The following is a 240,614-nucleotide window of genomic DNA, read 5'->3' on the forward strand; positions in this document are numbered from 1 at the left end:
TGGAACTGAGGGTTCAACCCTCCAGCACAAAGACTAAAGTCCAACCTCCTGAGAAAATCGGTCGAGTCGAGACTCGAATTAAAAAAAAACTCGAAAATGGCAAAAAATAGATGATAAATGCGCAAAAAATACAAGATTTAGTATCTGAGCGAATGGCTCAGGGGATAAGAAGACAGACTGCCAAGTGGAAGGTCGCAGGTTCAAGACCCACCACCGGCAGTTTTGTTTGTTCGTCTGTCAGGATTTTGATAAAAATTTAAGAAGGGTCTGGTCTTGAACCAGCGACCTGCAGCTCCACAGGTAAATCCTTAACTCACTGAGCTACAGATCAGACAAAAAGAAATAATTTCGTCGTCCCTTTGGCATCGTAGTTTCTGAAGTCACCACATGGGTGGAGCCAAGGCGGAGTCTGGGTGGAGTCAGGGCGGAGAGTAGGCGGGGAGGTGGGTGGTGGCCTCCCCCCCTCTACTCCCCCACCTCCCCTCACCACCCACCACACCTTCCCCCGCCCGACAAGTTCTTCGAGTCTCCACGAGTTTTTCGAGTCTCGACAGGTTTTCCCGAGTTTCTGGAGTTTCCACGAGGTCAGAGGCAGAACAAGTTGTCATGAAGAGGTGTTGAAGTCGGCCAGGATGGACTGACTTTTTACAGCGACTAGAAGGAAGACCACTAGAAGAGCAGGTCTTTAACCACCATCCATAAAATCCATGGAGTCGGCTCCAGAGAAATGAAGGAGGGTCAACTTTTATCAACCTCCATCCAGATGTTCAACTTGATATCTTTGACATTTTTAGCACCACAAAGCTTTAGTATCACACTTTATTATCATTTCTTAGGACTTTAATGGAATCCAGCAGCAGATTTAGTTTTTGTTGAGAAACTTTATTCTTGTCGTCGTGGGACTGCAGTATTTAAAACTCTTCCTTCTATTTTACCCCCATGTTTATTAGTTTTAGTGGAGAAAGTTATTTTAATTGTCCATTAGTCTCTTAAAAAACAAATAATAAATTGGATTAGTCAAGAGGTTTAAATTTCTTACTTTGTCATATTTTAAATATGACAAAAAAAAATAAAGCATCTTGAGACAATTTGACCCGTAATTGGCGTTATGTAAATAAAATTGAATTAAAATTGTATGTATCTTATAATGTTGGAGTAATTCAGCCATATATGTTGGAAAACACTTTCTTTGTCCATTAATCTGTTGATTATTTTCTCCACTAATTCATTTCTTGTCTTGGTTTATAAAATGTCAAACCCAAATATATTCAGTTTACTGTCATAAAAACCAAAAAGATTGACATTCATGATGCAGGAATCAGGCAGTTTTTCACTTTTTATCTTAGTTTAGTCAGAAAGATAGTTGATAATGTGTGAATTGTTGCAGCTTGTCAGCCGTAGAAGGTTTTAATCTTTGGGGCCGAGTGTCAGAAAACATTTAGAAACCAACATCAACAAAACACTCAACAAAGATTTGAACATCATTAAAGGGAAATTCAACTCTGGCATGACAATATCTCATTAAGGGACATTTATTTCCAACGTAAATGTGTGATATTCATCCTCTGGAGCTTTCTCTTCACATCGTCTTCCACCTGGACTGCTTTGGTCGGGAGCATGTACAACAAACATTTTGAAAAACTGCACTTTAACATCAATGAATGACACTGAAGTTTAATCTCTACATAAATGAGACTGAGTCTGGATGTGCTGCTCTGTAATTAACTCCTAAGTTTAGGGAAAGTTCAAACAAAAGAGGACAGTTCAGAGAAGACTTGAGAATGAGCTTATTTTGAACAAACATCTCAGACTTTGAGCTTCAGCACCTCTAGCAAGATATTTTAACAACAAGCAACTCAAGAGATCCAGAAGCTGGAGAGAGTTAGCTTTAGCTGAGCCAAAAAACATGTGGGACGCTAACCTAGCAAACATTTCAGACCTTCCCCTGTGAATTCCGCGAATTAATTTCCTATTTAATGACAGAGCTACACATCTTAACTCAGTCTCATTAAAACAGACTCTAATTCAGAGTCATCCATCCATATTAAAGTGCAGTTACCCAAAATGTTTGTTGCATGAGCTCCAACAAAGCCTGTCCAGGTAGAAGGCCACTTTGACAAACAGGAAGTGGAAGATTCCAAGCAGATTTATAGAAGGGGGAACCGGACTATACTAAGTGTGGTCGAGTATAGAGGGGTGTTCTGTGTGTTTTTAAGGCTGATAATGATTATTTGTGAGAGACTTGGAGTAGATATTCATTTGCAGTAAATGACAGCATTTAAAATCTTGGAGTTAAACTTAGAAGAACACAAACTCTAACAGAAAACTTTGTTGATACATTTTTCTTTTGTTTACAGATGTTAAAGAAAACCTTACCATAGTGTTTTTCACGGCCTCCTTCACATTATTTCATCATATGGCATGTTTTTACAACATGTTGAAAAATCCCATTTTTTTTTCGACATAGTATACTATGGCGTTTTTCTGTGCCAAAATTCATGATGATTTTTTTTCAAAGAAAACCTTTCTGGACTGTTTTTCACGACCTCCTTTACATTATTTCATCATATGGCATGTTTTTACAACATGTTGAAAAATCACATTTTTTGACATAGTATACTATGGCTTTTTTTTGCGCCAAAATTGTGATTTTCCAACATGTTGTAAAAACGTGCCATATGATGAAATAATGTAAAGGAGGCTGTGAAAAACACTCCGGAAAGGTTTTCTTTGAAAAAAAAAAATCATCATGAATTTTGGCATAAAAAAACGCCTTACTATACTATGTCGAGAAAAAAAATGAGATTTTTCAATTTTTCACTAGAGAGGAAGACCATCAAACATCCACGTCAGCTGATGGAGGTCCAAGAGTCTCACCCAACAAACAACCTACAGAGTGAAGACCTCGAATCTGATTGGACGGCCTCCTTTTCAGCCACATGTGAACAAATGCCTCTAAGTTGGTTTGTTTTCTAAAATAACATGACATGTTCAGGCGTTCTTTGTGTGAAAACTCAGAGATTTCAGGTATCAGAAGGTGGTTTTCAACTTTCTTTCTTAACTTTCTGCTTCAACTTTAAACTAAATTTACTTCACTAAGCCAGCCCTCTGGACTTCCAGTAAGCTGTGTTCCTATTGGCTGTCCAGGTGGCTGCTTGGTGTTATCAGGAACACCTGAGCAGCTCAGTGTCTTCCTGCTTTATTTGGCTACAAACATTTCCTCTGCTTCTCTTCACCACCGAACTGGGTTTGGCTCCGTTGCATTAGTTTGTTCTTTAGGTGTCGGCTTGCAGCTTCCAGCAGTAAAATCGTCTTTAATGTGTTTCTTGGTGTGTTTCAGGGCTTTGTACCAGATAGTTGTCTTGGTAAATGTGGTTCTTTAGCCACAGTTAGCACATGGTGCTAATGTGTGCAGTGATTAGTGGATTTGATGCAGCTGAGTTGTGTCTTTATCTTGGCTGTAGTGAGTCTTTAGAGGTTTTTGGTCAGATAATTCTGTATTCTTGTTTGTGAACCAGTGTTGGTTGTCCAGAAGGTAAGAGTTCCTGTCCTGATTCTCTGTTCTCAGAGGTTCTCTGGTAGGCTGCAGGAGACTTTAGCGTTTGGGTTGTGCTAGTTTGGTTTTTGTACGGTTTCATTTGGACGACTATCTTGAGGCCCCTCCATGTTGTTTAGTGAGGTTTCTGGAACAGTTCTACAAAGCAACCTGCAGCAGAAGAGACTGTGAGAGTTTTTAGGAAGTTCTAGAGACCAGACTTTAGAGCAGCAGAAACATTTGTCAGCAGTTTGAGCAGGAGAAGGTGAGCTTCAGAGTAGAAATGAGACGGAAACCTTCTTGACCCATGTGGTGAGGTCCTGTACCAAGAGTTTGAGCAGGTTGTTTAGAGTCTGTAGTTCTTTGATCTGAAAGCACAAGAAGAGCTGACCCATTAAAGGAGAATACAGGAGATATTGTTGGTTCTTCTGTCACTCTGCAGTTTCCTTTGACTGAATATCAAGTTTATATGTTAAATGATTTCCCATGTGATCCCAAAAACACTTCAATAAACTCCCTCCATCTGCTGGAGACAACATATTTTATTACCATGTTAAATGTTTTTTTTTTTTTTTTTTAAATGTTTTTGAGTTTTAATCCTAGTTTTAGCACAGTTTTTTCTCTTTGCTTGTTTAGTTTTGTCATCTGTGTGAAAGGTGCTAAACAAATAAAGTTGAATTGATAAACTGAATAATTGACCAACTCATGATTGTGACAACAGAAGTATTTTCGTTGTGATTTAAGGGTTTATTTCATTTTGAAGGTTGGGGTTAAAATCTTGACAGAAAAAGACAATTAAAGAAATAAACTACATAACAAAAAGCAATTAAATCAAAGGAAAAAAATAATACAATAAAACTTTTAAAAAAATGTTTTTGTTTAAAAAGCATTTTTAAAATGTTTATGTAAAATATTTTCTCTGTAATTTTTAATAATTGTATTTTTAAAATTTTGTTTAATGTCATACTTACATGTTTTGTATTGCGTTTGATTATCTCATTCAATATTTTGTCAGTTTAATGTCATTGAATTGTATTTAATGTTTAACTTCATTAAATAATTATTGGGAAAGAAAAAAATTTCAAACAAGCCGATAAAACATTTGAAAAAACAATTAAACATTAAAAAGACAAAACATTTCGAAATCAAATTGAACATTAGAAAAGAATAAAAGGTGAGAAAAGAGCAAAACTAAACATTTAAGAAGAATCAAACTAAAGACTAAACATTTGAAAAGACACCAGTTAGACTTTAGAAGATCACATTAAACAGAAGAGACAATAAAACGATCAAAAAGAGCAAAAACAGATAAAGGTCTGAAAGCGTTTTCTAGTCTGAAATGAAAACATCAAGTTGTTTCTTCAAACATTTCTTCTTTCTATGTTCTTGGTTTGATTGTGGACAGATTTACTAAGTGCTCATTTCAGAAAACTGCTTTCCAGATAAAGTCTACTAGTAGTTGAAGGCATTGATTAAACTAATGTTACCTTCTGATCTCCACAAACTTTACTGTTCAGTGAAGACAATCAAAGTTTGTTGAGGATTTCTAAAAAACCCACAGGTGAAGGTCTGAGAAGAACTCAGATGGATGGTCTAAATTTGAAATCAAGACTCATGGTCACAAGTTTTAAGGCTTCTGTTAACCAGAAAGTTCAAACTAAAAGAGAAGTACTGAGAAACTTTTAAGATTTCTGTCCTCAGACTGTCTGAAGGTTCAAACTAACAGAGAAGTACTGAGAAACTTTTAAAAACTTCAGCCCTCAGACTGTCTAAAGGTTCAAACTAACAGAGAACTGCTCAAGAACTTTTACGATTTCAGTCCTCGGACTGTCAAAAGGTTCAAACTAACAGAGAACTACTCAGGAACTTAGAAGATATCAGTCCTTGGACTGTCTGAAAGTTAAATCTAACAGAGAACTACTGTGGGACTTAGAAAACTTCAGCCCTCAGACTGTCTGAAGGTTCAAACTAACAGAGAACTACTCAGGAACTTAGAAGATATCAGTCCTTGGACTGTCTGAAAGTTAAATCTGACAGAGAACTACTGTGGGACTTTGAAAATTTCAGCCCTCAGACTGTGTGAAAGCACAGGTCCTGAGGACTCGGGAGGTCTGGAGGCTTGGAAAGTCTTGGAACTGAGGGTTCAACCCTCCAGCACAAAGACTAAAGTCCAACCTCCTGAGAAAATCGGTCGAGTCGAGACTCGAATTAAAAAAAAACTCGAAAATGGCAAAAAATAGATGATAAATGCGCAAAAAATACAAGATTTAGTATCTGAGCGAATGGCTCAGGGGATAAGAAGACAGACTGCCAAGTGGAAGGTCGCAGGTTCAAGACCCACCACCGGCAGTTTTGTTTGTTCGTCTCTGTCAGGATTTTGATAAAAATTTAAGAAGGGTCTGGTCTTGAACCAGCGACCTGCAGCTCCACAGGCAAATCCTTAACTCACTGAGCTACAGATCAGACAAAAAGAAATAATTTCGTCGTCCCTTTGGCATCGTAGTTTCTGAAGTCACCACATGGGTGGAGCCAAGGCGGAGTCTGGGTGGAGTCAGGGCGGAGAGTAGGCGGGGAGGTGGGTGGTGGCCTCCCCCCCTCTACTCCCCCACCTCCCCTCACCACCCACCACACCTTCCCCCGCCCGACAAGTTCTTCGAGTCTCCACGAGTTTTTCGAGTCTCGACAGGTTTTCCCGAGTTTCTGGAGTTTCCACGAGGTCAGAGGCAGAACAAGTTGTCATGAAGAGGTGTTGAAGTCGGCCAGGATGGACTGACTTTTTACAGCGACTAGAAGGAAGACCACTAGAAGAGCAGGTCTTTAACCACCATCCATAAAATCCATGGAGTCGGCTCCAGAGAAATGAAGGAGGGTCAACTTTTATCAACCTCCATCCAGATGTTCAACTTGATATCTTTGACATTTTTAGCACCACAAAGCTTTAGTATCACACTTTATTATCATTTCTTAGGACTTTAATGGAATCCAGCAGCAGATTTAGTTTTTGTTGAGAAACTTTATTCTTGTCGTCGTGGGACTGCAGTATTTAAAACTCTTCCTTCTATTTTACCCCCATGTTTATTAGTTTTAGTGGAGAAAGTTATTTTAATTGTCCATTAGTCTCTTAAAAAACAAATAATAAATTGGATTAGTCAAGAGGTTTAAATTTCTTACTTTGTCATATTTTAAATATGACAAAAAAAAATAAAGCATCTTGAGACAATTTGACCCGTAATTGGCGTTATGTAAATAAAATTGAATTAAAATTGTATGTATCTTATAATGTTGGAGTAATTCAGCCATATATGTTGGAAAACACTTTCTTTGTCCATTAATCTGTTGATTATTTTCTCCACTAATTCATTTCTTGTCTTGGTTTATAAAATGTCAAACCCAAATATATTCAGTTTACTGTCATAAAAACCAAAAAGATTGACATTCATGATGCAGGAATCAGGCAGTTTTTCACTTTTTATCTTAGTTTAGTCAGAAAGATAGTTGATAATGTGTGAATTGTTGCAGCTTGTCAGCCGTAGAAGGTTTTAATCTTTGGGGCCGAGTGTCAGAAAACATTTAGAAACCAACATCAACAAAACACTCAACAAAGATTTGAACATCATTAAAGGGAAATTCAACTCTGGCATGACAATATCTCATTAAGGGACATTTATTTCCAACGTAAATGTGTGATATTCATCCTCTGGAGCTTTCTCTTCACATCGTCTTCCACCTGGACTGCTTTGGTCGGGAGCATGTACAACAAACATTTTGAAAAACTGCACTTTAACATCAATGAATGACACTGAAGTTTAATCTCTACATAAATGAGACTGAGTCTGGATGTGCTGCTCTGTAATTAACTCCTAAGTTTAGGGAAAGTTCAAACAAAAGAGGACAGTTCAGAGAAGACTTGAGAATGAGCTTATTTTGAACAAACATCTCAGACTTTGAGCTTCAGCACCTCTAGCAAGATATTTTAACAACAAGCAACTCAAGAGATCCAGAAGCTGGAGAGAGTTAGCTTTAGCTGAGCCAAAAAACATGTGGGACGCTAACCTAGCAAACATTTCAGACCTTCCCCTGTGAATTCCGCGAATTAATTTCCTATTTAATGACAGAGCTACACATCTTAACTCAGTCTCATTAAAACAGACTCTAATTCAGAGTCATCCATCCATATTAAAGTGCAGTTACCCAAAATGTTTGTTGCATGAGCTCCAACAAAGCCTGTCCAGGTAGAAGGCCACTTTGACAAACAGGAAGTGGAAGATTCCAAGCAGATTTATAGAAGGGGGAACCGGACTATACTAAGTGTGGTCGAGTATAGAGGGGTGTTCTGTGTGTTTTTAAGGCTGATAATGATTATTTGTGAGAGACTTGGAGTAGATATTCATTTGCAGTAAATGACAGCATTTAAAATCTTGGAGTTAAACTTAGAAGAACACAAACTCTAACAGAAAACTTTGTTGATACATTTTTCTTTTGTTTACAGATGTTAAAGAAAACCTTACCATAGTGTTTTTCACGGCCTCCTTCACATTATTTCATCATATGGCATGTTTTTACAACATGTTGAAAAATCCCATTTTTTTTTCGACATCGTATACTATAGCGTTTTTTTGCGCCAAAATTCATGATTTTTTTTTTTCAAAGAAAACCTTTCTGGAGTGTTTTTCACGACCTCCTTTACATTATTCCATCATATGGCACGTTTTCACAAGATGTTGAAAAATTACATTTTTCGACATAGTATATACTATGGCGTTTTTTTGCGTGAAAATTCATGATGATTTTTTTTTTCAAAGAAAACCCTTCTGGAGTGTTTTTCACGACCTCCTTTACATTATTCCATCATATGGCACGTTTTCACAACATGTTGAAAAATCGCATTTTTTTTCGACATAGCATACTAAGGCGTTTTTTTGCGCCAAAATTCATGATGATTTTTTTTTTCAAAGAAAACCTTACCATCGTGTTTTTCACAGTCTCCTTTACATTATTCCATCATATGGCATGTTTTTACAACATGTTGAAAAATCGCATTTTTTTTCGACATAGTATACTAAGGCGTTGTTTTGCGCCAATATTCATGATGATTTTTTTTCAAAGAAAACCTTACCATAGTGTTTTTCACAGCCTCCTTTACATTATTTCATCATATGGCACGTTTTTACAACATGTTGAAAAATCGCATTTTTTTTCGACATAGTCCTCCAACAAAACCTGTCCAAGTAGAAGGCCACTTTGACAAACAGGAAGTGGAAGATTCCAAGCAGATTTATAGAAGGGGGAACCGGACTGTACTAAGTGTGGTTGAGTATAGAGGGGTGTTTTGTGGGTTTTTAAGGCTGATAATGATTATTAGTGAGACATTTGGAGTAGATAATCATTTGCAGTAAATGGAAGTATTTAAAATCTTGGAGTTAAACTTAGAAGAACACAAACTCTAACAGAAAACTTTGTTGATATGTTTTTGTTTTGTTTACAGATTTTAAGTTAAAGGAGTTTTATTTGTGACCAATCAAATCACTCCAGAAGACAGAGCGACCACTGCACTCCTCCTCTGTTGTTTTCTGGGTTGTACTCAGCTGCATGCTTTCGTCCACCCGGCCTCCGTTGACTCGTCCCGCCTGCCCTCTCTGGAGCTGAAGCTGGATTGGAACAGACCAAAGTACAGTCCAATCACGATGCCAGCTGCCTCTCAAAAGGCTCCTTCATCTGGCAGGTGGTGGCACTTCTTCTGAGGGGAAGCTGAGCTGGCCCGGCAGAACTTTGGAGATGTGTTCCAGTGGTTGGTGGATGTGTGGGGAGATAGAGAGGGACCTTTGAATTGTTCAGAAAGGAAAACAGAGAACCCATTGGTAGTTTTAGTTTAGGGTGCTACTGCGGTGTGTTTTGGGGTTTAAAGAGGTGAACAGGAAGAGTTTTCTTTCGTATTGATTATCTTTTACTTTGTTCCTGGTTGGAATGCCCATCAATGTCAACATCAAGTTCACTTTTAGTTCTGTTTATTTATTGTTATTTTACTAACACCCATTTGCTTTTAACCCCCTCACATGTTGCATTGTTGTAAACTTCCTCTTTCAAATAAATACTCGTCTAACCCTCTGGAAACCAGCGTTTGGACTGTTTTTGTGTTGCTCCTCACCTACTTCAGACAGCCGGGACATAACAACGTTTTGTGGACTAAAGGCTATACTACGATGTTTTTAGAGCAACATGCTATACTATGACTTTTTCTGAACCAAAGGCTATACTATGACATTTGTTGGGTTACACGCTATACTACAGGCTTTTTTTTTTTAAGTATCTTTATTGCTTTTTCTATTAATACAAGAAAAGTATAGCACAAAAAAATGAGAGTACCTCATATTACACCATACATGGTGAACAAACATTCCCACACGGTGAAGACAGCAGAACAAAAAGAAAAGAAAAAAAAGAAAAACCCCAATAAGCAAAAATGAATTCATAGAAGAAAAGTATGAAGTGCAGAGATATATAACAATAAAAAAAAAAAAAAAAAAAAAAACATACAACAGCATTGAAATCTCAAATTGACAATTGAGGGGGTATGTAAGCCGATATCCAGGCATTCGGTATTACTATATGGTGTTTGGCTGATACCAAAACTCAAGTCTGGTTCTTTCTAGGAATGTCTGACCAGATAAGTCCATGAAGACCCTTCTGTAGGGTCTGCGCACTCTCCATACCAATATAGTTAAAAAATGGGTTCCAAGTTTTATAGAATAACAGAGGTTTGTCCTTAAGAAAGTAGGTCATTGCTTCCAGGGGAATAAGTTCCACTATACCCCGTAACCACTGTGAGAGCTTAGGTGGTTTGTCAGAGATCCACTGAAGTAGGATACACCATCTGGCACTAAACAGAAGAACATCGAGCAATCTCAGCATACAAGGTTTTAGGTTCAGTGCCAGATGTAGTCCAAGGATGCAGGACAGCGGAGTGAGCTCCATGTCTTTACCAAATATGCTGGAAATTTCTTTGCCAACCTTTCTCCAGAAATTTTGAATAGAGGGACAATCATAGATGCAATGGTAGTATGATCCGTCTGAAATCTTGCATTTATTACAGTACTTAGGAAGTGTAGGATTAAATTTATTCCGTAGCACTGGTGTAATCTGGAGCCTATGGGTAATTCTGAATTGAGATTCCTTAACTTTGTTGGTGGACAAACAGCCAGATGAGCTCAGCCACACATTACCCCACTCATCATCTGAGATTGTTACCCCCAGGTCGGCCTCCCAGAGCAGTTGAAGATGACCAGTGCCCCCCTTGGTTATCAGTTTTCGGGGTTCAGGGTCTTGCAGTACCTCTTCTATAGAAGCACGAGAGAACCCACCAGGATACAACCTTGCTTTTGAAGAAACAAAGCTACGGATCTGCAGATACCTAAATAAATGTCTGGAGGGGAGGTTGTGTTGTTCAGTTAGCTGGTTAAAAGATTTAACAGTGCCATCAGAGATTAAGTCTCTTATAGTACAAATACCCTTCTCAGACCATAAGAAAAATGCGCTTCAAGTCCAGGGGGAAAATCTGGGTTTAAATGAATAGGAGTGAATAGAGAGAGAGAATCCTCCTGAGACCCTATTTTATTAAAAATTCTCCAACCCTTTAATGTTTGAAGGAAGAAATTGGCCCTTACTCTGTTTGCCACCCATTTTTTAGAAATATACTAAATATTACGAAGAGGAATTGGATCCACAGGGGTGGCCTCAATGCTAAGCCAAGTGGATTGGGGATCATTTCTAAACCATTCCCAGAGATAGCGGCCGAGGCAAGCCAATTGGTCATATTTAATATTTGGCAGTGACAACCCTCCCTCTCCTAGGCGAAGTTGTAATTTTTGTAATTTCAATCTGGCCCGTTTGTTCCTCCACAGAAAGGAAGATAATGAACTATTTAGGATAGAGAGTGACCTTCTAGTCAGAAGAACTGGGACCATTTGGAACACGTAGAGCACACGAGGAAGTATGTTCATCTTAAAAAGATTTACCCTACCTATAAGAGATAGTGGAAGGCTGGTCCAGCGTGCCAGAGCCTCTTTAATTTTACGGATTAAAGGTATAAAATTGGGTTTATAAAGACCAGAGAGGGATGGAGTCATATGTATACCCAGATAGATGAACCTAGAAGGAGACCATCGAAATGGGGCAGCACTAGAAGAGAATACTATGGTGTGGAAGTCAGGAGGACATACTGGTGGAGCATAGACATTTAAATAAGAGACATTATCCCCATATAGTGTCCCTGAAATCATTACATAGCGTCCAAGTTTATCACTTTTGACCTTCACTTCAGTAAGGGGCAAGGCTTTATTGATCAGAATTGCAACCCCTCTGCTTCTTGATGTAAAGAAGGAATAAAATATCTGGCCAACCCAATCTCTCTTTAATTTTTGGTGCTCTTCATTACTCAGGTGAGACTCCTGGATGAAAGCTATTTGAACCTTTTCCCTCTTTAACAAATTAAGAACTTTCTTGCGTTTAACAGGGCTCTGAATCCCATGTACATTCCATGAGCAGAGTTTAATTGTTGAGTTATCAACCATAATCAAGCGGATTTCGAATAGACAACTGCATGCCTGAGATAGTCACAGAAGTATGTTTAACCCCAAATATCAATCTGGAGAAGGTGCTCAACATCAGACAGTCAAGAAACAAATCAAATCCAATTAAACTAACTTTAAATTAAAATTTAATTGACATATTACTATGACGTTTTTTGTTTTAGTTTTTTTTGTTGTTTTTTAGCAACATATAAGAATTTGAACAGTTGTAAAAATTACTATACTTTAACTTGTGCAATGAAATATTATTCTATGGCATTTTTTAGACGACATATTATACTCTGATGTTTTCTTGAATAACATACTATTTTGACAATATACTGCACGATGACATTTTTTGAACTGCATATCATACATGACAATTTTGGGCAGCATCCTGTCATTTTGCACTTTTTTAAACCACAATATTCTATGGGGGTTTTTTTGTCGACATTCTATACTATGAACTACAGGCCATACTATGTTACTCTTGAAAAGTATACTATACTTTGACATTTTCTGAACTACATCCTATACCATGGCGTTATACACAGAGTGCTTTGGTTACATGTTGATTTATAATCTAGATTTTTTTTCTGTTTTGTTTTTTGACGGGATTACCACAGACCTGACCGTGAACACCGTTGACACTCACCTGAGGGAGACGCTGCCTAAGATCTCAAGGCTGCTTGGTCGTGGTCTTTCTGGTCCTGCTCCAGAACGCCTTCATCAACTACGTCTTCTTTTGAAGAGGCCCTCAGATGCTGCAATCTCTGACATTAAGGAGGAACTGCTACTTTCACTCTGTAACGAGACGGCAGTTATTTTAAAGACCCAGCTCCTGGCGGCTTTCAGTGAAAGTTTAACATCCATCAAAACGGAACTACAGACAGTTAAATCTGAGGTGTCGGTCAGTATTTCTAACATCAAGTCCGACCCGGTTGCCCTAAAGCACACTGTGGGTGAAACGGAAACTTCACTCTCCACATCACCGATGACATCGTCACACGCCAAAGCAGAGCACCTGTCTGCTGAACTTTAAAAGTGGACTATGAAAAGTGGAAACCTACATGGAGTAAGAAAAGTAGACAGACAAGGAAATAAGTCTGTACACAACATATTTAAAAAGAAATCATGCTAATAAATTAAGTACAAAGAACAGAAGTAGCTAATATACTGGAGACCAAAGTTATTTAATTTGATAAGTATAACCTTGTTTAGTAAAATTTCAATTATCTGAGAGCAGTCCTAAAGAATTGCCTGTAATCCCAATCATAAAATGGGTTTGGAGGAAGAACATAGATGGTAATCTGGATATATATGGGTTAGGCTTTATAACTACTATTGGTAGTATTGGTGGTAGTAATAGTAATGCGACTACTACTAGTAGTAGTGGGTACTACCACTACTACTAACTACTGTGCTGATACTGGCACTGCTACTACAACCTGCAATACTATTACAAATGCTGATACTACTTCTAAGACTCTAACAGCTATTTATACTATTACTGCTGCTTGTACTTTTTAGGATTACTACTACTGCTTGTACAACTATTACTATTAATCGTCTGGTATTTGGTTGTCAAGCTGCTAGCTCCCGTTAGTGTTTTGCTAGTGGCTAACTAGTTAGCTCTCATAGACTGGAAGCTCTCAACAAGATTTAATAATGAAAAAAGAGCTAAAAACTATTCTTACCTATGAAAAGTCATTCCAAGTTTCCTTGTCTCGATCGTACGACGTAGTGTGCAATTGTATGCAGCAGAGTGAGACGGCATATTTGTTGTTTCCGTTTTCACGCCGTCTACATCAACGGAATGCACTGAAACTTTGCTCCCACTAGCTTAGCCTCACTGTAGCACGCAGCCCAAAGGGGCGTGTCCTATCTGTTCATTCATATCTATGCCACTAGTCTGGTCCGATGCAGTCTCGATGATGAAGTTTCACGAGTACGTCAGAACGCAAGTCCGGACAGTTACGTACTGAGAAACGGCCATAGTCTTCTTACCGCAAAGGTCCAAAGCTGCTCGTCTTCTCCTCCGGGAGGAAACGTCTTCAAAGCTTCTTCAAATCCAAACGAAATACAATCAAACTAACGTCATCGGTGCATTCAGTTCTGGAGTGACAGAATGCTGCCCCTTCACGCACCTCTTATCCGTTTGGGTTGTTTTTGTTCCGGAGTGGGATACAGAACGGTCAACTCTGTTAAGATTCGCATTCACAGGAACATCTGAATTACACTAAACACACCAACTGTGTTCTGTGAAGTCAGTGGAGATTGCATAATGAGCAGCCATTTTGGTGAACTCTGAGATGCGCCTATTGTTCCTCTCTTATTATGAAATACTAAGCATTATCTCCAACCGATGCAGCTGTGGGTCAGGCAGCAACATGGCCTTTTTGAGTTCCATTAAAATCTTTCATTATGTTTCCTTGAACTCACTGATGGGTGTTTATGTGTGTTTTAGTGTATCTCTACCTTAGTTATTGTAATTAAAGTTGCGGTTATCACATTGTAAAAACACAGTGGAATCTTTTGATTTGAGAAACTTAAATACATTTTCACTATATGTAAGTTTAGAGTAAAATGCTACATCATTTTACATTCTGCTTTTTAGGGCTTTTCCCCCCCCGAACAACCTTGTCATCTCATGTGGTGCACTGTTGGCAGAAAAGCGACATAAAATGTAATTGACTTCTAAATGTGTTTGCACTAATGCTATGTCAAACCAGACCCTGGCCTCCTTTGTCCAGCCTGTGGGCCATTTGGCTGCAAAAAAGCACTTGGCAAGCCAGATAACAGGTGAACGGCCATGGTCTAATAGGCCATCTGTGGAAAACACATTGCAGTCAATTAAGAGTCCACTTCCTCCAGTTGTGATGGCCATTAGACAGCCCCACCATGACAAGTGACTCTTCAGTGGCTTTTACTCTTCAGCTACCCACTCCTTTTCATTCATGGTGTCCTCGAGCTGCCCAGTCCCTCAAAGACTGACTTTTTGTCTAGTTTTGTTGTCCACTAGGCTTTTCTAGGTTCTTTTGAAATACCGTTTTCCACTCAACGATTTTATGTGACCCTGATGGTCAAATAGAACCTCCTTCACAACCTCTTTTTCTCTCTTCCCCCTACTACATCACACAAAAGGGGACATAGCTCTTATCTCCATTCAAGAGGACATCCTTTAAAACCATTACATACATGCAATAAACTAATTTAAAAGTCCTTAGTGTTTGTTGGACAAATGCATTTACTATTTTTCATATGGAGTCCTTCACAATGCCACCAAACTGAGACAGACCTGTAAGCATGCCTACGGGTTTCCAAAATCTTTCAGCTTCCTGCAGTCTTTATGGAGAGTATAGTTCTGGTTTAATGTGGCACTTGTTTCACGGCCGTTACATTTCCTTTGTCAGTTAATAGGCATATTTAACACTGGACATATGCCAGCTGAGACAGGTAAGGTAGGATAAAGCACTTATTTAATATGACAAAAAAAATATTTACTTTATTGCTCTTTTCTTTGTACTTTCTGAAGGATTTTAATCAGCTTTTTATGTTTGAAGGCGGGAGCTCAACACACATTAAAAAACTAGACTATCTTGTCGAACAGGGAGCACAAAATCCGAGTGAGAGTCACTCACCTGTGTCATTATTTTCATCTGCTCAGTGTGCCAGTCAGTAAACATTGTTCTTCTTCAAAGGTCAGGTATAATTTTTCCCCACATTCAGTTTTATTCACAATGCAGGCTGTAGTGCTTATTATTAGATGTAATCTCCGTGTTGAAAAATGAATGATTTACGGCTTTTGAGTGCTGCGTGATAAAAGGCTTAACCTCCTTGTCATCCAGCTGTCATACAGAACTGTGACATTAGGATTGTTGTTACTTTCTTCCCACTATTTCACCTTTGAGATGTTGCTCATACTGGAGGAACAACATTCAGCATTTATGTCTCTAAAACAAAGATATAAATTATCATGTACCTCATTGACAGTAGCAAGGGAAATTGTTACTCCACTAAATATTTGTCATCTGGCTCAAACTTTAATCTGAATCCTGTATTTAGCAAAACACAGATAGCTTTTCTAAACCTAATGCTGAAAGCTTTTAGATTTTTTATTAGCACAACACACTTGTTCTCTTAAGTAAAAATAAAAAAGATATATTATTCTTGTAAAAAGCACATTGTAATGCAAATTAAGAATGCATCCTATGTTTTGGATGAAAAATCTAATCTGAAAGTTTAGCATAAGCTTTATTCCAGTGGTCTAGCAAACATTGGACCGCAGGAATAAAGTGACTAAATTGGATGAAAAATATAGAACAGTCTGTGGTTCACAGTTTGTTGTATTAAAAGCAGGACAATGAATACAAAATCATTTTCAAGAGTTTTAATAATTTACTAAAAAAAAGTGTAAAAGTAACAGATCTCTCCCACTAAAGCGGATCTGTTTGATATTCAAAGTGATGACAGATGTAACAAATTTTTGCAAACTTGCCCTTGTCTGTACATTTGTGTATACTTACTTGGCAATTTAAACCTCTTGGCTGTAATTAAATGAGTTCTGCACTGTATACTGTATATCAAAAAGCTCAAAACAACAACGACGACAAAAAAAATACTTTGATATGAATTACTTGAAAATAAACCAACCAGCATGAAATGTACAGCTTTAAGAAACTCCAAAAAACACAGCTGAAAAGTGTATATACAAACATGCTCGGAATCTAACGAAGAGCAGACTGAGGGAAGACAGGCCTTTCTGATGGTTTGCTTGACATCATTTAGGAGAGCCAATGAAATAAAGCATCATTCTTAAATATTTAATAACCTCGCAATACTATGGTCTTTTATTGCCCATTTCAAGTTTTTTTTTTTTTTTTTTAGGAGAATAGGAACACTTTATAAATATACAGTATACTGTATCTCCTGCATCGATTTAATTTAACTCATTAAATAAAAAGGTAAAATGTTCAGTATCTGTAGAAAATAAAAAGGAGCTAAAATGCATCTTCTTTGATAAATGTTCATAATGTGTCCACTTCTAAAGAGATGGCAGCGGTGGCCATCCCCCTTATCATTAAGTGCCTGCTTGGAGAGGTAATATATATTTATGTATATACATATATATATTTATTCATATATCAAATTCTATGACATGATATAATTTGTATAAATATGGCATCTTTACAATTGCATTAAAATGACAAATTTTATTTCGGATCCCAAGACAATTAATAGTCAATTGGGGGGGAAAAAAGGCCTTGTTTAAGTTTCTCATTTTTCTCGTTTTAAATATTAAAAATAAGTCTCAGTTCTTTGTAAATGTATGCCTTACATTATAAACAACACTTCTGTCGTAACTGGTAAAATGCTTTCCATTGTGTTCGTATCTACAACACTTTGGAAGGTGAGGAAAAAAAGTGCCATTATCAAACGCTCCCCCTTTTGGAGTGGGAGGGAGGGAGGACGGTTGCCCCTCTTGGAGTAAAGGTAAAAGTTTTAGCAACCGACCGCAAAGTCCCAAGAAGCTCAACAGTGCAGTTCTATACAAAAAAAAATGTAAAAACACCATCCATGTAACAAAGCCGTGTCATGCCTTTTTGCTGGTTGTACAATATGGAGTTATGTGGCCCGGCACAGATGTCCCTTTAGAGAGTGTCAGAAGAACCACACAGAGCTTCCCTGTAAATGCCATCCACAGACGCTTCAAATGCCACTAAGAGATGCTGCCCACGTGGGACCTAATGCTATTCTGACGGGCGTGGTTGGATAGATACGTCCATTTCCTTCCATGGAAGCACCAGAACGGGCACAGAACCAGTTCTGAAGGGGTCATAACTGCGCTGGGTTTTCACGGTTGACCGACATTATTGTTCAGAGCATTTCACTCTTCTTATTCGTTACATTCCAGACATGGGATAGCCTGACTTGCCCTGTCCTTTATTTGGCCATTAAATCCGTGTCTACCTGAAACAACAGAAGAGCTCTGGTGCTCTCTGGTGGTCAGAAAGAGACATAGGCACAGAAGAAAAGAAGGAAACCATCAGTCCGTCAGTAGAGCTGTCCTTGAAGTCTCACACGGCTAAAGCATGTTCAGGATGGCATTGTACATCTGGATCAGCACAGCCAGGTGGACCGGCAGGCAGGACTGGCGGTCTTGGGTGGCAGGGGTGCACGTCAGCCAAGAGAGGGCATTGTACTGCTCCAACACAAACCTATGTGTGGAAAAAACACAATTGTATCGCAAATTTCTTGATTTTAGAAACATTTAAATGCATTAAATTCCACCGGTTTATCCTTTTAAAGCAAACTTGATTTCTTTAATCAAATTAGCGTGTACTCATTTTTCTTTCTCAATATAGATTCAGCAGCATTATTTATTTTAGCATTTTACCTGAGCACATCAGAGGTGGTCTTTGAGTCTAAGGGGTGAGGGGTCCTCTTAGTCTTTTCTGACACCATCTCATCTGACTGTGCTATGGAGATGTGGTGGTGGAGAGAGGCCTGCAGTGAAGAAGCACAGGGTACAGTTTAAAAGACTGAAGCTCTGCCACTGAAAAGGCTTTTATGCCTCTTAGAAGTTTAAACCAAAGTTTCGCTCTCTATCTTCGATCACACAAGCTTGAGATTCATTCTGACCCACGCATGCAGTGTTTTGCGTACCTTGAGGAAGAGTGGACACTGGCTCTCAGCCTGAGGGCAGGACGCCCAGAACCAGTGAGGAAGTCCGTTGGCTTGTGCAGTGGAGACGTAGTAGCCCAGAGCCAGCGGCTGCTGCTTCAGCTCCTCTGGGGGATTGTCCCTGGACAACAAGCGCTCTCCCTGGCTCTACAGACACAGGACAAGGGCAGCAAATAATTACACACTGCATTGTTATACTGGGTCATGGCTTGTATCATTTATTCATCCATCTACAGCCTGGGTTTCCAAGTATTTGCACCACTTGTCTTTTATAAGCGTTATTCTATTAACCTTTTACGTTTTTGGTCATGCATGAAAAGCTTGAAAATAGCACAGATTAAAGTAGTTATTGAAATTAATAACATTGCATACTTGTATCATTTTAGAGGGCCGTTTCTCTCCACTGTTGCAAACATAGTATGGAACAATAAAATTTTAAAAAATCTTGCTTATAAAGCATCTGGGGAAACCTTGGATTCGTTGAGTTTTCATGTATATATTTGTTAGGTCATGATTTATGCTAAATTAAGCTAAATTAGTAAGGTAAACAGGACTGCACAGTGACGTGGTGGTTAGCACTTTCGCCTTGCAGCTAGAAGATCCCTGGTTCATGTCCCGGCCTTCCATAGAGTTTGCATGTTCTCCCTGTGCATGCGTGGGTTTTCTCCGGCTACTCCAGCTTCCTCCCACACTCCAAAAACATGCTGAGGTTAATTAATTACTCTAAATTGCCCATAGGTGTGAATGTGAGTGTGATTGTTTGTCTATATATGTAGCCCTGCGTCAGACTGGTGACCTGTCCAGAGTGTCCCCTGCCTTCACCCCAAGTCAGCTGGGATAGGCTCCAGTCCCCCCAGCAACCCTAATGAGGACTAAGCAGTGTATAGATAATGGATGGATGGATGGATAGTCAGGTTAATCTCTAGAATTAACTTAACAGTGTAGGGCCCTAGCCAGGTAAAGTTGTACTTTATATACTTTTTTGGTAAGATTTTGATTCGTATTATCAAGTTACTCAGGCATATTCAATCTACCAGCCCCTTTTTTCTACTGAAGAGCACTTTTGCTGTTGCTATAAATGTGCTATATGAATGACTTTACTTGAGTAGATATATTAAAAGAAATCTCCTGCACATACACTGTAGTTTAGCAATTGCCACTGCAGATCTGTTTATCATTTGTCATTTCCAGTTCAGAGTTCTTGAACACAGAATTACTTCATGTCAAATCAGACATTTCTAGGTTAGAGTATGTAATATTTGACCATAATCTTTTACTATAATTCAATTCAATTCAATTTTATTTATATAGCGCCAATTACAGTCAAATTGTCTCGAGACGCTTTACAGAACCCATATGCCTGACCCCCAGAGCAAGCCAAAAGGCGACAGTGGCAAGGAAAACACCCTTTTAACAGGGAAAAAAACCTCGAGCAGAACCCGGCTCTAATGTGGGGGGACCCATCTGCCTGCTGGCCGGGCGGGTTGAGAGGGACAGAAGAGGTAGAGAGGTAGAGATAGAAAAGTAAAGTAAAGTGCACTGTAGTTTTAAAGTCATGCATATGTTTTCAACAATCCCATTTGAAGGGGAAAAATACTGGCATTAACCAACAAATTTTCCAGTGTTTTCTTCAGTGTCAAGCTCCAAATGAACAACTAATGCACCGTCATGTTTCCATACAGAGATATATACAGTACAAGCAGGTAACACAAGTTCTCCTGTGCAGTCATACTTTGCCTTAATTGTTCCCATAGTTTGTCAGTAAGTTGTCAGTACTGTCTGAAATGTGGTGTAACATTGCTTGTCAACACGTCTGTTCTCTTGCCTTCGAGACAAATTCCTTTACATCATTTATACCTGGCAAAAGTATAATTCTGTAAGTAAAGGCTATAGAGAAGGAGTTCCCATGTTTCAAAGTACAAAATCAAACCTGAACTGAAGAGGTACCATTTTCATTCCATCAAAATACCACTACCACTACTGTAATAAATAGCTACCTATAGCAGAAAAATGGTTGTGGTCTATAGGTGTTCATGACTTCTCAGTGCCGGTAATGAGCTTATTGATGGGTGGAAATGCAACAAATTCTGCGAGGGCATGTCATTGTTCTCCTTTTCGTTTCAGGATGTGTTTTGTTTCGAGCCACTGTATGATTACTTCTTTTCACTGATGCCTGACTCACCCTGGTGTGCTGGAAATGCGATCCCATTCCCATCCCGGACGGAGAGCCAGGCGAGGGCACAGGAGAAGTGTTCGGGGAAGGGTGAAGGTTCCCTGTGATCAGCATCATGTCATGGCCAATGTCATTCTCCAGTTCATCAGGAAAGGGAAGATCGAACATGTCGTCTAAGGGAAGTAAGAAATGCAATTTAATGTGATTTTGAAAGCAATTTTTTTAGCACAAAGACGCCATCTGTTGGTACAAAATTATATTACATTTGTACAAGTTTATCTATAGTACATCTCAAGGCATGTTACCATTATTGTCCTCCGTTGGGTAGGAGCTGGGTGCCAGCTGGGTAGTGGCAGAAGTTGGGAAGACTAGAATGTGTGTACAGGAAGCATCCTGAGGTGTGTTGAGCTGTGAAGTCTGCAGGTTTAAAGCAGTACTGCGGCCAAACACTGAGCCCATCGTCACTGCATCTGCAAACACAGGAACAGAAACACAGAAAAGTTGAGGTTGTGCATTTACACGTTACGAATGCAATAATGTTCATTCAAATTAACTGTAAAATAGAAATTGGTCAATGTCAATGTCAGATTTATTTATATAGCACTTTTAAAGGCCTATGGCCAACCAAAGTGCTTGGTCAGCACATATCGAATTATGTAATGTCTACTGGAATTCACCATCACTCTTTTAAAACTTTGTAACACATTTGACACCATTTATCAGAGCAAGTAACTGTAAAAACAGGAAGACGTGTCAGATTTTGCACATGGGACTTTCGGTTTTGTCTAGAAAACTACCTAAATCTAAGCTTAAAATGGTTAGTTGAAATGTTTGATCTGTCAGAATCAAACTATTCTTGCTCCTTGGCACTAACATCACTCTATGACTGACTCAGCTGTGACAAATTCTGGGACTTTTTGGCTAAACTGGGTTGAACTGCAGGATGTGCTTACACAGAGCTGATAGGACACGTATGGAATACTAAATATAAATCTGAGCATTAAAATACCTGCAGTGTCTAGTTTTTTCTAGTAATGGTAACACCTGTGGCAAATGTTGTACATGCTGATTCTAGGTTACATACAACTTCTATAAAATATTCAAAGAAATTCAGTTGTTTTTTACATTTTAGGATTTTATTGATGGTTTACAGTTTTCTTTACTTCTGGCAATGGTTGTTTTCATAGCTGTGCAGGACTTTGAAATGCAGTTAAAAATGCGTCCACAGTGGGTAAAAATGTGACAGAAGCAGAAACACCTAGAAATGTGATGCCTTTGGATTCAGAGCTATTATATCAGTGCTATCCTCCAAGAGCCAAACTGGAAGTGGAATTTACCAGGCATGATCACAAAGGAGCCCTGTGGCTCCATGGCTACCAGGCAGGCACTGAGGATGCTGGGAGAGTCAGCAGCTGAGATCCCACACAAACGACAAGCCTCCCTCAACTGGCGTCCTATTGAATGGAGGGAGTGCTCCCCGAGGAGGGAACTCCAGTCTAGATGAGACAAGACAGAGGGTGGGAGAAGAGGGTGTGAGAAGTTGAAAAGAGATAATTACAGGAAGAGAGTTGGATTATGAATCACTTCACAGTTCATTTTATCTCTTAACATAATTATGTATATGCACCTGTCTGTGCCCAGGATAGTAAGTAATGCAAAAGCATATTAGAGAACTACAAATAAATGATGAGCTAAGTGCAAAGAAGAGTTAATTACGTCTGTGCTGAAGTCCGTCTTTTCATTAAGCAAATGAGTGAATAAAAAAGTGTTGTGCCACTTTTCAAAAGAAGTGCAGGAGTGACAGCATTCTTAGATGATTACATGGACAGATGTTTAAGGACTGAAGGGCACAGAGCTAACACAGTACTATGTACTCAGTGCACACTCACTACTTTTGAGTTTTCCCGCAAATGCACTTGGGAGAACAAAGTGATTACAAAGATCCACAGGAAGAGTGCATTACATTAGATAGTACATTTTACTCAGTGAAACAGGCAAAGTTTCTCGAATTTCTCTCACTTACCTTTCAACTCCCCATGGCCCAGTCTGCCTAATCGACCAATAACAATCCTCCACGGCAGTGAGGTCATCTGAATGATGCCAATACACCACTCCCACAGCTTCTGTAGTCCCATCTTCCTGGCTGATACCTTGGGACGCCGTGCTCTGAAGTGCCATAAAACAACGAGAAAATAAAGAGATCAGACCGTTATCTCAAACAAAACAGAGGTTTCCACAGAAAGTAACACTTTGAAGTACAGCTCTGTACATGAACTACAAATTCTCACCTGTTGGGCACATCAATGTTGATAATGCAGGTCTCCAGGAGCTCTCCCTGCTGGTCAGTGCAGGACACCAAGATCCAGCGCTGGTCATGCGACAGGCAATATCCTACAAAGAGCACATTGTATTTGGGAGGGAGCTCGGCCCATATCTCTCCTGGTTCTGGCTGCTTGGGACGAGTCGGACCAAGGATAAACGGTGGGGAGTACAGCTGCAGTGGGCTCGGATGCTGAAGGACAAATGATACAGGAATGAGTGAGTATATTGCAGTTGCTTCATATTTAAGAACATGTGGAAATTTGCTTATAATCTAACAAATCTGTGAATTTGCATGCCTACCTCTGGACTCTTAAGTACTGAATTGACAGTGGACACAGGGCCAAAGCCAGTCAGGGATTTGATATGTGTTTGCTGGGGTAGTAGACGTCTGCACTGGGAGTAACAAGAGAAAGCCAGGGAGCGAAGGTGTTGCAGATACAAATGGCTCTCTCCACTAGCTGGCTGGAGGAGATACTGGCACGGCACCACCTAAAATAAAGACAAAGGGCAGAAAGAAATGATGCTGAAGATGACAAATGAATTCTGTTTAATCATACCTGTATAAATCAAAGTACTTTTCCTACCTGCAGCACCAGTGCAGGTCTCATCGTCTCAGGCAAAGTCTGGAGCATCTCTGTGTAGCAGCGAAGAAGTCCCAGTAGCCAAACAGTACCTGACTCTACCTCGTCGCCCTCTTCCTCCTCTCCGCCTTCATTTCTCGCTCCACTCGAGCTCAGAAAAGCATCCACAATGTAAATAACAATAGCTGGTGGGTTGGCGTGGCTGTCCATCGAGTCGGCTACAGTGGGGATGCCAATTCTGGACTGCTCGGCCAGGCTGAAAAAGAGCAAAACAAGAAAGAAGTTGCGCTAACTGTACTGGTTCAAATGTGTGGCGCAATTTGTAACGAGGTCATTTCTCAGTCGGTCTTACAGTTCAGGGTTTTCTGCTGGTGTGTTGGCTGGTGGCGTAGCACTAGGAGGCCCTTTTGAATCGCTGGTTCCTCCCTGGGCGGCCTCCCCTGTCTGGCCTGAGGATGCACCAGTCGGGGTCGAAGCATTTGCTGCACTGACGGCACCTGAAGGTTGTTCTCCATCAGCAGCCCAAGCTTGAGGCTGCCCAGAGGAGGCAGTCTGAGCTGAGGATGTGTTGTTTACAGGAGGCTGGACCTTCGGGGGCAACAGGAGACTGCTGTCCAAAGGCAGGGCTGAGAGCTGGGGGCCTGGGGGAAGGAAAATTTAGTATTATTAATATTTTGTTAACCTTTTATTAATGTCCACACTGTTAATTAAAAACACAGATATTAGATTAGTCGGTTCATTTATTCTCACCTAGCTGCTGCCTGCAGGCATAAGCATAGAGTTTAAGTTTGCTGAGGTTATCAGTGTGCTGCTGTCCAGCCCAGGGTCCAGTCAACCACTGGTCAACATCCAGCTCCTCCAGCTTTTCTGGCTCCACTTCCGCCCCCACACGCACCAGTCCATCTCTGGACACCTTGGCCAGAGGGCGATGCTTACCAAGGCGGCACGTCTGGAAATTGGAAAAAAATTTGCACTCAAATTCAAAATCTGTGCAGAGTTTCAGTGTTGCTTCATCCAAATGTAATGTGTCGACTGTGACTCCTACCTCGTAAACAGCGCTGAGCTCCTGGAAGAAGGCCCGGGCTGCAGCCAGTAAAGAGGGGCTATTAGGGCAGACCACCACATAGGCGACATCCCGCTGCCCCCCATAAGGTTCCAGCAGCAGCTTTTCCCAGAAAGGCAACGCCAAGGGGGACAGTGCCAAGAAGTCCCGCTCCCGGTCATAACCTAGTAATACTGTAGGGATGGGCAAGGGTTCTGGTGACTCCTCCGAACCTGAAAAAAAATACATATTGTAACATTTTTAGCCTGTGCATCATTTTAAAGACATGTACAGTACTTCAAGTACATTCTAAGACAGGCCTATTTGTCTGTGTACAAAGAACGTATTGACTCACCGTAGGAGCCTCTTCCAGCCATCTTGTGAAACTGCTGCCAGGTGAGCGGACCCTGAACGTGCTGTATGTTTTCCCAGGTCCGCCCTGTTCTCTTCTTTTGGATGGCATCCTGCAGGAAAGGCTGCAAAGACAGCAGCATACGAACCATATCCTGTGATGACAACATGCTCATATCCACCACTTTGGAGACACAAGCCCACAGACACACAGACACAAAAAGAAGAAACACATGTTAGCAAGATTCCATGTCCCCAAAAACACATAGAAAACACATAATTTTGACGAAAAATCAAATCACATTTTTGTGCCACTACAGCAGTAACTTACTTAAATCCCCTCTTTAGCAGCAAAATCACACTTCTTACCATTAGTGTGAGGCCAGGAATGAAGCGCAGTACTTCTGACAACAGCTAGATCAACTTTCCCTCCTGTGGGGTTGTCCACATACTGCAGCCCCTGCTCCAAAGCGTTGTAACACTCCACGCAGGCATCACTCCCATCTGCCCATTGCTTTTCAGACATCCAGCTTTGGAGGAGTGCCCCCTTGCGGCCATGACAGGAACAGCTGAGGGGGACATGAAGTGATGCCAGGGACGAAATAGGCTGAGAGCACTGCTCCTGCAGAACGACCATGACGGGCGGAGAGGCAGGGGCAGCATCCTGCGGACGCTTGGCCCTGGAATCCCCCATAGTTGGGTCCCGTCGGCAAAGAGCCAACCGCCTCTCAGCCGCTCTGCCTACTTCAGAAGTCCGACCATATATATCCAGCTCGTCCTCCAGGAAGAGACCTGTGCCGTGGGCCAGCCGCCTGTTCACAATGGCACTGAAGCCACACATACAGCGGTACTGATCTTCACAAGTGGAATCTGGGATGTAAACCCCCACATCTGCCCCTTTGACATTCATATTGCAGGCACAGATGCAGCAGCTGTCAAAGTTGCGATCCTTGAAGACACTAAGGACGGAGTCTGAGAGCAGAAGGATAGCGTACAGGCTGTGGGCCTCAGGCAGGGACGGTCCTGGCCGAGCCATGGGCTCTACAGAGCTAAGAGGCAAGCTGGTGGAGGGCGTAGACACCGGTGAGCTAAGCTCAGTGCCATCCTGCTTCACTGAACCTTGCCCAGAGCTTGCAGCATTCATGCCCCGTGGCGTACGTGGGGTCCGTGGCGTGGGCACAGAGAAGCGTGGTGTGGCAGGAGATGGGAGGATGCCAATAGTGGTGCTGACAGATGCAGTGGTGGCGCTCATCTGGCCATACTCCTGGTCTGTGAGGGTGTTGACACTGGGAACGTTTCTGGAAAATACACACATCGAAGGAAGAGAAAACAAATTGTCAGACCGACAAACAAGATTAGCCTAAGGGAGCATCTCTTAAAGGTCATGCAGCTCCTCACACCCAAACAGAGGAAAATCCCCTGACCAACTGACAGTTCCATCCTCAAAGCACCGCGCTCCTTCTGGAGAGGCTAAAAGTTCATTAATCTTTCAGAAACCACATGCTCCAACAAACCATCCTCAGAACGATAAAGTTTTACAACCCTTTGGTTGCAAAAGCACATAACAGCTGACTACTTACGTGTATCCATCCTTGGTGAAAGCGGAATTCTGGGGATGCATGACTGTAGGGAAATGCTCCATTTTGGGCATGAGGGCCCAGGAAGGGCGGTAGTAACACTGTTCAGGAATCTTAAGGGGTGGTAGACTCTGACTGGGCAGGCAGGACAGTGGAGCAAACATGGAGGAGCCCATCTGTGGCTGGACACAGAGGAAAATTGATATAGATGATAAGGAGGAGTCTATCAAATTTATCTATGATATCACAAAACAACTCTCTAATAAGCATTCAATTAATGAGACAAGAAAATCAGAAAGCAGGTTTAGAAAGAGGTCAATCTGGAATCAGAATCACAAGGTTTTATTGCCAAGTAGGTTTTTACAAACAAGGAATTTGACTTAGTGTTTTAGTGCAGTGAAGTCAGAGGGATTATTATTGTTTTTTGACCAACACACAGTAAACAAACTAGAAGAATCCCATCTGCTTCTGAAAGTGTAACTAATCTGCTGCACATCCTCAGACTATACAGACCATTTGAATAAAATACAGTAAACTAAAGTCAGTAACATAAATCATAATACTGCCAATCCCATCAACCCTGTGAAACCTCTTCTTCTTATTGTTGGCTCATTTTGCACAGCAACTAAAAGTTCAATGGAAACAGCAAAACCATGGTTAGGAGTAAAGACAACAGAAAATGTCTTATTAAAGCATTAAAGTTAGAATGTCATAAATAAATAAATAATAACATTAGCTAAGTTTCTTTTTTTTTAAATGGAAACAGCATTTATAACATTTTCCTAAGTGCCAAATACTCTACATTCTTCCAAAGTATTTTTCAATACTCTGGAAAAATGGTAACTCTACATACCATTGATATTTTTCTATTTACATTTTTAATTTGTTTCTATACTTCTCTCCTATTTGTTCTGTGAAAACAAAACTTGCAGGTCAGCCAAAAAGTCAGATTTCTTGTTATGTGAGTGTTGGTTGAAGGTAAGTCACTTAGGACCTGTCAGTTGCGTTGAGGAGTGCAGAAGTTTTTGTGGTTTTATAATCTGGTTAGTGCAATCTATATTTAGCAAGACATATAAAATAAAGTCATTTTGAAATAGCACGAATTTCAGCTTCCACTCGGTGAGGTTTATTGGCAGAATGAGGGTTAGGGATGAGTATTAGAAAGACCGTTAGAAAGTTGAAAATCTGACAGTTCTCTCTGTTCCTACAGTATCTGATTCTGATAATGGTGTAATTTCAGCATTTTTATGGTGTTGAAAAACTTCCAGTATATTAGTACTCCTAGTATTTTCTAACTTCACATACGAACAAACCCAGTCATCAGTGTGCATTTAATTGTTTTAGACAAGGATAAATAATTTCCTAAAAGAGTCCAGCACTTTACTTTCTAGTAAACATCTTTCACATTTGGAGCTCTTGTGAGTATTTCCAGTAGGAAGATTGTTTAGTGAGATTAACTCAAAATAAACTGTGGTGTTCAAGTACATTTTAATGTGATAACAAGACGGTCACTGATATGTGTTTAACTGGAGCTCGACCGCACAGCAGAATAAACTTTATTTTGACATGTTATGTTGACATGCTGTTTGGCAGTTTTGACAACTCATCTGCCATGAAGTTGCTTAGAAGCAGTCGACTGATATCAGACGGAACATTTTAGTCCTGTTTGTATGTGTTCAGATATTGAGTTGTTTAAAGCGACTTGTTTGTGTTAACAAGCAGATGCACCTCAAAATGACTGAGTGCATTCTACTATAATTACCATTTCCCAGCTCACAGAGCCTGCAGTCAGTGCAGATGTTTGACTCACAGCACAGAGCGCTAATTAGCAAACTAAAGGTATTAGTGAAACAATTCCAACATGTGGGAGCCTGACCAGCTGCTCAGTATCTAGCTGCCAGTCAGCTAACAAGTCCATGCATCAACTTCCTCTAAATGTCAAAAAGTTTAGTAGATATAAGCAATTTATGAAAGTAATTAAGCAGCGCAAGCTATTTTATTCCCTTGCTTTCGTTCTATTTTTTGTTTTCTCCTTCAATGCATGTTACCCAAAGTTAAACATCCTGATATATAGATTGCACTGTTCCTCACCTTGATGTCATCCTGCCTGGGGCTGAGCATCCCCTCCTCCATCTCCATCCTGTATTCATTGAGCTGGTTGGAGGCGAATGATGGCAGGTGGTCAGCCGTTCCGCTGGGTGCAGGGGGCTCCTGACTCGGGGTGTCGCGATACGTCATGATGGGAGAAAAGGCTGGGTGCTGCTCTAGAGAAGGCGGGGTGGGAAACATCCGCTGGAGATCTGCTACTGCTGAAAGGAGACAGGAACAGAGATAGAGACAAAGAGAGGAGGAGCAGAGTAGATACACATGTTTAATGGAATTCAATTATAAAGGCACATGCACGTTAATTACATCAACTGTATATAAAACTGCATTTATATACCACTTGTGTATATTTCAGTGAGATTTGAGGATTAAATGCTCATCACTCACTCGATGGATATGGTACTGCAACTCTCCCTTCTTTCCCAAGAGGGCGATCTTCTGTTGACACTGGTACCTTGGTTGAGTGCTGGTTTGGATAAACAGTCTACAAATTATTCCACAAAGGATCAGGAGGTCAGTTTTATTTATTCATTATGCAATATTTTGTGCTCCATAGCAGTGGAACATAACACATTATGCATAATGACAATTATACCTAATATTGGTGTCACTAAAATGGTGCGTTTAAATTTTTAACCCTCTGAACCATGCCATCAGATTTGAAAGGCATATAATGTTATTTGTTTGTTTTTATCGCCCAAATTACACCATTTACGGGAACCAGAAACAGTAAAAATTTTAAAATGATCAAATTTTCCACTTAGCAAAAGTACTTGAAATTATCCAAATCCAAGCTAAAAATTGGATTATTTCATCAATCTCACTTTGATCAACATGTCTCATTTAAAAAAAAAAAAAAAAATCCCCAAAATAAAGTGTTCAATCTGACCAGATTTTCTGAAAACAAATCTTCTGCACTCCTTGGTGCAATTTAGTCATTTGACAAAAAATATGTGACTTTTTGGCTGAACTGCAGGCTGTGTTTACACAAAGCAGAGAGGAGGTAAGTATGGAAACAAATTCTAAATGTAAATAATAAAATATTTATAGTCTCTAGAGTCATAATTATATTTTTCCAGTATTGGTAACACCTGTGGTCACTTCGAAAAATGTTGTACATATTGATTCCTTTTTTTAATGAAACAATGAATCAATGAAGAAATTCAGTTTATTTTTTTCTTTTCTATGATTCATGGCATCTTAACTGTGTCATACTGCACAAAAGACATTTTTGAATTCTGTCTACTTTTATCTATGGTTCCACTGTTTCAGTAGAGGTGCAGGACTTTCTACTGTTGTGAAAAATGAGTCCACAGTGAGTAAAAATGTGACGGGGCAAACAGTGCCGTAAAACTACTTGCGGTTCAGAGAGTTAATTGAAATATAGTTACTTTTTTAATGTGCTAATTGGAGTATGTTTGCTAGAAATACAACTAGCAGGATTGGCCATGTATCTTACAGTCTTTGCTACAAACAACAAATATGCAACAATATAATATGTCTATACTGATGTCTTACCCCCAACTCTTCTTCATCTTCATCAAATATGTTGTCCAGATCCGAGATGTTCACCACTAGATCTTTCTCTCTGGTCAGAGACGGGTTGGCTTTTGCAGCTCCATCATCTTGACCTGATTCATCTAAAAACAACAAATCAATGACGTCAGACCACTGGCTCAAAAATGCTCATGACTCTGAACTGTGAATTGCAGACAGTCCACTGTATGTATCTGACGTTAATGATGGCGGTGGTTATGTCCTCACCTGATTTTGGAGCCGAGTTAAAAATGGACATAGCATCTTTTCCATCAGGTAGTGCACCGTTACTGGTGATTTCTTCTCCCTGGTGGATAAATTGGAACAAAAAAGAGAAAACTGTCTGTTGAAGTTTCATTCAATATCAACAAAATGAAAACACAAGAGCCCCACTTTAATGAATATGATCTGTTACATGTAGTGTTTGTCCCTTACACACATGCAAAATACGTAACTGTCATTGTCACTAAAATTTGCACAAAAATTTTGTGTATTTTAGGCACTTTTGTCCAAATATGTGCATACTAATTTGTATTTATTTGTGGTATCATATTTTTTGGCCACAAGGGGGAAACAGAAACAAATATGAATATGGAAACATGAATGTGACTTGCTGATATGTTACCTTGAATTTGAAATGTAAATTTGAAAAACTTGCTGATTTACACATCCAGCAGAGTCAGAGCATCATTATTATTCATCTGATGGTCACATGGTGAATTGAAGTACACCATTCACTCTCTATTAGTTCTTCACAAGCTCCTCAGGGAAATTTCTGGCTGTTTAGCTGATAAATTCTGCAATATGTTTACCAGCCAGTCACTCACTTTGTCTGTTTGCTATTTGGTGCAGGACAGGTTGAATACAAAGACTTTATCAGAGCTTTTTTTTACTTGAAAACAACTGCCTGCTGCTACAACACTGATGACAGCTGTGAGAATAAATCAAACAGCAAAGCTCCCGGCAGAAAAACAATAACACTGAACTAAAAGACAGGAGGGTAGAGGTGAGAAGAACAACATATGATTCTTAGTTAATATAAAAATGTTTTTTATAGCATTTTCCACTAATCTTAGCTCATTACTGCTTTGTGTTTTTAAACTGCGTGTTGTCCTACCTTGGCCTTCTTGCTGGGTTCTCTCCCTTGACCCTTTAATCTCTTGGAAGTGGAGAAAGTGTACTCGATGTCTCCCTCCTTAAAGTCGTAGGGATCATCCCCACTCTCACGCAGTGCCTCCACACCCGGCTGCTGGAACAGACCTAAAGTGTGGATGTGGTCTCTCATCCTCTCTTCTGAGATCTTAAATCTCTTGAGAGTCTGTGTGTAGAGTCTGGAGAAGGCAAAGACACAAATGCATCGGTGGTTTATTCTTTTTGTCTTGCTTGCCATTTTTTGTGTCCTCATATTTCCAACAAAAGAGGCTTTTATAGGATGTGTCACATACAGTAACTCAAGTACTGCTTGAAAATAAATCCCTCGTTTTTATTGTTTATTTTTTATATCCAGTCTGGCTCAGGAACCTTTGTTCGATATAAAAAATCTCTTTATCTGTATTCTACCCTTTGTCCTTGCCTTTGTAAATGCAGCTAACATTTTGCAAACCACAGTTATTGTGCATCTCTCCTACCTCTTTAGAGGAGCTCCCTCAGTGGTTATCTCTGTCTTTACTTCCTCTAGTTTATCAGCAGGGAGGTCAGGAGGTCTGAAGTCAGTCTTATCAGTCCTGGGAGTCCTGAAGCCTCTCCACCAGCCAGCCCCGTTCTCCCTCTGCCTCAGCAGAGCTGTATACACAGCAGTCTCACTGGTAATCATCCCCAGCCCTGGAGCTCCATCTGGACAAACAGGCATGTCCACAGGTCCATCCAGAACCTCCGGGTCCTGTACCCGAGGATGTGGGCTGAGAGTGGGTGGAAGTGGAGACATAGGTGAATGGAGAAGGGACTCGGGGGCTTTTCTGCCATTGGAGAGGGTTTTGGAGTACTTGCAGGGTGGCAGAGCAGCCAAAGGCTCCATGGGTGGCTCCAGTGCCACAAGGCCGCCGAGCTGTGGCCCTCCTGGTGAATCCTGTTCCAGAGGCGTCTCCCGTGTGAGTGACAGACGATGGTGGAAGGGAATCACAGCTGGCCTCTTGGATTGTTTGTCAGCCTTTTCTGTCTTCTCACTGGTCTTGTGTTTGGGCAGGGAGGGAGGGTACAACGATAGGCCAGAAGACTGAGTGGGGTTGGCACTAGTCTGGGGGTTGACGGTGGACGTGGTGGTCAGGTTCAGCTTCTGCTGCTTTAGCCTGCAACAAGCAGAAAATAACAATCTACTTAAAACTCTCTGAAGAACCTGTTTAAAAGTAACATATCCTCTGCATTGTTATTAACCATTTGATGCACAACATGGGTCAAAAGTCATCCATATTCATTGGAATATAGGTGACTTTTGACCCATGTTGCACATCAAAGGGTTAAATATGGTGTTCAAACATGTTGTTATGACATGACAAGACATTACGACAGCATTAGTTATATTACAGTTGTAAAGCGGGACTCTTTACAAATGTAAAGAGTCTCAACATTCAGATATTATTGAAGACCATATTGTATTCCTGTGCCCACTGGTCACAGCGGCTGCAGGCTAAGCAGGCCTTTCCAGGAGTCTCTCTTTCTCCCCAGCAATGCTTTCCAGTTCCTCATGGGGGACCCCGAGGCGTTCCCAGTCTAGATTAGATATGTAATCCCTCCAGAAAGTTCTGGGTCTACCCTGGGGTTTCCTCCCATGTGAACAAGCCTGGAAAACCCCCAAAAGAAGGCGCCCAGGAGACGTCCTAATCAGATGCCCAAACCACCTGAGCTGTGTCCTTTTAGTGACTTTACCCTGAGCTCCCTCGAGATGTTCAAACTCCTCACTCTCTAAGGCAGAGCCCTGCCAACCATCTCAGCCACTTCCATCCACAACCTCATCCTTTTGGTCACTGCTCAGAGCTCATGACCATATGTGACGGTCTTGGTCATGTCCCTGATCCTGTTTTTAGGCATATGTGAACAGGAAGGGAAGGTGTCTGGTTTGGAATCCTTAGAGTCATATTTCTGCCTTTTGGGGACAGTTCTGTTGGTTTCATCAAGCCGTGACTTTTAGAACACAATACAGCCGGTAGTGACAGTCAGCACCTCCAAGTCTTCGACCATGATAAGCTGGGATTAGAGACGCTGTTCCCTTTCATCAAAAGGAGCCAGCTGAAGAGGTTTTCTGTGTATGACCAACTGGGAGGAGACCAAGAACTCCCTGGAGGAACTACATATCTCATCCGGCCTGGGAACACCATGGGGTCCCCCAGGATCAGCTGAAAAGTGATGCTACAAAGTAAAATCTGTAATGACCTGCTTAGCCTTCTGCTACTCTGGCCCGACCTCGGGCAAGGAGAAGAAAATGGAAGGATGTATAGTGTTTTGATTTTAATTTTTAAAAATGTTTTTAAACATTCATGAGCCAAGTCTTTGTCAGAGCATCCATCAACATGAAGCTCAGGTACTTTACACATAAATACACCACTTATACTGAACAGCTTGGGCGCGGCTCGGTTGTACCTGGAGCAGCTGCAGGGCGCTCTCGCTCCCAGATCATTGAAGTCCCACGTGGCAACTCCATTTGGCACTTCCTTCCTGGGCGTCACATCAGTCGGCTGATTCGGTCTGCAGGGAACAAACAGATCCATGAGGGCACCAGCTCAGTCGCATCACTGCACTTCAATATTAATCACAGCAAACAGAGGAAGCAGACTCCGGTTTGACTTACACATGCTGAGGCTGGTTTAGATAACACTCTCTCCAGGCTTGATGAACCACCTGACAAGTCAGCTTCTTCCCAGAATGCTTTGGGCTGATGCTGGTGATTCCCATGCTGCTGTCTGGTGTGGGGACGCTGGAGACCGAGGTCACAAAGCCGCTGTCCGCTGAAAAGAAGAAGGGTGGAAAAAATGTCATAAGACCAGTTAGATTTGTAGGGCTTTTTTCAACTTTTTACTTCTTCCATCTCCAAGCACCACATTTATGTCTATTTAGGAATATTTATGGGTTCATAGGAGAAATTTTATGAAGAAAAAGACTTAAGCTTTACATAAAACGATGAGTGTAATTTAACAAAATTCCACTCAGCACAGACAGTTCTAATGGATTTTGCTATATCTTTGTTATTTTCTTTGTGTTTATGTATCAGACGTCATCAGATTGGTTGCAGGTATGTTTAGAGAATGAAATGGAGTTCTTTTTATGTCAGCATTTAGTATACATGCTACATGTTTTCTTTGAATATTTCAGCATGTTTGAATAATTTAATGTCCTGCACGAAGATGCATATATGTGCATTTGTTACCCGAGCAGGGCTGCTCTGGTGACGTCGGCGGTGTCAGCGGCACACTGCAGTGGTTCGGCTCTTTGTTGAGGCCCTGAGCTGCAGGAACAGGTGGAGGCTGCTCCACTGGTAGGTCCCCTTGGGCGATCAGCACAAAAGCAGCTGGGTAGGTCATCCTTACTCCCCCTAACAATACAAAAAAAAGGAGGATTCAGTGTTATGAAACAACATAGTGGCTGCTGCTCACATTTAGCTGTGGCATTTATTGAAACTGCCAAAAACTAGTAACTTCATCATCCTATCCAGTCTTTTATTCATAAATAATTTGCTGAAGAAAGTGATATATGTCCTAAACATTTCTAGTAATTGGCCACAAATACTGCAGCGATAAATTATTTGATGCACTTGCTCCTTATCCATTAATGTAATCACGCACTTTCTCACTCACTGCTCATATAAAACATAATCAAATCAAAACTCCCTTTACACTCCCTCCTTCAGTATTATTTCAGGTTTTCCTCTTAAGATGTGTAAGCCACTGGTATCCAAAGGAGTTTTAATTGCAATCAGGTCAACCCAACGCTGTGGGATCAGACTGATTAGACGAAGCTGTTCGAGTAACTCCCTGGGGTTTTTACCTCAACTTCCCCATCGTTCCTTTCTGCCTGTCCTACTCTCGCCTCTCCTGCCTTCCAGTCATTTCCCCTTTTCCACTCTCAGACGTACTGACAGACTGTGAGGATCATTGCAGTCAAAGCACCCCATCTACTAATACCTCAGCTCAGACTGCCTGGGAGTCTACATGGAGACCAGGGGTAATCAATGCGATGCTGATCCCTCACTGTTTGCTTTAGTAGAGCAACATAGCTGCCGTTTAATGTGTTTAGTCACTGCTGTTCTCAGGCTGAAAGGATGAGTCCACAGCATAAAGCAGTAAATTCTGCTACTGGAGCTGCCTTTTATTAACCTTGTACGGCACTTTATAGTCAACAAATATGTTCTTCGCTCTTTTTTTAATTCCTTTTTCCATACCTACGATGACCTCCACTGCCACGTGGCAGTTGCGATCATAGGCTTGGCCTGCTTCTTCATTTTCCTTCTCTCCACTTCCCTCTTTCTGCTGAAGTACCATCGGGTAAAAGTAGCTCCACTCCTCCATCAGCTTCCGTGCTGCCGGGTCACTCATCTTGTAGGCCTGACCTGTTAGTGTGCCGCTCAGGCCGTACGGACTCAGGACCACTGCATAAATGGATGACAGAAGAGAGAGTGGATTAAAACATATGGATGACATGAAAGCAAAAGCCAACACGTCAGGAAAGCTTTAATCATTTAATTAATTCTTCAATATTTTATTTTTGCACAGCAAACATGCAGTAGCTGGACAGCACATAGTTCATGAAAAGTTAATACTGTAACAGCTTCTCATAAATTTGGCCATCATTAATATAATATTGGCAATATTTAGCCAATCATTAATATGAGATAAGCTTTTAAAATGCTAATAAAATCAGGCACTATTGACCTTTTTCCACACAATAAAGTTAGTTTATTTACACAAAAAAATATTTGTGGAAGCTACAGAGAGCAGTAAGTTCACAAATACTGATTTTACATACAAAACATGTTTATTTGCTTAACTGTATGGATCCTTATAAACTTCTGCCACAGCTACACATACATATGTTAATCATATAAAAAATCAGGTATTATAGATGAAACAAAAAGTATGTAAAATACCTTAATAATTAACTCAACATTGGCCAACAACTAAAGCAGACCTTTATTTATGTATTGGCACATCAGTAATAATAAACAAAAATATATGATGCATAATAGTATCATAGTCACAAGACAAAAAGTACAACAATAAATCGATGCTGTTACTATTTTGTGTTCAGTCTGATATAGCTTATTGGCCTGTGCAACAGAGCTTCACTGTTGTCCAAAAAATAGTACAAATACATTATCAAGCCACATATTTCTTCATTTTTGTAAAATATGGCAACTATAGTTTATCTAAAGACAGACTAGTAACTTTAATTTCTCTGTAAAGTAGCTTCTAGGAAGTGAAAGTGTAAGAGTTTACTACAGGGCAAAATACTTCCTCCACCTCTGCTGATTTGATAATTCAATGCCAAAATCATGTCCATATTCTAGTAAGAGCTTCAACATAGTCATTCAAGGGATTTGCTTCTACTGTGTAATAATCAGCAGTGCTTCATTCAAGTTGCACTTCACTGACATCATAGGAAGCATACAGTACGTGATTTTTGTTTTGTTCTGTGCACAAAAGCACTAGAAAAAAAACAATGGGTTTGCGGTATTACCTTGCACCGGTGTGATGGAGGTCTGTGCGAGGCGGATGTGGTGTTCTGTGATGTGGTACGCAGGCTGGTGCTGGGCGATCTCCACGCTCGTGCACACATTGCTCTCCCCGTGGAGGAAGAAGGAGAAGGAACATGATAGGTGTTCACTGGGGACAGAAGACAGCAAACATTTAGATCATGAAGCCCCAGCCAGATATCAACAGTGCAGAAATGTCTCGGTGTATGCATTTGGTCTGTGTACTGTGAGCTGATCGCTGTCTGACTGGCAATACGAGTTTGCATAGTAAAACAGATGCTGCTCTCTCTGTCTATTTCAATTACGTATAAATTCACCTACACAACTTAATTCATTTAGATTTAAACTGAGTTATAATTGCATTTAATGATGCTAAACTTCAGATTAAATAAACCCGTGAATCAGATCTATTAAAAAACAAATGCAAAACATGAATATGTCTGACTTGCAGGCCGCAGCATGACAGATGATGAGAGCTTTTCACCAAACAGCAATTTGGAGAATGCAATCAGAATGTATCTTTGTAAAAGCCTTGCTGAGCTCTACCTTCATTGATCATCTTCATCAGTTCCCACATATGCTCCTTATTGCAGGTATAAATCCTCATTTGCTTATGATTGATTGTAATGACTTCATGTTTACATATGCAGCAGCCTCTTTATTACACAGCCTGGGTATAGTCCATCACGGATTGTTCTGTTTTTTAATCACAGAGGAGTAATTGTTGGGGCCTTATTGCAATCTATATAGCAGTGGGTGGGCTGGACATCATTAGCCACCTAGACAGCTTCACTGATGTATATTTTTAATCTATAAACCTCCTTAATACTTTGGTTTATATATATCAGACTGACAATAAAGTCAGCAGGTACTGTAATCTCCTTGTGATTACCCTGCTGCCTATGCAATATCTCCTTTGCCCTGAGGGAGCTGGACCTCCATTTGAGGCGTAATGGATCATCAAATTCAATAAAATGGCCAGCTCCATAGCCACTCATGGACAAAAGTGAACACAGTCTTCAGGGAGCCAGATAATGTGGCTTTAACACAACGGCCCCCAGATGGCGCTAAACGCATCCAAAGAGAGGAGGAGGCCAATTTTTTCTGCTTCATAAACATTCCTGATGCTCCCAGAGAAAAACATACCCTCATAACAGCAGGTGGTTCGAACACAGGTCTGCACAATCACAGGAGGAACAGCAGAGCTAAAGTGCATACATATGCATGCACAAGGCTTCGACAAACTGGCACACGAGCAAGTGTCGCCTTCACACCTACAGGCACTGTTCCTCTCTCTCTCTCACACACACACACAAAACACAAACACACACAGCACTAGTCCATCATCCCTGCAACTCACATCTCTACAACACATGAGTCAAAATGCTTTCAATGTCACTGCCCTCTAACCTTGTCCTCAGTGCATCATTCCACCATATGATGAGCTATATATAGCTGCATGGGGGAGCTCAGGATAACAGCTGCAAGTCAAGAGTACCAGTGGAGCTAACTGCCATGCACATGTACACAAACAGCCACAATTAGCATTTAAGGATCTTTAGCATCCCTGCTGCATGCTTTAATAATCTGCTGAATGTGGTTCATTCTAAATAAAGTCATGTGCATACACGGGACTTCAGTAAGCAAGTACATTTTTATTGTCTTTTTTTTCAGTGGCTGATAGACAAATTTGTTGACTGATTGATTTTCTACATTTTATAATGTTTATAGCACTGCATGATGCAAAACCAATTCCAGTTTATTTCTCTTTCATGTTAGTCATTCTGTTGATATTTCCGTTACTGTATGTATATATGAGATATGCTGATCAGGACTGATGTGTGTACAAAAACTCCCTGAACAGCCTGGGTCAAATAGCAAAGAATCACTGTTGTAAATCATTTCCACTCTCTTTGTCTCTTTTCTTACGCTCAGACTGTGATCCAGCAGATTTAAGGGCTGGATACTTTTGATGTTTCAGCTGAAATTATAGTGAGTTGATAATAAATTGTTCCTGTTGGTACTGTCAATCACGTCCACCTGATATGTAAATACAATTACAAAGCAAAGGCTGCTGATGAAAAGGAGGTCATTTATAATCTTGGGGAGGGGCAGTGTTTAGTTGAGTAAAGAATTTATTAACTTACAAAGCAATTAGTCAAACCAACGCCTAATGTGCAGCAATTGTAACAAAAGAGGTAGTGTAAGTGTGATCTGGTACGCAAATTTAAAGCAATTCCCTGAACTGATAGTTGGTAGCATTATTAATCAATAATTGATAATAACTGAACAGTATTCCATATGCAGATGTGACCCCTTTTGAAAACAGCATTTGCTGTTAATATTGACAGCAAATGCCACTAGGCTGCAGGAACACTGTAAACTGTGAGACAAATATGTGAGCTCTCACAGGTAGCCATTAACTGCCACGGAAGTCTTTGTCTTGGTGGCTTAAACACCTCAATGCTCTCTGCTTGGCAACATGAAACGGCCTGTACTCCAAGTAACCCCCTCCTCAGGTCACTACATAAATTATCTGACATTATTGTGCTCCATCTTCTGCTTTATCTATAACTATATTTTTATTCTGTGAAAATATTAACAATTAATTGATAAACTGTTATTCATTACCTTCCCTTACTGTGATCAAGTGCAGTCACATGTAAGTCAGGGGAAAGCAGACCTACAGAAAGAGCATCAAACTGCAGGCTGACGCAGCTGGGAGATTGATGCTCCCTGTCCTTTTACAAAGGGCATTTTCCTGCACAGTAAGCGGGTGTGAGTGTGTGGACACACTGGGCTCTTTGCATCCTCTGGGGCATTTGTGCAGTTGGCAGGCATGTGTGTATGTGTGTGAAAACAGTGGACGGAGATGTGAGGTAGCTGTGTGTGCTGGGCTGTATGAGTACAGGTATTAATAAATGAAGAGGAGTGATGGCTGAGACTTGCCTAAGGGCTGACAGTACAAGAGAGAGATAGAGAGAGGAGACAGAGAGAAAGAGAGAGAGAGAGAGAGAGAGAGAGAGAGGGTTGGAGGGAGGCTGAGGAAAAGAAGTGAGTGCAGAGGAGGAAGAAGGAAAGACGGCAAGACAAGAAGATGGAGACAGAGAGAATTAAGCACATGCACAAGTAAGATTGAAACAAAAAGGGGAAATAGGAGGACAGAGAGGAAATTAGGAGGACACGGAAAGAAAGATACAATAAAAAATGAGGAGTGAGAGCAAAACGAGTGTGAGAGAAAGAGGAGGAAGTGAATAATTCAGTGCCACGCACTGCAATTGCTGCACACATATCGATGAGATCAGAGTTTTAATGGGTGGCTACTGAGCATAATTTTATGGTGAAATCAATCAGGTAATGTAGAGCTGGAGAACACACAGACACACCACATACTGTCTGTGTGTGCGTCACTTTCATTTGGCTTCATATGTTCAGTATGTGCCTACGCTTATGTGACAGAGTTAACGGCATGAATTTACGTGAGTTGAGTGTATCATATGTGTGCAAATGTGAGCTGTGCATGCATAGGGTGACACAACGTGTGAATAAAGACCCACAGTTATAACGTCATGTGAGCGAGCGAGCGCACACGCTGTATGTGGCCTGCATGCATGCTTGAAAGCGACTGACAAAGAGGGAAAAGGAACTGTGTTGGGTTCATGTGACAACATGTGTCTTTTCACCCCATCACAATGCTAGTAACAGCCAGCAGCCAGCCAGCAGGGGAGCTGCTTAATGTCCGACATGCATCATGGACTTGACACACACGCATCTGTGTGTACAATCACATGCACACAAAATAACAACAGTTATCTCAGTTGTTGGGCTGCTCTCATGTCAAACCAAGTGAGAAAAAGATAAAGCAAGATTAGATTAAAGGAGATAGAGTGCAATAAACAGTGAAACAACCTTGTGCAAGACACAAAGGGCTTCTGTTTCCTCTCTCAGAGGCATCTAAAGCCCACGATGTGATAAATGTGTTTAGATATCATTAACTATAGTCATATGCACTAAGCTGGCACGATAGCATTTTCCTAAAACTCTCCCAAATCTAGGGGATTAATCTTCTTAATCGGCACCTTAAATGTTCTGTGTGCCACCACAGCAGCATTATTATGAGTTATCTTTTCTCTTCTAGCTGCTTAACCCTTCCCACACAATCACATGTCCTGGAAAGACAAGAGTGCAGACACTCCTCTGGTGCATGTGGACCAATGTAGAGGATGTTTACACTCTTGTAAGCTCTCGTGAGCAGCATGTATACACACGCTCCACAAGTCTTTCCACTGCACGGGCACATTGTTGAATTGTGGAATTAAGTCCCTGCAAACAAAGCCAGCCGAATCACCTCACATACACAATATGCCCGAGCTTATGCAGGCGTGTGCAAACACCGCTGCTGCTTGTACACTCGCCGCTATTAAAAGGAACATTAGATGGGTGCAGTAAGTTTGATGTATTATTCACTGCCCCCCAGTGGGTGGCTTTAGCCAGTGTTGCTATCACAGTGTTGATGTTCAAACACCGCTTATATGGACTCGCAATGAAAAGGTGCCGTGCTCAAGGACACAAGCCGTGCGTACTTACACCTGAGCACAGACAAAAATACCAGTCTCCTGAAAGTGAAATCAGATTTATTGTATTCCTGAAAAATAGCAGAGAATGACTGTGAATAGGGGATAGTGAATCACGTTCTCAGCTTTTTTGTCTCTAGGGAGGCCCAACACACACGGAGAACATGCTTCAAAGGACAAAATGCAAATGGCTCTGTAATCCAAATATTTAACAAGCCTTTGCATGATTGAAAGGATGCAACTTTTATCTTAAAGGTGCAAAAAATCTGACTGTAATCACGGATGCAATTGTAAAAAAAAGGCCTGATGAAATACAGTGGGTGAACCCTTTTAACTACGGATAGAGAGAAGCACAATTATTGCTAAAGGTGTGTTATAATTATTTTTTTCTACATATTTACATTATATTACGCCACCTCATTACCATTCATTCACCCGGCAACTCCTTATCCATCTATTCTTGCTGTCAGTCCACAAGTGTCCATCTAACAATTGGCTACTCAACAGAGTATTTTTCTTGTCAGTCGCCTTAATAATCTGTCAAAAAATCTGCTGGCCCCTAATTATACCATATCTGAGATCTTACACCTTTTATCCACTGGCAATTTTACATTTTTAACTTTTATTTCCAAGATAAACTTGCTCTTTACTATTTAAGTCTGTATTTATGTAAGCCTCACAGGTCTTCAATGTCTTTTAAATCTGCTAGAATTACACATTCACATTATTGCAACTGGGATTTGTTGTGTTTTTAAGGACTAGGGGGGAAAGGAGAACACCAGTATGAGCAAAATTAGGTCAATTGGCAGTTTTTCTATTTGCTCGTTATTTCTGTTTTTTCTTTTTTGTCTCATGTATATAATTGAATATGGCTGAATTTCAGACATTTTTTTATTCCTTCCTCTCCTGCACATATCCATTTATCATGACATTTAGGTTGTGTGTACAAATAAAAACTATTTTGACATCTGTAAATGTATCGTACAGGTAGAATCAGAGATGCAGCCACAGTTCGCAACGGGAGGTGAGAAAAAGAAGAATGTTCTTCACTTTTTGTGTGTGTGTGTGTGTGTGTGTGTGTGTGTGTGTGTGTGTGTGTGTGTGTGTGTGTGTGTGTGTGTGTGTGTGTGTGTGTGTGTGTTTTATTTCTGGAGAATCTGTGACCTTGTGATGTGGCCTAACACCAAATGCCTGTTGCCTAGGAGATGGCTAATATCTCAATGTCATTCGTCCCTGAGGAGAGGAGAGGAGAGGAGAGGAGAGGAGAGGAGAGGAGAGGAGAGGAGAGGAGAGGAGAGGAGAGAAGAGGTCAGGTGAGGATTTCTGAGATTTTTTTGTTTTTTAGAAAAGCAGTGTTTTTTTAAACAGACAATGCGTCTTGTTTCCATTTGGTGCGCGAGGACAGCTCTGTTACACTTTAAAATATGAACTATTATTTATGCATGAGTATATGGCCATTAGTGGAATGAAAGCAGGTGTATTAACAAACACACTGTGTGCTGCACTTGGCATGCATAGGATTGACTGAACTAATGAGAGCGACAGACTCTAATACATCCATTCAGCCGTCTATAGTAATGATTAATTTACGACCCCCCACCTCCTCTGATCCCCACCACCGGAGCCTCCTCTCCTCCACCCTGCCTCTTCCTCCTCTCCCATGCCTCTCCTCTCTCTCTCTCTCTCTCCCTCTCGCACGCTCCCCTCAGCGTCTGATGCAATGCGTTACCAACCCAGAGTGCTTTCCTCCCCATTCAGACACAAAGAGAGCAGGAGTGTTGGGTTGAGAAAGAAGGGTTGGGGGGGGGGGATGAGCAGAGGAGGGGTGGTGGTGGTGGGGGGTCAGAGGGGTGGTGATGGGGGGAGATGGTTGGTTTGGGAATCTTCTCCTTGATGTACCAATCCCCGCCGTGCCCCGGGGACACGTACGAGATAAACACCAGATAAGCCCCGACAAAGGCGGCAGTGCCAAGGCGCAGGAGTTGGCACGAGTGAGGCGGCATGGCACGGATTGTTAGCGGGCAAAAGCGCCCCCTGTTGGGGATAAAAAGGCACGAGGGGCGGAAGAGCGGGAGAGACAAAGGAGGCGGTTACAGCTGAGGCAGGAGGTCATTGTATGCCTAACTGAGCAATGTTCCCTCGGGGCATGAAAACACTGATGGCTGGGGATCTGCAGGGGGCTCTTAAGGCTCACACTGTCCACTGCGGGGCAACACTGCAGTTGTTGGGAACAAGCAGAGAGTGACGTGTGTGTATGTTGTGAGTGTGTGCATGTGAGGGTGGGATGGAGGTGGAGGGGGGGGGGCAATTTAGGAATTCATGTGTGCTGGAATCAGGCAGTGGAGATGTGTAGAAAAGAAAGCCAGCAACGCTACACTTCCAATCATGATGCATGCAAAAGCGGTAGAGTGCAGGCACAGAATGTACAGACATCCATATAAGATTTGTGTTTGTTTGTGTGTGTGAGGCTTCTTTCTCTCTCTCTCTCCCTCCCATTCTGTCTCTGTCTTTCCCTTCAGGATGTTCAATAATTCACAGAAAGAACAACTCCAGATTGGCTCAGCAGGGGGCGTACCAGCTGACAACATGTTCAAACGGAGCTGTCGAAAAGAGGAATTGCATGATGTACAAAAAGTCGCACACACACAGACACGCACGTAAAGCACTGCACAACTGCCGGGCATAATTTCCAAAAGAGAAAATCTCAACATGTGTTTATATGCATCCGCATTCAAGGCGTAGCATCTTCACACCTCCCTGCTTCCCACACAAAAGTTATTTAATCTCTGCTGCTTTTCTAGACTCATTCTTCTTTAGTTCTATTCACTCTGCGCCTCTCCTGTTTTTCCTCCTGATTTTTAATGAGCCTCTAATCATCTCTGCTTCACTCCCATCTGCTAATGTTGGAAATATTTAGTGACATTTGATTGTTTTTTCCTCTAGTCTCCTCAAATTAAAGTGATAGCCTTTTCAATGTCAAACAGGATAATGTACACAACACAAGCAGACAAGGAAACGCAGGTATCACAACCTCTTAAAAAAGGAGAAGAAAAATCATCCATGGTAATTAAAAGTGGGGTCACCTTGTGTGTCTAGTACAATGTGACAAGTTTGGCGTGCATGTGCAGAATATAAAGTGTTTGTAAGACACACGCTCCATAGCCATGTCTACACTTACATTTGCATAAGCTAATGGACAACCCATTAGAGGTTATTGTTTGTGCAGGCAGTTGACAAATTAAATATAGAAACGACAGAAAGTGTCTTAATGTGCCAATGTGAGGTGCCAGAACAGCTCCTGTGCTCATTATGTTACGTTTTCTTCAAGATTCTGTTGGACAGATGAGCTGCTTTCTGCTAAAAGATATTACTTCATTTGCTACTTTGATGATGTTGGTGGAGAATGCAGGCAGATGAACACTGATATCAATTATTAGTGTTGAAAGAGACCGATAACTGATATTTAGAGCTGATGTACATTTGGAATGAAAACAACACAAACTCCAACACAAGACTTCTCTAAAATGTCTTTGTTTATTTATGTAATACATATTTTATTTAAAGGAGATTGCAACATTCATCTGTCAGTGTTCATATGTTACTTATGATGTACACTAGCAGTCATTCAAGGCTCTTTATTTATTTGTATTATTTTCCACATTGTAGATTCATACTGAAGATGAACAATTTTTTGTTTACAATATAATTCCACGTGTATTACTTTATAGTTTTGATGTCTTCAGTATTAATCTACAATGTAGAAACTAATTAAATAAAACCATTGAATGAGAAGGTGCGTCCAAACTTTTGACTGGTAATGTATATCAGTCACATTTATTGTAAAAACAAACAAACAAACAAACAAAAGAAACAGCAATTCTGCACATTACTCCAAAAGTGTGCTGAGGTTAATTGAGTGTGATTGTTTGTCCTGTTTTAAGTTACTGCATTGTTTTAAGTTATTCTCTTGTTTTTCACTGTGAAGCACTTTGAATACCCTCTGGGCTGTTGTAAAAGGCTATAGAAATAAACTTTGATTGATTGATTGATTGATTACTGCGAATACAGTTCATTTTTGCACCTTTTTGGAGATACCAGCATTTTTGGCACCTTATATCTATTGTCCTTTTATTGTGACCTATTGTTCTATGTTTCACTGTTATGTTTTTTTCAGGTTTTTATCTGCCTAGAGACTGCGCATGTAAATTAGTATTGCTATAATCCAGCATATTTACATTTATTGCTGTCTAAATAGGTATTCATTAATGTGCACTATCCTGATCAAATAAATTAATTTCCTTCACCAGCACGACATGCACAATCTATCTATCTAGCTCTATTGCTTAAGATCACAGAGTGACTACAGAAAGAAACAGGCAGTTGTATCATAGCCAAAATAGTGCATTTTAACGTATTTATTTTACTGGGAACCTAAAAAACCCTACGATACTAATAATCAAAAAGATACTGAATATCGGATCAAATAATCAGCTGACGCCTGCCCCAGTTCAGTGACCGCCCTTGTAAAATCACTGCATCTGTATTTATTATTCTATTCATCGCCCGTGTATGCAGTATATTTTACCATGAGATTAGATTTAACGTACAAAGATGTCACAATCACATCAGGTTGCCTCACCCAGATAGCGTTTCCCAGATATATGCAGAACAAGCGACACACACACACTCTCTCTCTCGAGATGTGTCACGGCGTTTGCCTCACTGAGGGACTTCCACCTGCTCTGAACAGCCAAACCTAAGTTTGCTACAGCACATCGCAGCAGACTGCGCTTCTGTCAGCAACTTTCTAGAGCGAGAGCTTCCTGTGCGTCTCCTAATTTGCAGCGCGTTTGAATGACAATGCAATTTGCAGGTTTCCAGTTAAAACAACCACAGAGTAAATACAAATAAATGGGTGATTTTTGTGTTTGTGTTTCTTAGCGATACATAAGAGATTTTTAAAATGAGCCTTTTGACAGCTTAGTGGTTCGGTAAAAGCCACTTTTAAGCTTTCAAGCACCGCTATGTGAGACTTGTAAGGAATGCTGCATCCTCACCAGCAGGGAAAAAGCTGAAGTGGGCAGACTGTGAGAACTATAATGGCTGAAGCAACAAGTTGAACTGTCATCACACCCACCCCTCTTTTTACTCAGTTTCAGTCTCTCTGTCTGACTCCCACACTGCCTACACAGTTACACAGCGTGACACACACACACACACACACACACACACATAACAACAACCCTCCCCCTCGCCCAGAGAGAGAGAGAGAGAGGGGGGGAGCTGTGAGAGCTCAGTCATGCTCTCACCTCTCACCACCATTCACTGCTCTGGTTTTTAATAGTCTCACACCCTGGACCAGCTGCTGGAACATCAAGGAGAGAAGACTCAACAAATGCTGAATCACATGAAAGCCATTCACGCTGCTGAGCCGTGTCACACTCGAGCATGCACACACATGGACACACAATTCTCATACATGAATGGGACATAAAACATGCTAAAGAAGTCCTTTTACAGCCTGCGAATGCAGCATGTGTGCGGGTTTGTGTATCTGCTCACCTGTTGCCCAGAGACTTTCCTTCCAGTTCGTGGGGCTTGAAGAACCATTTCCCGATCCGCACAAAGCCTTTATCCATCAAACATCTGCAGCATTGAATAGAAGAAGAAAGAAAAGTCAGCAGGAGAGGAGGAAAGTCGTTCATTACACAATCGACAGCTTCGAATGATCAATTAAACGCAACACCTGAGCAATGTTCTGCATTCCTGAAAAGAATCAAACAGCAATTAGTATTCTTGTGAGGATCAAAGAGGTTTTCATTCATCTCACTGATGATTTTACAAGCTGGAGCTCGTGCTGCAAACTGTTCATGACAGCTTCCATATTACCAATTTATTGCCTTGTTATGAATTTAATAGCTTATATGAGAAGAAACAATTCAATGCATCTTCTATTTAGATGGCAAAATTTATACTGTTTTTAAAAAACAGCAATTTCAATCTTGAGCAAAATTGACACGAGACCTTGAAAATAAAATATTCTGCTTTAACTTTGGCTCATTGCCTGCTAGACAGCTTCACGGTTTTATTTATTGCTATTAACCCTCCAACTGAAAGGCATATTAGCTTTAACAAATTGCTAAAATTATTCAGAGCCTGAAATTGCAAAAACAGAAAATATCAAATTTTCAACCTTCCACAGCCCTTGACTCTGAATCGGTGACATATGATTCCATCTGGAAAAATTACCAAATCTGAGCTTAATATTGTGATATTTCATCAAAATGACTATATTCAACTTGTCTCAATTACATATCTCTCCAAAAATAAACGGTTGGCTCTAACCAGATTCTGTAAGAAAGTAAAAAACAAAGAAATTGTGCACTCCTCAGTGCAACTGTGAAACCACTAGTGACTCATCTGCAACCAATGGTCACATGATGAAAATTCAGGGAATATTCACTGAAGTGTGTTCGTCTGCAGGCTGTGTTTACACTGAGCAGATATGAGACAAGTGGAAATAAAACAGAAAAAAAAAACATGTAAATAGTCACATTTTTCCCATATTGGTAACACCTGTGGGCACTTGGAAAAATGTTGCACATGTTGATTCCAGATTTTCTCAATTTTGTAAAATACACAATCTAAAAAAATGGGTTTTTTTGTTTTGTTTTTTTTTTTTTTGTTTTTTTTTTTTTAAACAATTTATGGCATTATAACTTTGTCATTCAGCTCAGAAGACATTTTTGAGGTCTTTCTACTGCTAGCCCTGGCTGTGTTGTTTCCATAGAGGTACAGGCTTTTATATTGCAGTGAAAAATGAACTCACAGTGAGGAAAAATGTGACAGAAGCCAAGAAACCGCTTAAGGCTCAGAGGGTTAAAATGCAGCAGCAGAGTGTCGCTCGGCTGAATGTGAGGTATAACGCGAATGTAAGGCGAAGATATACAGAGTTTACGACAAGTGCACAGGAAAAGTAAAGCTAATCTCCTGCTAATCTGCTTTCCCTAAAGTGGCTTGCACTTCTACACATAGCTTTCCAAAAACCTTTCCTTTCATCAGATCAAAAGGTGATCATTTCAAAGTTCATTTCAGTGATCATGCTCCTTGTTTGGCTATCCCGCCATCTGTGCACCTCCCCACCTCATTTCAGGCTCCTTTCACATACAAATCACAGCTCGCTCAGAAGTTTGACTGGCCTCTGTGTGCAGGTGCCAGTGAATTCCCCACTGAGTCCTCTGACCGGGGTCGAGGAATTACAGAATGATTTCGTGGAGTCCTCCTCGCTCAGCCTGGCTCAGCTTTCCAAAGCTTCCAGTCCACAGCTCTACCATCTTTGGTGCATTCTTATCAACGCATTTTCTTATCTGGACACTGGCTGCTCATTGCATACAAGCCGTCTCTTCATTTTATAATAATATTAGCATAAAAAAACTTTATTGGGTTGGTCACATCGTGGACGATAGCCAGTACGTCCAATAAGCTCAGTATTATTAGGCGGCCAATTTGGCATATCTGATCAGTGCATCTCTAGCAGGGCCACTTCACTGGAGACCTTACAAGAATGTCTATGAGGGAGTGAGCAGTGCACCATACCTGTGGAGCAATCACTGTGGGTAAATGCTGAAGCTAATGCTGAAACGCCTCCAAATCCAGATCCTTTGACAGCTGCTAACCACTGGCTCAGAAAATACTCTTGTTGATATTAAAGTCAAACAGGATATAACTAACTTCAGCCTTGATTGTAAAGCCAATACTTCGCAAGTGAGGCTTTAAAAATCCAATTTTTCTACAAGTGCAGTTGGAAAATTTAAAAATGTGTATACACATCTATACACAGAATACATGCAGGAGTAAGCATGCAGTAAGAATGCATTTTGTGGTATCACGACATGCTGCAAACACAGCGCTGGCATGTTATCATCATGTAATGTGCTATCAGCATACAGTTGTCTATTAACACATCCAGCAGACAAAAAGCAACATTTGGAGTTCTCTAGTCCTTTTAGCTCTGTCTTGGTTTCCTCCGGCTCCTAAGGGAAATATCCATCTGTTTAGCTGCCTCGCTGTTCATCAGCAGGTCATCAACTTTGTTCCTAGTCTATAGTGGTTTTAAGCTCTTTTTAATGAAAACAGCTGCACACATCTGGAAATGACGCTGATGGGAGCACACTTTGCGCCGCACAACCCAAAACAAGAATTAAAAGACACAGAGAGTAACAACATTCTCTGTGAGTTTGCTACTATCCGCTCACATTTTACACCATCTGACTAATTGCTGATATCGATTAACAGATGAAAGCAGCTTTGAAGAGAAGTACATTTGTGAGCGTGTCTTCTCGAATGACAGGCGCATCAAAATATCACTGAGGTGTATCTTTCTCATCCCACCTTGTCTCAGCAGAAAAAAAAAAGTCACATTATTCTCACAGATATTGCAATATGAGTCACGACTTCTCTCACATTCATTTCTTTTCTTCTTTTCTGCTGAAAGAAAAAATACAAAAATGATACTGTAATTTAGGCAGCGGCCTGAACCAAACAAGCCTGTTCCCTTATGTCTGGAGAATATGATTTGTTGACTGGGGCATCGCTGCAGCAGCACAAAGCCTCATTTGTAATGATATTTGGTGACACGGGCTGCACAGTGGCGTAGTGGTTAGCACTTTCGCCTTGCAGCAAGAAGATCCCTGGTTCGCGTCCCGGCTTTCCCGGGATCTTTCTGCATGGAGTTTGCATGTTCTCCCTGTGCATGCGTGGGTTTTCTCCGGGTACTCCGGCTTCCTCCCACAGTCCAAAAATATGCTGAGGTTAATTGATCATTCTAAATTGCCCATAGGTGTGAATGTGTGAGTGCTTGTTTGTCTTTGTATGTGGCCCTGCGACAGACTGGCGACCTGTCTAGGGTGTCCCCTGCCTTCGCCCGAGTCAGCTGGGATAGACTCCAGCACCCCCCCCCGCGACCCTAGTGAGGATTAAGCGGTGTATAGATAATGGATGGATGGATTTGGTGACACACTGACTTTATCAGAAAAACTACAGCTCCTGTGATTTGGATATTGGCCTTGCTACATTTTTAAATGAGTATTTTGACTAATTATTCAACCTAACCACAATAAACCCTTAATGTATCATTTCACACACACGTTGCCATTACTTGGTATTACTTTGCCATTTTGCCTCTTGTTCCTCTAAGATGAAGATTTGGGGAAAATATTTAATTACAATTTTTTGACAGATATTGTGATTTTATTTGCAATGTATTTTTTAAAGTCCTGCTTCAGTTTAAATGTGATAGAGCATGGCCACATGAAATACTAGAACAGCATGAACTTGTAAAACTACACTACACAACAGTGTAGTCTTTGGGTCAGATGCACTGCATAACACATATCCTGAAGTCAAACCTTGATAGTTTGCTCATGACATCGTCTTATATTCCAATTTTGATTTGAAATGGAATAAATATTTAGCACTGCTTAGAGGATATTGATAATTTTTCTAGCACTGTGTATATAATTTCGTATTTCTTCCTGCTCCAAGTCAACATAAGAACCAATAATCACTTTATTCTTTTATGTTTGTCTCTGAGCACACTGCGACTACGAGGATAATTTATATTGATGAAGAAATGAGAATAAAATCAAGTCCATCCATCTAAAAAACATTCTGTAGGATGTTATAAATCAATAGTATATCTATAAATTTAGCAACAGATGTGTCCCTTTATTAACAAAACAAAACATCTGTATTATCTGACAAGCTGATTTCTTTGAGCCTCTTCTTGATGTTTTGACATTAAGTATTGCTCATTATCGTTTCAGTTTATGATGTTATTATGTATATTAAGGACAAATTGAACTCCTCATAAATGCTTTATTTGTCAGCGATTCCTGTGTTAATTGTGAATAATAACAACAATAATTAAAAAAAAGTTATTTGAATATTAACCGCCTGTGACAGAGGTCAGCTTTATCAGCGCGACATGAAAGAGAAAGTGGAAGTGATCCCTCTAGTGTTGAAATAGTGATCTATAAAAGGAGTTAGCTTCAAGGTAATAGGAAGGTTAATTCAACCTGCCCCCTATGATGATCACTGATGCTTAACTTAATAGAGAGCAAATATGTGCTGCTTCATTTAACAGATGGCTCTGACTCAGAAAGGAGAGCTTTGGGTACTTGAGCAAGTGATTCAGCGCTCAGATTATAATTTCATTAAGGTGAGGCTCGTGAAAGAAAAACCAAAGCTGTCTGTCAGTGGAACTTCCACGTTTGCCGATTGGTAGAATAAAAGTCTTGTTCATTTAGAAATCACATTCATTGGTAGTGTTGTTTCATGTATGCAATAATTATAATGAAACTGCTGACTCTGACTCCCTTATTTAGTATTTATGAGCACCATGTTGCTATAAAAACATGTAGTAAATAGTTTATAAGACAAGAGAATAGGTGTTTAAGTGTTAATAATGGGCAGTAATCCTCAAAAATTATAGCTCCTCCTTTGAATGGATTATATTTATTTTAAATTTGTGTTATTTTTATATTGTAACTGCGCAAGAGGTGTTCTAGTTGGTGACATGCACACTTATTGTTATATACTGCTTAATAATGCAAATTAAGAAGCTTTATTTCTTATATTTTGTGCAACTATGCCTGATATGTAAGATGTTTTTCTATTTTATGTCTGTGATTGCTGCTCTCACTGTGCAGTTTTTCTATAATGACAGTAGTTTTACCTTTCCAGCAGGTTGTGTATGGCCTTGAAAAGCAGGGTCCTGCACTCATAGGACAGCCCACACTCCCAAAGTCCCTCCTCAGCCACTGAAAGAAGAAGAAAAAGACACACCTGTCAAGTTTATGTAATTAGACTACATTACATTACCGTTATCTCAATAAGTAATCATGTTTTCTATGACAGTAAAACATCTGCACACACCGCCTCGCTTATAATAAACAACACGTGGTTCAGCGTGAAGTACATGTGTTTACAGAAGGGTCTGTCAAAACACGTTGCATGTGCTGATGAGAGAATTTACACATCGTATTAGGAATCGAGATGATGCCCGTGCATGTGTGTGTGTGTGTGTGTGTGTGCACAGAGGTTGCGTGGCCGTACAGCTGTCACATTGGCTGCAGCGACAGTCCAGTCAAACCCCATGCAGTTGTCAGTCCCTGTTAGCCGGAGAGCGAGAGCGTGCCTGTATCCACGCAGGCCGACACACATGCTTGCGTGCTCAGGTTTTTACATGCACACAGAGTTTTTCGCTCATCGCCCCTTTGAAATGCAAGCGTCTAAAGACAAATGTGTTGAAATCAACTCTGCCCGTGCCTCTGATACGTCAGCAGCCGCTTTGCAAATGTGTCAAATATGTTGTGAACAATTCTGCCGCCTCCTGATTTCTTTAACCCCCCCCGCCGCCACCACCACACCTCCTCCTCTTCCCAAAAAAAAAAAAAAAAAAAACTACTCTGGCACCAACCCCCATTACCTTCCTCCCAAAAAGAAGACACACACTGACAAACGCACACACAGCGGCCAGTTAACAGTGTTTCTCTTTGTTCTTTGCCATATACCTGCAGGGCTGCTGGAAGAACTGGAGGATTGTGGGTGGGTGTTGTGTTTGCTTTATAGGGTGGTGGCAAACAAACCAAGCATCACAGAAATACACAAGAAAAAAAAAAAAAGGAATGAGAGACAGAGGCAGATCGCCTGGGGGATGGGTGGCAGAAACCCCAGTAGAGGTTTCCTCTTTCCTCCTCTTTCTCCTCTGTCTCATTTTTTTTTTTTTAAAATCTCCTCCCTGATTTTTTTTTTTTTTGTTGGTTGTGTATGCCGTTCTCCTCCTCTGTTGCTTTGTTGATATTTCCCTCCTGTTTTTTTCCCTCTCCCTCTTCTTCTTCTTCTTCATACCAGAGTGAATGAAATTTCCTTACTCGCCAGAATTACCCTGTAACCATGGAAACGCTGGCGGTGAGAACATGGCGCCCTGGCATTCAATTTCAACACTGGTCCCTCCCACCCCTCACCCTCCTCCTTCTCCTCCTTCCTCCGTTCACTTGCTTCCAACAGCCCCCCACCTCCACCTCCACCTCCACCACCGCCTCCCCCCCTCTCTCTCCCCCACCCGTCTCCCCCCTCCCACCCACCCCTCATTTACTCCTGCTTCAGGGCTCAGACAGGAAGCTCGCTCTAGCCAGCTCTTCTACAGAGGAGAGAGATAGAGCGAGCACCATGAGCAGAATGCCAAGTCTCCAGAAAATCCAGCTCATTAGCTCTCACTGTCTCTGTTTCTCCTTCTCTCTCTCCTGCTCTTAAAAATCCTCCCCCCCCGAACCCAACTTTTTTTTTCCTTCCCCAACTCTGCCAATCCTCTACAACCCATCTTCATTTGCTCTCCTCATGACCGGCTCCACAGCAATGCTCCTGACCCCTATTACTCCAAAACTATGTAACTCAGCCTTGCATCCTTTCCAGCACCTCCACCCCGAAAAAGCCGACAAAACTGAACCACACACACACACACCCTGAGGTGACTTAAAGGAAACGTTTCCTCATTCGCTCCCCTAATTCCTGCATGAGATTTCGTGGCGGCCAAATGAGAATGTGCAGCGTGTATAACAAATCCCAACGGCGGCGCAGCGGCTTATACCTAGGTGCCCGAAAACATGCAATCCACATTAGACGCTCATGTTTATAGTGTAGTTGTCAAAGAGCCAGCTCACTGCACCATATCAACACAAGGTGTGACAAATCACTGCAGCAAGAAAACAAGGTCAGGCATCCGCGCAGCATGTGCAAACAACTCCACACAATCATTATAAAGAGAGAAAATGCAGTGTGAAATAAAACAATGATCTGATACACTGAAGCCGTGATATCCAAAAGGGACGTGAGAAGCATGTACGAGGAGAAAACACCATGAAACTGTCATTTCACCAACCAGCCAGCCACCATGTTTGGAGTTTTTACTGCCTGTTAATCAAAGGAGGAACACAGATGGCCCAAGGGAGAAGCGCTGTAGACACTAAATGCACAGCTAAGTGCAATAGGGCTTTACAGCATCATGATCCATCATTCATCACAGCCTGAGCTACAGGGAACTGCATCATGCCTGAAAGACTTTAAAGGGACTGGATGTAATCAACCTCGGCCTCAATTAGATTAAACCGAAGGCTCATCATTTTTGGTTTTACTGAGTTACACTGATAAATAGTCTTTTTTTCTTTTTTCTTTTTTAAAGAAGCAGATCCATTTAAAAGCTATTTCCAGACAGATTTTGAGCCTCACACTGACCCAAAGGTCACGTTGAATTAGACAGAAAGTGAGGAAAAATTGGAAAATTGATTTTGTGGAAAAAGAATCCCACTAAGTGAGTAAAAAGGTTTTCTTTTTTAGGATTGCAACCAATGATTGTTTTAATTATTTTCAATGAATCAATTAACCTTTCAATCTCTAAAATGTTGAATAGTGGAAGTAGTGGGGGAGAAAAAATATTTCTCTAAGCCCACACTGATGTTATTATGGGCTCTAATTAAAATGTAAAATTTCTCGAAAACACACAGCGAAAGTGGACAATCCAAAAATAAAATACCTAAATGAGCCTGCTGTAATTAATTTCAAGGCTTTACGATTCAAAGCTAATAACAGTGTGAGAGTAACAACGAGAAATCAACCCGTCAGAATCACTCAAGGCTGCAGCTAATTAATACTTTCTTTACCAATAACTGCTAATGATAAGTTGAAGGAGATCACCTACAATGTGGCACTTTGGCCAACCATAAAACTCATTTATCTAATACAAGAAAAGGCATTAAATTCTCACATTTTAGAAGCTTGAACCTTAAATTGTAATTCCCTGCATGATTAACATATTTGCACCTCTGGAGTCAGTATGAACGTGTCTACCTGCGCATGTCCCTAAAGTGGCTGCACACTGGGACACACTTGGCATGACGTGTGCGAGCATTTGTGCGTACAGCAAGGTGACGTCCTCACAAATGTGTGTTTATTTCCCACAACCTTCCTTCCTCCGATCCTCGTGTCACGATGCTCTTAGCCGTGCGTCGCCCCAAACACAAACAAGCAGTGATGGAACTGGGTCGCCACTACCGCTCTGTCTTTATTTCCACCTCTCTTTCTCTCTTTTCCATCCTCTCTATCCAACCCTGGATTTCTGTCCCTCTTTCTTTGCCCTGTACGCATCTCCCTCTCCCTCGTTTTCTCTTCCGTCTTTAAACTCCCTCTCTTTTCCCTCCGACTGTGTTGGCCTCACACCACTAGAGGGACTGACCACTCGCCGCTACAATGCTGTGCTAACAAACACAAAGACGGTATTGATCTGAGGGGGGAGAGAAGGCGGGAGTTGAGCTGTGACAACACTCTGTCTCGCACATGATGACCCCTCTCCACACATTTCCTTCCTCTCCTCTCCCTCTCTCTCTCATTTGTTCATTTGTCTTGGATCAATAGCACCAGCAGTTCTGGCGTCCTGTGGTGTCTCTGCAGTGTGCACGCTATGAGCTCTCACTGGGCAGTGTGTGTGTGTGTGTGTGTGTGTGTGTGTGTGTGTGTGTATGTGTGTGTGTGTGTGTGTGTGGTTTCACACAAACCCCACTTTACTAATTAGCTGCCCTGCTGCATGTCTGAGCAGAGGTTGGTCTCTGTCTGAGTGTGTGTGTGTGTGTGTGTGTGTGTGTGTGTGCGTGCGTGTGTGTGTGTGTGCGTGCGTGTGCGTGTACAGGCGTTCATGTGTATGACTATGTAGTGTTTGCATATGCGCGGTAACATAGCTCAGTGTGCCTATTTGCTTTTATTAATAGAAGAAGAAACCTTACAAGGCTGCACAGATGGGTAGAAAGTGAAACAAAAGAATGGCACAAAGGGAATGAGAGATTAAGATGATAATGATGTGGCTTCAAAGTAGATGTTTTAAGCAGTATTTATCATGTTACGAAGGAAAGACGGAATGTATCTATTAGTGTAGTAGCATGTTTGTGTGTCTGAAAGTGGGAAGTTATAATGATAATTTGAATACAAGATGCAATCAAAGAGCTCCAAGACTCTGCCTATGAAAATAAAAAAACATATCGATGTAAATTTTGTCACTATTTCTGTCTAAATAAGTAGTCTTCTTGTGCAGCAAGACAGCACTCCTAGCACTTCTGAAAGTGTGTAAACTTCCTTTAAAGTTCTGCTATGCAAACAGGCCATTCATCATATCATATACTCATCTGCACCTACTTATGCCATTTGAACATCTAAGCACACTCTCATTTGCACGCTTCTGTATCACTCTTGTATATTCTTGCATATATTTTTTCTTTCTATATTATATTTTCTATATTCTTATTTTATCTTATCATATTTTAGTTTATGTTACCTTCACTTTATACCTACCCTAATATTTTGTGTTGTCTTGTTGTTTACCCTTTTGTTAAATACCCAGCTGCTGTAACAACAGAATTTCCCTCTACGGATTAATAAAGTCCGTCTAAGTGTAAGTTCAAGCGCTATCTGTGATCAGCGCTGAATATTCTGAGCTGTGTCAAAATGGAAACCTTCCATCGAAAATTCCTAGTGGGGAAGAGGAAAAAGTCACAGGAAGCCAAACTTAGAGAGTCGGGTGGGTGTGGAGTGACAATAGTGTTGTTGTGGCCAAAAAACCAGCACACCAACACAGTTCAGGTCCCTTGCGCTGAATGTTCTCCATCAAACTGCTCAGGATGTAACAGCAGAACTCTGCTTTCATAGTCCAACCCTGGAGGGACTAACTCCTGGTGCACAATCACATGGATGTTGAAGAAAACAACCAGCATGCTCCTGGTGCTCTCCGGACCTATTATGACTATTTTGGAAATTTCTGCTGTAATAACAGCGGTTTCTTCTCTTGATGGTAGCTGAAGAGCCACCTCTCATCTCACAGGGAAGATCTGAGCTGCTGACGGACACAGAATGTGAACAAGTGATCACAATAATGTGTGCAAAACAGCATCCGCAGTTAAAAGCACAGCATTACATGGTCTCCTGACTCGTGACAGTTATTGCACACACATATTGAATGTGTGTGATCGTGATGCACTCTCCCAAAACTTTCTGATCTCACCTTGAATCATCCATGTTTCAAAACATTACATGATTTGCTGAGATATTTTGGTAAAAGTTCATATTTTCTATTAAGCAAACTATCAACCATATCTCCTCATAACAGTTCCTGAAATACAATCACAGGTTAAGACTATAAAAATAAGGGGTTGAGAGAACTTTAATATGCATATGTTAGAACCTGCAACACAGAAAACACACACAGTCAGATGTGTAATTTAATGTAAGCCCTGTAGGAGAAACTCTAGACACACACCTGTAAATGTGTTTGCCATGTAAAGCTCACATTATATTTTTATGACACCACCTGATAGTCAAAGTGACATGAGGATAAGCAGTCTATGAACATCCTGAGGCATCAGACGTGGTCTGAAGATGCCACCAAGAAAACTAAAAGGCCATAAAAGTTGACTGCTTCAAATACGTACAACATGCCTGAGCTGAACGAAATGTTGGGATCAGCACAAACTGACTCACTTGATCAGCACTGCTAAAAAAAAAAACCTTTAGATTTCCTTTTTTAGTACAAACTTCACTACTCTAAGCTTAAAAATGGCTCTTTTTTGTTTTGATTTTATTCATGTATGGATCGTGACATTTGAAACCAGGGGCTCATTTACCTTTCTCAAATTATAATTTTTAAAATTTCTTGAACAATTTACATTCTCCATGTGCACTAAGGGGATGCTTCAATCAGTAACAGGTGTGTTTGTGAAATGAGGCGGTTTCTAAATAGCAAACGTCCAGCAGCGCCAGGTTTTATATTTAACACGCAGTTGGACATTGGAATAATAAAAGCAGCAGGGAGAAGGGAGAGCAGGGAGAAGCAAGAAGCCCAGAGGGGGGAACTATTAGCCTCTAACCATGTAGTAATAGCAGCTCACTGCCTTTGTGTTGGATGTTAATAAGCCCTCAGTACAAAATCGAAAACAGGTACTGAACTGTACTGTATACAATGACCAGTTTTCCACCGCAGGAAGTTTTGCTGTAAGTCTGGATGTTAAGAGAAACTTTCTAAGGAACTTAGGGCAGCATTTTATAATCAAGCCCTTGATTGGTAATTCCATTATATTAATCAGGAATTAATAATATACTGGCTGATTACAACTGAAACTGGGCAGAGTTAATAAAAATATGGTAAGTTTAAGTTCTCCTTTCTTTAAAAAAGCCCAATTGTTACTCCATTATTCCACATACTTTTGCCTTTTTCTGCAATCAGTTGAAACTGGTCAATATGTATTCCTTAACTGAGTGATGCAGCTAAACTACCCATTAAATTTCAGATTTTAATCTTAACTGTTACTGAATGTATACATCAGGAACTTTACATCTTTTCACATAAACAAATTTGCGTTTCATTTTGTTTTTTCCCCCGCTGTAGCTCTAGTTTGACGTATGGCAAGCAAACATCAGCATGTTAAATCTCTGTCCTTCATATAGATCACAAACCCTGAGGACAGAACAGAAGATTCTGATCTTTAAAGTCAGACTGGGTCCTATTTTTCACATAGATGAGCAAAGGTTTCATAAAGAAGATGTCATATGAGGTCTTTCAAAAGAAAAACGGTCTTCTTTCTTGAGGTATTGGAGGTTTCCTGTCCTCATTATCTTACATTTAATGAACATTCATCACATCAGTGGAGTCTCACTCCCAAAGTATCTGTTGCTATCTCAATACTCACAATTGATCTTTAATGATAAAAATGAGATCTTAAACAAAAGTGAAATTAGAATAGCATAAAGTGCCTCTGACACTGAAGCACATATCTGCAGTATTACAGTGACACAAATTCAAAATTCAGGGTTGAAGTTGCCACTCTCTAAGGCACTAATATGATTTTTTAAAAAAACAAAAAAAAAAAGACTTCACCTTCCGAAACCCTGCTACATGTTACAATTATATCCAGTCCTGGTTTGTGGGCAAAAGCATGAATCATGCCATATGTAGGGATTAATAACAGGCTAGGTATTTCTTTCCATCTTGGACTTGCTCTCAAGTTCCATTGTTGATTACATCCAAACCATAACAATACAGAGTTTTATCCTCTGAGGTCAATCAAGGTCCCATGACTCAATAATTGCTGCCATAACCTAATGTGAATGCTTCATCTGTGTTGAAAAATCGGCTTGTTTGTCACCAGAGGTACTGCACACATCCACAGAGCCATCAGCCTCGCTCATTCTCGAAGAATTTAAACATCAAAGTGGCTTTTCACGTATAGCCATCTGATTTGTTCAACATGGTCCATTTTTGCTCTGCATCAATTTGACACAGTATGGCTGTCTTATGTAACAGTACTGACTTTTGTGCTCGGCAACAGGAGCCAGTTCTTTGCTTGAGCCCACTCTTTCTGGTTGAAGCTGTGCAAATCGGTGGAGAAAAAAAAAGAAAAAAGGCAAAACTGGTGTGGAGTTAAGGTAGAGAGAAAGCCTTTGTGTCTGTCTGAGAACTGCAGGTTTCACTCCCGTTTCTGTCTGTTTTCAATCACGAGCCGGAGATTCGAACAAGATTAAGTTACAGGATCAGGCGAGGTCAGTTAAACAAGCAGCATCTGACATCAGTAGCATGAAGACTTGGCGTCAGACTGAGCCTTTTATCCAGCGGTATGAAAATGCGCTGTATTTGTACAATCTCATATTGGCCATACTGTTTAAATTGTACACTGAGCAGATAAGTGCCGTCTGGATTCAGCCTTTACTGCCTCACTGCGAGCTTTACACATATAGTGGTAAAAATGTTTTTGATGAAGAAGTTATTATGTAATATGCTTGTTGGAACAGAAGCCTGAAATGTTGCAGTGGTTGCTGAGATGTGTGGCTGCAAGTGGAACAACGAATTTTGAAATTAAATGAAATCTAGTCGGAGCTGATCCACCAAAGACTCGTCATCTCTGTGGCTGTTTGCTCCTGCCTGTTTTCTAAGATACTGTGTGCCAGCCAGGGTGCTTTAAATATCCACCACTGAGGTAAATGTATACCATTAACTGAGAAAAACAAAGAAAAGGTTGCGTTTTTCTTTTTTCACACTCTCTCCCTGCACCCACCACCTCTGTCCATGTGACAGTTACCCACGTATTTGCAGAACAGACTGTCTGCCACGTCTCTTACACACCACTGGCATTGCAAAATTCACAGGGTGGTAAACAGGAAATGTTGTGGCTCTTTGAATTTAACAGATTACAGATTTTGACAACCTTTAAACTGCACGCAAAATGACTTCTATTCATCCTGCTCATCAAGCCCAGACAATCAAATTTTCATGAAATATGGACTTTTGGTGCTACATTTTTGGAGATAAAAGTAACCGGTCCTGTGTTAACCCAGTAAACCCCTCCTGTGTCAATTTTTACTCACTGTGGGCTCATTTTTCATTGTGATATAAAGGCTTGGTGCTGCTGAGTGCGGCACATGTCGTACCTGCTCTAGTACCTTTACAATAAAGGTCTTGAATCTCTCTGGAAACAGCACAATCATGGTTAGAAGTAGAAAGAACTCAAACACATCTTATGCGTAGTATATGACACAGTTATGGTATGATAAATCTATAAAAAGATCTACCAAAAAATGTACATAGTATAGATATTTTACCATTTACATTCTTCATTTGTTTCCATACTTGTCTCCCATGTGCTGCATGTAAACACTGCCTGCAGTCCAGCCTAGTACAGTCAAAAAAACCCAGATTTTCACAGTCACATGATTTTTAGCCATCTGCCGAAGTGTTTAGAATTATTATGTTTTGTTACTTACAGAAGCTGGTTAGAGGAAAATGTTTATTTTTAGCCTTTTTTTAAAAAAACAAAACATGTAGATTAAAGGGATTTTGAGGAAATATGATGATTTTAAGATTGGAAGTGGTTAAAATGGCATAATTATGGTGATTTTTTAAAGATCACATGTCTCTCAAACATGATGTTGGGGTTGAGGGTGTTAAAACATTATTACATGGGAGAAAAGGTGAAATATTGAAATTCATCAACATTATGAAACACGCATAACATCTATGAATAAAAACACATAACAGCTAACAAGATAAATGCACACATGGCAGGCACTGAGACCCAGAAGGCCCAGAACGATGGAGAGAACGAAGGGCAGCAGTGACAGTGAGGAGGAGGAGGAGGAGGAGGAGGCTGGAGAGAGTGAAGGGATGAGGGGGAAATCTGGAATCAATTAGGTGACTGAGCTGGAGTTGCTTGCATAGTTGTGGGGGTGAGTCAGGCAAAGAGGCAAGAGAAGGGACCAGGGTGTGAGTGTTGTGCCATGAGAGTATGTATTTATCTAAACACAGACTCACAAAAGTAAGTACATGCCAGCTCGCTAAGCCTTTGGTGACTTCTCTAATTGTTTGTGTGAGTCTTCTTTCTATCTACATGTATTGGGTCATCTCTTCCCCCCCGTCAGCACCGCCTGGAACAGCGGCGTCAAGTTGCAGCCAGAAAAACCCCACCTCTCCTGAGCTAAGGTCAAAGTGGAGCAGAAGAACGGGCGGCTGGCAGCGACCCAGGCCATGTCAACACAGCAGCTCTCGATATTCCCTTACACAACTTCCCCCTTCATTACTTCTTCACGCACTAAATTCACTGCAGTTTTCTATCACTGGCTCTGACGATGGGGGAATTTCACTTGAGGGGGGAATAGAAGAAAAACAGAATAAAGAACAAACAAGAACTTTGTGAGGATTGTGCGTGCAGCTGAGGTTTTGCCGAATAAATGCGAATTGGCAGACGTGCGCAGAATATATCCACTTTAAGTAATGCAGATGGTGGTTTATTCGCATGGGTTCTATTATTACTGCTACAAAGCATGTCAGCAATGACCTGGTGTGAACACTAGAAGCCTCGAGCATCTCTGTTGGCATGCAAAAGGCGTACTGATGAGAAGAGGGAGAGGAGTAAATGAGAAGCAAAAACATATAAATTGTGTGTTACTGTATGTACGATATGTCAAGACAAGGTTGGCCGGCGATAGAGAAGGAACGACTGCTTCTCTGAGGAGTCTCTCCAATGTGCAAACACATTTTATAGACTCAAGAGGGGGGCAATCATCACGAGCATGCAGGGAAGGAAATGAATTATTGAAAACAACAAAGAAGAATCACTAAATGCACAAGGCTGCAGCACTATGCAAAGACGAGGAGAGCCCAAGATTTCCTCATCAAGTCAAGACAGACATGACAGATCACTCACAGGCCTTTGTTCACAGTTAACTGGTAATTGGTTTCCTCCACAAACAGCATTTCTACATTCGTCAGCTTTTTTTTTCTTTTTTTTTTTTTTTACAATTTTTTTCATTTATTTTTAATTCGGTAAACAAAATTGACACATAAGCGAACTCTTTGATTTATTTATCATCTCACCAGTCAGTCCAGCGCTAATTTGGAGTGATGCTGATTCCAGAGCTCATCATTAGGAAGGAGCATGTTGACAGCAGTAATTTATATTTTTCAGGATATCTACTGTATTAATGTAGAGTCAGTGGCGTAATCAGAGAGAATGGAGAGGATCTAGCCGGGGCCATTATGTCAACATCAAGAGCAAAATGAGATTCTCGAATATAAACCTGCTAGAAAAATGCTGTGTGTGAATGTGCGCTGAGAAGTTTGTGTTGGAGTGGAAGGGAGCCGTTAGCGTGAAAGGGAGAGAAAGGCAAACATAGATGAGGAGAGAGACAAAAAAGAAAGGTAAAGGAATGAAAATGAGCTCTGTATGATGCTGAAAGTAAAAAGGGAGCGTTTGTGTGTGTTGGTGTTTCTGCGTGGATTGGCTTCTCGCCAACCATGACAATCAAAAAAGAGCCAACTGTGCAGAGAAACAGAATTATCCCACACCCTTACGTAATTTGACAGTCACTTAGTTCATTCAACACAGCGCGCACACACACACACACACACACACGAAGCAACACCACACACAAATCTTTTGATGTCTGGGATGCTGCGGATGGATGGATGCTAAGTGCTAAGTGCCAAGTGTTTTCCCATAAGTCACTGGGAAATAAATGAATGAACGGGACGTGGTGTCTGAAACTGTTTTGCGCACATCGTCACGAAAACACATTTTGTCTCCGCGGACTCACATAATCGCAATTAGCCTCTCGCGTTTCAGCACAGAATTAAAAGTAAAAAATTTAACTGAAAGCGAATCAAAATAAAAATCTGTGAGCATCAGCTGCTCTGCTGAACCACGTTAAATGGATATTAATCAAGACGGGAATAAAAGAGCCTGTTTTCCCTCAAATCCTGGATTATTCCTTTACTTCTGTAATGACTTTAACTTTGTAATCGTGTCCAATGAGTAGTGACTTTCTCAAACTGTGCATTCAAATGTGATCCTATGAGACCAACTGTATTAATTTACTATATTAGTAATGTGTATTTCCTCATCATTTTGAGGTTCATGGACAAACTGCACCGTGAATAAACTGTCAAACATCTCATCCAGAATTTGCTTCAATACTGTCCTCTCACATTGTTTGTCTGAATGCACAGACCGCAACGGAAACTGTTTATTTCAGCTTACATAACTGAACACAGTCAGGATGCCTTGTATTTACAGGTTGCCATTTATTTAAGCAAATGTTTACAAGCAGCTCCACTGGTGGTCCGTATGATGGAATCACACGTGTGTCTTGGGTCCATTTACACCCGGATTTATGCTTTTGGGCTTTATCCAAATACGAGCACATAACCTCGGATGGATGGCGATGCCGGATATAAATAATCCATAAAGAGATTAAATAAAACACTGACTGCAGGGGTGGACAGAAGAGATTACTTGCATTCGAAAGGGATCGCTCGGAGTGATGAGAATTATAACCTGACTTTGCAGTTCTCCTCAGTTTTATGGAGCTATATGTGATCTTTCTGTGAAGTGGGTGTGAATGTTGGATTGTGGGTTACAAAAACAGTTGGAGATGCCGCCTCAAGTACCCAGCGCATTTCTGACAGTGTACTTTTAGCTTTAGGTGTCCAAATGACAAGTTTTGATCAGTTACAAAAAAATAAATAAACAGCAAGAAACCAGCAGCACTTATTAAAAATTAAACTTGAAAAAATGAACCCCCTGAACTCAAAGCAGTTTCTACTCTTTTTCTGTTCCCATCTTGTTTCTCCTCACTGTGGGTTCATTTTTCACTGCAATATAATGTCCTGCACCTCTATTAAAACAGCACAACCGTGGCTAGAAGTAAAGAGAACTCAAAAATCTCTACTGTACAGTATGACTCACTTAGAATGCCATAAATCATACCAAAAAAACAAACGTTGACTTTGATTATATCATTTTTAAAAAATGGAAAAAATTGAATCATGATTGACAACATTTTCTAGTGTTACGATAACTTTAAAAATGTTGGCTCTATATACTACAGATGTTTTACTACTTACATATTTAATTTATTCCTAGACTTGTCATCTATCTCTTTCTTTTTTCTTTTTTTTTTTTTTACAGAGGCTGTAGTTCAGCTAAAAAGTCCCAGTATTTTTGCCACATGACTCTTGGTCGCAGCTGAGTCAGGCATAGATTTCCGATTGCACCAAGGAAAGCCAATTTTTTGTCATAGAACCTGATAAATGCAAACAGTTTTTGGCAATTTTTTAAATGAGACAAGTAGAATAAAGAGATTTTGATTAAGCATCCTCAGTTCAAGCTGAAATTTGATACATTTTCCTGATGATACTGCAAGGGATCACTGGAAAGTTTAAAATTTGACAATTCTTTCCATTTTAACAGTTTCTGGCTCTGATAAATAGTGTAATGTTGGTGATTTTTTTTTTTAAAGACAACATGCCTTTCAGAAGGTTAAATATCATCCAAAGGCAACAGATCTAAAACTCACTCCTCCTCTTCTTTTCTACCCACTTTTCAAAGTTTTTTCTTCTCCTTCTAACTAACCAACCAGTCTTCGACATCAACTTGAGACTGAACGCTCCCTGGGCCTGTTCATACTAGTTTAATCCATGCAATTAAAGGAAGCTGGACTCACCTGGAGCTCACATTATTTTCACAGGCTGCACGCCACCACATCAGGGGAAGATACTGACAAACCATCATACACAACTTGCCATTCCAGAGGTTTGTGAGATTTGAGAGCGTCTGCAGCTAAAGGGCTTTTGTTAGTTGTCTGTAATGCCATCTGGAGTGCATGAGGTCTGTTGGACACCTTGATATTTTGAGTGTTGTTCAGGCTGAGGTAAGCAATGCTTCCGTTCATGTCCATTCATCCAGCGTACACCTGCAGATGTCAAAATACCGTGTCAAGTGTCAAGCAGCCAGTTGTGCTGGGATACGCACGAGTCAAGAATCCAGCAAATCACAGCAATACAGTAGAATAAAGTAGTTAACCTTATTGTTTTGTTGGTGTGGATGGAAGCAAAATGTCATGTAAGCAAGCTACACAGAAAGGCAGTAAATATTTATAATGTCTGCGGCGAAGAAAATAAACTTTGACAAGCATTTTAACGGATGCATATTAAAATGAAACACCAGCAGATTAGAATATAACAGCATAACATGATTAATCACTTTAGCATTTGCCAGAATGGCTGAGCTGGCCGTGTAAAAGGGACCATTTCTGTGTGTTGACCCTCATGTTAAGCCACAGACACTTGAGCACCTCATTAGAAGTGAATGGGCCTCGAGGTGGGAGGCAGGGCAGCTATTGAGAGGCTTAGCAGGACTCCACAGGGCTTCCTAACTGCCACTAGAGGGGAGACGAGGGAGAGGGGGGAGAGAGACTGACAACAGCCAAGCTCTCTCTCTCTCTCAAGGATGAGGCAGAGATGGATAGTTCTCCTCTCTCAGGCGCACCGAGTGGCAGTTCATTCACGGCGGTGCCTCGGGTGTCTGTCTCGGTCCTTGTCTGGTCCTCAGAGCACTCAGAGCACGGGGACACATTTTTCAGGGAAGTCTCGCAAAGTGCCGTAGCGATCAATAGTTAGTCAAAACAGCCAATCAGCAAATATGCCTGGCCCCTGACATCACCGTGTGGCTATTCATCATGCTGAATTTAATATCTCACAGCAGCCACACATGGTTCAGACGCTGTAAGAACAACAATGTTCAAATGGCAGCCATCAGTCTCCCGTAATGAGCGTATCAGATAAAGTGGAATTGAATTTTGACTCAATTTTTATCCATTTTTTCTTTTTTACTTAACAGACAGTTGCAGATGTTTGATGTAGGGCGCTGCTTTGTTGGCTCCTTTTATCCAGAAAAAAAAGGGCCACATAAACATTTTACGCCAAAATTGGCTAGCAATAAGCATAACTACAGCCTGGTGGAAACAGCAGTTTTGTTGCTAATGCACTGCTACGCTGCTACAGTTACAGGGTCAAAATGTAATTGAGGGATTTTTGAAATCCATGGGATATATCTTGTATACATTTTTATTAAACGTTAAAAAAAATCATGTTCATTATGATCATGTCTTTACCAATTCCATAATTATTTATTATAGAAACAATCAGTTATTAATAAAAAAAGACTGATTATCACTAAAATGTCAACTAAATAACCGTCCGAATTTAACAACAAACATCTTATAATTAGCTAAACAATAATAAAATTTGCTTATTCAAAAATTCCACTTTCAACTAAGTTACCATTACAAAAACACCTCTCAAGGAAATGTGTTGATTTCAGATCACATGACCTGCTCCACATGATGTCATTTCAGTCTCAAGTGGCCGTCCGAGGAACTGCAGTTTTGGCACATCTGCATTAGTTTATCTTTCAAACCAAGAGGTTGCAGTTTGGTTTCGACGGTGTTGTGAGAGACTCCTTCTAAAAAAAAATCTCAAATCTCTGCAATTTATGCCAGAATTGTGATCATAGAAGATTAAATCTGAGCAGATACAGCTGATGAAAGAACTGGCCATTGTAACAGCAGTGTGGGAATTCATTTCAGAGGCTTCACCAAACAGTGTTGTTAATCCCAATTATTCGAAAGAAATGCACAATAAAAAAAAACAGTGACAAAAAATAAAAAGCTCCACTGAATAAACCAAACAGCTACAAAATTCTTTAATCTATCATTCTGTTTACGTTTCAGTAGGGTATCCCTGCTTTAAGTGAAGCATGACTAAACACATTCCTGACAGATAACGGAGGCTCCAAGACAACATGTGGAGGTTTTCAGTAAACATGTAGTTTTCATGATGGCTAATTGTTTCAGCAAACAGCTGTAGTCCCTATAGGAGAACAGCAGGCTATTGTGGAGACATTGATTGGCTGGTTACTGCAACAAAATCAGCATTTCTATGCTTGTGATAAAAACGCCAAGGGAAAAAATCAATTTGGCCCGTTGCAGTCACTTGATGCAGGCTGGGAGGCCTCACAAACTGCAGATATCAAAGGCAGCTGGCAGATCTTCACAAAGGAAGACGGAGGGAAACAACAATAGTATTCATTCCACTTAATCCTCCAGCATGGATTTTAAAACATAAGCATATATAGCTTCACTTTTTAAGTCATCTTTGCTGTTAAATAAATTTGGCTTAGCCTGTGCAGCAGAATACTGACGTCCTTAAGCAAAATAAAACTAATCTATAAGTCAGACTGAAAGCAGATTTGGTGGAGAGCTATTCGTATTTATTTATTTTTTTTGTTTGTTTTTTTTGCTTTGAGTATTCCTTTGTTGTTTGAACGATTACATATAATCAGGTCAATTCTATGCATGTAGGAAAGAAAAGGGCTTTGCAATATGAACATTATACAGTCCTATTTCTAGACTCTGAATTGTCACGACACACAAACATTTAACCCTCTTAACCCACCAGTGGGTTTGTTATCTTAAAAAAATAACCCAAATTACACCATTTACCAGAGAAATTGTAAAATAGGAAGAATCGCTGGATTTTTTCTTTCTAATTTTTCCTTGAAGTATCCATTTGTGACCCGAAATTCTGCCACCAAAATAAACCAAATTTAAGCTTTACAATCATATTTCATCAAAATCCCTTTACTGTACATGTCTCATATAAAAATTCACCTAACATATCAGTTTGCTCTAACCAGATTCTGTGAAAACACTAAAAATTCTGCACTTCTCTGTATAACCGAAAAGCCACAAGTGACTCAGCTGCAACCACAAGTCCTATAACAAAAAATTCAGGGACTTTTTGTCTGCATTGCAAGCTGCAGAGCAGATAGGAGATAAGTATGGAAACTGATTAAAAATGTAAATATCTTTAGTATACAGAGCCGCCTTTTTCTTTACAGCATTCCTAACACCTGTGGGAACAAAAATCTTGTTGCATGCTGATTGCAGATTTTTCCATTTTTATTGATATAAATATTTTTTTAAAACATCAACTTTCATTTTTAGCTTTTTTTACATTACAATCTGCTTGTACTGCACAAAAACACGAGTTCTCTGTACTTCTAGTCGTGGTTGTGCTGTTTCCACTGAGGTGCAGGACTTTCTATTGCAGTGAAAAAATGAACTCACAGCGAGTGAAAATGTGACAGGAGGAAAAACCGATAGGGGTGCAGAGCATTAAAACAAGTATTTGCCCGTGTAGTGCAAGTTGTAGCATTTTCTTTCATTACCTTACTGTTATTACAGAAGACTGTCAGGGTGCTGTGGCGTGACCCGCTCTGAGCTCCTCGCTATCAGATGCTTTTAAGCTTTTATTGTGGGCAAGACTGTCAGATAAATAAAATAAAATGCTCTTGGAGTAGAAATGTGAAATGGAAGTATATTGTAGGTGCCAAGCTGTCAGCCTACGGCAGCATTAACATCAGCCCACGATCTATACGCCTGTGTCGAACATTAATCTTGCACGCATATAGACACATCAAAAGTGGAGTCCAACAGCTCTTGTAAGTGCCACAGTCTGTTTATTGTGCTTCCAAATCATCACATAAAGGCCTGTTAAAGTTCAACAGCCTTCCTCAAGATTGAGGAACGTCTTTGCTTTTTTTCTAACTTAATCAAGAGAAGCAGCTTCTTGACACGGCTGCCTTTGGAAGAAGCAGCGCAGGCAACGCACCGATGAAAAATGCATAAACAGCCCTGTTGTTTTTAGGGATTTCTATTAAGCCTATATGCCACTAAACTGTTGATCTTCCTGCATGCAAACAGACAAGTCACACCGCCTCTCATTTCCCCTCCTTCTTCCCCTCATACTTCCCTCTAACCCTCCATCTCACAGTTTGCTCCACCCCTCAACTCTGGTTCACACTTTTTCACCATTTCAACGTTTTACACCGATTCCCTCATGACCTCCCTGCTTTCTCCTTCCACGTCTTACAAAACTCCTTTTTCCTGTCTGTTCTTCATTTTGTCTCTATCTCTTTTCCCTCTCAAAGGCGTGCACACACACATATATACACACACACACACACACACACACACACACACACACACACACACCTACACACACCTACACACACACACACACACACACATGCACACACATGCACAAAGCTCTCATTCTTTCAGTTTGTGGCTTTTCTTTCAAATCTGAAAGCTCGTGAAGGAAAAGCTCCCACCCCTTCCACCCGTGCAGCTGGGAAACTTCACCCGTACCGTCGAGTCACTCTCTCGCTCTCACAAACACACACACATTGGCGGTTGCAGGGTCAGGAGGTCATGGACCACGCCCTGACAGCCGTCAAGGGGAGGAGAGAAGAAGAAGAGGAGGAGGGAAATCAGAGATTCTCCGTCCTTCCCCACAAATTTGCAGACAAGTAAACATGACTGAGGCAATTTTTCCCCTCAGTGTGCTTCGTTTCCTCGCTTCATTTTCCCTCCTCTCTTCACATGTATCTGCCCCCTCCTTCTGTCAAGAGAAACTCAGAGGATAAAGTTTCTCCCCCCCACATAAGCATGTTTTTTTCTTTTTCTTCTTCGCACTGTGATTTTCTAAGTAAATTTGTCCATCCTGGTCGACGTAGTCACAGCTGAAGAACAGACTGATCTCTTCTCGCAGATTTGAGATGAGAAATGATGTGAACAGGAGGTGTGAATTGCCCAATTTTCTTTTAAAAAAAAAAAAAAGTGTATGTTGTTTTTGCTGGCAACACGGCCAAAAGAAACTCAAAAAAAGAGAGAGAGAAAAAAAGCAGAAACATGTGCAGAACACCACACCAACTGCATATCTAACTGCCTAAAGAGAAATCGCAGATGTTCTCCTCTCCCTCCAAACAAGCCACTTCTTTTCTTCTTTTTGAAGCACGAATTCCCGTCACACACACACACACACACACACAGACACACACACACACTAACACACACTCCCTCCCTCACTACATGTATCTGTGCCTTGTCCTTTCCCTCCCTCTTCGTCTTCCCGCCCCTCCTCCTCCTCCTCCCTTCTTTTTCTTGCTTGTTTTTTTTTTTTTTTTTTGCTATCATGGAATTGCTGCTTTCCACATGTGACTCATTTTTTCACCAGCCAATGCCAGACAGGAAAAAAAAATAAAGTCAAATGCATGCGTCTTCTCTGTGCCTCTGTAAGAAGTCGCCTCTTCTCAGGAGGTGAAGCGGCAGCGTTCCTTCAGGGGGCTCTTCTAAACTCCATAGGTCTCCCTCTTTCAGCGAGCTTGTTCTCCTATTGAGACGTGTGTCAGCCGGCGACCTAGTTCCCGATTCAGGCAAAAAAATTCGGGGAGGCTAATTATTCATTCCCTCTGTTTGAGTTTGTGCTTCTGAGAGTTGCTCCTAAGACAAACCCCGAAGACATAAAGAGAAGGAGTAGGCCTTGATTGGCAACCGTACACCCACACCTTTTATTTGCCAAGGAACTGAGCGTGCTTGCAGACATTCGCCACCCTGACATCACAGAGAGCAAACCCCGAAAAAAACAAGGGAGGAGGAAAAAAACATAAAGCACAACAAAGCCTGAAAAGAGGAGGAGTGGTGGGAGGAGAGGGGGGAGGGAGGGAGAGGATGGAGAGAGGAAAGAATGAATGCCAAGTAAAACTTGACATGGAAAAGGGGCTAAGAAGTCATTTTAAATCAAGGCTGGATTTAGGCTGATTTTTGTAGAAGACTTTTCTCTATTATGAATCAATAAAGGTTGAAACTTGTTCTTCACAGAAAAGGGAAACATTTCAGTGCAAAAACACAGTATGCTCATGTTACTGAATTTATAGAAATGGCCAGTGGTGGTGAATATATGCTTCCCAATCTATAAAAAATCAAAGTAGCCGGTTGCTGCTCTTACCATGAATATTTCTCTTTAAAACCAGCCCATAAAAACGACCTTTTCACATTCACAGAAGTGCCTCACACTTGCACTTTCACTGACTTTCTCTTATTCACTTCCTGCCTGTTTTATTTCACCCTAATTGACCCGTGTGGCCCTCATCTTGTTAATCTTTAACACCTTTCATCCAATTCCTATTTACCGATTTATGACTACAAGCCATAACCTTAAAGGCTCTCCAACAAAACCTGTGCGGAAAGCAATTTACCACTTTCACCCACATTACGGGTCAGAAACACACTCTTTCCTCTGCGACAGCATTCAACGTGCATCCTGTGAGGATCAGTTCAACGTGTTTGCACATGACTCATGCATTTTGCTGCGCATGGAGGGATCACACAAGCACAGCGCTGAGCAGAGAGAGCAACGCTGTGAACTAATGTACCGTCACCGGTGGCAACTTCTCCTCTTGGTTAACTGAATAATGGTATTATTATGATGGATAATGACAATTAAACGACGTGTCCGTTGCCCGATACTGGCCTGTCACAGACGCATCAGTATCAGCATATGTGTCACTCAATATGAACACCTTAGTTTTCAATAAGAAATAATGGTCAAGTTAATTTAGAAATAGCGTCATCACAAGGTCAACCCAGTCGCTACAAAATTACATCCTATTCAGCTGAACTGCATTCTTAATTATGCTGTAAACAGATTTTCTGCTTGATTACATTTGTCTGCAGTGTATCTCAAACACGTTTCGAATCAACATATCTTTGTCGCTTATTTTACAGCTTCACTGTCGCTCCCTTTCAGCCAACAAATCATATATTTGATGGGGCGGGACTTGTCACCCTGTTGACCCAGGAAATGGAGGACACACTTTAAACGTGTAGGAAAAGGGTTGCATGTTAACCTTAACTATGACATTTTTCCACACCATAACCAAGCAACTGCATTAACTTAACTAAGATTCTACCATGTAGAAGTGTCTGACAACTGCATGATATTTTCCTAAACCTAACCACGCCTGAATATAACCAGACAGGAAGTGAAAACCAAAAGTAAACAGTGGAGAAAAAAAATGAAACTTAACTCTGACACTAATAGCTTCTTGTCTATCATGGGATGCAAACTTTAGTCTTAGGGGTGAAAGTCTAGTTTTTGGTTTACTCCACCATCCACCCCTCCTGACTCTGAACTCAGATCATGTGTCTCTCAAACTGGGCGTCTTTTCCACCACATCACAGGTTGCAAACTATGCTTCTTTCCAAACAAAATTAAGTTCCTTTCAAACCTATGTGAGAATGCAGTTTAGTTGTGCAGAACTGTAATTTTGTGGAGACAGTTTGTCCAGCAGAGCAGCTCCAACTCCATTCACTGCAGCACTATCAGTGCTATCTGCAGCACATGCAGCAGAGCACGTATCACAGCTGAGCAGAGAGTGGTGCAGAGTCAAGTGGTTGCTGCTACGTAGTTTGAGAAATACATTGCTGGAAAGTTAATAAATAATGAACCCATCATTTTCCCTTCTCAATATTACTTTAGCATATACTGTATAAGAATATATATAAATATATTGGCTTATATATCAATAGGAGAATTACTCAAAAAATCTGTTTCAGGCTTAAAAAAACAGTATTATACGGGCACTAGAGGACAGCTGAGGAGATACATGGCAGATCTGAAAATTTAATCTCCTCTGACGGATCTAAGAATGTGTCAGCCCTGTTAGACGTTTAATTTTAAAGTGCACAATACACTGAGCTGCTCACTGCCATCATTAAAATGATCACCTGGCTCCAACTCACCCTACAAACCAAGAGCGCACCCTATAACCAGTTTGAATCCTACTTGCGATAATCAGGTAGATAAAATGGACGCCATCGAGGTGCACTTCAACAAAACTCTTGACTCGAGGACAGCCATAAGTAGAGGACTGGTGATACTGTACAGGATATAATAGTGTTATTAGGTGGACAGGTGTTAAATATCTGTCACTGTATTTGGAAGTTTCTATAAATTGCACATCTACTTGACAATTCTGCCAAAAAAATGACAAAAACAATAAAACAACAGCAAACTAGAGAATAATTTGATATATTGGTGCAGCTTGATATAAACACTGTGGAGAAACACAACACAATCCACCTACCAGCTACCAGCTTGTTCATTCCATACAAAAACTGCAAAACTTGAAATTTGTTGATGTATGTTGTGGGACTATTTCATCGCACATACCTCCCACAAAACCACTAATTGTTGTTTTTACACTTCAGTGAGTGCATTTCCTAAAATATCAAACTCTTTCTTTAATTAGACAGACTTTAAATTTTAATTGAAGAGGATGCGAGTGTGTAAATATCTGTCCTGGATGAATTAATTTATCTTATCTGATGTAGTTCCAGCAGACGGTAAACTGGTTTGCACTCAGAGTAAAAAATAGTCCTTTGAAGCTCACATTTGCTTTCCTCTTTTCTTCTTTTGTAATGCAGGAGAATAACGAGCACAAATGTTTTGACTGATGCAGACTCGGTGACTGTCAAAGTCCATCTCTTTTAAACATGTAAGCAGTGTCAGGTGCGTATAATTAGAACAAATAAAAGCACCAGCACTTATCTGGTGTAGGCATAACACTTTCTCAATAAGATAGTACTTGAAAAGCTCCTCGTGTCAGGAATTCATTCTGCTCCCGCACACACTGGAAAGTGCCCTCAATAAAACTATGAGCCTGCTCTATGTGTAAAATGCAAATCCAGAGGAGTCAGGCGGAGCCGCGGAATAAACAGGAAATTATGTACGCCGCTCTAATAACTGAGCATTCTCGCCAGCAGATCCATAACAGTAATAACCTCAATCTAACCTGTATTTCTGAAGCAGGTGGCAAGTGGTGAAAAGGGTTTGTCTCCACAGGCCAGATTATGAGTTCACAGCCAGACGTGGACAGATGGAGGCAGAGGTTAGCCCTCCCTCCTGCGCTCTGCTACACACACATACATTTGGCAAGCATTTTTTCACAGGACAATTACCTTGTGACCTCTGCCTGCCCACACACACACACACACACACACACACACACTCGGCCAATTACGGACACACTAAAGGAATGGTAACAGTCGCAGTCGAGCCACACACAGCCTGTCACGGTGTGTACATACACACTCCACAGCCCCTCTGGCTCCACAAAATATGGCAACCAGCTCGGTTTCTGAAGGGCACAGCACCCAGCTGCAGCTTTGGAGCACAGCAGACAGGCAGACCATCACACTCTACCTACACATTTGGCAGAGACTTGTTCGTTTCACCTTGTTTAAACCCAGTGCCTGAAGTAATGTCCAATTCACACTCTCCCTTTCTGTTCTGTTAATTCCATTATCTCTTGATTATTTTCTCATAAGCAATGCCGCTGTAATCCACTTGTTGCTCGCATATCTTTGTTGCACCAGCCAACCACTGAGCCGATAATGGATATGCACAACCGAGGTTTTTAAATTCACTGCTACTGTATCTCGCCGGTAACTGCAGAAATATGTTGAACGATGCTGAAAGACGTGGAAGTAAGATAACGAGGAAATATGCTTTACAGGTGACTGATTTATTAGTAAATTCTGCAAATAAACATTTGATATATGGTGTATAATTATCTCCCTGGCACCTTATATCCCTGTGCTGTTTAGTTTGCAGTCTTAAAGACAATTTTTGAATTAAATATGCACATAATTTCCTTGAGACAGTGTGGGTAAGACTCTCGTCTCTGGAACAACATTCACCCCCAGCTAGGATTGATTCCAGTCAGAATCTTTTTCTGCTGGATTTCCCCTACTTTGTATTCCTCTCAGCTTTACTACAGTTTCAAGAAAGAAAAAGGGAAAACTCAGGGTGGTGGAAGTCTTACCCTTGGTAAAAAGAAAAATACATATAGATATTTGGTGGATTCATTTCCAGTGGGAGCCTTAAAACAAGGGAAATACAAACATTTTAAATGGAGCTGATTGGGATGCACATGATGAATATTTCAGCACGCTCAGATGGAATAATTCTGTCCATGCAGCACAGATTAAATCGCTAACACCTGCCACGCACGGTTAAGTGAATAGCCCTCTAACTCTTCCTCGTGCTCCTGCATTCACCTTGACCACATGCTGCTTTGGTGGCACACAGGAGCACCGCCTATGGTGTTATCAAAGTCATCAGCGTTTAGTTTTCCGCTGTAGAGAAACTCCTAACTAGATAACGCTACACCCACGCCCTCTTCAGCAATCAATCCTATTATAGCATTCTTGTCCAATTGTTAATTGAGCACGTTTGTGGGCTGACAAACCAAACTGACATTTCCATTTTAGAGATCAAGCTGATGCTTTTTGTATGCGGCAACGCGCGAGTGCAACAGCAGAATAATTTGAAATTCATAAATCACCAACCCACTGTTAGGGCTGCAAGGTTCAGCGGCTGCACAGCACATGGAACACTTATTGCTGAGTTCTTATTTAGAAGAGGGGGCTTCTGCAGACTAAATGACAGCTATGTTGGGGATTTTCAACACATTTTTTGTGCTGTCGGAATGGAAAACAATTTAAAAAGGATGTTTTAAATTTTTAAATAGATGACAAAATATAGCCACAAACAGAAATATTTTGTAACACGTTAGCATCTAAGCATTACGAGCGCATATTTCACCTGCTCTGACACTGAACAGGCCTTCGGTTTTGACAATATACAGTATGAATCTTGGACAAGGCAATGGGTATTTTAAGAGGTATAATAAAACACAAGGAGAGAGAGAGAAAGAGATGTGACTCAGATGTAAGTTTTGAAGTTGGGACGGAGGAGGGGTAATGACTCATCCAACTCAGGTGGGAAAGTCGTTCCACCACAGGAAAGAAAGGAGACCGCAAGGCCACTGCCGGCAAAAGGGATAAATAATTAGACAATTGTACCAGAACAGAGAGAGAGGTGTCTAGGGCATGACCTGACAGCATAAGTTTTGTTTTTAAAGTCAGTATGTGCAGCCATAGCCATAAATTTAGGGACAGCGAGGACAGCTCTGACCGCAGCTCTACAGAGGAGACGAAGAAGAAGGTTGGCGGAACACGGTGGTGGAAGATTTGGGAGACGTGCCAGGTTGAGATCACTGCTGTGATGTGGGTCTCGCAGGCTGGAACAGATGAACAGCGTTCAGCTGAGATGAAACTTTACTAGATTCCATGTGTCATATATCCTGCTGTCAGAGGAGGGAGGGTAAAGGTAGAGAGGTGCTGGTCTCTGAACAGCAGGAAAAGCCATACGACGTGAAGAGACGGACCAAAAGTGACGGCCTGATAAAAGATGAATTATGTTGTATCTCGGTGTAATTCTGATGCCTCAAAACCTCACAATGAAAGCGTGACAAGGAACACACTTTGATTACGTCACTTTTTGTGGTGCAAAAAAATGAATCATGATGGAGAGTTTTGCTAAAAGCACATCCAGTACTACACCCAGAAATGACCAATATTTAGTTGCATTCAGAATCTAGTTGTTGGTTCTCACTAGAGTCACCAACATCACATCAGATGTAACACAAACTGGCAAATTTGATTGACTTTTCATTTTTAATCGCCATCAATTGTTACTAACATTTGACGCTAAAAGAAGTCTAGATTTTGACGTTCTAACATTAAACACATCCAACGTAGACAGTCTCATTAGCTGCAGTAGATTTTATTTTATCCACAATTATATGTGATGAATGACACATGAGGTGGGAATGAGCCTTTAGTCTAAAAAGAGAAGAGCAGGAGGCCCAGAAGTGAACCCTGGGGAACCCCTCTGTCTAAAATCAAACCATGAAGTTAAATGAAATAGTATGCCAATCACACGGTACAAGATTACACTGTCAAACAGAGATAAAAGACACATATTCACTGGAAAACCACGAAGCAAGTCGTGAGAAAATCCAGGCAGTCCAATGAAACATCAGAATTCCCTGAAATGTTCTTGCATCATTTTGTACTTTGTGATGTGACATTGACTTGACTCCTTAGAAATAAAACAAAACAAGTAACAGTAAAACTGAGTTTTTTCACAGCAAAAAGCAGTTTCACTTCGATACATTACTAGAATATTTATCTTCATTCATACAATTTCAATCCATTTTGCGTGTTGGACTACAAATTATCCACAAAACCCTACTACCCTACACATTCAAGCAGCATATACAAGCTCATCCTATTGAAGTGTTTTTTGGGGCTTTCTGGAAAATATTTGCTGTATCTATATGATTTATTTTCATTTTCATCGACTCCATTCGTCATTTCTGCATTGTGCTATGTGTTCTGGCAGTAAAACTGTTACCATGTCGTCACATTTCCACTCAGAGGAGCAGATTAACTACAGATTATGTACGAGCTGAAATGTTGCCCATATGTCCCTTTGTGTGCATCCGACTATTTTGTTTCAAAAGCAGTAAATAGCATCCTTACTTTACAGGCTAAGTGGTTTATTATTTGAAATCACTGTGCCTGTCTTTGGTGGGTGAGTTGTGGCTGCTGACTGTGCCGCTGCATGCAGCCAGCCGTGACTAAAGCCATGTTTACACCGGACGCAACTCAGACACATTTTTTAGCCATTCGTCTCTCAGAACAGATACACCTTCATTTAAAGCAGCGCCGCAGCTCTTTACGGGTTCATGCCCCGTCGTCTTCACAAACACACACACACACACACACACACACACACACACACACACACACACACACACACACACACACACACACACACACACACACCACGTTGACCCGAAGCATCTGTTTAACACTTGATTACACGCTTTAATGTGTCATTTAAAACCTGCCTACCGACGAGACCTTTTAGCCATTTTAATTGGTCTTTTCTCACAGTGGATATTTAGACATGTCATAGCAGGAGAAGCACAGGTCTAACTAATCACATTAATGACGGCTGCATTCCATTTAGATGCATCGATGCCAGAGCTCTGCTATAAGACACGTGGGCTCACTGGCTTACTGAGGCTTACATGTCAAAGGAACAAAGCCATCAATAATGCTTCTGTTTGAACAAACAGAATTATATATTAAGAAGCCAATAAACCTGATAGATAATTCTTTGATTTAAATGTGGTTTCAGTATAGTTGGTACTATCAATAATTAATCGAAGCATTATTTTAAAAGGCAGTTATTTATTAAGTTAGTAGATCCAGGGATATTAAGCCTTGTGTCGTCCTGCAGGTCAAATTGGCCCCTTTTAAAGTTTGAAAATGTGGGGGAAAAAAAACAATATTTTCATAGTGAAACTTCTGATGTTCACATTTTCAACATTTTTGGGAAATTTTTGAACATTTTTTGGTGGAAAAAAATTTAAATGTTAAAAATATTTCTTAAGAACATTCACCAAAATAAATCAACCAAAATCCAGCGAAATTCGCTGGATTTTGGTTGATTTTTTTGTCAATGTTCTTAAAGAAAATATTAGAAGTTTAACTGATATATATGTAATCACTTTAGATATTTTTAGGAGGGTTTTTTTGGAAGATTTTTACAAATTTTTTGAGAATACTTACAGGAATTTTCTTGCCAAATTTTGGGGATTTTGGTAAATAAAACTTTAAGGGAAATGTTTAAGAAATTATTGGAATTTTCTTCCTGAAGGTTTTGCAAACTTTCTGAAATTTGGGGGATTTTTTTGCTGAATTTTTGGATTATTTTTCAGACAAAGAAACAATATTTTTGGTGCCTGTAAATGAAGACAACAGGAGGGTTAATTACTCCTGTTTAAATGGCTCAAGATCAGTTTTTTGATAAACACTACCAGTCAAAAGTTTGGACACACCTTCTGATTTAATGGTTTTTCTTTATTTTCATGACTATTTACATTATAGATTCTCACCGAAGGCAGAAAAACTATGAATGAACACATATGGAATTAAGTCAAAACATGTTCACAGCCTGCAGTTCAACCCAAAATTCTCAAAATTTGTTCTTTCATGTGACTGTTTTCCACAGCTGAATCACTAATGGTTTCACAGTTGTGTAATTTTTTGGTTTTGTTTCCAGAATTTTGTTTGTGTAAACATTCAGTGTTGAACATCACCTCTGATATGTTCAAGGACGTATGAAAATTGAAAATTGAAGGATTCTTTGTTTTTACAGTTTCTGTCTCTGATAAATAGTGTCATTTTGGCAGTTTTGATAATTAGAAACTTGAACACATTTGCAAATTTATTGTGTTGGTGATATTTTATTCCTAAAAACTGAAAAGTCTACAATTAATATGATCTTATTTAGGTTCACTGAGAAATGATGTAAGTGGGAGAAACCGCCACTTAAAAAATCCTGAGTGGAAAACTATGGAAGAATTATGTAACATCAAGGATGAAGGCTGTATGACACTTCTCACACCCCTTCCCAAAAAAGCCAATTGTCTCCTTTTTAACTTAAAATGGGAAACATTGCAAGGGGTGTTACCAAGATGGCTGCCAAACGGAGAGACTCTGACTTACTGTACTTTAGAAACACTCATAAAATTGCCGTCAATCAAGTTAGGCAACATTTCTACTTCTACAAAAGAGAAGTGTGTGTGTTTGTGTGTAGATGTTGTGATGACACTTCCCCACACAGCCTTCTTTGTGTCTCCGCATGTGCATGTAAATCTGCTGGATGGTAGGTGATGCTTCTGTTGGATAATCACAACGTCCAGATTGTGTGTTCACTCACCACATTGAACCCTTGCGTGTGTTTTGTGTGCGCGTGTGTCGCTACATGACAGCCTGCGTATGCGCTCTTGTGCGCGAGCGTGTTTGTGTGTGTGTGTACATTCATATTTATGACTCCGTGTCCAAAACATGCTACTCTCTCTCCGGCTGTGCTGGCGACATGCTGATGACGCAGCCCATTCAGCACATTAATCCTGTTTTCTCGCAAACTGTACTCGGCCCACACTGCGCTTTAATACGCTGCATACATTACAGGAGCGATGCCATCTGATTTTAAGAAAGCGAGTCACCATGAGTTGAGCATGATGCCTTAATGCCTGTCATTGAACCAAAGACAATATCAGAGAGTGCTGCAGCACAGTGAGGAGGAGGAGGAGGGAGGATCATAGCTGCACATGCTGCTGGCACTTTCTCAAAGCCATGATTAATTTAGACGTAACCACCGGTGAAAAATTCATCAGCTTTAAACAATATCAGCGCATTCACATTCAACAGCTAGCCACAATAATCAGTAGATTTTTGTATTAGGTAGACATTAAAACAAATGCATGTAACCCTGTTGTTGTCCTCATTTACAGGCACCAAAAACATTGTTTCCTTGTCTGAAAAAAATCCAAAAATTCAGCAAAAAAATTCCCCAAATTTCTGAAAACTAGCGAAACCTTCAGGAAAAAAATTCTAATTCCTTAAAAGCTTCCCTTAAAAGTTTTATTTTTTAAAAAATCCCCCAAATATGGTAAGAAAATTTTTGTAAATACTTTTAAAAAATGAGTAAAAATCTTCCAAAAAAATCCTGAAACTATCTAAAGGGATTACATATATATCAGTTAAACTTCTAATATTTTCTTTAACAACATTCACAAAAAAAAAATCAACCAAACTCCAGAGAAATTCACTGGATTTTGGTTGATTTTTTTGTGAATGTTCTTAAGAAACATTTTTAACATTTCTTTTTTCCCACCAAAAAATGTTCAAAAATTTCCCCAAAAAAGTTGAAAATATGAACATCAGAAGTTTGTGATGTGAAAATATTTTTTTTCCACATTTTCAAACTCAATTTGACCCGCAGGACAACACGAGGGTTAAGGAAATCATTCAAATCTGCAAAATCTGACCATCAAAAGGTGCCATTGGACAGTGTGAAAGCTGCAGTTCAGCTACAACAGAAGATGTCTTTTCCCTTTTTCTCAGATATGAGCCTCTATTGGTCAGCAGCAGCCAAGCCAGAAACAATATCAGTGGCTGAAACGCTTATCTTCCTTTCCTGTCTGTGTAAATCTGCCTGTGTTTGCCTGAATAATAGCCAACCGAATATATCATCATCTGTGATGTTTTCATTTTTCAGTAGCGCTGATAGCCTTTAATGTGTTACCTAATTGCACCTGATTTAAACAATATCTGCAAATTTGAATGACACATCACTCTGATTGTTACACTTTAAGTGGCTCGCTAAGTGTCCCTTTAAAGGCTGCAGTGTATATCCATTCTCAACTGCTTTTGTGTGTTAGACAATGTACTTCATCATCGTCATCCGGAAAAAAAATACCACACTGACGAGTAAAGAACCCTAATGACAAAAAAATTAAAGACTCTGGACAGCTTTTATAGGGCAACATTTTGTGCTATCTTTTAAAATAGCCATGCAGAATGGGAATAAATTAAATCCTTTTGGACTGGACCTTTTTGTTGATAATAATCCTGGATTAATCACATTTAATCACAGGATATGCCTTTACCATGGAAAATGATGGTAAAGTTACTTATGATAGAATTTCTGATGTATCATTTCCAGATATTGACAAAAAAACTTGAATCTCTACATTTCTAGTTCCCAGATTCACCTCTGGTTGCTCCGTAACCTCCTCATGCTGCTGAAGTGAGTCCCAATCGAGGATTCCTCTCAGTTTAAAAGGTCTCACCATGAACAAGTCACACATTTATATTGTTTGTCCTTAAAACTGCCAACAGGATACACTGAAAAACAGTGTAAATACGATTAGGCTCTATTTTTCCTGCATTATTTCACTTAAAAATGTAAACACGGGTTTAACGAGACGAGCTTCCTGAGATGATGTAATTGTTGAACCAAACTCCCCGTCCTGTTTCCAGTCAACCCTCACTGCATATTTTGCTCTATTAAGGGGGTGAACACAGCAGTTAAAGCAGCTCTCTTTCTTTTATGAATGTAAAATTGTACAGTCAGTCTTTTTTAACTTGTTGTGCAAGGAGTGTTAAGCAACATCCTCTTCGTAACCGGCGAACGCATCTTCTGAAAATTCACACAGGCAGATAACACTCCTGAGTTGACCGGCCAGCTAATTTAAAACATGTCAATCCATGCTGCTTTAATATTTGTTGTATGAGTCAAAACATAAATAATCTGCTGAATATTCATAATACGACAGCTGTAGCTGGTCCATCCAATGTGTATCAAACACAAAAGCATTTCTGAATGGATGCGTGTTTTCAGCGTAAAATAAAAAGACTCCATTTGTTACACGGATCTGCTCTGTATTAGCAGAAACAGGCCATCAATTGTCACAACTGGCTTCTTAGTATATCAACCCCAACAACCTTCTGACTTCAGCAACAAACAACAATAAAAAGCAGCTTCTCACAAACTGTACTGTACACTCTAAAATAGGACTAAGAGCAGGGAAGCTCTGATTGTGCATGCCTATTAGCTGTTCTTTTTCTGGGTTCATCACTTAGGTCAGATTAAAATAACTATCAGATGAGACAGCTTGATTATTGTGCTTCTGGAAAAAAAATATGAAAAGAATTCTGGTCGTCCTCTAACTCTTCCTTTAGCATCAACATGGAGCTGGCAGTTTTGGGTTTTACACCTTGTCCACATTAATACAGACAATTTTCAAAAGCAACATTTTCCTCTTTTTGGGTCTTTCAAATGCCATTTAAGGTTATTTAAAGTGAAGACTGTCAAAATCTCTTCTTTGTGTGTATCTGTGCAACCCTGTCTTCACAAAATGATACAACAAAACTTCATTCACAGCTACATTTTGGGGGAAACATACTTTCTGCTGGTTGTTTCCAACATGTCACAGCTACATTTCATATCAACATCTCTTTGCCATTTATCTTATTGTTGTGCTGTCACTCCATGTCAGCCAACCAATCATATGTTAGATGGAACTTGTCACCCTGGAAAATGGAGTAAAAGCTTTAAACATGGAGTCAAAGTGTTGTATTTTAACCCAAACCATGTTATTTTCCTAAACCTAATCATGTGCTTTTGGTGCCTAAAGTTACCAAGCTTCTAATGTGCACTTATCGTTGTGAAAGTGTCAACCGAAGAGCGATATTCCCCTAAATCTCCCCGTGTAGTTTTGGTGTCAAAACCAAACCAAAGAGCCAGTTCAAACTGACAGTAAACAACAAGGGCATGAGTTGAAGTCCTGTGCTCTCCCCTTCTTCCTCTTTGCTCAGACTGTCTTTTTTTTTCCAAACTGGAAGCCTTTCTGACTTTCTTACAACATCATACAGTGAGAAAATAGATTTGTCTCTAAATAAAATTCTGTTTGTTTCAAAACCCAAATAAGAATGAAGTTTAGTTGTATAGGAACTTCATTTTGTGGGTTGATCTCTTGTCTTTGTGTAATGAACATCTGTGTGCAACAACAACTACAGATACACACCAGTTTCTTTACATTTGATTAGCACTAGCAGCTATAGGTTTACAACTTGGCATCGCTGCACTGCTTCAACAGAAACGCCTCTTTGTTTGCTGTGGCCAATATTATCTGGTTCACAGCATCTGTGGTTTCAAGTTTGTACGTGTGATTAAATAACAGTCTTCTCTTCTATTTGTTTTATTGTCTATGTGGACCAGCCCGACATGCTTGCTAGTCATGCTTATGTTCTTGTAGGTACAGAGATAATTTGGAAAATGACGGTCATTTATTTAGAGAGATTTCTTCTTTTTAAACGTAGGGATAAAATATCTGTCTAGAAAAATGTCCACATTAGTAAGTACAAGGATTGGGTCTCAACAGTTATTGGTTGGATTCTAATAAAAAGTGATTCAGACGTTCATGGTACCTACTGGGTCAATATATAATTGTGGGACTTTAAAACATTAGTTGTTTTTTTTTTACTTTCAATGAAAATATATGCAAGATCTATCCCATGGACTTCAAAAGTCCCTCAATTACATATTGACCCCATTACCCTTTATCTGGTGATGTTTTCTTTGGCTTATGGCTAAACATCTACAAAAATAACTTTGCCATCATCCTCAGTTAGTCTTTACATTTAGTGCCACTTTCTTAATTAAAATGCTAAATATGCCATGACTAATATTGTCATTGTGAGCATGTCGAAAGGCTGATGTTGGCATTTAACTTGAAGCAACATGTATGCAGACTCCTAAAGTCTTATTTGAAAGAAAATGCAGTCAAACTCCAACACTATTTACAATGTGGTAAGTTTATCGTTGTAGGTATTTAGGGGACTTTTCACTGTAAATGCTGGAAATTTTCAACCATCTTGCAGTGAAAGCGCAAGATATTTGTCTGTCTACTGTAGTTATGTAGAATCTCTGTTCCAATAGCAGATGAAGCCATCTGTTTTCCCTTTTTTATTCTACTGTAGCCTATATCTGCTTTTCTATACGGCATCTAAAGTTAGGGTTGCTCTTGATGTGTTCAGAACAACAATTCAGCACATCACGCATCACATCAATAGATATTTTATGTCATGGCCCGGTCAGCGGAGGAACAAAGAGAGCGAAGAACAGAAGGAGATCCGAGGAAGAAATCACATGAAGAACAGACAGGTGAAGGAGAAGAGAGAAAGTCGAGGCGGGACGAGGGAGACAGAAGGAGAGAAACCCTACAGGAGAGAGAAGCCTGACATCAAAGATCTCCACAATGAATAAAAATGAAGGTGTGTAGCTTTTTAAGACTTAGTAAAACACTAATATTCCCCGTGTTACAACTGATTCTAATTTGGAAGAAATCCAGCTTCACTAATTAACAATTATCAACTCCTTTTCACACCCCAAGTGCTATTTTCAGTGCTTAATAGGAATTGTACAGGGAGACCGGTGAGATTTTTCAAGAGAAGTAACGGAGTCTTATAATCATAATTGTATGCAGAAAGTGTGTATGTATGTGTGTGTGTGTGTGTGTGTGTGTGTGTGTGTGTGTGTGTGTGTGTGTGTGTGTGTGTGTGTGTGTGTGTGTGCATGTGTCCGTACATCTGTTGTGTTGTAGAATAATCCTCCTCAAAAGTCCCTCCGCACTAACAAGCTCTCCATAACTGGCCAGTATGAGAAAAATTAGTGGAAATACTGACGTCAAAAGACCAGCAGCCTTTGGCTTCACAAACGGAGGTGTTGTACTTTAAACCCAAGCATTTTCACTTCAATTAAAATCTCACAGAAACTGTCCAGTTCAGGGGAAAATGACAAGCAAATGGCACTAAATACAATTAAAACAGTGTCCATTGTCAAATGAAGGCACTGCAAGGTCATGCTAACTAATGAGAGGGTTATGCTGCACTGCAAAGGAGACTGTAGTTAGCTAAATATTATTTGTTAAAAAAACTATCCTTTATGTGATTTAACAGCAAGTATTTGATGGATCCAGTTTCTCAAATATGAAAATCTCCTGCCTTTCCTTATTTTGATGTGTTAGACATCTGTTAACATCACTCAGGACTCATGGAGTTTGTTGTGATGGCCATTGTTCACAATTTTTGCTTTTTTACAGGCCAATGATTAACTGCAGATTACCTTACCATGAAATCAGTGATTAGTAAGAAGCCATAAGGGGGACAGATAAGAAATCCAAACAGCAGAAGATGCAATAAAATAGCCTGAACCAACATGTTCAGCCACTATTTTTTTTCTTTTTATACCTTTCTACTTAAAAAACAATGCTGTTTTTTGTGTTAAATGTATTAAACTGAAACATGAAGACACATAGCTGATAAGTATTCATTTGCAGAGTATATCTACTAGAGGAATTGCAAGAAAAATCTTGGATTGGTAATTGCAATAGAAATCAATAGCCATAAAACGTAATTAAAGAGACTAAGATTATTGTCAAGTTTATTGGGCCTCAGTGTGCTACTCCAAGAGAGATATAATCAATGTTTTTAGGCTGCCATTAGCTGCTAGTAAATTAGTGAGGTAATGCTAAAATTCCACACAGCTACATGCTTATTTTACGGCTTGGCAGAATGACGTTTTTGCTCCGAAAGCTTAATTGCCGCGACTGCTCTCACCAGATTGCGTCGGTGTGTTTTTGTGATCGTTACTGGCCTCCATAGATCTTTGAAAAATCAATGAGTGCTAAAAAAAATTACATTTTCACAAAGACCTTATGATATCAGACTACAGTTTGTATGTTGGCGGTTTAGGAGAAGGAACACATGTTAGTGATGTTAGCAGAACTCAATTAAAATGTACAACATATCGTTCTCTATTACATGTTTGTGCAGAGTAAAGGGTTCTTCTTCCCAGCAGCAGCAAGAACATCTGTCAAATACCTACTGCAGTGCCTGAAAGCCCTTTTCACATCAAGTCAGCTTTAATAGGCAACTGAAGACTGAAATTCTCACTAGTGCTTCAACCTCTCCATCCAATATTCCTGTTTTTTTCCCCCTTCCTGACTGTTGTTCTGCTAAACCAAACCCAATATAATCCCTCTCCTGTTTCCTCTTCTCCCCGTCTTGCCGAGGCTTAGTCGATAGGTTAGACTTCCACGCACGTGCGCAGCGAGATAATGCAAATGCTTCTATAAATAGGGACAATAGTGCTGACAGTAGCACTCTCTCAAGTGAGATATCTCGGTGTAATTTTCAACCACACACATTTACATGCAGTAAATAGCGGCGAGAAAAACCTACTCCGTCGCCGTGTGCTTCATCATAGTGATAGTCCTGAAGCAGCACATAAACACTTGAGTTGCAAAGCAAACACATTTCAGATACGCGCTACATGAGGGTCAAAAATAGGACCGCTCCACACAACAGATCAATGTGCCCTACACATCTTAAACAAACAGCGCTCCGCTCAAATGTGCAGCCGACTAAAGAGCTTGAATCTACATAATGCTGCTCACCACCACGGCTCATGTATAAGGCATTATGCTGCACTGTAAAACTCACATTTATCTGCCACTTGTGCACCTCAGATTCATGCCGTACATCTACGAGCACATCTCCAACGCAAATCTCTCCAATTCTCAGTCAGTTTTTCATAAAATCCACTAAAACCACAAGATGAGTGCAATAATTCCTCAGTCTATATAATCCAAAGCAACATAATAAAACGCAACCGTAAAACCACACAGTCTGTGCAAGCCTCTAACCTAAACTTTCAGAGCACAGCGGAAGACCGATGGGATGAAAAAATAATTGAGACGGATAGAGCGGAGGAGCGAGCCTCATCCTTCATCTCTTTCATCGTCTTTCTCACCTTCCAGCTCATGATGAATGACATCACAGAGGTTGGGCTCTTCACCCCACCAGAAGATCCACAGCTCCTTGGCGTCGGGTTTGATTTTGCGTCGCCATACGCACAGCAGGTTGGCCTGCACACAGCGCATGAAGCTGCGCAGAACCGGGTCGTCCTGAGCCGGGGCTGAGATCACAGGCCCGTACTCACCGCCGCCACGGAAGCTGTAGCAACGCCATTTAATGCCCGTCAACTCGGCCTGGAAGAGGAGAGAAAAATACTGATTAAAGCATTGCAGCAGCAGACAGCCCATTAAACACGCTTAAAATTAGTACTTGTTAAGCATTGTTATTATGTGTAGTGAGTAATGAAGTCATCCCACTATGTGTTTAGTTCAAACATGGCTATAAATGCAGAGGAAATGCTGAAAGAATGAGTTGATTCACAGCAGAAATTTAACCTACAATCGCTTAATGGCTTGAGTCATTTTTCAAGCACCAAATACTCTCTAGTTGTAGCTTCACCACAGCAGGGATGGGCTGTTTTTTTCTACTTTAGATCATTGTACACTGAAAACAAGACACAATCCAGACTTCTATTTAAGACCAAACAATCAACTGAATGACATTAACTGATTGGAAATAGTGCAGATCACTTCACTTTATTGTAGACACTGAGAAACATATGTTAAACACCCTCAGCAGATCCTGATCAGACCACCGTTGCAGCATTGATTTTTGAAAAAAAAAAAAAAAAAAAATCTACCTGACATGGAGAAAATGAAATAAAACAACCACTGTGCATAAAGTCCATTATGTGATTGTGGTGCTAAGCATGGTTTTCACAGCGCAAATAGATATTGGGTTTCACATGAAAGAGCACATCAGACAATGCTGATTTAATCAATAACTGCACAGAGGCAGTCCAATTATGTTATATTTTCACCCGCTTCCTGTTTACACAGCTATGATCTTTGTGTAAATGTTTAAGTTCATTTAATGTCTCCCTGTTGTGCTGTTACAGTCGTATTTAAACCACACCTTCACTGGCTGCTGCAGCTGTTGTAAAGACGGAATAAAGTGTGTAACTGTTGCAGACGGGAGCTGGAAAGTGACAGCAAGACATAAAGGATGGCCTTGAGTGAAATACATGAATGAACTACTACAGGAGAGACAGTATTGAAATACAGAGCGAGCCAAACGTGAGAGAGACATGAGAGGAGGAAATAGCATCGGGGTCAATGTCTGGAGTCCCGCCCGGCAACCGGCTTCTTCTCCATTTAATCTAATGAGGTGATACATGTTTATATTGCCTGTTTCAGATTTGGGTGTGAACAGTTGAATATTTAGCGATGAGCCGTTGAAAGAGGGAAACTTCTCGTCCAACCAGAGCCAGAAAAACCCAAATTTTTGAAACTGGGAAAAAAAAAAATATGAGTGACCCGATGGTGCTCATGTGTGCTTTGGAAACTTTTTGATGTTTGTTTGTGTCTTTGTGTTTGCATTTGTGCTTGAATGAGCCGAGAGCACAACGGCATTGTTGAACAGGACGGAGATTTGGCAGGCAGGGGGGAAATCTCTCAGTGTGTTGCGCTGCCCTCCTTCTCCTCCCCTGTGTTCACCCAGCTGTGAGGATCATGTTTGGCACACTGGCCCAGGCACCAAGCCATCCAAGACCGACTGAGGGGAGGAAAACACTGACCCATTTTAACACAGGGACAGGTAGAAAGAGCAGCTCAAAGCAAATTAAAGCCTGCAGTGTTTTTGAGTGGATGAAGAAAAGGAGGCTCCACTGCTTTGATGGCTGCAGAGAGAAGCACAGAGGAGACTCAATTCTGTGTGGATACGTATTATGGAGGAAACAGATCGGATATTCGGCATTTTCCAGATTTGAGATGAATAATTTTTAAATGTGCTCCTTTGGCTCTAATGCAGCTCCCTCTCTCTACCTGCAGCCAATTCACTGTGGTCTCAAGCTATTTGATTGGTTACATGTCGCGAGTAAAAGCCTATCAACTGTGAAGAATGAATGCTGAAAAGTTCTCTTTCAAGCGTCTGAGCCCCAGGCATGTTATCGTCACAAAATGACCAAAAAAGTAGACCTTTTGTTAGCACCAGAAACTGTAAAAATGGAGAGAATGGTTGGATTTTGAATTTTCCAATTGTCTTTGAACCTTGAAACTTAACTAAACATAAACTTGAAATTGAGATATTTGTTCAAAAAAAATTTTATTCTACATATCTCATTTAAAAATGTTCAAAAACAAAAAGTTTGTTCTGTACTCCTTTACACAACTTTGAAGCTAATAGTGACTAAGCTGTGATCAAAAGTCATGTGACTCAAATTCAGGGACTTTTCAGCTAAACAATACTGAACTGCAGGCTGCGCATATCTATAGCATGTAGAGCCACTATTTTTTAAGGTACTGGTAACACCCGTGTGCACACAGTAATCAAAAGAATTCATATTTTTTTCTTCTTATAATAACTAATGCCAACTGTATCCTATTACACAGGAGACATTTTTGAGTTCTATCTACTTCTAGTCATAGTTGAGCTGTTTCCATAGAGGTGACAGGAGTAAAAACTGTGCAGAAAATGCTTGGGATTCAGAGTATTAGTCTAAATTTTGGCCCTAAGATTTTCATTTTTACTGTAAAGGTAGATCGGTACCAATACTGGGGATCTGTCTCCTTGGTTACTAATAATCACTATCATGATTCTGATGGAAAAAATATTCCAGTCAACATCTTGTATCATGCGTGTGTCCAAATCCGAACGCAGAATCCAGCCAGAATCATGACTATTTGTCTACGTACTCAAAGGATATGTTCTACTCAACATATCAAATTACCGTTTGCCACAGATTTGTCCACAGTGCACACGGCAGCATCTTAAAAGTAAGCATACACTGAGGTACGCACATGACATCCACGAGCATCCTAACTGCAGAATGCACCCATAATTACAAGCGTGTCCCTCCTGTAATGACAGTGTGTGTAATGGAAGATATAAACGTTGGCGCTGTGATAAGCCAGGCCCTAAAATTAGCCATGACAAGGTCAAGGATGCTGTTTGTCCCAAAGCAAAGAGGAAGACATCTGCTTGCACTGCCTCGTCACTCCCAGTCAATGTCAAAAGTTCCTCCACTGTTTGGCACAGCTGTCTGCCGCGACTGAATCAGGAGCGAAGATGACGAGAAGCAAAATGTCACAAAATATATTCAGTTGTTTTATAAAGCGAAACATTGTTGAATGGTTCCCTGAGTATTTTCAGGCAGATAATACTCAGGTTCCAACCTGAGTCTGATATGATTTTTTTCCACAGTAAAAGCTCAATTATCCGTTGATCTGTCGAGCTGGTGCTTATGCACAGTGGTGTTTTCATCTAAATGCTAGCATCAGCATGCTATCAAGGAAGTGTGTACAAAATTTCACAGCAATCCAGCTGATAGTTGCTGAGATACTTCAGTCAGTAAAATTAGAATCTCCCTCATTAAAGAAATCTATGAATGTGCAGATGTTTTTAGTTTAATCTAATCAACTATAATGTCTCCTTATAGTGTTTGTGCACTGTAAGCTTCAAATTTCCACATCACATACACTGCTGTTCAAAAGTTTGGGGTCACTCAGGCAATTTCATGTTTTCCACGAAAACTCACAGTTATTCACGTGCTAACATAACTGCACAAGGGTTTTCTAATCATCAATTAGTCTTTCAACACGAAAAAAAACACTTTTCTTTCAAAAAGTGGCCAAATAAGGACATTTCTATGTGACCCCAAACTTTTGAACGGTAGTGTAAGTAGCAAACTGGACCACGACTGGTTTTAAAACTAGCTGTGACTTCACAGAATGAATCTCTTACATGTTAATCTCAGATTTAAGATGAGCACAGAGAAACTGTCAATAGACGAATGTGAAACCAGCCTTCTAGTATATATTTTCTTCTGCACAGTTCAGGAAAACATGAAATAACAAAAAGCAAAACCCATTTTGAGACGAGGGGGGGCTTCAAGGCAAAATCTCTCCACTTTATAAGCGCAAAAATGTGGCTTACGGTGTAATTTCTCAGATAATGTGTATTTTCTGGTGAAATAAGTGGCCAGAGGCTGCACAAACACAGGTGCTGCGTATTTGCTGGCCATGTGGAAAGCACTAACCCAACACCCTGCTGAACTCCTGTGGAGGATTAGCTGTGGCACAGTTGCAGGAAGGGGAACAGAGCTGCAGTTACATGCTCGCAGGCACATCCAAACACATGCCTGCACACAAACACTGGCACGCACACACATCGCACACAGCAGCTGTGATGATGTGCAGACCAGCAGTGCTCAAAAACATTGACATGCATCAGGAGGCAGACATATTTTCCGGCTGATGTCCAGTTATTTTTCAGCGGTGACAGCTACGATCTGCCCGTCCCTTTGTGTTTATTTTAGCGGGTTTCTGTTCTGTATGTGCACATGCATCTATGCGACTGTGTGCTTTTGTTGCACTGCATGTGGGCATGTGTATCAGCGAGGGCTACACTTTCACTTTCTGTATGATTTCTTACAATACTCCACCTTCGCTATCAGACCTTAGAAGTCAGCGATAGCAGCGCTAACAATCAGCCAATTCTCATCGTTGTGTGAATAAATTACCACTTGTAACACATAAGAGAAAACCTGTCAAGCATGTGCATTTAGCTGATATCACAACTGAGTCTGCAGGCAAAGTGAAAGCAGAGCTATTATCTCCGGAACTTCAGTGACAAATCAGCGCTGTGAATAAAATCCTCTTATGCAAATAAAAGCAACCTTTACTGATTTACGCTATAATTCTATCGCTGGTAGCTTTTAAAGGAAAGAGTGTAGCGTTGCTGGAATGCAGATTCAATCTTAGATTAGACTGATCAATCTCATGATGAATCAGAGCAGTGCTATGGCAGTAAAAGCAGTATTTTAGGTGCTAAATGAGGTGATCTTGCAAAAAATATGTTTTAATGACGAGGATCTGCCAATTTACTGTCGAAAAAATAACTTGACAGAAGCCTCCTGATGTGGTAATTATGGTTTGTTTGGTTGTACTGTCAGTCTGTCTGTATGTTCGTCAAGATGTGCAAATGCGCAGATATGCAAAGCAGCAAAGTCCTCGTCATCCTTCAGAGTGCAAAACAGCAAATCAAAGATTATTCTAGGCAGCAGTCTCTGTCTCTTTTAAACACTAATACAGAGGTAAAAAGGGAAAGGGGTCAAGGGAAAGAAAGATTTTGCTCCACTGTCAATAAAACCGCCGCTGCTCCAAGCCCCTTGTTCTGTAGGTTGGCTGGTTCAATTTCTGATTGAGTGCAGGACCAAAAACAAGAGCTTTCCCTTCAATTGCTAAGACGGACCAAAGCTTTGACCTTACTCTCACCTCTATTATCTTTCCCGTCCTCACTCTCCCTCTCATCTCTCAGCACTCTCTCTCACTGTCACGGATGCCTATTGAATACACCCAGGAGTCTCTCACGCTCTCTTTATGTCTTTTTTGTGCAGTAAACAGAGAAAAGACAACAACTAACCATATGTTTCCAGAATATTTTTTGCGATACTCTGTTGGTAGTGTTTCACTGAAATCCCACTCTTTAGTTTGTCAGCATGGAAATCTTTCTATCTTTTTTATTGATTCTCTGTTCTTCTACATGCTTTGGTGTGTGAGAAAAGTGGTTTCTAATAGGAATCTGGACTTTAAAGTAGAGAGTGTAAAAAGTATTTCCTGAAAATAAAGTGAACTGAGCCCAGGCTTGGAAAACATAATCCATATCTCAACTAGAGGTCAACCTCAGTGCAGCAGGCATGTGCTTGTAATCAAAAGAGAAATATGGAAGTCAGTACTTTAATCTTTAGCATACATTGCTCAAACAGAGAGCTGTGGAAACCGTGGGACTTAAAGAAGAGGCTACTATTTGCAGAGATTCAAAATGTTTGTCAAACTGGAGGTCTTTTTCAAAGCTGGAACATGCATACAGTTTGTACAGCATATTGTTTCGAGCCCAGCAGCTTTACAATGACGAGGAAACATGGATAGCGAAGCTGAGAGGAAAACACTCCTGACATGCACTATTCAGGAAAGCCTCTGCAGTCTGAAAATATTGTTGCTCCTCTTGTTTTTCTGTCAAAAACTGGTGCGACCTTTTGAATGGACCTCTTGAACTTCCCAACATGCAGCTAAATGTATGTTTGGTTAGTACTTCCAATGCAGGGAAACACACACACAAGACAGAGAGAGGCTTGACCTGGACTCTGCAGAGCACTTCCTTTCACTCTCATGACAAGTGGCTGTTAATATAACAATAGAGTGCATGAAGGTAACTACAAGCACATCATTAAAAATGTATGCATTTGCAGAAAAAGTTAAGACTACACTATATTTACTCTGCTTTTATGCAGCTCTGCTGAGCTTTACGAGGAACACTTTTCTGAGAAGAATGCAGCTAATGTGACCATTTCCATCTAAGAGGACAGGTGAATAACGCTCCATCACAGCTGACAGAAAGCATACAGAAATATGCTGCCTAAGAGAGATGCCACTTCTTCAAGACTCTCTCAACAGCGTAAGAGCCTCACAATCTGATTGTCTGACAAAGAAGACACTTAAAGCAATTGAGAGATGTCTTGTATCAGCAGTTTTACTTATTCTGGCACATGCAAAACACTCACTCTGTCAGAGTGGCATAGCTTTCTCATCAACGTCAAATCTGTTTAGACGCTTGACAAGATGCCAATATTTGGGGTGTGTTCAGATCTCTTGTGATGCCTCTGAGTCTTTAGATAAATTTATCTGACACACACAACTGCATCCGTCTCTCTTTGATTCAATGTCAAAGGACAGGGGAAATGGAATTATTTCTAACAGACGTTTCATTCTTTTGAGAAATCAAAGAATATTTTTAAACTGCTTATGGTTTAAGTTTTTTCCACCAGTACACAGTGAGTATATTTACACGCTCTGTAATTCCTAATCTAATCGTTTTCATTGTTAGAGCGTCCACCATTGCCGCAATTGAAACTATTTACTTGGAAGCTTATCAGCCTCACTGTTTACTGTCCATTATGTCTCATATCAGAGAACGTTTGCAGGAAATTTTATAATGACGTAAGATTTTGTCACTGATTTCAGCACTGATTGCAATCCTGTCTCAAAAAAGCATTTACATAACAGGAAAATAGTTATTTTAAGCTTTTTTGACAGCTGGTCGGTTAGTAGTGGAGGTAAAAACCCAGTGAACTCCTTTTACAGCGCACTGCTGTTGTGTGAAAAACTACCTGCAGGATTTGCAAAGGAAAATCAAATCGCAGCTGCCTGTGGCATGATGAAAAAGGCGAAATATTGACTGTTTATTAAAACTTGATTTAGTTTAGCTGTATTTCAAACAGACACAGCAGTCGCTCTTCTATTGTGTTTCTGACAAAGTAGCTGCTCAGTGATTGTTTGCAGCCGTATTAAACCACACAGGCTGTTACCACAGTAACTACGATGTCTCATACACACAAAAAGAGACTAAAATCCTACAACTTTAATGACACAGTTTTACTTAAATGCATAAGAGCAGACACGCTAAAGCACTAAAATGAAAACTAAAGAATGGAAAATAAATATGAACAAAGACTGTGTAAGCTGGATGGCTGTGACACTAAGTCAACACTGAGAAGTCACCAGTTAGAGGAGTCAGTGGCAGAAATCAGAACAGCCAACGACTCCCCCTTCATCAATTAACCCGCTGAAATCAAATTAACCCACAAGGAGTCGTACTCCCCTCTGGCATTTTACAACACAAATGAAGAGCGATGCACATTGCTGCACTTGTGAGGGAGCGAGAGCAACACAAAAGCACCAAACAGGTGTAGAAAGAGGGCCTCTGGGGCTGCAGACACTAAACAGATGCCTTTCCTCTGCCTTCTGCCACCACCTTTACAAGTCCCTACAAAACAAGGGACCGTCATTTGATCTGTGTTCTGCTCCAGCATCCAGCCCTGGGAGGTGAGCAAGCCAAGCGACCTAATTAGAGCAGCGAGCGTCCCCAGGGCTGAGTGACGGATAGACCTGCCAATCACGCCACGGAAAGCCTCCATCAAGCCATGACTTCTCACCTGACACAAAAGGGAGTAGGAGGTAGGAGGAACAAAAGTGGAAGACCAATAAGGACAGCGAAACATTGTGTACAGAGGCGCTGCCACATCTGAAAGACAAGATCCCCAGCCATTTGGCAAATAAAACAACACAAAGCTGCAGCATCAGGCTGCTTTTAAAGCACTAAGGGACAGGCTAAAGCACTGGTCCTGCTTCATCTAAATTATTAACATGCAAATAAATAAACCAGTGTCTGCTTTACTAGCGTCTCTGGTGTAACTTAATTAACTGTGACAAGCCACGGGGAGAGAGAAATGAGCGAAAGACACACACAAAGACAGAAATATTGAGAATCACAAAGAAGGAAAACAGAAGACAGAGAGAGAGAAGTAAAAACAGTTGCTAGGCAACATACAACATCTGTAAGAATTCAGCAAGGTATTCAAGTTTTGAGATTTCTGTCTCCAGGGTTACAGTGGATATATAACATTTCATGCACTTTGGTGGTTCCTTATTGTACTCTAAAAAAAATTAAAAATCTCTGTATGTTTTCTCTCCTGAGCAGAACTACGCCTCCATTTGTTCCCTTTGCAGCTGGAATTCATAAGCTCAAATTTGGCTGAAGATTACTGCTGTAGGATTACTCACTGAGTTTCTGTAGCGAGAGAATGATTTAAGTTGTATTAAAAAATTATCCAGCGCGGTAATTGTACAATTAGCACTGCATGGAGGCTTCTGAAAAGGCTACAAGTAGTTAACAGTCTGATTGTTCCTGAAATTGGGCAAATGGAGCATAAGCAGTATGAAAAATATCTCATTTGGCTTGTAATTTCCTGCATTGATTTTTTTTCCACAGGGATGCTATCTCAGATAAAATGACACAACTGCGTAAGTCAGCATGACTTTTCCTTGTTTCATTACACACCAGATAAACAAAATATAAAGAGGAATGACTGTGAAAGGAAGAAAGTGTGCGTGTGTGTGTGCAGGAAGTAGCCAGGGCCGGGCCATTAACTTCACACCTGAACAGGCTTCAACCCAGAACTCACCTGACTGCTAATATGCTGTTTACATATGATGTGGGAGTGGCAGCCAATCAGAGGTTTAAGAGTACAAGTCCACATGCACGCACTCACAGTCTTATGTAATCCTGCTCAAGTCCTCCTCTCGTGTCCATTCACTCTTTTTCAGCAGATTCAATACTACCGTGGCATATTCACATCTTCACAGAGCCCACCCTGCACAAACACTAAGCCCCAGGGCTCCTAGCTGCACTCAGTCACGTCTGGTAAATACTCTATCAAACCTTTTGTGGCTCGCTATTGTGCTGCAATGTCCATTTATTCTATGAAGCGAGCCAGAACTGAAATTGAGCTGTACAAATTTTCATTAGCATCTGAAAAATCATGAGTGTCTGCCTAATTCAAGATGAGAGAGAGCGCCGTTTGGCAGAGCAGGGAGAATCAATGCACCGCAAATGGCGGTGAATCAACAGTCTGCACATAATGTGTTTGTTCTCATCAAGTACCCGTCTGATTGGTCACAGATAATCTCTCAATGGAACATGAACACATGATAATTAGAATTTGCAACAGCGCAGCAGACAACATTAATGTTTTCTCTCTCCCTCCCCTTGTTTTGCAGCTCAAAGAGACACCCTTTAACCTAAGTGTGCTCTAACTGCAATTGAATCCCAGCCAACCATGATATTGGCAAAGCTGTCTGGCTTGCAGAAAATATTTGCCCAGTTACAAGCAGGGCAATATCTCCCTTTAAAGAAATTCTCTTTGTCAATGTGCCTGCAGTCAGGTGAAGAGATTGCAAACAGACAAAGCCCACAACTCCCGTGTGATGCCACAGAGACCCCACAGCATCATAAAGCACAAGTTTCTCTGGAATTTAGCTTCCAATCAGGCAACAGGCTGCAGAATCTGGGTTCAATCCAGAGGCAGTGTAGCAACACACATTCAGAGTCTAATAGGTTGGACTAAAGCAGCAGTAATCTGTAGGGAAAAGCACCAGTGTGAGGCAGGTGGAGTGTCTCTGCTCAGGATAACCACAATACTGCCAGATTCAACAGTGGTGGAAAGAAACTAAGTACATTTACTGAAGCACAATTTGATATTAGGTTCAAGAAAATGCAATTTAAGCTGTGATAAGCAGATCCTTTTTGCTTTTTGATTTTGAAAAAAAAAGATTTTTATGACTTAGTAAATAATAAATACATCCTGTAAGACTTTTGATTTTTGCAGTACACAACATAAATGATCACTAATCATTATTATTTTTTAAAAATGTTCCACCATAACATTACACTGTAAACATTAAAATATAGCTTTCAGATACATGCATAAGTAATGGTGATCAAAAAAATTATATAGAGTGTATAATGAGCGTTTTTACTCCATGTAAACAACACAGTAGCATCAACACTGCAGTAATGATGAGGGTAAACCTTCAAAACCTGCTGGTGGGCTTGAAAGTCATGGTATCTTTCATAAACAACGCAAAGATGAAACTAAAAATGGATTTTAAAAAACACTGGATTTTATACTTTCAAACAATAATTTAACGACTCATCTTTGACCTATAGTTCAATTTGAAAAAAATATCAGAATCTGAATTATATATTATTATTTTATATATATTATATATTTTAGTAAAATCACTTTATCCTGCATTTCATGTTTAAAATTTTGCCAAGAATTTGTTGTCTGCAATAACAAAACATTCTGTGCTCTTGGCTGCAACAGTAAAGCTATAAGCAGTCCACTTGTGACCGGGATGTTTTGGAAGAGCTGGATTGAACTGCAGGCTGTGTTTACACAGAGCAGACAGGTGACAAGGATTTTTTTTAAAAAATTAATTGTAAATAATAAAATATCTCTAGTATGTGGAATCATCTTTTGGTCAGTATTGGTAACATGTGAGGGTATGTGAAAAAATGTTGCAGTGATGATTCTAGGTATTTCCTACTTTTGTAAAAATAAACTAAATTTTTGTATTTTCGTTAATTATTCATTGTATAACTCAATCACTACTTCTAGCCATGATGGTGCTGTTTCCATAGGGGTGCAGGACTGCGTATTGCAGTGAAAAATGAACCTACTGTGACCCAAAAAAAAAAAAAAAAAAACACCCAGAAACTGCTCAGGGTTCAGAGGGCTAATCAACATCTCTCTGAAGTCTATCAGTCTGTTTGCCAGCTAACTAACTAACTTTCCAGCTATCACAGGCTCTTGATGGCACCAGCTACTGCCCATTCCTGCCAATCCTCCGTTCCCACTCAGCCTTCTGTCGCCCTGCACACATGCAGGAACAACAGCGGGCGCTAAGAATAGAACACAGCTGGCACTGCGGGGCTTACATATTTCACACTCAAGCCACCGTGCTCCAAAATACTCCTGCCTATCCTGTCCCACTTCCAGCTCCGGGACCAGCGGTGGTTCCCTCCCTCCCTCCCTCCCTCCCTCCGCTGTCCGTCTTTGAACCGTTCTTCACCTCTGTGGCAGGTTCCTGACAAGCCTGCTGCTCAGATAAGATCCATGACTACACTCGGGAGAATTTACTAGAGAAGAGATGTGTAGTAAAAACAGCAGTGGAAGTGAGGGGATCCCTGTCTTCCTGTTTCCAGCTTACGCTCCAACCTTTTTCCTGCAAGTAGCCAACCCGAAGCTCGTTCACAAGTCATGCGATTACGGCGGCGAACCTGTAAGTCTGTGTCTCTGGCATGCAGGATGTCATGTTCTCATGGGTGGGCCACTGTCGGGATGAGTCCTATTGCGATGACAAGGGATTCCCACAGCAGTGACAGGGGCAGATTAGTGGGAGGTGCCTCATACAGACGGGAGGTGAAGCCATGAAGAGCTGTCTAAACTGCAAACGAGCAGAGCCAAAAGCACAGGTTGGGCATAGGGGGTGGATTATTATTTTTTTTTAGTGAGAAGCAACCAGATGGAGGTGCTCCATAGGGCATGCAGCAGAAGACTGAGATGCTGCCTTGGAAACCTGGACTGATCCGTCTCCTTGAGGCTGCCGCGGCTTCAATGTCACCCTTAAATATCTTCATATAAGCAACCTTATAGATTTTACAGTTAAACACGCCTAAAAGACAGTCAGGCACCAGCAGCTGACATTGAGCATTTATACTCGTTTGCTGCTTATCTCATCTATCCTGATTTAAAAAGAATCTATTTATTCAATGTACTATTGCAGTATTGCATATGTAAGCAAAGCCTGGATGAAATCACCCCTTTTGACTCACATTGTTGTAAAAAAAAAGACTATTAAAAACACATCACTGTGCCACACCCTTGACCGGGGTCCTGTTTCCTCTTTGAACATCAGCCCTGTCATTTGAGTCAAAACGTACAAATCTGCAGCTGTCAAACACACTCAGACATTTTTAATCTGCTATGCTTAATGCCTGCTAAATACTATAGTACCAGTCTTCTCTATGAAATTGCACATGAAATGGATTACTGTACTCTTTCAAAGTAAATTTGCTAATTAGCTCGGCTCATTTATTCTCATACAAAAATTCCACTATAGCATGACAAGGGCTGGACTGTTGAGGCTGATGATCATATTTAAATTTCAAAGGTTTGATATTTGATTAGACTTTCATTCATTTAGTTGATAAAGAATTGTGACAGTGGGGAAAAAAGTGCATTGCTGGCACTATGCCTTAATAACTTCGTACATCCTGCTGCTATTTTGGAACGCAAATGTCTTGTTACTAGTTAAAGCCTCTCTGTGGTCATTGATGAAACCCATTAAAAACTCACCTCTATGAGTCAAAATTACTTATTCACAAAAAAATCCACAGTATTAAAAGAAAAATCGTCCCTTGTTGCCTTAAAATGGCTTAGATGCAACTATACATAAACACTATCCTGCCTCATCCTCTCTGGTAACTCCGACCCACTCAGTGCAGCTCAGCACACCAGCTCACTAACTCAAACACTGTGAAACTACTACACGCTACGCAATGTCAGGCTGTAATAGTGCAGAAATTTAGTCATACAAACAGATTCTGAAGACAAGTAATGATACAGAAAGTCTCATCCTGCAAGCTGACCCGATTGGTTCCATAAATTTATTCCATATGAAACCCCATAAGTCTGAATCTGTGATTTAAAGACAGCTTTTTCACGGTGGAAACACTGTTTGCTGCTTATTTTGTTCATAATATGCTATAAAAAAAACATACTGACATGTTAATAAGGTACAAGAAAAACAACTGATTGTCACTTTGGATTTATGTACTGAAAATGCAACAAATCTCCTGTATATTTGACAATATTTGTTTAATATTTCTTTAATATTAAGTAATCATTCAAGCTGGGGCAGAACAATATGCAGAAAATAACTAAAACAAAAACATATTGTCATTATTTTTGACAGACACTGCAATAGAGTCACAGTTTCACTAGACATAATAATTTTTGCATTTTTTTAATGGAACTTCCATAAGAATGATGATGTTTTGCTGCAGTCTGTTTATGAGTGAAGATCTGTCTGTGTAGCAACACAATGCTTCATATATAAGGGAATGTTTTGTCACATTTTACCTTTATCAATACAATTAATTGCTCTGCCCTCATTCAGATCCTAATTTACAAACACTGCAGAATTCCACTTAAAACTTGGCGTCTTTTTTAAAAAAATAAAGCCGAGGATTTTGTCATATTTCCAAGTGTAAGGTATCAAAAATACTGAGTCTTGGGTTTCAACCTCTTAGTAATGCATCTGCACTAATTTAACAAAATTTAAAATGACTCCCAGCTCTGTAGAAACTCTAAACGATTGTTTGGCTCGGCAGACCGTGACACACACTCGATCCAACCGTTGCTTCTACTCTCATCCCTAAGCATCCCTGCAATATCCAGCACCATTAATAACGAGGAAATGCAAACAGTCTGTATTAAAAAAGCACCACTCCTGATTACCGGCGTCTTCTTACAAGCCATGGCCACTCACCTGCCATAAATCAAGACACCGCTGTTAATGGTATTCCCTGAGCCTCATCTCTTAGCACTTTATTTCCACGCCAGACGGTAGCATCATCATTATACATGCAAGATCTCTATTGGAATACAGTTTGGCTAATGAGCACCTCTTAGTTGATCACATTAGACCTCTACTTGAGGACACTTAATTACCAGTGTTACACTCCACACGCCTCCGTCGAGGGGACAGCAGAAGTCCTTTAATTAAGGTCTCCGCATTCTACCTATGTTTGTTCACGCCGGCATCCGTGGGATATAGGATGTTGTTGCGGGGCCGAATAAAAAGACATGTGGTGTGTATGTGCATGCGAGTGTGGGTGGAAGATTTCATGTGTGTTGTGATGAATATGTTTGTGTGGGTGTTTATTTTTTTTGTGCCTCTCTTTGTGTCGGTGCTCTTGTTTGTGAATGCATCTGTGTGTGTGTGTGTGTTTTTGTCTGCGTGTATAATATGATGGGTGTTTGAAGTTTGTCTCCTGAGTCTGCATGGTTTACAACATGCCCAGTACAAACACACACACAAACACACTCACACATGCGCACACACTGAGGCTTCCTGTGTTGCGAGGCTCTTAACTGTCTCCTCCTTGCATTTCATATTCAGCCTGGGACTCGGTGCTTTAAGAACCTGCCCAGTCCACAGAAAGATGACTGTTTTCTCTCTCTCATTACGTTCTCCCTCTTTAATTTTCTCCCTCGCGCCGTCTCACTCCTTCACTCTCCGTTTCTCCGTCAAACAGGCTGAGGCTAGCAGTCAGGAAATGCACATCAGTCATAATACTTTCCTAAAATGAAAACAGATTCTGCTGCAGTCCTTCAGCCACGCTTTCCTCCCTCTCTCTCTCTCTGCCTCAGCTGAAAACATTCCTCTGTTTCTCCTCTCGTCCTCCACCCTTCCCTCCGTCGTTGCCACTTCAACTTAGCTCACCAGCTCGGCTCCTTTTCTCCCACTTGCGAGGGTCTCGTTTGCTTTCTGTCACAGATGGATGATCACCAGCACAAGAGACAGTTGTTTTGTGGGTTTGTGTGATTGCGGCGATCTCGCTAGAGCGCATGACAGTAATCTGCTGTTGCCCCCATAAAAGTCCCACAGTACAGCCACTTGTGCTTTCTAAAAGGCACTTTTTTTTCTTTTTTTTTACTGCTGCAGGTTGCAATAACAGCCAGCAAATCGGCGCAAGGGACGAGGTTAATGCATGCTGGAATGCTGTTTAACAGGCTGTCAGACGACAGCGCTAACCAGTTAACCACAAGACCTTTATCTGAGAATACAGCCAATACAACCTGGAGGGAAAGGTTAGGGAATATCCCACCTTAAAGGCTGTCTTCTTGTCATTTATGGAGCTTTAAATGGCAAATTTGAGCCTTTTTTCCCTCCTATAAAAGCAAAGATTAATATTCCACTGCCTAATCGATTATGTGACTGCTACTAGAGCAAGCTTCACATGGGGAAAAGCCTACAGGAAATAATAACTGCAGTTATTCAGATGAATTTCATCATTTTTCGATTCAATTCATCGACTTCCGGTGATGCTAACAGCTGCTTCGACCTCCACCTCTCGAGCTTTTCGTGCACATCTGTCTCAATGTCTGTCCTCTTTGTTTCTGTCGTAGCCTCTAACCAGGACACTCTGTGTGTCATTAGTGTTTCTGTCCTGTCTTGGACTTTCCCTGTAGGAGCCCTGCCAGTGAGTAACCGCCGAGGCACTAACCAGTCATAAATATTCTCAACAAGCCAGCTGATGGATGGCCTCTTTCTCCCTCAGTTTGAATGGGATGTTCATGACAGCCAATAACGCCACCACGAGCTTTTTTTTTTCATCCACAAGAGAGTAAGCCTCGTATGAGACGGTGACAGCGACGCAATCACCGTTTTCTTTTGTGTCAGGCAGAGAAAATTTAACACGTCTGATAGTGGAGAGCATGTTTGTTGCTTAAGATGCCACTCTGGGTCCCTGCTTGTTCCCTTTACAGTCGGAAGCATCACTGGAATACATGAGAAAGGAGAAGCGGCAGTAAAATGTTAGCGATCTCTGCAAGTTTATCTCCAGATCGTCCAAATCCAAACCTTGTCACGTGTGTTTACGTAGCTCTGGTGGGACACGTGGAGTGTAACAGTGGTCGACAACCTGCAGGATCACCTGGAAAGCCCTCAGGACCCCTGTGCTGTTGTGGTTTCTCAGCAGCCTGCGCCTGAGCTCAGTCTACCGCATGCCTTTCCACTTGGCTGCCTGTTGTAGTAAGACAGTTAACTCGCTGATTGCAGGATGAAAACTGTGAAAACACACTGCTCTGTCTCAAAAAAAAAAAAAACAGCGAGTTTTGCAAAAATGATACCGCCTGTAGCGCCAAAAAAAACACCTTTTTTCAGATAATCAGAGTGTGAAAGCAAGTGTTTCCGTTGTGTGCGTGATACATGTTGTTGTCTGTTTAAATCCGAACCTCCTGTGAGACATGATTATATTATCAATTTTCTCCTGAAAATCTGCTCCCTTTGTGCTCACATCCACTTCCGATATCTGACCTGGTGAGTGTTATGCTTTTGAACTATTATTTGCTCAAGATAAGAACATCTTTTTTTTTTCTTGGTTATTCTCTGGCAGCAGCCGTTCCAAGTTAGTTGCTTGGCAATGCAACAAGAGTTCCTGCAACATTTCCAGTGAGATGATTATTTAAAGGGGGGAGGAGGATAATGACCAGGGGAACTGATGAGGGGAAAAAAAGAGTGTTTATGTATTGTTTATCTACTAAAAAACACACCATGCCAAAGCCGCAAATGCATGCCAGAAACACTCGGAAGCGTTTGAAATGTGTATTTTAAAGCATTATGGGACTTGGATTGGAATCAGATAGCCTAATAAAGTGGAGTTATTCTTGTAGATTGGAGGTTTTTAAGCTTCCTGGAGTGGAGATGGTGGAATATGGTGTTTCTTCCCGGCCCACTAACCCGTGTTAATGATTGCCTAATAGCAACATCAGCAAATTGGTTCACCTTTGTACAGCAGACACACATTTACGCGTGCCTCCCACGGTCTTATGACTTGTCGGTCAGCACTGACTGGCTTGTCTGTGGCGAGACATGATTTATTCATACTGTACCAGAGAGAAGATGTTGGAGTGGCAGTCCTCAAGGCTTGCCCCGTTAGCCACCCAATTCGCCGTTGTAGTCATAATCGTCCGCCTTTGGGGTCGTCAGAGCAGGGCATGTCGAAATCCTACATCGGGGTATCAAACACCGGAGCAGGGAGGGCTGACAAATGTGTTCCAAAACAAGCGGGCTTTCTAACCTCCACCAGAGGTCCGGAGAATAGACTAGAGAGAATGGGCGTATTCAGAAAGAATATGCATCCATAAAAGCTGGATATGTTGCTGCCGTAGAAAAAAACAGAGAGAATCCGTGCTTGTGGATCACAACATTGTTCCAATCCAGGTCAATCCCAATCTGATCAGTGCACAGAAATCCATTTCAATCCGGTGGAAGATCCAACACAGTTTCAACATTAAATCCATGAGAAACACCCCCCCAAAAAGAACGACTCCCCCCCACCTCCCTCTCCAAAGAAAAATGTGCAATTAAGTGTCCAAACTTTTTTTCCTTTTTGTTTTGGAAAATACGTGCGAAAAACAAATAAATCAACTCGAAGCCGAGAGACGCGCAGGATATCTGATGATTCCGTCTGCTCCACAAGCTGATGCACCACTTGTGATAGTTTTCGAGAATTGCATGCGCTATTTATAGCCTTTTCTTTCTTGCCACAACCGTTCCTCTCACAATGTAACCCAGTCTGTCTCGCACAAACAGGCGCTGCGAGCAGGAATGTTTAATCCCTCTGTTGCTCTTGAATTAAACTGACCGCAGACGAAGGGGTCGCTGGATGAAAAAAAAGACAGAAAAGAAGAAAAAAAATGATAATAAATTTAAAAAAAGAAAAAAGAAAGAAAGAGCCCCCCGGTGCTCCTCCGTGGCAGGGCGGACAAAGTCGAGCTGGGTTTCCACTATAACCCCGAATCATGAGTCAAAAGACAAGAAAAAAAAACTATTCTCACACTCCACCACCAGGAACACGACAAGCAGGCGACTGTAGACGGAGGCTTGAAAAAATCCTTCCTTCCTTTCAGTTTTATATCATTACGAAACGTCCTCTCGCGGCCACAACATCCTCAATCTTTGCGCAGAACGTATCGGAAAGGGTTTTTCTCGCCAAACAAAACGCGGAGCTCAAGCAGAAGTCCTTGTCTGGCGCCGATTCCTGACATAAAGAATATGTTGCATGCTGCAGATCTTTTTTTTCACCCTCTGTGCCTCTAATAAACCAGCTCGGCATTTAAACGCGTCTCCTCCGGCTTGTCGAGAAATGATTGTGATTGTTGAATGAAATCCTCACACATGTGCATGATTCCCCTCCGCGGCGGCTCCTTCCGTCGCTGTTTATCCCTCTGAGCGCGTTATTGTGCTGCTAAATAAGTGAAGCCTGGATGTGTCATTCGCACCCTCCGTGTGTGTTTGTTTTACGCGTAGCGCTGTAGCATTTCTCCGCGCACGATCGTCCAGCCCACCACGCATTGTAATGTAATGGCGGTCGGAAGCGTACTACCGAGACTCGCCTTTCCATTTGGCCAAGTTTGCGCACACGTGATCAAAGTCTGGGATTACAGTGCTGTTAAATATCTTTGATATGAGACTGGATGCGACGTGCGCACTCATCGTTTATTGTTACATTCACAAAATATATCATAATCTATTTTTTTTATTATTGATTTTTTGTGTCTATTAAAATTTTTTGATGGAGGATTATTTTTACATAATGTTTTTTTTTTTCTCATCCCTGCATGGTGTCATTCTGTGATGCATTGGTTACATAATGTAACTGTGTTCTCACAACAGAGGATGTGACAGAATAGAGGTCAGAATGACTTACTGAGCTCATACTGTGTTTCATAAGAGATATCTATGTAGGTTATGGTCTTACACTCAGCATATTCATCGGTAGATTATCTGGAGCATATTTAGGATTTGAAAAATAAAGCAGGAATCAAATCAAGTATTTGCAGGGGGTTGTTCTGTTTGGTTTCATGCAGGGCCTGGATGAGATTTTAGAGGGCTACACTGAGGTGAAGGCCCCCCAGACACCCCCCTGACCCTGCAGACATAGAAAACTGTTAAGTTGGCTCTTTTTGTGCAAGCTTTACTTGGGTCAATATTTAATTGTGGGGCTTTTTGTAACATAGTTGACAGGTATCATAGTTTACATTTCTGCTGTTTTCAGGCCTAAAATCAACATGGCTGCCTATAACCAAACACCACATGGAATTTTTACAGAAAGATTCTTCTAAAATGTTATATATACAATTGAGTAAAATTGAAATTGAAAGTTATTTATAAAGATATTGTAGTAAACCTGTTGATATGCGATAAATCCACACTTGACTCACACACTACTATATATTAAATAACTCAGAAAGCCTTGGAGTCTGGCCAGTCTTTTCTTCAGGAGGAAATGACATCATGTGGAGCAGGTCATGTGATCTGGAATTAACACACTTCCTTGACGGGTGTTTTTGTAATGGGGAACTTAGCTGAAAGTTTCTCAGACACAGATAGAATTTGTTATTTTCCATATAAATTTTGATATATTGCCAGAAAAGAAATATCTGTCATAATTATCTCGAAATAATTTTTGAATCAGCTCATTTTATTATTGTTTAGCTAATTAGAAGGTGGTTGTTATTAAATTCGGACAGTATTTAATTGACATTTTAGTGATACCCAGTCATTTTTTATTGATAAATGATTGTTTCCATAATGAATAATTATGGAATTTGTAAAAACAGGATCATAATAAACATAAAACTTTTTTTTTTTTTTTTTTACTTTTAAAAAAATGTATCCAAGATATATCCCATGGACTTCAAAAATCCCTCAATTATATATTGAAGCACTTAATGCTGCACAAATCTAGGCCTGCCAATATTTTTCAATCAACTATTTTACAGATACATTTTTTTTAAATGACTACTTCACTCGAGTTGCATGTCATTGTACAAGCCAGCACAGTATAAAATGTAAGCGAATGTTTACATATTAAATTGCAAAACTGTAGAGCTGAACAGGCAACTCCAACACTGTGGTAAATAAATAAAATAAAATAAAATAAAATAAAAGGCCTATCAGTAGTGCAACTCCAAGTGAATTCCAAGTTCATATGATATCCCATTAAAAAGTGAAAAGGTTACATCTGTATATTAAAGTGCAACATTTGCAGCTGCAGCTAAAGCAAGTCATTTTCTCTTTGGTGTGTAATTTTTCTGTGACTTTGGTTGAACTCTACCAAAGGTCATGGGTGGTTTTTGTAGAGGTTGCATGTTGAAAATTAGGATTTTATTGGTGCAGAGCAGCCAACTCTGACAACAGACACAGGAAAGTATGTAAACAAGAACAGTTTTATTGGGAATTCTGAGGTATTAAAGGTCAGTATATGCGAGCAGAGAGAGCAGGAAACAAGCAAACAAACGTAAAGTGCCTCAGTGAGTGTTTTCTCTTCAGGTGTTTGTGCATTGTGCCCTGCAGCTGTGGTCTGCCATCGAAACTATGTGCAGGTTACAAGCCACATTTTTCTTTTGTGGTATTTTGAAGAACTCTCATGCTTTCAAAGCTTTGGGCCTTTGGAAGCTTTTTGTTCAATCGCTGTCTAAAATTATAGTCCTGACTGCAACTCACCACTGACAGGAGCCAAAAATGAACTAACATCATGAACATTTTTAGCATTGATGTCATAGATTATGTAGATTAATCATTGCAACGGCACACAAATCATTATTTTTATGTGAACTAATTGACAAAAAATGTTGCTAAATATGAAAGGGGTCACACACGAATCATTAACCAACTCTATGGTGCATTTCAGAGTTCTTGTTCTTGTTTTAATTATCCAATTTGCTGCTTTAGTCTTTTAATTCTCACTGATCTCATCAACCTTGTTTTCAGCAACAAGTGGAAGCTCTTTTCAGATTAGAATTTCTATTAAATCTGCCAACTACACCTGTTTTGCACTGTACAGAAGAACACGGTGGGTCATTTAGTGACTAACTGGTGACTATTATAGTGCATTTAGCAGCTAAAGAGACAGATAATTCCACTGAGAGTTGGTGGAGACCAAAACCTGCGCTAGAAGGAGGATGAACTTTGACCTCTCATTAAACAGGTACTAAAAGCCACAAATGCAGTGCAATCAGTGACACAATTACTATCTGCCATGTGAGCAACTAGGTAACTGTTAACACTGCTGGTACATAACATAAGGAGGTGAAATATTTCAATAGTGAATTTATAAAACAGATAAAAAGCCTTGGTTAAAATGCATAAACACATACATTTGATCTGTTTTTGGGTGCATGATAAACTATAAACATTTTAGGAAAAGTTTTTAAAAAAGAAGAAGAAGAAAAAGAAGATACCTTTCCAAAACAACCAATTTGATAAATATTATCCATAATTAAAAAACACATTTTACAATCAAAATGTAGATAACTGTTTTTGCAAATGAGCCCTTCATTTCAATGACATGTCTACAGCTTTATGCGATGCCAATAAAGGGGTCACAAAAATCAAGTAATGCACCTTTAAATAGAACTTTTATTTAAAAAAAAAATCTCCTCTCAAAATCAACTGATTCTTATAAAGTCAGCTAACTAAAGTGTAGCATAAAGTTTTGTCCCAGGCTGTTGTTTCTGCTTCCCTGTAATAAATACCAGACTACAGATTGTTTTCCAGGAAATTATTAGAAAACTGTTGTAAATTACAGACTGTAGTATTTCACCACAGAGCATTTAGTTTTATTGGTTATTTGTTTTGTTTGTTTTGTTGTGCCAAATGCATTCACATATTAAATATTCAGAGTCGAAGCACAAAAGGAAGCAGCATAAAAAGTGACATGAGGCATGTAAACTCATCTTGAGTTTGCTAAATCCTGAGACACAAACACGCTTCCCTGAAAACACACCAGAGACATGACCTCAGTGGCCTGAATGGAAGCTACAGCTCTGCTTCTAGCATCATTTCACTAGATTTGATTCACAGTTTGTATCAGATATTACCATAATATGTCCTGTTTGCTATCCTGCCTTTGTAGTGCACACTGTTATATTTATACACTACATTGATATTGTTGGAGGTTTTGTTTACACCAACTATAAACTCCAGGTCCTTCTGTTCTCCAGGATTGCAGGTGTTGCCCTTTGAGGCTGGAGAACAAAAGATGATTAATATAGCCACACTTTCCGTCTGCGGAGGCCGGTCAGAAGTCAGCACATCAAATATTTGCGTTATTAATCACTAATCAGAGGTGCTCATTAGAGGCTGTAAATACTGTTTGCTTTGATTTCGTTTCTTTATGTTTGGATTACAAAGGTAACAGGATTTATTCTTTCTGGTTTTAAAGCCCGCTGAGCATTTACTGACTTCTGCTAATTTGATTTCCCTTCGACCAATAAGTGAATGTCTTCCTGGACTCATCTTGTAGACCAAGCTGCTGTAATTACTATAGTGAAAACTGCCTTCATCTCAGAAAAAGAAAAAAATAAATGCTGAGACTCTTGCACACAGATCCCCCCAGAGGTCTTTAAAAAGATTCAATAGTAGGTTTATTCAGCCAATAAGCTTTTATCTCTCAATGCCATTGTTCCTCACAGAAAACTAAAATACTCCACATTGCATTGAATAGGCTTTTTTTAAAATTTGCAGCTGCACTATGATTTTTAAATACCTACACTCTGTTAAAAAAAAAATCATCTAGCATTCATCCTGCTTGCTCTCTTGTGACTCTTGTGAGTAAGGTGTTGTGTTTAAGGACACCAGCGTGTCAGATGCAGTCCAGAAGTTAATCACTGGAATTCACAGGAGAGGAAATAAATAGCATTAAAATATTTCTGGACTACAGTATTCACATGATTGTTTTGCTGATAACTGGACTGTTAGGCTGAGTTGTTGTTCCCCTGACTAACAGCTTTCTGAAATAATCTAATAACATCAACCACAAACTGTCCGGGGAATACACAGCACGAGTCTTTTCCAGCTTCACAGGGAGACATTTAAACCTCAAATGAACTGTGTAAACAAATGCACAGTGGCTGGTTTTCTTTCTTTTTTTTATAACTTAAAAGCTATTTTAAAGGCTCAATGCAAGATCATTTACAGATGAAAGAGACGTTACCTCTTATTTTAAACCAGAGTTTTTTTTCATAGGTATCTGTATATTCCTTTTGCTGCCTTTTATCTCCAGAAATAATCATCATATACTGACATATTCAGTTCATAATGATGCAAATGCAATCCTCACATTAATCATTTCATAATGCTTTATGTATTTGAGGAAAAACAACTTGTAGTTGGCACATACTGCCACAGAGGAGGAGTGTTTAGTCTGGTGATTCTCCTTATATCTGCAAAAAGCAGGGGGGAAAAGATATGAATCAGATGGATGAGCAAGGGCTTAGCCTGGCGGTTATTGATCCCTTTGCTCCAGGAATGATCCAGAACTCATTTGGACACTTTTCCCGCCTTTAGTTCAATACATCCTTAAAGGCTTTGAAAAGACTTGCACACAGTTTGACACACTTGGTTTGGAGCTGATAGGATGAGATGCTATCAGTTTGAATAAATCTATTTCAATATGCCACACGCTTCCCCTCATCAGGCCCCCGCTGACTTGATCCGTGTGTGAGGAGAAAAGATGCATCACTGTTCTGATTAAAGATAATGTGTTTGTCCAGACGTTCTGTTTAGACATGTTGGGGTTGGAGAGAATACATGTGTGTGTGTGTGTGTTGACTGAGGGGAGTGTGTGGCTCTATTTAAGCCTATTTGTGAACTCATGTCATATAAAGTAATAATGTGTTGTAAACTATCAACATATACCCACATTATATCAGCTGACACAGGCTTATTTGCAGCATATGAAGTATGTTTACTGTCCTGTAACATTTTTATCTTTTTGGTTTGTCTTTTTATCCTTTAAAATGGATCAAACCTAATAGAAGTGTTAGTAACTGTCAAAAAAATAAGGTTTTAATCTTTAGCTGATTCTCTGAAAACTTGGCCAGAAATTTTAGATATTTCTCTATGATATTAAATATTCTTGATTTTTTTTGGAAAAAGTTTAACTAAAAAAACATCCTTATTCGGTAAGTTTTTTTTCTCTAACGATGATCTAATCAGCAGGAGATTAAAAAAACACTGCACCTAACAAACCAGAAATTTCTAAATATATATACCTCCAGTAGCTGCAGTTAGCGGCAGAGCTAATTCACTAATTAATCCTCCTGATGTCCTCATTTACAGACACTAAAAATACTGCTCCCTTGTCTGAAAAAAAACCCCAAATATTCAGCAAGAAATTCCCAGAATTTATAAAAAAATTTGCAAAATCTTCAGGAAGAAAATTCCAAAAATTCCTTGAAAGTTTCCCTTAACGGTTTTTAACATTTCTTTTTTTCCACCAAAAATTTTTCAAAAATTTCCCAAAAATGTTGAAAATAGTGAAGTTTTCACTGTGAAAATATGTATTTTTTCCACATTTTCAAATTTTAAAACGGGTCAATTTGACCCACAGGACAAGAGAGGAGGGTTAACAAAGTTGGTGTTAGTCTACTAATATATTACTAATTCAGCACCAAGAGCATAGACTGTACACAGTCTATGGTCAAGAGTAGCAGAAAAATGACTGAAATACTTGGATGTAAACTGACAAGATTTGAAAATAGTTTTCACAAAAACAACATGATATAACCTTAAATCTTTTTTTAGATTTTCCATATTGCATTCACTCTAAACTAAATTATATGAATGCTACTAATTCTGATAAATATTTCTTCATGTATCCATACATAAATAAAGCAAAGTAGTACTGATACTTACAAAGAATTCTCGGTTCTGTTTAATATATTCTTTGGCCTGTGTTTTAAAATTAGGCGTCTTAGTCTTTCCTGAGTAAGACATTACTTTGAAAATATCAGAGATAATTGTTTTTTGAGAGTTTAAAACATTACAAATAATAATAAAAAGCTACTATGTTTTCTAAATGTCTTGCACGACTGTTCTCATTATTATTAATTCAAGATGAACATGGGATGCAAGGGATTATGGGCATCAAAGAAAGGGTGTTCATCATTCACACCCAGAGAGGAATGTGTTTCTTTTAAGAACGAGCAGTAGCCTCGCAGTATCTTCATTAGTGATTGATGGATTACTGTGCGCTGAGTTAACTCACACCTAGCAGCAAATTCTCTCCATAAAATCAGATGGGAGTCTCGCCTCTCTTCGTGGGTCCAATACCGCTCTGGCATTTCCTGGAGCGCGGAGAGTCTGGCTGAGAAGAATAGATGGTGTGCATTATAATGAACATGGGCTGACACCGCCTCATCCATCATTCCACCCAGGAAAATTATAGCAGAGCCAGAGAGAGAGGCAGCGAGAGAGACTTTAAATCACAGAATGTGTACAGGTCCAACTCCTCTTGGACTGTCATGAGCTCACTGTTGCTGTTGTTTTTAACTGCTCAGCACACTTCTGGTTTTACTCTCAGAAAGAGACTGTCTAACTGTTTGTCACCTTGTCAAGCTGCTGCACTGTAACTCTTTTAATGGATATTATCTGCAGTACGTTTGTCTGTTTCCACTTACATGCTTGTTATGTGTCTAGCTCTTTGCCATTCAGATGGCTTTTTTTCACAGCAACTGCGTACTGTTTTCATTATATAGTAATCAGTGGATGATTTTTTTTCCAATTAATCTTTTGGCCTTTAATACTGAGAGATAGGGAAAAATGCCCATCATAAGTTCCCATAGGCCAGGGTCCAATACTCCAAGATTTTCAGTTTATTAAGATATAAAGCAGAGCAAAACAGCAAATCGTGACATTTAAAGAGCTGGAACCGGTGTGAGTTTGCCATTTTTAGCCATGCGAGACACACGGCTCTATGACAGGGTTCCCACAGATGCTGGAACTCCTTGAAAACGATTGTAGCTGAAAGTGGTATTTTCAAGATTTGTAAAGTGCCTGGATACTGAATAAAGTGCTTGGACTGCTTGAAATTGTAATAGTATTGCAACCAGGGTAAATGACTGGCTAGATGACACGACTAGTTTTCTTTCTGACTTGTTTCCATTCATACAATGCAGTCACAAAATGTAATTTTAGTTTTTTAGTGCACAAAAAATGTCTGATTTAATCTGCTGAAGAAGTAGCATAATATTTTTGTATACGTACACTACCAGTCAAAAGTTTGGACACACCTTCTCATTCAAGGCTTTTTATTTATGTTTTATTTTCTACATTGTAGATTAACAGTGAAGATGAACATTTTTTGTTTACAACATAATTCCACATGTATTCTTTTATAGTTATGATGTCTTCAGTATTAATCTACAATGTGGAAAAAAATTAAATAAAAACCACTGAATGAGAAGGTGCATCCAAACTTTTGACTGGTAGTGTACACGGATATATAGTATAAATGCTGTACATAAAAATTCACCACAGCTGTAAGATACTAGGAAAAATTGAGAGCGCACTTTAAGTGCTAGTATGATAGCAGATGGATTGCCGTCAGATTTTATTGTTTCATTAATTTTCCCCAGAAGGATACATCCCATTGATTTAAAATATGACTAACTTTCCTATAGGACCACCAACAGGTTGAAAGTTTTGGATTCATTGCATTATCTCAACATTTTTGTGATGAATTGACTCAACATTCATGATCCTCACAGGATGAATCCCTCTGACTTTGATAGTCCCCCCACTTTCCCCATATTGCCATAATAAAATTGGCACTTTGTGTTTCTTATGTAAATATCTCATTGGTTGGATTGCCTTGAAACCTGGTACAGTCATGGCCTCCAGAGGATGAATTGTAGTAACTCTTTAACCCCTGCCTTTATCATGTGGAGTCATCATCAGGCAAACAATTTATATCTCTAATGCTTTGGTTCAGGACCACATATCTGCAAAACTCATTGAAGTCCCATTAGCTGTAGGTGCGTTTCATGTTTGCTAACGTGCTAAACTTTAGTGAACATGATAATAATGTTTGCATTTAGCTCAGAGAAACTTTGCCTGCAGCCTTGCAGAGATGCCAGCATGGTTGTGGTCACACACATGACTTGCATGAGTACAATGTGGTGTCACATATTTTAATACCATCAGCTATACTTGTTTATCCTTTAGAGGCTCGCAGAGCTGACAGTTGGTCGACATTCAGATCACAGGGTTAACACAGAGTGACACACAGTGAGCATGTTCGTCTGTGATCTCCAGTGAGTCACTCAAGCACTGTGAAGTCTGTTGTAATGGTGTTTCCGCAGCATATTGATTTCATGATGAGCAGATGATGTCTTTGTAAGATGACTCAAGAGATGGGAAATTAGATGTTATCTCATAGCAACAGATGATGAGGAATCATATGGTGCGTTATCTGATTTTGGAATTACGTCAAGCTGTCAAACTGATGCACGGATGACATGTGCAGTGAGCCTCTTATGTTGCGGACACAGGTGATTACCATAGATACACTGTGATTAGCAAATCAAGCGCAGGGTGGTAAACAAAATATAGATGTTGATTTAAATTGCAAAACAGTGGTTTAAAGTTATGCAGGGTGGGAGATAGCCCGAGGGTTAGTGCAAGGCCTTTAATCCCCAGCTGTCCCAGTAAAGCTCCTCCGTGGCCACTATAGAAACGTGGTAGTGTTGCATATTTCAGCCTGCAAGCAGAAGAATATAGCCCAAGCCGTGTGCCACGCTTTCAAGTAGAAAGATTACCACAGATAGTGTGCTTTAAAGTGACCAGCCAGCATTTCCACTTGGCTGCACCCTCTGATGCCACCTGAACAGAATTCAGTAGGAGCCTTCAAGCGTCTCATACATAATGTATTGCTGAAGGTCTGCTCAGTTTTCATGTTCTCCTAATTCATTTCACAAAGAGAGAGAGCTCTGCTGGAATACAGAACACACAACCTGTATCACGTTGTGCATTGTCAAATGAGGAATTGCCACTTCACGACTGGCAGTTTGTTGAAACAACTCGTGTTGCTTTGTGTTTGCCTTTAATCTTGTATATTTAGCCAATGCACACTGACCCACATTCAATAGAAACATTAATTCTATTAATGATCATTATAAACACCATTAAATCCTAGTCTATAGGATGTATCTGCCAAACACAGCATTGGCGGTTTTCTATGATGCCATAATATCTGTCATTTTATTCAAATTATTTGTTTGTACCTTAGACTTAGCCGTTATTTTCTTGTGTCACTATCCAAAAATAAATCACAAACTATATAATACCAATAATGTGCTAATTTTACCCCCTTCAAGCTTAAAGACTTTGATCAAATCAATGTAACAGCTCAATCCAGCAGGATTCTCCATGCTCTTTGTCTTCACAATTCAGAGACACAAACTGATATTTATTAGCTTAATGCTCGGTGACACAGCTCTGGCCTTGCCCTTCATTTTTTATGTTGCCTTCCCTTATTCCTTTTGTGGCCTGATTTGATGTGCCGTGATTGTCTTTTGTTTCTCTTTGGCTCACAGCATAAAATCATTCATGAAAATCAATCCAAACATAGCCCTCTGCTCTGTTTTTCAAAACGTAGCCTTCTGCTGACCTCAATAAATCGACCGGTGAGCGTTAAACATTTCAGTTAGTGCCCTCAAAGTGGCCTTTCCACAAACATAGTCCTTCACTAAAGGGGGACACTAAGAGCTGTGTGTGTCTCAGAGAGCAGCGGAGGAACCACCGCTGTAGCGTAACGAAATTATGGCCCATTGCCCATTTCTAATGATCGCGTCCGTTCATTTCAGTTTATGTTATTTTAAGGAGAGGGGTCCTGCTCCGTCTGATCTTTTATCTGGGAGTCAAATGTAAGATTTTAAACCAGGGCTAACAGGTTCACAGATCAGCAGCTAAAGTCTCTTTTGCATTTATTCATAGAAGGTAAAGTGACACCTAGTTGTTGATGCTGCTATGGCTTTGAGTTGTATGTAATGATTTTCAGCCTTGCTTGGTGCCTGAATTTAGACACACTTGGTCTGCTGGTCACTCTGTTGATCCACTGCTTTGGTCCAGAATAAAATATCTTAACAATTGTTGGATGGGTTGACCTGTAATTTCATAAAACTGCAGCAGAAGGGCAAAGTTTTCATTCATCCTTCAAAACATTGCAACAAACGTGATGAATTGGTGTCAGATTTTAAGCAGACAGTGGGATGCCTCCAGAACTTACCATGTATGACGGCAGAGTCTTTACTGCAGCCTGGATTTAAACTTTTGCTGAATGTCATCCCATTTCTGCAATCTGTCTTTTCTCTGTCTCTCTAACATTGCTATAGATTATAACATTTACATTTCCGGTTTCTGGAAGATGAATCCCACTGTCCGGTAATCCCTTTACTTTCTCTCTACTGCCACAATGAGGTTCATATTTGTCTTTTGAAGTGACATATCTTGTAAAACACCTCTGATTCCTCCCACAAAGAACAAAGACACACTATGACAAAGAGATACAAAATAAGTGCGAACTCCACAGATGCGTTTTGAGTGTCTTTAGTGTCATTTTGCGGTTGTTTTGCATGTCTTAGTGGTGATTTTACTTCTCTTCGCAGACCTTTTCAGTCTCCTAATGAGCCGTTTGCATCTCTCAGCAGTTGTTTGTTAGTTGTGCAGCTGTTTTTAGTCTGTGTTGCTTCTTAGTAGTCCGTTTGCATCTCTCTAGTTGTTTTGAAGCTGTTTTGTATCTCTTTCTTACAATTTGGAGTCACTTGGGGATGTCTCAAATCTGTAACTGGTCATTTTGCATCTCTTCGTGGCCTCTTTGCACATCTTTTGTGTCCATGTTGTGTCTCTGTTGTTGATTCAGGCCTCTTTGTATTCATTTTGCAACTCTTTAAAGTAGTTTTGAGTCTCTTTGCAGCTGTTTTGGATCATTTGTGTCATTTTTGTTACTGTTTTGTATCTCCTGGTGGTTGTTTTATTGATTTTCTATCATGCTGGCATTTTTATTGTCAGCACTGAGCTCAAAGCATTGCTGCTGCATCATAGAGCTGATACTATGGCTGTAGAGAGTCTTATTTATTTTACTGTAAAGTGCAAGAAAGCAAGCATCATCTTCTCCCACTGACCTATAAGCTTTTAATGCCTTGTTATCCTGTTGCTTCAGAGTCTGTTCAGCCCCCTGTGACCATGACTGGACTGTATACCAGCATTCATTGTGCACGAGGCTCATCCTCTCCACAGTATCCTATTGTAACTTCTGCTACTCCCAGTTTTTCTTTAGGCCCGTCACTTCTGCACCCAGTGCCAGAATGGTGCATTGGCATCCTTTCCATCTAGTCTTCACTCAGCATGACTGCTCCTTTACCTCCTGCAGTATATTCAGAGCACTCTCCTGCATCGTCTGCTCTCAGGCAGCAGATATTATCTGGTGACTGATTAGATCTTAATTTGTAATCCACACATAGCACAAAAGCAGAGAAGAAATCAGAGCTCTGTTTTCTCTATCGCATCGCCTTTAAGCATCTGTGCCTTTAGCGAGGCAGCTGCCTTTGAAGGGGCAGATGCTTCAGAGAAACAATGGAGACTAAACACGGAGAGCAACGTCAGATTCCCCACCAGTTCACAAGTTCAAGTTTTGACAGGTTGAGTGTCCTAAACGAGGAAAGATGTCTTAAGTGTGGCAAACCTCACTGCAAATATGATTATATGTTGTTTATTGATATAGAATCTTGAAGAGCATCGCAAAGATTCATGCTAACTCTCCAACTCTGAGCACACCGGGTTAAATTAAACAAAATATTAGCTTTTTATAGTCTGGAAATCCAAACAAGGCAGCTTAGACGGGAGGTCTGGTTAAAAGCCAAGCTCCTCCACTTTGCACTTATATGGACTTTACCAGTTAAAGCAAGAAAAGAGGATTAGAGAAGACATTATGAAAATAAATTTAGGCGTGACATGACTTTTTCTGTGTTCAACACATATTTAAATGGAACAGAATAATGCATATAAGCTCAGACGGCAGGTTTCAAGTACAATAACCTGAATATAACCTTGTAGCAAAATCACATACAGACAACTAATAATAAATTTTTGAGCAGCTTCTGTATTCTGTGATATAATGTAGATGCAATCCTGCGGACATTTTTTTATTGGACTTTGATGGTATATATAATTCACTTTTGTGTTACCTTATGGACAGGAAACGTAATAAAGTTTTATTATATTATGAAAAATATATTACTCATTTGTGATTTTAGAAGTGTGTTTGTAACATATTCACACAGATTTTATAAATTATGAGTTGCTCCATGTGCACACTGTAGTTTAGCTTGTGGCCGTGCACTCATATAAACTGTTACATGTATTAGTTGTTAATATTGATTTCTAATTGCCTATGACAGGATTTTTAAAACCTAAATTCCATCTGAAATTCAAACATTCAACACTACAATGCAGCCCTGCAAACTGTATGTTAAACAAGGCAAGAGTGACAGATATTTATGTTTCCTTGTCTTGGCTGAAGGCTTGTTTTTCTGCATCAGGCTGTATGGATATCAGCGTGGGTTATAGGGGTGGAGAGGAGCAATTCAAAGTCTGGGAATTCCTGAAAAAAGCACAGCAAGACAAGTGAGAAGGAGAGAGGGAGGTCTTTTGGCCACTTGTGGCCTTCACAACCCAGGCACAAATCATAGAGGGACATGGCAATTGGAGTGACAGATGAACAATGCCCCCATTTTCCAACCCCCTGTGAACAGGCCCATCCATCACGGCTGGGGAGATTAATTCAATTCATCAGCTTTTTGTCTCCTTAGGCCCCCCTAATGCCACCTGATATTGCTCAACGGGGACTTATAAATGTTTGTGGATTTGATCCGAGCTCGCTTGCTTGACACCGAATTAAAACATTACTCTTTACTCTTAGCAGTCGGCTGGTTTTGCCAACAGCCTGGCAGCCACTTCTGCCATAATTCTGATCAAGATGAATTCTTATGAAGACGAAAATGTTTGCCAACGGCAGCCAGCAAGAGCACGAAGCCGTGTGGATAGAGAGAGGTTTCGTAATAGGGGGACTGATGGAAGCAAAAGAAAGTGCAGGTCATGAAAAACACATTTAATAAAAGCTGCATCGTCGTTGTAGGGATTTTTATTTACATTTTTATAAATGCGTAGAGGAGGTGCAGCATTTTTAGACATGTTAGTCTAAAACTGTCAAACCTTATTTACACAAAGAGTAATTAAAGTTACCATGTTCCACAAGTTTGGGAAAACAATCAAAATTTACATTTGTCATGTACATAAACACATAAATAACCAGACTAAGATTAAAGTCCTGAAACCCACCATTGGAAATCCCAACACAAAGCTGCCAAGTATTCACACTACCATTCAACAGTTTGCAGTCACCCAGGCAATTTCATGTTTTCCATGAAAACTCACACTTTTATTCATGTGCTAACATAAATGCACAAGGGGTTTCAACACGATTAGCTAACACAATGTATCATTAGAACACAGGAGTGATGGTTGCTGGAAATGTTCCTCTGTACCTCTATGTAGATATTCCATTAAAAATCCACATTAACAATGTCTAGACTGTATTTCTGATTCATTTAATGTTATCTTCATTGAAAAAATGCTGCTTTTCTTTCAGAAATAAGGACATTTAAGTGACCCCAAACTTTTGAACGGTAGTGCATTTATATATATTATAAACAAATTTACAGCTGTGCAAAACGGTATTTACAAGTGTGCATTAGATGCAGAACCTAATTGTTGGAAAGGGGAGCCTGACACATTAACAATGTTTGTGATGACATCTAGTGGCCACGACTTTAACTATAAGATGAAGTGCAGCAATTCAAATACTTACATTTGTAATTTAAAATGTGAAATATTCAGTTTTGCTTGAAAATTGTGCTTTATTTGAACACGATAGCCCACTATCTCTGTCAAAATGGAAAACATACATGAGACATGCTTGTAGGTAGCTTAAAACAGCCTTTCCAATACAATACATGGAATATACTTTTTGTGTCTGTGGTTGCCAAGAGAACCCAGACACTGGAGCTGCCCAATTATAAGAATATCATAGGTATTGCTTTTAACATAACTTAATTCTTATTTTACACACTTTAAAATGGTAAAAGTATACTTTGAGAGAGCACATTGTGAAGCTAATATTCCTCAGCGATTAGGAAGTTTTGGACTTGAGTCTTAGTGTCTCATCAACAAATACCCATGTTTGACTGGTACTCATATTGACACCCAGAACAAATACCTGTTCTGGAAGCAAACTGATCAGCTAAACCCACAAGTAAATGCAGGAACCGTAGAAAAAGACATTTCCTCGTATGCAGCACATCAGGCAATACAGAGTTATCATTTGAGGCATATATACTAATGTAAGGCATATTGGTAAAAGCTAATTCTAATACATACACCAAGAAAAAGCAGAAATGCTGGTTATATTTTGTCTACTTTCTCTGTACAACAAGCTGTGATGAGGAGTGACCTAAAACTTACAAAGCATCAGATCCATGAGTCACACATTCACATATAAGGACAGTACATAAAATCAACACTTTCCAAAACTTTTTCCTACACAAAGTTCACTTTATTTATATTCATGGACAGCCCTCTTTGTGAGACTGATAGCGAATCCTGCCTCCTCTCCAGACACACAGGTAATAGGCCATGCTCAGAGATCCCACCACAGACACCAGCAGGATGGCGACTACCAGCACTATTTTCCACACTGCCGATTCTTTTGCTTCTTTTTTGGAATCTAACAGGAAGAACATAAAAGAGGACATTGTAAACAGGAAAAACCTTAAGTGAGGACATCACAACGAATGCTCGGCTACCTTGATCCTTCATTAGATGTGGCTGTGGAGAAGTCGACAGTTTCTGATCGGCCTCCATCACCGGTCCATGCATTTCTTGTGCAGATACAGGCCAAATGACTTTCCCTTCCATTAGAAACAGGCTGTCAATATCATCGAACCGTGGAGTCTCATGGTTGTGGATCCAGTGGTTGTGGGTGTATCGACGATTGCCTGCAGCATGAAGGTGCAAGGGGGACATGTGCAGTATTCTACGCTAATAAAATAGAACCAAACTCGTCAAACCCTGAATCAACAGATGCAGTGATGTTCTTTCTTACCTGACTGACCACTTGATATGGCCAAATGGGCCAAAACCAGAAGAATAAGCGCCAACATCACTGTGCCTACCAACAGTTGGAGTTTCTTTGCTTTTTTATGCGAGTACTTCATCTGTGCGAGTGGCATCAGCTGTGTTCTCCAGACTCAATCAAGACAAATTGTGCTCTCAAATGGTCTGATGTCTTTTTGAGAGCTTCCCTTTCATTGGCTGAGCTGTCCCTTGAATTGCACCTCTTCCATCTAAAAGTGACAGTGGGTTAAGTAGAAAGAGCTCACACAAAGAGGAGGCTGTTGTATTGCCACTTGATAGCACAGTGTGGTGTTTTAATATCAAAATGTGATTGCTGCAGGAGTGTTTAAATAAGTGTAAAGACTTGAAAAGCAGTTGTATAATTTCATTATTCATTCACGAAACTGACCAAAAATCAAGACGTATCATTTATTTCACCAGTTTCAGAGGTTACAGAACATCAGGATTAGGTGACCACTCTAATGAATGGAGCTTTAACTTTCAACAGTTACTTTCACATTTGAAAGAATAATCTCCAGCTTGTGAACTAACAGAGTTTGAGGTGTGACCTTTTTTTGTTGTCAGTTAAGACTGGAAATCCTCCAAACACACTGTCATACATGTCAAAAATGTTTAAAAAATCATGCCTTTTGTTTTGCAGCATGCAACAGAACAGTAGAAATACAACAAAGTTAAAATCTGAAATGTTAAAACTGAAAATAGAGATTTTCACAAAGGAGGCACCGATGCACTTTGTTTCCCAAGGCAGACATTTTGACATGTCATAGCAGGAAAAGTACAGGTGTAACAGACTACATTGTTTGTGGCTATATTACATTTAAATGTAGTCAGTTTTATGCACAAATATGAACTGGCACACACACTGTTGATAGATTCCTGCTATGACAAATCAAACCATCAGTGTAAAAACCGTCCATATATGTACATGAGGTAAAAGTAAAGTATGTGCTTAAGTGAATGTGTTTGTTAATGGCAACCCCCCGAAATAAACAAGTACTTTTCAAGCAATCTTTATCCTGATCGTGCGATTAAACACTATTGACTAGGTCGCATCATTTACAAGTATCAACAATCTGTTGCAGTCCAGCTTTTCTGTGACAAACACATTAAACAAAGGTTATTGCTACAACGGTACACTGGTGTAGACACAAAAAAACGACAACCATTCCCATTATGTGCCTCGCTGTCTTAGAGTTACAGCTCAAAATGTAAAGCTACATTTTTACTTTTTCCCTTTAGATTTCTAAGAATGTTCACGATATGTAACCACATACTTTATTTTTTAACAATCCCCAACATTTTCTAAGCTCATTCATGCACACAGTTGTTGTTTTTTCCCTTGCATAGTTCAGCATGAGATACAGTTTATATTTTTTGGCTCCTTTAACAAAAGCCTTGGCAATTATATACATACAGTATAATGTATTTCTTACCTTAAATCATTTTCTGCATAGGAACTAGACTGGCCTTCACAAATAGTAGAGAAGTGTAACACCAAATTTAATGTGCTAGTACTCTGGATTTGTGCATTACTGACAAAAAGCTGTTTGACTTATGCACCAGTTATATGCTGGCCTCATAGTAATCTGAAGTCAAGTGGAGTCAAGACATCTTTACTCTGTCCTTGCTTTAAATTTGTTATACATACATTTGTGGATCTAAAACTGGCATTTCTAACGTTTTTAAACTACAATCAGTTACACTATTTCTATATATACTGTATGCAGAACCATATAGGTTGTAACTGTGTGACGAACTCTCAATGGCTTCCATTATTAACAAAGCAGAATAAAACAAGAGAAAGGTGCATTCGAAGATGCTTCTTTTCTATCAAACAGTAACAAAAGTCTTCAAAAAGAAACAAAAACAAAGTCATATTTTAGGCTGGTAACAAATAAAAAGGACATCATGGCTTTTAGGCCTGTCATTACAGTACCACTAAATATGGCTAACAAATACAGCAAGTGTGGATTTGTGTGTAACCACATTTCTATCTGAACATAAAGTGATATCCTGCAAACCAGAGTAATAGCTCTCAGCTGTAGCCCACGAGGGCAACCTTGGAGGTTTTTCGTCTGTATAAAAGATCAGAGGAATATATCAGGACACCGTACGCCTGCCAAAGAAGCAGGAATTCACCATGTTGAATGGAGTATTCATACAACTTTTAAACTATTACATTCCCATTTACACATTTCGGTGTCGCTACCCAGATCGCCCTGAGATGTAAAAATCCAGTATCCTCCAAGGGGTATTTCACACAGCAGGATTTCACTTTAATAACTTAACCTGGTATATAAATGTTAGAATTCTGCAATGCAGCTATTTTACTGTAGGTATGTTTGCCTAAAATCTTGCTCCATGAATGCCTTCTTTGCACGTCTTCTGGATAATTGGCACAGCACCACATAGACTGGACTGATATCTATCCAGGAGGGGAAACTTGTGCTGCATGATCCCTCTTTATTCGTGCTTCTCTCCCTCGTTGTAGACCTTCCGAAGGCTCGAGTCTAGCAGGAAATCCACTGACCTACAGGGCAGAAACAGAGGAAACATTTTTGTTAGACACATAGCGCAGTATTTCAGGATACATTTCATAAAGCAGAAGTGGTCTTGAAACACTTCTGCTTTTGAAGGCTGGCATTTTTTGTTGTTAAGCAAGAGAAGCTCTGGCATTGAAGGAAATAACAGCTAAAAACTACTACCACTGTTGGTGATAATAGAACACCTGTTGTCTTTGATTATGGCAGTAAAATCCCACGGATAAAATGTGACAGTACAGACGTTTTATTTATTTTCCTGCATGACTGATTGCAATACCAGATGTCAAATAAAAACATGAAAGTAGTAGCACTATTAAATATTTTGGCACCATGTAATTTTAACAAACATCTTGTGATGTAAAATTTAGACCCCATTGCAAAACACTAAATGCTGGAATGTCCCCAGCTGAAGTAGCTGTTGGTTTAGATTTGTCAAAGAAAATAAGTTTGTAAGGCACTCTAAACACTCTCAGACAAACACTAAAACACAAAGCTCCAAACTATTTTGGCATCATTCTGACAAAGACTGTTGAATTTTGAAGTGTGTGTCGATTGGACTTTGAAGGATGCATCTAGTGTTGTTCTACCAGATAAACTAACTCTTCTTCCCTGATTAAAGCTAAAAATACATGATTGAATGTCTGTTCTTTTTGGTTTCCATACCTTGGTTGACATTTTTCAAAGTATCTGATAGTTTTTCGCACTATTATCACTATCGCCACTAGTGAACAGAACATTTGTTGGGGACTATTTTTATACACAATATTTGCTTTGCTATTTGATAGTTAGTTTTGGCCTTTCTATTAGATTTACTAAAAAAGAAAACATCACCAGAGTTATCCTATCACATTATAAACATGACAAATCTCATGACAACATGTTAGCATTGACTTAAGGATCTTGTGTCCAACAGAGCAGCGAGTGTAGCTCAATTCTGAGTCTTTTTGGACCATTTTAGAGACGCTTTCTATGAGTTTCAAGTCATAATTGACAACTTTGAGTCATTTTTCAATCATTTTCGACAATTTTTGAGTCACTTTGTGTGAGTTTCAAGTCATAATTGACAACTCTGAGTCATTTTTTAAATCTTTTTTGACAATTTTTGAGTCATTCTGAACGAGTGTCCAGACATTTTGATCAATTTTAAATCATTTTGGAACATTTTTAAGTCACTTTGATGAGTTTCCAGTCATTTTGGTCAATTTTAACTCAGTTTAAATGAGTTTCAAGTCATTTTTGACAATTTCTGAGTCATTTTGAACAATTCTTGAATCAATTTGTACAAGTCTGAAGTCATAATGGACAATTTTTGAGTCACATTGGACAATTTCTGTGTCATTTTCCAGTGTCATCTTCCATTTGATTCAGCTCCTTGTCTATCGACTCCATTTCCAATAACCAGAGGCAAACTTTTCGTCTTTTGGACAACTTTGCCGACCTGTCTATTGGAGTAATGATGAAGGGGATTGTGGAGAGGCCTATAGCTGTGGTGGTCCACTTGCGGGCGGCCAGCGGCCACTTGGTGGTTCTGCCCAGCAGGTACAGTGAAGCAGCACACACACGGTTAATGGTGAAGCCTGGGATGATCACAGAGGCGAGGGCCTGCCACACAAACGTGTCCACTACTGCCACCGCTACCCGTGTTGTCCTCCCTGGGTTGTCCCCATGGGCCTTGAGGAACAGATGGAGGAACAGAAAATGAGGGTAGAAACAGCTACCACAACCTGTTTTAGAAAACGGAATGCCTTCATAGTTTGGGCCTGAATTTGTCATTTTTGTTTCTCTTACAGAGAGGTGTCCAACGTTTGTAAAACTTGCAAATTATGTATGTAAAATCCATTTCAGGTAAATCTAAGGTGAACGAAGATGCATTTCTACCCCTTCATACATAATAATAATAAGAATGTGGCACCAAAATGGTTAATAATGAAGACAACAAAAACAAACTGTAATATCCTACCACAGCTGCTTTCTTCCCTTTGTCCACAGCATCAGCTGTAACATACGCAGTGGCCACAGCATAGCTTCCCCATACGAGGCTCACTGGAACCAGAGCACGGAAGGCCTCCCCGACTTCATTGGCATAGCCTGTGGAAATACATACACAGATACATGTAAGCCTTTAAACTTCTTAGTGTCGTCTACATGCACAGTAGTCTTAGTTAGACACACTGCTATCAGATGCTGGCTATAAAGGCAGGCATTAGCGGTATACATTTATTCAAATAATAATCCATGTTTAGTGTCTTTCTCAGTAGTGGAGCAGTGCATTAAATATTCAAAAGCTCAATTACTCTGTGGCATATTACAGGATGGCCAAACATTTTTAACGTGAAACCGTACCGTCACTATGATTAGCATTAAATCCCCCAGTTTCCACATCCTGAAACATGAAGGCAGCTAATCACCCTCAGCATTATCTCTCACACTGTCTTGGTGAAAATGGAAAGCAGCATTTGGAAAATTATGCAATATCCATTCCATGAGGGTAGAATGACTTAAATGTCCTTGATCCCTTATTAAAGAGTCACCTGCGCCATATGCCACAGTATACATGTACATCACTGGTAAATTTAACTCCAGTCACACAGGGAGCATTATCTCTGGTTCAATGACAACAGAACCATCAGAGCGTGGTGGAGTCAAATTCTGCTGAGGCGGTGCGACTCCATCACGGGTGCTGTGGGCAAAACTGAGGCGACTGTTCAAACGCTGCATTTAGAGAAAGAAACGAGCAGTCGAGCCTTTTGAACACAGCTTGGTGACAGCTTATTAGCACTGCAGTGATGGTCATTTGCTACATAAATAGGGTAATCATTGGCAATACTTGTTAAACCTACTGCTTTGATTGATAACATATCAAACAAGCCTCTGATCCAGATTATGGATTTTGTAACTAGTAATTATTTAGTGGATAATACAAAGATCAAATGTGTTGACTTTATCTGGCAAGCAGCTACAATAAAACCTGCACGATGATACACTATTATGGTTACTTTGGCCTCTGTTTTGGCCCTGACTATATGTGTCACGAATATAAACAAAGCAAAAGAAAGCAGTTATCTAAAAAAATACATTCTGTAGTGAGCCATACTCCCTAAAGAAACATGTATTCTATCTTAAATGCATGTCCACTACAATGTTAACATGCATTTCATATGAGAATCAGTCACATCGGCTCCTTAACATGTTTTGTGTTATTATTAAGCTTCCCTACGCTGATTAATTACTGAGCAATAAACATCCTTGCGCTATTTGTATGGTGCTAAGGGCTCTTATTTCGACAGAACTGAAGAGGGCCTAACTGTAAGTGGATTATTCATACAAAACATGGAAGCAAATAGTATGCTTATGAGTAACAATTGCTCAATAGTTTTTCCCCCTATCTGTTCTAAGTACGTGCGTAAATGTAGTCAGTACAAGAAGCAGGAATGAATCATACTTCCTCCTCTACAGTGTCTCAAATGGAGGCACTTTCCTGCTTCACAGTTCTTCAGAGAATTACACACTTGAGTCCTAAAAACTGTGGAATACAATAAATAGAATAAAAATATCAATTTAAACATGAATATTTTTAAACCTAGAGATCACAGGTCTTGATGTAATGGAGCGAAAAACTGTCAAATCTGAATAGTAGAGAAATAAAATGTCAATTTAAAAATATGTAGTGCAAAACATTCAGCATTAACAGTGAAATTAACAGTCGGGTCAACTACTGGATCAGAAGCTTCAGAAGGTCAGCGGAGGGTCAGCAAGGTGATAAGAGCTCTACTTTTGTAATGCTATATGATAACAAGGGAAGTATAGATAAGACTATCTTCCAGCAATGCATTAAGCTAATGAGAAAGTATGCTGTGCCCTGGTGTAATAGACTGCAATTTGCCCTGTTTGCCCTTTTTGCTCTGTGCCCAGTAAGGCATGAAAAGAGCATGTGTGTGTCTGTGTGTGTGTTTAAAAGGTGCTGAAGCTGGGAGAACCAGAAACAGCAGAGATAAGGAATCCACACGCTGAGAAAGAGAGAGCGGGGTTTGGATGATAAAAGAGAGGTTCAGAGATGACCAATAACAATGAATGATGGCCAGACAGGACAACAACCACATCCAATCTTGGATCTACTGCTGCACACTTCTGCTGTATTATTTATCAACAGTGGATTTTAAAAGTGACCTACTATCACCTCAGAGGACATCAGAAAAGCACGTGTTTGCTTCAGTCTGCTGCACACCGCCGCCAAAATACTTCAGATCGAAAACGAGTTAGACTCAATACATCATGTTAGTATGGTGCTGCATGATCTTGATGATATTGAAAAGCAACTGACATACGGCTGTATATTGGTCATATATATAATACAGGATATACACTGGTTCTATTCCTAAATGGAAAAAAATAGAGGAACTTTAAACCAAGAAAGAATTAATTATAATTATAGAAAAATTAGGGAGATTTTTTTTAAGAGTGCACTTCCATAGAAAATGAAAAAAGTATTCTAAAAAAGCAGAACAAAGCTGTTTGGAACCTGTCTGCTATGGTGTGACACTAGCAAAAGCAACCAAAATAGTTTTTCATTTTGGACAGCATTCAGATCTTGGCTTTGCTTTGTACTCGTCATACAGAACTCTGTGCTGCTGATGTGAATTGTAAAACAAATTAGTCACGTTGCCTTGTGTAGTTCCAACAGTTTCAAGACAGCGCAGACAGAGAGTACCTGTTTTTGGTCAACATCATGCTGAGTTTCTTTTCGCAACCACATCTTTCTTCTCAGTGTTTCTTTCCGCCTTTTTGCTCATCTGCTGTGCACATGCGGAGACTGCATGTCAAAAAACTGGGTGTATCCAAGGACCCTTAAACTGGACCAAACTATGTTCTATCAGACGGACTTCTCTTCATCATGGAAAGTGAGAACCATGAGATTTCTTTTTGTATCATGCAGTGGAAAAGTGATGAGAGAGTTGCAACGTTGAAATGATATATTTTACAGCCTTGTATTAGAGTTCAAACATGAGTAGTACAGGCCATTTGTTTACAAAAGGTCTCTGGATAAATGGGCACATTTAAGATCAAGTCTGGTTTCTGATTTCATACTGTGGTGGTTTCTGACTGCCAGAATTACCAGTAAGTAATTCTAAATTATTTTAACACACGTGAGAAACAGAAAATGAGTGGAGTCACTAATATTCAGTCTACTTATGGGGTTGTTTTACATCACGAAGAGCGTAAAATCAAACCAAGCAACTAAACATTGTCACAGGATGCATTAACTTACATAAAATTCTTTATCCTGCCCAACATGCATCACAATCCTACCGCTTTAATTGTCCGATTTTGCCTTAATGTTCAACCTCATACAATCTCTGCTCAGCCAATCTTCTCACACAATGTTTTCGGATAAGGCCACATCATGCAGTGGAGTTTAAAAAACAATCTTATCAAAGCTTATTGGGCAGTTCCCCTCATATTATCATTTTTAACCTTCTTATTGTTTACCGTCAAAATATTTAGCTATTTTATAATCCCAAAGCATATTAAACATGCATATCAAAATGGTTAAACACTTGATCACTATCACAGTTTTGCCATATTAGTTATGACGAAGCATAAGGTGTGTGTAACCATTTCAAGAAAACACAACATCCAAACATGCTATGAAAAATATATAAAAAATGACAGGTGCTGGAAATTATAATCAAGCGTGTGTCCAAGTAGGCCATTTTCACCATATGTTTAATAGATACTCTGAAATACACAATCAAGAAAGCTCAAGCTAATTATGTAACAGCAGTAATTAACCGTACTGATGATATATGCATCTAAAAAAGGCCATATGGGTCAGTTACATCTTTAGATTCATGAAACAGATGATAAGAAATTGCTTCTAATTTCTTTGAAATCACTTCTGAAAACCCACTTTTACAGACTTGCTTTGATGTGAGGTTTACTTTTAGTTTTATTTAGTTTTAGTGTTTAATTCTGTATTATGTCCTGTTTATTTCAGATTTTCTCTCTTGTTTTATTTTACTTTTAGCTGCCTGGTTCCTTGGGTGATGTCTCTCTTATTTTTTAATTCTCTGACTTTTTGATTTCTAATTTCTAACTTTAAACCTCAGTCTTGTTCTTTAATTTTTAAACTGTCTAATTCCTTTGTTTGTTATGACTGCTAATCTAGCTAATTATTCTTTTTATTAATTATCATTTTTTACTATTTAATTTAATTGCCTGCTGTGACTTGTCTCCTATATCTTGTCTGATTGTCTGTGTTGCATGTTTTAACTGTCAAAGCACTTTGTGTGAGTGTAAAGAAAAGCCCGCACAGATGATCACACACAATGTGGCGATGCAGCTCATGAAAGGAAGTGCGAATGAGGGCCAAAGTAAACATATTTTGGGAAGACCTATGACGCATGTTGGGCATTGTAAAGAATCTTATTTAAGCAAATGCTTTCTATGACAATTTCAGGTCTGTTTGTCATAGCGTACTCTATCACAGCGATGCACAACTTTACAAATTTCCAGTTCTTTATGCAGTCCACAAACCTAGATACAGTGACTACTAGTTTAACCCTGTAAGACCCAAATATAGAAACAAATGAGCAATAAATAAATAATTAAAATAAAACAAAAATAAATAAGTATATATACATAAACCCAAATCTAGAAAAAATGAGCAAAAAATTAAATAAAACAAAAAAATATTATATATGTATAAACACAAATCTAGAAAAAAATTAGGAAAAAAATAAAACTACGTATACATATATATATATATATACACAAATCAAAAAAATGAAAAATTAGCAAGCAAAAACAACTAAAACTAAATATATATAAATATATAAACCCAAATCTAGAAAAAAAATATATATATATATAAACCCATATCTAGAAAAAAATGAGCAAAAATTGTTTTTTTGTGTGTATACACACACACACACACACACACACACATATTTTTATATAATAATGAAAAAACCAAAACTGATGTATTTTTGCAACAGTGAGTTTTACCGAGTTAAAAACATGCCTTACAGTTCAAAAAGCACAAATATTAGAAATGGATGAACAGTGTGTTTACATATTTCTAAATGGAGATGTGGAGATTATCCTGCACAGACGAGATTGAGGGCACAAGCAAAAAGATTAGGACATTGAGAGATGGATGAAATGATTCACATTACACTACATGGTTCCTGCTGCCCAGTTGGAGCCACAGAGGAGCATTAGATTAGTGCACATACTGCTGCAGCATAGATGCCCTTCAGACCTGCACGCCTCAGCTCACCAGGGGAACTACCAAGGAGAAACTACTCATACACTGATACTAAGTTTTATCTACAAACCAGTCCCTGCGCTTCAGTTTTCAGTCAGCTCCTGCCTTAGGGCGTTTCTTTGTGGTTGTGAGTCACTGCCTCAACTTGCCAAACAACTACATTTAATGAGTCAGTCCTCGGTTACAGGGACAACTCCGACGCCTTTATACGAGATAACAGTACACTAATGTTGTATAACGTTGAGTGAACAAAGCATGAACATGACACCGCTGTCCCTTTTCGGCTGCCCTTTACGTCCTGTGCTGACAAAATGTCCTTCAAGTTTGCTATAAATAGACGTTTAAAAGAGCAGTTAGCCAGTTGTGCTAACTCCCAGCTAGCACCTAGCATTCAGCTCCGGTGTAACGACGGATTTGGTCTACCATTCTGTTCTGTTCTGTAGGAAAACAGAGTACTGGCACGGTAAATATGTTTTTAAAAACACATACCTAAGAAGCGAACCCACGTGTCGCGATAAATGTCGACTGTTTTGCCGTTTTTTTCTTCAGTGGGATCCATGCTTCCCTTCCTTCCTCTACTCCATCCCCCGATGCTGTGGACTCGGAGAGCGTGTCGGGAAGCCGACAGGCACCGGGACCGTGAAGGGGGCGTGGACGTAACTACAGCATCCAACTGGCTGCAGAAGCACCGATACCTGCAGTCAGACACCAGGGGGCAGCAGCACCACCTACACTGTACTACAGCTACAATGTACTGCAGGCATAGAAGAATAAGAAGACACATACAGAGTCGTTCCAATTCAAATGATTATATCTTTTTAGCGCAGTTTCCATCTGTGATTTGCCAGACCTTTTTGTGGCACAAAATGTAGATGTTTATAAAGATATATGTAAAATTTTAGCTTGATGTGTTAAATACTTTTTTAAAAATTGCCCATTTTGAACATGGTTTGTCGCACATTAAAATTTGAGGCCTTGTTTAAATGACACTATCTCAGGAAGTATAACCCTTGTGTCGTCCTGTGGGTCAAAATTGACCCGTTTTCAAGTTTGAAAATGTGAGGGAAAAAATGTTTTCACAGTGAAACTTCTGATGTCCACATTTTCAACATTTTTGGGAAATCTTTGAACATTTTTTGGTCAAAAAAAGAAATGTTAAAAATGTTTCTTAAGAACATTCACACACAAAAAAATCAACCAAAATCCAGCGAGATTCACTGGATTTTGGTTGATTTTTTTTGTGAAGGTTCTTAAAGAAGATATTAGAAGTTTTACTGATATATATGTAATCACTTTACACAGTTTAAGGATTTTTTGGAAGGTTTTTACTCATTTTTTGAAAATATTTCTAAGAATTTTCTTGCTAAATTTAAATTAAATTAAAACTTTTAAGGGAAACTTTTAAGGAATTATTGGAATTTTCTTCCTGAAGGTTTTGCAAATTTTCAGAAATTTAGGGAATTTTTTTGCTGAATTTTTTGATTTTTTTCAGATAAGGAAACAATATTTTTTGGTGCCCGCAAATGAGGACAACAGGAGGGTTAAACATAAAAGCCTGAAAATTTCCCCAGTATTTCTCATCAATGCATTGATTCAGAATCTTAAATGTTGGACAAGCAGATTAAATATTCTCTGATAATGGGTAAGCTAAAATATGAAAATAACTTAGCAAGCATTAACAAAAAATTGATAATGCAAAAGTGAAATTGTGATATTATCTAAATCATATGTGGTTGTATTTAACAATAATACAAAGCAAAACACATAGAATACTTTTAAATCTGACATACCTGGTCACAATAATGATTTTTTTTTGACATATATGTGCATATGTCACATTTACATTGTTGACACATAGTTCATTTGATAAAGCATAACAGTCTTTATGTCCTTATGAAAACAGCTCAAGGACTCTGTGCTCCTGCTTTGAAATGCAGAGAATTCACAGTCAGTGGCTTTCCAGCAAAAGGCTTCGTGAAACAAGTTGATTTTTGTTGAGACTGGTGGGAAAATTGTCTCAAAGCTCCGTGTGTGTAAACTGTAGATCCACAATTGTAGAATTGAGATCCACAAAAAAGTTCACATGTTCATTTATTTCTGAGTTCATTGAATGTATTGACAGATTTTTTTTATGTGTAGAACTTGATTATGTATTTGCAGATCTGTTTTATACTAGCAGTGTATATTTGTGAGAGTTTCAGTTTTTGTATTTGTGGAAGACATGTATTTACAGGTCACACATTTACACATGGATTTTCTTATTGTTCATGCAAATAGTATTGAGACAAATCTAGCTTCATATGTTCTAGTTATGTAAAAAGTCTTGCAGCAATAATGAAGCCTGCAAATATTAATCCATCCTGTGCTTTGGTGACACCTCGTGGTAGAAAAGGAGAATAATCTGGTATTGGTTGTTAAGTTTTGCCAGCACACAACAGAGCATTCACACATGCTGTGTAAAAATGTGATATTTACTCAACCAAGTATGCACTGCATTTAAAATGACAGAAAAATTATTTGTACTGTTTAACACATTTAAAGTTACAGTCACTGGGCCAACGTGCTTTCTAGTAGAAAGATTGGTGTTATGGATTATCTTAACAAGATCATATATTAAACTTAATAACCTAGGGTGTTATCTATGGTGTGAATATACCCAAGTAATTTAAATACTAAGGATTAAACCATTCATAAAAGTTTTGTAAAAATGCAATTCCACCTGACTCCAACAAATATTAAGGCTAAGACTCGAAAGTAATATCATCATGAAGATTAACCTTACTAACTTAAAATTACAGTGCTGACCCTACAAAAATAAACATAAAAGCCCAACAAATCCCTGGATTTTCTGTGAACAAGCTTTGTTTTTATTTTATTATATATATCATTTTATGTAATATTCTAGAGACATAAGGGAATGTGGAGAGTCAGGTGATTACAGTGGTGAGCCTATGATACACATTGGGGATGGTCATTTTGGGAAATGTGTAGGACACGTCCATGCAGGGCATCATGAGACAGATTGTCTGTCATACTGTCTGAAACAATTTCTTAGATGACAAATGGTGAAGCCATGAACATTCAGTATCCTGGCTACAGCCCTAAATTACCTCCCAGAATCCATCACGCCAGCTGCCCCTTCTCATCAGTCACCTGTCATCTGTGGCATTGTGTCATTTGAATAAAGTTGCATTTTGAGGTGACATTTTTTAAAGTTAAATGAGTGTCTGAGTACTAGTCACACTGTCTGATCATTGCTCTCTAAAGCCACACCTAACTAGTGGATTAACTCAAAAGTCCAGAATTTGTCATGAGTTGAACAGCTCTAAATCTTTTGTGCAAAGTTGGCTGAGTATAACCCTTTTCTAACCACACCCAAACATTTGTTTTTTGGAGCAAAAAAAAAAAATCAAAAAAAGAAAACCATTTGCATGCTCTGTCTATTTTCTGGTTCAGTGAATGCTGTGTATTACTGCACTTTGTTGATTAAGGAAATTATATGATGTTGCAGCAACACCTTTAGTTTCAGACAGATAACAAGTATCAAGGTGGAAGTATTACAGCCCAGAAGATACATTTTCCCTACATACCAGGGAATTTATTTTTTGAATTGTTCGATTAATTTGTACATATATTTTTGGATATTGCAATTGCAATGAGTCACAAATATAGTGGGAATGGTATTTTTCATTTATTATCTATGAAAATTCTAGAAAAGAATGACATGATTATTTAGTCTGTACCAATGAAGCATGTTGCTTTATGTCTGGAGTGTATGCTTAGTAAACCAGGGCATCTCTGTTGCACCATAATTCACAATTATATTAGTATTTTGAGATAAATTCTTCAATCGGACAATTTCAGCACCTGCAGTTTGGACTGGACCTAATGAAAGAAACTCATTGTAAAAAAACATAACATCTGGATGAGAACACATAATGAGATGATAACGATAATTCTACTGCTACTACTACTAATAACAATAATAATAACAATAAAAAATAATAATAATAACAAAAACAGTATTTAATCATATATTTTTTCATAAAACGAAAATAAAGTCAGTATGGATGCCTTAAAAACTTGTGTATAGAAACTGCAAAGAATATCTGGACCACTCTAGAATTATTTAATTAAAATCATTTATGGCTCATTTATAACAACTGCACAGTCCATCCAATGAAAAGCGCCTATTCTGATTGACAGACAAACTGACCAGTAGTGATGAGCCAGGCAACACCCTGGACCAATGGGAGGGAAGATGACGCTGCAGTGGGTGGAGTTTTGACCCACCATGGCCGCCACCAGCGGGAGCGATCATTACAGCCACTCCAAACCGCCGCTCAGCTTCCTTTTTGCAGGGAAGAAAATGCCTTTGAAATTATTCTGGGCTTTCGCTCTTCTTATTTTTACTGTCAGCCGGTGTTTTGGCGACGATGATCACGAAATGGAGGAGTTCCTGAAGCGGGAGTTTTCTCTTTCCAAGCCTTACCAAGGTATCTGTTACTGTAACGCTGGTCCAGGGGGGCAGGCGAGGGACAGATGTTTCCAGAAGAACGCATCCAGTGATTAGATCATATTAATAATACTCCAGCTGCTTTTCTAATAAGATGACTCAGTTTGTCTTTAAATGTGTCCTTCCTTGTGCCATACCGTTATACATGCACTGATATAACATTATATTACGGTCGTTGTGCCTTATTTTTCTAACTCTCAGTTCTTTTGTGCGGTGACAAAGCAGAGCTGCTCATCGTTGTGCTGTGTCAGCCGTTGTCATGGTGATGGTAACTTCACCTTTTGTGTACTCAGGTGTGGGATCCTCAGGCTCCTCCCACTGGGAGCTGATGGGGGATGCCATGGTAACCACCGAGCAGGTGCGCCTCACACCTGACATGCAGAGCAGGCAGGGGGCGGTATGGAGCCGCATAGTGAGTACACACTGACCTGTACACATCTTTAGATCTAACCCTGATATTTACCATTTGTCGAGCTATTTCAGAGGAAAATATGAACATAAAGTGTGAGACAATTTGCAGATAATGAATAATAATGAGGGTATCAGCCTTAATATTTATTATAGTCAGCTGGGGTTGTATTTGATTGTAATATTTAATCCCTCATATATAAATGACTTAGGTAAATTCACACCTTAAATAACACTGTAGGATCTTATCCTCAATATTTAAACTATTTTTCTAATGATAATACAGGGTTTCTGCAGGGCGTTAAAATAGCCATTAAATTGATTTTGCGAAAATTAAGGCCTTAAATGGCATTAAAAATCATTAAATTTGATTCTTAGTGGCATTAAAAATTCTTTCTGCCGTTTTCAAGAAAAATATTTGATAATAATAATATATAATTATAGACTGCGATTCGTCAGATACGTGCATCTGCATAAACATGCCGAAGCATTGCGATAATTGCTTCGGCCAGTCAGGTACAATTGCCAAAAATTGCATGTTTGGAAAGTGGAGGAGAGCTGGGAAATGGGGAACTGCAAATTCCAGCAAAAATGGCAAGAAAACGTGGAACTCAGAGAATGACTGCAGCCCGTGGGTGGTTCAGAAATAGTGAAATGAGAGGACAGTTTTCATATAAAAATCAGCTTTTACAAAAAAACACACCCGTGTAATTTGTTGAGTTCACGGTCATGGCATTAAAATTTTTACAGTGTAGCATTAAAATGGCATTAAAAAGCATTAAATTGGACTGGCTGATTTCTGCAGAAACCCTGTAATAATAATGCCTTTTATTTGTATAGCGCTTTTCAAAATACTCAGACACTTTACATAATTGCATTATAAAATCAACAAACATTAGAACAGAGGAACATCATAAAACAAGCCATGAAACACATCATAAAATCAATTTGCATTATATATTAATAGCAATTCTTCTACTACAAAGTACTTTGGTGCATCGGCTTTAAATTTGCTGTATAAATAGCAGTGACCTGACTTGACTTTCTTTCTGTGCTTAACAAACGTTTCACAGTAATGTCACGCTGAATGCAGGCTAGCTAAAGCAGTGTTTTTTTTTAACCTTTGTGCCTTGGAATTAAGCGCATTCATAGTGACTTACACAGCTATAATCATATGTAATGAAAATGCTTGTTTTCCTAAATGGCGTGTCTTATGACTAAAACATTTGAGAACTACTCAGGTGGACCAGAGTTGGCAGGTTCAGCTACCAGCTGCTGTGAGATATATCTTAAAGGTTATTAGTGCGTTTTTATGAATTTCTCCGGTAACTTAATTTTTATTAATAACTTTATTTATTAGTCATTTGAGTGACCAATCCTTTAAACAGTCCGGGAGAAAGAATGCTGGTGTTGGAGAACAGAAAAAGTTCACATGTAAAGCCACTGTCAAAACACAATTCCCCAAATAAATAACTCATAACCAGGCTGAATCTGCTGTCTTTGTCTCAAAAAAATCAGCGAAGACTCTGTCCATGTTTGTCCTAATGAGATTCATATCAATATCAAATGCAGTTCATTTAAATAGCACGTTTAAAACGACCTGAGTTGACCAAGAGATCTGTACATATTATCAGAGTGGCAGCAATAAAAACATGTGCAAAAAGCAAGACAGGATAAGGCTTGTATAATCAGTACAACAGTACAAAACACTAAAACAAGGAAAGACGGAATAGCAACTTAGGAGATCAATTTCTACTGTAAAATAAAATAAATATAGAATACTGAAATAATGAGGCGATTAGATTTGACAGAGAGAGAAAGGCTCTTCCAGTCTGTGAATTCTGTCTAATATAATATAGTTTAACGATTTAAAGACTCTTGGAGGTATTTTTTTTCACCTTGCAGACGCCACATGCACAGGAAAATGACAGAGAACAGGGGAGAAACACTGAAAAGGAAGATTTGGTTACAAACAAGGAAATACAAGGTCTACTATAGGGCAGCACAGTTAATGCGATGTAAATCACAATCACCATTTTTGGTTCCCATAATTAAGTGATCAGCTGCAATATTGACAATAAAAAGGTCATAGAAAGCAGCACATGCAGTTAAAATCACTTGGTCTCATCTTGAATAAAACTCACTTTAGAACATATTATTACACAGTAGCCGAGTGGAGACTAGAGGCTTCTCTGTGCACAGCCACATAGCTAGCTTCAACTGTAGCCTGCATGTGAAGCTTTTAGGGCACGTCAGCAAATTGTAGTGTCTGTCGATAAGCAGATGTTTAGCAAGTGAGGTGTTTCGGTACACTTTCATAGATATTTTGCCTCTGAGGTCGTAGTTCAAATGAAGAATTGTAAGTCTCATTTGTACATTTGCAAGAATGTAGCAGAATGTGTGAACTCAAGCATTGTTTTTTTTAGTGAGAATGCAACAAAAATCTAAAACCAATGAGTACTTGAAAAAAGTAATCGTGAGAAAATCTCAACAGTAAAAAGTTGTTTTTCAGATTTTTAAAAATCATTTTAATGTCCTTCTCTTTGACAAAATCACCCAAGTCATTCTAGAATTAATTGTTCTTTCCAAATAGTTATTCAAATCATCTGCTGAAAATATCTATATTTTTCCATATCTCAATATACAGTATATCACAGAGAAACTAAGTTTTTTTTTAAAAATCCAGATGCGTCATGACCATACCTTATTGTACTTCTGTATTTTTTGTCTCGCTTCTTCCATGCCTCAGTTGTTGAAGCTTCTGCAACAAGTAAATTTCTTATCTTTCAGTATCATACTGCTGTAAATCTAATGCAATGTAATACAAAAGAAAGCATTCAAATCCACCGTGAGGCACTTATTAATATGACATGTCAACCAAATACAATAACAAGTTATAAACAGATATTAATTTGAGCAATTCATTCATTGTTCTCAGCCCAGTAGTGTGGAGGTAAGAAAGCGCTTTGCAGGCTGAAAGAATGCAGTTGTATAACTTCATGGGTGTGTCTCACAGGATGACCTGCTGAGTGCTGAGTTAGGAAGTTAGGTGATTTCAGGTCAGGTGAGGAACTTGAGCAACTTGAAAAATGACCAAGATATTAACTGACTCACTGATGAAAATTTCAGCTCTGTGTGGGATTTCCCAGGGCTGTATTTCAAATGCGTGTAGAAACAAGTTAAAACACCAGTGTTTTTGTTAATATGTACAGTTGTAATTATTCACAGTAAGAGCCAAAAAGTTACAAAACAGGGTTGTAATCACTGAGCAACTCTCAACAAGCTGTGCGCTATGTGTTCATTCATAGTTTTGATGCCCTCAGTGAGAATCTACAATGTAAATAGCCATGAAAAAAAGAAAAACCATTAAATGAGAAAGTGTGTCCAAACCTTTGACTGGTAGTGTATATAAACAGAATGTAGGTTAACACAACACAACAACCCTGCAATAAATCTTACTCTCAGGAGAGTTTAGTTTTTACTTGAAACTGTGGCCATTTGGTATACAGGGAATACATTATGCAGGTTAAGGATAAGAATAAGAGCTGTATGGGAGCCTAATGATAAAACTACCATTTAGTGTTAGTAATTGTAACACTCATAAGTAGATATTTACTGTCATCTTTGGAGATGTGGTTTAGTCATGCTTATATTCAATCACTATATAGTAGAGATTGGTAAGTTTATATAGGGTTTAGATGTGGTTCAGTTCAGTGAGAGGAAGAAAAAATGCAAACTTGCTTGATTTGATCACTCACCTCCCCAAACAAGTCCCTCATACCTCACGATTGTGGTTGGGTCAAAACCACGTGACTGGCCTGAATATTACGATGATGTCCGATTCTATTTTGATTTGAGTTTTCTCTTGCTTAAACCTCAACCTTGAGCATAACTCAGCAAGTCATCTCAGCCACACCAGACAGAAGCCCGAATGCCAGATCTAGTGGAAGTGTTTCAGGAGACCGTGTTCGAAGGGAAACCAGATTGTGACTATCTGAGGTTTGGTGGTCACATTATCAGGTATTATTGGTGTCATGTCATAAAAGAGTAAAACAAATCCAATATTTGTGAATGTCATTCTCTCAGTGTTTATTGCCTCATTGTTGTGTTAAATATCTAGTGTTTCAGTAGCTTTATATTTTGTTTGTGTTTTCTAGCCGTGTCATCTTAAAGACTGGGAGATGCAGGTGCACTTCAAGATCCACGGTCAAGGAAAGAAGAACCTGAATGGTGACGGGATGGCCATTTGGTATACTAAGGAGCGTGTACAGAAAGGTGAACACTATAGGACATAATGTAAACCTAATTATAGCTCTTTACCTGTAAGAAAGTAATTGTTGTATGTATTTTACAGGTCCTGTATTTGGAAATATGGACAACTTCACTGGCTTGGGTGTTTTTGTGGACACGTATCCCAACGAGGAGAAGCACATAGAGGTATGCTGCAGTAAATCTGCTTAGATCTCAGCTATTGTGTGCAAACACAGTGGGGTTAATAGAGGAGTGGCACCCTTGGACAAGTGTTTTTTTGCAGATTTGTGTAAAGGGGATGTATTTGTGTTCTTTTGTGCAACCGCTTGGAGACAGGCGCAGAAGAAGAGATACACTCCTCGCACACAGGTAAACATGCTTTGGAACGTTTGACCCCAACCCCTTGTCTAACCTCTTAATCCAGCCTCCACTGAACCTTCATCATGGTTCACTGACTGGAAACATTCAACGTCTTTGAAACAATGGTGTCTGACGGTTTTTGTCCCCGCATGGTTGCTGTGTTGTATTCAAAGTTACATAAATTTCAAAATTGTGATTAAAAAAAACTATAGAAAATACAAGTGAAACAGTCAGTACAAGTTTGTGAATATGAGCTGTAAAGATTAATAATAATGAGTAACATAATCTTGATGCGTCCTAAAGCATAATTGTCATCCCTTTCAGTATTGTTTTTTCTCCTTTAGAATGGTTCTAGTTTGAATTTTTTTGACAAATTCATCTACGATTACTAAAACAATATTTTTATGCTATTAAGCTTATTTCTGCTACAAAACTCAATATCTGCTTTTTCATAAATAATGCTGCATGTGCACACTGACTGTTTTATGTATTTTTGACATCCTGAGGGACAATATTTGTTGTTATTAATGAAAAAAAGCCACGTACAGTTTTGATTAGAAGTCTTGTCAGTTTGCATGGTACTGCAAAATGTGAAAATGTCTCTCAGTGCTAAAACGGCATGTGGTAAGAAACTGACCAAAATCAAGCTTTGTTCCTTATTTCTCTCCTTTCTTTCTGCAACCACAAGAGGATCTTCCCCTTCGTTTTGGCCATGGTGGGAAACGGCAGCATCAGCTACGACCACGAGCGGGACGGTTGGCCCACTGAGCTGGGCGGCTGCAACGCCATGGTGCGCAACCTCAAACACGACACCTTTCTCTTCATCCGATACATCCGCCGCAGGCTCACGGTGAGACACACCTTTTGATCTCGATCTAGCAGTGTTTGGCTTTCCCAGGCATTGCTCATGTTCTCTACTCTCTAACCTGGTATTAACAATTAATTTTTACAAGATTGGTGCATAGTAAAAAAAAAAAAAAGTAAGCCTGATAAAATCTTTGGCACTCATGGAAAAGCAGCTAACTCTGTCACACAAAGTATTCTGAGTAATATGATAATTGCAAACCTTAGATAGAAATTAATAAAAATTAAGGGCTTGAAGCTGTAGGCTGCATAATGTTGATAAGCTACAGTCACAAAATACACATATTTCATGCATAACTTAAGATTTCAGTGGTTTCTACATGATGCTCAGTAAGTTATTAAGGACACTTCAGGTGCCAAGATAAATACATTGTGTGATTCTCTAAAAGTAACCGATTGCCTCTGTTGAGCAGGTGATGATAGATATCGATGGGCAGCATGAGTGGAGGGACTGCCTGGATATTCCCGGGGTGCGGCTGCCGCAAGGTTATTATTTTGGAGCTACTGCAATCACTGGAGATCTCTCAGGTAAACAGCTCCCGGGTGACGGTGACTGTTGCACTTTAAACACTAATAACTACTTTTAGCCTCGTCTCTGGGATCTCACCACAGATTGATGTCCTCTTGCGTAATGCTAGGGCTTGATTTAATACTCATCTGTATTTGCTGAAGTCATCAGTTTATAATTTGAGAAATTCCAATATACTGTCTTTAGGACAGTTACACCCCTCTCTCTAACACTGTAATCTGATTTAAAACTACAGCATATTAGTAATTCTTCAGCTTGATTGCGAGCTCCTACATCTTCTACAAAACACAGTTTGTAACCTACAATTGAGCACTTTCATGTTGTAGATGCTTTTATCCAAAGCGACATACATCTGAGAGGAGATACAACACAAGCAAGGACCTAGTCAGGAGAAAACAACCTGGATAAGAGCCATAACCTCACAATTCTTTTTCTTCCCTGGATGGCAGAATTTGCAGAACAGCATGGTCTTATTTAAATCCTAAGAATCATGAGTGAAATCATTTTTATTTTTTGATAGAAAAATATTAAGGGTTGTATTACCTGTTGTATAAGAGGGTAAAGATCTGTGTGAAAGTGCAGAAAAGGAATGTGTGCAGATGGCTTGAGGGAGTAGAGCTACACTCCCAGGATCATGGGCAGGAAGAGTTACACTCTCTTGTGATACATGAGGAGATTTCGTGCTTCTCTGCTGTGACAGAACAAAAAAATTAACGATTACAAAAAGCTGGACCTTACATGTAGCTAATCAACGTGATACAAATGTATAAATATTGTCATCCCTCTGTTTGGTGCTGTATTTTTCCATACCTTTAGTTTTTAGTTTGTTTTTTTTTTAACATATAATCATATCTTCTTGCCCTCTGTTCATAGATAACCATGATATAATTTCACTGAAACTCTACCAACTGACGGTGTTGCGGAGTAAAAAGGAAGAAGAGGAGGAGGAAGATGAAATAACTATACCCAGTGTAGACAACATGGAGCTACTCAGATGTAAGACACACATGCCCACATTTTATTGTGTATTTATATGACTCTAGCTGTCAGATTGTTGTTTTTCATCACATTTTCTGTCCCCTCTCTCTGTTTGCCACTTACTTTTTCATCATTTCTTCTCACTCTGACTACGATCCTCTCCTTCAGTGGGTCAGGTTGAAGAGGGGATGAGTGCAATTGCCATTTTCTTCACCGTGCTCTTCTTCATGCTGGGCTGCATGTTCCTCATCATCATCGGCCTGGTGGTCTACAGCCACTGGAACGAGAGCCGACGCAAACGCTTCTACTGAGGAGAGTAAGAAAAGGAGGCGGTGATTGTGAAAACCACTGCGGTCCGTGGACCCAACTGCACTGAGACGGAAGTGAGACGCTGCCGGTGGATCTGCTGCTTCGACGCTGAACTGACGGGAGACGGATTAGATGAATCCTCTGCTACAAAAAGCCGTCCTTCAGCAAGCCATCGGTAGACATGAACCATCAGGAGGACTTTGTTTGTACCCTTTGTGCTCAACTCCTGCCTGGCACACACCATCTGGGCCTTACCATCTCCACCTGTGTACCTGTTGCACAGCAGCATCTTCCACAACTTCTTATGAGCAGCTCCATTATATTTTTGTTACCGTTTGCTACATCTGACAGATATAAAACTTTACTTTGTTTTCACATGGTCAGTGCACTGATATTGATTTTATGGCTTTGAAAAGTTTTAATATATAACTGTCTGATGTGTTTCTGCTTGTGATTCATTGACCGCCTGCAGTACAAAGCGCTAACCAAATACTTATAAAAACCACTGATCCATCTTGCCAACTGTAAGCTGCATATTCACTCATCTTTGCAATCTCTCAGAAACCGGCTCAATCATTTTGACTCTGTGGATACGATATGATGGACTGTAAATTCTTATTCTGTAGTTGCTGTAGTATGCATGACATTCGCTAGAGTACTTTTTTACAGCTACAGCTGTTCTTTGTTTACATCATAAGTGACCATTTTATGCAGTGATGTGAACTGACTTCTTCCTCAATGATGCATGTGCTGATGGCAAAAACTGTGGGTGTTTCAGGGAAATATTTAATTTCAATTATTCTAGAATTTAATTTATATTTGATCACTGTTCCTTCCTCTGAGTGTTTGTGCACATTTGATAAAACAATTACAAATTTCCTGATTGGTTCAGAGCAAATCCCTCTGAATATATTAATAACAGGTACATTTGTGAATCTTTACACTAAAGGGAGACCTGAGAGCGATTAAAGTCATTTATAATCTGTATTAGAGCTGTCTATTTTCTCTTTCACTGCCATGTTTGACCTTTTGTTTGCATTTCTATTGTTACATGTTAAAACATGACCTGTGTTTTTCTGTTGAATGCTTCACATATGCTTTTGCAGTGACCCAAACAGACATACTGGTTTGGCCTGAGGCTGAGTCTTACAAATTTAGGCATTGGCCAGTTGTGGTTGACTCGGCCTCATCTTTTCCTATATGGTTTCAAGCCTTCAGTCAACATCATGTATCTTTTATGTGGTGTGGTTTGTTTTTATTGTGCAATTCGTGAGGACTTCCTCATTTGCAGCAGCCACTTTGACGGCCACCCTACTATATTTACATTCTCTCATAGCCTCTTCGTTGTTGTTTTGTATGGAAATGGTTCGCCTTATGTATCCATCCACTGACCCACAAATTGTAATTTATAAATTTAACAGTTTCTGTCTTGTCTCTTTGACCCTTTAAAGCCAATCATACGTACAGTATACTGACACTGAAGTGTGGAACTGTAGTGTAGATAAGGTTTACATGCAGTGTGCTAATACACAAATATGACTGTGCAGCGTTTTTCCTGCATGGAGAAATTTTTGCTGACCCCTAAAGAGGTTTTAGTGAGTGACAAAGGTAAATCACCAGAGCCAAAATGATAAGAATTGAACATTTTAAAAAGCTTAATCTACATAACAGACATTCTTGTTAATCAGATGGTCAGAAATGTCAAAAAACACACTTTTTGCCTTTATTGTACTTAGTGTGGTCAAACCTCACTAAACCTCTATTGTATGTGTAATCAGTTTTACATAATGAGTGAAATCCTAATGTTTCTAGCTTGAGCACAACAAAGTTTTACGTAACAACCATTTTTTCAAAGCATGAAGCAGCAGTCTTGTGATCCCACAGTGTGTGTACAACAGCACTCTCTGTTATCCAGATTTTTCAATGACGCAACAGCCATCAATAATTTAGGCTAGCAGCCTCAGGGTCCTGTCACCCAGTTGTGTGATGATCCTCCAGATCAATGTCTAGGCCTTGTCACATGCCCAGCTGGGGCATCGCTTTCACTCAAGCGCTCAAAGCTCACTTCAGAGTACTGAGACAGAACTAATGAAGACTAGAAATGACCTCTTGAGTCTTTTAGATAGACTCCCTCTATCTATCTTTCACTGGTTCAAATCTTATCTCACCGAGAGATTTTTTATGAGCATGGATTGTTTAATCTAAATGCAGTGAAATCAATTAAGGTGGTCCTCATGATACAATTTTAGGCCCTGCACTTTTTAGCCTTTACAAGCTGTTATTTGGAAATATTATCAAGAGCTACGATGTTTATCTCAACTGCTGTGACGCCAGTTTTACATCACTGTATCCTCCAATGACCCGGGGCTAATCAGGGCCCTTTTAAGTTGTATTTAAGCGTCGAATTACAGATGGCAGAGAATTCTCAACGGCTTAGTCATAAACAGATTGAAGTCTCAGTCATCACCGCAGCACTGGCATTAAACATGTGAACTGGGGGTCGTCTTTGACTCAGATCTCATTTTTGAGCCTCACATTAGAAACTAAAAGTAAGAATGCTTTTTAGCATTTGAAGAACACCACCAGAGTGCAACCGTTTCTTCCTCAAACCTGTACAAAGAGTATAAGAGTATATAAGAATATCTTCCAAAGTTAGCTGCATGTGTGTTAACTAGGAGGAAAAAAATGTAACCCCAATTTTAATGTCTCTTCACTGGCTGTGAATCTGTTTTAGAATTGTTTTTAAGATCTTTTATTGGTTTATAAAGCCCTTAATGGTCTTTGTCCTCCCTACTAATCAGATTTGATTTTATCCTATGAATTCACAGATCTTCTTCTAGTGGTCAAAATAAAAATCCATCCCTTTGTAATGGTTTAAGTTTCCTTAAAGGCCTTCCTGAAAACCTGAGGGCCCTATTATGAAATATTATTATATATTACTTGCTATTAGTAGTAATATTTATTGTTTCTTTTATCACAGTTTTTTATGGTCTTATTTTTCTGATGTGAACTAATCCTGCTTCTGGTGTTTCCTCATTGCTCGTCATGCAAATGTCCAAGACAACAAACAAGTTCCCTGTAAAAGACAATTAGTTACACGTAAAATTAATAAATTTAAGTCAAGAAGAAAATGCAAGTCGGTTAGCAGAGCGCCAATGTTTGTTTTATTAAAAAAATAAAATACAAATGATGACCCAAAGAGTACACAGCAGACTTCATACTAAAACCAAAGCATTTTTTTATCAGTCAGACAATGCTTGAATTTTTTTTCTTTTTGTTTCCACTTTACTCATTTTGGCTTGTTTAAAGTTGCTAGGAATACAATGTAGAAAGAGTCACGTCTGTGTCTTTTTTAGATGCCTGCTTCCCTCTCAAACTAGGATGTTTCTCATTTTGGCAAAAAAAAAAAAAATCCACATAGCTCAACCATTGCACCTCCATCTGTTTGGTATTATCTATGGTTGAGAAATAAAAACAAGAAGTGCAATTCACAGGTTTGATAGAAACAATCACACTGATGATGGGGATCGTATTTCTTCCGGATAAGTGTCGAGGGCTGTGTGCTGGTCTAATGCGAACTGACTGTGTTCCATGTTGAGGTCTTTCATGTGTATAATATGAAAAACTGATGGTGTTGCATTAACTGAGGATTAAAGGCAACCGTTAAATATTCATTCTGAAAATCTGTGAAGGTGAAATAAGAAGCCATTTAAACTGAGAAACCAAACACAGCGACAAAAACGAGCGATGGAAAAGTGACGAAAAGATACCAAATACGAGTCGACCCGGCAGAAATAATATATTCAATATTTTTAACAATGTGGTTTATCCAAAAAGTCAGAAGTAGGATGTGTTAGCGGTTGAGGGAGCAGACAGATGGGGGGGAAAGCCAAAAAGAAGGGAAAACTACACACACATATATATATATATATATATATATATATATATATATATATATATATATATATATATATATATATATACATATACATATACATATATACATATACATATACATATATATATATATATATATATATATATATATATATATATATATATATATATATATATATATATATATATATATAGATAGATAAAAACTAGAATGGCTTTTTAACTCAAGCCCCTCAAAGGACACTGAAGCAGACATACATCATTGTAGTAGCAATAAAAGTATATTTTTTTTTACAAGTTTTTTTTCTTTAAACAAATACATATACACAGACCGACCAAAGTAGATTACAGTACAGTGAGAGTTATATTGCTTGTACTGGTGCCCACAAACAAAATGGCAGAGAAAGTGAGAAAGGGGTCGCAGCATATAAACAGTAGGTTTATGTTTTTTGCATAGCCTAGTTGAGTAAAGTTCACAGAGATGCGTGATGCAGAAATAACACACGACAACGGGGAGACAAGGAAGCTTTGGCTTTATGAGATGTGTGGGTCAGAAATGTGTCGATTTCAAATTCTAGCACTGCTTGTTAAAGATAACCCTGAGAGTGTGAAACCAAACAGACCATCGTCATGACGACACACAGACACACACAAAAAAAAATCAGTGGTAAAAACAGTGATGATCAGCATAACATGGAGATGGCAAAGACTTTGGTAGATTATTCCGTCAACAGTTCTGCATGGGTGGATGTGTTCTTTTGTTACCGAGCGTCCGCATGCAGAGCGCTGCAGCTGAGAAAAACAAACAGCTACACTGTTGGCTACAGGTTCTGTTACCAAGACACTGCCTGGTGGAGGGTGGAGTCATGGTCCACAAGGAGCCAACGGAGCAAAGCAAGAACTCCTGCCACAGCCACACATACAGCTAGTTAGTAAAAATCATTTTCGATACACGTGGGGAAGAAGGGGCTGGGTATGTCGCATCACGCACCTCTGTTGAGGGTGACAAAACAAGAAGGCAAAGTTAAAGCCTAGAAAACAACACATACATGGTCATATACAATCAGCTATTAGATAAATATGAGCTCTACCACAGCATTAAGAGACATCCACATCCAAACATGTTAACATGACACATTTCTGACCATGTTCGGAGAGTGGATCTCGGCAACTGTGGCTTCAAAACGGACAGCACACGACAGATGAATCACCGGATGAAATGGATGGATGTCTGTCAACAATTCATGACTGATTTAGCCCTTACTCTCAGTAAACATGTGAAAACCAGGGAGGCATAGCAGTTGTTTGGCAATGAGAAAACTATGGACCTCCAGTTCACTGATGCACAAAAGAACCTCAATCCTTCCCTCATTCCTCACACTTCTCCCCTGTTGTATTAATATTCTACATATGTATACAAATAAGCAAAGACGCACCTTAGCAGAAAGGATACAAAGCAATCTCTCGTTGGACTTCATTTGTGTCCCCCAAACGCAAGTAAGAAGAATCAAAACACAGCCACAGAAAACAAAAATAAGATTTTTTTTTACTCATTCTCCTCGTGCTTTTAGTTAATTTCACAAACAAATTGCAACCAGATTCATGGAACAAAAACAGTATGAGTATTAACTCAACAATCTGGTCTTGACAAATTCCATCAGTGCCACAACTAACTACACACACAGTATTTGAAATTCAACACAACTACCTCTCGGTTAGTAAACCAATGTAAGCAAAACTGTACAGGACATGTGACAGTTTCAATCTTGAGGCTTTTAAATGTCTACAAACCACATCCTTTTCTCATAAAGCGAGTGCACTTTGTCGGAAAGCGCTCAGACACTTTTCTATTGATACAAAACCACTCCTCTACATCAACCATGCTTGAAACAACACAACCATTTTACCTTTCAAAAAATAATAACAAAATCACATGACTATGTCTACTCTAATAAGGCAGTATCATATCTGTTTCCATATACAGAGGTTATATTTTATTGTGCAGCTCAATAATCAAGAAATTTGCTCTGTAGAAATGCAGCAAGGCAGCTTGAGGTGTGTTGTCAAAAGATGTCTTTTATTACTTCTACTGATGGGTGTGCAGTCATGCTCACAGTGTAACTGCTCCTCTGAAAAGGTCGTTGTCATGTTAGTATGGCTTCATGTTTAAGCACCTGCTCAACTACGCAACGAAAGGACTGCAAACCTTTCATTACTGCTGCAAAGCTAAATAGCAGCATGTTTGGTTAAACCTGTTTAATGAATGTAAAATGAAGTCTTTCAGTTTAAGCCTTAGGCAGCTGTGAACTAATTTTTCTTTCATTCTACTGACATTTGCTACAGTTGCCCTCTTGTATTGTTTTCCCACAACGCCAAGTAGTCAAGCCAGCACAGGTTGCTGCTAGCTGGAAAGGAAACACTGGAGCCGCATGGGACCTAAAAGAATACATATCGGTGTGCAGAACCCTGCGTCATGAGTTTTCCAAAAGTATCCTTGTTAAGAGTTCAATCGGTGCTGAAGATAAAGATCAAGAATAAACTGTCCCCCAACTTGACGTTTTGACAGTTACTCCCCCACTTTTCGAAGTAGAATGGGATTCTTAGCTATATTAAACTGCATTTGGGGTATTGTTACCTTGATTAATTGACCTTGAAAATGGAATATTGCATCACTGTACAAATCATGACAGTGATAAAGTCCAATCAGGAGCAGTGCTTTGTAGGTGCGAGTGTTCGTGTGAAGCAGAATGACAGACCTGTGTCTTTACACTGTGCCCATTTTGACACACGGTATGAAGCAGACAAAAAGTTGTTGATCGCCGTTCCAAACTAAATTCTTCATTAAATATTTACTGACTCATCAGTTACTGCTCGTCTTGCACAGAAGTTTATCTTGCAAGAAATAATTTTACCTTGTTATGGTTTTCCTAACTGGCAACAACCAGTTTGACTGCTATGTTTTGAACACAAATTGTGCAATGTGTTGGGCAAGCAACATGCATGCTGAAGAGCAAGCGGTTAATCGCAATAGATTCTGCAGCTGTGCCAGCGCTGAATAGACTGCAGAGTAGAGCCTGCATCCATCTCAGCTTGCTAATGCACTGACCCTCTGCTGCCAATGGAAAATACCACTGCAAATCCCTCGCACTGCCAAGAGCTACAGGGGCCACAAAGAGCCAAGACAGCACCATCTAACTAAAGACCAGCACAGCATAGCATGGCTCACACCATCGTAACAACACAATGAAACTAGATTCAGACATCCAAAGTTATACCTCGGTCAATTTCTTTACCCCAACATCTGGGCACGGAGTTCTGATGCCACTGTAGCCCGCCATTATTGTGACTGATTAGCGAAGCAAGTAGCACAACCGCTAGAAAATGCTAATGAACTCAAATACAAACACATAAGATCATGCCTCATGCAAAATACCAGTGCTTTTAATTGTTAATCCACCTCAGTGATTTCAACCAGATGCTACAGCACTTAAGAAATGTACACACACAGTTCAACCCTTCTCTACTGCACAAAAACACCCAGTCACTAGTACACACTCTAGCAGCCCGTCAGGGGCTTTGTTGCAATTAATGGTGACACCTGTGGCATTTACCGAAGCACAGCTGGTTATGAAATGAAAAAAAGCAAGTACATCCTTCAATATGAACATCCAAACTATATACTGAGCGATAAATTCACTCGGACATAATGCAGTAAATAAAACACACTAATATAGAGCCACCACAAGGCTTTATATTGATTACAAAAACCGGTGGCATAGCCCACTTGGTTATTACTATAAATTCAATGCAGTCAGAAACTGAAGTGGAGAGATCACATGCACACAATCAATTAATCACTGAAATGGTGAACACCCCTTACGTCATGCTAATTGGTGGCCACACAGCTCAGGAGACCACAATATGGATATCAAGTAGAAGAAAGAGCTCTGGAAGGGGGTTGTATGACATTTAAAACCCACAGACCAAAGAAAACAAACTCCTCTCCTTCTTGCCTCGCTCCTCCATTATGTGTGAGTGTATAGTCTCCCCCTCTCGAGGCCCACAGACTCCACACCAGACGACACGAGACGCTGGCTGTAGTGACCTCAGAGCTGACATCACTATGCAGCTGTGGCCTACATTTCACAGCAGACGCACAGTCTTACACACACCCAGCTTTGGGGTAAACTAACTGTAATCTCTTGTCCATTCATCCAGTATCATCCTGGGTTGTGAAGAGGTTTGTTTTTGACTCCTCTGCTTAGTCATAGAGGGGACAGGGGAGAAATGTTGTTGACCGTGCTGGTATGCTCCTGAATGACCATCCCACCAGAGGTAAAATGTCAGATGGAAGGACGGCTGGAAATGATCGCACCAAGGAGATTTGCGGGACAGAAACGGAAACATGACAGCAGTGCTGAAGGAGAGGTCAAGGGAAACGGTCAATTCTGCTTTCAGTCACAATCAATTGCTGTCTTCTCATTACCCAATGATGACAAACCAAAAGGAACATGTGTTTGCTGGTTCCCCACTAAGAAAAACAAAACAAAACAAAAAAAAAAAAAAAAAAAAAAAAAAAAAGGAGGAGTTTATCCGTATTTTATCATTTACCTTCCCTAAACAGGAGCCATTAAAGATCAGTCATCATCATCATCCTAACGTCATGTCTATGTGTTAGCTAAGAGAACTAAAACACAGACAGTTCCTGTGGTGATAATGATGGCAATGACTGTTACCCTGCGTGAAGCATGAAGCCCCACTAGTTGGCTGGTTAGTTACGCTGTCGGTCACACCATGTGGTCTCCAGTGCTGGTGCTGGCGGTCTGGTTGGGCAGCTCAGAGTTGTGCTCCTTCTGTCTGAAGGGCTGCTGCTGGTGCCCTGAGCAGCAGTCCCTCCCGGTGACGTTGCACATCCGGTGCTCCTCATCGCTTTCCTCCTCAAGCCCTGAACCTTCGTCTACGTCCAGCTGGCAAACGCACACTTCGATCCCTGAGTCGCCGGTGACATGCCGACGCCGAGTGACAAGCTCCTCGTCCTCCTCATCCTCTGCCTCCGCCACACATTGTACTTGGATTGAGTGCGACGCTGCGTCCTGGTCAGATGATGAGCCCGAGGCTTGACTATCCGCCCTCAGATTTGCCTCGGACAGAGGTTGTGGTACAGGTGCAGTGTCTGGCTGGCTCACTTGAGGAGGGAGTGCTGGAGTAGACTCAGGAGGGTTTTCAGAGTAAGGGGGAGGTGGTGTTGGGGGGTGGCCTACTACCTCTTCATAGTCAGGAAGCTTGCAGTCATTCCAGAATCCTGAAAGTCAACAAATACAAAAGCTTTAGTTTTTCAACTATCATCAATATTAAATTGATTAGTTGATTAACATTTAACATCTTTATCTGAAGCCAAAATACCAAAAAGTCACCAGCTCCAGCTTTTCAGATGTTAAAAACATTTACTACTTATTTTTGAATATGTTTTGGTTTTGCGTAATGTGGTAGGTATATGTTGCTAGTAGCTTTTGTTGTTAGGCCCAAATTATAAATGAATGGAGAAAATAAAGACAATTTTAGCCAATAATGATAAGAACAATTAGTTTCAGCACTACAGCCAAGCTCATAACTCATGCTAATCACAAAACAAGTTTAGCATAATTTAAAAATGACTGCAAAAATACAACTACAATGCTATCACACACTCAACTGTCAAGCTTCAAAATATTAGTACCTGAAGCTTCAGTAAACCCAAGACATAAAATCAAAATGACAGACAAACAAAACAATATGAACTTTCTGTTATATTTTTATATATTGTTATATTTTTGCTGAAAACTTTGCTTATTAAATATCAACCCTAATCTAACCACACACTGGGAATCAAAGTCTGATAGCTGTTCTAGACTGGTGGCACTACACACCATTGCACAGAGGGATGTGTTGAGCAGTTTCTGCATAAATGTCTATTGCTAGTTGCACATGATATCTGGACAGAGGAGCAACAAGAGAAGATGTTGCCAGGATTTCAGTCTGACTCACTGTCCAAGTATGTCTACAGTCAGAGTTGTGTTCACATTCTTGACATCAATTCAAGCACGTTCACTGTGGTCCTCAGACCCTGACAAACATGTACCTTGTCCAGCTCCTACTTGTGATATTAGTGGACATGATATCACGTTTCAGATAAAGTCCAGCGTGACCACTGACATTAGGGTGGCATCTCTGCTGTCTGGTGTCGCTCTGGCAACTTTAATACAAGGGATCCATTTTTGAAGCTATGTCCGACAAGATCAGGATGACGATCAATTTCTACAGACATTGTATTAGACCTTTGTGACACAGCGAGCAATGACATGACCCTGACCTATACGCATGAACTTCAGGCAATGCCCAATGATTAATACTGTACATACAAGGTGCCAACATGAAGCCTGTTGGACACTTGGCTTCAATTTGTAGATAGGTGGAATAATAAAGTAGTCGAAGATCATGTTATCATGCTGCAGGTCAGCACTGAATTCGGGGAAACATAAAGACGGACTCAGCAGAGATGAAATCTCTCAGCAGGTCCAGGAGCCCATGGGAGGTGCTGGAGAAAGTTCCTGCATATTAGATTATCTGGGCCTCTATGTTTACACCACCACAACCCTGTCTGTGGCTCCTTGTCGGTATTTATCATACAGATATGAATGTGAGGGTGCCCTCGTCATATGACAGATTAAGCACTAAAGAACTATCATATGTTTTGACTAAATGCACCGCCTGCACATAATGCTGTAAGATGACAACATGTAATCGCAAGGTAATAGAAAACTCAAATATATAGAGTATGTTTGGCACCAAAAATTAAATATTGTTACATTCTGGAAGGCGAAAGAAAGATGACTCACTTAAATTGAGAGGTGGAGGTGAAATAAAGGAGCTAGAGGCTCCTTGATAGGCCATGAGGCTGATCTCACGTTGACGTTGCTCCTGCTGCAGACGCATTTTAACCCTCCGGTGTCGGTAGGCACAGCAGCAACTTAGCATGATGATCAGCGTCCAAACCAACCAGAACCCTATGAGAGGTCACAGACCCAATGAAATTTTATCATAAGAGAGAAGGAGTTGTTCCGCCTGTAGTTAAGCAGCAAATCCATCTTGGTATCATAGATAAATATAACACATTATAAAAACACAGATTTTCTGAATTAAACTACAATTGGAACATCCCAACAACTCAGTTTACAAAAACAGAATCAATTCATTTTTAGTTTTTTTTACATTTAGATGCACTTAATTCGATAACTATGCAGCAGTTCAATTGTGAAAGCAAAACTAACTTAATGATGAAACCACACACATCAAACAAAAGCCAAGAATTCATTCTCAAAATACAATTAAAATGACAAGAGGAAAAGTTAGAAAGACGTGGTGATCTAAATGAAGAGTTGGGGAAACATAAAAATGAAAATTGACAATTGTACTTACACCAGAGCTCGTAGTAGTAAGTGCAGCACTCTGTCTCACCACAGCAGTACCCCATTTCACAGCGGTACTGCTCATTGTTTACCCCAAAACAGAACTCCTTCCCCTTAAATACACACAAGACACACAAAGTGAATGACTGAGTCAATACTAAATCACACAAGTAAACAAGAGGATGCACAGCAAACTCGGGATGGACTGACCTATTTCTAGGGTCTATTTAACCTGTGTCATTGTCACCTCAGTGTCACTCTGTTTGCACATTTCTGTATCATGCGTCATCTCTATTTAAACAGGTAAAATACAATGAGATCTTACGATCCGATTTTCTCTAAGATGCCTGGATAAGGCCTGCAGCTGCAGCTTAAAGTTGGCAAAGGTGAAGCACAATTAAAGCAGGTAGTAAATCTACATAGACACCTACCTGACAAAAATATTTATCACCAAGCGAAAAAGGCTTGGCTATACCATGCAGTACTTACAGCAAGTCTATACCATTATCTTAAATTCATGCGACATCTGGCTACGAGTCATTTAAAATATCATGCTTTTGAAACCAAACTAATTCTGTTCCACTGTGAAAATGATGTCAACATGTTGCAAATGCGTGACAATAAACTGTTCAGCGGCTTGTCTGCTACTGAGAGAGTTCATGTGGTTATTCGTGTGATTTAACAAATTTGAAAACATCGTTTCATTATGGAGAGCTAAACGGACAAACAGAGGCTGACTGCTCTGCCTGTCCAGCTAACATCAACAGCTCTGAATAAATACGTCAATTTGCCGGGTACCAGCTAGCAGCGGCTAACGTTAATCTTAACATCGTTGGTTGAAAACGTAAAATTAACGTCATGAAACACATCTGTGAGGCTTTTACAGTTAGGACATAACACTGACGGCAAATTATCTGTCGAAATATAAATAAAAACTTTTACTAACTGACGTCATCCCCAGTATACAGTAGCGAACCGTGCCCAGTTTCCTTTGTGGAGGAGACAAAAAGGATCGACAGCGGGCCTTCACCCTGCCCAGAAGCCGCGGCCTCGGCTGCGAGCTTCCGCCGGGTCCGGAAGCTCTAGTGGCGGCTTACCTGCACCAGACAGGTCCCGGTACAAAGAAGACCTACAATGGATCCCAGTGCTTTCTGCGGCATCTTTCTGGGTTTTCGGCCGTGAACACGACGGGAACCATATAGCAGTCGGTGGACTCGACGGCTTGTTGAGGTGACAGCGGATAGATGCGTCTAGTAGCGGTTCGTCTTGTCGCACTCAGACGTGTTTTTGTTGTTCCTGGACTGAACCCCGATGTGTGTCAGTTAAGCGGCTGTAGGGGGCGCTGTGTGTGCGTGTGTGGGGGATTTCACACAATGCACGGTCAAGTTGAACGATGAGCACTACTACACATAATAAAGTTAATAATTTTGTTGCCTAAAACTCGAAATCTGCTCGTGGTTTAAAGGATTTCATCAGTTCTTGTTAACTCTAAATTTAGCAACCTGTTATTGATTGAAAGGCCGTCAAGTTTAATCAGCTCCTTCACAATGCCAACTGCCTCAAGGTTCTTGCTACATCAAATCACCGACGTTAAACATTATTTCACTAAAGCAATAAAAATAAGCAGAGGCGTAGTACTTTAACACAAAAAGTAGGTCAGTGTAATGTTCGGTATCTACGAAACCTGGAGCTGGGAAATGTGACAGCTTTGAAATGTATTTTAATGCATCTAATCATTTCATAGCTTTGTAGTTGCCCACCTCTTCTGTGCCTGCCCAGGGACAACACATACAAATTAGCTGCTTAAATTGCGCATTGTCTCGGTAAAAATAAAATTAAAATAATGTGTATAGATATAATTTATATTAACCATTTTTAAAATATATTTTCGCGTAAGAGACGTCGTTATTTACGCTGACGTCACGGTATCCCAGGTAACTGACCCTGGCAGCTGTTCTCCCAGGAAGCATGGTCAGAAAGATGCTAAGCCACTCAGCCTGAGCAAGCACCACAAAACCACCTGAGGAAAACATGGTGAGTTATCACGATTCACATCTACAGCATGTTTGGGGATTTCTATTTGCGCTGATAGATAGATTGATAGATAGATTGATAGATAGATAGATAGATAGATAGATAGATAGATAGATAGATAGATAGATAGATAGATAGATAGATAGATAGATAGATAGATAGATAGATAGATAGATAGATAGATAGATAGATAGATTGATAGATACATACATAGATAGATAGATAGATAGATAGATAGATAGATAGATAGATAGATAGATAGATAGATAGATAGATAGATAGATAGATAGATAGATAGATAGATAGATAGATAGTGTTCTGTAGGAAGCTGATTTAGTTTTAAGAGAGTTGTCACTGTCAAAACAGGTTGTCCTTAGGTACTGAGGTTGATGGTGGTAATATTGGTTGTCACACTAGACTGTAAATAATTGTACATATACAGTTTGTAATTTTCACTGAAATAAGATAACATCAGCTAGATATATGTGAAGTTTAGTAAGAAACAAGACAAGAAGTACAAAAGCGCGGTAAGGAAAAAATAGAGATGTATTAAAGACACCTTTTACGTATGCAGATATGTTATAATGGATAATAAATCCAATTGTGGGACACATACGGTGTGGACAATTGTATTTAGATGTACAGTATAGTTTAGAGTAACAGTGCTAAGTTTTTTGTTATTGCACTTGAACAGTTATAGAGAGACAACAGTGTTGCATGATTATGGCAGTTTTATTTCTTCTCGTAAATGCCTGGTTAACTTTCAGTGTCAGATTCAATTTAATCATCTGGTTTTCCAGCTATAATATTCACTTGTGGTTTATTTAACGTTACAGGCGGAAGAAAATAAAACAAAAAGACGATAGAGATGCAGAATACGAAAGGATAAAGTGTACAAATCACAAATGCTGAAGCTGTAAAACAAGACAACAGGGAAAAAGAGTGACTTTTAGGCTGTTTTTTTAAAGATGCCGCCTATATAAACTGGCGTGTCTGCTGACAGTAGATTTTAAATTGGATAGATGTTACAGGTTACAGAGTGCAGTGACCATCTTCACCTTAACAAAACACACTGCAAGGCAAATAGCTTGAGCTGGACACAAGTCACGTACTCTCTGTTCATATGTCTAATCTTGGTTAACCACAGAGAGCTTTTAGGCTGATATATTTATAGATCACCGCAGGTACCAGGAGCGAAATCCTCCTGCTCTAGATGATTCTAGCTGTGGGTTAGAAATGTTTATAGGGATCATGCTACCAGGTTGGTCTGTGGTGACTAGGGCAGGTTGCACAAGGCCAGAAGCTTACCCAAGCTTTACTTCAACCATGACATGCTCGCAAGTGCGTCCCAGTGTTGTGCCATCTTTTAACCTGCTATCCTTTTGAGGCTAATCACCTCTAATTGGTTCTCTGATCCACCTGCAGGGCTTGTTGTCCATTCTACGGAGACTTAAGCAGACTCCAGAACAGGAGGTGCGCTTGCTGCTGTTAGGCTTGGACAATGCTGGCAAGACCACTCTTCTAAAACAGCTGGCAGCCGAAGATATCAGCCACATCACTCCCACACAAGTATGAATATTATACACAAAAACACAAACACATTAGTGTAATCACACACTGCAGAAATCTAGTCTCTAAGCATTTCTTTATTTTCTAGTAAGAGATTTCCAACTTTTACTTCTTTGCCTGCTCTGCATATAAAATCACACACCATTCATCTATATTTTCTGTCAACAGGGCTTTAATATAAAGAGCGTCCAATCTTCTGGCTTTAAGTTGAATGTTTGGGACATTGGCGGGCAGCGGAAGATCCGTCCATACTGGAGGAATTACTTTGAGAACACAGATGTGCTGGTAAGTTCTGTTTGATAAACTGTTTGTTACCATAATTGAATAAACTCCAATATCACAGATCATGCTGTGATAATTCTGTTAATTTTTATGATTGTATTGTTGGCAGATCTACGTGATCGACAGCTCAGACCGGAAAAGGTTTGAAGAGACAAGTCTGGTGAGATAAAATTTATGTTTTCTTTAAACATGTGCAATTGGAAAATGTTCTCGTGAGATCTGTGGTCACTGGAGAACATTTTGAGGTTGAGAAACTATGCTGACTCTGCAGAAACTGGGGGAATCCATGTATAATTTCATGCGATTACAGTCATAGCATGCTAATTTTATGTGTGTTTCTTGATGCTGTTGATTGCAGTCAGGGCCAAAGTAACTGCAATTAATCAGCGTATCTCTGTTTCTGCAGGAGCTAGCTGAGTTGCTGGAGGAGGAGAAGCTTGCTGCCGTGCCACTGCTGATCTTTGCCAACAAGCAGGACCTGATGACAGCCACTCCTGCATCTGAGCTGGCCGAAAGTCTCAATTTGCACACCATCCGGGATCGCATGTGGCAGGTGCAGGCCTGCTCAGGAGTCACCGCTGAGGGAGTGCAGGTAAATGCAACGCACACGACCTGCAAACACAACATGTACGCACCGCAAAGGTTGAGACAGAGCAGGCTGCAGAGTGACAACTGCTCTTGCAATCAGCTTTAGAACTCACACAATATTAACTACCGGTACCCAAATTTACATTGTAATGTCACCTGGAAATTACAAAATCTGTTTTATTCATATGCAAACCACGTTAAAATTAACTTGCAGGCAACTTCTTGGCAAATATTTACTTAGAGTTAATTAACAAGCCAGCAGCATTCTTGCTGTATTAAAGTGACTCTGAGTCCTTGTCAAACCAACAAAATTATAATCAGTTGAATCAAAGAACAGTACTTCTCCCTGCTCGAACTATACATAGCATTTATGAGATTGTCCGGATTAGAGGTCCAGAGTTAAGCATTTTGTCACCTTTCTAAAGACTAAAGGCAGCTGTGTCTCTACTAGATAAACCAAAACAGTTTCCTAGCATGACTGAACATGCTGTATATCATTGATTCATGCTTAAATTTGTTGGCTTAAAGTAATCAAGGGAACAGACACTTAGTGTATGTAAGTTGTGATCATGTTGATTTTCTCCTCTGATAAATATATCAATAAATTATTCAAAAAATACTACATACTTTTTTCAGCATAATCACCATTTTTTTTCATTTTTTGTTTTTTTTTTCCAGGATGGCATGACCTGGGTTTGCAGAAATATACGATTTCGGAAGAAATAATTCAGGAATACATGAAAAAAATGCAGTTGCACTTTATACTTCCAGTCATTTTACTATCAGATCAAGGAGACAGAATGTGTTTTTATATCACTATCCCTTTTGTCATTTTGTCTTTGCTTGGCAGTACAAAAATAATTTCATAAGTATTCAATACAGTTGTCCTATACAAGCTAACTTCTCAATCCTGTGTCACATATCTTGAAATGTATATACTGTATATAGGCTATTTTATTTAGACAGATATTTTGGAGCACTATTTTTTTTGTAATGTGACTATTATAATCCAAAGGTATGGAGATATTAATTTCCTGAATAAATATTCAGTATTTAGCGTGGTGTATTTATGACTGGTAGATGTTTGTAGGCCTGTGAGTCTCTCCAGTCAAAGCTAGAGGGCGGCCTTGCACTTGTGTTGTCCATCACAGCCTAATGCCCAATTATCATATCCTCTGCTTCCCATCAGTGATGTGGCATCCAGTGCCATGTTTGATTTGTTCATTTCGTAATCAGCATTTTTTCCTTCACGCTGTTTTGTTCACACAGTTTTGTATGCTACTCAAAATGTGTTTTCAACATCCAGCAGACTTCAGTCAGTACCGCTTTGCTCATTCACACTTTGATTTGTCACACAGCTGGCCACCTCCACGCCGTGTGTGCAGAGAAAACTCTATATCATGAACAAAATGACCATAAAACATGAACACCTGCATATGCACGCAGGAAACAGACTTCGACACATCTCTCTTGCATACGCAATAAACCACACAGAAACACCTTGGCCATTCAATTACTCAACTTCTCACCTTGTTCACCATGATTTACCACAAGGCAATTGCATTTTCTGTCTATTTTTTCTTTTTTTGTCTTTTGCAGCACATTTGCCACAGACCCCACTAATCTGAACTGGATGAGTGCTCCACTGTGGTCCTATAGGGCATTTACATACAAACCTTTTCCAGGACTAATAGCTCTCCAATACAATTTGCATTTATATAGCCCCCTTCATACCAACATGATTTGGCACCTTTGCCCATGATAAAAATAAACCTCCTCCTTTGGCCTTGAGTTACTGCCCTGCTGCTGGTGCTGCTACTGGTTTTGTGTGTGCACTTGTGTGTCCATCTACGCATGTAAGGTTGGCTGATTTTAATATGTCAGAGCTGCTTGGTCCGGCGATGGAAACAAGTGCAGAAACCCTCAAAACGGGCCTCATAATGATTCAGCCGCCTTCGTGGCTCTCATGCTGTGTGTGCGTATTTTATGCTGTATATTTGAATTTTGTTGATACAGCACAGTTGGACACTTGGTCAGGCCAAAGAGTCAAAAGGTAAATATTAAGCCAGAACAGATCTTGTTGGATAATCTAAAATAGAAAACATACATTTTTAAGCCAGCAGATTGTGGCACACGTGCATCCGACACTTTTACAAGCTCTAGAGAGAGTACATCAAAGGATAAAAATAGAATAATGAATAAAGAAATGAAAGTGTACCATGTGAGAGAGACGATAAAAGGCCTCCTCCCTCCCTCTGGATTGCTTAATCATTAACATCTTATGCAAGTGATAATCACTCAACCTGTAAAAACATATACCCAATTACACATAAAAGTGCTCTGATAAATCTTTCCCATTTTATCTAGCAATAGCATGTGAGTATGATGGCACAGGCCGTGAAGTGGCTTTAAATCCCAAATGAATAAAATGGGAATTACCAAATAGAAGAGCGGATTGGAGCGACCGCTCCTCGTTACCTCTGGCTCTATCATCAGAGAGGTGAGAGGCAGTCAGGCCTGCCAGAGGCCATAAATCACGGGACTTTCCCAGCTACTCAAGCCAGCACAGCGGCCTCCCACACAGGGGAAACGAAGGGCAGAGAGGCTGATTGACTCGCAAGGCCAGTGAAAGAGAGATCCTGTGACTTCGAGTGCCGTGGATCTCACACGCTGTAACTCAGTCATGTGTGTGCTGCAGCAGCTGTGTGGGACACATCAGTGTTTAGATTCAGATGATCTGACTGAAAAGAAAATGCTCAGTTAGAGGAGAAAAAAATTGATTTGTCTTTACGTTCTAATTTTGTAACAAATCAAAACACACAGAAGCCCGTACTGTGGAGCCACTTTGCAGGTGTTGTTTTTTTTTTTGTGTGTTTTTTTTTTTTTTAAAAGGGGAAACTGATCTGTTTGGTGTCATGAATGCTTTTTGAATCAGTTGAATGATTTCTTCTGTTGCTCGAAAGGAAGCTTTGTTTGAAAGAATAACTCCGGTGATGTTATGTCAGTGGCTGCTGCTCACAGATTAAAGAATTTTAAAGAAAGGTCTGTTACACAAATTAGGGATTTTGATTTTAAAAGACTCACGTTTTTGCCATTCAGAGTGCTTCAAAATTAAAATATTAACTCACACAAATGAGTCAAATTTAGCATAACAACCTCTGCTGATCCATTTAATCTGCGTCCTGTGAGTCCCCCATCTTTATGGAAGTGCATTAGAATACTAAATATCACTAATTACCTGCTTTATGTTACTGATTTGTCTCCACATATTAAAATTCCATAAACAACTGCTTATTCTGAGACCATTTGTGGACCAAAATTAAACATTATTTTTAGTTTTTTAAGAAGGTAAGGAGAGCACAATTACAAATGGTGCACAAGTGATTCTGTGATATGATATATTGCAAAGATGTCACGTACAACACACAAATATCAATGTGACTGAAGAGGAAAAGATACCCTAGATGTAAGAAGTGATCCAAAAAAAAACTAGAATCAAGAAAGTCTTTGCACTTTTAAACAACATAAATATGTACCATCCCTTAAATTTACAACTGTAAAAGCACGGCAAAAAACATTTCCCCCTTTATTACACACATTTTTGGAACTGCTGTTTTTTTGCTTCTTTAATAGGAGTATTTGCAATTATTTCACTGTATATTATTATTATTATTATTATTATTATTATTATTATTATTATTATTATTATTATTATTATTATTATTATTATTATTATTATTATTTTAGCATTTTGAAGTGTTGGTTCAACCATGCAGACAATATGAGGACTTAATCTCTGAGTAATTGTGTGGGGGTTTTTTTATATTTCCTGGACCAGACAAGTAGTAGATTAATCAGGAAATCCAAGAATTATAGCTGCAATCAAAGTTTAATTCAAAATCATAGTAATTGTTATCAGTATACTGACAACATACCCTAAGATATTAACAGTACATCTATAATATTTTGCAAGAAATCATATTGCGACTTGTCTCTTCCAACCTTCTTTAAAAAAAGACAAACTTATGTTTGTGGGTCACTCAGGCGCATCTTTACTCTAATAGCAACACTTCATCCTCTTCCATGATTTAACTTTAAAGTAAGCTGTGGTCTCTTAAATTCTGCTTTTCTCTCGTGAGATAAACCTCCCATGTAAGCAGCTATAAGCACAATGACTCAGGCGCGCCCCTCCGCTCGCAATTACAGCGTTGGGAACAGTTTGTTTGGCCAGCGCAGCGTCCATCCTGCCTCATTCCCAGGCCAATCCTTTATGATTAAGTAGATAAGTGCTGGTACGGGATGATAAAACAAACAGCAAATGCCCACATTCCTCTCATAGCTCCTTTGATGGGTGTGTGTTGTGCCTCTGCAGGGCTCTTACATCTCCAAGTCCCCCCCCCCTCTTCCCCACCCCCTTTGCTATAATCAAACTGCAGAGTCATAAAGAGCGAAGGATGGGGACTATAAAAATGATCAGGAGGCTCTATCAGCTGGGGGGACAGAAGTTCACACCTCGGAGCGGGTCAGTTTCAGAGCGAGGAAGAGGGGGTCGGGGTCGACCTGGGAGGGGGTCTGTTTGATGCCGCTGAGACAGAAAGCAGAGAGGGAGAGATTGTGTGGTGATACAGTGGGATGCTACCAGAAAATGGGACTTTTTTTTTTTTTTAGGAGGGTTTCTGTGTCTTGTGTCTGAGTTTTTTTTTTGCTCATTCTGTTTCAGTTTATTACACAAATGTTTGTGGGAGTTCATAATTTTATTATGGACATCATATCAGCACAAATGATGTGTAGGTGCCAGTGTTTCCACTTAGACAGCTGTTATTTTGTAGGATTCAGTGGTTGTTTCAAATTCTTTTTTGCATCCAATACCACTATAAAAAAGATTAGAAGTGACATTACATTACTCCACTAATTGTGAAGTCTATTTCAGATTATGCTTCTGGCCCGTGGAGGTTTTGTGAACACACAAATTGTGTTACAGTTATTTTCGGGAGTTCATAATTATGGATTAGTTTTGGACATCATGGCAACTTATATAATGTATACATCCAAATGCTTCCACTTGGACAGCTTTTATTTTGTAGGATTCAGTGATTGTTCATTTATCTATTTATTTTTTTTATATAAGCAAAATCACTATAAACTAAACTAATTATTTCAGAAATGCCATTAAGTGTGTGAAATTCTGTGCTATTGCAAGTTTAATTTATTCTCTTTTTAGTAAAAAAAAACGTCACCATTGCTTCCTACACAGATATTTACTCGCGTTAAGTCACTGCAAATCGCTGCAATTGGAAACCAATCATGTCCAATAGAAGCTAACATGGGTAAACTGAAGAGCATGAATCAATAAGTGACTGACTGGTGTCTCACTCTCCACTAGCAGCAGGTCAGAGGTCATACTCTTGACCCCTCACCGACCCCTTGCACTGGGAGGAAATGACACTTTCCGTCGTCCGAAACCTCCCCAGATTAACCGATTGCCCTTATCATTTGACGGATCTTGTCCAATTCTCTCCCTCTGTCTCTGCTCCCCCACACTCTCTTGTCCCTCCCCGGCACTCATAATTTGACTTTTTATCACCTCTCGCTGAAAGAGAGACCCAGCGCCATCCGTCATTACAGCACGCGCTGACAGCTCCTCACACATGCTTGGATTTTTACATTTGACTCAATCCAGGGGCTTACTTTACTGTAACCGATTCAATATTTCTCAAATGAGCCGACCGATCTATATACACGCCACAGTGGATGGGATGATCTATAGCAGCGCCTTAATAGATTTCCCAGGCCTCAGAGCCTGACTAGTTTAGGGGAAAGGGCATAATCTGTGCAATAAAAACATAATTATTCATTTGAATTGCTTGATAATTTATGTTAGTCACGTGTTCTTATGGCATTAAGCTAGAACGCGTGCGTGCGTGCACGCTCGTATTGTGGGTGTTTTACACCCACACCAGATATTCATTAAAATCTACTACTAGTCTCAAACTAGTGATTTAAACTTTAGAAATGTCTCAAGAAAAGACAGTAAATCAGCGGCTGACAAAGATCTGTGTCCCTGTGCAATGAAGAGGAAGCATCACAACACAACAAAACAGGTTTCTGAGGGCAGTCTCTTGTAAATGTACATTCTGTTTTGTCTAAATAGACGGAGAAATGTGTGTTGGTAGTGTTTTTGTAGTCCTCTCATTAGGCTAACGCTAGCCAAACCAGCATTATTCCCCCATTTTGCCCAACATAACCCATGTTTCCATATAACTGGAAAGCAAATTTGAAGCAAATTTTTGAAACATTGCAAAAAATTTTTGAAAAGACACAAATTCGGCCTGTTTCCAATTAACTGCATGGAGTGAATAAACCACCCTGTGTAATATTGTCAGAAGGTGATAGTACAGGTGACGGTATGCTTGGCTGTAATAAACAGAGTAGAAGAAGTCACTTTTGCTTTTTATTGGAGAAAAATGCAAGGAATCTAGGGATTGTTTTCAACTACAAAAGTTGTAATTATTTGCTCACATCAGCTGATACTAGACATTTTATGCTGTCCAGAGACAAAAACGACAAAAGAAACAATCCATCGGTCATGGGAGTTAAATGTTTTCTATATCAGTACTTGTTAGAGAAAGATGTTTCCATCAGCCATTGTATGGATTAACTCCTTTTCAAGTAGTAAAAAAAACCATTCACATAAATGTACAAACATTTAGTGTAAAATTGGATAATTTTGCTGCCTCTGTGAACTTTTTCTATTGCAAAATTAGCATAAAAATACTTTCAGACAACACGACTAAATGCTAAATTGCTAATGCTAAATGGCATTTTTTTTTTATCACCATTGCGATATGAACATGTGTAATAAACATATCACAAAAGGTTCCCTGAAATGCAATGAATAAGACATAATTTTATTAACATGTGGATATCAGATGGAGCCCCAGCTAGCCTTCAGCTACTTTCAGATTAGTCGTTGTCAAATTAGTAGCAACTTTAAGTTTAGCTGCATGGTGACTGAGGAAGGACAGAAGAGTGGAAACTATTAAGACATGTATCTGTTGAGTTGTGAAGAAAATGTTTTAAAGGGAGCAGGGGAAATGCAAGTTTAATTTCCTGGGTCAATATATAACTGCGGGACTTTTTGTAACATAGTTGACAGGTATCTTAGTTGACATTTTTGCTGTTTTCAGGCCTAAAATCAACATGGCCTCCTATAACCAAACACCACATGGCATTTTTACAGAAAGATTCTTCTAAATATTATATATACAGTTGAGTAAAATTGAAAGTTATTTATAAAGATATTGTAGTAAACCTGTTGACATGCCATAAATCCACACTTGACTCACACACTACTTTATATTAAATAACTCAGAAAGCCTTGGAGTCTGGCCAGTCTTTTCTTCAGGAGGAAATGACATCATGTGGAGCAGGTCATGTGATCTGGAATTAACACACTTCCTTGAGAGGTGTTTTTGTAATGGGGAACTTAGTTGAAAGTGATTTCTCGGACACAGATATAATTTGTTATTTTCCATCTAAAATTTGATGTATTGGCAAAAAAGAAATATCTGTCATGATCATCTCAACTTAACAAAAAGAACACAATCTAAACCATTTTTGAATAAGCTCATTTTATTGTTGTTTAGCTAATTAGAAGGTGGTTGTTATTAAATTGGGATGGTTATTTAGTTGACATTTTAGTGATATCCAGTCATTTTTTATTGATAAATGATTGTTTTCAGAATAAATAATTATGGAATTTGTAAAGGCATGATCATAATGAACATAAAAAACATGTTTTTTAAACTTTTAATAAAAATGTATGCAAGATATATCCCATGGACTTCAAAAGTCCCTCTATTATATATTGACCTGCTTATCGTTATGACATCTCATTAGAATATTCTGTTTAGTTGTTTGGGTATTCATGAGCAATTAGTTTAATAAAAGCTTGTTCAAAGTAATTGATTCTTTTTTTAATCCAGTGGACACAGGATATCCAGTGTTTGGGCATCTATTAAACCATAAGATGAAGGAGCTGTATGGCTAATACACTTAAACGTTTGAGTCTTATCTCAATATTGAACAATGTTTTTGCTCATTGCAGATTTTCCTCATATTGTACAGGCCTAATTCACATAAGACTTTCTCACTGTGGGTATTTAAAGTGATAAAATAGCGTTTTGGACACATTTAGGAACAAATAATCTCTATGTAAGAACTGGTATATGTGCTGCAACCCTTTTTTAATTTAGTAATGCATCAATGTCTATTTCGTCAACACAAATGTTAGCTATAAGCTCGGTTTAAACCTACAAACAGCTGGTGCAGTTAGTTTCAGGCTAAATATAAGAGAATAAAACACAAATGGCTTTATCTAGCTTTTTCAAACATACCTTACCTTTAAGTAAATATAATGTACATTTCCTGCAGTGGTATGATTGAAGTGTACGTTTTTATGTCGCCAGTTTCATATTATAAACACATTTCGGCAGAATGCATAAGCAGAGGTGTGTGTTTGTGCACGAATCTGCACACCGCTCTGTGTGACAAAGTGAGAGATCTGCGGCCGTGTGTGCCAGAGAAGGGAAATATTGTTTGTGTTTTTATTTTGTTTATATCTCCCTGTCTTTTATGTCCTACACTTGAGCTTTGCGAGCACCAGAGAGGGTAAAAAAAAAGAACGAGATAGAGAGAGGGAGAGAAAGAGAGTATTCTCAATTTCCTTCTAAAAAGAAAATTCATTTGCAGTTGCTAATGTAATGTCATCGTTGTGTTTACTGAGCGTGGATGATGTATAGGGGATGTTGCATTGAGTGAGACTGCTTAATGATGCATAGAATTAAGTCTGTGGCTTTCAGCTGAGCTCCCCTCTCTCTCTCTCTCTCTCTCTCTCTTGCACTCCTCTCCCTCTTCCTCCCTCCCTTCTCTCTCTCACACTCTCTGACTCCCTTCCTCTTTCCTTCCCTTCGTCTCACCTCTCTTTTCGTTTAATCCCCACCCTCCTCCTCCTCCCTTTCCCCCTCTCATGCAGCCTGTCTTGGACTGTTGGCCACACGTTGCTCTGTGTTCTGTTGCCTAACTCCATCAATCACTGCGAAGGGAGAGAAGAGAGTGTAGAAGGAGGGAGGGAGGGAGGGAAGGCAGGGAGGAAGAGGGCGATAAAAAGAATAAAAATAAGATATGGTTGGGAAGGGGGAAAAAAATGAGCGAGATGAAAACAGACATTGGGCGTAGACATTGCACAGGATCAGTTTTAGAAACCTGGAGGGGAAGGCAGTGAGTAAGCGAGTGGGAAGAACACCTCTTACATTTAATGATCCACTGTGCACGGTGCCAGTCCAAATAACTGCCGGAAAACTGTGTGAATATATGGATGCAATTGTGTTATTTCTGGCTCTCACTATGATGCCACTGTGCCGGGACGATAATGATAATGATGATGATTATGATGATGTGATTTTTAGTGCTCGTGTTAACGGTTATTACCTGAGAGAGATGACTACCTGAGTGGGAGGATCGCGGTCGCAGATGAGCTGCATGAAACAGAATTGAAGACGATTTTAAGGTTCCTAAACCTGCTGATATCCAGCCTGTATCTGTCTATAATTACTTAGATGTTTGCTTTAAGAAATGTCAGATATTACAGTTTGCTTTCGAGGAAATTGATTCAGAACTAAGTCCTATGCTCTGTGAAAGAGTCGATGCATCCTGTATTGAAGCACATGCGGCAGACATGTAACTTTTTTTATTTCCTGCCTTTCCTGCCCACAATTTAGAATTTTCTAAAAAAAAAATTATTATTTTAGATTTTACAGCATGTCCACTGTAGTAGACAATGCAATGACTTTACTGTAAAAAAAAAAAAAAAAAAAGAACACCAACATTTCGAAACCAAAATACGCTGACAAGAAAACATGCCAATCCATTTTCTAATGAAACTTAAAGAAGCTAAATTAAATAGCAATAGTGTAAAATTTAAGAGGTGGAATGAAATATAACTATAAAAAACTATTTGTTTATAACATTAGTTACTTTACATAGAAAACTGTTCTCATGTCCATTACAGTTGACATTCATAAAGGGGCTATTATTTTTCCTGACCAAAAGTTTAACTGAACTCTGACCCCAATTTCTAATAACTGACATGTCCAGAAACCTGAAAACATATGATTATCGTAAGTAAAACAACAATATCTTAACAATATTTGACTTAACTTTTCTCTTTTCCTGGCAGGCGAGTTTTGCTGCAGCCTCCATTTGTCTCAGCATGAAAAAGTTCCCATTTTTTCACCCAATCTCAAGATATCATTGGAAAGGCCAGGATGTGTGAGAATGTTTGTATTAACAGTCACCTCTCCATATGTTTTCTTACTGATTATGTTTCCAAGTTGACATGGCTCATGGAGGAAGTGTGGATGTGTTCCTAAATTGACTGATATTACATTTTTATGCCAATATCGGCCCATCGATATTATTGGACATCCCTAGTATAATATGCATGAAATCTTTCTCAGAGTAACAGGGCAAAGGCTGGACATGTTCTCTGTAAAACATGACCTAACGATGACCTAATGTGCACTCCTATCATACGCCCTATAAGAGTGGGAAAATGACCGACACTCACAGCATAAAGGACGATGCACAGCTCAGCTCAGTATCTTGGGTTTTTCTTGGAGTGTTATCACCGCTAAGAATTTCTCCTGGATTTTTGTCGACAATAAATCCTGCTGACTTCGCTTGGTGATTTCTTGAAGATCTTTAAAGAAGCTGTTTAGACATTTGAACACGGTCAAGCCTTGGACAAGTGAAGTCCTCGACATACACACCCTCTCATTTTATTAACTTTCTTCACTCTGCTTGCTCAGTTTAATTATATTGAAGGATTGAATTAGAATTTCTTTAATATGCAGCGCAATAAGTAGCACTAAATCATCTTCACACAGACATAGAAGTGAGGTGCTTGGGGAGATGCAATGTTTTGGTCATTTTAGGTCAAATCAAAAGTCTGCACTATTAAAAAAACTTGTAACTGCATGGAATTTTTAGTCTTTCAGTTCTGTGTTTTTATATACAAAAAAAATCAAGAAAATTAAAAAATAGACTGTAAATTGACATGTCTAACCTAAGATAGCATTAAAAACCTGTTACTTTAAATAATCATCAGATTTTAATTTTTAAAAACTCTAAAAAAGATGCATATAAAAATACATTTGCAACTTTATCGCAATTTCACAAATGTTTTATTTTTATTTAATAGATGAAATGATTCAATTCAACTTTATTACTGTGTATGTATAAATTAGGTAGAATTAGTGACAATAGAAAAAGCAGTATTGACAGTAATTTTACATAAAGTAGTTTGTTAAATGAGAGACATCTAATTAATTGCTTTCACAACAAAAAAGATAAATGTGTTTTCATTATACTATATCAGTAAACTGTTATCATTTTATACGGAATTTATCATAATATTTACATATATATATATAAAATTATATACTGATATATATTATTTCACTGCTTCCAACTCCATAAACATCCTCCATTAAACATTAAAGAGCAAAACTAACTAAATACATATAAACTCATCTGAAATTAAGACTGGGAAATTTATGTATTTAAGTATGAGAGTATTTTTATGAGGCATTATGAAGAGATGAAATCTTATTTTACAATACTTTTAGCACCTAAGCTGTCAGAATATTGCTTTTTGCTTTTTCAACATTGTAAATATAAAAAATGAATATATTTTGTTGTCATTAAATTTCCTTCTAGCTTGAAAGATGTATTTTCAATTTTACTTAAACTTTTCCTCCACTTGGCTGTCAAAAAATTGCATTAAATCTTTTTATTTTCAATCGTCACTCAGAAAAAGTACACTTTTTGTTTTGTTTACCAAAAATTTCTAAGAAAACTATAATCCAGCAAGAAAAAAATACATTAAAAAAATATAAAACTTTTTTCATGATCTGTAGCAACAAAAAAGAGTGACATGTTGCATTAGTAGAAGGTCAGATTTAACAGCATACAGGACTGACATCCAAGTAATAAAAACTGTCAGCACATTTAAGCAGGGGTTGCTGCATAACATGAAACACAAATACTGCTCATTATCGACTCAATTAATGCTATGAAGCAAATATTTATGTTGGTTAAATAAGGAAAAATCTAATAAAAATTTTCAAAATTAGTCTCCAAGGAGCTGTAAATAGTTGGTTTGTAAAGGAAAATAAAGAGTTTATCGCCTGTGTTGAGGAGAAAAATGAAGCAATGTTGAAGTGGCAGTCTCCAGACACTCTTCACATGGACTTGTAGTCATAAAAACTAACAATGGTTTGACTAATGATCATATTATTACGGATCATTTTTGTGTAATATGTCCTAAAATACAGCTGCTGTTGTTCAGTTTTAAACCTGTTTCCAACTAGAAATCATCATAAGTCTACTGGTATAAAAAGAAAAAGTAACAAAAACAGATTAAGGGATTTGAAAAAAGTTGTTGAATACAAATAACAGAAAAGCTTGCAGTTCCAGCTTAGTGGCAACAGTTTAACCAGACCCGGAAAAGCACTTTTTTTTCTGCAATCTCATCCAACAGCTTTGGGATGAACTGGAGACGGGATTGACTGACACACGTTCTCTTCACTAATGCTCTGAATGGGAAAACGTCTTTCAAAGCATTCCCAGGAGACGTGAAGGCAGCATTGTCCAGTGGACCCACATGGGTGTAATATTTGGGTCGGATTGAGACGGAGCACTGTTATGTCAGTCCAAAGTTACAAAACATACAAAAACCCACTTCAGCAGAGTGACAGTGTTTTTGTTTGCATGTTGATTTTACAGTTTCTCCCTCCCATCCTAAAGCTTCATGTCTCTCTTTCGCTCCCTCTCTCCCTCTCTCTCTTTCTCTCACTCATTCACTCCATTGCTCCGCTGTGATCCAGCTGTCCACCCCATTCATCATCCCGCCACTCTCCCCCGCACAGAATTATTATTTCTTTGATGTGTTACTAGTTGAAAACAAATCCATTTTTCTGGCCATCAATTTATCATTTGGAATGGGGAGTCACACTTGAGTTGTAGGGGCAACCCCATTTTCCCAATTCCAACTTGCACTGGGTTTGTACGTGTGTGTGTGTGTGTGTGTGTGTGTGTGTGTGTGTGTGTGTGTGTGTGTGTGTGTGTGTGTGTGTGTGTGTGTGTGTGTGTCTGTCTGTCTGTCTGTGTGTTTGTACTGTATGTGTGTGTCTTTGCACAATGAAATGCATCCTGTGGTGATCAGATGTACGATGATGCAGGATGAGTGAAATCAGAGGTAAATAGAAATGATTGTGTGTGTGTGTGTGCGTGTGTGTGTATATGTGTGTGTATGTGTGTGTGCGTGTGTGTGTGTGTGTGTGTGTGAGGGCTTTCCTCTTCTTCCAGTCGTCCTCCTTCACCTAACGTCTGTGATAATTTATCACTCCTCCTAGCTTGGCTGACAAACTATTTGCAGGAAAATGAGTTTTTCCGCCACGGATTTGTCCTCTGGGAATAGAAAAGGGGAGCTGCTGCTGTGTTTTTATTCCATCACACGCACACACACACACACAAACACACACACACACACACACACACTCTTAAAGATCCAGATGTGTGGTTGTTCATGAGCACACACTCGCACACGCACACCGAGGTCTCCAGTATTTACTAGGGGGAGGAGGGGGAGGAGGTGGTTAAGATAAATGAGGTAAATTAATAGAGTCACTGAGGGAAAAGATCTGCTTCCACACCAGCAGATCTGCAACTGACACACAAGAGATGAGCACACACACCTCGTTCCCTCCCTCCTTCACCTGCCACCCCATTCCTCCTCTCCTCACCCCTCCCTGACTCCCCTCCTTGTCTCACTCCGCTCCCCCCAGTCCTCCTGATCCCTCGTTTGCCCTCCCACGGATGACAAATGTAACACTCAGACAAACAGCGATCAGGGCCGTACAGCATAATGTCAGCTTAGATCAACACTGGGACAAAAGCAAATATCACAGCATCAACACTGCATTACAAGCACTCCGCCTGCCTGCCTGCTTGTGTGTGTGTTTGTGTGTCTGTTTTGTGTGCGCGTGCTGTTATTACGGCGGCTGGCCCGGGTCACGGGATTCCAATCTCACTTTCAACCTCATCAACCAAGATATCGACAGTGTGCTTGACGGAGAATTACACGACAGTAAAGGCCTAATTACATTGCTATTACCCTGGGCTATCCATAATCGTCAAACACGACGCATCAGTGGGACATCGCAGCAGTAAATCTGCAGGCGCTCTGCCTGTCTCTCTTAATGCCTGTTAGCATCACAGTGTTAACATTTCTTTCCCCTTTATTGTCTGCTGACAACAGAGACCGACAAATATACCAAAGTGAGCCGCATTAACATCAGATCACTGACACTAGACATAAAACTGACTGGACGGAAATGAATGGAGCAGCTGCAGACCTTCATTTATTCTCACTATCCCTCACATGATTAGTTTAATAAAGAGAGACTACAAGTATACAGGAGCATGAACATCATATTTAACCTTGTCTAAAAGTAATTTGTAGTTCTGCATCCCTCTTACCTGAAATATTAACCATAATGTCATATCACAACACAGCTAGAACTCTTATTTTGCTCGTTTGTGGGTATTTAATTTGCTTTCTTGTCAGGTGTTTCCATTACATACTGAATAAAAACATAAACACAGCATGTAAAAGTTTTAAAAAATCTATCCAGTCTTTTTGCCATAGTAAAACATAAGTAGTTCTCTCGAACAGAAGGAGTGTCATGAAAAAAACTAGTTGGAAATGATACTTTTCAGGCCTAAAATCAACATGGCTGCCTATAACTAAACACCACATGGCATTTTTACAGAAAGATTCTTCTAAAATATTATATATACAATAGAGTAAAATTGAAATTAAAAGTTATTTATAAAGATATTGTAGTAAACCTGCTGACATGCCATAAATCCACACTTGACTCACACACTACTTTATATTAAATAACTCAGAAAGCCTTGGAGTCTGGCCAGTTTTTTCTTCAGGAGGAAATGAAATCATGTGGAGCAGGTCATGTGATCTGGAATTAACACACTTCCTTGAGAGGTGTTTTTGTAATGGGTAACTTAGTTGAAAGTGATTTCTCAGACACAGATACAATTTGTTATTTTCCATATTAAATTTGATATATTGGCCAAAAAGAAATATCTGTTATGATTATCTCGACGTAGTAAAAAGAACACAATCAAGACAATTTCAAAAAAGCAAACTGAGAAATTACAAGTCACAAATCTGCAGTATACAGAGTTAATGAGGTTTGCACTTCCTAAACATCTAGGTGAAGTTGACTGACATTTTGGCAGATGGGCTCATGTTGTTGGACCCGTCCATCTACAGATGTCAGAAATAATTTCTTCGATGACAAATGTTTCAACTTGTGGATGTTCAAGTGTTTGGCTATGGCTCTAACTGACATATTAGCATCCATCAGCCAACAGCCCGATCTTGTCTTGTCATCTGTGCCGTTGTGTCATTCGAATAACGCTGCATTTTAAGGTGACATTTTCTAGTCGCTGGTTACAGGAGTGTCCGGTCACGCTACCCGATCATTGTCCTTTAAATTCAGCCCTGACTAGCGTGTGGATCAACTCCAGTTTGCCACCAGAATAGTTCAAAAATTCATGCAGAAATAAGATTCTTAGCTAGAGAAGAAGACAGTTTGCCTGCTGCATTTCTATTTTTGTCAGACTTCAGCTCAGGTATATTACAGAAGCCATGCTAAGTTATGTGTGGTGTGAAATGCTAGATAGGCAGTTTTCCGTGGCGAGCATGTTGACATGTCAAAACAGGCGTAGTTAACAGCATTCATGACGGCTGTATTCCCTCCAGGTGAGCCAGTTTAGCAGCCTCTAGTGCAGGGGTCATCTACCTTTTTGAACCTGAGAGCAACTTCAAGGGTACTGAGTAGTATGAAGGGCACCTTGTTTGATACAAACTATCTCAATAGCAAACTTGCGCCATCATCTTTAAACAATAATAATAATAATGAAAATAATATGTAAAAAGACTGTCTGATCACATTTATGTTAATTATTCCTTACAATAATTATTCACGACGATTTCCACAACAATGACGGTAGGAAACACACACACACACACATATATGAAAATCTGTTCCAATATTTAAAAGTCAGCGGTATCCCATCTCTGAAACTTTTGTAAATATCTTTCTTGGCAGTTTTGTATGAATCAGCACATTTCTGTGCAAATTGTCACTTCTAACATTTTTAGGAAATCATTAACTGTCATCAAATCATGCTTCATTTGTGCAAACTCCTACCTTTGTAACATTTTTGAACAATCCATGAACTCTGCCATGTTTGTACAAATTATCAGTTATGTAAAAAATTTGAAATGAATCATATCACATTAGTACTAATCACCAGCATTTTTCACCAGCATTGCAACATTTTTAACAAATCATAACAACAAATCATTACGTTTTCAACTAATTATTTTGCATATTTTTGTGTAATGGCACGGTGTTTTGAATGACAACATATGTTACCTCTTTCTTTGTCTGTAAATGTGTGTTAGTGGGAAGCCTGGCATTGCAGAGTTTATCATGTCTTACCTTTACCTTGCAGCTCACAGTTCAGATGGTTCAGTTTCCCAGTGATGTCCGTTCAAAATGAAAGGGCAAGAATCCACTCAGTGTCCTCAAGCAGCAAGGTGTCTTCCCCTTTGGATTACATCAACTCTTTGATTTCGGCCAACAGTGACAAAAAACGTTGTAAAACTGTTCCCCTGCTGATCCATGGGGTTTCTGTGTGTAGTAACAGGTCACCATGTTCAGCTCCTCCAGCAGCACCTTCAATGTCCTGGTTGTTTGGCTTTGGAGCCATTTATGATCTTTATGACAGGACTCATCACATGATCAAATCCGGCCACTTTTGTACATACATATGTCTGCAGGTGAATGCTGCAGTGGTAATGTAGGAATGTTGGGAAGTCTGGATCACCTCTGCATCGTACAATGAAGCCTGCATGCCGACCCGTCATGGAGGAGCCTCGTCCGTCGTCATTAAAACAAGCATTTCTAATGGTACATTTTTCTCCACGAAGAAACGTGTAGTAGATGCCAAAGTTGCCTTTAAGTCCGCGGGGCTTTTTCTGTCCGTAGTGCGCATACAGTCTATGTGTGCTACCAGGTGGCTAGTTAGCATGGCTAGTTAGCATGGCTAGTTAGCATGGAAGCTTCGTAGCGGCTAAAGTAGCGTCTCTCCATATTGTGCCGTTTTGCCGACGCAATAGTCGCCCCGCAAATAGGACGCATACATTTATCTTTCACTGTCGTGAAAAAGAACTTCCAGTCATCGTAAAAATAGTGTTTTCTCTTTCACTTCTCTGTCATGTTTTGGGGGTAAAAACCACACCCAGCTTCCTAAAACGTCTGCGCCCGACGCTTCGGCAGTGACGTGTGGTTGGACATGCGCAGTGAACTTTGACTCGGCCAAGGTCAAAGTTCATTTACAGCAAAGACATTTTTGTTTTTAAAAAAAAAAATTATAATAAATATTGTAATTTAAAATCTGCATTAATGTAAGCCTTTTTGATTTAAAAAGAACAGCAACTATAATTTTTATAAGGAAGTTTATGGTGACTAGTGTTATTTTTAGAACGTGTATGGGGGGGGGGGGTACCCCTGCTCTAGTGTACTTGCTGGCTCTCTAGAGAACAGAGCTACGGTTATTGTTAACCTGTGCTTTTCCTATTCTGATACTTCACAACATCTGCTATGAAAAGTGTCACTGTGATCTCTTTCCTACATGTTGTCTTTTAGTTTGATTCGAGAACCGTTCCTGATTCTCATGTCATGGCCCAAAAGCAGAAACTGACTAAGGTTTGAAGAAATAAATGTGTTAATTGGCCATTTCAAGGTAGCAGCTCTGTGGGGCTCTGCATCTGCACAGTATTGCTTTATGCTAAATGCTAAAGGCAACGCACTAACGTGCTAAAGTGAGAACTGCAGGTTTTTAAAATCTTAGTTTAGCTTGATAGCATGATGCCATTAGCACAAAATACAGGTGAGACTGATGGGAATACTATTACATTTGCAAGTTACTCATCTCTAATATACATTTTTAGGTGTTTTTGTCATGCAAATGTTCCCTCCTACCCCTTAAAATGGCTTAGATGTAACTCTACACCATTGTTTCCAGTAGAATCCATGGCTCCCCACTTCCATTTCCCACCATCCCTCCGTTGCTCACTGCAACCTGAGCATACCAGTTCACCAAACTGCACTAAAATGTTCATTATGATCATGTCTTTGCAAATTCCATAATTATTTATTATGGAAACAATCGCTTATTAATAAAAAATGACTGGATATCACTAAAATGCCAACTAAATAACCGTCCAAATTTAATAACAACCCTGTTCTAATTAGCTAGATAATAATAAAATGAGCTCATTCAAAAATTATTTTGATTGTGTTCTTTTTAAGTTGAGAAAATCATGACAGATATTTCTTTTTTGGCAATATATCAAATTTTATACGGAAAATAACAAATTGTATCAAGAAATCACTTTCAGCTAAGTTACCCGTTACAAAAACACCTCTCAAGGAAGTGTGTTAATTCCAGATCACATGACCTGCTCCACATGATGTCATTTCCTCCTGAAGAAAAGACTGGCCAGACTCCAAGGCTTTCTGAGTTATTTAATATAAAGTAGTGTGTGAGTCAAGTGTGGAATTATCGCATGTCAACAGGTTTACTACAATATCTTTATAAATAACTTTCAATTTCAATTTTACTCAACTGTGTATATAATATTTAGAAGAATCTTTCTGTAAAAATGCCATGTTGTGTTTGGTTATAGACAGCCATGTTGATTTTAGGCCTGAAAAAAGCAAAAATGTCAACTATGATACCTGTCAACTATGTTACAAAAAGTCCCGCAATTATATAGTGACCCACTTCATTTCAATCCATCCTGTAGCTGCCGAGACATTTCAGTCTGTACCAAAGTTGTGGACCAAACAACAGGTGTTGGATTACTGCTGCAGCCTCAAAACACAAGTAGTGAACAGAAATTCATTGTGGCAACAAAGAAAAATTTAAACTTCTTTCCAACAAATGTTTCTCAGAATGCTCTGAATAATCCTCAAACCCTGCTCAGAGTTCTCACTCACTAACAGAAAGGCAGACATTCCAAGTTCAGCTGACAGAAGGGCTAGTTGTGGTAAGAAATGTTGAGCTTTTTGCTGAGACACTTCTACATAAACTGTCCTCTATTAACTGGCCCTAACACGCCGAGTTCTTGTTTCTGAGCCTCTTTAGCAAGTTCATTAGACGCACGGAGTAATACGACGCTAATCCAGAAGACGGCACAAACTATTTTGGTTTTCTTGCTGACATCCGCTTAGATATTTTCTGCATTATAGCTTCATACTGCTCCGAGGATAATGAGGCTTTTTTACTTTCCATGTGATTAACTCTGTGGTGCGTCTCTCTGCTTGTAAGAGGAGCACCTGAGTTCCCATGAGGACATTCAGCTCCACATCCCTTCCAAAAACATTGCAACCAATTGCCAACTTTGTGATGCCCGCGTCTCCACGGTGATCGCTTCTGACTGACAGGCATGAAGACAAGGTCCACCAGTCGCTCTGATCAAAGTCTCCTGCAATTACTAGTGTGTGTCGACGGGTGTGTGTGTGCGTGTGTATGTGTGTGTATGTGTGTGTGTGTGAGTGTGTGTGTGTGTGTGTGCGCGCGCGTGCGCGTGTGTGTGTGTGTGTGTGTGTGTGTGTGTGTGTGTGTGTGTGTGTGTGCGTGCTTGTGGCCTGTATCAGCCACACTGAGCTCATTCATGTAAATCATTAAGGTAATAAGTGCACATTTTGAGGATTTCCTCCAGTTTTATATTGTTTGAATGGAAATTAATTCCAAAATACAGAGAGGAAGAGGCAGTATGATGAGGGCAGAGTGTGAGGGAATAAAAAAATCTTGAAAAAGGTTCACAGCTGACCACCGGTCCAAGTTGCATGTGGGCTAAACACGGCTAAACATTATGCGGCCCTCTGTTGCTAATGGCTATTACTGCCTGTATGCCATTGTAGGCCTCACAATAGCAATCATGCTGGGATTTTGTGTGGCGCTTGCTGGCAACAGTTATTAGCACCTCCAAAAGAAACTTAAAGGGGAAGCAGTCAAGAGAAGAACAAGAAGATCTGGGGGTCCCGGCTTGGGGAGGGGGTGAGGCAGGATTGAAGGGGTGGCGGGGGAGCAGGGAGCGAGGTCAGAGGGTAACACCAAAGCGGAAATGGGGGGCACAGGGGGAACAATGGACGGGGCCGGACTAAGACGGACAAAGCTGGAGGGGAGGGCGGACGGTGCACAAAACACAGGAAGATGAGGAGAAAAAGATGAGGGGAGCGAATGGAGGGGAGAAAGAGCAGATGGTGGAGGCTGCTGCAGAGAGAGAGAGGGGAGGTATCGGGAGGATGAGGGGAGGAGGAGGCTGGAAGCTGCCAGCGACACATGCATCATGACTGGAACAGCAAAGAAGAAAGACTCGAAACATATTGACACACTGTACAATGTTCTTTTTAAAAAAACAATTGACTTTTACAGATTTTCCCTGTGCTTTTTTTAAACCTACCTTTCTTTGATTGTATTTAAATCACCAAAAATATCATTATTTTACAGATATTTGGCAATAATTGGAGGAAATATGTGAATATTACCAATCGAAAATGATTCTCAGATTGACCCTGTTTTGTTAAATCAGAGAAAATATTTATTTATTTTACGTTAACCGTAAGACTGAAAATTCAGCCAAAACTGCAACTTATGTCTAAATCAAAAATCTGTTTAATAAATGGTAATTCATTCTTTCACAACATTTCTCTGTAATTACACTACATTTCTTGTGTTTAGATCAACAAAAATATCATTATATTAGCAGATATTTGGCAATAATTGAAGGAAAGATGTGAAAATTACCAATCAAAAATTATAAATATTTATTTTTACTCTCAGATTTACCCTGTTTTGTTAAATTGCAGAGAATATTTAGTAAAATCAGAGAAAAAAGTATTATTTTACATGTAAGACTGAAAAATCGACCAAAACTGCAACTTATGTCCACATCAAAAACCTGTTTTTATGAATGGTAATTAATTCTTTTACAACATTTCTCTGTAAAAGTACACAAAATTTCTTGTATTTAGATCAACAAAAGTATTTTACAAACCGCTTTGTAAAAGGACAATTATGTATATTAAGGGGTGGAAATGAAAAATATATTTTTTTCCATCTTTAATTTTTTTTTTACAGATTTCCTTGGTTGTTAAATTACAGATAATTATTACAGTTATAGAACAATTTATTAATTGACAGACTAACTGTAAAAAAACCCAAATAATTTTAAAATGTTCTACTTTATAATTTAACATTTTTCTTTTTGTTTACTGGACTGAAATCAGACAAAAATATATAGTTATATAATAGATATTTGCTATTATTTGAAAGAAAAATTATATATATTACTGACTGAAAATAACCGTTAATTTTTAAATATTATTTTTCAGATTTTTCTCAGTAAAATTACAGAAAATTATTCATCTATATGTTAACTGTAGAGAAGAAGAAACGGAATAAAAACTATAAATGATGTCCAAAAAAATCTTTATTTTCAGAAAATAATTCTTTTACAATATGGAATTACACTGTTTTACTGTATTTAAGTACAGCTAATTATTTTACAGATGTTTGCACTGTTTTTTTACAGTTCTTGAACATTACAATATTGTGCCATTTTTTTACAGATTACTTTTTACAGTGCAGTGTGAGCTCCCAATTCAAAACTGTAAAACAGAACTCCTCATATAAAGTTAGCTGTCTCTTATAAGATGATCCTGAAACACCTGAGGACCTCAGAAAAGCTCAACAGATCAGAATTTAACACACAAGACAGAAACAAACCACAAAAAAGGATGAATTTGTGTTAATAAACAATACTTCATAGTTTAACGTAAAAAATAGAATTATTTTCCAAGTGAATATCAGTGTGGGAAATCCTCTTAGCCAAGATCAGCGTGGAAAATCTACGTTTCAGCACTTGTGCTCTGTGGAAATCATTCCCCTAATGGGATCATCAATACTGAGGTGGTTCTGCAGCTATTATGACCTAATTATATGGCTCATCTCGACTCGCTGACCACAAAGAGACATGCAGCAGCCCTGCTAGATTTATAAAAGTTGTCATTAAGTGGATGCTTTTCCCCGGGAAGCATTTATCTTAACGGGAGCGCGCACAGGAGGCGATACATCGCTGCGAGAGCGCGCAATGCGAGACGCAGATGTGAGTGAGGTGAGACAGACTGGGCTGAAATAGGTAAAATATATATGAAAATCCAAATGTTCTTATATTTCTGAAGGGTTTTTTAATTTATTTTTGAAAACGCACCACTGTGGCATTCCTCCAATAGAGCAAAACACGTCTTATAAACACCTTTTACCTGTTTGAGATGTAGATTTAACTGCGCCTGTAGTGTTTTATTGTAACATTTATCTAAAGTTTAGCCATAATATCAACACCATTTATAAGACAGACAGAAGAGTTCAAAATGTACCTGATTTACGACATGTGACCTGAAATCCCTGGATTTTATTTCTGGAAAACTCACACAGAAACCAAACACTCCAAACAGGAAAATAGTTCTGCATGAATTCTTATCTGTGGAGTCGGAAATGTCTCTTCTGACCCTTTACCCTCAGCTCTTGTTGCCACCTGTCGCCGCAGGTCACCTGCTTTTTTTCAGTTTTTTGCGGAGACACAAACTTTGCTCGGGGAAGTAAATCCGGAGATAAACAGGACACACCTGGAGAAAAAATAGGAATACACATGAGTTTTTTACTGAGTGGCCATACTTCTTACTTTAAACGTTTAACTCACCTAATAGATTTATTTATATCCAAGGAGTAAAGTTTGTTCCACTAAAATTAATTGGCATTTTTTATTACATTTTCAGGCTTTAATGGGTGTAAATGCTTCTAAATTACACCTATAGAGTTCATCTCTACATTAGGAGGGAAAAAAGACATGATCTGGAAGAAACCTGAACGACTCAAGGAAAGAAAGTTTACCTAAATCCGTTTAATGAGTCTTTATGAGACACCGTTTAACCAAAGAGTGTAAATTCTGACTGACATGAGGTTTGATGTTTGGAATCACAAACCCTATTCTGCATCAAAATTTAAAATATAATGTGCCAGCTTGTGTGCAAATTGAATTTATGCCAGTTTATTTTCCAAGTTGCATCCCAAATATATAATAATAGACACGTAAAGAAAATTTTACAGTGACCTGTTGGTAACCTCGTAGAATTTTTAAACCAATTTAGTCTCAAAAATTTGCCATAGGTGTGTCTATCAATACTTTTTTAAACCCTTTTTTGTATGAAAATGTGGATCTATGTTTCTATAATATCAAGCACATTCATAGTTTCAAGGAAAATATATATTTTTCTGTCTTTGCGTTTTTTATTTCTCTTTGACAGTTCCATTTGTCCAAACGGCAGAGTCTAGATTATATTTAACATTTTACTTCTGTCAGAGTCAATAGTAGTGAAAATGTAACAACTTTTTGGTGTCCTAAAATGCCTAAATGATGATTTAAAACTGTTTAAGGTTAACCTGAAACTTGTGGCATCTTTTCTTAACACTGGTCCTCTGTGCGTCCTGACAGTCCGGATTTAGGGGCGTTCGTGAATTTTGGCCTTTGGCGAGTTGGACCCGTGTAATTACGCGCTATTTTAATTCGCAGTATCATCGCGATAGATAAAAATCTGAGACTTTTAATCCCTTGTTAAACTCTCGGTAACCTCTCTGTCTTTCTTGTGCCACTTCTTCCCTTCAGGCGTTGGTCGTTTGGTCACTTTGCTGAGGACTGTCTCTGTTTCCAGCCTTTAATCTCTCGACAGTTCTATTTATTATTAAAACAGTTGTTCTAACACTGAAGGAGACGAGGAATGAAAGACTTCAATCACAAGCTGAGCAGATCAGAGCTGCAGTTTCCTCTCTTCTCTTCTTTATTAATTCTCGCAGATGTGACCTGCAGAGCGCAGAGGAATCTATTAAAATCTGCTCTCCTGAGAAGCAGATCCACGTCTCCAAACTCCATATGGCGGAATAAACCTGACTTTATAGGATGCAGACGACACGGTGCCCTGCGTGACTGTCATCTGAGGTGTCGTGTTTGTTTTACAGGCCTGTGAGAACAACATTAACAGCGTTTTAAACCCACCAGGATGCTGACTCCCTGGTGGGAGGCCTGTTCCACGCAGAGGGTGCAGAGGGAAATTTTTAAGGAGCTTCAAGTCGTTTTAATCCATCCAAGAGCTCTGCATGCACAGACATCAGCTCTAATGCAGTCACATTAACACACGTGCAGCATTACAGCATCCACAAGAAGAAAAACACTATTTAAGTCTCACTAAATCAGCTGAGTTTCACTTTTTTAAACGTATCCCACTGTTTGCATGTTAAAGGTGTTAGTTTTTGTTTTATTCTATGACATTTATCTGAATAGTAGAGGCAAGAAGGTCCACCTTTTATGTAGTTTTAATCTCATTTAAAGAAAAGAGCAGCATGAGCTATAAAAAGGAACCAATTTTCTATTATTTTAAAGGCTCAGTGCCAAAAAAATAGCATATGCCTCTCCAGAGCACACAAAAGTGCAAGTTCATGCCAAAATAAAAGGTCATCAGACCTTATTTAATTCCTGACAACAGATGTTTTGACTTATCTGAGCACAAAACAGGGCATTTTATAGAATAGAATAGAATAGAATAGAATAGAATATCCTTTATTAGTCCCACAAGGGGAAACACATATATCCTTATCCTTATCCTTATACAATCACATCAGTCTATCGGGTGTCAATACTTTGTCAAATCTTCTTTTTTAAAAACTTTATTTGCAGAAAAATGTTCCCTGGGTGTTCTGTTAAAAAAAAAAAAAAAAACAGTTTAGAGCATTTTTTATTGTTGTTGTTTTTTGTTTGTTTTTTTTTTTGTCAATGATTCACATTCGGTGCCAAATGATCTAAAATGTCTTCCTCACTCAGGTGCACTTTACCTGTCAGGTGAGAAACTATGTGCGGCATCGCAGCAAATCAGGCGCTAAATTGCGTGTGGAAGTGGGAAGCGGCGCCACATGCCTGTACAAAGTCTAATCAAAGCGTCGCTGGAGGTGAATGGAAACAAGCCGTCTCCTTGACAAGTGTTTCCGTACAGTCGCTCAGTGGGTGTAATGCCATCAAAACACAGCCTCGGTCATCCTGGCTTTTTTTTTCCTTTTTTTTTTTTCCTTTGAGGGGTTACTTTTCTCTTTTTTCTTCCCCTCATAAAACCCCGCCTCCTCCCTGCTGCTCCTCCAATAGCTGCCCGGCTCGGTCCTGTGCGCAGCCCCGGTTGGATAAAGCCTGGCTCAGTGTTGGCTGCGCACACACAACACAACACAACACAACAGCCAGTCCTGCCTCCTCCGAGCGCAGCCCGGACACACACCGTACGAGAGTAAACCATCACTGTGGATAATATCTGCCGAAGGGACGTTTTTATTTCGAGCTCCATCGTGGAAAGGTAAGATCTGCACCTGAACTGGTCTCGGTGCGTAACGCGATGCGCACCATGTAGTGAACCGCAATGACTGACACAGAAGACTTAAATTATCCAGAGGGCTCCATAGTTTTCGGTTTCGGTGGAAAAACTGTGATAAATAGGGCTTGATTAATAAATAAAATGTAATTAGGTGAGCAGAAAGCGTAAAAGATAATTTTATTTTGAAGGACAGACAAATTCCAGTTTCACCTTTTAGACTGTTGCGCAGAAGTATGACAAATTGTGATACAATTTTTAGGAGTGTATTGACACGTAGAGAATATAACATGTATATATATATATATTTAAAAATGTCCTTTGTTAAAATTTTCAAAATGGAACAACAGTGCCAAAGTCCAGTATAAGAATGCAACTCGTAGTTTTGGTGAACTACATTCTTTATTTAATTTTATCTGCTCTATTTAAACTCTAGAAATTCAGCAAAATTTGCTATATAATTCTCCCTGAAATATGTGTGAAAAATTCCCCTGAAAACCATCAATAGTTATTTTTATAATGAATGACGAATAACAGCAAATAGAACAGAAATGAAATTAATTACATAGCTTAATTAACCACACATTTACCTTTAACCTACTTTGTTAGTCTCTTGTTTTTTTTATTTGTGTCATAAAAGTAAAAAATAGACCTGAAGTAAATTAAATAAAACGTCATTTTTGTAACAGTGCAGTCAATTTTTATTTTAATGTGAAAAATTATTGTCACCACCTGCTTTTATTTTGGAAATTGTGGCGAATTAAAATGGTTTAAAGGCCTCTTAAATGTCTACAGTGTGCCAGATTTTGTAAATTGAGAACAAATGAAAATGGAATAGAATTTCCACCAACAAATTTTAAGCAACAATAAGTTTTTCAATAAATACCTCCTTAAATTAAAGGTCCCCACTGAATTTTCCCCACACAAGCATTAAAATACTGAATCTAATTAAATCTGGCAAAGCACAGCAGGTTTTATTTCTAATACTGACACTGTAAAAAGCTATTAGCTGCAAGCAAAAAATAGGATCAAACCAAATCCTGCAGCCTGTCAGAATGTCTTGTCGCTTTCATTAAATGATGTGACAGGCTGCTAATTATTTGGTTAATTTTAAGGTGCCACCCGGCAGCACATGAGAACTTTTTTGAACAGAACAGAGGAAAATTACTGTGAATTTAGCAGCAGCTTTAACAGCTTTTAATCCGTCCCTGCCTGTCTCCTGTGTGATGCACTTTAAAGCCATGCATCATATAATGGCCACAATTAATATGAAATTCCCAGCAGTTTTATCTCACAGTCCTTGCATTAATTGAGGTGCTGCCTCTGTCTTATTTTACATAAATTACCACACTTTTTTTTTGTTTGTTGCTGAAAGTCCTCAGCAGAGTGGAGAAGTGCAGTTGAGCAGATGGAGCCTGTAAACAAGGCTTACATATGGCCAATAACAACCGCCAGCCACCACATCTACAGCACATTTAGCATCTTTTAGTTAAGAGTTAGCATCATTATCATTTGTCTTATCTCTTAACTCCATCAGTTGTTTCTGTTTTCATATTTATCAGCACTTTGGTGAAGCTAAAACAGCCAAATCTTTAAGAAAAGTCTTTTTTTTTCATTTCTATTCACCTGTCTTGTAGTGATTGTGCCAATTCTATTTAACTCAGGTTAATTTCAGGCTCCATTTAATAGTCATTTTGTTAAAAATAGTAATAAAAAAACAGAATCCTAAAGAGCGATACTTCAACTTTTACTCCAAGTATGACCCCTTCATTTTTTTCCACTAACTAAAGCCACTTTAAATAATGATGCTGCTTGATTTTGTGCTTCAGAACCCAAAATAAAACAGATTTACTGGCTTCAGTCATTAAAATGAGATTAATGAGAGCAGTCAATCCTAATTACAAAGCGCTTAATGAAGGGAAATTTTATGTTTAATGGGAGCAGTCATCTGAGATGGCTGAAGGGGAGGAAAATCTTTAATGTTTTCCAAAAAAGATAGTTTATTGCAGACATGTGCAGGCCTCGCTGTCTTCTGCTGGTCTCATTAATAAAGAGAAACAAACACAGACAGGTACAAGTGGTCACCAGTGACACACAGTGTTTTAGCCGCAAGTGGGATGTCATGAAGACACCGGGAGAAAACCAGCTGAGCGTTTGTTCTGTCTGAGGCATCACATCTGACAAACAGGCAGTTTAATAAACCCCTGCTGTCCTGCAGCCTGTGATCACTCGGGAGAACACTCATGAAAGACCAGAGAGGACGCGGAGTGACAGCATTTTAACCGGGACAGCGTGGAGGAGAGCGTCACGTTCAGCTGGTGGAGCGAAGACCAGAAACTCAGGGATATGTCCAGTAACACTGGAAGAGGTAAATACACAAACGCAAGCTGGCCTGCTGTTCACACTGAGCAGTCTATCTGAGCAGAATTCACATTTGCTGGCATTAAGAGCAAAAATCTCTACTAAGACAAGTGAATTTGTGAAGATGTACTTTGCCACTTTGTTTTTCCATTTTGAAGCTTGAAGTTTAGGGAGAAAAAATTAAAAACATTGAACAAAAACATCCAATAACTTATCACAGTGTATTCATACACTGTGAAATGGATATCTTGAATTCCCCCATGGGCATGAATAAAGTTACTATGTATTCTGCTGGATAAACAGATAATGGTAATATTAGAAAACATACCCATACAGAAGATGTTTCTGTGGACGTGATCGAACACGTAAACATGACCTTAAACCTTACTGTTGCTTACAGCTACATTATAATATGTCACGGGCACAGGCAAGGGGTCAAAGGGTACAGATGACCCAAGCTCAATATGGAAGGCCCAATGGGGAAAATGTCACATATTACATAACTCCTACTGCATAAAATATTTAATAAATATTTGTATATGTCTTTAAGGTGGACTGAAGTGTTACTATATTGGGTCAGAGCCTATTCTGAGTCTTTATTTGAGCTCCATGATAGTTAAATTTACCAAAAACACATGTTTTTGTGCATAGTTTGCACATATTTATGAATAAATGTGGCTTTGGACAAGTGAAATTTTTTGCTTGATTGTTGTTTTTTTTTGTTGTTTTTGTTGATCAGGCAAATTCAACCAAATATTAATTGTGAAACGTAGAATTTTACTTTGAAATATCTATCTATCTATCTAGCTATGAAAAAAACAACAAAAAAGTTTGTCGCAATGAATTCTTACTTTGTTTTCCTGTGTGCGCGCCGTGTCCGTGCGCGTACACGCTGCGCGCTCCTTCCCCACCGGGGGCTGCTCCGCTTTAATATCCTGCAGGTTGATGAAGCTTGGCGGGGAGATTTTTTTCCACACTCCGCTGGCAGCGTTAATAGAGGCTGCCATCCTCCCCTTCCCTTGCCTCCCCCCTCTGCCTCCCCTCGCCTCTCCCCCCTCCTCCTTTGCTTCCCCCATTCTGCCTCGTCCAGGCCCCTGTTTGATGTGGAAATGAAAGCTGGGAAAAGGCTGAGAGAGAAATGAGTGGCTCAATGGGTTAAATTAAAAGCAATGGTGTTCTTGCAGAGTCACCACCGTGGAGCCTATAGAGAGGATGGTGGCGGCTGCAGGGACGCTTTGTCTGTCGCTGTTTACCGGGAAAAAAAGCGTTTATGTGGCTTTGCTGGTTGTTCTTTTGAAGGAGCAGCTTGAACAGATCTGTGGATCCTTTATTACTGCATGTTTGACATTTATGACGATCAAACACGATTCTGTTTTTGCAGTTATTTGGGGATTTTATAACATTTTCACCACACATTTAATAAAATGTGCGTTAAAAAGTGAAAAAATGTAGGAAAAAAATCATATTCTATAAGGTGACACATACATAAATACAAAGACATGAGGTGATATAATATTAATGCAATACAATAATAATAGAGATATTTAACCTTATTCTGCTTCACAAAACAAAAAGATAAATAGGAATACTCATAAAAAGGATTTTGCTAAATATTAGTTGAGATTCAATCTTTTTTTAAATAATAAAATTTCACATGAGCTTGACTGTTTTAAATGTATACATTACATATTTTGTTAAATAATACATTTTACTCCAATGTCTGAAATGTTCCTAAAATAAAATCTGAACTCTTGTACAATTTTGAGGCATATAAATGAGAATTATAAGAATAAGCCTGCAAGTGTTTTTTATAATGAGCTGTAAGAATAATCAGTAGTTTTAAAGAAATTGATTTTGCTGTTTGGAAGAAATGTTAGATATTAAAAAAAAACAACATAGTTTTAAATTTTGTGTTTGTTGCTGTGATTTTACATCCAACAGTTTGCTTCATATAATACTTTTTTTTTAAATGAAAAACTTGAATTCTTTGAACGGTTTTCAACCAAATTGAAGATACCAGAGTATGAAATGTATGAAAACTTTGGCTAGATCCATGTTTATGCTGCTGTTTTTTTTTTTAATGAAAACAAATCAGTATCTTATTTGTCTTAATAATTTACTGCCTTTCTCTTCTCTGCTGTTTTCTGAATGCTTTTAAAGTAAAACTTCATTCCACTATTGACAATGCTGCCACAGCTGCTGTTGATAAAGACACATCTGACACTCAGTCTGTTAAAGAATTTGTGAGAACAATTGCAAATAATTTTGTTACTGTTAGAGGAGGAAAATTTAATACATTTACTGTGTATACTTTAAATATTTTGCTGTCAGCCCAGCAAAATGTCTACAATGCCACACTGAAAACCTTTTCTTGCAGTGTCAAATACTGGACATGAACTTGGATTTTATGTAGACATTAATTTCGTTCTGGTATAAATGTGTAGTGTGTTTGTGTGTGTAATTTATACATTAGCAAGAAATTTAGTATTTATTGTTGACCATGTGAACGGGTTTCAAATGTAGTGCTGCCAACATGTGTGTGTCCAGGTGTGCCTTTAGAAGTCTCAGGCTTCAGGTTCCTTGACATTTATAAGTGTTCATCCCCCCTCCTCCCCCAGGTCATGGGGGTCTTAACCAACTAGGTGGAATGTTTGTTAATGGCCGCCCACTTCCGGAGGTGATCCGGCAACGCATCGTGGACATGGCTCACCAGGGGGTCCGGCCTTGCGACATTTCCCGGCAGCTCCGAGTCAGCCACGGCTGCGTCAGCAAGATCCTGGGACGGTAAGTTCACCTCAGTCAACCTCCTGTTACTGCTAACCGGCCTCTTCGTGTTCTTTTGGCCTCTGAGAATCTGTTTACTTACTGAGGACACGTTTGTCTGACAGCCAAGAATGAAATAATGACTGAAAGAGTGCTCATTTTTGGCTCACACGATCATCCTTTTCTTGCAGCTACTACGAGACTGGCAGCATCAAGCCTGGGGTGATCGGTGGCTCCAAGCCCAAGGTGGCCACCCCGAAGGTCGTCGACAAGATCGCAGAGTACAAGAGGCAGAATCCCACCATGTTTGCCTGGGAGATCAGAGACCGGCTGCTGGCGGAGGGAGTGTGTGACAGCGACACGGTGCCCAGCGTGAGCTCCATTAACAGGTGACAAACTGAATTATGAATGGAATCATGTTAGCGGTACAAATGTGCCGCTGTGGCTCTGGTGCCTGAGCAGCTATGTGCCTCCTGGATGTGTTAGTGGGGTGATAAAATCAGCTTCTTTCTTTTAAACATGGTTTATTTTATTAAGTTACCGTTTATTGGCTTATATCTTCTCAAAACCATTTAAAGATGGCACTGTTTTTGCTTTAGAATAATTCGGACGAAGGTTCAGCAGCCATTTAATCTCCCTCTGGATGGAAAAGGCCTGAGTCCAGGACAAACACTGAGTAAGTCTGTACATTTACAAATACATACACAACCCGCCTGTCCTGTGTTTTTGTTGTTTATGTTGTTCTATGTAAGCTGCTGAACATTTGAATTTCCCTCAGGATTAATAAAGTATCTATCTATCTATCTATCTATCTATCTGCATCATAGTCGATATCTCCCAGCATTATCATGGGATGCTAAAGGATTAAGGTTAATGACAGAGTCCGCTCATTGTTCTCCAGGATTAAGCTCCTGACCTTTGTGGGAACAAAGGCCACTGAGGTGTTCAGCATCGTTTCCGCTCTCTGTCTCAAATCTGTCTGTCTTTTCCTCTTAGTCCCCAGTTCGGCAGTCACTCCTCCAGAGTCGCCACAGTCCGACTCTCTGGGCTCCACCTACTCCATCAGCGGCCTGCTGGGAATCCCACAACCCAACGCCGAGGGCAAGAGGAGCCATGATGACAGTAAGAGTTCCATCAAATACACAACACACCACAATTTAGAAGCAAATATATTAGATGTCTGTTAGTGTGAAAGATCAAAAGTAGTGACTATGGCACCAGAAATGTGATGGAAATCAAATTTTCCTTTTAGTTCTGGAGCAATATACAAATTTTCTCCCAAAATGTGCTGCATGAATACCTTGACATTCAAAACATTGTGTCTGTAAAATATAAAGTGTAGCTTTTACTCTGCAAGTTGCTTTGTTTGATAACTTATTTGACCTTTATTGTTCCCTTTGAGATAACAAACCAAGAGAAATACTTGATTTGTCCTTTAAAGGGCGTTTTTTAAAACATTATATTTGCAATGACACTTGTCCAATATTAAACATAAATGTTACTATTTCATTTCAGGGTTAATTCATTTATTCTTGAAGCCATGTATTGGTAGATACAAGGATATATTTCAGAACTTTTCCACCTACCAGCCTCTTCAAGCCTCAGAACATCTTTTCCACGATGGAAGTTGATGATGTTTAAGGAAAATAGTGCCTTTGTGATAGCAGCTCCAAAGCTTCAGACTCAAATGTTCATCCTCCTTGACACTATTAGGAAAAAACTCAGGATGTACCGTAATTTCCGGACTATTGAGCGCACCGGAATATAAGCCTCACCCACTAAATTAAAAAAGAAAAAAAAAATTGTACATATACAAGCCGCACCTGACTATAAGCCGCAGGTGTCCACGTTGTAACATGAGATATTTACACAGAATGATTTTTTTTTTACTTTTAATTAAAGTATGCTTTTTCCGAACAGTGCCTGTAACATCGCAGTAAAACGCATTGTCAGTTCACGCGGCCGACTCCAACGTCTCACCATTGATTCATTGATATCGAGTTTACGCTCTATTTCCTTCTTCGACAGGCAGATCGGTTGCCTTTAACTTAAAAACTGTGTTTCCGACCCGATTCTGCCGGCCGCCGAACCGCGGTTGGGCAGCCTCGGGTCGTGCTAGCCCGCTTAGCTTAGCGGTTGGGCAGCCTCGGGTAGCGCTAGCCTGCTTAGCTTAGCGGTTGGGCAGCCTCGGGTAGCGCTAGCCCGCTTAGCGGTTGGGCAGCCTCGGGTAGCGCTAGCCTGCTTAGCTTAGCGGTTGGGCAGCCTCGGGTAGCGCTAGCCCGCTTAGCTTAGCGGTTGGGCAGCCTCGGGTAGCACTAGCCCGCTTAGCTTTGCGGTTGGGCAGCCTCGGGTAGCGCTAGCCCGCTTAGCTTAGCGGTTGGGCAGCCTCGGGTAGCGCTAGCCCGCTTAGCTGAGCAGGGCTCGTTAATGGTAACCGCCAGATATAAGTCCGGACAAACTTTGCAGGGGGAGAATGAGGCACTTCATTGAACCAGCAGCAACTGTCCACGTGCACTAGCTTCCCACTCTTGTCCTGTATAACTGGCTGTATCATTATGGTGCATCTCACTATGCCTCCGCTTCCACACTCATCTCTGCAACAAACACACCGCTGCAGCGCTCCTCCTCACGTCACACTCACACACACACACACCGCAACCTGCCGAGGGTAAAGGAGAGCAGACTCGGCCTGCAACAGCTGCATCATATGCATTTCTTTGTGTGTTTTCCATGATGAGGGTGTGTGCATGAAGCGCAAAATGACTGATTTGAAGAATTTAGTGTGTGTTTGATTTAATTCGAACAGTTTCATTGGTCCACTGTTACCTGTTCGGTAATTTTATTGGTCTGATGTGACGAGGCTAAATGTATTTATGGCATGAAGCTCGCACGTAAAAATCTATACATTAGCCGCATCGTTGTATAAGCCGCAGGGTTCAAAGCGTGAGAAAAAAGTAGCGGCTTATAGTCCGGAAATTACGGTAAATGTTTCCAGTGGCTTTTGGTTGCTGTTAGTGGTCTTAATATTTATCTTACATTATAAACTTATCCCACAAGTTGTTATCCTTGATTTTTAGTCAATCAATTTGTTAAACAAAATTATATATATATATATATATATATATATATATATATATATATATATATATATATATATATATATATATATATATATATATATATATATATATATATATATATATATATATATAAATAAAAATAAAACATATTTTATTGTTGCCATTTTATTGTTACAGCACTTTGGGCAACTCCAGTTGTTTTGAAATATGATTTGATCTGAGGTAGTGTAAGAGTTGTGTCAGAGGTAACTGTGAGATCTTTGACTTGTTTTTTGCTGCTTAGTGTGAATGCTTTCCACTGATGGACAGTTTTATCTAACAGGTTTTGCTCTGGTAGCTGCAATCTCATTGTTTTTTCTGATTGAATGACTTGTGTCAAAGATGATTTCAATCAAACTGTTGATAAAACTGTATTCATTCAGACTTGCAGAGATATATGTGTTTATCTACTGTTTTAGTTATAGAAACTGATGTGTTAATTTCTAATATTATTACTAAATGTAAAAAGAACTGGGCCCACAACACAGCCCTGAGGGACGCCAGAAGTCACATCTAGTCTATATAAGGAGAGCTCCCCTTTGGCCACCAAAAAACTGCTGATCAGATAAGTAAAACTAGAACTATTGTTACGTCCAGCCTAAGGGTGCTCGAACAGAACATGAAGTACCACCTTTCACTCATCCAAGCAGCCACAAAACACTTTTTCTCTAAGAACTTAAGTGTTTATTTGCAGTAACTGAGAAGTACTGAACAAAGGCTGTGGTTGAACAAAAGAACAAAGGAGTGGTAATGTTTTAACTTAAATTCAGAGTGAGCAAAACCAAAATAACAAACAAAAACCCCACTAATCTGTCAAGCAAGACTGGGCTACTGAAACAAAAAATGGTAAAAGAATAACAGTCTTACCTCCCTAACGTAACTTAAACATGAGAAAAACCCAGTTGACCCAAAAGTGGCAGATTACTCCTACCATGCCTAGTACTATACATAACTCAGTTTACTAAACAATGAATGAATTGTCCCCGTCAGTGGTACAGCGCAGCTCTATTTCAATACCAGATGGATGCAACCCAAAGGAGACACACACAGTACAACTATTTAAAGATGGAGTCTCTGATTCGGTAGACTAATTGTTGGCATTTAGCTAGCTAGCATGGGCCAGACTTACCATTACTTTTGCTCCGGCTGCAACCTTTTCTATTACCTTTCGCCTAGTTGTCAGCTGTCCTGTGCACCAGATTTGCAGGAATAGTGTTGTGTTGGTCAGTCCAAGCTTCTTTGTTTGTTTCCCATTTACAGACCCAGGGTTGTGTATGAACACTAGGCTTTTTTTTTAGCGCACACTGTAAACGAACAGCTAACAGACTGTGGGGAGATTTTCACCAAATTTGGCCATAACTGTATCAGATTAGAATCGCTTACATCCACCTTTAAGACCTGTGCAAGAGAGACCAAGCAAGTGTTCAAATCCGTTCAGAGGAATAACAATATGGTCTAAGGGCAGCAATGCGTTTTGAGGACATACATCATTTATTTTGTTGCATTTAGTAATGAAATAGCAAAGTTTTCTAGAACAGAATCCAATCGAAGGAATTTTAAACAAAATGATTTGCAGTTTCACGTCTTCATTTTTTGTTTCTCTCAGGTGATCAGGAGAGCTGTCGGCTCAGCGTGGACTCTCAGGGCAGCGGAGGCGTCCCCAGGAAACAGATGAGAGTGGATCACTTCTCCGCAGCCACGCAGCATCTGGACTGTGGGTTTGATCGCCACCACTATCCACCGGACTCGTTCAGCTCCGCCTCCGGCAGCAAGACGGAACAGGTAGCAGTGATAAATCAGCTTTGTGTTCTAAAACAGCTCTAAAATGGACACAGATGGTGATGATGATGTGGAACCACAGATTAAAAAACTTCTTCCTTTGTTTTATTTTTGCACACATGCACATTTGCTGACCCTCGCCAGTAGCTAATCCCTGTTCTCCATCCCTAGACTTTGTACCCGCTGTCCCTCATCAATGGCAGCCTAGAAGAGGCCAAGACCAGCCTGTCAACATCCAGCTCTGCCATTGGAAGGAATCTGTCGGCACACCAGAGTTACACCATGGTGACCGGTGAGTCTCCTAATGTTAGCTGATGCCCTCTAAACAGTGCATCACTCACCACCACCGCTCATCCTTTGTTTATTTTTGACATTTCACACTTTTCTCCATCATTACTCATCATTTGTTTCCATTTCTTCACCCACCCCGCTGCACTCGCCCCGCCACAGAGCCCCTACAGACGCTGCCACTCTGTCTGAAACAGGAAATGTCCCCAGAAGTGACCAGCACAAGCCCCTCCCCGAACATGGCGGTGCCCAACCTGGCGTTCGTGGAGCTGCAGGCGCTGCAGAAACCCATTTCTGTCTCCGGTGGCAGCAGCAGCAACTGCAGCAGCAGCTCCAACCATTTCCCCAATGCCTTCAACTCATTCTCCCATCATGCACCGGTGTACGGGCAGTTCAGCAGTCAGTCTATCATCTCAGGTAATGCTGCCATCCATCTCATTCATATTCGCCATCATGACATTAAAACATTTTACTTTTTTGGTTTGAAAATAGTAAAAAATGCTCATTAAAATCACGAAAAATCTTGTTTTGTCTGACTAGTGGACGGAACAGCAGATATTCACATCCAAGAAGCTGAACCACTGAATGATGCTGTTTAAATCTGTTTAGCTTTAACAAATACAAAGCGGTAACTTTTACTTCCATCTTGATGCTAAAGGTGTGTTTTTTCTGTGTTTTCAGGGCGTGACATGGTGAGCTCCACCCTGCCAGGCTACCCACCTCACATCCCCTCCCCTGCACAGACCGGATACTCCTCCTCTGCCATCACAGGGATGGTAGCAGGTAAGAACCTCGGATTAAAAAAAGACACAAATCGGAGGGAAATGAAAGGCAGGTAGAAAGGAAAAAGAAGAAAGAGCGGCTGTGATGGAGGCTTGTAGATTAACAGCGAGACAGGCGGAGTTAATGAGTAGCCCTGCCAGGGTGGTGAACTGTGAGTGTGTGTGTGTGTGTGTGTGTGTGTGTGTGTGTGTGTGTGTGGGTGCGCATGATGGGCCCGGGGGGTTCTACGGGGAACCGGCTGGGGGTTCCGCCCTGCTGCCCACACCCCCCACCCAGACACCTCTGACCACACATCGCCATGGGAACCAGGGGACCCGGGGAGGGGAGGGGAGGCGCAGGGTGTGGGCGGAGGGGGGTGTAAAGTCTGGATATGAGTGGAGAGGAGGAGGTCTTTGTGGTGCATGAAAACTGTGTGTGTCAAGATGCCTGCATGTGACCACAGAGGGAGAGAGTGTGTGTGTGTGATGTGCCTTTTTTTATTTGAAGTCTGCCCTCCGAAGCGCGAAATGAGAGGGTCTGATTTATTATTTTTCTGGTGGGCTCACTGTGAGGAAGCGTTGATACACAATTACTGAGTGGAAGAGGGGGGGTGGAGGAGGTGGAGGAGGAGGAGGAGGAGGAGGTGGGGAACTCAGGGATTCATTCCAGCCAACATAATTACCAATTAGATATTGGAATGTTTAAAAAAAGAGAAGAAAGAAAGAAAGAAAGAAAGAAAGAAAGAAAGAGGAGTGCCAGAGAGGCTGAAGCAGGAAGTGTAGGACGACGTGAAGAGGAGGAGGAGGGCATTTAAGAGGGCAGAGGCTGGAAAAAGAGGGCGTCCGGGCTGGATGTATGCACGCACCACTGGGCCGAGGGATTTTACCCTCAGCCCTCCACCTGCACCGCAGATTAATGGTTTACAGGCTGCACTAACTGTTGGTGAATTATGAGCTAAGGCCGAGCAGACGCTGGCACACAGACAAACAACTCCTCAGAGCTCTCAAATGTCTTCTTCTTTGTTGTGGTGGTGCATTTCATCTGTAACATGTTTTGGTATGTGTGTGTGTGTGTGTGTGTGTGTGTGTGTGTGTGTGTGTGTGTGTGTGTGTGTGTGTGTGTGTGTCTTTTTGCAGCAGGTACAGACTACTCGGGTCAGTCCTACACCCATTCGCCCTACACCTCCTACAGCGAAGCCTGGAGGTTCACCAACTCCAGCATACTGGGTGAGTAAGAACACGCCGACCGTGATGACAGTGTTTGCAAACTGCGCTTTTCTCTTGTTTGTTTACTGCCAGCGAGCTCATGCACCTCTGAATATTTAAGATGATGAATGTGACCTTCACAATAAAAGACAAATTATTTAGAACTTTATGCTTAAAAAAATAAAATATATAAAAAGCATAAAAGTTTCCTGAGATTTTTTTGAAGGACTTTTGCTGACCTTATGATTCACAAACATTTCATCATGAATTTAAATGAACTGCTGCCAGAGGAGTGAAAACTACCTCAGTCACACGTCTTCTAATGCAGTTTTCGTCCTCTGTAGAAAGCATTTGTCCCATTAATAACTGGGTTCAACTTTAGCTACTGTGCTGTCTCTTACTTTGATATATTTATATGTATTGTTTAACCTTTATTTTACCATGAAAATGCCATGGGCTGTAGGGTGCAGAAAGAATAATATAAAAGAAGACAAATGATTAGAAAGGGCTTCAATAAACAAAGAAGGAGCCAATTCACTAAGTTTACAATCACATACAACTACATAATTAAATTACAATTCTAGATTATTCCAGATAATATGAAAGTTTTCTGACATGACTCATTTCATACAGTTTACATTTTCTATCCGAAGCAACACACAAATAAAGGATAAGAGGATCAGAGCAAATTAACACGTCATAGAAACAATTAATAACTGGGATTAACTTTAGCTACTGTGCTCCCTATTAGTTTAATATATTTACATGCATTGTTTTAACTTTATTTTACCATTAAAGTGTCAGTAAGTCTGCAGACAAAGCAATCTCAAATGAGAAAACAGGGCTAAGATAAAGCAAGAAAGGACTTATTTACTGAGTTTACAATCACATACTTAAATTTAAATTACTTTTGCAGACTTTTCCAGATAATATTTAGGCTTTCTGACATCAAGACTACCTCAGTGACACGTCTTCTAATGCAGTTTGCATCCTCTATAGAAACCATTTGTCCCATTAATAACTGGGATTCACCTCAGGGACTCTGCCTTATGGTACTAATATATTAATATATTTATATGTATTGTTTAACCTTTGTTTTACCATAAAAGCGTCAGTAAGTCTGCAGACGTAAATTTTTGGTTGCAGACAAAGCAATATAAAATGAGACAAATGATTTAAAAAGGCTAAAACAAAGAAAGAAGTGACTTATTTACTGAGTTTACAATCACATACTTTAATTTACTTCTGCAGTATTAAACTATTGTTTTAAACTATTGTTTAACCTGTATTTCACCACAAAAGTGTCAGTAAGTCTGCAGACATATTTTTATGGTTGCAGACAAAGCAACAGAAATGTGACACATTTTTTAAAAAATACTAAAATATTGACAGATTTACTGAGTTTATAATCAAATACTTCAATTTAAATTACATTTATTCCAGAAAACATGAAGGCTTTCTGATCTCGCTTGATACAGTTTGCATTAACTTTTGTCCAAAGCAACATACAAATGGAAAACAAGACACTCAAAGAGAAAGCTTCAAAAACTGGTCAAATCAGTTCAATCTTCAACCTGAAAATTTAAGACAAACTGCAGATTTGTGTCTCATAGTTTAAGAAAATGACTGTCTCTTCACTCGAGATGTAGCAGTGAAGAGATGCATGCTAGAATATTTGATATAGAAGTCCTCTTTGGGTGTTTGTTAAGCACCTGGTTTGAAAAGGAAAGTCCTGCATCACTCATATTCCTCTGAACATTACTTAAGAGTCATGTGGGGGGCTCAGACGCCCCAAGCTGCTCAGACTCTCCGCTCAACCATCTGCCGTCAAACCTGAGATAAGATGGATCAAGAAAGTCTGATCCTCCACAAACACCTTCCAGTTGTGACGGCCTCCATCTGTGTCTCCCCCCGCAGGCTCGCCCTACTACTACAGCTCGGCCTCCCGCACCGGACCACCGTCTGCGGCCGCCTACGACCACCTCTAGTCCCCCTCCTCAGAGCTGATGGACCTTCACACCAACACTGGAGAACTTTAACATCAGCTGACACACGGACCAAGGCATGAAGTCAGAACTGGATGTGGACTTGAGACTCTGCTGTTGAAACCAGCGATGCATTGTGTGTGTTTTTGTTTATTTACTCCATACTCTCATGGGCTACCCCACCTACTTCTATTTATTTGTCGTTACTGACACCGTTCCCCAGGGTAACTGTGACTCGTGCACGTTTACACATCGCTAACACTCTCCAGGGCCTGTTTCCAGAGACTCAGCCTGACGTCTCACATGGTGCATTTTTTCAGTATAAATCTCTTTTAACACTGTTTTGGCCAAAGACTCTTTTTTTTTTCTTCTGGCACATCTGCAACTTGACTCCACTGATCCAGTGAATAGGGATATGCAACTTCTTTATACTGAACTATGCCTGCTTTGTTTACAATGTTCTTTTTTGTTAGAAAGAAAAGAAAAAGTGAATCCTGTCCTATCATCTCAAATCTATTCTTGATCTATGTCTGCTTGCAAAATTGAGTTTGTGATTTGTTTCCATTGTAGATTCAGATTTCCTGTAGTGAGCATAGACTAATAAGGCGACACACTGAATCACAATTTTGACAAAAATGCCCCTCGAAGACAATTAATGAATCTGTCTAGCAATATGTACATACTGTAAATGATGAATTACTTATGGGAGAAGTGATGCAATTTTACTCTGAGAATGACGGATGGTGATTTGGCTACTAAAACCAACAAGGCTTGAAATACATTTGTTTTTTTGCTTAAAATAAATTTAGTTTGCTGTCATGCTGATGTTCTGATGTTTGGTAAAAACTGTGACTATTTTTTCTTATACTGTTATTAATATTATTGCAGATGTAAATAATGAATTTCTAAAGAATTATTTTTAATTAAAGCATGACAAATTTATGGATGTTTTCACTGGTGTTTTTGTTTTAAATTAACATTTTAGGGATTTTTTTTACAGTAAAGTACGTTTAAGTCTAATATTAAACATTTTTACTAGAATAAAAAAATATTATTATTATTATTATACGCTTGCATCCTGCTGCGTGACTTGAAATGTTGCATTTTATTTATTTTTGGGTTGTTTTTTTTTGCAACTCTCAGCATTTTAAAAGGACGAGCCCAATGATCCTGAAAACGCGCGCATCTGTTTAATTTCTTTTTTTATTTTCTGCATCATGTAGTTTTATTTGCAATTATTTCCTCCCTTTTTTTTCTTTTCTTGCGGCCTCATTATTGCGGCGCGTTAACGAGGCCACGGTTCGCCGGTGCCGCGGCCCACCTGGTGCCACCGCGCGGGAGGGACGCCGCGAGGATGATGGAGAGCAGCGGCCGCGCGCTGCGTGGGACCGGACGGGTGGCAGGTTCGCGCGCGCGTTTTTAACCGCTTAACAAACACTAACCGGTAACGAGAAACCAATGCGGCAACGACACGGTGTCGAATCACACAGAAATATGGCAAATAAAGTTTTGTATAGATGTTTGTTTTTGTTTACATGTTAAAAAAGTATACAAATATTTGTATTATTATACTGCATAGGACTAATACAGTATTTTAAGGCCTCATGTTAAACACTGGAATAAAAGCTTATTACTGTTAGCTAACTACTATTAGCAGTATTTTTAGTTTCATTATTATTATTATAGGTGCAAAATAAATATCTAAAATTATATATATTCGTTTCTACAATATGGTTTCATTTGACTATTTCTCACCATAAATTCCATTTATAAACTTCCGGAGCTTTCTATAGTGGCCCACAGTCTTCCTCAGCACATAGCTGTTTCATTTCCTTTCCATGTATTTAAACATAAACTATACCCTCATATCCACTGTTTATAATTTTTTAAAAAGCTCCTACTCTAATTTTTCCTGTCTCTATCTTTACATTTATCTATTATTATTTATCTATATTACCCACACTTTATTCTATTTATATGTTTAGTGTTTTCATAACAATCTGTTCATCAGCATACAGTTTGGATATTCATATATTTTTAATTTTACAGCTGTTGATACTGTTAAACTAATATTTATCATACTGTATATATTTTAGATATTATTAGCACATTCAAAAAACTTTTCCATTTAAACATTTTACATTGTAATGTACTTCTGGCTAGTTGATAATCCAATAATAAGTATACATGTGATGATAATAGCTTAAATATGTTTATTTCATATTTTTCTTTTTGAACAAATGCTTCTTTAAGTATTTATTTTATTGTGTGCTGGTTTTATGATATCTAATTATCTGGTATCCATTTTAAGCCTCTTAAAAACTCCCACAATTGTCTCTGTTAAATTTTATATTATTATTTCCAGAAACTTTTGTGTTTCTGGTTGTGTTTATTGTCCTCTGATGCTGTTTAGTCTCATTAGACCACTGTAATCTCTGCGGTAATCTTCAGTTCACGAACTTCTGCGCTAGTTCATGGCCTAATTCATCTTTAAAGCACCCCTCAAACCTAATTATATAACAGCTGAATCAGAATGTATGAATGTTACGCTCTCAGACAATCACTTAAAGTCCTCGATATCAGCCCGGTTGGAGCCACATGTGCTGATGAAGATCAGCCCTGACGTCTCTCTGTTTACTGTATGCACTCCTCTTTCTCTCCGTCCCTCCGAGCCTTCAGTCTCCTCACATATCACCATTTTCCTGACTCACCTCTTTACACCCCTCTCTTTGTAGCCCCTCTCCTCCAGCCGCACTACCGTACACTCAACATACTGCCCTGTAAACTTTAAACAATAGCTGCACTTCATCCTTTTGTTGTCCAAGTGGTCTGGCCCACTCCAGACAGCCCATCAAACCGGACCGCTCATTCTTTCCAGGTCCCTGCTCAGGCATGCAGAAACACACACACGTCCATATACATTCATACATGGAGAGGAGCTTTCAAGTCCGAGCGCCTCACGGGGGACGAGGCGAACCTTTTTAAGCGAACCTGTTTTCTAAATTCCTCGGGCCAGATGACGAGCGGCCAGAGAAGTAACTGAGGCGAATGTTAAACATTAACAGTGGCGGTGCCAAAAGATTGAAAAACAACAACATTATAGTGCTACACACAAGCCACAGCAGAAATAACTCCTCTCTGTCTCTCTGCGGGCCTATTAGTGAGGAGGTTTCGGGCCACAGTGCTTCTGGTAATGAGCCCGGCAGCACAATACAGGCATCGGGCCGGAACAGCTGAGGGCAGACAAAGCTGGCAGGACGGGGCGACTGGGACTTACTACATTTACCACAGAGCCATACTAACACTGAGTCTGTTGAGCTGGACAGACAGAGCAAGAATGTCTATCCATGTGTGTGTTTGTGTGATATAACGGTGTGTGAGTGTGTGTGTGTTTTCGGTGGAGAAGAAGGTCCTGTTACCATTATGGGGACAAACTAAAAGACGGAACGGGGGCCCCTGGAGAAATTGCTGCCAAAAAGGCAACAGAGGAGTGTGTGGCAATCAGTGGGATGACGGGTCGGGGTTGTCCTGCGCCAGTCATCTGGAAAGTTCTCCACTTATCTCTGGGCCCGAGACACTGGCCAACCAATTCAGTCCGGCAAATAAGCATTATGTAGGCTGACAGAACTCGCCCGTCCAAATGAGCCGCAGAGCACGCTGTTGTTTTAAACTGTGAATGGCAGTGCTGCTGTCTCGGCCCCGCCCGGTTCTGGCTTTTTGAGAGGACCCAGATTATATGAGTGAACCCATCATCTTGTTTATTAATTGGTTTGGATGAAGCACGGCTGATTATTCTGAAACTTTTGTGGTCTCTTTCGCAGTAAGCCATACATTGAATCCCACAAAAACACAAAGTTTTCGCTCTTCTTTGGCTTCAGATATCTGACACAGCTAAATGGGTTAGTATGTTTCAGCAGAACTGCATCTAAATCCTCCTCCTCCCTCACACCTTCCCAAAGATTCGAATTCGGGCTAATAATCACACTCACTTTCCACATCAATTGACCAGACTTGAGGAATCTTGTGGCACTATTGAGCTTTGTCATTCTTCACAGAGGTCCTTCCATCACTTTTCATACGTGCAACACCACAAATGCATTTTAGAAAAGCTTGCCTGAATGTTGTCCTCATTTTTTTTTCTGGCCATTTTTGGCTTTGACAGGTTAAGTTGAAAGGCAGACAGGAGAGTAGGGCTAAAGACCTGCAGCAAAGGGCCATGAGGTGGAATCAAACCCAGGCCACTGCGTCGGGGAATCTAGCCCCTATTTATGGGTTACCCACTCAACGAGTCGAGCTATCTGAGTGCCCTGATCCTTATTTTTACCTGAGATTGTGTTCAACTTCTCTCTATAATCATAAGCTTCTTCACTCGCTTTCAAGTAATTCTGTTTCAGACATACTCTGGGCCTCGGCATCTTCAGGTGAGCAACCAAACACGCTCACAATGAAAAACAACCTGATATTTAGCAGGTATTTGCTTCCATTTTCAGTCTTAATTTAGTGTTTTAGCAAGCAGATATTTCAGAATTAGTGCAAAATAGAAAGTACAAGCTGTGATCTGTGAGCCTGAACCTGTATGAAAAAAATCTTTAAAGTCACTTTGTGCAGCAAGACACTGCTCCCAGTGCTCCTGCCACACTTGGAAATTTCTGCTGAAGTCCTGTTCTGTAAGCATACTGAGCACCAAGTGAAATGCACGCTTACATTTTAAATTTAATTTGAGGAAGACAATGTCACAGGGAGCCAAAGTACTAAACTTGTAAATAAAATGAAACCAGTGGTAAAGCTGCCGGGTATGAAGAGAGGGAGGCCTTCACCAATTTCTAGAGATGGCAGTGGTGAGTGTGGATGGATGCATTAGTGGCAAAGCAGATGGCTGATCATGAGAGTTAGTGCTCACACCTGTTGCTGACCCATGACCCTCCTGCATAAGCAGCATAAGCTAACAGGAACATCTCCCATGTTGCAGGTATTTAGTCATTAAAGTACTGGATCAATTAAACTTTCAGTTGCTGAGATCACTGAGACAGTAGGCAAAGGATCACCAATGTTGAGTAAGAAAATGTTACCTTTCAAACACCTTTCATCATGGTCTCAATAAAACTAAGCAACAGATGTAAAGATGTTTCACTCAAACCCTCAAAAATCAACCTAATCATGAAATTAGATGTAAATGTATTATCTGGGAACCATGAAAATTTTAAACTCTGACCAGGAAATGTTTAACAGGATGGTTGGAATTGAACAACTGTAGTGCTAGATAAAAATTGACAGGTTCATGAAATTCCTCTGAGCACCATGAGTACCTTTACCAAACCATCCAAAAGTTGTCGAGATATTTTGGTCAAAGCGGAGGATCAACTAACTGATTGATCCACATGTTGGTGTAAGACGCCTTGCTATCACAAGTCAAGAAAAAAAAAGGCCTCAGAACACCTGAGCAGACTTCAAATAATAGCGCCGTCCTCAAATTTCAAGAAGCTATCTAATCTCCTCCACCTTTAACCATAATGCACCTGGAACAAATGTGCCAGTCAAACAGAGCAAAGTGGTCAAACAGAGGGTGTTTCTGTGCCGAGGGAGGAAACACAGGTGCCCTGTGTATGACCGGCCTATTAAACAACACACAGTCCCCGAAGGCAGGAAGCTGCTATTGACTGGGAGACATCAAGGAAAACGCACCTTTCAAAGCACACACACACACACACACACACACACACACACACACACACACACACACACACACACACACACACACACACACACACACACACACACACACACACACACACACACACATTCAGCACTACACACACACCGAGGTGGATAAAATCTTGCAGGTATCAGGTACTGCCCTGAGGGAGAGGGTTGACCTGCGGAGGCCGACGGAGTCAAACACACAGCTGACAAATACCTCATTCAACATCACACAGACACGCTGATTGTACCGATTCATCCCCGAGCGGAGGAACAGATGTGAATATGTAATATGTGAACAGATCTGGGTGGACGACTGCAGCTAAAACCGATGCTCGTGCGAGTTAAAAGACGAAACGAGATAAGATGGGAGAGATTGCAGCTCGCCAGCGCTCTCGCTCTGCTCTATATGTCGCATTAACCCACGCAGCTCTGACTTTAAGTTGCCGTCCGGTGTGTTTGTCCTGCATCCGAGAAAGCCGCTGAGTCTGTGCCCGAGGAGGCAGGAGTGTGTGTCGGAAGAGGAGAGGGCAAAAAGAGGTCATGCGTTAAAATGCCCTTAAGCAAGGCACTTGTCTTAACTCTTTCATTGAGAGGCTAGAAAAAGCAAGCGTTTTTTGTAAAGGCGGTCTGAAGAGTTATTCTTGTTTGGACTGGGTCTGATAGGCAAATAAAATGAAAATGTCTGGAGAGAAACTACATGTTTTTTTTGTCATATATGAAGCTATATCGAGTGTGTCTGGCTCTGCAGCACGTGTACAGAAAGTATGGTATGAAGTGGATGCTGTGTAAGAGCAGTAGAGAATAACAGTGGAGTAAATGTCACAGTGAAAGAAGTGAACGGAGTCTGAGTGGAAAAACAAAAGGACCACAGAGAGACTTCAAGGGCTCTGGACATCACAAGAGCAGCAGTCAAGAGCAAAAAAGATGCAGACAGAGAAACAGACCACCAAGGAGGGTGGAGACAAAGAAAAATGTTTTTTTCAATAGTCAGAGTGGGAGAAATCAAGATAAGAGATAAAAAGTAACAAGTAGAGCGTGCGAGGCGTCAGCGGCAGATGGAGAATGTGCATCAGGAGGAGCATTGTGGGCAGAAAAAAAAACGCCCAGGGATGAATGAGGGTGTTTACTGTACGGTTTATGTCTGCTGGCAGTGTTTTGAGGTGTTTATATATAATGAGCGTTTCCGAGCCAATGTGGATGTTGAGCAATGTTCAGAGCAACATTGTGCGTGAAGGAGGAGGAGGAGGAGGCAAGAAGTGTTTTAAAAAGGAAAAAGAAGCAGAAGTGACCTTATGTGTCGGGGTCCTTTCTGTAGCCCATGCTGGACAAGCCCCTAATGATCACAACTTGAGCTCTTGCCTTTTTAATTACCCACCCAGGCCTGACTGAGTCGCACAAAGCTCGAGAATGGAGTGGCGCAGATGGAACAAAAAAACAGGCCAGTTCCTTGGGACGGATGCCCTCTGAACCCAGCAGCTAATGCAGCCCCTGCTGCTCCAGCCGGTCATTATTGTTGTTGGAGAGCAGCAGAGGGATGGTTCTCCAAAACAAGGCCACCACCACTGCTGAAGTCATGGTCCACAGGCCATGTGAGAAGAGCTTTTTAGTGGAGAGCTGCTCGGTGACGCCAGCACCAAGCGACCGCCTTCAGCGCAGATTGTGGCCCAGAATGTAACATATTATTAAACATTTCAATTTGATGTGGAAAACAAGAGACGCTAATGGCTGCCTCTTGCTGTAGCGTTCTGTCACAGGCCCGGGAGCATGTAGGTTAGCCGAGACGGCGTCGCCCCTCTCAAGGTGCTGCGACGGCCCCGGGCCCCTGTCACTCATGTGGCCAATCAGTCACCCTCATCTGCAGAATCTGACTTTATCTTAATGAGCTTGTTGTTATTCCTCTGAATGAATGGAGGCCGTTTCCATTCAGAAGACAACAAGTCGAGCATTATCACAAATGATCCGTCAGAGGGTCCTGATGTCTGTCTGTCCGTCACAGACCGAGCTGAATTTACTTCAGGTTGTCCAGAGCCTTGATCCAGTTCGGACACCCAGACAGGACGGTGTGTCCCCGCCTGTATTGTCGCTACGCTTCATTGTGTTTCCTTTTGTCGCATCGCATTCCTGTGTGTGTGTGTCAGTGTGTGTTTGTTGAGTGTGTGTTTAGGAGAGGAGGGGGCTTAACACCAGACATCCTGCTCTTATTGTCGGTCGCCCCAGGTCGACCGCCGCTCCACATGTCGGGCTGAAGGGCCAAAAAATAGGACCCGTGCCACTGAGAGTGATCACACACAGGAACACACACAGCTCTGCTTTAGCGTCTAACACTACAGATCAGTTTACAGTAATAACCACAGCATTACGGGTTTATCCAGGCTCAGAAAGGGCCTTCGGAGGGTTTGACCACACACATACAGTGAAGGCAGTGAGCCTGTGGTGCCTTTTCTGACAGAAATATGTATTTTCCTGTTATTTCTGACCATCTGATAAACAAAAGTGTCTTTAAACTATTAAACCAATCAATATAACTGGTTTTAAAAAAATTAAATGGCTCTTCTTTATCATCCTTATCATTTTGGTGCTTGTGCTTTGCTTTTTGGCCTGGCTAGAAGCTTTCTTTGTATTTCTGAATATAAAAGCATATTAAAGATTGCTTATTGTTCGGGTTGTGATTTTTGTTATAGAAAATGTATTCAAAATTATATTTTGACTATCTGAAATAAAAAGCAAGTTAAAAAGTAAATGTTTTCACACTTAACTCAGTGATGATCGGTTAAACTTTGACGTGTAGTTTTTTTTATTTGATCTGCAAAACTCTGTGATCCTTTGATTAACATTTTAAACTCTTTCTTCCTTAAACTCAATTTCAGAGTTCTGTAAAAACAAAGGAGAGGTCAGGTGCAAGAAAAAAGAAGACATTTTAGCTCTTGAAATCATTGTTGGACTGAAAAAGAAATGCTGAGGCTTCCTAAAGTAAAAGTCCAGCATGTCTTACTGTGCTGTACGTCTCTTGTCTATGATATAATTTAAAAAATTATGAATATCTTAATATCTAGGACACATCTTGATTATGTATGTGTATAATATAATGAAATCAGCATTAATAAACACTTTTGTGCCTTTGCTGTTTGTCATGTTGGTCATTTTCCTAAAAAAAAAAAAAAAAAACAACAACTCTAATGAGTCACAATGTTGCCCTTTCCAGTCAAAAATAAATAAATAAAAGTTGAAAGAGCCAAAATCAAAAAGTGCTGATACTGCTTTTCTGTCCCCAAAAAAGCACATTTTGTTGTCAAACTAATGGAAAAAGGCTTCACTGGTCGGTTGCATGAACAACAAATACACACTGTTTCAGGTGTGCTAAAATGTTAGTAATAAAGCCAATACTGAGCAATAAAATCAGTTAAAAAATAAATGAAAATAAAGTTACAGGATATAAGATGTTATAAAACCAACATCAGAAATTACTTAAAGCTTACAAAAATATTTTACAGAATGTTTTTTTTTTTTTTTTTTTTTTTTTTTTTTAAATCAAGTTTCTGGATAGTTCCATAAATGTTTCTTGCACATTTCACTTTTTTCACATTTTTTTTTGGGCAGATTTTCTGACAGTCAAGCTCAGAAAAGCTGGGCCTTGTGTTGCAAAGGTTTGAATGACTGTATTTAGGTTGTTTGTACCTCATTAGAAATGATATTTAATAACAGTATCTGAAAACAAGACCTCCATCATCAGTCCCACAATATAGAATAATCAACAACGGTAACATTTTATTTTTGCAAGAAACCCTTCATTTGTATGTAACACTTTGGAGACATTTATGTCATTCCTGGTCAAAGACAACAAACATTTTGTACACAATATAAGAAAAAACAAAAGTGCAATTGGGATTTTTTTTTAAAGAAAACTGACACAGCACATCTTTCCACTGACTGTCACTCAGACGTCCTGTATTACAGCATCCTCTTGTGGTTTACATTTTAAAGGCACATTTCCACACTGAATCCAGCATTGTAAATGTTACTACTATTTTGAATACTAAAAAAAGACCAAAATATTCTAGCAAAACTAAATAAATTAGGTCCAGATATTTTATTTCACTCAACAAACACTTCAGGGTCACTCCTCTGTGAGTTTGAGAGTTAAGTTTTCCCTGAGGTTCATTTTTGTAAAAGTGCACAAGATCAAAAATCTGAAAAATTCTAAAACAAAACAATAACGAGCTGAAGTGGTTCACAGATGTGACTTTGGTATTTCTCTGCTTCTTTGCCTCTCCCAGCAGAAACAAAATGCCACAAACTGCTCCTCCAGCCTCAGACCTCTTTATTCAATCGAGGAATGATGACCCTGCGATAAGTCCGCCTCTCGGAGATGTTGCGTCTGACTTTGACCACCGTCGGAGTAGCCGTCTCCAGCTCCAGAGAAGGGCTGGAATAAGACTTCTTCAGCGCCCCTTCCTCCTCTTCCTCCTCGCCCACGGAGTCTGCACACACAGCTTTATCGAACAGGTTCAGGTCTGCAGTGGTCAGCACGCTGTCGCCGGACGTCTTCACGCTCTTCCAGGCCTCCAGCACCTGGATGTAGCTCTCATAGCGACAAACCTGTGGAGGGTTTAAACAGACAAAGAGTGACCTGTGAGTCTTTTTACGCTCACATAAACACTCTCTCACTCGCAGCTCTGTCATTACCTCGTGCTGCAGGTACTCTGATCTGACACGATGCTCCTCCAGATCTCTGGATTTGGCTTTCTTGCCCTCTGGTGGGTTTTCCTGCTGGTACAACAGGTCTGCCTTAAAGGACTCCAGCATTCCTGTGTGAGACTTCAGCTGATGCTCCTGCACAGGAAACAGAACAGAGGACAGATTACTGTCGGGTTGATCGATGTTTTTGTTTTTTTTGTGTCAGGGATGACACCTACATACATAATACTGACATACACTTGCAGTAAAAATTATAATGTTGGTGTTAAAATTCCAACTAACACAACACTTCACTGAAATATCCTTGTTTATATTTGCTACATCTATCTTTCACAAAAAAGAAAACTTGTCAACACTTATCCTTTATTGTGGATATGCTACTACTCTTGAAGTGACACATTGTTAACTACAGATAGAAGGAGTCGGCTGCATTAGAGCCAAAGTAGCGTATTCTTAAATTAACGTATTTTATCAGAAATTGTGTTGAAAAATAACAATACCAATAATTGGAAGAATTTTGAACATATATCAACAGCTGGTCAACCCTTTGAACACATTAAAGGTTTCTTTTTATGCAAATGTTGCTGAGAAACAATCAGTAAGAATAGAAGGAAAGTATTTTCAGAGACAGTAGCATTAAGTTAGCTTACACCAGGGCTATTCAATTAAAAACTGACTCGGGCCAGATTTTCAGACTAAGAACATGAGCTGGGCCGGATGTTTTTAGCAGACACTGACCAAAGTTAACCATTTAAAATAAACACAAACAGATCAGATAACAAACACACTGGATGTTTATAAACGTATTGCCACATCCAAAAGGACATAAACACAATAGAAGAGCAGTACTTAAACTAAACCTGTGCTGAAATACTGCTTCTTTAAATTTTACATTTCAAACACACAACTTCAGCACATTTTGATAGGTAAATATAAGCACAGGTTAAGGTGTATATGAACATAAAAACTAAGTGCCGATTAGAAATACCATCTTTTGTTTTGGTTACATCTGAAAGTGCATTAAAAAGTAACTTGCTTAACAGTAACTTTTCAGAACTTGAGACATTTTTCTTCTTTTGAAATAACAAAAAACAGAGTTTGTCCCTGTCCATGTTTGGTCTCATCTGAGACAGTCGCATCTTCAGTGCATATAATCAAAAAAAATAAACAGTAGGCACAGTGATAGTTACTATCCCTTTGAAACGAAATAAAGCTGACATCAAAGTGCATAGTAAAGTGCAACTAAGTGAAATAACTGTCAAAAAAAAATGTCTTTCTTAAATATTAAACTTCTAATAAGTGACCAGAAAATAGTCACATAAATACATAAAACTACCTTTAGTGTCTGCTACAGCACGCTGCTTTGTTGCACTTACCATGTCTAGAAGACATCTGTGGCGAGAATGTTTGACGTGTCAGACCTGTTTGATAGCAGATGTCACATTCGTCTTAACTTTATCGTCCGTTAAAACTTCATCCACGACAGCCAACATGCAGTCCTTCACAGTTTCTGAGTCTGTGAACGGCCTCTTTTTCGTGGCCCTTTCCTGAGCTGTGCAGGTCCGCTTCATTGTAGTACAGCTCCGGTTGTAAGATGCAGTCAAACTCTGAATTATAGCCGCTCTCTCATGACATCCCTCGGGAAAGTTTGTCCGAAACGCGGCATGTTTTTCCAACGTGGTGTCTTCGGACATTATAATCTTTCAGCACTGCAAAGCACTCGTTGCAGAGTAAACGCATTGGTTTGGCGTTCGGACTTGGTGGTAAATAAATAAATACTTGTCAGTCCACGCAGGATTAAACCGACGGTTTTCCTCGCCGATTTGTCGTTTCAGGATAGAAAAAGACGTGCTGCTATTTTCGCCTGTATAGAACTGCTAATGTTAACTTTTCAAACGCGTCTCCTCAACACAATGCATTGTGGGTTAGTTGCTAGGTTACGGTAAGTGTTGCATTCCATGTTTGCAATAATGTTGGAATTTTTGTAAGAACTTGTCAGTGTTACTGAAAGATGTTTTTCTGTTTTTCTCGGACCCAAGTCCCAGTCACTCGGCAGTTGCTTTAGGGCCACTCGAGGGTTGCTTTCGGGCCGCATGTGGCCCGCGGGCCGCTAATTGAATAGGGCTGGCTTACACTGTATGTCTTATGCTTATCTGTATGAAACAATGTATACCTGCATGGTGCCTGTTAAATAAATAGGGCATCCTCCAGACAAGATTTGGTTAGATTTGGTTTGAATTAAAGTGAGACTGTGTAACTTTTGAAAGAAAAAAAAACTACCCATAAAAGCCAATGAGAAATTAAACAGTTTGGCTACTAGTCACAACTTATGGATGCTAATGTCAGTTTAGTTTCACTTTGATGGATAAAATGGTTGTTCAAAAAACATATATGACCGGCTGTTTTTGGTATGCTCCTTTTATAAGATTAATTGCCTGTGAAAACTTGATTTTTTTTGCTTCATTGTGTCTTTGAGGCTGATGTTAGACCCAGTAGCAGCAATTTTGTGACCAATTAGGCCAACGTGAACTAAATTAAAAGTATATAATATGTTTGAATAATAAACAATAAGTATATCTAGAGCTGTTCACAAAAAGTTGTGGTTTGGCATGAATTTTAAAAAAGCCTCAACACTCAGAGGGATCAGAGCTCACATTGCTGTACGTGACACAGTAAAAAACAAAAAAATCACACATCTAAACAAGATGTGAAAATAAAAATTTCAGTACCAAACCATTGAAAATGACTCGCCATTTTAAATAAATTAGTGTGACCAACAAAGACAGGTGTACCAGAGTGTTAGCAGACTGTGAGGCGGGAAGGATCGGCCTGCAGAACCTCCTCTGAGAGCCGACAGCAGCAGGGAACGGAGGCGACGAGTGAAGCGCCGAGACCAAGTTGATGCGACTGATCCACGAATTCATCTCCACTTTGGACCTGAGAGGAAAACAAATACGCGCTCTGACACCGACTGCTGGACTCTTTGGCACAGATATACATGCACACGCACTCATGGTCTGACACTTACGAGGCCTGAAAGAGGAAAACCCTCCAGTCGGCCGTTTGCAGGCGAAAGACGTGCGGCTTCTTGATGTAATCGGCCGCCTGCTCGGCCAGAGAGTGATGCACGCTCACCACTTCCTCGTTAGTCGACTGATCCCTTCGATAATCATCCTGACACAGAAGAGCAAATGTATGTCTAATCACAGAAAATACAACATCAGATTTTGATAATGGAAACCAGGAGTTACTGACCTTCTGTAGGTAAAGGACCATTCCCTTCAGCACACCGTAGAAAGTCTTCCAGCCTCTTTTACCCCACGGAGCTGCCAACCAGAAACATTCAGACGATCAGTTAGTAACAGCACCAGCTCAAATGAGAAGCTAACTTCATTAAAACTTTGCAAACAAGTAGCAAAATGGAGAATTATTTTTATAATAATGTATAACTGGCATAGCCTCCTGCAGTGTTTAAATAATCAAGAAGTAGCTCAGCTTTATGCAGTTTTCTTCCTATTTCTTTTTGATTGACAAGAATGTGTCACATTCTGTATTGCTTCCTGTATTACCAAAAACCCTAATTAACCTTCTGAATCCCAAGCACTTTCTGGATGTTTTTTGCTCACTGTGAGCTAATTTTTCACTGCAAAAGACAGTCTTGCACTTCAATTGAAACAACAAAACAAAGGCTAGGAAGAAAGAATTTGAAAAACTGTCTTTTCTGAAATAGAATAGAATAGAATAGGTCTTTATTGTCATTGTTACAAAAACAATGAAAATCAGTTTAGCCCTCTCCGTACAGCAGCATTAAAAATAAACTACATAAGGCAATATTAACACACACTAAAAATATATACAACCGAAATATAAGAGCAAAATGTACAGAGTAGAAACAGTTTGTGGTTTGAGACCTGCTCTACGCATGATAACTGCACACACTTAAACATGAATATTGCACTTGCTGGCATGTGATATTGTCAGTTAGGGGAGAGGAGCAAAATTGCAAAGTCATTTTCTTTTTGTAGTTTGTAGCTCTGATTTATGGTGTAATTTTGGTGACTTTTTAAAAAAAGATACATACGTTTGAAGCTTGCCTGCACATTTTGGGGTTTTGATGGTTAAACATTAAATCTCACTACACTTTGGATCCTCGTTTTGACCTGTAGGAGGCATAAACTGTCCATGCTAAGAGGTAAGAGCCTCCTAGCCTCAAGGAAGTGACTGGAGTGATGACAAGCTAAATGTCTACATATTATGTGTAATAATTCAACAAAATTTTGCTCAGTTTTTGAAAATAAGTGCTCATCTTTAAAACAAAACACTGGATGAATTCATTTCTGATTTTACTCTGATAAAATCTTGAAATTTCATACCTTAATTTCAGAAACCGTATCTCAGCTCACACTAATTTTAGATTCCTGTATGTGAGGCACTCCATACCCCACAATGAACACCATCCGGCGTAGTATCTAACATTTGTATCTAAAACATAGATTTTGCCTTTAAATGACACTCATCAGTTTGTGTCTCACTCACTGCGTTTGCCGTCGATGTCGGCGTGGAGCTTTCTCTGGAGGAATCCCTGTTTGACCACAGACGCCGTTTTGTCGTGAGGGACGTCCTGGAAGGGGTTCGCTTTTGAGCGCAGCGGAGCGTCTTCACCTGCATCTTCATCCAGCAACACAGAGTTCTTCAGCTCCTCCTCATCACTTCAACACAAAGCGGAACAACATGAGTATAAATGTGAATCAAGGATCAGTGAGGACTAACAGGTGATGCTTATGTATAGATTTAACTCACACAGCCCACTCCAGTGGTTCACTCTTTATGGAATTGTAAAGACTCTGCAATGTAAATGGAGAGAAAATGGGTAAATGAATGCAGTTTATCAAGATTAAACTTTTCTTTAAGCGTTAAAATACATCAGTGGCAGTTTTACTTTCAGCATATCCTTGCTGAAGTTTCCTCCCTCATTCATCCCGTCCAGGTTGGACACAAACTTAGAAGACGACATGGATTTTCCCACATGCTGTTGGCACAAACAAAACATGTAACTATCTAAATGGCTCACAGATTTGGCAAACTGTTCAATGCCACGTCAAGACAAAGTGTACAATATCATTAATCGCTTCTTTTACACTCATAAATGTCTCCCACCTGTCCATGCAAGTCAGTATTGAGAAGCATCAAAGCACATGTCAGAGCCAACACGGAGCCTGAGGACGAAGAAAAGAGTGATGACACATGAATCAGCTACATGGGAGTTCTCGCTGCTGTCTGGAAAAACCACGTAAAAAGCCTCACCTGAAGAGGGAAAGGAGTCGGGGTTGCACTGATGGAAGCGGCAGGAGAAATGCTGCAGCACACGCTCTCTCTCCTGGGTCTCTCCGATGAGCACCACCACTTTCAGAAACGATCTGACAAAGAGGAATCCAACGGGAATCAAAAGTTTAACAACATGTTTTTTATGAGCGTGTTTTGTTAGAGATGTCAGTGCCTGCAATCCAAACTCCTTCTTTTTAATTGTCACCTCAGGGCATGATCCAGAGATTGGCCGGTGAAGTCAAAGAATTTCAGGTATTCCTCTCCAACAGCACGACTGAAGTCATTACTAAAGAGAGAGAAAACAGATGAGGTCTTGCTACAACAGCAGAGATAAAAAAAAAAAATAACAAAATATTATAACATTTTTGCCCAATATCTTGGCATTATTAAATGGGACAATATTTTGGAATTTGGATTTTAATGCAGCACTTAATCTGAAAAAGAAGCAAAGGATGTGATGTGAATTAAAAGAAATAAATATGATGGTTGTGGATTTAGAGGAACTCATTTATCTCAACTCAAGCTGCCTAAAAAGTCTATAAAACTACATCAGTTAACTAGAAATGCAAATTTTAAGACAATACAAAATATTTTAAAGCTGTAACAGAATATTAAACATAACTAACATCCCAGCAAGTACACGGACTGGTTTTTTTTATCACAAATTAAAGAAAATCTTGTGTCTGCTGACCTCTGGTGGCTTGATTTTTCATCTTGCTATCCAAAATTATTGGAATCTGGACCTATTTTAACACAACTTAATGTCATATTTCACATAATTATATTCTATGCTTTATTCCTCTAGTTTGTAACACTTATTTTACATTTTTAATTAACCTTGATTACATTGATAGTTGTTTTCTGAGATTATAAACAACCCTCCTTACGACAAGTCAGCTGGGCTTAACTCTTTCCAGAATGTATTTGGTATTAAACTTTTTGAATGACTGCCAAGTATGTCAGAGAAGAGGCTGCCTAGTATCGCTAAGATTAATATAAGATTAATATGGGTGTAACGTTTGTTGTGCTTCATTCCTGTTGCATCAAATTTGGTTGAGTTGCAGCTGAGGATTCTTACAACAGATCCAGTAATATCAGTGCTAATGAGGCCTGTTTTTATGGCATCATCTACAGTCTGGATTAGGCAGGAAGGAGTAAATATGTCAGTTTTTGCAGGAGTTTTTTTCAAATCTTATTCTAGACTGATAATGGGGGCAAAGAGACTTGGATTTCAAAATTCTCCAGAGTGTCTCTGATCAACAGAGTCCAAAGTTTTTCCATTTGGAACATTCAAAAAGTAGCTTGTAACTTACGGGGTTAATATGTAAAATCTTGCAAGTGCTCCTTTAATATTATATGTCACTGGATATAATAAATGAAAGGTGTTCACGAAGAATAAATCAGTTCTTTGTGGGCAAAAAATCCTCACTCAACTTTTGAGGTTAATTGAATTGTGATGATTTCACATTTTAAGTGAAATAATTTTATAATATCTACAAATATCCTATATAATAACACATTATACTTATACAGAACATATTGTTATTGTTCTGTGAATGTTATTATAAACAATGAAGGCTTAAATATTTGAGGACTTTTCGAAAGTTTTAAATGTATGTATTCACACTGGTTTTGGCTAATTTGAATTTATAGTGTTTTGTAAGTTGTCATTTGAGTGCATAAGATAATAAAAATGTAGTTTCGTTTTTTTACACCCAGCTCTATTACTGTATGAATGTTTTAGTGAAGCCACTACTTGGCATTTACAGTTACACACATCTGCACCTGAAAAGTCCCTACAGCAGCTCCTGTCCTCTGCAGCTGCAGCGCTAATAACACCATCAACCTTCATGTCAGCTTTTCCTATGACCTACACCTCACACCAGCTGCTTTGGCTTCAAACAAAAAAACAAAAAGAATCTTTTTAAATCGAGTGTTACTGAATGTGTCTTTCTGTATTTTTCTGTCCTTGCATAATAAGTTAATCCATAGGCTTTAAATGGTGCACGTTTAGAACAAAGGTTAGGTGCTGTATCTGGTCCAGATTTGGAATGAAGATGGGGTTGTAAATGCTCACAGGGTCTAAGAATCAGACTAATTCCTGGGTAGTTTTTCTGTGGGTCAGACGAGGAAGAATCTGGGGTGCCAATGAAATCCCAGTGTGAGGGATAACCTCCTTAAACAGTGTTCATTTCTGAGAGTTTGGTCAATATTTGTGCAATACTTCTGTCACTGAAATAGGAAATGCTCTTTTAAGATGCATTTAACATAGAATTTTTTGCACAAAGTTACTTTTTTAATGTTGAATACAATCTTTTTAATTTTTTCCCCTTATGGTTGTTGTCTACAGAGGGGAGTTATAATATATTTACATCTGTCTTACATCTATGTGTGTGCTTACTCTTTGTCTAAGTGCTTCACCACGTCTGCACGCTGAATCCCCTCCAAGATAAACAGCCGTTCGGCGAGGCGGCGGGCCGTCTCTCTGTCCACCTCGACTCCGTTCATGTGAGTCACAGCTGTGTCCGGGTGCTTGGGCTGCTCTCCGTTTGCCACAACTGTCTGTACGTCTCCATCCTCAGGACCTCCTACATCTTCGGCCTGTTCGTCCACCTGGTTTAACTCCTCTGTCTGCTGTGTGACCTCAGTCTCAGGAGACAGATGTTCTGTCGTTTCTGACTCATTTGTCTCGTCTGACTGTACGAGCTCCCCTGAGACCGTCGGCTGAGACGAGTCGCTCGTTTGCAGCGACTGCTCATTCTGCTCTGACGGCTCCGTCTGTTCTGGCTGCTCCGCCACTCCGGGGTCTTCGGCTTCGACACAAACTGTCTGCTCCGACTGAGTGGACTCCTCTGGCTGCTCGGCGTTTTCAGGCTGAGCTGAATGGTCTGTCAGTTTCTTCTCTGGTGATTGGTCAGAGTCTTCCCAGTGCTGCGGCTCCGTTTGATGGGACTGCTCTGCTGGGATCTGCTCCGGCTCCTCCGTCATCTCAAGTTGCTCAGATTCAGAGGGTTCAGGTAGTGAAGCCTCTCCGTCCTGTGAAATTGTTTGGTCACAGTCTAAACAGTTTGTCTCCTCCTGATCTTCAGCCCCCTCTAGGGTCTCTTGAGAGTTTTCTATTCTCTCTGCATTTTCTGCCTCCTGTATCGATGCTTCTTCGCTGCTGTCTGCAGGATCTGACTGTTCAGGAATGTTCTGACCTACATCTTCACACATTTCTAGCTTTTCACTCTGAACTGTGAGATCTTCAAGTAACCGTTCCAGCGTCCCGATGTCCTCTTCAGCCTCTGTGTGCAGGTTTTCCTCCAAAAGCTCTGGCTGTTGCAGATCAATTAGCTTATCTGGCTCTATGGTTAGTCCAGGGTCATCAGTTTGCAGTGCAGGTTCCTCCCTAGTAAGTGTGAAAAAAATATTAAGTAAAGTTAATGTTAAAACAGCACATAACGCTCTAACACAGTAACACCATGGAAGCAGATAGCAAATGTTACTAGTTCAACCATAATTTAGAGTCAGAAAAGTTTCTTTACAGTTGATGGTGAACAATCGACCCTGAATCAACATTTTACAGATTTGGGTCGAGTTTTCAGGCAGACATTTACGGTCAGATTTTATAAGTTTAATTTGAATAAGCTGGGAACAATCATTTTAGGGACATAGTTATTATTACATTGAAGTTGTTTGGTATTAGATGACAAAGAAGGCTAAATACTATAAAAGTAACAAGGGGAAAACATCTACAAATAGCTTTCTGAGGGAACTGCAATGTGTCTCTCACCAGACTGGAGAGGCAGGTAAGATTTAATCATTTAACTAGGAAATTACTGGTTAACTCACAGCTGATTAGCAAATTGTTCCACTGATTAAAGAAACAATAAAGAAAAAACTTTGTAAGCAGACAGAATTTTCTGCTTCCTACACAATTTCCCCATAGGTAGATAAAGTTAAAGCTCAGTAATACTGCAAGCTGACATTAGGCTTTTTAAATATCATCTGACTCAGCCTCATTGTGTTGCTGTCTTTACAGTTGGTTTAATTGACTAATTATGTAAAGGGTTAAACTATCTACTGTAATGTGATGGTGCTTGCCTGTCTGGCACTTTCACCAGGAAATACCAGACTTACACTTAAACTACAACTACGTAATTTAGGGTTTATAGCTTTTTGTATTCCAAGCCTTCTGGTGAAAACCTTGGTTTGATTTGTAGGGCTTTTATAACTGTCAACAGTTAAAAGTACGAAAATGACATATCTATTTACTCATTGTGTTTAAATTGTCAGACTGGTATGCTACATTAATCACAAAAGCATTATTGTCTATCAAATGGGATTAAGATATTTGACTTTAGGTGATTTAAAGTATACAGAATCCTTCAAAAAAACAAACATTTTGTTTTCATATGGTCCACCACATTCCAGTATAACACCTTATGGGTTCCAAACACAACCGAGAAGGATCAGTGTTTGCATGACTAGACTCCAGACAGTTATCTTTTCTTATCTGCATGAGGAAAGTGCAAGTCTGCTAAAGTCACTGTCCAAAAATTTGGTTTTTAGTGATTTCAAATCAGTCAGTAAACAATGTAAGCAGTAATTTAGATTAAATGCCCAATTTAGCCCAACTAGGGTGAATTAATTATATTTAATCTGATCTAAGATATTTTAGCAAGAAGATCATACTTTAATTTGCTTTAAAATATATAAAGATGACCTGAATATTCACTATATTCAATAATCTCAATAGTGTGCTATGTCATCATGACTAAAAAAATGTCTAAATACTGTCCTAAATAGAGAGCAAAACATCATAGCTATATGTAAATGTTGAGAAGGATTTTTTAATGTCTGTGAGAAGTTTAGTATTGCTCCAATATGTCAAAATCAGTTAATACTGATTCAGAATCGGCCATGATCAAAAGTTTATTAGACATGAAACATATTGAGTGTGTTCAATTTGGTTTCAGTGTCAGTTATCAGTGTATTCATTACTTCTGCCTGACAGCATTTCACCATTGCTTCATCATATTTTACTCTCTGGTTTTACTGCTAATACACATTTGCTGTTCCCCTTTCTTCACTTAATGATACTCACACATGTCCCAGACTACTGACGGTTTCTGCCTCTTCGCTTTCTTCACTGCAGGACACATTAGTCACACTCTGCTGTTCTTCTTCGACCTCGCCGCCCTCCTCGTTCTCTCCTCCAAGCTCAACACCATTTGCTGAAGTTTGTTCTTCCTCAGAGCTTCCCAGTCCAGTCAGCGGAACACCGGGCTCCTCCCGTTCCTCTTCTGGTTTCAAAACCACAAAATTGTCCAACTCATCTTGTGAGCCTTGAATCTCCTCAACAGTATCGATTAAGTCCTCAGTTTCAGCAGGATCTGATGTTACTGAGTGTCTCTCCTCTTCTTCTGAGTCTGCTGTCAGTGGAATTTCTGCAGAATTTTGCAAAATTGAGTGCAGTTAGACATGAAGTCACTTCTTAGAACATTTAAATGAGCAGCTCCAGAAAACCAAGAATCATGAATAGGTATTTTCAAACTAAGCAACACCTAAAACCATTTTCTATTTAACACCTGTTTAAAGACGTTGCTATGAGTGACACATACCGTTATTGGTGTCAAACAGCTCGTGTGTCGAACCTTCCTTTTCCTGTGTCTTCGGCTCTTGCACATCTGCTGCATCACATGGCTGGAAATTGCAACACAGGCCATCGAACATGAGAGAAAAACTTGTGATTGCCAGTGGGTTCACGAGTAGGCAGCTACACTCTGAGCCTCATCTGACCAACATTATGTTTGCTCTATTCCTCCCAACACACTATGCTAACACAGACAAGTTTATGAAAAAGATATAAAGACTGGGGGCACGCTCAGTGAAGGCAGAGTTAATGACACAGGAAACTGTATCTAAAGGTGTAAAGACACACTCAGAAACAGAGAAAATTCCAAATAACCAGTGTGAGAACATCACACCTTTCTATGTATATCCTCGCATGAAGTACGTACCTCAGACTTATTTCCTGTATACTCAGTATCTGATTTCAGAAGCTGTGAATCAAACTCCTCTTGTTCCTCCCTGTCCTCCTGGTTGACAAGCTCAGCATTAATGTCTTCAGGCTGGTGAAGTGACTCGGAGGTGGCGTCTAGATTCGTCATAACCTCAGAGTCCAGCTCATTGGCCGAGCTGCTGTCAGTCGTCTCAGTGGACGGATCAGGCATGTCCCACTGCACCGTAGCGAAGGACAGCGGAGGACTGGTACAGGTGATGGGGCACACCGGCCATATGATTTGCTCCCACTGTTCTGCCTCCTCGGGGGGTTTGTGTTCTGCCTTCGGGGAGAGACTGAGTTGATCTGGTCCGTACGCCTGATTTATTTGCAGCTCCGTCTCGCCCCACACAAGAGCCTCCTGGTCTCCATTGATGCTGTGGGGATCTATAGAGGTCCATGAATCTTGTAGTCTCTGCTGAAGGACTGAATCTGCAATATCCGGCAGAGAGGAGGTGCACAAGTTTTCCTCCTCCATTAGCGCCTCGCAGTCAGTTCAGCTGTCAGCGTCTTTGTGGGTTTTGTTAAAAGATGCTAAAAAATGTCTCCTGCTGCTAAATAAAAAGTGACCATAATTTGTTACGACTCCATTGATGGAAGATCTTGAAGCATGTAAGGAGCTCCACTGCTGCCATTCGCAGATCTGTCACAAAAGAAATAAATATCAACGCCCATTTAATTTATCAACCTCCCACAGCCTGAAGCAACATAAAAAATCCCCTCCTCCAATCTGAGTGTCGTATAATAAAAAAATATATAACTGTTTTTAAACCAGTCTTCATTGTTTGTTTGAATGCAGCATCAAAAATACTTTTGGGGAATCACCCAGAGGACATCTGATTAGCGGGTAAACAAAAAAGCCATTCATAACACTGGAGGCTGCATCTGGTGGTAGAGTAATTGTGGTAATTCAACTATGGATTGTCTGTCTAGTTGGTCTACATTTTTAAAATTATTCGTACCAAAGAGTTCACTAGAAACTACAAGAAGCAGCATTTTAAATTATACTCACCACTCGTTTGTCAACAAAATCCGTCTGTTTTTAGCTCATCCTCCTCATTTGTCAACTCTCTTAACTTCTTGGTGTGCCACTGCAGTTGTGCAGTGCAAAAGACTTTAAGTGAATGTCACAAAAGCACATTTCCTGACCACAGAAAATCAGTCGAGCAAGTGTGCAAAGAGAGGCAGAAGAAAAGAAAGACAGAGGTGTAGTGTGGATTAAGAATCAGGGTGGAGGGTGGGGCTGAAGGGGTTGCTTCTTGTGAACGGTTTAACTGACTGTGACCTCTATTTATCATTTTATCGCCCTGCTGCACTGTAACCCTGTCTGATGTGTGAAACTGTGTTAAACAAGGGCCTGAGCTTGAATTAATCGCATGTTGTCAACACAAACAAAGGCTCATAACACCAAGGCCAGCAACAACAAAATACCCCCTATATTTTTACGTTTGCAAGGGATAAATGCAACTACAATATCCCACCGCCTCATATTCTATTCTTATTCGCATACTTCATCTATTGCTGCCACACTTCGGCACAGTTTTTTTTTCTCTGAAACTCTCTGTCTATCTTCATTATTCTACTCACGTCATGCAACCAACATCCGGGACAGACCTTGACCACATTTCCTGTGTGGGTGCTAACTTTTCAGTTCCTGTTAGGGTGCAACAAGTGCTACAGTATGAGACATGACAAAAGTAAGCAAAGAGGATCATATCTAAATGAATCAGGCTTTGTCTGAAACTAAAAATTTGGAGATACACCAAAACACCTAAATTGTGTACAAGCCATAATCTCTTGATGAATTGACAGCATAAAAAAAACTATTTCACAGTATTTAAGACCTTGTGAACATTGCACAATTGTGATTTCAGTCTCTCACTGATCCTTGATAAAATCTTAAGTGTGTCACCTAACAACACAGTTGTCCCTGTGTGTGTGATGCTATCTTCAGCACTACTGTGGATGATACAAACCGTAGCAGAAATGCTAAGATAACTAAGGATTTGCAGACAGAAACATTTCTCTGCCTAATGAAAGAGAAAACAAGAATAAAACATAATAGTACTTAGACACAGGTGCAGTCTTGGATATCAAGGGAAGTCGCTTACAGTGCATAGGAAGTTCATACAGCACATCACAGATTCAGGAGGATGATTAGCACAACACAAAGGAGAAGTACAAAAAATACACTAGAGAAGGCAAAATAAAAGAGGAACACAGCCTGAGTGGGTAAAGTGAAAGTAGAAATATAAATGTGAATATAACAGAATTTGTTTACAGAGGATACAAACTGCTAAGTCAATCATCCACCAGTGAACACGGCACTGACAGAAATTTAGGCAAAGAACAAAAAACCCATCTCATCAGGAGGAATCTTTTTTTGACTGTGAAGCATGACTTACCCCCTCCAGGTACTTTACAGCAACATCATATGATCAGCCAGCGTGAGGCTTTAAGTCAAGTCCTGCAGGAGGGAAAGGCACACCACCGTGTTATACTGGGTTTATACTGCTGTCAAAGAGCTGTGCATTGAAAGACGCACTCATCCAACATACACCTACAAAGCAACCCCCAGCTGATTGTGTTGAAACCTGCAGCACACAACAAACAAGCCTCACATCCGCTCTAAGCCAGGCAGCTTTACAGTCTCTAGTGCCGTGTAAAGATGCATACAAGTCACAAGTCCTAGTCTGTACTGGGTCTTCCTCCTTCTTCTTCGTGCTTCCTGTCCATTCCAGATAGATTAAGGTCAGAATCGTATCTCCCTCTGTCCTGTTTGCCTTTCAGCAGCAAATTAAAAGAGAGGTAGACAGAGAAAGCTGCTGAGTGGCAACAGGGAGGAATAACAGCTATGCTGCGATTGGCAGATGACTCAGGAGCTGAGACACCTGAGAGGCCTGAGCCCACGCCCACAGGCCTGAAGGCATGCAAGCACACACACACACAGCTCAGGTAAGAGGAGTGGCTCAGCTTCATTCCTGCAGATGACACCAGGAACGCTGTGGTAAAACCAGAAGGTGTCTACAGTACACTCAGTGTGCACAAGTCATCAGCTGTACCTATTTATTTTGGTTTACTGGCATGTTGTCGGCTGTGAGCAGAAAAGCCTGTTTAACACGTGCAAGAGCAGGACGGCATTCCTCTATTAAACGCCTTCACACTGTTATTTTTTTTAAAAATCTAACTTTTAATCCTTAAAATAACAGTTGTTATGTAATTGATATACAAGCTATAGAAAACACAGCATTACTGATAAGCAGCAGTTACTATTAGTATTATTATCAGAAATTAACTTTTATTAGTAGCAAGTAAAATTTAACACTTTTACCATCAGTAATACACCTAGCACTGATAGAAATAGTAGCACGTTTGTTACGGTAACTTTGTTAGCAGTAAGCTATGGCTGACTAGCACATTAGCTGGTGATAAAAGCCTAGCGTTAGAGCTAGTTAGCATACTGTAATTAGTAATATTATATCTTGTTATTTCTTTTTTACTACTACTACTTTTATACTAGTAAATTAGTTTTTTTAAGCCGGGTATCAATAGCAGTACAGTTGTTAGCTTAGCCTGGAGGTAAGTAAACGTTGTAATGTGTCATTTACGTGATTAGCATTAAGTTTACCGTTAGTATCAAAATATTAGCATTACCTAGCATTTATGTGAACGTCCTTGCAGCTGTGGGAAACTAGTTGCTATTGGTTGCTCATTTAGCAGCAGTGGTACTAGCAGTATTATTAGTTGAAAACTAGTGATGCCATGGCGTTAGTTTGCCCTTTTCGTGTAGTAACTTTAACACAATTTATCACCGTGGTTATTTGTGTAAACTGACACAGTGAGCAGCGGCTAATTGAACGGTTTCACTCCGCGCCACTGCGGGCGCTGCAGGAGCCGGCAGCAGCTCTTCGTCTACGTCACTTTCGTGCGACATGTCTCTGCTTTGTTTGTTCCGCACACGGCAGCAGAGACGTCGCACACACCCACTTTTTTTCCGGGGACTTTCAACCGTTTACAAAATCACCTGCTGAGCTGCTCACTATCGCAGCCGCTCGGTCTAACATGGCCAAGCCGAGTGATCTGAAGATCTTCCTGGAGTCTTCGCTGAATGAGATCTTTAAAGCGACAGTGAGCGACATCCTGGACTCAGTGGACCGAACTCTGTCCGAGTACCAGGGCACCATACAGAGGATCGAGTCCGAAAACGAGGGCCTGAGGCGGCTGCTGCTTGAGCAGAAGAGCACAGATCCAGCTCCGAAAGGTACGGTGAGGGACGTTTGAGTTAGTCACTGCAGACACTGGCCTTTAGTCAACAGTCAGCACGTTGTGTGTTTGTTTACCTGCGACAGTGTGACAAACAGGAGGCCACAAGCTGATGTAAACAATACAGCTTTAACTAAACAATACAGGGCTGTGCAACCATTAGTGGATTAGTCGATGAACAGTCGTAAATAGAACGTCTTTCGGCTATAGGACTATAACAAGCAATTTGAGTGGCTAGTTCAAAGTCACCCCGTATTAAACCTGGAAAAACAGTGTCTGTGTTTCTCAGTTAGGAAATCAAACCAGCAATATTTTAAAGTTAATATACAAAACCAAGACATCAGTTCAGTGACAGAATTCGAGTATCTTGGGGTTGTATTAGAACAGACATGTCAAGCCCATTTAGTCCAGGGCCACATAAAGCCCAGTGTGATCTCAAGTAATTGATGGATTGTGTAGTAAATCACAATAACTGTGCACACAAAGATGTAAATATAGCCCTGAAATGTCAGGATACATTTTCACAATCTCTGTATCAATTACACTGTTTATTTCCTGCATTATGTAGAACTTTGTCTTTAAAAATATAACTGAGATGCCATTAGATTACATAGGATGGTAATAGGACAGGGTCGTGTATAAATTTACCCCAAGTGTGAAAAATACCTGTGAATGTAGCTTTAAACTATGAAGTCAGTCACAATTAAATTATTCTAACTGTAATAACAGCAACTCTAAATCACACTGTATCATTTTGTTCATTATTTTGTCTTTGATTTTTTTTACAGATTTATGTGAAGGTGCCACTGAAAAGATTTCAGTCACAGAGTGGAACGATGGCCCCATCAGCTCCACCAAGGGTTTGTTCAAGATGTCCATATGCAGCAGTGACAAGAAGAGTTCCAGGAGGAAGAATAAAGGCAGCGTGAGGGAGAGTGTATCTCCGCCTCCCTTTTTTCTGCAGAATAATGAGATTGTGAACACATCCAAAGTAGATGTTCTCGCCAGTACCTCAATATCTGTAAAAGCAGAACCTGAATTGGATGAAAGCGGTGCCATCGATCTCTCCCAGCCATCAACGCTTCTCAATCTGACAATGAGACCAATAAAAAGTGAGAGCTCGGAGGTCAGCTGTGCCAGTCGTGATATTTACACGGGTTTGCTGCCATCTTCAGGACGTGAAGAAGACTCTGGAGGCAGTGACAATGATGTTAAAGTCACAATTGTTTCTGACAGCTACGTGCAGGACGAACAGGTCGTTAAGGCAGAGGAAGAGGAGCAGAATGGGGCAATGCCGTACGGTGACAGTTTCTCAAAGCAAGAACTGAACTGTGAGTTGAAATTTTATCCAGAATCAGAGGTGAATCCTGAGGGAGCAAGTAGACAGGGTGTGGAACCAGAAGTTGCGCCGCTCAAGGAGAACGATTTACCTGCTGTTTCTGCAGATGAGTTTTTAGAAATTCGTGACAACTTTTTGCGCTGTCCCATCTGTCCAAAGACATTCAGCCGAGCAACCTCACTCAACATCCACCTCAAGACTCACACTGGTGGGAAGGCTCACAGCTGCAGCTATTGTGGTAAATGCTTCAGCCGATCTGATCTCCTGAAATCCCACAAGCGTACGCACACGGGAGAGAGACCCTATAGCTGCAACATCTGCACTAAAACATACGCACATCCCAGTCAGCTCAGGATCCATAAACGCCTCCACACTGGAGAGAAACCGTATTCCTGCTCGCACTGCGGGAAGCGCTTCAATGAGCACAACCAGCTCAAAGTCCACTTGCGGACGCACACCGGGGAGAGACCGTACAGCTGCCAGGAGTGTGGGAAAACATTCAGCAACGCGGGAAACCTGCGCATACATGAGAGGATCCACACAGGTGAGAAGCCGTATTGCTGCGCTCAGTGTGGGAAAAGGTTCAACGGCTTGGGTGACCTCAAAACACATTATAGAATTCACACTGGAGAAAGGCCATACAGCTGCGAGCTCTGCAAAAAGACCTTTAGCCAGGCGGGTCACCTCACTATACACATGAGGATGCACACAGGAGAAAGACCATACAGCTGCGATGAGTGCGGCAAGAAGTTCACGGTGGCCAGCAGCCTGAAGCTGCACCAGAGGACTCACACAGGAGAGAAGGAGTACAGCTGCTCGTACTGCAGCAAGAGCTTCAGCAGGTCTGGTCACCTGAAGAGACACGAGCTGGTCCACACCAAAGAGAAAGTCTTCCTCTGCAGTCAGTGTGGGAAGACCTACACGGACCAGAGTTCGCTTAAAAAGCACCTGAAGATGCACGCAGCAAAGGAGCAGAAGGCTCAGAGCGAAGGGAGCATCAGCGAGGTGGAAACAAACCCAGCACGACCCTCAGCCTCAGAGACACTTTCAGACAGATAGAAATTGAAACCAAATTGTTGGAGGTGAATGATGTATGTGATTTTACAAAATAATCTTAATTCAAGGTCCACTTTGGAAGTATTAGCCAGCTGTTGGTTTAACTGTGACTGTGTTCATCAATTCATCGCACTGTCAGTTGATGTCAGTTTCACTTTCACCCAAATTCCAAGGCCAATATCTCACCACTGTTTCAATACTGATGTAAATCTACTCGAATTAAAGCGGAAACATGACACTTTAACAAGGTATCTGTTATTTTCTTTCAGTACCTGAAGTCACAGAGGCCTGTTTAGCGAGCACAGAGGAGACCACATTCTACACTATAAAGGGCTTTTGTGGTTTTAAAGCAGTTTGGAAATCCCACCATTTGCGAACTCCAAAAAAGCTCAAAGGTGAACCTTGAGTTAATGTTATTTTTTAACTGCTCTTCCTGAGATAAGGGCGCAGTTTTTGACTGAAAACTGCTTGTGATGTTTGTGGTACAGTGCGATACACTGTTGTCTAGTCTTTGCTGTGATTTAGTAATTCCAAATATTTAACAATATGGAATGATTAATTATTTAACTTGGATTGAAAAGCTCCAAACTGTGGCAGAAACTTGGACCCTGAAACAGCCGTTGCTCTTTTGAAACTTGCTACCAAAATGTTGATGGTGTTTTGCTCAAAGGTTTTATAAGAAAAGACAAATTGTTAGAGGTAATTCCTGGCAGTATGCGCTCATACTTTGATCAAGTGTCTTTGTTAAAGACAAAGAATCCCAGTTTTAGGTTTATGTTCTAATCTTTGACCTCCCTCTGAAAAATGTCCCACATTTAGTAAAAAATATAATCGTTTAGGATTAAGATGCCTCTACACACATATATAAACTTATTATATAACTTGATTAATATAATGCTGTATATAGCTTGAAGTATACAGTTAGCTGTCTGATCCATTGAACTGACCAGAATGTATTTGTGTAATAATGTTAGTGACAATAATGCTACTGCAGCCAGTATTGATTGAGCAGCTTTCGTGTTGATGCTGATCTCAACCAGTGTGACGCTTCTAGAGATTTTTTTTAGTTTGTTCACTGTAATTCCTGGAAATGTGTAGTTGACTCACACAGGAGTGAAATTTCATGTTTAGGATGACAGATAGATTTTTGTCGCTGCTGGTTGGTATGTAGGAAAGATTTAGCAATGTACGGTATTTACTGAGTCTTTGCTACTGGAATTTAATTGTGACTTCTGTGTGATTTGTGTCTAAATTAAAGAGATGCATTAATCAAAATATGTTTTGTGTCTTATTTACGCCTTTGTAGATGTATTTTATTTGAAATGAAAGGAGGTGTGTTTTGTTATGCTCACTAAAACTGGAAATACAAGAATATTCAAATACATGCCATGTTTTCTTCACACATTCATTGCACCCAGATAATAAAATACATCACAGTCTATACAATGGGTTCAGTTAATTAACTTGTCTTACACTTTACATTGTTATAGATTTAACTTAAATTGATAAAAAAAAAAAATCAAATTTTATTCCATAATAGCAAAGTGAAAACATAATTGTAGAGGTGGATTTTTTTGTAAATTAATTTTTTTTTTTTTTAAATCTTTTTTTAAATTCTCTTTTGCTGTGCTCTGGTCCAATGCACTGCTTTATTTAAAGTTTGCTTTAATAATCCTTAAGATGTGTTAGAGATTAACTGGCATATTACAGCCTGCTTGGAATCTGCCAAATGGCACTAAAGCACTTGAATGAGGCTGAATTGCTTTAGGCATCTGATTAAGATGCGTCATGGGAGCCTTCCTTTGGAAATTTTTCATCCAACTGGAAGGAGACCCCGAGGCAGAACCCAGGGCTTGCTGGAGGGATTATATATCTTTTCTGGCCTCAGAATCCCCCAGGAGGAGCTGGAAAATGCTGCTGTGAAGAACGACGTCTAAAATGCCCTGCTTAGCACCTATACCACTGAAACCTGACTCTGGATAAGTGGAAAACTGCGAATGGATGGATGATCCATCATACTGAGAGTTCAGGTGCTTGAGTTTGAAATATGTAGCATATTGCTGTAGGGCACTTAAGAGGGCCAGTTCAGTCCAAATTACAGAAACATTATTAAATAAATCAGTACTCCGAATAGAAGAAACAGAAGAAAATGCCAGGTGATTTCAGTTGGACTATTTCTTTGTTGGTGAGAGGATCAACCACTGTGAGGTCTGTGGATTATCCAGAGTAACCACAACATTATTTACAGTGACATTCCTGAATATTTTAAGCTGCACAAGCTATATTCCATTCACCTCTATTACTCTTATACTCAGTTGAGAGAAATCAGGTGTCTTTGAAAGCTGCAACTAATAGTTCTTCAATTATCATCCGATAATTATTAGTACCATGTCTTATGAAAAATAGGAAATGAAAAGTGCCAGGGATTTTTTATGCAATTTTCTAAAGTTTCTATCTCTAAATCTTGTCTATATTCTGTTTAAAGTTTGCACAGAACTAAATTTGGTCTCTCAGACATTAGGAACCCCCGCACAATCTATGTTTTATTCACCACCATTTTCAACATGTGATCAAGCAACAGCATAACAACTTATTCTCTTATATTTTACAACAGTACATTCATCAAACAGCTCTTGCAGGACACAAAAAAGTTCAATAAGCATGTAGGCCTACACTAGTTTTGGTGTGATGCTGGTCTGGCAGCAGCTGAGGCTCCATGGCAGCTTTTCCTTGGACAGATAGAGCATCGGCTGAATGGTGCTGCTGAAGTCCATCAAGCCGAAGGCGATGTAGTGAATATAGCAGCGAAACACATCAGGAGAGAAGTACTCTTGGAAGGGGAACAGTGCAACAGGTGGGAAGTAGTTGAACACTATGATGGCCAGGATAATGAGGACCATCTTGAAGGCTCTCTTCTTCAAAGGGTGCATCTCGTCTCTGCCGGGCCCCGACTGCTTCAACACCCAGAGAATCATGATGTTGCAGAACACCATGAAGGCAAACGCTGCCAGGATCATCACTGTGAAGACCTTCTCGAAGTTGTGAATGTTGCCCACGCATTTAGCGGCGGCGTAGGCCAGAATGATCAGCCAAACCACGATGGCCAGGACCGCCCTGTGCTGACGGTCCTTCAGCTCGGTGAAGGTGATGGGGTGGACCACGGCCATGTAGCGGTCCATGCAGATGCAGGAGAGGAAGAGCGGCGAGGAGTCTTTCATGCCGTAGAAGAAGCGCAGGACGTACCAGGGGCTACTGGCGGTGAGGAAGACTATGTTGGCAAACTCTAGAGGAGGGATGAGGCAGAAGAGAACATCTAAAATCGCCAGATGTAGGATGAAGATGTCTGAGGTGGAGGAATCACCCTTGTTTTTGTGGATGAGCCACAGCACCATGAGGTTGGCCGGGATGCCCAGGAACATGTTGGTGAACTGCAGGGCGAAGTACCAGATAAGAACGCCAGGCATCTCTTTGCAGCTCTCGTACACCGTTTTCTCAGGGACGGTGTAGTTCAGAGGTCTGTGAGTGAGGAACAGCAGAGTGGAGTTGATGTACAACAAGGCCATGACCGCCAGCCAGGTCAGAGTAGGAAGCGATGTGTTCAGGGGACAAAAGCCAGATCTGTCAGAAACACATATAAAGATCAGCTGTTAAAGACAACATACAGTACAAACAATAAAACAGTGCAGAAAATACATAGAGCATTCTTAACCCTCTTGTTGTCCTCATTTACGGGCACCAAAAAAAATATTGTTTCCTTAAAACTTTCCCTTAAAAGTTTTATTTTTTAAAAAAATCCCCAAATTTAGCAGGAAAATTCTTGTAAATATTTTGAAAAAATGAGTAAAAACTTCCAAAAAAAATCCTAAAAATATCTAAAGTGATTACATATATATCAGTAAAATGTCAAATTTTTTCTTTAAGAACATTCGATAAAAAATCAACCAAAATCCAGCAAAATTCATTGGATTTTGGTAGATTTTTTTTGTGAATGTTCTTAACATTTTTAACATTTCTTTTTTTCCACCAAAAAATGTTCAGAGATTTCCCAAAAATGTTGAAAATGTGAACATCAGAAGTTTCACTGTGAAAATATATACGAATATATGAATTCCACGCAGAAAGATCCCAGGCCTGGACGCGAAGTGGGGATCATCGAGCTGTGAGGCGACAGCGCTTTTCTTCATACTTCTAACTTTTCTTCTATTATTCATAAAGCCAAGTAGACCACACTGGTAAAGGGTAAACTCTGTCTGTCTCAGTCTGTTTCAAAATTAGAAGACTCCTTGCCAGGAGAAAGCAACTGCGTTAATCCTCCAACACCATGTTAGCAAATTTACCAAACCCTGGGACCTCATGTGTGGAAAAACGCAGCAGGTCTGCTTTTGTTTTGTATAACCTGAAAGTTTTTACATATTAAAGCACCTGAGAAGCAAAGAAATCATTATTTTGTCTGATTACAATGCAGGTGTGACAAGCAGACATGAGTCCTCTAATGTGGACATTAGCCAAAGATGTTGGGAAACACTGGAACAGTGATACGGCAATTTCTGTTTTACAACATGGTCAGTTGTGTCACACTGCAATCGTCAATTTTTCAGCTATATTTTATTTTAAACTTCACTGATTCATTTTAACATTGAAATATTTGCTTTAATGTGCAACATTATACATGCTGCAATGCAAACACTTCCACGCTCTCATTCTGTAATTATTAAGTTCATCTTATCTTATCTTATATTCATGCTATGACCGTTCACTTCATATTATCTGTGACCATTGTTATTGTAGTATCATATTAGAATTATGTTATCTGGCAAAACAGCAGCATAGTGTCTAATCTTCCATCTAATTTCATAACAAAAACCCAAATTCCGGTGAGTTTCATGTAAAACTGTTACTTACAGAGTTACTTCACAGCACTGTCATCAGTGTGACCTCTCTGGATCTTGACACAATTTGCTGCAATTACACTGGAAATTAGAAAATCAGCTCTAGCGTGGAAGTGAGCTCATTTGCGAAACAGTTTTATCAGATGTAACACTTTTATTTAGCAAAATTCCGCTATATATCTTCTGTATAAAACAAAAAACACTTCGATACTCTACACTCTAAAAATACATCAATGAAAACAGGCGTTCTTGGAAAAGTAATGAAGCAAAATTCATATTTTTTATAATATAATAATAACATAATATATTTAATGGTAATACTGTGATACTTTTCAGTTCGTATCAGCGACTTTGCATGAGGTTGGAAGCTTTATTAGTCAAACAAAACATTAAAAAATGTTTTCACTCTGTTAAAGTGACAACAAACTATGCCCTTTGAACAGATAACATAAGCTTAATGTAAATATTTACATTAAAAAATTGGAGTCAGGAGTTTCTATGCAGTTTGGTATGATAAATTAAGCCTCTTACCTTCAGTCAGCCTTCAGCCTCTCTCAATAAACTGATCTGTTCTGCCCTCACTTCCCCAAATATAACTTTGCAGACTATTCAGCCCATTTCCTTTTTCTGACACACATGTAGAGCGCTGCAGGCTGCACAACGATAACGCTGCATGTTGAATTTGGCTATATGAAAATTGCGTACTAGTATTCCTGCATATTCCCACCACACCGACAAGTATCATGTCCCATTATTCATGGGTGGCATGTAAATATGCAACCTGACTGTAAATAGAGCCGCGTCTTCCACAGAATGCCCGAACTAAAAATATCTGCATAACTCAACCAAGACACAGACATTTTATGTAAAACCGCATAGTTTCTATATGAACTCGGCAGACAAATTCATGCAAAAATTGTATCATGCAAAGTGGCACTCACCGGTTCAATAGGAGACCACAGCTCCTTCATGTGGCTCCGGGGTGCATCTGTTCCAGTGTAAGCAAATCCTGAGCCCCCACCTCAAAGTGAATGAAAGCATCTTTTGGAACATGAGCCAACACTTCAGGGATCGTATTCCTGTCTGATCATCCAATCACAGTGTGGAGGTGAGGGTGTGGAAGCTGACGATCTCCCCCTGGATGCCATGATGTCTTGTTTGGCCCCTGTGTATCCATCACACCTGATATTAACATTTTAAACATTTAAAAATGTAAAACGTTGAATGACGAATGTAAATTAGAGGTAGAAATGGAGTGAAATATAAAAAAATAACAGCAGATGTGGTTGACTGGAAGCAGAGAATAGAAAGATGAGTGTGGAGGACGTGTTGTGGCAAGCCATCATCCATTCACAACGATTGACAATGATGCAACAAACCAATGGTGCCTGACGGAAAATGGGCAGTAAACAACTGATGCAACAGTCAAGAAAATCACTTCTGATTTCATTCAGTGCAACAGTGTGTAATGTGTTACATGAGGTTGACATGTCTCGAGGTGCGATGTCTTTTGGTGACTGTACTGTACTCGATGTGCAGAGCGGAAACTTGTGTGTAATAGTGCTGAAAACTGCACATCTCCACATGATCTGGAGTAGGGTCAATATAAAATTGAGGGACTTTTCAAGTCCATGGGATATATCTTGCATACATTTTTATTAAAAGTATTTAAAAAATAATGCTTTTTATGTTCATTATGATCACATCTTTACCAATTCCATAATTATTTATTATGGAAACAATCACTTATTAATAAAAAATGACTGGATATCACTAAAATGTCCACTAAATAACCATCTGAATTTAAAAACAATCATCCTTCTAATTAGCTAAACAATGATAAAATGAGCTCATTCAAAAATTGTTTTGATTGTGTTCTTTTTATTGAGATAATCATGACAGATATTTCTTTTTTGCCAATATATCAAATTTTATATGGAAAATAGCAAATTGTATCTGTGTCCCAGAAATCACTTTCACCTAAGTTCCTCATTACAAAAACACCTCTCAAGGAAGTGTGTTAATTCCAGATCACATGACCTGTTCCACATGATGTCATTTCCTCCTGAAGAAAAGACTGGCCAGACTCCAAGACTTTCTGAGTTATTTAATATAAAGTAGTGTGTGAGTCAAATGTGGATTTATGGCATGTCAACAGGTTTACTATAATATCTTTATAAAGAACTTTAAATTTCAATTTTAATCAACTGTATATATAATATTTTAGAAGAATCTTTCGGTAAAAATGCCATGTGTCTGGTTATAGGCGGCCATGTTGATTTTAGGCTTGAAAACAGCAAAAATGTCAACTATGTTACAAAAAGTCCCGCAATTATATAATGACCGAGTTACAGAATGTATTTAACTGTGTTTCTCATTGTGTTGTCCGTGGTATCCACAGATTGTGTTGATTCAAAGGGTTGCAGGATGATCTCTGAGGTGACTTTTGACCTTTCGACTAATCATGATACATTTAAAAGAGGTTCATCCGTAATGTGCAGTGACTTAAACAAGATTAACTAATGATAAATTAATCAGCGTATTATCCTCTATGAACATGCTGCAGTATGCTGTGTGTGTGTGTGTGTGTGTGTGTGTGTGTGTGTGTGTGTGTGTGTGTGTGTGTGTGTGGTATTGCGGTGAGAGCTTCTCGGAGTGTTTGAACAGCTTCACAGGCTGTCTGCTAAAATGATCCAGGTTTGTTTACCTCAGCGTGTCTGTGCCTGAACTTGTTTGTACTGGTGTCAGGTTCACAGGAGATGCGTCTGCTTCCTATAAGGTGGAAGATTTCCATGGGTTCGCTAAATTCCGCATCAGAACCTAAACACACACTGTGTCAGCCTCAGATTTCAGACACCAATGACACTTTATGAGGCTGTGATTTCACCTCACTGAATATATTAAATACACACCAATCAGCCACAACATTATGACCCCTGACAGGTGAAGTGAAGAACATTGATCATCTGGGAAACCTTGAATCCTGACATTCATGTGGATGTTTGACATGCACCATCCACCTAAACATTGCAGGTCAAGGCCCCTCAAACATCCCAACCCCCATTGCAGCAGCAGTCCTTGATGCCAGTAGAGATGTCATGAAGCTTTTGTGTATCGATAAATATTAGCTCAGTCATATTGTAGACAATAGGCCTTTATACTGATACTGTTCACATGCAGATATAAATAATTACCAGCATTAAACACCCAGTGTGTAGGATTTAGTGGCAACTATCAAGTCTCAAACCATAATTCAATGGAAAAACGTGAGACATTCTCTGGAAGCGGTGTTTGGTTTATCTGCTCTGGAGGCTACTGTAGAAACATGACAGTGCAACGTGACGAGCTCTGTGGAAGAGGACCACCCTGTGCAAATATGTAGAGCTCAGTCTCAGCAAACAAAAACACAACTCATAATGACAAGTAATTAATTTTGCGGTGAACTGCACAATTTACTGTATAATGAATTATGGTTTCATTATATACTAATAAAACTGTAAATATGGAGACTGTATTCCATTTCTGCTAATAAATCCGGCACAGTCATGCTTTGAAACCACTGACAGGTGACAATAGCACATGTCAACGGGTGGGATCTATTATGCTGCATGTGAACAGATAATACTTGAAGTTGATGTGTTGGGAGGTGGAAAAATGAGAACAATAAGGGGAAATGGCTAGACTACTGGCTCAAAAACGGCAGGTTTTGTGGGGTGTTCTTACTATGCAGTAGTTAGTACCATCAAACTGAGACAGGGACATGCCCACCATTGGCTCACTGATGAATATGTCGACCATAGAGGAGCTTCTGTTGTACAAATTGATGAAAACCTTAATGCTGGCTATGATAGAGAGGTATTTGTGTCTCTATAGAAACGTGTTGACTCCTACAAACCACCACAGTACATACAGTGGGCACATCAGCACAGGACATGAGGCAATGTAACAGATGAATCACGTTTTGTTTCAAATCATGTGGGTGATCAGGTGTATGTGCTGTGTTTCCAGGAGGATGAAATATGGGAATATGGCCAGTAGGGCCACTGTGACGCCCGGTGGTATGTTTTGCAAGGTAACTTTGAGCAACATGTGGATGTCACTCTGACATGACCTGCCCACCTAAATACTGTTGCAAGTCATGTAGGCGGGTCAATATATAATAGAGGGACTTTTGAAGTCCATGGGATTTATCTTGCATACATTTTTATCAAAAATAGAAAAAAAAAATTCTTTTTATGTTCATTATGATCACGTCTTTACCAGTTCCATAATTATTTAGTATGGAAACAATCACTTATTAATAAAAATGACTGGATATCACTAAAATGTCAACTAAATAACCATCTGAATTTAAAAACAATCACCTTCTAATTAGCTAAACAATAATAAAATGAGCTCATTCAAAAATTGTTTTGATTGTGTTCTTTTTATTAAGTTGAGATAATCATGACAGATATTTCTTTTTTGGCAATATATCAAAATGTTTATGGAAAATAACAAACTGTATCTGTTTCCAAGAAATCACTTTCAACTAAGTTCCCCATTACAAAAACACCTCTGAAGTAAGTGTGTTAATTCCAGATCACATGACCTGCACAACATGATGCAATTTCCTCCTGAAGAAAAGACTGGCCAGACTCCAAGGCTTTCTGAGTTATTTAATATAAAGTAATGTTTGAGTCAAGTGGATTTATCGCATGTCAACAAGTTTACTACAATATCTTTATAAATAACTTTTAATTTAAATGTTTTCTCAGTTGTATATATAATATTTTAGAATGGTGATTTTAGGCCTGAAAACAGCAAAAATGTCAACTAAGACACCTGTCAACTATGCTACAAAAAGTCCTGCAATTATATATTGACCCAGACGCCTTCATTGCAGTGACCTCTTTCAGCAGCATAATACTGTACACTCTTTCTTCAGGAATGTTTAGAGGAACATGACAAGGAGCATCAAGTATCTGTGGGATGTGTTGGAAAAACAAGTCTGATCCATGGAGGCTCCACCTTGTAGCTTACAGGACTTAAAGGATCTGCTGTCTGATACCACAGGAGACCTGCAGAGGTGTCATGGAGTTCATACCTCGATGGGTCAGAGCTGATTTAGCAGCACGAGGAGGACCTACCAAAGATTAGTCAGGAGGTTTTAATATTGTGGGTGATAGGTGCATTTTAAGCCCTTTCCATTCTAGTATTAGTCACAGTATGACAGCAAGAGAACCGGACACACAAACTACTGCCTGTAAAAGTAAAGGACATAAAATATCCCTAAAAGTGCTGTGAGCATAAATTAGGGACAATCAGATTATAAACAAATGTTTCAATAGAAAACAGAGAATCAAAGGCTTTTATATACTTTGGTGAGTGATTTTTTTTTTCTTTAGAAGAAAAGCATTGCATGGGCAGTTGCATGAACAAAGTCTATAGTGATGGTGGCACGTCTGCATTTAGGCACAGCTGGGTTTCCGCTGAAAATAGACAGTCTCTCAGCCGTTAGTCTCCAAACATGTAAAATAAAAACATGTGAAATGGTGAAAGGGAACAATAAGACACATATGGAGTTAAAGGGGAACTTACAGAAGTCACATTACAAATTATATATGAATTATTGCTATGTTAAATGAATTTTTATAGTCCCATCCACGTACTGCATACTACTGCATGAAATGAAAAATTATTGCATTTGTATGATGTTTATTTTATATTTGTGACTTTATGACAATGTAAATTTAATTCCCTGCAACAGTCGTTCAGTTTCCCAGTTAAACACCTCAGTAAAATGAAGCAAACTAAATCACATCTGAGGGTTACGTGCAAATATGATGCATTAATTACATCAGATCATCATCACTGTCAAGGGACAGTTCCTTAATTTATGACTGGGTATCATAACAGAGCTAAGCAGGACAGATCATCGTGGAAAATCACTGTTTTGTTTCATGGGAAGATGATGCTATATTTCATCTTATTTTATTCAGCTCTTTCATTCATCATCACCAACTGAAATGCAAATACTGCGCAGGCAAGTTGAGAAAATGTGGAAACTAAAATAAGAGAAGTAAGACCGCTGAGCTGCTTATCTTTTGAAATGTGGTGTATTTCTGAGAATAATGATGCGCTGTTTAAAACTGATGTGTCATTGATCATGTCTGTGCAACAAAATAAATGTGTTGTTCTTTTAAACAAAAAAGATGTCTGTAGACAGAGTAAATCACAGAATTTAAAATATTGTTTGCATATGGATACAAGAAAAACATGGAGATAAATTAAAAGCATGTACATTTCGTACATTTTTTTATCCTCTGATTTGGTTTATGTTATAGATAATGGAGTCTGACGAACTATGTGATGACAGTTTTTATTTTATTTATTCGTCTTTATATTTCCACTTTTATTTGCTTATTCTTTTATAGATTTATTTTTGTAATTTGGTACTCTCACTACTCCGTATGTTTCTCTTCTTGTCTGCAGAAAAGAAAAAATACGGAGCAGGTTTGAATCTCAACAGCCTCATAAACACTGGCAAGAAAAAGCCCTCCTCACTAGAGAGCCCAGAGAAATGTGTTGACTTGTCAGGTAAGAACAAATCTACGTTGCATGTCGTTCTTCAAGTTCAGATGTGGTTCCTCTTTGTGGCCCCTGATGGATTGCATTTGTACATTATTTCATGCAAGAGTAAGCATGCCAGTAATTCCCCAAATGGAGCATCTTGTTCCAAAAATAGTCTTCTGCACACAAACAAAACTCTGGGATTCTTTGTATTCAATCTGAGCCACACAGTTTAACTATATTAGCCAAAAAGATTAGATAAACTTCCCTGAAAACTTTCTCATTTACATGGAAAATTCCTGGAAAGTTCACATAGTATTCCCATATGGTTCCTGGAAAATTCCAAGACAATTCCCATAAAGTTGCTGCAAAATTCCCATAAAGTTGCCAGAAAATTCCTATGCAATAGTGGGAAAATTATCAGAAATCCAGAAAGATTCCTAGACATTTTCCACAAAATTCATAGAAAATTCCCCAAAAATTCA

General features: G+C 39.7%; 9 protein-coding genes and 1 long non-coding RNA gene across 22 annotated transcripts; 4 read left to right on the forward strand and 6 right to left on the reverse strand.

The window, feature by feature from the left end:
• Positions 1–6,985: 6,985 nt before the first annotated feature.
• Positions 6,986–13,958, reverse strand: LOC129347306 (uncharacterized). Its single transcript, XR_008599340.1, has 3 exons — positions 13,797–13,958; positions 12,755–12,903; positions 6,986–9,355 (listed from the first exon to the last, which is right to left on the reverse strand). It is a non-coding gene; the product is annotated as an uncharacterized LOC129347306 (long non-coding RNA).
• A 2,516-nt stretch (positions 13,959–16,474) lies between these two features.
• On the reverse strand, positions 16,475–106,794 carry LOC111575345 (mediator complex subunit 13L). 4 transcript variants are annotated; one of them, XM_055019339.1, is made up of 31 exons: positions 105,323–106,794; positions 88,139–88,376; positions 52,460–52,544; positions 47,287–47,370; positions 37,135–37,280; positions 35,840–36,046; positions 34,829–34,993; positions 34,253–34,409; positions 34,045–34,149; positions 32,100–32,756; positions 31,589–31,802; positions 30,700–30,778; positions 30,454–30,575; positions 29,323–29,401; positions 28,921–29,135; positions 26,833–27,011; positions 25,622–26,550; positions 25,257–25,436; positions 24,905–25,134; positions 24,610–24,808; positions 24,212–24,500; positions 23,863–24,115; positions 23,579–23,767; positions 23,245–23,468; positions 22,980–23,122; positions 22,294–22,452; positions 21,262–21,426; positions 20,966–21,129; positions 18,766–18,930; positions 18,497–18,606; positions 16,475–18,317 (listed from the first exon to the last, which is right to left on the reverse strand). In XM_055019339.1, exons 1-31 carry the CDS (start codon positions 105,392–105,394, stop codon positions 18,185–18,187), a joined length of 6,336 nt encoding a protein of 2,111 aa, XP_054875314.1. In that variant the 5' UTR covers positions 105,395–106,794; the 3' UTR covers positions 16,475–18,184. The 4 variants fall into 4 exon arrangements, with proteins under 4 accessions (XP_054875314.1, XP_023136164.2, XP_023136162.2 ...); XM_023280396.3 differs by having other exon boundaries at positions 28,921–29,138; XM_023280394.3 differs by having other exon boundaries at positions 29,323–29,419.
• Positions 106,795–122,865: 16,071 nt separating this feature from the next.
• Positions 122,866–132,929, reverse strand: mtfp1 (mitochondrial fission process 1). Its single transcript, XM_035947274.2, has 4 exons — positions 132,771–132,929; positions 126,975–127,102; positions 126,453–126,685; positions 122,866–125,001 (listed from the first exon to the last, which is right to left on the reverse strand). Exons 1-4 carry the CDS (start codon positions 132,838–132,840, stop codon positions 124,935–124,937), a joined length of 498 nt encoding a protein of 165 aa, XP_035803167.1. The 5' UTR covers positions 132,841–132,929; the 3' UTR covers positions 122,866–124,934.
• Positions 132,930–136,569: 3,640 nt separating this feature from the next.
• lman2la (lectin, mannose-binding 2-like a) lies at positions 136,570–145,483 on the forward strand. 2 transcript variants are annotated; one of them, XM_023268324.3, is made up of 9 exons: positions 136,570–136,777; positions 137,091–137,209; positions 141,363–141,480; positions 141,560–141,642; positions 141,793–141,825; positions 142,505–142,666; positions 143,094–143,208; positions 144,083–144,205; positions 144,356–145,483. In XM_023268324.3, exons 1-9 carry the CDS (start codon positions 136,576–136,578, stop codon positions 144,496–144,498), a joined length of 1,098 nt encoding a protein of 365 aa, XP_023124092.3. In that variant the 5' UTR covers positions 136,570–136,575; the 3' UTR covers positions 144,499–145,483. The 2 variants fall into 2 exon arrangements, with proteins under 2 accessions (XP_023124092.3, XP_023124091.2); XM_023268323.3 differs by lacking the exon at positions 141,793–141,825.
• Positions 145,484–148,655: 3,172 nt separating this feature from the next.
• wbp1 (WW domain binding protein 1) lies at positions 148,656–157,152 on the reverse strand. The gene is made up of 4 exons (XM_023268330.3): positions 156,936–157,152; positions 155,849–155,951; positions 155,269–155,436; positions 148,656–153,695 (listed from the first exon to the last, which is right to left on the reverse strand). Exons 1-4 carry the CDS (start codon positions 156,996–156,998, stop codon positions 153,181–153,183), a joined length of 849 nt encoding a protein of 282 aa, XP_023124098.2. The 5' UTR covers positions 156,999–157,152; the 3' UTR covers positions 148,656–153,180.
• A 562-nt stretch (positions 157,153–157,714) lies between these two features.
• LOC111567308 (ADP-ribosylation factor-like protein 3) lies at positions 157,715–163,980 on the forward strand. 2 transcript variants are annotated; one of them, XM_055019373.1, is made up of 6 exons: positions 157,715–157,872; positions 159,298–159,441; positions 159,610–159,726; positions 159,833–159,883; positions 160,130–160,315; positions 161,911–163,980. In XM_055019373.1, exons 1-6 carry the CDS (start codon positions 157,870–157,872, stop codon positions 161,932–161,934), a joined length of 525 nt encoding a protein of 174 aa, XP_054875348.1. In that variant the 5' UTR covers positions 157,715–157,869; the 3' UTR covers positions 161,935–163,980. The 2 variants fall into 2 exon arrangements, with proteins under 2 accessions (XP_054875348.1, XP_035803166.1); XM_035947273.2 differs by lacking the exon at positions 161,911–163,980 and adding an exon at positions 160,990–161,367.
• Positions 163,981–185,545: 21,565 nt separating this feature from the next.
• On the forward strand, positions 185,546–201,206 carry pax8 (paired box 8). Of its 3 annotated transcripts, none has more exons than XM_023268319.3 (12): positions 185,546–185,987; positions 188,221–188,370; positions 190,982–191,147; positions 191,318–191,515; positions 191,726–191,802; positions 192,123–192,248; positions 195,852–196,027; positions 196,196–196,316; positions 196,475–196,729; positions 196,994–197,095; positions 198,211–198,300; positions 200,197–201,206. In XM_023268319.3, the coding sequence occupies exons 2-12, from the start codon at positions 188,349–188,351 to the stop codon at positions 200,265–200,267; spliced, it is 1,404 nt and encodes a 467-aa protein (XP_023124087.2). In that variant the 5' UTR covers positions 185,546–185,987; positions 188,221–188,348; the 3' UTR covers positions 200,268–201,206. The 3 variants fall into 3 exon arrangements, with proteins under 3 accessions (XP_023124087.2, XP_023124088.2, XP_035803158.2); XM_023268320.3 differs by having other exon boundaries at positions 185,549–185,987; positions 191,006–191,147; XM_035947265.2 differs by lacking the exon at positions 196,475–196,729 and having other exon boundaries at positions 185,556–185,987.
• Positions 201,207–209,704: 8,498 nt separating this feature from the next.
• On the reverse strand, positions 209,705–225,833 carry LOC111567313 (PH and SEC7 domain-containing protein 3). Of its 6 annotated transcripts, XM_023268326.3 has the most exons (18): positions 224,707–224,876; positions 224,436–224,497; positions 223,043–223,121; positions 221,990–222,673; positions 221,591–221,672; positions 221,074–221,416; positions 218,386–219,375; positions 216,190–216,270; positions 215,964–216,076; positions 215,817–215,875; positions 215,599–215,688; positions 215,460–215,503; positions 215,196–215,368; positions 213,915–213,985; positions 213,688–213,833; positions 213,452–213,596; positions 210,648–210,794; positions 209,705–210,560 (listed from the first exon to the last, which is right to left on the reverse strand). In XM_023268326.3, the coding sequence occupies exons 4-18, from the start codon at positions 222,506–222,508 to the stop codon at positions 210,273–210,275; spliced, it is 3,291 nt and encodes a 1,096-aa protein (XP_023124094.1). In that variant the 5' UTR covers positions 222,509–222,673; positions 223,043–223,121; positions 224,436–224,497; positions 224,707–224,876; the 3' UTR covers positions 209,705–210,272. The 6 variants fall into 6 exon arrangements, with proteins under 6 accessions (XP_023124094.1, XP_023124095.1, XP_023124096.1 ...); XM_023268327.3 differs by lacking the exons at positions 223,043–223,121; positions 224,707–224,876 and adding an exon at positions 225,685–225,833; XM_023268328.3 differs by lacking the exon at positions 223,043–223,121.
• Positions 225,834–225,970: 137 nt separating this feature from the next.
• Positions 225,971–229,965, forward strand: LOC111567311 (zinc finger protein 436). Its single transcript, XM_023268322.3, has 2 exons — positions 225,971–226,291; positions 227,082–229,965. The coding sequence occupies exons 1-2, from the start codon at positions 226,093–226,095 to the stop codon at positions 228,689–228,691; spliced, it is 1,809 nt and encodes a 602-aa protein (XP_023124090.2). The 5' UTR covers positions 225,971–226,092; the 3' UTR covers positions 228,692–229,965.
• Positions 229,966–230,074: 109 nt separating this feature from the next.
• Positions 230,075–233,725, reverse strand: LOC111567317 (proteinase-activated receptor 3). Its single transcript, XM_035947271.2, has 2 exons — positions 233,591–233,725; positions 230,075–232,306 (listed from the first exon to the last, which is right to left on the reverse strand). The coding sequence occupies exon 2, from the start codon at positions 232,249–232,251 to the stop codon at positions 231,358–231,360; it is 894 nt and encodes a 297-aa protein (XP_035803164.1). The 5' UTR covers positions 232,252–232,306; positions 233,591–233,725; the 3' UTR covers positions 230,075–231,357.
• Between the last annotated feature and the right edge of the window lie 6,889 nt (positions 233,726–240,614).

Source organism: Amphiprion ocellaris, chromosome 17, assembly GCF_022539595.1.
Source record: "Amphiprion ocellaris isolate individual 3 ecotype Okinawa chromosome 17, ASM2253959v1, whole genome shotgun sequence".
NCBI classification, from domain to species: Eukaryota; Metazoa; Chordata; class Actinopteri; family Pomacentridae; genus Amphiprion; species Amphiprion ocellaris.

Bases quoted from the DNA above. Each gene is read 5' to 3' on its own strand.
- LOC111575345 (XM_023280393.3), bottom strand. From the start codon at position 105,394: ATGACTACAACGGCGAATTGGGTGGCTAACGGGGCAAGCCTTGAGGAC. The intron at 30,779-31,588 runs GTAGGACAACAC...TTTATCCACCAG, and splicing joins AACCCAGCAAGAAGGCCAAG to GGAGAAGAAATCACCAGTAA. The intron at 21,427-22,293 runs GTAAATTCCACT...CTGTGTTTGCAG, and splicing joins CTCCTTTGTGATCATGCCTG to ATGCAGTGACGATGGGCTCA.
- mtfp1 (XM_035947274.2), bottom strand. From the start codon at position 132,840: ATGGATCCCACTGAAGAAAAAAACGGCAAAACAGTCGACATTTATCGC. The intron at 126,686-126,974 runs GTAGGATATTAC...CTGTTCCTCAAG, and splicing joins AAGGGAAGAAAGCAGCTGTG to GCCCATGGGGACAACCCAGG. The intron at 125,002-126,452 runs GTCGGCAAAGTT...TCTGCCCTGTAG, and splicing joins ATCATTACTCCAATAGACAG to GTCAGTGGATTTCCTGCTAG.
- lman2la (XM_023268324.3), top strand. From the start codon at position 136,576: ATGGCCGCCACCAGCGGGAGCGATCATTACAGCCACTCCAAACCGCCG. The intron at 137,210-141,362 runs GTGAGTACACAC...TGTGTTTTCTAG, and splicing joins GGGCGGTATGGAGCCGCATA to CCGTGTCATCTTAAAGACTG. The intron at 142,667-143,093 runs GTGAGACACACC...TCTGTTGAGCAG, and splicing joins ACATCCGCCGCAGGCTCACG to GTGATGATAGATATCGATGG.
- wbp1 (XM_023268330.3), bottom strand. From the start codon at position 156,998: ATGCCGCAGAAAGCACTGGGATCCATTGTAGGTCTTCTTTGTACCGGG. The intron at 155,952-156,935 runs GTAAGCCGCCAC...TGTGTATTTAAG, and splicing joins CCGGGACCTGTCTGGTGCAG to GGGAAGGAGTTCTGTTTTGG. The intron at 155,437-155,848 runs GTAAGTACAATT...GACCTCTCATAG, and splicing joins TTACTACTACGAGCTCTGGT to GGTTCTGGTTGGTTTGGACG.
- LOC111567308 (XM_035947273.2), top strand. The intron at 159,727-159,832 runs GTAAGTTCTGTT...TATTGTTGGCAG, and splicing joins TTGAGAACACAGATGTGCTG to ATCTACGTGATCGACAGCTC. The intron at 160,316-160,989 runs GTAAATGCAACG...TTTTTTTTCCAG, and splicing joins TCACCGCTGAGGGAGTGCAG to GATGGCATGACCTGGGTTTG.
- pax8 (XM_023268319.3), top strand. From the start codon at position 188,349: ATGTCCAGTAACACTGGAAGAG. The intron at 196,317-196,474 runs GTGAGTCTCCTA...GCCCCGCCACAG, and splicing joins GAGTTACACCATGGTGACCG to AGCCCCTACAGACGCTGCCA. The intron at 196,730-196,993 runs GTAATGCTGCCA...CTGTGTTTTCAG, and splicing joins CAGTCAGTCTATCATCTCAG to GGCGTGACATGGTGAGCTCC.
- LOC111567313 (XM_023268327.3), bottom strand. From the start codon at position 222,508: ATGGAGGAGGAAAACTTGTGCACCTCCTCTCTGCCGGATATTGCAGAT. The intron at 215,369-215,459 runs GTGAGTTAAATC...TTTGTGTTGAAG, and splicing joins GAACCACTGGAGTGGGCTGT to TGATGAGGAGGAGCTGAAGA. The intron at 213,834-213,914 runs GTCAGTAACTCC...CTTCTGTGTCAG, and splicing joins TGGTCCTTTACCTACAGAAG to GATGATTATCGAAGGGATCA.
- LOC111567311 (XM_023268322.3), top strand. From the start codon at position 226,093: ATGGCCAAGCCGAGTGATCTGAAGATCTTCCTGGAGTCTTCGCTGAAT. The intron at 226,292-227,081 runs GTACGGTGAGGG...TTTTTTTTACAG, and splicing joins CACAGATCCAGCTCCGAAAG to ATTTATGTGAAGGTGCCACT.
- LOC111567317 (XM_035947271.2), bottom strand. From the start codon at position 232,251: ATGGCCTTGTTGTACATCAACTCCACTCTGCTGTTCCTCACTCACAGA.